Genomic DNA, 211,499 nt, shown 5'->3' on the forward strand with positions numbered 1-211,499 from the left:
AAAACCCTAAAACCCTAAAACCCTAAAACCCTAAACCCTAAAAACCCTAAAACCCTAAAAACCCTAAAACCCTAAACCCTAATAAACCCTAATAAAACCCTAAAACCCTAATAAAAACCCTAAACGAACTTCGACACATCTTAGCTACCGGTGAAGGAAAAACTAAAGAGGATGTTGTTCGCGCGATGCCCACTATCGGAGCCGCAACTTTTGAATCTGCAACCCTTCTGACCGACGCTCCCAGCCGGGCAACAGATGCAACGGTCGAACTGGCCGCTTGGATTTTCGGCTCTCTGGGAAAGGTTTTCCGTGTTTCTGATGTGCATTTCGATTCCCTGACCGGCATAAGTGCAGCCTCCAATGCGCTTGCAGTCGTCGCAGTGCAGCAAATTGCTAGGATAGCTGCAAGCAAAGGTGTTCCACGTGACAAGGTGATTCCGATTGTGTCACAGTGTATACGTGGCACGGTAGGAATGCTTCTGTCGGAAATCGAGCCTGAGAATCTCCAACGTTCGTTGTCTACACCCGGTAGCATAACTGAGCAGGCTATTTCTGGCTTTGTGCACGGGCAGCTATCCGGGATACTTGGTGAGGCGGTTAACGGGGCTATAAAACGGGCATCAGACTATGAGAAATAAATGAGCGTACATCGGAAGCCTGGATGAACTCGCATAAAGTACCGTTACAATATAAACATCATTGGTACTACTACCCTGCATATTCCTTACAGTTTCTGTAGTAAACTTTAAGATGCAGTTACCTGGAAGTAGCTACCATTTCTTTCATAAACAGGTCTAGAGGAGTGGCAGACACTCGAAAGTGCTTCAGGATTACAGATTTCAAAGTAGCGGTACATATTGCCTCTGTCGCGGCCGAGAAGTCTGAGCTTTTATAATTGCGGTAGTAGGCTACGGACCAATGGACTGACCGACATTCTGGTAGCATATAGGCAAATTAATGCGGCCGTCTTCTTATGTGCCTTCTATTCTTGCAACACATAATTGGCCTCCAACGCAAATTTCTTCTATCTAATCGCCAGCGTCGTTTTACGGTACAGTACAATAGTATATTCGCAGATAATATGGCCCCGTTACTTGATAGAAAACCTAAAAACCAGCAGATAACGAGATGCCAAGGGTGTTTTTAGACCCCTTCTTTGCCTGCATGCCGAGATGCGGGGTCCAAGGACTGATCCTTGCCGCCATCCGCCTTCGGGCTCTTACCCGAACGGCGCACTCGGATAGGGGTCCGAACATGAAGGGAGTCTACGTTGTCGTTCATCCCTAGCTACTAGTAGCTGATTTGGGGCTCTCGGAAGGGGCGGGCTTCGGGATATTCCACTAAATAGGTTTGACGAAGCTTAAGGTTGTACCAGGGCAGATGGTAGGACTACCTGGAGAACATCATTGATAGGTTCGCAAATGTGCTGCAACTCAGATAGGGGTCGAATCTCTAGCAGATTCCGAACTGAAGCACACGGCCAGGTTATGTAAGTAATGCACTGGTTCAAATACGAGCACCGATGAAGTTCTCCTTAGCTGCCCTGCTCCAAAGCCGCGGCAACGGACCATCCAAGCCATACAAAGGATCTAGTGGCGGAATTGAGACATTCTCGCTCTGGCGCATAAGTGAGGTAGTCTCTTCCGGTGACTTCAGCCCGTAGTTCATATCGAAGCGATGACCGGTCGCCTCCAAGATGCCCTGAGCATATAATTGTTAACTCTTTCCGGGGAAACTTATCTGGTGGTGGCACTCACATTAGGATACAGACCGATAAACTCGTAGTCGTCCCATGAATCTAGCGATGCATGGCATATTCCCGCCTAAGGCAGTTTGTAAGAGCCCCTGTCAGAAACATCGCGTTTACTTTGGATAAAATACCCACCGGCAGCACAAAGACATCCCCTTTCTGAACCGTCAATTTCATTCCGTAAGGATGGCCTTGCTCATCGACCTCAGGGTCCTTAGGCCCAACACCAAGTAGATAGTTGGACCCTCCTTTAATGATACCGTAGCACTCGTGGCACTGTGTGTGAAAGTGAGGGACCTTGTAGGTCTTCCACTGGCCTCCTTGAATCCAGCCATTAGGTTCGATGATATTAAGGATATTTCGCGGGCTTGTATCAGATAAAGCATTGCGGTAGACGAGGATGGGAAGCTTGCTATTTGGGACATAAGGAGTGGGAGGCAGAAAGTATTGCTCCGGCTCGACCCGTTCTAACGACATCTCTGCAAGGGGAGATTGGACGTGACTTGGTGAACGAATGGCTAGGTTGTATCTTGCTCAGTTGGAAGTAATTATAGGCATACGGCAGCACTTCCGATTCTGAACACAACAGTCGGAAGTCTTTATGATACCTATATTTCGTTCCGCTCCCGACTCTTGTCTCTTTCCGATTTAGTCGGATCTAGTCCGAAAATAATACCCACCAGATTCTTGGAAGTCTGAGCCGGACCCCTACCCGAGTTCCGGCTCTTCATCTCACTCGAAGCTGATCTTCTGTTGAGTAAGTTCAACTATATTGATACATAAATACCACCACCACTAATGAAAATGTTTTCTATCACAATTAGTAAGAATACGGTAACTTGTCTTGTTTCCCTTCTACCACCGTTAGAAGGAAAGCACTATACCTGTCAGTTATCAGACTATGGCTCCTTTGATGGCTGACAATGAAGACGTCAAGGCGACGAGCGCCACCCCCTCACTACCCAATAATGTCAGTGGCACCAGTCAAGAGCGGCATCGATACTTCAGTCCTTATATATCAGAGCGAGCGGTCGATAAGCCACGTCCTCTCAAAGTCATATACATCGGCGCCGGTATCTCAGGAATTTTAGCTGCCATCAAATTCCGCCAAGCTGTGCCTAATCTAGATTTGACGATCTACGAGAAGAACCCTGAGCTCGGAGGAACCTGGTACGAGAACAACTATCCTGGTTGCGCTTGTGGTAGGACGACGCTGCTCTTTCCTCCACCCTCCAGTCATGTGAACAGTAATATTGACTTGTTCTACTAGATGTGCCATCCCACAGCTACCAGTTGAGCTTCGAATCATGGACGGGATGGAGCCATTTCTTCTCTGGTGCTGATGAGATATTGGAATACTGGAAGCGAGTGGCGCAGAAGTATGACGTGCGAAAGGATATCAAATTCGAAAACCGATGTGTGGGCGCTCGCTGGAATGACGCGGTAGGAAAGTGGTTCGTGCAGATCTTGGACGAGACGGATCCGAATGGACGGACATTTGAGGATTCTGCGGACGTACTCATGACTGGTACTGGGATGCTGAATGAATGGAGGTGGCCTGCCATTCCGGGATTGCATAAGTTCAAGGGCAAGGTGTTGCATAGCGCCTCTTGGGATAGGAGGTATGACACTGGGGTATGGAAATCTGACAGCCATCTTGCTGCGTTCTATATTGACTTGCAGTATAGGGTAAGCGGGTTGCCGTCATTGGTGCTGGTAGCAGTGGCATACAAATCGTACCTGCCCTTGTGGACAAGGTCAAGCAGATGGACCACTACGTCCGCGGCAAAACTTGGATTTCGAACCAGCACGGCGGTGATCGCTTAGCATCACGCACCAATGGAAAAGGAGGAAACTTCGCCTATACTGATGAGGAAAAGAGGTCCTGGCAGGCTGACCCGGTATCATACATTCAGTACCGCAAGGAGCTTGAACTGGAGATGCAGACACTCTACGCCAAATCACAGAAGGGGAGCGATCTTCAAAAACTAGCCAAGATCAATTATCAAGCTGACATGAAGCGCCGACTGACGGAGCGGCCTGACCTTTTCACAGTGCTACTGCCTGATTTCCCACCTCTCTGCAAGCGCCTTACACCTGGCCCGGGTTACCTGGAAGCTCTCACTTCGCCCAAGGTAAACGTCATTACAGCGCCTATCACTGCAATTGACGAAACTAGTATTATAACTGCCTGTGGCACCCATCGCACCGTTGATGTTATCGTCTGTGCCACTGGCTTCCACATCGGGTCCGGGTTCCCCATAATTGGACGTGACGGGGTCAACCTCCGCGAGAAGTATAGTCAACGTGCTCGTAGCTACCTTGGTCTAGCTACTGACGGGTTCCCAAATTTCTTTCAGTCCTTGGGGCCTAATTCGTTTCAGGGTGCTGGCAATCTCCTGATCATGCTTGAGCAGGTTCATACCTACGTGGGACAGGTCCTTTCCCGGATGGCTTATGATAATATTGGCTTGGTGGAACCGAAGAAGACACAAGTTGACGCATTTACGAAACTATGTGAGGACTATTTCCAACGAACGGTCTACAGTGAAGACTGCGCAAGCTGGTACAAGACCTCGCCGCTGGGAGCCTCTGATGAAGAGCGAAATCGCGGTCGGGTAACCGCCTTGTGGCCGGGAAGCAGCTTGCATTATATCAAAACATTGGAGAAAGTGAGGTGGGAGGACTTTGCGCTACAACCGTATGACGGTAACATTTTTGGTTGGTTTGGGAATGGCTGGACTGTTGCTGAACAGCAACAGCAGATTGATGCAGCGGCGATCACGTCGTATTTAGATCATACGGATTTTGTGGATGATGTAGAGATCAGATAGGAGATTCAAAGTACAGTTTCCATTGTTCGAACAGTTTCCATTGTTCGAACAGGTGTATTCCAATCATTTTATGTGGCTGCTCAGTTCGTTATCCACGGCATTGGTCGGGAAGTCTACCCAGTCCAGAATATTATCTTCGTTCAATAAATCCACCACCTCGAGTAACTGAGAAGGCGTCATGTCCTCTGCCCAATGTGAGGGCAACGCTTCCCCTAATGTCACATCCTCACCCGGCTGTATCTCAGAGGCTCCACTGTGGAGATTCAAACCCTCCTCGAGTTGTGCAGCGATTTGCGAAGATAATGCCATAGACGGTGCTGATTTCAATTTAAGGCAAAGACTGTGTATGTCGGCGAGCTCCCTCTTGTTACTGGCTGCTATCAAGTTTCCTTCGTTTTCTATGTGGTCTAGGAGAGCTGACAGTGCCTTGAAAACTGATGAAGGGCTCTCGATAAGGTTTGGGCAGACTAATGTGGCCATCGTCACAACGAGTCCGGCAGACACTGCGCTTTCTAAGTCAAACGGTAAAAAGCACTCTATTCAAACGGTCAGATTGAATCGCGTGCATGAGCATAGATATACCAACCTAGCAAAGTCTGATCGCACAGTGCATTTAGTATACACACTGTATTTTTCGCCGATTCGAGGCAAATCTGGAGGAGAATTTGGATGGGTGTGGGCACCGCAACATTGAGGATCCCTGAACTGACACTTGTCTCGACTAGTCCAAACAAGAAAGGGCGGATTGCAAGCATTATACACTGCCAAATGGATTAGTATCATACGCATCCAGGCGGCAAGTGGACTTAACTGACTTGATGATAAAGAAGGTGTAAATACCCCGATACTCTCGATATGCCACTGCGGGACTCTTGATTAGGAAGTGGGAATTTCTCACGAAGGTCAGATGCCACGTCCGCCACTTGCTGCAAAACATCTTGTGTTGCTTTCACCAGAGTCGAGTTCAGATCGCCATTTTCTCGATATATAGCTATTATCATCCTTAGAAGTCTTGTGCGATGACAGAAGAGGGGAAAAGGCCTACCGTTCACTACGTTGCTCAGCGCCTGTGAAAGTTTGACATGAATGGCTACAGTCGCAGTCTTGGTCTCTGATCCTTGGTATTGGGGCAAGAAGGCACTGATATTATTGTCACTGAAGCCGCAAGGGACGCCCATCAGAACTGACAATTGACGTTCGAGAACGTATACTGTCCACCAGACATTCTGGTATCGCAAAAGGTCTTTGTTACTGGAGATACTCGAAATATTCGTGTGAAAGCCATGCACTTGCAACATCCGTAGTGCCTGGCCGATCTATAGCAACGTCAAGTTAGATCCATCGTGATTAATCAACCCATATTATAGATATCTCAGAATTAGGATGACCTACCAAGTTATGTGCCGAGGTTCTCCAATCGATTGACTGCATGTATAAGGCCATTGAGCAAAGAAGCTCTGCCGAAGTGCATGGATCTTTCCAGAAAAAGCTATAATCTGGGAGCATCATAAAAGCAGTTGTAAAGTATTCCGCACCGGGAGGATTTACCCCATTAGCTCGGGCCCCAACGAATGCTTTACCAAGGGCTATGAGCACAAGGAAGTGGATAAACCATAAGGACTCAGTATGGATATCCTGCTTGGGTTCTTCATAGAATTGTTGTAGCTGAATCATGAATGACTCTTCGTCAAACAAGTGAAAGACCTGCCCAGTATGGAACTTCGTCGTATTTATTAAAAACACGGCTTGATCCAGGGTCGGCAAGCGTCGGATATCAGGAACCACTGGACTGCGCAAGCCATCCCATTTGAGGATGTAGGTCATTGAATCAATATGATGAGCAGCAGTAGGATAAGGACACTTATACAAAGCTTGATGTGTTAGATGCAGGAGGCGTATGGTAAGAGACCAATTTGATGTATGACCGAGGAAATCTGTGGGGTTTCATCGTTATGAAAGGCTCGAAAGAGGGTTGGTAACATTGACTTACGCGGCCGTCCAGCACCATCCGTAATATATTTGGGTGGTCCACACGCCAGAGTATTAATTAATGCGGCTTCGTCCCCTTGAATTGAATCTCTGGGCTCATCCACCATACCCAGTGGTGATTCCGTTTCAGTCGGTGGACTCAAGTTTTCCAACATGTTCGGCGTCAGTTTCGCATAGGCGGACAGCTGTTGTTGCAAAGCGCCATTTCTCTCCTCAAGCTCTAGGTTCCTTTGTTTTAGCTCGGAGAGATGTTTCTTTGTAATGTATACTTTTGCTTCCTCCCCTTCAAATTTGCAGTTAACCTTACGCTGGAGACAATTGTTGCAGGGACAGATGCCGGAACACTTGATTTTGTGCTGCCGACATCGCGAGCAACTGTTTCCTGTTAGTGTAGCCGGTTTAGTATGCAGAGGAATCACTCACGCATTGACCACTCTTTTCTTTTCTGTGACCCTGCCCATCTTGTCAGCGAGATTGCCAGTAATTACATGCAAGAAAGGGGGTGAGTCGTGCCCATGAAGAACAACTTATGACTCGCATACACAATGTCCCCCCAGAACCCCGCATTTCATGCGATTAGTCATTATCTGGCTAAAGCTCGCGTATCTACAACCACCCGTTGATTACCAGTTATCCTGATCCAACCATGTTTGTCTTGTTAAAACGCTTATCACTTGCGGAGAACCTCGGACCCCTATCCGAAAGGAGTCTTGTCACTCTTCACGATCGGGAAGCATGAATGAGTGGTCCATTTCCTTACTATCTAGAGGTGTATCTGCCTACGCCTTGTATTACCATCTAAAATCGCGTGGCGACATCTTATTTTCAGACCTTTCTGTAATGAAGGGGCCTTGGCCCACTCAAGAAGATAAGTGAATGTACGGATATGGGGACTTGCCGATTATTGTAGAGAGCATTGTCACTCCCATCCTTTCTGGCAATTTTAATTTTTACCTGTCTTTGTTTTGTTTACGAAGGATATAATATCGAATTCATTCATCTCGAGAATATGTATCGGAGCGACCGTTGCTAATATTAGAAGGTTCGGTACATGGGCCCGAAGTGTGATGTCCTACTGTGGTATTAGTATGATATACATACACTACATGTTCAAAAGTCTCGGGCACCCGCCTCCCGCCCTACCAAATAACTCTATTCATACTCAATAATTCTACCAGGCCTCTCTATATACAGAGGATCTTTGGTATCAATCTTTATAAGAGTGAATGTAATGAGATAGTGTCAAGGATATATCTTTATCGCGAAATACAAATGTAGGGTTGTATTTCCTTAAAGTATTGTTGCTAACTATCCTATTCTCTGCTCGCGAATAGAGTATTATTCTCAGGTAGCTCGTGGGTCACGTGATTGTCTATGCTAGCCAAGCCTCGCGACCGGACTGATACCAGTATTGACATTCTTCGCGATATGGAGGATCGCGAGGGTTGTAGGAATATACATCTTACAACTTTGGAGCTTATTTTTAAATTATCAGCAAATTATTAAAAACATATATTGATAAGTAGCGTAGTCAAGGTTATAAGAGCCATCTAAATTAGACAGAGATTTAAATCATAAATAATTAAATTGGTATTGTTCTGTATAATGAATTATTGAATCATAAGACATTAGATTAACTAGCTAGTTTGCCTGGAAACATCTTTACTTCTAGTTTGAAAAGAATAACAGAGCGTGCGCCAGGCGTAGGCTCACGGGAATAGAGTAATAGCCTCAATTTATACTTATTTCTGCACTGAAAGATCTCATCTTAATAGTATAGTGGTTGGTTGAAGGTGTTGAAATTTTTGACACGTAAGACACGGGAGCGAGATGTCCCGAGACTTTTAGACACCTATTATATCAAATGTTAATTTTACATACAACCGCTACTGTGAATGCGACGCAGATGCGACCCTACTTTCCTGCACCGTCCAGGTGCAATTCAAGGTCTAGAATACATCTGGCAAAAGGTGTAAGTTGGTAAGAGTAGCCGAGAATGATGAACTGCTTGTTGGCCAGAGTCCTATATATTGCACTCCAATTATCGGTAGAATACATACGACCACAGGGTACTTAAGCCACACGCCGGGAGGTTAGTAGTTGGGTGGGTGACCTACGGCGGTTAATAGCAGCCATCGGGCAAATGCAATTTTTTGGTGTTTACTGCCGGCAGAATTAGTATATAGCTGATTAGATCATGTAGCTTATCTAACATACCTATACCTATCTATATAAAGCTATATATACACTATTAGATAACTTACTTAGCTTTACTATACATATAGCTACTAGTTCTGAGCAGTAATTTCAAAGGCTGATATAAAATCAAATAAAATAAATAAAAAGATATTCTTTTTTTTTTCAAAAAAAAAAAAAAAAAAAAAAAAAAAACTAGTATTAAAATCCTGAATGCTAGGTTTATATTATACTCAAATATCAAAATCTAGTACCAGTTTTGTGGTGTAACCAATACCTGGATTTTTCCATAATAGAAATATATCTATTTATGTATCAATCCCATAAACCCCCAAATCCTCCTCCATTCCCACCAAAGCAAATACTGCACTCTCCCTCCCCCCGAACACCCTCAACTTTCTCACCCCCCTGAACCCCAGCCCACTCTTCTCCAACACCCTCCGACTACGCATATTGCCCGGCGCACAAAACCCAAACACCCCCTGCACGTTCCACTCGCGTTGCACGTAGGAAATGACCGCCTTCGCTGCCTCAGTCGCGTATCCTCGCCCTTGGTGCTCTGGAAGAATAGCGAATCCCACATCTGGTACAGAGTAGCAATTTGGCGGATCGCCTTGCATGAGGCTTATGGTGCCAATCGGGAGGGTGTTTTGAAGAGGTGAGTTGGAGGTGGGCCTGAGGTTGACGAGGAGGAGGCCGAATCCTTTGCGGGTGTATTGGGGAATGATCCGGGTCTGAATGAAGGTCTGGGCGGAATGGCTGTCTGTGATGGAGGTTTTGCCGTTGGTGGCGATGAAGTCGGGGGTGTTCCAGAGGTGAGCGAGGAAGGCGCTGTGGGATGGGCTGGTCGGGTCAAAGTAGGTGATGTCAAGGCGGGCGGTGGAGATGGCGAAGTTGGTTGGCGGGTTGGATGTGCTGGTCATCATGGCGGTGATTGCGATGGTCCAGTTTGTATAGTAAATGGCCAAGGTGAGGCTACATAAATATAGGAAGCTTCTAGACTCGTGGTGTTATCAGTAGTAGGTTGTTAGAAATCCCTTGGTTCTTTAGGATCTAATTTTCAAGGATACTAAGAAGGATGCTGGATTGATTAGGAGACGTGTCTAATAAGGATGGCAAGTTGCACGGTTAGCAGCGGACCCTGGAGTAACCCCGTTCTTATCAGATGATAAGGTCTGACGATTACCGCGGATAAGCCAGATATCGGTGGAATCTAAAAAATCAACTAATGCCGTTATTGTGGTCTGCGGATGATTACATATAATTCGGAGTAATCGATTCTAGACAGCAGAATCCCCCAGTTAATGATATGGAATTCTCCCAGAGCCGTTTTCAGCACCAATGCCACCTCACTAATTATTAAAGATTGACAAATAAGATTATAATAACTATTTGATTCTTTCTAACTAGGTGGCTCAGAGAAGCAGTTGAAATACAGACTTTTAGATCACGTGACCGTGGCTACATAGTAATCTACTAGACAGGCTACTCCCGATGACCGTCCTCAATGGCCACAAGATAACGATCATTGTAGTTCCCCAAGTTTTGCCGGTGTTTCAACTGAACGATATGAGGAGAACTCAAAGGACAAAAGAGGGTTCAGATGGGAGAAGGCCTGGTTTGTCCATAATGTCGGAAGGACGCGGCTCAGACGAATGCAAGAATGCAATATGGATAACTTGACCGGGGTACAACACACATGAGGACTGTCTGTATGTAACCCCGGCTAAAATCTGGGAGAAAAGGGGGAAATGCGACCTATGAATCCAATACGTGGTAGCACAACGATAACCCACTCAAAGAGTTAGTTTCTTTGCGCGTCTAGTGTTGGCCACATTGGAATGTTTGTCTTCTATGACCTGCTGGTTCTTTGCTGGCATTTCTCTCCAGTGAATTTTTTCCATCTACTGTACCGCCACCAAAGGTTCCGCTGGAAGGCCATGTCCGACAGCGTTTATCTTCCAACAATCAGGGACAAGTGATGGTGCCACTGTGCGACTGAATTGTCAATATTGATCTTCAGGTAAGCCCCTACACTGACTCTCATTCAGTATCAAGATTGATGGTTGTGTACAGTGGTATAGCATGATCTAGGTCTGCTATCCACAGAATTTGCCGGTAGCCTACCTTATCTTCGACGCAATCCATGCTCATGATCAATCACCCATATTGCATAGTGATGTACGACACAGGATAGACAGACCCAGTCCTTCCGGCGAGGAATTGCGTGGGCTGCGGTAGTAATATCCTCTTTCAAACAGCAAAATTTCGAACCTTCTTCCGGCAGCTCGATGTGAAACTCGTGGGAGATTACAGCACTGGTGCTACGGCGGTGTCCTTGCGCAAGTAAGAAATTGTCAGTTGCACGGTAACCTGTGAGACCGCCTGTCTAGCAGAGCTTACCTCGTCGGGATTATATATCATTTGCATTATTGACTTCCCAGAGGTGTTCCGAATTACACGCATGCACATCATTATAGGGATGAGAGTTGCGCCACAGTCTGCGGTTAACGGGGTTCCTACATTCTGGTCATGGTATTATAGCGGACAGCTAGCCGAGATAGGCTTTTTCCTTCTACTTCATCCTAGGCTCAGAGTACCGGGCTGAGCTGACCTTGGGTGAAGCGGATGGGTCCAAGGTGATCGGTGATATTAAATGGACCGACCTCAGTCGTAATGCGAGCATCCCCTCTCCAGATACGGTTTGGACTTCGTGAGTCTCGACATCAACAGGCGGCATGCCCTCGCGACTGGCAACTACGCCACTGGGGTCGGGATGGCCTGCCCACACCATTTGCTGCTGGTCTAATTTCCTCAGTACAGGAACGGCCTTTCTTCAGACACCTAATGCGCACTTCCGCGAGGTTTTTCCATCTAGGCGAGTAATCGGGGAAGCCAGGAATCCGTCAAGTAGAATTTACGAGACCCACGGAGCCTTTTGAGGATCCAGAGCGAGAAACGCGTGCCGTGTGGCTTGTGAGATCTCCCTTACTGAAAGCATATTATATCATCTGGAATGGCCTGGATCTTCGGGTGGTATTCTTGCCACAGCGGTGGCACCTTTCGTCTCTTAGACGACTACTGGGATACGCTGGCCGTGCCGATTACACTACAATTATTGAGATTACCATATCAACGATACAATATGTATGACCTTCCGGGTACACATATGTAATCAGTAACCCACTGGGTGCTGCGAGTTGGTATATCCTGGACCAGAAAGAGTCTGCACTAATAGGACGGATGACTATAAATAGGTGTCGGTCGTCGAAAGTTGCATCACTTTCCGAGGTTCAAAAACTGGTTACACAGCAGGTAAACAAGAAACCAACTGCTGCGGAAGCTGTAACGCAAGGGGAGACCCAGCCTTATCTCGTGCAGTCCGAGATGCATACGCGACTTCCGGCGGTGTGAAGATTGCCATGTTATTGGGGATGAGATGTCACATTCCGCCATCGCAAAATTTTCTTCCTGTTGGGTAGTAGCTTACCTAAGTTAACACGTAGTGATTGGATGGACCCATAGAGCATGAGGTGAAAGATAAGAAGTAGAGAAGTAAGACGGAACCGTAAGGAGTGTCATCCCACGGTATTGGGTATTCTCTTGAATGTTTCTAGGCTCGGCTGCTTGAAGTGGAGCACACATACTAGTCATCATGAGTGTGAAAGAATACGAAAAGTCTCAATTCAAAATATATCTCTGATTAGCTTAATATGCCTTTGATGGCTCATGAAAGTTGAAGGTTTTTCCCAAGTAATATATACGGTAAGGTACCGTCTCGTAATCACTCACCGGTAGTCGCAACTGATGGCCGCGGTGGTGGAAGCGTGGCCAGGCCCTAAGATCCGACTGGACAAAGATCTCCCGTCAGCATCCCTGCATCTCCTGCTGCTTAGTGCGCTGATCTATCTGTGACGTGTCCAGCAAAAGGGTTGTTAGTACGTCACAAAGAACAGCACCCGAAAGTAAGATTACATTTAGAATCGGTCATACTTCGATTAACCGGAAAAGTCAACAAGTCCCAAGCATATATCTCCGGGCAAGATAAAAACAAGGAGGGCACAAAAAACGGTTTCATGATGAAACCTTCAACAACCACGATATTGACATCTGGGTATGTGCTACAGAGGCCTAACATCGAGAGTACACGGATACCAGCGAAAGAAAAGGAAAAAAAAAGTTCGATCGGCAAGGAAGTGTGGAGATGATCTGTTGTCAATTCGCGCCCCGCTGGATCGACATACGCTTGCGGCTCATGGGTTCGATAGGGATTTGATCTCTCATTTTCTAGTGCGCCCTTAAGCCAAAGCAATCGCAGAGAGATTTAGTCCGGTACTAGTGACTATGCCTTAAGACTACAAAGAACAAATACAAAGAACCAAAAAAATCCCCACAAAATAAGCAGTTCTATTTTCAATTATCATCACTCGTAGACTAAAAGCAAGCGTGTGCATGATCCCGAAATGAATTTGATGATCAGACGTAGAGAAGCGCCAAAGCAGCACCAATCAGAGCCACAAGCCCTTGAGGAGCGTTGAATGTAGATGAAGCCGCGCCGGTAGATAGCTGAGCGGTAGTCGTGGCGGCAGTGCTGTTCGACCCCGAGGTAGAAGACGCGGACGTGGCGAGCGTAGTACCCGTAGAAGAGGATGAAGACGTGGAGGTAGACGTAGTCGATCCTGTAGAGAAATCACACTTCGGTCAGTGAGGTCGCCGTGCCACAATAACGAAAAGACATCTTGCCTGAAGATGAAGATAGATGACTGCTCGACGAGGTAGTTGTCGAAGACACCGCAGTCGTAGGGGTGACTGTGGTGGATTCGGTCTCACTGGATGTCGAAGAGGAGGAGGTAGAAGAAGAGGAAGAGGAAGAGGGTGTAGTGGAAGTGGAAGAAGATGACGAGGAAGTAGTACCATCGTTTGAAGCACCCTTTTCGACAGTAAAAGTCGGGCTCACAGCGAGCTCGCCCGACGAGTCGATGATCTCGATTTCATAGTCAGACCTAGGATGGAAAATAGGAAGTTAATAGTGTTCCCACTTCCAACTGTCGGTGATTTCACACGGTCTAGGGTACGCACCCGTTGGAAATGCTAGGGTTGGGCTGGGTAGTGTACTCCCCAGTGGAAGTCTTTACGTTGTCCGCCAGCTTGGTTTGGAAGGATCCGTCCTGGGTGCGCAAGATGATGCTGATCACCGACGGATCGTTGGCATCGCTGGTGAACTTGATGGTTTTGGGAGTGGAGAAATCCCATTCAGTGCCTGAGGTGGGCTCGGTGATGGTGATGGCCAAAGCCGAAGAGATGAGGCTTAGTGAGGCGGCGGTGATAGTGAAGCGCATGTTGATAAATTTCTGAATCACTACTGCAGAGGATACTAGTAGCTAGGAAGTAGTAGTGTCATATCCCCTACCGGGATATTTGCCTGCTATATATATATATAACGTCTTTGAGAAGGGTTCCCTTTGACGGGATCGTATAACGACACCGGGTATACTTCTCTGTACTGAATCACTCAGCAGCCTTTGGCTGAAGCCCAACAGATCGAGACCAGGCTGATTGTCTAGACCGCACACTGAACCAGCAATACGAGATGATCACCAGTATGGGCTGAGCCTCTCGCGGGAAGAGCAAAAAAAAAGGGACCTCATAGTGTAATCCGAGACATTTCCACGTAGAGTGACAGCAATCGGGCATGACCGGGATGTATGTCTCTGAAGCAGTGATCTGTCATGGTGTGCTGGATATATCACAATATCGGACCAATGGGATGCTCAGATACGACTGGCTGTGGGTGCGAAATTTGCCTGACAGATAAAGACGCGAGCTGGGAAAGCAAGTTGAAGCCATCTCGTGTCAGCGCAAGGTTGGCACTAGGAGGGATTGGCTGCAAGACGGAAGAGCCGATAAGGGTTTTGGGAAATCGAGGCTGTTAAAGATCCGTACTTCTAATTTTGTAGGCAGTATCTGGCTGTTATTTCATACCCGTTCAATACGGTAAGATGTCCCGATCAAGACAGATTGGCTGGCAGAGTGTATCTACCTGGGACCTGCGGTCATCCTGCAAGCTGGCAGGCTACTTGTTGTCGTTTGTGGTTGTGGTTGTTTTCCCAAGGGTGACCGAAGCCGAGCCGGTTCCTGTGCGCCCGACCGTCAGGGCAACCCATCAAAGAACGAGAAAGCCCGCAACAGTCGGGAATTCCGAAAGTGATCACCCTCCATTACTACTACCTCGTCTACGCGAAGAGACACGGACAATCTGGTCGCTGTGCTATAAGGCGTTTAATACAATTCATTTAGATCTAGAAGGAACAACACATGTATATTACGGTGATGTCAGGTTGACTAGTAAGAGGCAAGACGCCACAATCTATCCTTAGTACTCTATTGGTGCAGCCAGAGGCATAATATAGGGTTTCATGTAAAGCCACAGTTTCAAGACAGATGAAAGAGCGTAATAGGGAACAATGGCCATGGGGGTAATGCGAAACAGGGAAAGACAGGCGATAAACATCAGAAGAGAGGCTCAAGGGACTAGATGAACGCGTAGGACGTGGCCATCGCAACGGTGACCACCAATGTGCTTATCCCCAGCGGCACCCCAAACAAACAAGTCTCAGACCCCTTGGATTGGTTTGGGCTGACGGATGAGGCTGCGGAGCTACTCGGGGTCGCCGATTTAGTCTGATCATCACAGATATCGGTGCTGTCCTTCAGGCTGTCTGTGGGATAGTACACGCGCGGACCCCCGTCCGAGCTCAGATCCACTGCCAGATTCCCGCTGGAGTCCGTGACATAGGTCTTGCAAGATAAGATTTCGGTCACATTTTGTTTGGATTGAAATCCGGTCTCGTCTGAGCCCAATGTAATTTTCGTGGCGGCTTTGCTGGCTGGCTTGGCTCCCAGATTGGATACGACGCTCACGACCTGATTGCCTGCAAACCCCTTGCGCGTAGCCAGAATGTGGGTAGAATTGTAAATGGGAGCTGACAGGTACGAGAGGTAATCGCTACCAGATTGCGAATTTTGCGTGTACTGCTCACCATCTCCGCTAGCGTATGATCGAAGGCGGTTCAGTGATTTGACGAGGGCGGGGAGGGAAGTCGAATGCATCGAGTAGTTGGTCAGCCAGAGAGCCTCGCGGTTGACTGGATTGTAGGATCCAGTCAGATGTTGTTCCTCGCCGTAATAGACTGTATTTTGATCATCAGTGGTGTCTGAGAAATCCTGCCTCCTATGGGGAGTAGGGATGGGAACATACGGATGGGGATGCCGTCCGCCAGCATACTGCTGGTCAGAATATTGCGCGCCAGCTGCTCATAAGCAGAAAAATCAACCAATGTTCAGTGTTGAGATAATAATAGCGGCTAGACTTACCGATATATCCGACGTGTATGAACCGAAGCGCGGAACATCCTGGTTAGCAGTAAACGTCCCCAGAGCCAGGACATCCTGTATATGGTCAGTTGGAGGTACATTCCTCTTTGGAGCATGTCCTACCTCACACTGCCCCTTGGTATAGCTGATAGACTCGGTAATAGTGCTCAGGTTCCCGTTGGTTGTGTTGAAGGCGTTGGTGAGAATGTAGTACCTGAGAAGGTCAACACGACTCAAACTACTCATCACGATGCGGTACTCACAATGGATAGTTTAATAGCCCATTCAAGCTTGGCTGCAGAGGGCAAACATCAGCTGCATCGGCCGTAGCACCTTCACCGATAGTGAAAACCCCCGATGATTTGGTGAAGTTGGAGAAGAAGTCGGGGGCGATGTTTAGGACGCTGTCGATACGCAGTCCGTCAACTAGAAACAAAAGACAGATTAATCAATATGCCAGAACAGATGAGAAATAAAGCTTACTCGAATAATTCGAGACCAACCCTGATATCCAGGAGCCCAGAATATTCTGAACCTGATCGTCCTCATTTCGCAGATCGGGAAGCGATACGACGGTGTCTCCCATCCAGCACTTAGAATGGCATTAGCAAAACTTCCAGGGGTAATATGTCACGATGCACGCTTACATCCAGGACACATGTCTCATTTGTGGGATCACTGGAGAGGAGTTTGAAGTCGTGGAAGTACTTTTCATCATCGAAAGGATTGAAAGTGCTGTAATCGACGGTGCTAGAATTTCCCGCCCAGGCCATATCACCAACCACGATGTCAAGCATCAAGTACTGGGTTTCGCATGGTCAACTTCGTTCTCAAGGAAACATGGGAGATAGACTTACCATTCCACGATTGTGCAAGGCAGAGGACAAGGCTTGAAGCTCCTTAGGAGTGCCGAAGTGGGAGTTGATGGAATACAGGTCATTGGGCCAATATCCATGGTATGCTATGAACTGTTAACATGTTGAATTATCTACCTACCAAGCTACAGAAATATATCATGTATGTAACAATGTACAATAAATTGAAGATGGTTTATGAAGGTTTCGAATTGCCATACCTGAGAGATCTGCTGTTCGGGCGGAAATCTGGGTTTGCGCTGGAGAGATCCATATCTGGAGACTTGAATATGAGAAGAGTTGCAGAAAGTGTGAGGAACACTACTCTGTAGTGCTAAACCTACCGCATCGAAGCCGAGATCGTGGATGTAGTCCAGCTTGTTGATGATGCCCTGAAAAGAACCTCCGCAGTAGTTCCCCTGTGCTGCATCACAAGCAGCGGTGGTTGAGTTATCTGATCGAGCAAAGCGATCGGTCACGATTTGATAGATAGAGCGACCGATCCATTGGTCTCTGGAAGCCGCATTAACCGTGGAGAATCCCAGGGTTACCACCAGCAACGAGATGATCCACCACCCGTCCATGGTTGGTGGCGTTTGCATGAGCAGATGAAAGAAGGCAAGGAGAGTAGTTTCAGTGGTGGAATAACTAGCTAGAAAGAGGGGAGAGAAATGCCTTGATGATTATGACCTGCGTAACCTTCTGTTGAGCATGTTCATATACGATGCGGACACATACATCCTTTGTGTCTGTTCAGGGCACAAAAAGATGATTACCGACCAGTGAACAAGTCAACAGTGACAATACCGATGTATCCTGACTGTACCGAAACTTACGTGACAACGTAATGGGTGAATATGTATTGGGTTATGGGGTATTGGTACTTTTCGGACCCTAACAGATCCATAGACATCTTAACTTCCATTTACTGACCAGCAAATCTGACATCTAACTCACGGCCCGTTCGCCAGGTGGTTGGTTCCTACTAGTTGTTGTTGTTGTTGTTGATTCATACGCTGACCCCTCGCCTGAGCGACATGCAGGGTACTACTATCTCCACACTCTATGTACATCCATTCCTCGTAGACTATTACTTTCCTGACGAACTTGGAGCCTCGTCAAGGCCTGTGGTGGCCAGTGCCTGGGGTTGTGTTTTGCCGCCCTCGTGGCGCGCGACTTCGGAATCTCTGCGATGCCTCCGCAAAGTCCAGGACCGCCCCGAGGACGCTACTGTCTTGCGGACCATCTTGGAACCTACCCTCCCTACCTTGTCCTGCTCCTCCCAGCATATCTGAAATATTGTTGAATGCCCCTCCAATCTTCCGTCGGAGGGCTTGGCGTAGCCCACTAAGCCGCGGGCAATCGATTAACACGTGGACCACGGTTTCCGTTGCCCCACATTCACATTTCTCATCGTCTCGGAGCCCGCGCTGTTTTCCGTGTGTCGCCAGCCATGAGTGGCCGGTCCGGAGTTGGGTGAGTAAGTAGGCTCGGTTTCGGGGGAGCGAGCCGTAGAGCCGGCGGGTCCGGTTGGCCGGTAGGGCCCGATCAATGCGGCGGAGATGTCCTCCGTTTCGAGAGGCCCTCCATTCTTGGTGCCATTCGTCGCTAATATTCCTGCGGATGTACCTTTTCTCTCGTGACAGAAGATGTCTAAAGGGGTGTCTCTTTTCACCCCCTACCGTGGCTTTGGCTAGGCGGTCTGCTGCTTCGTTTCCAGGGTTGCCGCAGTGACCCGGAACCCATTGTAGTCGCAGTGGGATCCCTCGCGCCCTGAGCTCCCCGGCCGACTGGTGAATCGCCTGAATGATACGCTGGCCTGATTTGTTCCAGGAGTTTTTGATAACCTGCAGGGCCGACATGCTGTCACTAAGGATTGTCGCTGGTTCTGCGTCTGTTGCTCTGGATCTCTGGTTCTTCTGCGCGAGCTGAAAAACCAGCCCGATCGCGTAGTAGATCGCCATTAGCTCAGCTGCGTAGACGGACCAGAACTCCATCGAACCAATGCTGACTTGTCGAGACCCTACGATCCGCTGGTTGTGGTCGAGAGCCACCGCCGCGGCTCCTAGCTGATTCTCTTTGCCCGAGGCATCCGAAAAGACTGTAATGTTGGGTGTGGCCGCTCTTGCTAGAGCATTGGTCTGTGCTTTCTCCCGATCCGGCTCAATTTCAATATCGGTGAAAGATTGGGCTCGCCAAGGTGCTAGTGGTCTGGGGTCAATTCTTTCCAGGGCTTGCAGCCGCGTGAGGTTCATTGTTCGTAGGGTTTCTGCCAGGGGAAAGCGCGCCCTATTGCCGACCTGGGTGCTGCGTACTCTTGCCCGGCTGATGACATCATGGACTGGGTGGTCTTCCGGTAGGTTCCTACTAGTTCCTGTCACTTTCACCCGATCGGCAGGCTTTGCTGGCCCGGGAAAGAGAGAGTGTGTGAACAGACTCTCAAAAAAAGCGCCAGCCAAACCTTAAAACTTCCCGTTATTTTTCCTTTTTTCTTTTCTCCTTAATTCCCGTCGGAACCTTTGCTCTGCTCCACTTCTCTCCCCTTATCGGCCTTCGTATCCCGAACAGATAGTCTATCCCACTCACATTTCCCTCCTTGGCTCGCTTCCACTATCTCGGATAGGTCATCCTCTCGCGATGACGTGTCTCTGCTGTTTTCGCCCTTCTAGGTTCACGGAATCTGCAAGTTCTGCTCGCCCCATCGGGCATATGTCACTGTCGGGTTGATGGGGTTCGTCTATCTCCGATCCCCGTGGCCCGGGATATATCACTGGCTCTTCAAACTTCGTCCTTGCAGGAGGTTCCCGAGCTGATGAGAAACATCATGACACTGCATATGCCAGGTCGAAGGCTGCTACTATCCATAGTAAACCATAGCTTTCCTCCACTCTTGTCCTCCCCAACACCGCGACGGATCCTTCCACCCCCATGGGTTCTTGATTCTGTGTGAGCTGTCGGGTGGATTTACCCCCACCACCGTTGAGAAGGCATCGTCATGACCCACTTTGGCTGCTCGCTCAGCCTCTCGACCGCTTCGGAAAACCCATATCAATGCATGTCAGACTGGTGCCGGATGAGACATGAGCCTGCCAGTGTTGGGCCTGGAACCTCATCTTGGGGCCCGAGCAAGGTGGCGTGGCGTGTTACAAGCTGAATTGGCTTTCAAACGACTCAAATAGACTCGCTGGTCGGGATACCTACACCGTCCATGTCCACCAAATGTGGCGTGTATGTCAGCCCCAAGAACTATCGGCCAAATTTAGGCCTGTTCGAGCGCCTCACCCAAGTGTCAGTGCACAGAGGAGGCTGTACGGGACATTGCGTTATCGCGCCGGGGTAATGCACTAATCTATGACATGCTTTCCCTGCCCATCAGTGATACCCTATGAATCTCTGCAGTCTCTGGGTTCATGGGATATTCTTTCTTTCTGGGCATGCACTGTCCTGTTGTTGTTACTGCTTGTTTGACTTCCTCTTTTTTCTTTCTGCAGTTGAGGCCCCCCCAGCGCGCTTGGTGGATGTCACTATAGTGGCATTCACTTGTGCAGAATGAAGCTGTTCATTGTTATCTATCGTTATCTTTTCACTATAGCATTATTGAGCCGCATTGCACAATCTCTGCCACATCTCCCTGAAGAGGTAGATTGGAATTTGAACCAAAATGAAACCGCTACGAACCCTCTCGACTACTCGGGTCAGTGGGATGGTCACTCATACACTCCTTCTCCGGATAACTGGCGTTTCCCTTTCTACACGATATTCCTCGATAGATTTGTCAACGGCGATCCCAGCAACGATGATGCGAATGGCACACAGTGGGAACACATACTGACTTCCAATCAATTCCGTCATGGCGGAGATGTTCTTGGCTTGGTCGATACGTTCGATTACCTTCAGGGCATGGGAATTAAGGTGAGCTTGCTGCCTCGCATAGGTGACAGAACTTCAGAGACTGACTTGATTGCCTTTGCTAGGGTATTTATCTCGCCGGAACGCCGTACATTAACTTTCCCTGGGGTGCCGACGGATATTCCCCGCTGGACCTAACCCTGATGGACCATCACTATGGTACGATCGACGACTGGCGCACAATGATATCCGAGGCCCATCAGAGGGGGATATATGTTCTCTTCGATAACACCTTTGGGACGTATGTGCGATGACCTGTGCCCCATATCGGAGCGTACAATGCTGACCGCGGGGGAACAGGATGGGCGATCTTATTGGTTTCCAGGGCTACTTGAACAGGTCCGCGCCGATCAATCCCAGCGAATACGACTACGTATGGAAATACGATCGTCAATATTGGGATTTCAAACCCGGGAATGAAATCGAATCACAGTGTCCCTGGGAGTATCCAAGATTCTGGGACGATGACGGGACTGGCTTGACCACAACCACACTTGGCGCTTCATGCCGTGACAGTGAATTCGACCAAGTAGACCTCTCCCCAATTCATTGCATTGGCTATCACTGACTATATACTTCAGTATGGAGAAGTAGCTGCTTTTGGAAACTACACTGAATGGGAAGGGCAGATTGCCAAATTTGCCTTTGTGCAAGATCGTCTGCGCTCATGGCGGCCTGACGTCCTGGCGAAGATCAAACACTTCTCCTGTCTGACCATCACCATGCTTGACATCGATGGGTTCCGCGTCGATAAGGCTCTTCAGGTGACCCTGGATCAACTGGGCGATTGGTCCGAGTCAGTGCGTGATTGCGCCCAGCAAGTGGGTAAAGACAACTTCTACATCCCTGGGGAGATTGTCTCAGGGAATGCCTTTGGATCGTTGTATATTGGTCGCGGCCGCCAGACGAATCAGACCATCTCCAATATCACTGAGGCCTTTTTGATGACGAACAAGACGGACAAGGCCACCGAGGATCTCTTTCTCAGACCTACATCGCAATCCGCCTTGGACGGGGCTGCGTTTCACTACACGCTGTACCGAGGATTGAGTCGGTTTTTAGGGTCAGTTGTCCCGCTCATCCCCCGAAAAGCTCCTTCCATCCATACTAATGTGCTCATATTTAGCCTGGATGGTATCTACGCCGCCGAAGGTGATCCGCCAGTAAATTTCATCGAGACTTGGAACGGCCTCGTGGAGACTAACGACATGATCAACATCAACACTGGAAAGTTCGACCCGCGCCACCTGTTTGGTGTCACGAATCAGGACGTTTTTCGGTGGCCAGCCATCGCCAACGGTACCCATAAGCAGAATTTGGGGCTGTACATCGCATCATTACTCATGCCAGGAATCCCCATTCTCTCCTGGGGCGAGGAACAGGATTTCTACATTTTGGACAACCAGGCTGACAATTATAGTATGTAATTCGCGTCCTCAACCCCTTTTCCTCACTAACACTCTATAGTCTTCGGTCGCGGCCCCATGTCATCTGCTCAAGCATGGCAGCTTCACGGATGCTACAAGCTCGGGGCATCGAAATATGTCAACTTCCCGCTCGACCGCGCCCTGACTGGATGCGGTGATGATTCCGTTAGCCTTGATCATCGGGACCCTTCCCATCCTGTTCGTGGTCTTATCAAAATGATGTTTGAGATGCGACAGAACTACCCCGTTCTGAATGATGGCTGGTACCTTCAACAATTGTCCAACCATACCTTCGACATCTACCTTCCCGGCAGTAATGGAACTCCAACTGAGACGGGAATGTGGAGTGTGATGAGGTCCCGCTTTACAGACCTACAAAACTTCGATGGTCAGGGTCAGGGTAACCAGAGTGTTTGGCTAGTGTATTCGAACGACAACAAGACGGTCGATCACCAGTTCAACTGCACTAGCAAGGATGCCCTGATCTCACCATTTCCTGCAGGAACCACGGTGAAGAACCTGTTCTATCCGTTTGACGAATATACTCTCATTAACAGCTCTGTGACGCTTGGGTAAAGTTTTACCACCAAAGAGTTGAACTGACTTCGCTAATCATCAGTAGATTCGAAGGATCGGAACTCCCCAATGGATGTTATCCTCAGCTGACGATGCCGGCCTGGGGCTTTAAAGCCTTTGTCCCCAAGGCTAAATTTGTGAAGCCTTCGCCATACATAACACGCTTCAGCCCGGGGCACGATGCGCGGTTTATCTCCCAGGGAAACGATGGGGAGACCATACAAATTGGCTTCGAGTTCTCCCAGGAGATGAATTGCAGCCAAATTACAGACTCGCTGACGGTGACGTCTAAAGCACTAAATGATGAGAGTGCTCGGATTGACAAGAATTCAGTCTCATGCAGTTCATTTGCTGAGATACAAGTAGCGACATTTCCTGGTGCTCTCACTAGCGTCTTTGGCTACCAGGTCAATTTGACCAACGTTTATCCTGGAGTCCACAGGATCACTGTTAGCAACGTGACTACTACAGAGGGAAACCAATCAACAAACGTAAGTATACACTTCCTCTATGCCGCTGCACAAAGCTACAATGCTAAGTAATATGGGCAGTCCGTGGATCACTTCATGTTTCGCATCGGAGAGACGAACAATCCCATGGTGTGGCCGCAACTGGCCAACTACAGCCGGACTCTGCTATTTGACACTCCATCCCCTGCAACGGAACCCTTGTCTGTAAGGCCACAGGCCCCAGGTGCAGATATGTGGCGCTACTCGCTCGACTTCGGGGCTAATTTCAGTCCCTGGATGGCATATACCGGGTTCAATACGTCCATCCCGGGTAAGAACTGGACCGGGACTGCGAAGCAAGCGTGGGATGGAGAGCACATTATCGCCCAGTATTGGAGCAAGCTCACTGGGAGTAGCGACCACTGGCAGCATGGAGACTCCCAATGGCAATACAAACCACCTCGTCGCTTTCCCAACCTCTTTATTGAGGGTGAATTTAATCAGTTCGGATACGACGCTGGCTACTCCAACACGATGAGCCTCAGCAACGTCACTGGCGATTGGGAGATCCACTTCATGGGCGAATGGCCCGTACAGGTCGCATTCAATGCCTGGGGAATCAATGAAGACGGCCTGCCCGATCAGACACAAGTCTATGGGGATATCGACGGCGACAACGTCCTGGATCAAGTTCCCCCCGTCACGCTTCTAAGCAATGTGTTCAACGTCACCATCCCACCCCCCTCGCCTTATCTAGCTTTTAAGCTTTCGGTGAATGACGGCGATTTGAGGGTCTACGCCACACCCACCGGATCGAGATGGGTCCAGCTAGCTCTCTTCATCTTGCTAGCTGTCATACCTGTCGCCACAGCTGTCGGGGCAGTGTTCATTTACCTCAAGGCTTTTTACCAGGTCAAGTTCAATCAAGTCGGCGTCACGGAGAAGACTTCGACGTTTGCACCGCTTCTGGGGGCCCTTATGAAGATAACTCGGTCTTCTAACGAAAAGGAAGCCAGCCCGGAAGAGACTCAGCGTTCCGTGAGCCCGTCAGGCCTTCCCACTGGAAGCGCCATTGGAGCCATTGTTAACACCCCACGACGTACTGTCCTTATTGCCACCATGGAATACGACATTGAAGATTGGGCCATCAAGATAAAAATCGGTGGACTAGGTGTGATGGCTCAATTAATGGGCAAGAACCTTACCCATCAGGACCTCATATGGGTGGTTCCCTGTGTTGGAGGCGTGGACTACCCTAGGGATGACCCGCGTGAACCCATGGTGGTGACGGTCCTTGGGACAACATACCATGTTGATGTTCAGTACCATCGACTGCATAATATAACATACGTCCTGCTGGATGCGCCTGTGTTTCGAGCCCAAACGAAGTCGGACCCGTATCCTGCCCGGATGGACGACCTCAATTCCGCCATTTTCTACTCGGCCTGGAACCAATGCATTGCTGAAGCCATCAAGCGGTTCCCGCAGATTGACCTCTACCATATCAACGATTACCACGGTGCAGCAGCTCCACTCTATCTCCTACCTCGAACAATTCCATGCTGCCTGTCTCTGCATAACGCGGAATTTCAAGGCTTGTGGCCAATGCGAAACCCCCAGCAAATACAAGAGGTCTGCCGAGTGTTCAATCTGGATCAGGCAGTAGTCAAGAAATACGTCCAGTTCGGTGACGTGTTCAATCTCCTTCACTGCGCCGCGAACTACCTGAAAATACACCAGAACGGATTCGGGGCAGTGGGTGTCTCGAAGAAATACGGCAAGCGATCGTACGCCAGATATCCTATTTTCTGGGGTCTCAAGAGCGTTGGAGCCTTGCCTAATCCTGACCCGTCCGACTTGGCAGACTGGGACAGCAATGCGAGCAAACAGACCGAGGAGGTCACCATCGATTTAGAGTTCGAGGCCAGCCGTGGCGCACTGAAAAAGCAAGCACAGGAGTGGGCAGGGCTGAAGGTTGACCCCGACGCTCAGTTATTTGTCTTTGTCGGGCGCTGGTCCATGCAAAAGGGCGTTGACCTTATCGCGGACATCTTCCCCTCCGTTTTGGATGCTCACCCGAAGGTACAGTTGATGTGCATTGGACCAGTCATCGATCTCTATGGGAGGTTTGCGGCTTTGAAGCTGAACCGGTTGATGGAACTCTATCCAGGGCGTGTCTATTCCAAGCCAGAATTTACTGCCCTACCTCCCTTCATCTTCAGTGGCGCTGAATTTGCATTGATTCCATCGCGGGATGAACCGTTTGGTCTTGTGGCTGTCGAATTTGGCCGCAAAGGAGCTTTAGGCGTGGGATCACGGTATGACTATACACAAACGTTGCTACCGGTATCAATGCTGACGTATGTACATTATGTAGGGTCGGTGGCCTTGGACAGATGCCAGGATGGTGGTACACAATGTAAGCCTCTCCATCCTACCAATGAAAATGCAGAGGCAGAGTGCTAATGTATTCAAGTGAGTCGATGACAACGAAACATCTCATCCACCAGTTCAAGCTGGCCATCAACGATGCTCTGAGATCATCTCAAGAAACACGCGCTATGATGCGTGCACGGTCAGGCAAGCAACGGTTCCCCGTGGCACAGTGGGTCGAGGATTTGGGTATTCTACAAACTACCTCCATCATAAAGCACGCAAAGCACTCAAAAAGCCAGGATCGCAATTCTTGGAGGGTATCCGGTGTCAGTACAATGGTTCCTGATAGACCTCGCAACTTTCGGTTCTCATCGAGCTCAAATACCAGTCGCGAACAGAGCCGTTCACGCAGCTCAGACAACTCGGGTCCCCCCAGCAGGCCCATTACTGCAGACGCAAAACAAGCCGTTGCTAGGCCAGGCCACAGCCATGTTGCCTCGTTGCCAGCAAATCTGCCTTCGAACCCCAACATGTTCAATGATTCTGACACTGACAACGAGCCAAGACGCAGACCAATATCCTCCACCCCCCGCGGAGGTCCTCGAATTGTTTATACTCTTGGCAATGACGACCAAGATCTCGAGAACATGACAAGTGTAACCCAAGATGACTTCAGCCCTCATCTTGCCTCGTATCTGTCGCCATCCGGTGCACCAAATACTCCCCCAACCTTTGCTAACTCTGGGGCCAGTACCCCCACCCTCGGCGCCGGACCGGACGATGGCCTGCTAGGACGAAGGAACCTAAGCCCGTCGATGATGAGTCTTGTTAGCATCCATGACATCGTCAAGGAGAAACAAGACTACAACCTCCAGAAAGTCAATCCGTTTTTCACAGATGCCAATCATGAGTACGCAGCGAAGTTTGAACGGAAGCTTGCTGGCCTGAACGGCAAAAACTCTGAGGACCAGTTGTGCATTGAGGAATTCATCGAGAAAAGCGAAAAGGACTGGTTCAACCGGTACCGAGATGTCAAACTGGGAAAATCACCTCTCCCATCTCCGTCCCCATCTATCTTTCGCTTCAAAGCTCAGGACGCAAGTCGACCACCTACCCCTCCAGTCAATGGACCTGCTGAGGATCCAAACGGAGGGCAATTTCTTCTCCCGAAGGATTACGTTCCTCCTACAGGCTTGAAGCGTTTCATGCTTATCAAGCTGGGCGACTGGCCCTTGTATTCAATCGTGCTTGCTATCGTGAGTATGAACCTTCCCCAGGTGCAGCCCAAATCAACCACTAACAGCACCATGCCAGGGCCAAATTCTCGCCTTGAACTCCTATCAGATTACTCTGTTGAACGGCGAGATCGGAGAGACGGCAGAAAAGCTGTACATCCTGGCTTCGATTTATCTCGCGTCCTCCATCATCTGGTGGATGGTTTTCCGGCTTGTTCCATCAGTTTATGTGCTAACCATCCCTTACCTGGTATGTGAACTTGCTTCCGTATGCTTCACTGCCTAGGCCTTCATTCTAACTGTGTTCAAGTTGTACGGCTTAGCCTTCCTGTTCGTGGGAATCGCGGGCCCCCTTGGCAACAGCACCAGCCAGACATGGCTACAGAATGTGGGCACCGGGCTGTATTCATTTGCATCTTCTAGTGGATCCATCTTTTTCGCCCTGAACTTTGGAGATGAAGGTATGTATATGGACAGCATCTGCCGGCCACATTAACTAACCCTTGTGTGTTTAGGCGGGGCGCCTCTCAGCTCCTGGATTTACCGAGCAACGGTGATTCAGGGTAGCCAGCAGCTATGCATCAGTTTCCTATGGTACTGGGGTAGCTGGATGGCAAGCCTCAACCAAGAGGGCAGTACGCGATTCAGTCTTAGCATAACTGACCCAAACGTGTTGCTCGGGGTCGGCATCGGCCTGGCTTGTGTGCTGTGGCTGTTGGGTGCCTTGGTATTCTTCGGACTCCCTGCATACTACCGGCAAACACCTGGTCGGGTCCCAACTTTCTACCTCTCGCTCTTCCGGCGTCGGGTCATCCTGGTATGTTTCTGTTTGTCTTTATAATACTCGGCCTTTGATATCGGGAGCTAACCGACGTTCTTCTAGTGGTTCTTCTACATGGTGTTCATCTCCAACTACTGGCTATCAGCACCGTATGGGCGAAACTGGCTGTACCTCTGGTCCAGCAAGCACGCCAAGGTGTGGCAGATCATTCTCCTAGTCGTTCTCTTCTTTGTCGTGGTGTGGGCAGCTGCGCTCTGGGTATTTCACGTGCTTTCCAAGCGACATGCCTGGTTCATCCCCATCTTTGCTATTGGGTTGGGAGCCCCTCGATGGGCGCAGATTCTATGGGCCACTTCCAACATTGGCACCTATATTCCTTGGGCGGGTGGACCAGTTGCTGGAGCCATTCTCGGACGGGCGCTCTGGTTGTGGCTTGGAGTTCTGGATAGTCTTCAGGGTATTGGTGAGTCTTTCTCTTTATTGTCCGTCGGAGCTTTTCTCAACTAACATTAATCCATTCACCTAGGGTTTGGAATGATTCTTCTGAACACCATGACTCGTTTCCATGTCACCTTCACCCTCCTGGCAGCGCAAGTGGTTGGCTCGGTAGCCACCATTCTGGCTCGAGCTACAGCTCCTGATAAGTTGGGGCCAGGCAATGTTTTCCCTGATTTCTCGGCAGGGGTGACCGCCGGGTTGAGCAAAGCGGATTTTTGGGTGTGTCTGCTGTTGATGCTCTCCATCAACGTCATCTGCATCTTTTTCTACCGCAAAGAGCAGCTTTCAAAACCATAGTTGTTGCATATACTGTAGTCTAACTCTTTTGGACCAGTCTCTTGCTTGTAGAGATCTGGTCAGCATCATTTGGAGTAATTGGGAGACATTTGTCTAGTGTTCATGTTTGGTTCAATTACCGCGGAGATATATAAATTGTACATCTTTTTCTCTGAACGATGTACATGGGAGATGTTTGATTCATGTGAAGTGTGAGAGACTGGGTTTTGGCTATATATTTGAATAATGTTGGTAGGATACAACGCGATAATAGGATATATATAATACAGAAAGACAGCCATATCCCATCAAATGTTTGTGTCAAGCGTCGTATCCAAGTCACATAATCTTCTTTAGATCAGGTGATGGCGCAGCGCGGGACAAGTTCGGCCCGAGCCATCCCGGCTATTCCTGTTCGGGCCTGATCCCTCAGGCCGCCTGCATGACTTTTGATTAAATACGAGATGATTGCCCCCTCTCCCTAACTCGTGTCGAAAAATTATCCCATTTCTTGCCAGTCCTTTCTGCAATACGCGTCTTGTATTTTGTTTTCAGTGAGAGCCGTTGTTCTGCCACTCTCTTCAGAGCAACGCGATTCTCGTTCACTCGTTTAACTTATTCACCCGTCGCCCTATCAACAACTTTAGGCATTTTACTCCAGTCACTCTTTACTGTCTACCATGTATCGCTCACTTTTTTCTATTCTTATTGCTCTCTGCTTCTATGGCCATTGCGCCTTTGCCTCCTTAACTTCAAGCGAGATCGCCAACTCTTTGAATGAATTGGCGCAACAAGGTTTCGCTGCCAAGGATCTCGTATTGGAGATTAACTCCACCGCCGATGCCGGTCCGATGCGTGTATGTTTGCCCTGGGTATCCTGAGATACGGTCATGATCCACAGCTCGAAGTATGCGTTTTACTGATGAGGTGTAGGATGTCTATACGGAAATGGATACGATGGTGACCGTGGTCCTCACGGACGTCGAGTTCATGACCAATACCCCTATCATCACTGATCAATCCGAAGAGCAGACAGTATATGAAGGGTACTCAAATGTGAGGTCATCAGCCTAACCCATAGAAACTAAATATATAACTTATTCCTTTGGCCGCTAGTTCGTACAGTCGCTCCTTGAGCTCATGGACGCCTTCTCCGACAGCGCAACTGAGTTGAAGTCGATTGACTCAACCACCAAGGAGAAAGTGCCCTCGGAAGTTCGCATCCTGGAAAGTGCCGTGGACGTGAGATTGCCTCGAATTTTGAGCCGTGGAAGTTCACACTAATATGTTATCAGGCCTACTTCTATAATATTATCGGCCTCTTCCCAGCCAACAGCTCGTACAATGCCCAAGCCAGCAACCAGAAAGCCCAGGTTGACACTCATTGCTTCCAGGCTATCTGGGCGTTTGATCTCAGCGATGGCAGTCAGTTTAGCTCTCAATCGCGCAGGACTAACTCTCTTCACGCTCGAAGAATGATGCGAAACTCTGCGTAAATTGAAACATGTACTTTCTGTAAGGATTGCGCAGAGCTGGATGGTCACCTCGATGGTCACCAACGAAACCCGCTGCTGTATATTTCTAATTTTTAATTACCTTGTACCAAAATAATAATTTCACTGGCACTTTCAGGCACTAAGTTTATGAGTGGTCATTGTTTTGCTGGCTACATATATTGGAAGTAGACGAAATCTAGCGATACTACTCCCGGGGCAGCAGAATCGCCCTGAAGTACAGAACACGTAAGATAGTCACACCCGTGGTTCTCTCCTCCTATGGAAAAAAGAAAAAAGAATAAAACAAGAAAGGAGGCCCTCTTAGGTCTATATCTTGCTTCTAATGTTATTATTTGGGTGGTCATTGCTTTACAATCTTACCATAGGCCCGTCTGGAGAGTCAATAAAAATAGGATTTGGAAAGGTGAAACTCAAATTCTATAGTGCTTAATCTGAAGTAGATTGGAAATTATAGCAGACATTCGAAAACTATAGAATGAGCCTTTTAGGGAAGCGAAGGGAATCACTGCAGACTCATCAAAATCCTCTTTCACGGGTCAAAGGCAGTCTTGGGTATTGAGCATGTCGTCGCCGATCAGCTTCGTGCGGATAATATCTCGTCGGTATCCATCAGCGCCTATATCCGGTCCCATCATCATATGAATCACACCGATGAAGCATAGTCTGCCGAAGAAGTGACCGTGTGTCCTGCCGCCAACTTTGGAGCTATATCCCCTGCTAAAAGGAGGGGGTTATACTCAAAACCTCCCCTCTATCACGGACTAAATGTGACGATTGAAGTATAGGAGATGCAGAGACTGCACTTTTGGATGGCCTTCATGCAAGAAGCGAAGTCTTGTAATTTCATCACGCATGATGCAACCCTTCGGAATGTCTGCCATTCTTCCACATGCACATCACCGACGGAGATATGGCTGGGTACAAAGCCACCGGGACTGGAGATTTCCGAAGATTCTTCGCTGTTGCTATTGATGGGAATAGGGAATACTTAATTCAGACATGCCATTGGTCTACGCCTAGGAGGTCTATGGCATCACTCTAAACCACGCCGGGTCGTATTATTGGCGCAGTTGTATGTGCGGAGTGGGGATTCGGGATAGTGGTATGCCATATAGAGTAAAGAGGGAAACGAGGAGAACAATGAGTAAAGAGACATGACATTGACCCAAGAACATACATAACAAGAAGACAGGATGGCAGTCTACGGCCTCAACACAACCTGACCCCCCCAGCCACTCAATTTTCCTGCCGCATTTAATGCGCCTTCAATTTCATCCAGCCCAAATTCCTCGATGTGAGTGACGCCGCCCTTCCCACCCAACTGAAGCAACCCAGACCGCACCATTTGAATCAGCCGGAACACATGCGGACGATCGTACATAAATCGTCCCTGAATGCGAATGCCCTTGAACATGATCTCGCCGTAAGGCACCTGCATAGTTCCCAAGTGACCGCCCATTAGGACACATCGACCAAAAGATCCCAGCGCACGAATGCCTGCAACTAACAGGGATGAGTCCTGAACGGTTGGGGGCGACAGGTCCAGGTATACATGTGCCCCCTCCGGTTGGCCGACCGCTGTTTTGAAGGACTGGGTATCCGTAGCCTCGTCCCCGGTGATTTGGACTGTGATAAGTCGCTGTGTACCATGGATGCGTTCGAGCTTTTCCAGAGCTGCCCTGTTGCGACCGGCCGCGATGACCGTGGCCCCCATGGCCAGGGCTGCGCCCACCGCGCCGCCACCAAAACGCCCTGTAGCTGGGGCCACGATCACCACCTCGCCCGGTTTCACGTCCACCTCGGCCAGCCCGCCAAAGGGGACCAGATATGCGGTCAAGAGACAGAGGTCGCTGATGCTGTATCCTAGCCGCCCCAGGAGAACTTCCTCATCCAGCGGATACAGATTCTCCAGAGGGAACCGCGCGTATTCAGCATATGTTCCGTTGCGCCAGACTCCATCCATGAGTTTCTGCGCCGCAGGATGAATTGCTCCATGAACTCCGTACAGCATGGTGACGGCGGGGTTATCGCGCGCGCGAATGGTTATGTCGCAAAAGACAAGTTGACCAGGCCTGAGGGTGACACAGTCGGGTCCAACTTCATGGATGCGCGCGATGGCCGTGTTTCCCGGAGTCATGGGGATGGAGAGCGGGTATGGGCGTTGGTTCGTGATTACCTCCCTCATATAGGGGACAATATCAGCAGCCAGGATGCGGACAATGGCATCACCAGTCGATGCCACAGGGCGAGACACATTTTCCACGACCAGGGGCTTGTCCCGGGCATAAATCACCGCCGCTTTGTGGGTTGACATACTTTTCTTTTGGTCGGTCTGAGGCAGTTGCTTGGTCGTAGAGAATGAGCTGTTTCTTCTCTGCTGCCTTAACTGATCTGTCGAGCATTTTGATTCCGTGCTTTGTCCATCAATTTAAGGAAGACAGATCCACGGTAGGCGAGAATGGTATATCCGCAAACTCCGGTCACCCCGACCAACAAAAGTCTGGTAATGATGAAGCAAGATACTACGGATTACCCATTTAAGCGACCCCATCTGTCATAGTGAACTCTGGTAAACGGTCAATTACACCAGATATAGTTCTGGACGGTGGGTCCCAATCACAACACTTATGCGACTGCTTGAGCGGCACTGGATTCACGGCGACGGCGATAACCTCTCACTGCTCCCCGTATCTCCGAGCCCCTCCACCAACGCGCTTTGTATGTCATGGATCCGTGGTCAATGTATGACCTGCCATGCCGCACGTCGCACCCGCACTCGTATTGGATTCAGCCGTCAGATGGTTGACTGCTGATCTCATGGCAGATACTAAAGCCGTATGTGGTGGAAATTCTGCCTCCCATGTACATAGACAAAGTAGAGTGGTTCCGGCTCTGACGCCGACTGATAACTTTAGAGAAAAGCTTACTCATAAAGTGAACACCAAAGTGGCAGGGTAAATGTGCGAGCCCCACTGGGTCTAGAACACATGATTAGGCAGCTAAACCTATTAAAGCTATCTCATCAGCGTTCATACCTACTGTCCTGATACTACTCGTAGCCCGGCCCTATGTCTATACTTACCTAGCTGTTGTTATGGGCGCGCTTCGGGGCCATGGAGGGCAAGGCACCCGCGAGATGGGCACTACGCCCAACCGCAGGGCTGCGGCAGTTGCTCCGCACGGTGAGATTCTGCAGCAGGCCTTTTGAATGCCGTTATTCCCCTTGCTTGATAAAGGTGGATGCATGGTAATGGGTGGCCCGCAGATCGTCGGCTGGCTACTGATGCTGAATGGTCGATCCTGGATTACCGCTGTGCTATGCTGAAGTGTCAGGCGTCCATTCCTTTCATACAGGCCTACCTTCAGACCCTGATAATACTTGAGGGAGGGGGATTGTGGAGGGTCAAGGACATATGCTGAAGAGAGGCAACTAGCATACAATGCAGGACTCGATGCTGTCAGATATGAATCACATTTGGTTCGTGAAGGTTATCACCCCCAAGGTGCAAGGGACCATCAACATCGTCTCTACCCTATGCCCCACCAGGTCTTATCTGGATTCCTTCATCATGTGCTCCTCGTCAGCGGGAGTCATTGCCAACCGCGGCCAGGCCAAGTATGCTGCCACCAACACCTTCCTGCATGCTTTTGCGTGTCAACTGATGACAGGAGGCTACCCGGCCACCTCGATCAGTCTGGGAAGCGTGTTCAGTGTGGGTTGGATCGTGGAGAACCAACTCAGACTCTCCATCGCGCTCACCTACAGGGCCCTCTGGAAAGACCTTCTATTCTCTATCCTGGAATATCGTATAAACCCTGCCTGGGGGGCGGCAGAGTACCCAGACCTGCCACACGGTGGTCGGGATACGACCCGCGCGGGACTTTCAACGCCAGTCCATCCCTCTGCCCGGGTTCATCGCCCATTCGTTATACTCTCCGCGTTGGGCCATTGCAGGCAGGTCCCAATCAACCGAACAAGAGGTCGAGGCGACGGTAGACGTTGTGACGCGAGCCATCGTCGATAAACTGGCGCGTATGTTGACACTTTCTGTTCAGGAGACCAATCCGCAGCGGTCGCTGGGCTTGTACGAGATGTATATTCCCTAGTAACAGTGGACTTGAAGACCTAGTTCGAGCGGAAAGTGGGGGGTTCCATAGGATCGGGGGAGCTGTTGGCGGAGCTGGCCATGACCCAGTTGGCCCGATAGACTGCGGACGGATTGTAGTTCTTGCCGGCGGAGCTCGGGAGAAGTTATTAGGAGAAGGGCCTGTATCCAATTAAGAAAGAAGCTTCAATAGGGTGCAATTGCATGATGGAGGCCCAAAAAGACAAGCCAGGAAGAATGAAGCTTTCGACCATGAGGAAAGATGGTGAGGCGCCATCTCCAGGCATTCAGGCATGAATGTTAGTAATCAGAGAAGTATCAGGTGACTTTTACCGAGGCAAGAAAGTGGCACTAGCCCCAAATACGTAACACGACAACCAGCTGCTGTTCTGAGACAAAAAAAGAATTATCAACAATAATAAACTGAGGACATCAAGACGCGCACCCACCGATATTATGGATGTGCTATTGCTAATATTTTCTCGACTAGTGGGTAGTTAATGATTTACCCTTCTTGCCCTGCTTATCTCTGTGATCAGGCCATTATGGGCCTCCTTATGGGGGTACCTAGACTAGGAGCAAGACACTTAGCTTGATGGAGATTCAGTAACCAGGCAGAATCGACTAGCTACATACAAGCAATGTCTCGGAAACGGAGCGCAGAACTCAGACCTCGAGATATTGTCACTCCTGCTCGAATGGCGGTGTGCTTTGCTTTTGGCTGTCCTACGTGCAGTGTCGGATGAACAAAGCATATTTGACCAGGTGAGGAGCAAGGAAATACGCTCCAAAGCCGATAACGCTGAGATTTAAAGTCATTGGCCAACAAGGGTTGCAGGAATATTAAGATTAATATCAAGACTGGGACTACGCCCGCCACTGGCCCTTCAATGCAATCGTGGATCTACCGCCGACATATCGACGCTTCCCCTCGGCAAAGTTTAGACCAAGCCTCACCGCCAATAATTAAAAATTATTATCATGTTTTTGGATCTTGAGCCAGCTGTGGCATATGCTGGCTACACGAGTAACTACGCGGTCCGCTTCACAACATCTGAGGCCCATGTTTAGCCACTAGTAGTTCACATCTTCCCTGTTTCTATAAGAGATCCATCTTCCTGTGCACTAAGGCGTGCCAAACTTTTGGCCCTCTAATCTTGTGACCGAGCTTTCAGTTTATGCTTCAGTTGTCTTGCCCGGGAGAACATACCTGGTACAGAGATCAGTCATGACAGTGGTGCAACACCATCCATACGGTGCCCCTTCGAGGAATATGAACGGATCCTTGAGAAGAATCCCATTTTGGCGCCCACTGGCTGTACGGAATAATCTTGCCAAGCTGGACGTCTCATCCACAGCGCTGAGCCAAAGGTCGGGAAGAATCGTCCCCTCGAAGTGGTGAAGAATGAAGCGGTGGCTTTTCTCTGGCAGTTGTGGCAGGAAGGCATCTACACCGAAGACCGTTACCTAGAAAGGCGCGCACAAGTACTGGAGGAGATCGCTCGATCAATTAAAACCACAATTGTGTGGGATCAGGAACACAAGCGAGTGGGCAAGACTTCGATCTGGACGCAAAGCGCCGAAGAACTTGTTATGGGCTGCGTCTGGCCTGGAAGTATTCGCGCAGGTGTATCATGCGCTCGCGGTATCAAGATCTGGGCCTCTGTGATCTGCGACATATTCATACAGGCGTCGGTATGGCCACAGCACTTCTCGAGGAAGCCACTAAGGCCTTCAATGGTGGTCAGATTAAGCCGACGGGTAGGACATTCCAGTAGAATTATCACCGCATCTTATTCTGATCTAACCATCTTCTCAAGTGTTTGTGTTTCTGCCGACTTCTGTGGATGGCAGTGGCCCAATGTTTTGGGACAAGCAAGTGCTGAACTTCGCTGGTGTACGTTATCCGTTCCAGTTGCCTTCCCTAATGACTTTGATGCTAATGTAAGCTGGATTCGCAACCCTCAGTACGAGCTAGAGGACGGCTCTATTGTAGGTGACCCCAGTAATGTCAAGTTAACCCAAGACATCATTGACTTGGGCTGGGCACCACCACGGCCCAAGACCCCATGGGATCTCCTACCCATTGTTGCCGTGGCGGAAAATGACGCACCCGCTCTTGTCGAGGTGCCAGACGACCTCCGTCGGCTGTTTGCCATTCAACATCCGGACTACCCCGGCTTCAATGCACTCGGCCTCAGGTGGTACCAATTCCCAGCTCTAATTCGACTGGGCTTTGATATAGGCGGACTTCAGTACACAGCAACACCGTTTATTGAATGGTACGGCCATTCTCTTCATGGTCGGTGTTGACTCTCGCTGACCCTGACAAGGTACATGGATGCGGAGATCGGAGTGAGGAACCTTACCGACACGTTCCGTTTCGACGCCCTGTCCGAGGTGGTCAATGCCATTGGGTTTGTCATCGACGCTTATCGTGCAAAGCCTGAGTACGCAGACATACGAGAACTGGAGGAATCCCAGACTATGAGCAGCTGCGGTGGCGGAGCCGCGCCCAAACCGAGCTGAATTACGCCGTGCGTTGGTCCTTCCTCCAGCATGGCGTTACTTGTGTGGGAACATTGGCTGCATCCTCGGACTGGAGTCAGTTCGACAATGAACATGCCTCAACGAAGGGCTACCGACTGAATTCAGATCCCTATTGGCTATCACCGCCGTAGGGATCAATCATACCCGTGTGGCATCGTGGTGGTGCGCCGAATTAGCAGCCGAATCCCATGATTTGTCGAAATCGGTATGATCCTGTTAATTCCTGGCAGCGTCGGAAGGGTTCTACGGAGACAGTTCCAGCCCTTCTGGTGAGAAACGGGAATACCTGGGTCACCGAGGCTCTGACTAGCTTTGCCACTGATAGTAAGGCCCCAAGAGGCGTAAAGTGACAGAATCTCCCAGCAAAGAGCAACCCTGCACGGTGCATATATCCTACTGCAGCCAGGGTACTACAGCACGGACCCTAGCCGAAGGGCTACACCGGCGACTGAAGCGCCGTGCCAGAGGCTTTCAAGTGAAGTTTAGCACCTTGGACGCCTTGGATTTGACTCTAATCGAGACATTCGATACCATAATTCTAGTTGCCTCTACCACCGGCAGTGGTGCCTTTCATGCCAATAAGGCTGATTTTGCGAAGGCCTCAGGACATTTCCGCCACACGCTCAAGGTTGATTTCTCCCGTGTGTGCCACCACCTTTTGTAACCTCCCTAAGCCACAACCTGAGGATATATGCTTCACCCCCCCCACCCCCCAAACCACACCCAGGCACTCCCCACTGAGAACCTTCAGAAATATCACCACATTATACCTAAGGTAGTGCTTACATAACGTCATAACCCGGCTCTTTATCACGTGATATCCTAAGGCTGCCAGGCAGCAATCTCACGTCAGCCCCCTCAACTAACCCCAACGAATCAACGAGTTAACCACCTTATCATCTTTCAATCAATCGCATCAGGAAAGACATTCGTCTCTTGGTTTAATATCCTCGCGTAGTACCCCAACCGCAATTCTTTTACACACACACACACACACATATATATATATATATATTTATAATCATGTGATCTAGACATCTCTCCAACAGTCAACGAACCCTTTCCCGTTCCGACGGGAAGAATCCGAGCACTGGAGCCCCTGAAGGATCGTCGGGTGTTAGTCTGTATCTAGTGGCTCGGCTTCATCTTACCTCTTCGCACGGCCCCCCCTCAAACCCACTGCAGTCCTCGAATGTGTCAGAGTCTCAACAGTACAGCACCCGAGGGTGCAAGGGATTGGTTCATTCGACAAGCTGACATTCCTGGGCCGCCCCGCCCGCCGCCAACCGGCTGCCTCACCAATGTCTCTCTCGTCCCTCAGGCTTCTTCAGGTTGGACTCGCCAGGTTCTCCCTCAGGCCTATCTGGGATGGCGTGCTCGCGCGTGCCCTTGATAGCCTGCCCAGTCCAGGCCTGAAAATTCCTCTCTTGCCCTTCAAAGGGATCTTGGCCCCCACCAGCCTCGGCACGGCCCCCGTTCAAGCGGCTTTCGTGTGGGCATGGCTGGCGCGCTGCCCAGCGACAGTCATTTCCCCAGATGAAAATCTCCCTTCGTCCCGCCCATATCCCTCTTAATTCTGTCGTTGAAATGTGAGATGGCACAGCTGCTGCTGCTGCCGCCGCCGCCGACCTGAAATCAGTTCCCATCCGGGTAAAGAGAGAAAAAGCTGGGGGTGTCTGTCAGCATGTGGCTCTACCATTTGCTGCTGATCGTCCTTCTGGAACGACTGGTGTCCGGCACCACCTGCTACTTCCCTGAAGGCAACGTGGCCGAGGATTACACGCCTTGCTCCGACAATGGCGTCTCGTTCTGCTGCAATAAGAACTCGATTTGCTTGAGCAATGGCCTCTGCACCTCCATGCATCAACCGTATGTTCTCGGCCGCGGCGCCTGTACCTCCCAAAGTTGGAACGATACCTCGGTCTGCGACGATGTCTGTCATGGAAGTACGTGAGATACCTCGCTCACTCTGATAGTTTGGCTTCAACCTAGTCTACTGTTCCTCTTTGCGACTGACCAGATACTCGCAAAATTACAGTCACCACCGCGTGGAGCAGCGCGTGCTCCCTCATCCTCTACAGTGACGTGAACGGAGTCAAATTATATTGCCCCAACTCGATTATTTCCAACGGGACCGACTCCATCGGATGCGCCAATGGTGTCTCGCCCGTTTCAGTGGGCACTGGCAAGCCCATTGCTGGCAAGGCATATCTGGCCAGCTACTCCCTCCTCCCCACTGCTAGCACCGCCACCAGCACCGCGACTGCGACCTCTACCACCGAGCCCAATACCTCGTCTTCCTCAACAGCCGATGAAAGCTGCGGCAGTCCGACCGCGGCTGATGGCAACCAAGTCAGCCGGGCGACCGTGACCGCCGTTGGGGCCGGGGTCGGCGTCCCCCTTGGGCTGCTGGCGTTGGCATCGCTGGGCTATGGTTTTAACGAGAGGAGAAAGCGGCTTCAGCTCCAGAATGCCCCACCAAACATGTACCAGATGCCGGCGGCCTCGTCAACGTCCTACCGATCGAGGAATATGGGCGCGAAGGAGCTGTCTGGCCATATACCGCTTCATGAGCTGGACACGTGATTGTGCATGGAGCGCACATGCAAATGCTTGTTAGAGTTTGGTGGGAAGGGAAGACAGCAAGGGATACTGGCAAACGGAATGTGGGTGGCTATTTGAGGTTACAGCAACTACATATGATGTTGCATGTATTTCCGTTACTCCTAAGAGTTCGTGTCTGTCCCCGGGCTCAACCTGCTGAACCTGTACATTTGGGGTCCGGCCAACAAAGAACCGTAAAAATAATTTTAATACACTGCTTCCGAGCAGATAATGTACAATACATAGCGTAAACCTCGCTGAATCTGCTAGACTTCAAACTATAAAGAGAGCGACCCGGAGTGTAAGGAGTGAGATAAAGAGACACTTCTACAGCCAATGCGCACTGCTTGACCTCCCTCGGGGGCTTCCCTGATAGTTCTCGCAACCAAAACAGCAGCTGAATAGTCATGCCGCCACAACAAGCCCGACTTGGAGAAGACGAATCCGCGACGAGTAGTGCCAATTGAACAAGCATAGGATTCCTACGAAGTACCAGCCATACCAATGACCCCTGACTGTACCCAAGAGCGAATTGTCAGGCTCAAACTTGAACATCATGCGAATGTCAACAGCAGCCAATCCCTCCAACTAATCTACAATAATTGTGTCTAATGATTTGCCACCCTCAACGTCAGTTTAATGACGCTTCTAAGCGAGAACTCTTGAACGCATCCATCAAAACTGACCAAGGTATGTGTGAGGCCTGACCCTGAGACCAGGTTGATGATGCCGTCCTAATGCGGGCTTCACATATATGGGGAGATCCCCTGTATGCATACACAGTTGGAAGAAGAACAAGAAAGCGGAAACCTTGCCAACGAACCATGTTGCCCATACAGGAAGCTATTATCATTTGGCCGGCTTGCAATAGCCACATATACTGTGTTGACAGATCACACACCTTGGCTGGCGATCCCAAACCTTCGGGCCGTCACCACACTGGCACTGCGGAATCGATGAGCACCTTTCAATATTCAGAATGATATACAAGGGGGTTAACCAACACAAAAATATAAAGTGGGCAATGTCAGGTACGGTAAGAGATGATCATGAACGCCGAAAACCTGCTCAGTCGACCTCAGAGCTGAGCTGGCTGAGGAAAGGTGTCGTATGGAAGGCTGTGTACAGTGTAGGAACGGAATCATATCACCTGCCGATCTTAAGATCGGATGGCAGAGCGTTGCATCGGGCTCGAGCTGCTCTAGTGGGCCGTCATGATCTATCACCCCGTCGTTGTCTGGGAGGAAGTCAAGGGTGATATCATAGTGTACGGAGGCCATGTTTGAGCTGTCAAGAGACAAATTGATGTATTGCTCGCATGCGGGAGGACTTTGATAAGCTGGTGGGGGCATAGCTACTGCTCTTACCAGTATTAATATAGAGGTTCTTGTGGCTATGTCTCCCGCCACAGCTGCGATTGGGTAGCAGTCAGGCAGGAAGATGGGCCGGATGCTCCAGCTGCGACACACATGATCTCAGCAACGGGACGTATGATTCTCCTCACCAAGAAAACAAGCTTAGCACCACCTCCCCAACGCTCATAATGGCATACGGGCCGAAACCTTCTCACAATGATTATACCGTGGCGTGGATATGCGCACTCCCAGTGGAGCTGGCGGCTGCCCAAGCCCTTCTGGATGAGACCCACGATCAGCTTCCAGCTGGCCCGACTGACGCGAATATTTACACACTAGGGTGCATATATGGTCATAGGATAGTCCTAACCTGCTTGCCTAGCGGAGTATGCGGCACGATCTCTGCAGCAGTTGTCGCGACCCAACTTCTGTCAACTTTCCATTCCATTCAGTTCGCCCTCCTAGTCGGTATTGGCGGAGGCATTCCAACTAAGAATGCAGATGTCCGTCTTGGCGACGTAGTCGTTGCAAGACCTACTGACAACAACGGAGGTGTCGTACAATATGACTTTGGCAAAGCAACAGCCGCTGGCTTTCAGCGGACAGGCATGTTGAATAACCCGCCCAGATCCCTCTTGCATGCGATCTCAAAAGTAGAAGCAAACCATTTGTCACATGACCGTCAGTTTGTCTCTTTTCTGTCCGAATTCGAAAGGAGAACGACTGGACAGGGAGCCTTGGTCTTTTCGAGGCCGGTCACGGAAGATCATCTGTATCTTGCAGATTACCATCATGCTGGCATCCGGTCCGATGGATGTACAAATTGCGATAAGTCGAGGACGGCTTCACGGCCTGTCCGATGCGATGGCTTGCCAGTGGTTCATTATGGATTGATTGCATCAGGGAACCAAGTGATCAAAGACAGTCACGTACGTGACAAGCTAGGGCAGGAGCTTGGGGCGTACTGTGTTGAGATGGAAGCAGCCGGTTTGATTAACCATCTTCCATGTTTGGTGATCCGTGGCATATGTGACTATGCTGATTCACACAAGCATGACGCATGGCATGGGTATGCTGCCGCTACAGCTGCAGCTTATGCGAAGGAACTACTTTCCGTAATGCCAGTTTCCCAACATCATATGGCTGCTTCGATAGATACTTCGCAGGGTGAGTGACGTAACTTGCTCCTGATAAAGCATCTGACCGCTGATAGTTGGAGGCTAGAAAATTACCACACACCATTTCAACTGACTGACGTACCCACGATAAGCAACTTTGTCGGTCGAGATGTATACCTCCGCAAGCTATGGGAGATCCTGCGACCGAATAAAGTGAAGGCGCGCAAAGGTGTCGTGATACATGGAATGGGTGGGCTGGGCAAAACACAACTAGCAGCCCACTTCGCTCGCATGCACAAAGAGGACTTCACGTCAATTTTCTGGCTGCATGGCAAGGATGAGACTAGCTTGAATGCGTCATTTGCAGACCTCGTTGTCCGCGTCAGAGATATGGCTGCAACCGACAGTACGCACCACCATTCGATGCAAGGAGGGCCACCTTTATGTGCCAAAAGAGCCCTAAAGTGGCTGTCGAAGCAAAATAACGCTGGGTGGCTTCTCATCTACGATGATGTAGAAGCTCCTGACATTAAAAGCTGGCTGCCGACTGCAGATCATGGCTCGATTATCATCACAACTCGATCACCGCAACTTGCTGAGGGCATGATCGCTCACCCACTCACGCCGCTTCCCTTTGAGGATGCCTTGCAACTACTCACTGGCGAGCCAGGCCCTAGAGACAGCACATACGGCAGATGCCAAAACGACCCAAGCTCCGAAGCACTAGCTAAGCGTTTGCACGGATTACCTTTAGCACTGGCACTTGCAGGCTCCTATATCCACCGGACAGGTATGAGCTGCTCCAAATACTTGGAATACTACCAACGCGAATGGTGCAGCCTTCAGGCAGCCGCACAACCTCTTCGAGGGTATTCAAACGGAAATCTGCAGACGGCGTGGAGAGTTTCTTATGAGGGAGTTAAGCAAAACTCTCCACTGGCGGCACAGACCTTCTTTATTCTTTCGCTCTTTCATCACGAGGATATATGGTACGAGCTACTCCACAGCACCATGCAATCCCGCATTATACCCTCAGCGCTTTCAGAAGCTTTCTCAAACGAGATCCAATTTTCAAAGTTGATGCAGATATTGCTGGACTTCTCGCTGGTACAGCAGTCTTCGCGCAACGGGAGTTATTGCTTACACCCGGTCATACAAGATTGGTGTGAGAATGAGCTTCCGTCTGTCGATTCGGACCTCGAAGAGCTTAGCAGAGAGACCTTTACCATTCTCGCAGTCACAGTGGGCTCGAACGCCCAATTTGCGCTAGACACGAACGACTGGTCGTTGCAACAGCGCCTTCTGTATCACGCAAACAGACTCATGCCATTGATACGAGGCAAGCCAAGAGAGAGTCGAAATTCTGAGGTACTTTCGGCACTTCATGCGATTGGGCGCCTGTATTGGACACATGGAAGGCACGAACGAGCAGAGCAGATGTACCAAATGGCTCTTGCTGGGAGAGAGATGGCGTTCGGCCCAGATCACAGAGTCACTCTCCAGACCGTCCATAACATGGGCTTGCTGTACCATGACCGGGGAGATTTGAGATCAGCCGAGCTGATGTTTGAGCGCGCGCTTTCCGGATATAAAAGCACCGAGATTGGTGATTCTCAACTGGAGGCGCTGGATACGCTTCAGAGCCTTGCAAATATCTACCATGCTCAGGGGAGACTGGACGAGGCCGAAAGGCTGTGCTATAAGGCACTGACGGGATACCGAAGTTTATCGACAGCAAGCAGTCCTTTGGTCCTGGATGCAATGCATAACCTTGCGAACATCTACTTTTCTCAATACCGGTTACCCGAAGCAGAAGAGCTGTACGACGAAGCCTTGAGGGGCAAACAGAGATCTCTTGGTGAATATCATACGTCGACGCTAGACACAATCCATAACATAGGTGTTGTCTATTTTGAGCAAGGCCGAGGGCAGGAAGCTGAAGAAATGTGTGAGAGAGCCCTTTCTGGAAAGATGACAGTATTTGGGAAAGACCACTCGTCTGTATTCGACACGCAATTCCAACTAGGCACCATTTATCGCTCTCAGGGTAAATTGAAAGCGGCCGAGGAAATGTACCAACGCGTTTTGTCTGGACGAGAGAAGGTTCTCGGCGCTTGTCACTCCTCGACTCTTCATACTATCCACCATATTGGAAATCTCTATTATATGCGAGGCAGGCTGCAGGAAGCGGAACAGATGCAAGAACGAGCACTCAACGGCTTTGACCGCACCTTTGGTCATGACCACACCTATACACTTGAGTTGGCCCATACGCTGGCTGTTTTGTGTTGTCAGAGAGGGAAGCTCGATAAGGCAGAATCATTATTTCAACGCGTTCTGTCCGCCAAAGAGCAGATCAATGGGAAGCGCAGTGGACCGGTGCTTGCTATTCTGAACAACTTAGCAAATGTATACCGAGAACAGGGCAGACTCCGGGAAGCAGAAGAGACCTACAAGTTGGTCTTGGCCGAATGGCGGAAACACAGCCCAACGCATTCTGCAGCACTCGGTGCTTTGAACAATCTAGGTGTCGTCCACCAAGACCGCGGCCAACTGAAAGAAGCGGAGAAAATGTTCAAAGAATGCCTAGATGGATATGAAAAAAGCCTGGGTCCTAATCATTCCCTTACACTGGACGCGGTATCTAACTTAGGAGACTTGTATCTGGATCAGCACAAAGCCCACAGGGCAAAGGAGCTTTACTTGCGCGCTCTTGCCAGCTATGAGGAGACCATGGGTCCCGACCATCCGAAAACACGAGAAACCGCAAACAAAGTCCGCTTGGTATCCAATCATCCAAACTCGGCCAAGCGAGATTTTATGGCCAGACTTTGGAAAGGTAGTCGCTGGTGACATAATTTACTGTGTATTTCTGTTGTATGCCAAGTTTTTCCATACCTCGTTCAACTGGCGAATAAAAGGTGTTGATGAATTCCTACCTTCGGCGACACAGTGGTATTTGGTCCCGCTGACACGATATTTCTTTCTCTAATTCAACACGTGGCTTTAGCATTGGTATGTCCGGAGACTAACGATATTTGATTGTTCTCTATTGCCCGCTAATCGGGATTAAGTTTGCTATATACGGCACTCATATGCCTAGGATAAGGCTGGACAAGAACAGAATCGGGTGTCCTGCTCCGGAAAGGCAGCGGAGATGATGTTCATGAAAACCTCACAATGCTTCCCTCAGAATGCTCGACAACTCTTCTGTGAAGGCCTCGGGATGAGTAGCGGATGGCAGATGCCCACCGGCTACCATCTTTACTGGTAAGCCTAACTCGGCACCTAAGGTGGTGATCGGTTCAGTGGTCAACGGAGTTGAGGACAATTCACCCCTAATGAGAGTAATCTTTTCCCGATAGACCTTCAACACAGGGAAGGGCACTTGGTATCCTAGCAGGACAGGTAACTCATATTCGAAGAGGAAGTTGAAACAGAGAATTGACAACGCAAGGAGCTTCTTGTGAGTGGGCGAGTCACGAAGCAGCGCACGGTCTTCATCGCTCGTTACGACCGGGACAAATGTCTCCGAGGCGGCAGCTGGACCATGGGCTTTGTATATCGAAACGGTCGACTGAAATGCTGCAGAGACCTGCTCATAGCTCTGCTTTGGTAGGAGGCATGGTATGCACGGGTCATGGACAATTATCTCTCGGACCAAGTCTGGATGAGTGCTGAGCAGTTCAAGGGCATGCATGCAACCAAGTGAAATGCTGTAGATGAGAACGGGCTGGTCAGGAGAGAGGTGCTGTATGAGAGCGACTATGTCGTCGACGGTGTCCTTCAGCAGGGTTCGTTGCTGTTCTCGCGTTGGTGGAGAGAGGAAGCGACTGCGGAGGGAGCCTCGCCGATCGAAGCCGATAACAGTATATTGGGACGATAGCCGCAAGGCGAGGTCTTCGTGGGTTAGGTGCGTTCCATGGGCCGCTGGGATGATGAGAAGCGGTGGACCGGAACCGCGGATTTCGTAGTAGATGGATACACCAGGTCGGCTAAGGACTCCGCTGGACATCGTTGCTGACTTGCTTTAATTCTTTCTTTCGTTTGTACTGTTTTTTTGTCTCGCCTGAACTTGATAGGGATGCGCTCCGCGTTAAAATATGTAGATGTTGGTACCGCCCCGGGTTCCTTCAGTTGTAATCGGACCCTTGATTTAGAATCGGCATCGGACAAACTAATTGGAGCAGCAAGAATAATTGAAGCAGCCGAAGCCAGTCTCCCGGTATCTATTTATGGTATGATGGTGGTGCCTTGCACGTTTGTGTCTCGCAAAGATATGCCCAAATTTTGGTCATTCGATCAAGTGCCAACTAGCCCGTCCCTTAGATCCATATAGTCCGAAAATCAGGGCATCCGAAAAGCAATTATGGATGAAGTTCGTATCTCCTACCTCTGCAACTCGTCTGGGTCTACATGGGACGCCATGAAGAGGCGCACAATTGATAGAATTTTTGGTGTGTCATGTACGGTAGGCACATACACGATATATTGTTAATAATGGCCTCGCTGCTGCATCTCCGTCTCGGATCGACGCTTTTAATGAAATAAGTCTGAGACAGTTATAGAGCTTGAATGGACTTCACGTACTTCCGTTAGCGCACTTATATTCTTTTTGGCATCACTGAAAATTTGCTGTAGGGGAATATTGCCGTATTCTCAAATCGCTACAGATAGTGATGTTCAGCTATACCGTAATGCCTGTTTACGACACCCCTTACAGCACAGTCCTTGCCCGTGTGGCGGCGGAGTGTCATAGATCGAATGGCCATCTGCTAGGGAGAGATCCCATATAAGACAAAAGAACGGAGTGAATTGCAGGTCCATTTAATACCCTCGTCTCACCGATATCTAAAAACAGCAGGCTGGCCTCCTATTTACTCTATCTCCATTATTGTGCGAAGGCCCATTGTCAAGTACCAAGAGTAGGGAGAAGACTATTTCAACCAGAACCTGAAGGTCAAGAATTACGATATTGCCACTGAGCAACTCCCGGTCACACGGATCTCACCAATTCAGCAAAAGGGCGTCCCGCCTTGCTTTCGAAGGAGGGATGGAGACTCCAAGGCAGTGCTTGGTGGTGCCTATGTGTACCCGAAGTAGCGGGAGAGACTAGTTCCCCAGTCCACAGCATATATAGTTTTCAAAAATGGCATTTTATATGATATTACTGTCTCATACAATTTGCTTTATAATTACAGAACAGATTGAACCGGCAACTTCCCAAACTCCAACTGCTGATCAACAGTGTCTCTCACTTGATCCTCCATTGACTTGAATTTGAGACCGAGCTCTTTCTCAGCTCTACTCGAGTCCACCGCGTAGTTCATCCAGTCCTCTGGAATCAACTTCCAGGCAACGGAGGGGTATTGTTGTCGGACGAACTCGTTCACCTCCTTCCATGACTGGCGTGGAGCAGAGAGTAAGAAGGACTGGAAGCCTCGTGTGGAATCACCCAATGCCTTGACGTGTGCCGCAGCGACATCATCAACATGAACCCCCAGAAACTGACCATTGATGGGCTTTGCTGACGACAGAAGAGTGAGTACCAGCGCTCCGCAACTTCCACTCGGATCATCATGTGGTTCTTGCACCGGATTTCGACCATAAACCCAAGATGGATGAAATGTTGTCACATCAAACGGTGGGTTGCGCTGTTGTACAAAGTCGATAATCGCTTGATAGGAGGCTACCTTACTCGCGCGGTACTGTACCATCGGGTCGAGCAAAGGCGAGATGCCCTGCTTCGCATCATAGGGAACTCCAGTATCCTCTATGGAAGGTCAGTAGATGTCCGCCATTTGGAACCAAAGCAGAACTTTCTCACCGGTGATTACTGTCCCGTGCGGTTGACCAGCCAGGGGCATAAATGATGATATTGAAGATGTGACAACGACCTTTTTGATAGATGAATTTTTGCAAGCAGACTCCAATATGGATGTTGTTCCCTGCATTGCAGGAATCAAAAGGTCGCTGTTTCGATCTGGAAGTGGTGATGCAACATGTACAACATATTGCACGTCCTGAATTGCCTCATCAAAACATCCGGTGACCGTAATGTCACTCACAACGACGAAGTCAATATTACTGAGATGGCTGCTGAATATGCGGCGCAACTTCTCAGCTTGTTCAGGGCGTCGGATAGACAGGCGTGCGCGGTATCCGGCCTGCAAAACCTCAAGGGCAACGCGAGACCCAATGAAGCCTGTTGCACCTGTGATCAAGACGGTAGGGGCCATTATGCTGTCATTCAATTTGAAAAATGGCGGTCATATTGGCTTCCCTGCCATTGTCATGCTTAAATAGGGCATCTAGCCACCACAGCTGGACAACGACATGCGTGTCGGAGTTTCTATTAACGGTGACCGAAGCTGTTTACACCTTACTGACGCACTCAATGGAGATAGTAAGCTTGAGTAGCTCGCTAAGTACGTGTGATAGTAGGAAATTCATGCAATATGTATGCGTTGACTTACTAGCCCTTGGTTACGATAGGGTCGATCATACAAGCTGATTGGAGTCAGCCGATGGAGGTTCAATCGGCATAACGCATCTTGTTGCATTTGGTAAAACTCTTGATTCAATAAAGACCCCTAAGGGATTCTCACTATAATCCGGCTACGGACTAACAATTACAAGGATCTGAATAAATACCAGAGTGCGCGATCAGAATTAACGGGCCTACTTTACTCCGTTGATGGACGCGGATAAACGCACTCCTCCGCGGCTCGGTGAGTCTAATTCTACCAGAAAGGCCTTTCAGCTCACCGGTTACACTACAGGATGCTAGCGCCTGACAATCTCGTGGCTAAATCATACTGTGTAGTTTACTGTATGGACTCCTCTATTATTACCACACTATCCCCACTAGTTCCAAGTCATATAAGTCAACCCCCCCCCCCCCCCCCCCTGTCCGTCAATATTTATTAGTCCGTCGATACTATGATACCGTCTCCGATACTCCGTGCGGATCACAGGAGTTGCAGGAAGTGCACTTTCAGAGAGGAAAGAGAAAATCACGTCGTGTCGATATCCTTGAGGAAAAAGAAATCGAAGCTCAGGACTTCCCTCCATCCCTTTCTGATTATCGATATGGTTTTTTCCTTTTGCTTCTCCCTTTTCTCTTCCAATTGCTAATGAGCGTATTTCCGGTAGTTAATACTAGATTGATGAGTTGGCAGAGTAAGATTTGGTAGTTGTTCGTTAGACTTGCAAGAGATGCAGCTCTACACCAATCGTTTATTATTCAAATTCCATATGCGACAATCAAGTAGCGTCACGCCTTACCTCGTTATTAGTGTCGATCTTAGAGGACATCTTGTCAATGTCCATGAGACCGACTAATTCTATATAACCCAGTTCGTCGAACACACCTAGGTAGACACCACGCCTTTTATCTCAAAGCCTAAAAACCCATTCCTCCAAAATGTCATATACACCGGCCCAACTAGATCAATACTTCGAACGCATCAAACTTCCTCATGACACTCGCGCTCGCTTGACCGCTGGGAATAAAGACCTAGAGGTTCTGACCAGCCTTGTGCGCCATCATGTTGCAGGGGTTCCCTTTGAAAATACAGTGCTGCACTACACCCCCCAGCAGTATTTTGAGCTTAAACCTCAAGGTCTATACGAAAAGATTGTACTTCGTCGTCAAGGTGGCACCTGCTTCCAGGTAGTCAGGATCCTAAGCGAAGTCCTGCTTTCCATCGGATACACGCTCTACAACAGTGCAGCGCGTCTGAACGCAGCAGCTAGTATCTCTCTTGCAACCACCGGCGATCCTAACCGACCAGTGGGTGCACAGTTCGGTGACTGGCAACACATGGTTCTCATTGTTCGCGTTGACGGACAAGATTACCTTGTGGATGGGGGCTTCGGTCCGAACTGCCCTGTCCAGCCGATTGCCCTGCGTGATGGGTATGAATTTGTGGATGGGCGCCTGGGCCGTCGGGGACGGCTGATCTACGACAATATCAACAAAGGCCGGGCGCATCATCTGAAATACTGGCGACTGCAGTTCCAAAGCATGAAATCAACGGCGGCGCCGTGGATGGACGTATATGCATTTAAGGAGTGCGAATGGTTAGACACGGATTACGAGGCCGGTGCCCGGGCAGTTGGTACAAACAAACGCGTATGGTTTCGGTTCCGTGTGACTGCTTTCCAGTACGTGCTGGAGGAGGGGGTCCCCGCGGGCTGGGTTATGCTATGGCATAATATGCTTATACGGTTCCACGGTGGCAAGGTGCTGGAGAAGAGCTTTTTGGAGTCTGAGGAGGAGAGGATCGAGGTGTTGGCGGATGTGTTCGGGATTGTGTTGACCGACGACCACAGGAAAGAAATTGCCGGAATGTTCTCAGCTTTGCCTCCAAAGAAAGCAAGGCCATCAAAGATGTAGATTTGGATTACTGACACTTGGGCCAACCTGCCGGACACTGCAATAATTTTCATTTCTCTGCTATATTGCTTTATATTTAATTTGATAGGTGTTTGTTTATATTCATGTTCGTATTGGGCTGTCAGGCGGCTGCAACTACTGTTACTTAGTGGTCTTACCGATGGATCTGCGTGAAATAAACATTTACACTACCTCGACTGGCTGGCATCAGGTAATTACTCAGGTCATCTCTCAGTACTACTGCATATATCACTGCTTTGAAATGACTTGAGTCTGTCTTGCTCTTATTCGTATGTTCACGAGGCCTAATTGGAGGGAAACGAGTTGGCGGTACATGCATGTCACTCACGAGATAACAGGTAGGATAGGCTAATGCGGCTCTCACACAGCTTATTATGAGTGCTATAAATCGACTCGCAGCTCGCCCGATAAGTCCGAATTCATGTAACTGCATCATAGTCGTCCAGGAAACATCCTGAGGCACTTTCCTCGGCTTACCACCCGACGAGCCCGAGCGATCGTTATTATCTCGGATGGTCGGGTACAAAACTGATTGCCGTGTTCGGAAACTCGGGAAATTGGCCATGGCATTTACCATTCCCCGCTGGTTGCATTTCCGTGGACCTATCACTGAGATTTGGCGTAGAACCAAGCATCTCAGGATATGTGATACAAAGGCGGAACTCGATGGATTAAACCATGAAAATACAGTGAGGCCGCGCATACTCTAGCACGATGACTGTTCTGCCCGACCAGACCATCAACACGCGCCCGAGCTTATGTCAGAAAGATTGAGAGCACTCAGCAGCTTGTACAGGGCTATCAATTATACGGATCAGATGGAGCCAGCCATGAAATGAGAGTGCTTGAATTCAAACGAGACTGATGAGGGTTGTCAGCGAGCGCAGTTTAATATTCCTCAAATGACAGAATAGGTTACGGAAAAAGCCAACCTGAATGGCTATCGTTGCTGTGTTAAGTAGTTGAAGGCATGGATCAATCCGAGATGACAGTCCACACATCCTCTTTGACCTTTGCATACTAATTCGCCTCATCCTCCAAAATCACCTACATCTTGAGAATTCTATAACACTTCGGTGCAGATGCAGAGTCCATACCCCAACATTTCACCACGAGGTTATCAGATGCTTGTGACAGACATAGTGTACCAACAGTTTATTGCCACTCCAAAGGAAGCAGAGATGCCGTCGGTACAAGTAGGGTTGCGAAACAATCCCAGACACATGGGTGATGGAAAACTCCGTATTCCTCCAGTAACACTGAGTAAGATGAGTTTCAATCGGCTATCACAACGGCTCGCCATCACACTCGCAGTGGACTAGGCGTGATATAGCACTATGGAAGGACTATTTGTATAAGCATCTTCTATATTACAGTCTCTTTACTTCTACGTTACTCGTTTATATATTGTGGCGTATAAAGATTTTGTTATGAAGCATCTATGCCCATGGTAGTACTCGCGCATTCAAGTAGTGGGTGGAATACCTCCAAGTATTGCAGTAAGCACCAAGCCCTGTCTTAGTCACATCACACTTTGCACCAATAGCTGTGTACTGACCATGCCCTGCTCATTCCCCTTACCAGCCCAATACAGCCTCCTTGGCTCCGCGGCGCTCTCATTAAATGCCCACAGCTGCTCTCCGTTCAGCATAAGGAACCCATCATCCGAGACTCCCCACCCAGTCACCGTGTCGATAGCCTCAGGCTCTGCCTGAAGTTGAATGATCCATGCAACTGAGGTCTCATCGGCTAGCACAGCCAGTGCCTGACCGTAGGGCCCGTATCCGATGGTGCCGTCTTTATAGGGAGATACTATAATTATCAATTAGGTAGTTGGTACAGGAGGAACAAGTAGAAGCTTACACGTCAATATGGTTTCTAGGGCGCTGTCATAGATACCCCAACCATCCGTGGTAAGTACTGAGTTATCAAGGGTGGATAATAAAGTAAAATTAGCAGGAAACGAAGTAGTTGTGGATGCAGCCAAGGTAATAATACCACACATGGCTAGAAGGGGTTGGTTAAATCTCATATTTAAAGCTGTGAAGGAAATTGCTTGATTTAATAACAATATTTTGATGATAGTAGTTAGAAAAGTATGGTAGAATATTATCATGAAATTAGGACAAGGCAAAGGCTTTTTATACCTATCTTGGATAATTTGCCGTTTATGTGATTGGATACTCCGTAGCTAAAAATAGCCGTTCTTATATGTAAGGCCGACTACCGGCCCATCTAGTGCATTCCTTGAGTAGCGATATGGGACGCCTAAGCTGACTGCTGATCTCTCGATGCTTGCTGCGCAGTGTCTGGGTTGATAAGAAATAGTTTCATATACGCAATAATGATGCATGTCTCTCTTTAGATTATTTACCTAGACCCGGGCAGCTTCATCTTTACCCTTTAGTAAATATTCAAATAAGCACGATACTACTTCTGGACCGTATTAGACTAATTTATTATACTGATTATTTATGGAAAGAATCCAGGCCGGCCTGGTGGACGGTAGAACGGAAAGAGACGAAAGAGAAAAGATACGCATAATAATAATAATAATAATAATAATAATAATAATAATTGATCTGATCGGGTCAGATGATCTTCAGGACAAGATGTGGAGCAACATGTTGCTCCAAATGTGTTTTCATGGAAGTTATGTCCTAATTTCGAGATGCGACCCTCTCTCTCTAACACGTGGATGCCTTGTGAGCATTGCTTTACCATTCTGTCATGGTCATTTTCAGGGCAGAAGTAGACAACTAGAATATGCAGTATGGTGAATAAAAGTGAATATAAAAGATGCACAAGATTAACACGAGTCGGAGTACTTTAGTCGACATCACTGTCGCTCAGAAAAGACTTCTGGCCGGTCCTGGTATACTAAGCCCGAAATAATAATTTACTAATACTAATTCAGACTATAAATTAAGCAGGTAAGAAGTAAACAGCTAAATAGTCACAGGGTTTATAGAACTCTAATCTAGTCCTCGGTAAACGGACAACCCTTGGCGCTACTGTGCGGCCGTGTTTTCTTCTCCACCACTTCAGCTGTCAACTTCATCAGCCTGTCCGCTAACTCCATGTCATTAGCCTTATCACTGCCTCTTTCCACAATTCGTGGTGGATTAATGAACTGTCCGCCCTCGGTCGCCATGGTCGCGGCATACATGGTGGACACGGCCCCCTGGAACTGAGTCTTCCGAAACGGTTTTAAGCCGGCGGACAGGCCATACCCGAGCACGGGATGGGCCTCATGGATATGGACATTTGTCTGCGCCGTATCAACGACCCCCGGATGAGTTGCATTAACAATGATATTGGGGTGTGTGGGTCGGAGGTGGGCGTTGAGCCACTTAGCATATAGGAGGACAGCCAGTTTGGACCGACCATACAGCTCCGTGGGGCTATATTCGCGATTCAGCTCCTCCACAGACGCGAACTCCGTATCCTTGGGCGTGCTTCCTTCTACATTGGAGGAGACGTTAACAATACGAACAGTGTCTCCAGCGTCGGCGGTCTTCTTCAGCGTTGGGAGCAGGTGCGAGGTCAACACGACGTGACCCATGTGGTTCGCTGCCATGTGCAAGTCGATTCCGTTGGTGGGAGCTAGCTGGCGTGTCATGACGCCCCGGCCGGCATTATTGACAAGGATGTCGATGCGGTCCGTCTGCGACGCAATCTCAGCTGCCACCTTAGCAGTCTGCTCCCAGTCCGACAGGTCACATTGGATCCAGATGAAACGGTGGCGTGTCTCAGGACCGAATTCCTCCTCAGTGGCAGAGAGGGCATCATCGGCGATCTCCTTGCGGAGCGAAGTCACGAAAAGCTTGGAAATGTTTTTGGAGAGCAGGGTATGGGTAACGCCGAAGCCGATACCTGTCGTATATATTATGGTTAACTTGCGATTGCAGCCGTGCAGGAATTTGGCGGGCTCGGAGGCAATGAAGCAAGTTACCTTCTGTACCTCCTGTGACCACCGCTACTTTACCGCTCAAGTCGGGCACATCATCTAGATCGAACTTCTCTTCTGCGAGTTTGTGAGACGGACCGCCGAAGTTTTCGGCAATGGTGTTCTTGACAGCTTGCATTTTGGTCAACTGGTCAACTGGAGTAACCTGAGGGTATAGCTCCGCGATGAGAAAAAGATATATGCATTTGTTGTATGTTGTAGGTCTTAAGAGGCCGTAGGAGCAGTTGACTACTCATGATGAAGTCACCGACTGGCCATGCCGCCATGTGCGTCATTCTCTTTCCGCCGCCTCTCATCATTGGGTTGCAACTCCATTGAAATCCTGATTAAGACTGAAAATATGTAGGATGCTTGGAGTGTTGAGAGTTTATTTGGAAATGGTACTCAAGCATCTGATCTACCGCGCCGGGCGGAGCCGAGGGGGGGTTCGCTTCCGCTTCGCAAAAGTTATTTAATTATTTATGTCGGAATATTATGATTAAGCGAGGTCATCATCTGCACACCTCAAATAGAGTCTAGAATTAAAGAAGACAAAAGTGTCTGCAATGACCTCATGCCCTTTCATCCTAAATAATTTCGGTCCGGAGGAAGTGGACTTTATGCAATGGAAGTGCTCTATTAAGTTGACTAAGGACTGGACTACAGTAGTGACGTGTAGAGTCATGTGACCACGTATGCCGTTAGGAAACGGATTCCCTCGTCTTCTCTAGCACAATCCACCATCAGTACCTACATGGTCTCAGATATCCGGTATCAAATGGAGAATTTATTTCTCCAACCTGACGAAGGTCGCTACTATGCCTAATGAAACGCTCGGCAGAAACATTCTTTCAAAAATAGAACATAAAATTTGAACTGTATGCCTTGCAGTGATGGCAGCATAGTGACGTCTCACAGATAACAGCAGCCCAGCTGCCCTTCAGGCTTTTACTCTCCCGAATTTGCCGTCCAGTAGCATCAATACCATACATCTATTAGCCGTCTTGTTCAAGTGTTTAGCAACGATGGATAAGATACCAGCCGAGATCAAGCATGCCATTGCAACTTTGGTAACTACGTTTACCTAACTTTTGGATCCACGGCACTGATGCAGCCCGCATTTATGTGATAGAACCCGAAGAAGCCTGATGGCATTGTCTCGAGCTGGTAAGATGTGGAACAGCATCGCATGAATCAGTCTTATATCGCCACCTTCTGATACCCTTAGATATCGAGGAATCTTGATCCTACTTGCTCCGTCTGCCATATACCCAAAGAGACTTTGCACATGTGTGGAGCGACTAAGTCTTATGATGATTTTGAGATTTATTGAACCCCCGCATGAAAATTTCCTAGATATTCGTGATGCCCTGGAACAAGGGGGTGTCGGGAAGAAATTTATACATCGATATCCTCGGTACGAAGAGAATCTGGCTCCGGTTCTTGATCTAATTACACTATTGCCTAACGTCAGTGTGATTAATATCATTGATGAGGAGGTTGGGACGGTTGAGCTGGCTGAGACAATCTCCCGACATCATTCAACTTGCCGAGTCTCCCTTTTTATCTCATCACTATCCACGTGCAAGGCCTGGGATGGCTCACCGTTACTGCATGCCGTGTGTCATTATCCTTGGGGAAACAGTGAACTGGATGACACACAGTCTACGGATAAGTTATTGCAGAGTATTTTGCACCGAGCACCAAATGTACAGAGGGTCTCATTGCAGTCGTGTACTTGTGGTCCCTGGCCTGTTGAGAAAAGTCAGAACGTACCTCAAGTAGTCGCCCAAATCAAATCCTTGTGCTGGCCGCTGAATAGGGAGGTGACCACACATGGCTTCCAGCGCTTAAAAGGACTGACGGATCTGCAATGTCTGAGATCGTGGACAGCTGCATCAAGGATACGATACTGCTACAGACTCTGGCGAGTATGTAACCTTTCAAGAAGCTTTACTTACCTGACCCTGCCTTGATCGAGCCGTATGAGAACGAGTACGCATCTTGGTCCAATGCAGAGGCAATGTTGGAATCCTTGCCCCCATTTAAATCTCTTTGCCTGCTAGGCGGATATACGCCCGCATTTCTCACCCGTGGTGGGGTACTTCGCAAGCATAGACCGGCACTGCTCGAACTGGAATTACATCGGGCATCGCCTTCGAGGCAAGAGATAGACCTGTATGAGCTTTCCCTAGGCAAAGGAATTGGTCCAATTCTCTCAGACAATGATATTTTGGAACTCAGCCGCCAGCTTCCATTGCTCAAGAATCTCCAAATCTGTATTCAGCGCCGCCGTGGCCTCGATGGGGCCGTATACATAACCCCGGGGCAATTCACATGTCTGGAGGAGCTAGAACTAATTCTCAACTGCCATCCGGAGATGAATATTTTCGGCCACCCGGTCCCGTCGCGTGAGTTGACAGATTTCGAAATGGCTCAAATCTGGCATGGTTTTGTGCTAGGTTATGGGTGGCTCAAATGGTACCTGCGTGATTTGTTGATCAACTGTGCCATCGATGAAGCGTTGGCCAAAGCGATCTTCTCGTATGTCTGGAAAGGTCAAAACGGGAATTGGCTACAACGTCTGACGATCCACCCTTTGTATGGCCAGTTGGGAGAGTATTCCAGATACTACTATCATGAATACTGTAAAAAGGTTAAGGAGGAAGGCTTTCTAGACCAGATGTCCCCGACGTGGGTAGTTGAGCCAGATCTTCTGACAGGGCCACGAGCCCAGAAGTGTGTTAAGCCAAGGCGTGACTTAAGCGACCTGGCAGATGGAGAAGATAGCACATTGATCCCGGTACAGGAAGTGGGTGGCATATTCGCCATGAAAAAGGAAGAAGACGTTCAAGCCGTCTTTCAGTCTTTCTGGCCCACAGCGGATATCAGTGCTTGGCCACTTTATTGGCACAGTTGGCCCCTTAGGTCTTCGGGAATGGATGGTTAGTACAATCAATTACACGAGAAAAGATCCAATGTAATACACTGTTTATTTCTGTATGGCAATAGTACACACTAGCTAAGGAGGCGCTTCGAGTGACTGTTGACTGCCAGGATGGCCACTTCCGGAGTAGCCTAGTAATATCCACAAATTTCCTCTCTCCCACTTGCTCAACACGTCTCAGAATTAGACTCCCCCCATGGTAATCTACCGCGTCCGCTTAAGCACCCTCCCAGTTCAGAGCCACAACCCGGGTATCGTTGTACACCTTGTGCAAAAACTGGTTAGGGTTCTGCTTACCATCCTCAATGAACTCACCGGACCAAACCATCCAGTAAGCCCAGTTGACATTCTCACGAGCCTGCATATCGGGGTCCGGAATGGGGCCAACTTCTGCCATAGCCAAAACTCTCTCGTTCTTGGTCAGGGTCTGGAGCTTCTTGTACTGGTCGGCCGCGACTCCGTGGTCACCAACGGCGGGATAGTGATCGATGGTGGCGATGTCGCATTTGTCGTTTCCGGGATACCAGGCCGGATCAGCAGTGTTGCAAACCCAGACCAAGTTGTGGAGGTTGTGGTAGCGAGTGATGCGGTCGTAGAGGATATCCCACAGCTTCTTGAAGGGAGCAGGACCCTGGGCACCCCACCAGAACCAGCCACCCTCGGGCTCGTGGAGCGGGCGGAAGAGAATGGGCACGTTGGCCTGATCCAGGCGCTTGATCTGAGCAGCAATGGCGTCGATATCACGCAGCAGGAGCTTGTAGTTGGTGCCGTTGCCATGGTCGTTGACGGCTTCAGACACGTTGAAGCAGGTGGCCTCGGTGTAGAATCCCTTGTACCACGGCTCTTTCTCGGTATCGAGCAGACAGGTGGGAGCGTACCAATGCCAAACCAGGGCATTGATTCCATTGCGACCGGCGTGCTGGATTACATCCTCGACCGCGTGAGACTTGCCGCCGTGGGCAACAGCCGAAGGCGAGTAGTAGGTGAAGTCGCTGCCGAGGATGGCAGGGGCCACACCAATGTTCTTCTCGACCCAGTTGTAGCTGTCGACGTCCTGCTGTCCGGATATATAGTGCGATCCATACTGAAGCTGGATGTACTTCAGGAGCGCTCTGGCGCCGGGGGTGGCAGACTTGTCAATGTTGCCATAGGACAGAGTCTGGTTGGAGGCGCCCAGCGCAGCAGAGCTGAAAAGAAGCGAAAGGAGGGACAATTTGGCGAACATTTTCAAAATGTATCAAATACTAAACGAATGAAAAACGAGTGAATGACTTAGTGAAGGAGTTGGTTTTACTGTCAGCTGTAACTGGGGCATGGCGTGTTCTTTATAGATTCAGACCGCGACGATCATTGTCTATTCAATGTAAGGAAGTTTTCATACAAGAGAGGTAAAATCATGCCCTGTTCATGACGATCCATGGACAACGCAACTTTTCCGCTGAGTTTTTCATCTGCACCTCCGTACCAGTCTTCTCTACGCGGCCTCACCACCTCTTGCCCGTGGAAGGCTTCCCCAAGCACGGTGGACGGCACACATATTGTTGTCTCAGAACTAGAGTTCTGCTGACGCGTTTCACCCTGTCTTGACAGTTCCATTTTGAGTGTAGACATGCAATATTGGTAGCTTTGGGCGTGGTTTGCCTGGAAATGGAATGTGCGTTGATTCATGCTTAATGTGGACTGTGCCATATGGCATAGGGTCCAGGGACTGTTCGGCTTCCCGTCTCCACAAGCACGGCATCATCGCACTCAGATCTCTTTCCCGGGCGGGTTTGGCATAAGGCCCTGAGTTGCGGGGATTCCCCGAATATTCGCCGATTACATCACGGATAGAATTAACGATTACGTTTCGTCCCACTCTCTCTTGATTTTGTCCTAATATGGGCTAGGGAACGCATTCGCTTAGGATATGAAATCTCTAGATAGTCAGATCGTATTCAGATATTACCTTGTTGGGCAAGGCAAGCGTCCCGTTCCCAAAGGAGATGGCTGAACGACTGCCTGCTTCGCCATGTTTCATAATGAGACAGCCTTCTCGGCAGTTGTAATTTCCCTACCAAGTTCAATCTAAGATAGTAGTAGTTCGCATTTTGAGTACGCGTCGTGGGTGTAGATGAGCCATGAGTCTAACCTATTTGGACGCGGAGGTTATACCGCTACCAAGCTAGGAAAGCGGACTTACCCATGCGGCAGCCTGGCCCTGAATCAGACCAGGGAAGATCCATCGAACGATTCACCGTTCACTGAATAGACGATCCCGGCGTAGGATTCGGCATGTGTGCGCGTTTAAGCATTGACCGCATATCCTTACCGTTAGGACTGCATGACCATATAGAAGTGTGAAGCCGTATGTATGACCCAGCATCATACAAGGACCCTCTTCTTTCCACTCAAAGTTTTCACTCCACTATCGTACGATGCAGGCGGGGTGTTGACCATGACTCGAGGTCTACGTGGGCTTTGTAATCTGCCGAGTACAGAAGCGTGTGATCGTTGATATACTAACTCCTTCGGCTACCAGCATTTCCATCATGTCGAACTGATACAATTAGCTTTATGGGCCGCCATGCTTTACCCATCACCACACATACATAGCAGTGCTTTTTTCATCCAGACGAAGATGCACGGAGTCGGCTGTGGCACTCGCGGGCTACCCTTATCACGCAGATCAAGCCAATCGGATATGCCCATCTGCATGGCCGACTCTGCTCCGTCGCGCAACCGTCTGACATCCGACGCAAATGCACTTGAATCGACGTCAATGTCCAATTAAGGTTGCTGGAATAATCAACAACCCTGGACTTCCCGATTGGGATGGTGACAGATACCCCTCGGGCCGCCCATAATGGCACTAAACCCTGTTTGGGTATATTCGGCCCGCGAACGGAAATGACCAGAAGAGGGAAAAACAAAGCCCGACCAGGCTGCCAGTAACTCACTATCTCACTATCTCACTATCTGTACACATCTTCATGCTCTATCTCTCCTGGGAAGGGTTGACCTAAGCATTGTACTCCGTAGCTAGTTACCTCTCACGCCACCTGCTGCAGGATTGTTTTCCTGGTGCTTACTCTTTGGAGAATGGGTTTCTAGTCGTTCAGCATGCCACCCCAACGCGCGCCCCAGTCCCCTTTCCCGCGCCATCGCAGTAAGCGGATTGCCTGCAGGCAATGTCGCCAGTCAAAGGTCAGTTATGATACTAGCCCGCCTCTGTTCTTCTTCGTAGCTGACGATATGGCCTAGCTTCGATGTGAGGTATCCACAGGTGGTGCTATCCCCTGCTCCCGATGTCGCCGGCTGGGCTACGAATGCCGGCTTGATGTGGCGTATCAACGTGTCAACGGACGAGAGTATACCTCACTGGCCATAAAGGGCTACTTCGTCGCTTCCAATACACACATTCTGATACCATATAGGAGACTAGAGGAACTGGAGAAGGAAGTTCAGCATCTGCGCTCATCCGTCTCCACTCATCCTCCTGCTGCCGCGCCACAGTCCCTCCAAGGCATTCTCCTCACCCCCAGCGAATCGTACCATGCCGATGCCTCCTCTATCATCGTTCAGGAACCCTCAGGGTCGCGAGTGGATCTGGTGGCTTCCCAAATGCCACATTTGCCAGTAGAACCTACAACTCCCGTACATTCCTTGCCATCCCAGCCACCTAGTCAACCGTCGCCTTTACTTACCGACACGACATCCCCAACCTCATCCAGGTCGCTAGAGTTTGTCCACCTCCATGGGTTTCAAGTAAATGCTCTGTTCAACATGTAAGATTGGTCAGCCTGCTACCTATCTTTAAGCTAATGCCGGTAGCTTCTTCACTCACTATCATCCCTACGTACCCTTGTTGGATCCAACCATCTCCCCGAACCAATATTATGCTCGATCTGCAGTGTTATTCTGGTCCATCATTCTGCTGGCCTCTCGTCGATATACGGAAGAACCTGGCTTGTTTGTCAGTCTCACGGCTCCCGTCAAGAAGCTCTTATGGGATACCATCGCCAATCCTCCGCACACCTGGCATGTCGTGCAGGCTATCATCCTAGTGTGTCTGTGGCCATTTCCCACTTCATCTCTTTCCTCCGATATTACATCCATTCTCCTATCCACCGCACAGACGATCTCCCTCCGCATCGGGCTGCATCGACCAGAAGCCATCCAGGATTTCTCCCGAACCAAAAAACGTTTGATGCCGGATGAGATGGCCGAAGTAACTCGAACATGGGCGACCTGCTATATCACCGCTCAAACGTAGGTGACACTCTGCTTTAGCCATGTTATTTCGTAGCTATCTGACTCAACTATCCTCACAGAATCGTAACCATAGACGGGCAAGTATGGGTCTCATCAGACTGGATGATCGATCGGCTTTGTGACCGGGACAGCGCCATGATCCCGTCGTCCCTCAAACATCAACTCCTCATATCACGTTATTCGGCCCGGGTAGGTCAGTTCATGTCCAGCCACTCACAGGGCCCGACGGATCTTCCTCGTCCAGGGGAATTCATCTCCCTTCTGGCCCTACTAGAGCGAGAATACACCGAGCTGGCATCTACTTTGACCAGCTTCATATCAGGTCCGTCACACATGCCAATTTATCTCATCCCATCATTACTAACCTTGCCCACAGAGGAGAACAAAGTCCTTCTAAATGGCATCGGTCTCCAACTCTACGTCTTCTACCTACTCGAAGAATCCGACTCCGACACGCGTAAACGCGGGCTCATCCGCGCATACAGCATGTCAATCTCCACCATAGCAATTATCAACCAACTCGAAGCCCTCACCGACGCCATGGCTTACGGGCCCGTGTCCTATTTCCGTATCATCTCTCTCGCAGCCATTTTCATACTCAAATTGAGCTATTCGAACCTTGGCCCGTACCTAGACCTAGAAACCGGTAAACGCTCATTCAACTCTGCCATTGCCCTTACCCGTCGGATATCTATCGAGGACAATGATCTCCCCGGACGCATGTCAAAGATTCTCACCCAGTTGTGGAGTGCTCAGAATATTCATCGCGGGCAGCGGGACAAGCCCCCAGGCTTGAGGCTGAAAACGCGTTTGGCTGCCAGTTTAGTCCATGATTCCATGTGGATGTGGAGGGAGCAGTTCGGTGGACAGCCTCGCAGTGGGACGAATACACCTCTTGCGAGTCGCGGGCACTTCACCGACAATAGGGCTATGGAGCAGCGCGGGGGACTAAGCGCCCGGGAGACAGGCTCGGCTGGCCAGGAGGCTACTACTAATTTTCCGGTGGGTATGGAAGATGCTTGTTCAAATGGATTGACACTGGAGGATGTTGTCGATGCAGAGTTGCTTGCGTTGTTGCCTTTTAGCTTGGACGGGGAAATTTTCACTGCTCCTGGAGGGTGTTGACCCACTGCGTTCAGTAACTTGCTTTTGCCTATCGTCACACGGCTGTCATGCATAACGGATATCCCAAAAGCAAAGCTACTTCTTATTTACAGAAGACCATCTCAACGATAGCAAGCTACTACCACTGCAATCCTGCATGCGGGCCAGCACTTTCCCCACTCCCATGCAGCGCAAGTGACTTCGCACTCCCCAGATTTTTCGGTCTGGTCATCTGCTCAAACAGCCGGTTACCAAATTTTTGGAATGCCGACGCGATACCGCCATGCTGAAAGAGCTCCCGCTCCATCTGGCTCAACTGGAACCTGAACTGCTTCCCATCCACGTCTATCACCTTGGTCTTGAAGTCGATGGAAATCTCATTACCATCTTCAGCGACGTCGTAAAATGCCTCGTCAGTCAGGGTGATGCCCAAGAGACCCAGACTGGGCATGTTACGCTGGAAGATGAACGAGTATGACTTGGCAATGACACACTGCACGCCGCAGCCTGTGTAATATGGGATTAGAAGGACATCGGCAATGGAGAATATGAAACAGACGTACCTAAGAGTGCCATAACCGCCTGTTCACGGGACGATCCACATCCAAATGCTTTGCCTGCCACGACAATATTGAACCCGTCTTTGACACGCTGGCGAAATTCGGGGTGGGTGTGCTCGAGGCAGTGCTCGCCTGCGATCTTATTGTCTGACATGCCGATAAGGAATTGGGCAGGAGCCAGCTGGTATTTATTAGCTGCTATGACGGGCTTTGGAAGGAAGGGACCAGCATACAGCATCAGTATCGATGAAATCGCCCAGGCGCTGCACTTTGCCTGTCATCACGTCGGACGAAGAGCTATCTGCTGTCTCTGAAGTATCCACCTCTGACGACTTTACATCTGTCGGGCCCCCGTTGTTTGTTTCTGCGGTCGCAGAGCCACTAGGTTCCACGTAGGAAATACGGTCTTGTGTAGAGTCTATTGCAGACACAGAAATGCCACGGAGGGTATGCCATCTATCCAAATCGATGGATTCGAGAAATTCATGCGGGTCTTTCAGCTTCATCTCAAACGACGAAGCAGCAACTGTGGCAGCGGATGCAAGATTTCCGATGGACCCTTGTATTTGCAGTTAGTCTTATGTCGCCATGTTCGCCCACGTGTTCTCAACGTACCTTTGCCCATACGGTTCTCAAAGTTGCGGTTCTGCGACGAGATCCAAACTTCTCCCGGCCCAGCCTGGTCGGCCGACATGCCGACGCAGTAACTGCACCCCGGTATGCCGATCTCAAATCCAGCATCTTCGTAGATCTGTGCAAGACCTACCTCACGAAGTCTGTGTAGGATAGGTACCGAGCCCGGAACAACCTTTCTCTTCCCCTGAGAAACCGGCTTCATACCACGCTGGAAGCCTTGTTCCAGCACAAGAGCACCGAGAATCAGATCCTCTTCGGCAGTGGTGCAAGCACCAATAAAGCACCCATCCAGATGCATTCCTTCCTGCTCGGTGACGGGAACGACGTCGTCAGGGTTGGGGTACTTGGCCAGAAACGACCGGACCTCGCCAAGGTCTATCTCATGGGTTTCGGCATACTCGGCGTCATCGTCGGGTTTGAAGTAGACGCTGGTGTTTTTGTGTCGGGGCAGGCGTCGCTTCTGGATGAATTCTTCCGTAATTTGATCGGGCACGAAAACACCGGTAATCCCGCCAAATTCCTATGACCGTCAGCACTTCTTCGGCCTTTGTACGAGATGATAGACGGACTGTGGTCATGTTGCTAATGGCAAACCGAGCATCGCAAGAAAGATGCTTAACTCCTGGTCCAGTGAACTCAACAATCCGGTCTGCGGCCACAGTGTTCCGCTTCAGCTGTTGAAGAATGTACAGAATAGTGTCCTTCCCACCAATCCCGGGTTTAGGAGCACCGACTAGACGAATGTTGACCGATTCAGGGACCTTGAACCACGTCTCTCCCGTCACTAACGGAAGAGTCACGTCGGCTGCTCCCAACCCAATGGCCAGACAGCCTAATGCTCCAGACGAGCAGGTATGGGAATCGGAACCCACGACCACCATGCCTGGCTGGGCTCGTTCGCGGTAAAACTCGGTATGAAGGATAGTATACTACAGCGCGTAAGCACAAGCGGTGCAGTGTTGCAACTCTGAAATAGACCTACGTTCATGCCCTGATAATCGGTCATCTTGAAGACGCGCTTAGCCCTCTCACTAGCGTCAATCAATGCCTTAACTTTGGGGTTTTCATTCACACGAGGGTCCACGACATGATCACCTGCAAGCCAGAACCGGTCATTCCGGTAAATTCCAGGCTTCCCGAGACGCTCATAAGTTCGTTCCATACCCTATGATTCTTCCAGTAAGCATCTGGATATGCAGGTCTGTGCCGAATGAGAACACGTACCTGCCATGAAGCCTCGGAAGCAATGACCCAGTCAACGTCTACGCGGATCAACTCTCCAGGTGCTACGGACCCCTTCCGATCAATATCGTGCAGCGCAAAGATCTTCTCACTCAGCGTCATGCCACGTCGACCGGGGGGTCTGACCGCGAGGGGAACAGGTGGTGCCCTGGCGCGATCGGCCGAATTCAAAGCTTCGAGCCATGCTGTGACCAGGAACGTAATTTCGGCTTCTTGCTCGGGTGTTAGACTGTCTGCTGCGGATAGACCGAGTCCTCCTATTTCCGTGGGTTGTTGGCTTATCGCGAGAACATCAGTGAGGGCATTGGCCTCCCGAGGGTGGTCCTGCGCCCGAAGTGCATCGACTACTCGCACCAGCTGTTTAAGTAGATTCCCTATGGTTGGCAATGCGTACGCTACATCACGTTAGTGAATCTATTGCTGTGTATTCCATTGATGTCCCGGACGTACTGTCTGTCTCCGAGAGGATGACATTCCGGGTTTGCTGCAGTACTTGCAGTAGGGAAGGGGACCTGGGTTCGCTGGCGTCACCCATGATGATATTGTATTGCTAGAGAGGCTTAATGAGCGGGTATCTCTGAGCGGGGTTTCTCGAGGAAGCTGTGAGGACAGCATCTTAATATATGAAATGGGGGATCGTGGCATTCCCGGACTCGGCCCGCTTGCGGCCCGGAGGATTCACAAGTATGATATAACATCATCACATGGCACCATCGAGCACTGCTGCTGCTGCTGAAACCCCTCAATTGCGCTTAACTACGCCTCCATAGATTTACTGCACACATTACAATGGCCATTGCTCCTGCCGTTACCAAGCTTCGCCAGCTCTTGGCGGACGAGAGCAAGATTATTGTCTGTCCGGGGGTCTACGATGGCTTTACTGCCCGAATCGCCCTCCAGGAGGGGTTCGATGCATTGTACATGGTAGGTACTACACCAATCACTGCTGGTCGGGGGTTCTACCTCTGTAACTGACCCTGTTTGTCAGACAGGAGCAGGCACGACGGCCTCGCGACTGGGACAGCCGGACCTGGGGGTCGTCACATTGAACGAAATGCGGGGGAATGCAGAGATGATCGCCAATTTGGACCCGACAGTTCCGCTGATTGCTGACGCTGACACGGGCTTCGGAGGTACTGTTCCGCCACCAATGACAAGATTCAGTGGCTGACCAGGCATACTAGGATCTCTCATGGTCCACCGCACCGTCACCGAATACATCCGCGCTGGAGTGGCCGCTCTGCACCTGGAAGACCAGCCGACGAGTAAACGCTGTGGTCATTTGCGCAACAAGCAACTCGTCCCCGAGGACGAATATCTGGACCGCATCCAAGCCGCCGTAAATGCTCGCGCCCGGTCCCACGGTGATATTGTTCTGATTGCCCGGACGGATGCCCTCCAGTCACTGGGGTATGATGCCGCCATTTCCCGACTCAAGGGAGCCATCGCCCTCGGGGCAGACGTAGCCTTCCTGGAAGGCATCACGTCCACGGATCAAGCTCGACAGGTCTGTGAAGAGCTCAAGCCCACCCCCGTTCTCTTCAACAATGTTCCCGGGGGTGTGTCGCCAGATCTCTCGGTTCAACAGGCGCAGGAGCTCGGATTTCGGCTGATCATCTTCCCTGGATTGGCATTGGGGGCAGTCTACTCGGCGGTTCGCGGAGCGGTACAACAATTGAAGCAAACCGGCACGCAGGCGGTGCGAGCGGGGGGAAGTCCGCGGGATATATTCAATGTGTTGGGATTGCAAGAGGCAGTGGCGCTGGATCTAGCTTCGGGCGGGAGGTTATATGACAAGGGGGTTTGAAAGGGTGAGGAATCGGAATGCTGTCTGTATATCGGGTCAACCGATGGATGAGCCATAAATGGCCATGAGAAAGATGACACTTCCCGAGAGCCCCAGGCACCCACCCATCATGGCCTGGCGGTGAGATTAATGCCACGTTCTGGATTGGGCAGGCGGAGAGCCGAACTCTCTCTTCGGGGAGTCCACATCACGTGTTTTTGGTCCTCTACTAGTACTATCTTTTTCAGTATTGAATCCTTAATTATGAGGCCCTAATCCTTAATAATTAGAAGTGCTTACATGATGTTTCTGCATATGATAATATGTTCACCTCCCCTAGTTAGTAGTACTGATAATTGACATTCAGTGTACCTCGCTTAGTATATATAGTGGCTAGTGCTATATATAAGAAAATATATATATATATATATATATATATATATGCGTATGTTCATAACCCTCTTTGAAAAGTTCGCTCGCAGAGATGCTTGACACGATTCCTTTTGATCCACACTGTAAGTAGACAGATTTCAAATTTCCAAGCAATACTCAGAACAGCACACAATTCATAAGTATATATGCCAGCTTGTGTCAAGCGTTACTACCGCATCTGATTGGCTGCTCGTGCTCGGACCTCTCGCCCTCCGAGCATCCGGAATGCCGAGAAGGACCCCAACATGACAAGAGGTTCAACTTTAGAGTTACTTTCTCCATCCATCTCCTCGAATTATCCAAGCATCAATACCATGGCTGAACATCCCTCCTTCACTCTGGCTTGCCTGCGTAAGCTGACACCTTCCTAACTGCATCGATTCACCAGACATGGACTAAACAATTGGCAACCTAACAGTGCCGGTGGGTGGCATCGCCGGCTACATGCGGACGCGTTCCGCTCCGTCCCTGATCGCCGGTGTCGGCCTGGGTCTCTCCTACGCTTACGCAGGTACATAGCACCCACATGATGCAGGTATAAGAAGAAACACATACTAATGTCGAATTTACAGGCTACCTGATCAAGGAGAACAAGGACTACGGCACGGAATTGGCCCTGGGAAACAGTGTGGTCCTCCTCGTCTCTGGTCTCATGCGGACTATCAAGACCCGCGCTAAGGCTCCTATTCCCATGGCTTTGGGTGCGACGGGTCTGTTGGCATCTTTCTACTATCAGAAGAAGGTGCGCGAGTTCAGATTCGGCGTGTAAGGTATCCGACTGGCCTCCATGGACAGCTCGAATGAGTGCTAGTGATAGCATCAAAATGTACCATATATGTGTCCTAAATTCATTGTAAATGCTCAAGCACATCCGTGATTTTTATACAGTAATGGGGTATATGACTGAAGTCCAGTGTCTTGAGTCCTGATTTACCATATGATTTACCCTTCGTTAAACATCCGTTCGCAGAGATGCGTAATCTTTCATGGGCGTACGTCACCTCCTAATCGCGCTAAGGGAATCCAGTAGTCCCAACGTTGGTTCCATTAAATAAACTCAAGGCAAACTATAACATCATATACAATAAGAGACAAACAGTTGCAACACTTGCTTTTCAGAAGTATCAACAAAGGGGTAGCCCCAGGCCAAAAGACAAACCCCTCCTTTCCGTCACTCATCTCACCATTGCCTTCGGAATACATCCATCGAAGCTTCAACAATCCCAAGCCTCACACCTCCACCATCTTAGACGTACTTGACAACGACCTCGCTATCGGTGACGGAAACGGAGGTCAGAACCTCGCTCTGCTCGATGTCGATGATGGTGGCATCCTCAGGACCAACGGACGAGCCATCCTTGGTAGCGGAGCAGCTGGTGAAAGCCACGGTGCCAAAGTCGGCAAAGGGAACCAGGGAGTCATCCTCTTCGAAGTCCTCGACAATCCACTCAGCGTTGTACTCACACAGGTCGCCATCAACACCCCCAGTGAAGCTGTGGGTGACCGTGGTACCGGTGCTCACATTCTCAATCGTGGCGGTACCAGTGGTGTCGCTGCTGGCATCGACGGTGACCTTGATGGTATCACCGGCCGAGATGGAGATGTCGCTGAAGTCGTAGGCGTAGTCGGGGTACCACTCGTACCAGGCGTCGAAGCTCACCTCACTGCCCTGGACACAGAAGTCCACACCGGTCTGGAGGATAGCGGTGTCACAGGTGTCACCGTCAATGCCCACCCAGGCGGAGGCACAGTATTCCTCGCGGCTCGAGCCACCAGAGGGCACCGAGGGGGTGGGCACGACGAACTCGGCGGTCACGGCAGTGTAGCCAGTGCCAATCAGGACGGCACCAGCCCAGTTGGAGCTGTACTCGACATTCTTGGTACCATTGAGGGTAAGGACCTCGTTGGTGCCAGGCTTGAAGGGCGGGTTGCTCTGGCGGTTCGTGGAGCGCTTGGCCCGAGCAGCCTGGCGCTTGGCCGTCAGAGGAGCGGCCATAGCAGAGGTGGCCAGCAGGCCAGCGGTCAAGAGAGCAGTAGTCTTCATCTTGATGGGAAGATGTTTGTGGGGTAATGATTTGAAGAGAGACTGGGAGATGCTTGGAGTCTGAGTGGGAGCTGTTTGGAGATGCTGCTGGATGAGAACTGTCTGGTAGGGAATTGACTTTGATTATATACCCCTTCAGTGTCCCCTCTCTGCCCTCCCTGAAGCTCAATTTCCTCTTTATCCGCCAATTCCGATTCCTGCTCTGCCAGTGCAATATCGAGCAGATAACACTACCCGGATACGAAATTGACGCATTCGCCTATCGACCAGGGCGATGGTGATAGGACCGACGGTGGCTGATGGTGCCAAGGCGCCAAAGCGATGGTGTCTCCTGTCTGCAGCATTGAGAAAAAGCTCATTTCGCTTAGTTCGGGACTGGCGATGCGGAGGGTCTTGGGAAAAAGCTTCAAAGTTACAAGCATTCTTGGTAACGGAAGGATCACGGAATGTCTTTTTAAGCACCAGGTATAGATCTGTGGTTCCCATATGTAAACGAACAGCATTCACTTCACAACCTTGATAGCGACAGCAAAGGGACGATCATGCTGGTATCGAAGCGGTAGAGATCATTCAACTTGATGGTAACGGCTCTCGAGCTCTCTCGTCCCACGTAGACCTGCAGAAGACCAGCTAACCGCGTGACATTGGGGCGCACTTTGCCTCAAGCGGAATGTCAATCAGACTACCATCCCCAACGATGACGACGTGTGGTCATGGCGTGATGATAAAGAGAGGAACAGTCCATTGGTTCCTTGGAGATCGTCCCGTGTGTGGCAGATAAACTTCATTTAGGATGAAGAATGGGGGTGATTGAGTGGCTCGTGCCTTACCGAGCCTGTAAACTCCGGAGAAATCAATTTAATTAACCTTCACATCATGCATCTTCTCCTCGGCAATAGCAAGCAATGCAGAATCTGCATCGCGAAGAGCGGGTTTCCGCCCGCTGTAGAAACCTGGGGCTGGATGTCAAATACTGGATATTCAGGGGAGACAGAATACAGCCGCCCATCTGCCAAAAAAAATGTTACCAATTCTACCCCCAAGTCTGCCTCAATGTGAAGATGTATGAGAAGACTGAAGATCAGGCCCTGAAGAGGCATAACTGCCGGCATGAGGGGTCAGGCGTGGCCAAAAGGCAACGGGCCGGAGTCCGTCGGGATATCCACTTCATCCCCGGCGCCAACTATCTCAGCCCCGCTTTGTAAAATGCATGTCGCTGCTTCGTCATGATGCATCTCTTATCATCGCTACCGTTGTCCGGGTTTTAACACTTCCACTGCAGAAGCCACATGGTTCCAGGACCGGAGAGTTCGGGGATCAATCACAACGGCGAAGCGGATATCTGTCCAAATGGGGAAAAGATGTCCGCACGCGTGGGAACCAGCTCCGTTGGACGAGATCAGAGGTCCTTTACCATTAATTCTCCCGGTATGATCATGCTATTGTGGCTATAGAGCCTCGGCGAGTCTGAAATGACGATGATCCTTACGCGCGCGACTGGGAGCGCCGTCTGCAATACTTGGTAACTTCGCGTCCGAAGTTCTCTTGGCTAGATATGTACCTATAGACAGGAATCAGATGAATATGTTGTGACTAGACCATATCAGGTCAATTGACTGAACACATGAACGAGCATCGTATTTTCTTAGCACCCAGAAAGGGCCATTCCATCTAGCTCATCCTCGCGGTGGGAGGGACGGCCAAGAGGATATACCAGTTTGAACTGCCCAGAGCACGCGGGAAGATCGCTGAGTTATGTGGAGTTGCTGCAGATCAGGTTCGATTCGAATGTATAATTCATACTGTTTTGAAGATCCTAACATGAGCGGCATTAGCAGGATAGGCACCAGATCGACCCACAAGGTCCTTGATGAACAATGGCAGGTATAGATTGAAGTCACCGGTACCGAAGATCGACCCGATGTCGATCGTTGCTAGAAGAGGCTGGCAGCTCGCCGGTCTGGCGATTACCGTTCACATCAAGGTATAGGCAGTCCATGCCAGCGAGACACAGGGCGCTGTTTGTTGAAGTTTCAACTATCGAGGAATTTGCAGTCACAAAGACCAGTCCCGGAAGGCAATCGAAAATTGTGCAGTTGGTGGGTGACTGACAAAGAATATCATGTCAGTTCAAGACAATGACATGTAGAGAGACTTGTTATAAATCATGTGAATTTTTCGGCAAAGGCTCGTTTATTTTTGCTGTCGACGTGCTGACTGTATTTAGTTGAATGTGACTGTCCGCTTTGCATGCCCAGAGACTGATCATGCTGAAGCCATCGTAAATGGCTAACATTTCATCGAGCCTCTTGCCTAAGACCTATTCACAGTTTCATCACTGATATGGGGAAAGGCTCCGAAGCCTGAAAAATGAACACCAGCATCAAAACGGATAGAGCACGAAATACAGAAAGGCTAGACACGCCATGTCCTAAGAGAACTTTCAGGAGAGTGATGAGGTAACGCAAAACCTACTCCCATTTCTCGAGATCTAACCGACGCTGCCCTTCATTCCTTTTAGAAGTCTGAAGCATCTTGATAAGGAGTAGTACCCACGGACTCGCCCTCTCAGGGGTAGGACATGAGAACCTCCCAACGCAATTCCTTTTCGATCATGTGGAACGAAAGCAGACAGCTCACAGGCCTTCTCGTATTCGGGTGGATCAGATTGCAATCTTCAAACAGCCGGCTTACAACGTGCTTAGATGGCCCGCATAAATTTCGCGAGGCTCGAGGCCGCGTCTTTCGTGCCAAGAGAAGCTTATACGCCTCATGCTGAAGACCTCGCACATACAAATCACTTCGGAGGGCATAAAGAAACCGAGAGGATGGTAATCTGTCCCCAAACCTTCTCTCTCATACGTGAGGCAAAGACTGAGTGACTACTCACCATCCAGCAACTCTGACGGAATCTACTCTCAGGGTAATGCAAAGCCAGTCTGCTGAACTTCTGTTTACGCCCTATGCCCTCACTCCCTTTCCCCATCGCCTCCATCCGTATTTGCATCTCTGCAGAAGCGAAGGTTTCACCTGTACCCCACCATGTTGGTCCTAGGTCATCGATAGTATGGATATACGACCCACACTGACTTTTTGGTCTGGTCTACAGAGAACCCCATCTCTGAAGCAAGAGATGCGATTGGCGCATTGAAGCCGCTGACATAAACATCTTTCATATTCGTGAGTCTAAAATTGGAGGAGTTCTCAAGATAAGATCATGGCTTCATCAATGATGAGAAGTTCTTTTTCGGCGAAGCCCCAGCATCGAGAGCGCGGTCCACCAGCAGTCCAGTCTCCGCTGCAGAGATTGCTGCCACGCAGTCCTCCTCCTTTTGGATACACACGCTACAAGCATCTTTCGTTCTTTGCTCGAGCTCGAGTCAGGACTAAACAAGGGAGGGGAAGAAAAAAGAAAAAGGTCAGAGCACTGCAGACTTTTCTGGTCAATCCCTGCCGTTTTCTATCGGCGGCTAAGGGTGGGTCGGCAAATTGGTCGGCTGCCTCGAGATAATCAGCCGCTTGACACTGACAGTGACCAGAATGATGGGCCCTTGACTGATCCACCCCTGTATCTACTCTCTATGTCTCTACCGGCGATTAGCTTTTTCTAGCTTTTCGGCAAGTCGGATCTCAGCGAAGCTTGCTTGACTGGTTGAGTACCGACGCGCGTCAAGACCCTCGCCTGGGGCGCGCCAAGCCCTGCCCTACGTATTCCCGACGGGGCGCCTTACGCATGGCTGACTTTGTTGAAGCTATTCCCATGTGCAGGAAAATTCCAGGCTCTCAGTAGCTGTGGGAGAGAACTGCGCGTTTGACTGCTACTGGACACAATCGCTTCACCAGCATTTGGTCCACCTGAGGTGCTTTCTCTACAACCCGGAAGGAGATCCACGAACTATCGCTGCGCAATACTTGTGGCTCATTAATGTCTCCAATTATAGAACTGTCTTCTCCTATACTCCATTCCAAGCTGTCCTCAGAGTATACCTGAGCCCAACGATTGTGTTACACGTTCATCTGACCGACCATCCTGTATCGGTGCCCCTATCATATAGTGTCCGGGATCGTGTGCCCGCGGCAACGATCTCGGCCCTTCGTTGTCGCTGAAAGACGCTAAACGTCTGTTCAAGGGGGATCCAGCATGACTTTTTCTGGGTGTGGCTGAAACCTTGGCCTCCTGGAATACAATCCGCTTCTAGCACTGATGTGGACCGTTCGTAATCCGCTCCCCCATGCCCATGTCACCGGCTTTCCAGCCTTATAGAAGAAAGCCTCCGGACCTTTCCCGATTGATACTTTCCAGTGCCGATCCGTGGTTGAAAGAATTATTTTGAAGGCTCCTGTGATGTGAGTTGGGTTCATCGTTTCCAACAGTGAGAGGTATAAAAGGCATAGGTTACTGCTGAGGTCTTGAGGTCTTCATTCTTTACATTGTACTTCAGTCTCTCTTTCTTTTCTTTCGAGTATCCAGCCTACCTTTGACAGTCATTTATCTCTTCCCTTTTTCTCTATATTTCTTGATTTCATATTATAAACAATTATAAGCTTCTTCCCTTCTCTGCTTCACAGGATGAAGTTTTCGTCGTTCGCGGTGGCATTGGCGCTGGCAGCCACTACCTCTGCTGCTGCAGTCCCTCATACATCTGCTAATACTGACCAGAGTGAGACCACTTCTCATGATATCCCTGGATTCTTCAGTCGAAGCTGCACTCGCGAAAAGATGACTGTCCGCAAGGAATGGCGTCACTTGACCACGCACGAGCAGAACAGTTTCCTTGACTCCGTTCAATGCTTGATGAACAAGCCGGCCCAATCCGGATTAACGGCAACCACGAGTCGGTTTAGTGACCTTCAGGCCCTTCACCGGGGAATGACCAATACGGCGTATGCGGATATCATCCACCATGTGGTAGGTCAATCTCAATGTCTCATAATGTGCCTATTCTCTCATTAACAGCCTTGCTAGGGACAATTCCTCCCCTGGCACCGCTACTACATGCACATCTACGAGGCCCTGCTTCGTAATGAGTGTGGCTACAGCGGTCCTATGCCGTACGTATTCCCATTTTACTCACCTTTGGCGCATTAAAATGGACAGAAAAACTAACAGATACTGCTATTAGTTGGTGGGACGAGCAAAAGGACGCTGACAGCGGCAACATGTGGCAATCATCAATGTGGGGAGCGGATGCCTTTGGTGGCAATGGAACCGGATCGGACTACTGTGTACGCGATGGCCGGTTTTCCAATCTCACTCTGCACATTGGACCGGGCGATGAAGATACAGACTACTGCTTGCGCCGCGCATGGGACACCAAGAACGCGATTGCCAATGCCAACAGCACAGCACTTGAGAAGTGCAATGCTTATAACACCTACGCTCCTTGGTGGAATTGCATCTCCAACATCCCTCACAAGGGCGTACACACTTATATTGGTGGTGTGGTATGTGACACTACTTAGTACGAACCTAGCCGTATGCGGGACACTGATTGACGAAATGTGCAGATGGCGGACATCAAGTCCTCCCCAGGCGACCCGATCTTCTTCATGCACCACATGTACATTGACCGGGTTTGGTGGAAGTGGCAGCAGCAAGATCCCATCAACCGGTTGTACGACATCAGCGGTCCGACTCTGAACCACACAGCCAACGTGGAGCCTGCTGGAGGCTGGCAGAACGCTACTCTTCACTACGAACTCTCCTCATTCAATATCATGCCCAACGTCACTATCGCCGAGGTGATGAACACCCAGGGAGGTTACCTGTGCTACGGATATGACTAAAGCAGGACGTGTGGCAGGGTCTGCAATTGCTGAAGGTTTCTCTTCTGACTAGCTGCTTAGACTCTCGCTATAGACATTTGCATTTGATAGAACTTACGATAGACAAAAGAAATTTTCAGGTACACTGTCATACCGCTCGTTTCATTTCCCACACCGAAGACATCAGGTATTCCAAGATTGAGCGCTGTTTGAAGTATTGCCTGATTGGTATATAATCACACGAGCATGCGTCTTAGGTTGAGTCGTGCCGATTGGCACGCCATCGTAATTGTTTAGAGTTTGGGCATCAACATGGAAAGCTACCAATGAACTTCCCCATTATCCCCGGATACAACCTCCGCACCACTCCGTATTCCAGACCTTGATTATGGACGTGCGCATTGACTGCATAAGGCGCTCGTATCATGCTCTAGAATTTACCGGCGTCAAATTCCTGCTTTTCTCAATATCTCGAAGATTCCTTGTTGTTGGCCTGTCATGGCATTGCCACCGACAGGGCACGTGGATAATTGACGCAGCATGATTTCACGGGGGATCCAGGCATGTACAAAAGATCATCGGTTCTGCAAAGAAATAGAAAACTATGAAAACAAGTTAAAGGAGACGGAGGCATGAAAGTACCTGCCAAACGCTTGCCACGCCCGCATACTAATCGCCCATCCGAGTCCCAACTCACCGGAAACCTTCTTTATTCTCCGGCGACAAGAAACTTCGGAATCCGCAAACGGGGCATCTTAGGCTGCGGTAACTTGGGGGGTTATCAGCGATACATCTGAGCAGGGCAGCTTGATTGGGTCCATTTCCTGGCAGTAAAATTCCCCCGTGATGGATAAGTAGCCACTGAGAGAGTAATATGCTTCATCCATGCATCTTGCTATCTTCCGCGTTCCCAGCCCTGCAGAGGCCAATGCAGGTGGCGCCTCGTGGGACTGTCATTTGTCATCCATTTTTGCATTGTAGATTCAGGAAACTCTTCGCTAATCAGAGGCACTAAGTATGAAAATCATCCCGTTAAGGCATGTCTAATGCACCAACCGAACTTTGTTCCGAAACAGGCTGTGATAAAGTACGAACAATGGCTCTAAAAGGATGTTGCTGCAATTTTAAGTTTACTGCTTTTTTACTCTCTTGCATATAAGCTGACGTCGAACATGATCGATGGAGAAGATAAAATGACCGTAAAATCCATCTCATCATTTGTAAAGAAATTCATTACAAATCTGACCTCATCCTTTACCCTTTGCCCTCCGTGAGTACACTCATAAATTCGATCAACAGAGATTCTGAACTTCTATTCCCCTGCAGCATCTATCAAACGTGGGTACTTCACTTTACACTAGCACAGCCATCCCCTCATGAGCTTCTCGTCAATTTTGGCCAGCACGGTGTGTCTGGCCTCATGTGCCGCTTCAGGCGAGCCATCTCTTTGCACGATCACCATATTGCCGCTTACCCTCCTGGTGGGTCTGGCTGCCATCGGTCGTATCTTCCAGAGCAATTCGGCGGTTGAAGACATGGTCCAGGATGCGCCCATGGGCAGAAGGCGTATGCGCCAAGGGATCAGCCGCTCAGCACATTCCACAAGAGACGTCTGACTGGTGAGCCCTTATTGGCGCCCTCCCCTGTGATTGTCCCCAAGTGGAAATGCTAATCTTTGATGGTTTGGGAAGGTTCGGATCTTCACTACCAAACCCACTCAGTTCAGCTTTCCGGTACCGAAGTGATCCGTGCACACCAATTTCTTGAACGTTGGCCATGAAGGAACTGTTGATACGATGCGACGCAACGCGATGTATACAGCGCGATGTTCTACGATGTGTTCTGGCTTCCCTGGTTTTTCTACCAACCACTTCTGTTTCAGCGTTTCCTTGGATCCCTGGCTGCTTGCATATGCCACTACAGAGTAGTTATCTCTTACGACATAATATACGTATTTCCAACTTGCTTGTTTAGCCGAAAGTAGATATCCGCAGATAGGCAGAGCAGTACAAACATACCGGTTCCCCGCCTTGCTTCTACTCCTTGCGTAGCCAATAGCCCTGTAGTATATGGGGAAGAGAGCTACGTGGTCCATGTGACGTCAACTAAATAAATTCGTACAACACATGAGTAGTTCAAGTGATTGGCTTGCTCCTCTTCGCTGTCTTATCACAACTTCTGGTTCATGGAACGAGCCAGGGTGCGACAAGGCAAACCTGACACAACCTCGAGCCTTGCCGCCGAGCCAGCCCTACTTCTGACGATATCAAAGAAGCCAAAGCCACTGACCCCGTGGCGTGGATTTCGGGATAGATGTCGCCCTAATCAAACATGATCTTACCAAGCGGATATGCATGCGACCGCGCCCCCAGGTGGCTGCACTACGTCAGGACCACAGAACCGGGTATAAAATAAGGGGCAGCTCAACGCCCAATCGCATCTTGGGCGGATATTATGTCCGCAAGGCGCGCCGGATGCCCCTCCTGAGTCCAAGCGCGGCCGTTCCATCTCTGGACAGTTCTTAACGTTATGGAGATATAATCAGTAAGCAAAGACCTCTCAATAAAACAATGACGAGTTCTCAGTATCCACTTCTAATAAGAGTTCCTCGTCAATCCTATGGCAAAACCAAGTTACCTATCTTCCCCGTAAAATAGCGTTATTCTAAACACACGGACTCCACTGGTCTCCACCGATAAGCAAAGGGAGATTGTCCGTATGACGATCTGTGGAGTTGATGGGGAAGTCGGTCTTTCGTGCACTTGGAGTTTCTACCTAGTTCGAGAAGGACTAGGAGGTGCCTGCATCTCAAGCTGATAATCTACCTCGTAAGTGTTCACCGCAATGTGATGATCCGCACTTTCGCAGCGAGAGTGAGGGCTATTGGGACGCTTTGATGCGTGCTGCAAGACAGAAGTACATGCCCTCGGGATTTGGTCCGTTGCAAGACGACCGTTGGAAGACGGATGTTTATCACACAAATCATTGGCCAGGATACAGCCCGACAGAATGCAGAAACAGGCTCTAGACGCATTATGCTGGATAAACATGTGGTGCGTCAACGGGTGAATACGGAAGCATGTAAGGGCAACTGGGTCTGTTGCATCTATACTGCAGACTACATGCTGTTGCGACGTGAATAACCTGATTTCAGACACCGATTGTGCAGTTCCTCGGTCAACATGACATGGAAAATCCCAACTATATGCTGTGTACTCGATGAAACCTGAATCATGAGGGAATGAAATGGGACTCTATTGAGACATCTCGGAATATGATCATTACAGATTCCCTGAAATAGAAAGGATTACTGCATACCATGGTTGACATTAGCAAAGGCCACTTGGTAGTGGTGCGTGTGACTATAGCCCCCAACCAAGGTTTCCCTTACACCCCGTGTAGCGCTCATTCTGATTCATGTCTGTCTGTATACCCTAAAGTGTCCTGATTCAGGCGACCTGATTATAGACAGAGCAGCGAAGATATCGGTCTGGTACGACTCTGAGCACTGAAGGTTCTCCATTGCATGTAAAATCACCTAGCACTCCAATCGATACCTTACAGCTCCTGAGAGCCGAAAAAAGCTATGTGCCAATAAAATCTGTCATTGGAATTATGGATTTCAGTCGACAGATGAATCCCATGTTCAAGAACCACTTCCACTAGCCCCTCTGTGATTCCCAAGCCTAATAGAGAATTTCAAGGTTCAATCAAAGGCACAAGAGCTTCAGGAAAGATCCTTTGTGCCCTTTAATCCAATGATTCTCCGTAGAGTAGAAGATTACATCAGGCGCTAACTTTATGATTCATAGGAACTTGATAGAGAGCCCCCTAGTACCTTTCTCGTGTGGGATGACAGCCCTCCTGGACCTGCTGTACCGTTGGGCTGCTGCAGGTTTCCCTGACATTCGCATGGCACCAACATGGTCTGTCCTATTTGTTGTTTGAAATTACCAGAATAAGTAAAAGAACCTCTCAAGGAAAGCTCTGTAATGCGACTGCATCTTCTGCGAAAATGTCCGTCTAAATTGACACTGCTTCATTCACCGTACTTTCATCAAATATCCCATGTTGTGCAAATGGCTATGCAGCTTCTGTATGCCTATCACCGAGCACAATATGGCCCTCATTTACCACCAAGCAGCGTATTTCTCCGCTAACTTTAGCAGCCACTACGCCCAAGGCAGATAGCTCTGTGCGAGGCAAACAAAGACAGTAGCATTCCTGGACAGGACTAGGCTGAAGCACATTATCATGAGACTCGTAGGGATTTTCAGACAAAACTGGATATAGTAACAATCAACATTGTAACTCTCGGACCTAGTTACCTAGAGATGAAAGCGTAATCCCTCAGCCAGCTTTGTCCTCCACCCGTAGACTTTCGTTGCGATTCTACACTAACCTCATACTAGTACCGCATGCCTTGGTGGAGTCCACACTCACTCGAATTGCCACAACGGGATACTGTCGGGTCCCCTCAGGGCCGTGCGACAACCACCCTTCCAAGCCAACACAATACTTTCTGCGAAGTATTCTAGCCGATGGTGTATACCTATTCTATCGCGGTGCAGCAAGTGATTATCGGTTCATTGTCAAAGCGCTTTTCGCCATTGAGACGTCATTGGTATCAGTTGGCCTCCGGAGAGCTCGAGGAAAAGGTATATAAGGAGGCGCATTGACTGTCCTTTACGATCCAAGCATCAAGATTAAACTCTCACAAGTACTCAAGCACCAGAAATTAATCTAGTTGTTATATCCATCGAATACTCTACCTCTTTCCTTCCCCTGCACTCACAATGGCCACTGCCACTCAAACTGCTCTCTTCGGACCTGACCTCTACCCTCCCATTGAGAAGGTATCCGGTCAGCTCTCTGAAGACATGAAGATCGTGACTGAGCTCCGTAAGAGCTGGAATCCCACCATTGGCTTGCAATTGTTCGATGCTCGCAATCCCGTGGGCATCTACGACGCACACATGCGGGCGGCCATCTTCCAGGAATGTCTGGCCTGGACCCGGGATTTGAAGGACCTTCCTGATCCTGAGCTCCTCGCTACGGCAGCTCCCAGCCGTCTGGCCTTTCTGCCTCGTGGTGAATACCTCCTTCGTTGCTTCCGAGAATCTTTCCCCGATGTCCCAGACACCCCCTTCTGGCACGCCGTGGCAGAACAAGTCTACAGCTTCACCTGGTGTCTGTCAGACAATACCAAGCTCTGCCACGAATGTGTGCACGGGAGCTGCACCGCCGGCGTGCTGGCCTGCTTCCCAGACTACCTCCACTTCCTGGGCGAGCTCCCCGTGGTGCTGGACATCTGCACGCAGCGCGTCAGCGAATACATTGAGCACGTCCACCGAGACCACGGACCCGGCCCGCACCGCAAGATCATGGACGCCTGGCTGATGTGCGTGCAATCCGTATATCTGGACGTGTTGCATCCCAAAGCGACAGAGTTGAAGTTCCCCGACGACGAGCGGCGGAGCATCAGCTACCGGCTGATCAACTCGGCGGGCCGTGCATTAGCCCTGCATGCGCAGCTGGAACAACCGCTGATCGGCACAGACGAGGAAGTGGATGCAATTTCATTCGCGTCCACTGTGATGCATGATATCTGCGACTATCGGCATGATAATATGACCAAGGAATACTACAACCTCTTGACAATTGTCAGCGTGCACCAAGAAGTGCCTGGCACGGCCATTGTGCGACGGTTCTGCATTGATGTGTGGGCGTGGGCGCTGGACAACGGCGCCCTATGGGCCATTCATTTGGCAGGCCGCGAATTGGCCTGGCAGATCTACATGGCGCGGTATCAGACCGGGTTGTTGCTGGACAAGTTGATGCCTCCGCGCAAGAATAGTCCCGGGTCTGATGTGGACCCGTACGGCGATGCGGTGCTCAATGCCATGAACCCGATGTTGAAGGCAGTTGGACGCAGCGACCAGCCAGGGAACTATTCGTTGCGAGACCGGTGCCAGAACCCGCAACGCTACGATGAGCTGCTCCAGCACTGTGTCCTGCATTTCGAGGAGTGTTCGAGATGCCGGGGCTACGATGCGATGACCTGGCAGGAGCGGGTGCCGGCCATCGGAAAGGCGTACGAGAAGAAGTATACGGACTGCAGCTGCATGAACATCATCAGTGCGTATATGATCCTCACCTCGCCCGATCGGCTGTGGTGGTTGGCGGATCCAACTGCTGAATATACTGGGCCTCAGGAGGAATGGTCGGCGCTGCTGTGCTAGAGGTTTGATTTGGATATAGCCTTTATCGGCCTAGACAATCCTATTTATGCAAGACTGCCTTGTGATCGTGTTCCTTTGTGTTGGTTTCTTCGTCTGAATTGAACCCAGAATGAAAGTTAAGAATTGCCGTTAGTTGGGTTTAGAATCAATCAGCTTATGCGATCAATTTGTAATCCTTGTTGATTGTAGCCCGGTTGGTGGCTGAATAACAGTAGAATCCAATTACACTTATTTTGCTGTCTGCAACACCTTGTCCACTGTGACAATAGTGATAGGATTCTGGATGTCTTCTCGACGGTTCAGAAAAGCCATCAGTCAGTCCTACATATTCCAAGCTTAGCATCCATGGGACACGATCCTTCTTCATTTCTAGAACATGCAATGACTGGAGTGGCACTGGAGGGTGCCGTTTCTAGGCCAGTTTACCAAGTTTTAGGAGATCATTTGTCCAGGCCATTTGATATGATCGACAAGCTACGATGTTTGGCGTGCTAAAAGCATGGGGTCCAGAAATCAGCAAGTCATCTGATGTCCGCTTGGATCGGTTCCATCGCAGCGGCCTCCATGCGACCTGCAACATGGCAATCCAGGTTTTCAACCCAACCGATCAGCTGCCAACTCAGGTGTTCCTCCCATATGACTCCAGTGGAAACGAGAATAGCTTGTATTGTCATCCGTGCCATGGTGCTAGTAATAATGTCGCAGATATGGTATCCCAAACTCCAAACAATTCAAAAAGAATAATCGAGGCATTAAACTATGCAGAATCCAACAAGATCATTGTACAGTAGCGTCCATCTGCTGCCCCTACGCTTCGTTCAGCTGGCGTTTAAGCTCCTCGGCCTCCTCGGGAAATTCAGCGTAGTAGTCGGCGTACAACTCCAGCAGGGCCGATGCGTTGCTTCGCTTGGCGATGGGGATAAATTGGACCTAAGTAGTTCAGTTCTGTTAGCAAACCCAGGCAAACCCGTATCAGATTCATTGCAAGGCACATACCTCGTAGGTGGTAAACTTGTCGCCGTTGATGCACTTGCCGGGCGGCAGGGCATAGCCGTTGCCATTACAACTCGTTTCCGCGAATGCCGTGAGGACGTAGTCGCCAGGGCTACCCTTGAGGGACTTGGAATCGCTCGCGGTCAAGGTCAGACACGTATCAGTTTTTGAGCTACTCGAATCCGATGGGTTGTTCCCCTTGCAATCCTTTTGGGAATAACCATGAATAGTAGCGGCCTGGGCGAAGGCACTGAAAGCCAAAGCGAGAAGGATGGACTTCAACTGCATGCTGGGCAACTTAAGATGGAAAGAAAGGAAGGCAAGACAAAGCGTCGAAACGAGTGTATGTTGGTGGAGTTAGTGAGGACGGGCAAGGAGAAAGATGGACTGGTCCAGTGGAAGGATAAGCAACGGTCAGGAGAAAAGAGCGATGGGCGAGGCGGCGGCGGCGGCGGCGTCGTCGGCAATCAAATCAGCCTGGACTGGACGTGTGGTGGGTCAGGAGAGAGAGAGAGAGAGAGAGAGAGAGAGAAAGGCCAGGAGCAAAAAATAGCCTTGAAACAGGAACCGACCGAGGACCAGTGGGGGCCGGGCTAGGCGAAACGGCGGCTGGATTCGCGGATGGGAAGCCATGGATGGAGTCCGATGGATGGACTAGTGGCCGCTAGCCCGGGGAGTAAGACGCGTCATTGGCGAATGAAGCCCATCAGGCTTCCACGGCGATTTCCAAGGATCGGACACAGTGCAAGTGGCAGTGATTGGCGGCGGTGGGTTTCATGATCTGGATGATCATCCTGACAAGCAGAACATAACATGTATGTAGATGCCGAGTTGGTGCGTGAAAAATAAGCCGAACGTGGATTGTTTCTTTCTGATGTTTGATTTGATTGAGATGAAGGAAGAGGGAAGAGTTTCGTCATGAAGTTATTCAGAAGAGATTTTGATCAGGTCAGCCATCAGGTGAGCGGGTGAGGCCAACAAGGCAGCAAATCCGAACAGGCCTAGTGGCCAGGCACCCACAATCTCCCTCAATCTTTGCTTTTCTTCTTCATCGCAACATCCATCAGAGACATCAAAGACGACGGCATATTGCACTTTCCCCTTGGACTAAACCTTCTTTCATGGGATATTAGTCTACATCAAGCCACCTAGATTTGATCTTCATTTGCAGGCAATGTTCGCACCACCTCAAACAGTAGGGGATCGGTACCTATCGACGATCCCCGAGGCGTATTTACTATGTACTATAGGGGATCTATTTTTATCCCTATCGAGTGGTCGGTCCAGCGCTTCAACAATGAACTAAAATGTGTCAAGCTTCAGTCAAACTAGGTACCACAATTGCTTATCTTGTGCTAGGCTATAAGTGCTGTGAAAAATAGGGATGATGTGTATGTTGCTAGCCAATAGTCTCGCAGCTTTTCACAGCTTTCTCACTGACCATTCTCCAGATCGTCCTTGCGGCCTTCCCAACTTCCCAGGAAGATTGCCAACCCAGCCGCCCCATAAAGTCCACTCACCAGCATAAACGGCGCCCCCGTCCACACTCCACCCCTTGCCAGTCCCCAGCCATACGCCGTCGCCATCATCGGCCCGGCCACCAATACCCCGATCCCCTGCATCACCGCAATCGCCGTATACAGCGTACCCATGTGATGCGCGTCAACGAGCGACGTGATAATGCGCCGAGCAAATAGATGCATCGCTGACCCAAGCGCATATACTACCAGCCCCAACACTGCGCCCGCCGGATGACTGGACAGCGCAATCAGCAGACATCCCATGCCCAGGCAAGCGCTACTTGTCAGAGCCAGTCTAGTATTCTTAGAGAATGGGGACATGCGCCGTCGCTCTATGAGCCAGTGTGATATGCCTGGCAGGATTACGAGAAGCAGCAGTAGTCTAGTAAACCCTCGCACGGGTATGAGGAAGCTGGCCTAAAAAGGAAATGTTAGGTCTGGTCATATCGTGATTTTTCCCGGTCCCACTCACCTGCGCAATCGTCCAATGAAACCGGTCGACAGCGAAGAGCAGAAGCAGTTTCATTACCTGCATTCCCAGATACGCAATAAAGAACACCACCAAAAACAGTTGCACCGGGCGATGTCGCCAGGTCACAGCGATTGACTGGCCCAGCTCGTCAACTGCAGCTCTGATGCGCCCCTGGAAATTCTGTCGTTGTGATGCTTGCTCCAATGAAGGCGGTTGGCCGGGTGGTGTCTGTGGTAATGTCTCCGGTAAGAGAAAAAGGAGGAGGCCACCACCAGCATTGAAAACAGGTGATAGTAGATACGGTAGCCATATGCTCTTCATCATGAGCAGGGCACTAAGAGGAGTGGCCAGAATCTCGCTGACGAGCACCGTGGCCGATACGTAGAGAAATGCCGTGGTTCTACACTTCGTGAGCTAGGTAATCCTCCACTAGAAGCATGGAAGTCTCTTACTGCTCCTCGTCGCTGAACAGATCAGCGAGTATGACATACATCATGGAGGTGGCTACTTGGGTACCACCACCCAGCACTTGAGCTATCGGACCAAGCCAGATCAGTCGCAGCGGGAGTTGATCGGAGAACCAACCTGGACCGTAATCAACCACTCAGTTATTGAGCCCTGAAAGATTCTAATCTGTAGGATCCGCGCTCACCGACAGCCTTGGTCCACGCATCGCTCAGCGTGAACCCCACCGCGCATAGAAGCAACACCGGCCGACGTCCGATGCGGTCGGCCAGCACGCCGTATGGCACCGCGAACAATATACCTAAATTTTGTCAGTCGAGCCCTGATAAACGAAGAAAGTGATGCCTACCCGGCACCTGCTCCAGCGTATCCTTCCAGCCCTGTAGGAGAGCCACCTCCCTCTGCACGCGGTCCATCTGGCATTCCGGTCCATCCTGCCCTACGGGACAGAACTTGCGAGTGACGATCTCGAGCCAGACTTCAGTCTGGGGTGCCTGAGAGAGATACTCGGCAAAGTCTTGAACGAGGATAATGAAACAGATCAAAGCCAGAACCCGCCATCGCGATGACCGCTCTTGCGGCTGCTTGGAGGGTTCGAGTAGAGGCGTGCATTCAGTGGCAGCCATGAGGAAAGAAAATTATGAAGGGGCATGGAACCAATATGGTTCATAGAGCGAAAGAAAAGAAAGAAGGAGGGGGAGCATGGATTTCACTTTTGGGGTTGTTATGGCTTGCATATCCCTGGTGCCTGTCAGCCTTTCGAACAGCTCAGGATAGGCCCAGATAAGATCATACCCGGCGAATCATGGGGCGCATCAGCCGCCCTAACGGTCGTCCGTTGGGAAACACGCTGTACAGATAGATTGGCTCAACCCCTGTCGCCGTAGTCAAGCTGTCCGGTTTTGGGGTCGTACACCCCAGTCAGCTCGGACGTCCGGGTGATCCCTCCGCGAGGTAGCTGAGGCTCATGGCAGCCAGTAACAATGGAAGCATCATTCTTTGTCCGATTTAATAGCATAGATGCTTATCAAAGTTTATCGCGGTCAGGGAATGAGCTTGAAACAGTGGAATGCTGAATGACTTTGTCTCAGCCAGTTTATTGGTTTCACTACGCCGACGTCAACAATCCTTGTTCTCCCATTACGGGCACACCCATGGTTACATATCGCCGTATGACAAGGCCAAACTAACTGCAATATCTGACCTCATGCGGTCCATCGCCAATTTGGATCCTTCCACCCGCCCACCAGCGACTTGGTCGACACGTCCGCCGCGGTGAGCCTCACTCCTTGCTCGCGATCGCGGCGCCGGTTATCGTAGCGGAAATACGTCCCCATCCCCAGGATCACCAGCACTCCGAAAAGGAGAAATGCGCAGTTGACGATTAGGGCCGGCTTATATCGCGGGGCTGTGTCTGCCTTGAATGCCAGACTGGACGGGATGCCGGCACAGTTGGCCGCGCCCACTAGGAATCCGACAGTCGCGGCACGCTGCGACTCGTCAGTTACATTGTTCGTGTGCCAACTATGGAAGACAGAGCTGGGCACGAAAGCTCCGGCTGCCAATAGAAAGCACGCAAAGTAGGCGACACCCTGGTGCTCTGACGCGTCCACAGCGATCAAGATGATGTACCCGACAAAGGTGATCATCAGCGAGCCTGCCAAGTGCATAGAACGTTCCCGGAAGTGATCTGATGACTTGCAGATAATCCATAGCACGACCGTGCCGACACAGTACGGCGCCACCGTGTAGAGATTCGTCTTGATGGTGGAATACCCCAAGAGAGCCACCATCTGCGGTAGGAAATTGCTAACGGAGGTCTGGGCGACGCCGTAGCAGAAGCAGCTGACAGCCCATGCTAGCACACGCCAGTCACTCAGCGCCGCCAAGGCTTCGGTGATCGAGAGCTTCTCGCCCGTTCGCACTGACCCGTCCTGCAGCAGACGCATTTGGGCCGCGCGAGCTTCGGCTTCGTTGAACCAGTGGCACTGGGCGCCGCTGGCAGGGAGCCACCAAAGTGAGAAGGAAGCGATGATTAGGGTGGCGCCACCTTCAATGAGGAAGAGGTACTTCCAGCCTGGGAGGTGGTGCTTGATTTGAAAGACACCGAACGAAATGAGGCCAGAGAAGGCACCTAGAGCCGTCAGAAGGAGCAGGTATCAGAGAAGGCATACTCACCAGCGATAGTGACCATGCCGTAGAAGATGCTCAGTCGGAAGGCGATCTCGTTGCGTTTATAGAACTGTGTGAGGTAGAAGATCACTCCAGCTGGTGCGGTCAGCAGGCAGGTCAGCAGCGGAAGCTTTCACCTACCGAAGAACCCTGCTTCGAAGATCCCCATGATCAGACGGCAGACTAATAGGCCGGCAAAGTTGAATACAGCGCATTGCAGCAGTGTGATGGAACCCCTGGGGCTGTGGTTAGCGGGATCAGATATACCAGAAAGGTAACCCACCATCCTATCATCATTGTCGGCAGCATCACCTTTCCGCTAAATTTCTTCAACATCAAATTGGACGGCAGGTCAAACAAGCAAAACGTGACGTTGAAGACAGCCAATATGACATTATATTGATTTCCGACCAGGTGGAGGTCGTTCTCGAGGCCATCTGTTTTGGCATTGCCCAAGTTGGAGCGGTCGAGGGAGTTGAAGAAGTACATGAGCGACAGGACCGGAAGCAGCCTACAAATGAGCATCTCTCCAGCAGGCAAGAGGATGGAGGAAGTACCGGAAGTCCAGCTTGCGCACGACCGACCGCTCCGCTGCGGCGTCGATGGGGATGGAGTCTCCTACGACGACACCTGCTTCTTCTGCGACAGCGTGTGACTTGTAGTCATCTTTTTGCGTGTCCATGACTGGATTTGGTGAATGTTACAGTGGGATAGTGGTCAACTATACGCCTCAGACAATTCCAAGGTGTTTTCTGTCTTCGAGAAAGAACGCTCGATGGACAATCAGGATCAGCCCAAAGATATATGCTTCAGTTCACTATCATCTTCGCTGTCGGAGTCAAGGATCACATGGCATATCGAGTCCATCACTTATCGATCCTGATGCCAGCAACAGATAAGATGGAATATGGCATCAAAAGGCTCCCCTTCGTATCATTCCGCCGTGAGGAGTAAACTCAACGCATATCAGGGTTGGATTGCCGCAAATGGAAGCCCAGGCGGGCCAGCCCGATGCCAGCGATGAGATGATAGATAACCCCTCTCTGGGACACATCATCTTCGTCCTTGTGGCATCATCATCGTCATTCTCATTCCTGCCAGGAAGGTCCAACCATCCCGTGTCTGCAGCAGCCCCGCGTTATCAGTGTGACCAGCATTAAAGGGTGGGGGTGTCCAGCTTCTCCGCACGTCCAACTTTATCCAATCAGTAGCTTGGCAGCGCCACTGTCAGAACCAATTCACAACTATAAATTGCACCGACCCTGATAAGCGTGCACCATTCACAGTGTATCTATCGTACGTTAATCATGTCTGCTTCCCTCGAAAAATCCGCCCCAATCGCCATTGTTGGCGCGGGCGTGTTTGGCCTCTCCAGCGCCATTCATCTGGTTCGGAGGGGATATCACAACGTCACCGTCTTTGACCGCCAGCCCTACCACGAGACGCTTTACGACTTTGATCGTGGCTGTGATGCCGCGTCTGCAGGTACTACGCACCGTTGCCAAGTAAAAATTATGCTAATGGCAAGCTGCAGACTGCAACAAGATCATACGGGCTGCCTACGGCCACGAAACATGGTACCAGAACTTCACCCTGGAAGCAATCAAGGCATGGGAGGCGTGGAACGACACTCTCGCGAAAGGGACAACTCTTCCCCCTGGAATGACTCGCAAAGAACGCATCTATGTCAACTGCGGCAACTACCATTTCGGTGATCACGGCGATGCAGCTGGCCTGAACCCTTTCGAAAAGGCCTCAGTAGAGAACCTGACCAAGGCCGGCCTTGGGCACACTCAGTACCTGTTTGCGTCCAATCCGCAAGAAGCCACCCGAGCCAAAGCAGACGGCTATGGCTACGCAGTCGACCCCTTCCACCTATCGCGCGACGGACAACAACCAAGCGGATATCTCGACATGATCGGGGGGTTCGTCTACGCCGACAAGGCATGTCGCTACGCACTCCACCTAGCGGAGAAACTAGGCGTCAAGCTCGTCTTAGACCGCCAGGCTGGTCGCTTCGAGGGTCTCCTCGAATCCAATGGCGAGATAACCGGAATCCGCACCGCCGATGGCAAACACCATACGGCAGCCTTGACCATTGTTGCCTGCGGGGGCTGGACACCCACCCTCGTCCCAGAAATGGACGGGCTCTGCGAAACCACTGCGGGGTCTGTAGCGATGATACAAATCCCAGAGGATTCTTCACTCCGCCAACGATTCTCGGCAGCTAACTTTCCCGTCTTCCAATGGAACGTGCGCAGCGGCGAAAACGGCAATCTCTATGGCTTCCCGCTGGATGACCGGGGAGTGCTGAAGATCGGTTATCGCGGGACGAAATACACGCATCCGCAGGTTCAGTTAGATGGACAGGTGCGCAGCGCCCCGATCACGAAATGGACGGCTCCGTCTGTGTCTGGGCTACCTGAAAAGTCTCTCTCTGTTATTCAAGGTTTCCTGGATCGGTATATACCTGAACTCAAGAAGGCGGGAATAGGGATCTCTCAAACGCGATTGTGCTGGTATACGGACTCATATGATAATCACTGGGTGATTGATCGGGTGCCCGGGAAGAAGGGATTGATGGTGGCTACGGGTGGTAGTGGACATGGGTTCAAGTTCCTGCCGGTGTTGGGACAGTTGGTAGTGGACCGTGTGGAAGGAGTGCAGTCGGAATTATTGGAGTTGGTGAAGTGGAGGAAGTTGGGGGCTGGGGAGAAGGGGTCGAATGAGCTGATGAGAGGGTTCAAGGATGCGAATGCGTTGCAGAAGGTGAAGTTAGTGGGTGAGCCTGAGAAGGGGAGTCGGCTGTAAGCGTTCGGAGCTTAACGAAAATACAATCCAGAAAGTACTATGAAAGGTTTATGAGCTTCATAAGCATGAAATATAATCTTCTATGATATCACTGTCAGGGATCTTGGTTAAGATATCTACAAATCACCCTTGAAATTCACTGTATTTACTTTTCCAGGCATCTCTGCTGTCATTCCCTTTGCGTCTTAAGATCATCCGAGTACTCAGAGCATCAAACCCAATCACTCCACCTCGTATGCCGATACGCCAGCGGTACCTGCGGCCCTTCGGCCTCGAGCAAATATCCATGCTCACACCAGCCAAACTGCACCCGTACCTGACGGACATAGAACGCATCGAACGTGTCGTCCAGCGCATCAAGCAAGCTATGCACATCCCCATAAGGATGCAGCGTCCGCCACGGCTGGATGCAGGTATCTCCTTTGCACGACTTGAGCACCATAAGCAGGGCATCAAGACGGGTGGAGATTTTGACGGCGGAGTAGGATCCTATTTTGGATGCTGCAAGGTTTGGGTAGAGGTTGTGCAGTTGGTAGGGGTCCGTCTGGACATATGTGTCAGTATAGTACGTAGAATTCGTGGCATGGTAGGGCTGACATACCGTGAGATCATATAGTTCGTGCTCGCCACTACACCAGACAGAGTAGTATAGGTTGAAATCGGAGCTAATCAGCCTCAGGGCCTTGTAGGTGTTATTGATAAAGGTGGCAGGGCCACCGTTCTCTGTCATACTCCATCAGCATATCCCTCACATGCCGTAAAAGGCAGGGGGATACTTACCATCCCGTCCAAAAGCACCCTCAAACCCAGCCCACCCCCAATACTCGACATTAACATGTTCATGTCTGCCCCCATCCATATCCGCAGCATGGATATCCTTTGTTGTCAACGGAATCGCCACCCCATCCAGCTCACCCTCTGCTTCACCACCCACAATATCCAAAATCGTCGGCGCCAAATCAATATGTGTCGTCACCGCACTCACCTCCACGCCCCTTGGCACTCCCGGTCCCCTTACAAACATCGGTACACGAATATCCTCATCGAACCCACACTCCTTACCAGGGTGTAAACGATGCTGGCCAATATGGTACCCATTATCCGAGGTATAGAAGATATACGTATTATCCAGGATACCCGCATCGTCCAGACGAAGCACAATCTCCTCAACAAGTTCATCCACACCCTGCAACGAACGAAGTCTATCACGGTAAAACTCATCATTGTAGGCAACGCTCTCAGCATCTTACTGCGGGAGGGACCGCACCCAGCTGACTCCACTAGGATGGTCAGGGTTGAAGTTGGGGGTTCGAGGGATCTGAGCATCCTGAAACAAATGTTTATGTTTATCTAGTGGAATGGGAGGAGAGAAGCGGAATGTCGTGGTGTCTGTTTCGTCTGTCATGTTCAAGTTAGAGTGCGGTGCCACTGGGGCGACAGTGAGGAAGAATGGTTCGTCGCCGGCGATGGCGTCGTCGAGGAACCCGAGGGCCTTTTTAGTGAGCACCTCGACGGTATGTTGGCCCTCGTAGCTAGTTGGAGGGTCCTGGTTCCGTTGGTAGTGAGGACGAAGGTACTGGTAAGTGTACGGATCGAGGAGGAAGTCGGAGGCGTTGAAGCCCGTGACGAAGGGGGCATTGTAGTTGTCCACGGTGTGGGCGTTGAAGAGTTTCCCTGTGTAGTAGGTGGAGTAGCCGGCTGCTTGAAGCCAGAGGGGAAGCCAGTTCTCGTTATGGCCTTCGGCGACGAATTTGGGGTATCCTCCTGTAGTTTTCTGTTAGTGCTTTGGGTATTGGTAGTTGGGGTAGGGTTGAGAGGTATACCGTATGGGGGATAGATCTCGGTCACGTTGGTGTTGTGAGCTTGCTTGCCTGTCCAGAGACTCACTCGTGAAGGACAGCACAAAGCAGTAGTGACAAAGTGGTTGCGGTAGAAGGCGCCCTGGCTGGCGAGGTAGTGGTTGATGCGTGGAGTATAGTGGAGGGAGTCCATTTGCAAGTCCTGGTCATCGACGAGGATGAAGACGATGTTGGGACGACTGCTGGAAGAGTGGTGGGACACATGATGGTCCTGTAGGACATTCTGGCTATCTGGTTTGCCAATTGCTGCAAAGGAGTCAATGGACGCCTGCGCCAGAGAGGCGAAGGCGAGAAGTGAGAGTCCTTTCATGGTTGTAGTATTATTGTGGTTTATTTACACTGCAGCGGGACCGCGAAGGTCTGCTCTTTATTTAAGTATTCCTTGAAAGACACCACCACCCCACTTGAGATGCTATCATTTAACTTATCCATTGGACAATGCGATTCCTGTTGATGCTCGATGCCGATCTGTCGTGGAAGCGAAATGCAAGGGATGGCGTGATTGGCGCTAAATCACCACCATCCGGGACGAGCTATATCATCGGGTGTAGATTGCGCGTACTGTTCTTGGGATGAAGAGTTGCTCGACTTGATTCATGAATTGCTATGTACACAGACTTATCAGCCGTGCGAGAATATTATGCTCCCCTTAAGTCCCCCTTTGTACATCTACTCCACCAAACTATGCGATCGTGATGTTCTGGCTGAGGGTCTGGAGGTAGGGCTCAAACGAAGCCTAGAACACAATTGTATCAGCAGAGATCCAACAGTTGAAATGGCATTCAACTTACCCCAATAAGGGAGGCATGAGCAACACCCAGCACGGCCTTGCCCGAAGCAGTGCCCTCGGGAATGGTCACGGTGAAGTTCTGGTACTGGGGCAAGTACCACTCGTGGTACTCGGGGTCAAAGGCGCCATTGTACAGAACCTGACCCAGGACCTCCGAGGCCGGGTAGCAATTGGCAGAGGCGCAGGACTGCAGGCCGATGGCGATGGCCATTTCCTCGACGTTGGTGGGGGGAGTCTATCGCAGAATATCAGGTTAGTCTAATTGATACAATTGACACCATTCAAGGTCGGGAATAACAGCAACACAGGACTTACCGGGCGCTCAATCTGGACCGTCACCTGCTGTCCTGCCTGCACAGTCTGGCCAGCCTTGGGAGAGGCAATCTGGACATTCTGGGCCAATGCTGTGGCAGCAAAGGCAGTGATGGCGGCGAAAGTGAACTTCATGATGGCGATGGCGATGGAATTGAAAGAGATGGAGGAACTGGAGATGGAAGTGGGATTGCTATGATGGGAAGAGCATGAAGAGGACAGCTCCGATCCGGAGTAGCCCGGAGGTTATATAGACGCCTACAAGCTGGCGAGGGCATGATGATGGGAGATGTTGAAGTGAGACATGCGGAGGCCGGATGATAGAAATAGCAGGTCCAGCTGGGGATACGGGGCAGCCGAGGGGGAAATGATTGGCAATGTTTCAGCTAGTGAGTGTCGATCGGATGTCAAGTTGATGGATCTCATATTGGAAGGTGAAACCTATACTTATTTGTGTAAATACTTTATAGTTACGGGCGTGGTGTCCTTATAGGGCTATATAACCCAGGGTAGGTATAGGAGTGTTAAGAATAGATCCGAAGACCCGTAGCTACTTGGGATATATTGATGCCTGTGGATGGTGGAGAGGAAAAGGAGAGCAGAAGAAGCAAAGAATAGGAGAGAGACTTTCATTTGTTATTAATTAAATCAGTCATGCATTCTGCATAATTAGTTAATACTTATTGAGCAATGACTCAGGTGGTGCATGCACAAGTCACATGATAGGTGCTGATTACTGATTTCTCGGCAACTGGTCGGCAGATGAACATTGATAAGAAATGGTGGTATGATCTAACTGGTGAGAAAAGCCATCATCCAAGATGGGGATAGTGAAAGCTTAACTGGACGCCTTATAGGTATATCGCAGGGGAGTCATTATCCACTGGTGGCTAAAGAGGTGGCTGATTATTGCCACTGGCATGAAAACTACTACTAAGTAAGGACCATTATATATTTATCCCATGATGACTTAGGGTTCGCACTGATGATGTTGGTTGGGGAATAACGAACACCACCAGACCATCATGCGGTGAGACTGAGATAGCACTGCTGCATTATCCAGTAGCACAAATGCAAGTGTCACCATCATCATGTCGATCTATCACACAGTAGTAAAGTAGCAAGTAGTATTCTCGGTGGTATCAGCCCATCTCACCTCAGCGGGGATCACACATCCACTACATCATGACATGGGTTGGAGTGGACACTGGAGATACATACTACTCGAAACCCCCACTGGATCCATCCATCGCAACATCAGCGGGTATAGTGATCCGATGGCGTGCTTACAAGTATGCTTCCACTGCTGTTCGATCGGTTCCTCCGGATAGGGATCGTGGTTGTGACGTTGCATGTTGCCCGCGGTGGCATGGACCTCCGCCCTCCCCGCGTCATCCGGACATTCTCCCAAACCTTGAACCTGGGCTCGATCCAGTGGGCAATCCAGCGCCACCGCAAGGCTTATCTTCCCAATACGAGGCTTAATCAATCTGTATACTAATGAAAAGTAAGATGATGATAATGTAAAACTCTATTGCGAGGAGGGTCTTGATCTATCGCTGGGAAAGAAAAATGAATAAAAATCATAAAGAACATGGGGAGGTATAGTGCTGGTGCAGAGAATACTGAGAGTGTTCAGGGCAAATGATGAGCAAAGATGACAGGAAAAAGACCCGCTCGTGTATCAACAGGGCGCTCGTAAATGTATTCACACACAGAAAATCATAACCATCGAGTCATATGTACATCAAATGCAAATGCAGTGGAGGGGGTATTTGCAAGGGAGGAGGGTTGGCCCCGGTCGGAGTCGCCTCCCCATCGAAATAATCACACAAGAAATGCTTTACTCCGGAGCGGCGCAAGTGAACACACCACGCACGGATCCGCTGCGGTAGTTGAGAATCTAATCAATAAGATATTAGCATCAAGTACACAAAATTCAGAATCAAAGAAAGGAGGGAGGGTCCTTACAATGTCGTCGACACTGGCATAGGTACCAGCCCCCAGCGTCACCAGACCAATAAGCAAACAGCACAGGTTCAATGCCCCCAGCATCAGGTTCTTGGGCGTGTTCCACTTGCCCTCGCGCACCAGCAAGAACCACATCAGCGCGGGGAAGTAGAAGGTGAAGCCCGAAATGAAGAGGGAAGAAGAGATGGACAGCAAATCCGAGAAGAAAGGAATAACTTCGGCGATCACAAATGCCACCCAGGTGATGACGGTGATCAGCGCTAGCCAAGTGATCCAGCCCATCTTGGTGTTGATGAAGCGGATGGTCGAGTTCTTGAAGATGCGCCCGTGGATCATGCGGCCCAGCACCACCGTGTTGATCGAGCCACTGATGAAGATGACGGGCAGCGCGATACCAAAGGCCACACGCTTGACCATGCTGCCTGCAGACAGCAGGGCGGGGCTCTGCACATCCTGTCCGACAAAGGCGTAGATCAGCGCACCCGTCAGCGTGTAGATGACAATTTCGATCAGACCCAGGGCCCAGATGGACTTGACGTAATCCTTAGGGGTGTGCATCTCATCCATGAAGGAGAACTGGCACATGGCGAAACTGTAGGCGAAGACGATGTTGGTGACGGCAATGAAGGCGTCGGTGAAGGTGATGCCCTCCTTGGGCCAGGCAGACCAGTTCACCCCAGAAAGGCCAGCCGTGGTGTCGGAGGCCTGAATGCCCGTGGCGATCATGGTGATGAGGATGGCGGCAATGATGGAGACAAAGTCGACGTAGCCCAGGATGGCCATCTCAGCGAAACTGGGAGGCACGGCGAAGAGCAGCAGGATGATGGCGGAGACAACAGCGAACACGACGGAGCAGACGCCGCTTTCGGTAATGTTGATGAAGGCGATGGTTCCCGTCAGACAGTGCGAGCCCGTCAAGAAGAGCAATTGCAGACCCAGCATCACGTAGACAATCTCGTAACCCACCCGGCCGAACATCAAACGTCCCGCCTCGGGGTAGTGGGCAACATCGGGGAACTTCAGCTTAACCTGACCGACCACGTAACTGGTGTAGATGGCGACAAAACCCAATCCCACGGTCAAGATGACACCGGCCACCATACCGAGGGTAGCGAAACTGCCCGGAATGGACAAACTTCCCAGCGCAATAGCCTCGACGATCAGCACGACCGTCAGGCGCTTCCATCCCAGACGGTTATATTTTTCGATACCCGCCTCGTAGATGTTCCGCTCGCCCTCGCTCATCTTCTCCACCAAGTCGCCGTCAAACTGGGCGGCACCACCATACTTCTCACCCCCCATGACATTCTGGGACTTGTTGTCCGTGCCGGAAATCTCGTCACCGTAACCCATGATGATCACGTTGTTATTGTTATATATGTATATGTATAAGATAGAAGGTAGTGGAAGGTAGTGTGAAGAGGGAAGAGGTGAGTTAGTGGTAGTGGCGGTTGGGTGGAGGAGGGTAGAGTGAGTAAACACACAGTGCCCTGTCACACACCGATTGCCTTGGGGTGAGAGTTTCGGGGAGAGGGGGAGGAGGGAGGAAGAAGAGAGAGAAGGAGAGAGGTGTGTGAGTCTGGAGAAGAGAGAGGAACAAGAGGGAAGAGGGAGGGTTTTGAATGGGAGCGGGACGGAAATTCACCGCAGGCACAGAACCGTCCGCCCAGACTGAGCACCAAGAGTGAGAGCGCGAGTAGAAAGAGGGTCGGATGAATCCGGGCACCGCCGCAGAGGTCGGAGCTGATAAACGAAGAGGAACAGACCAACGAGAATGGAGCAAAAAAGAACATTTCAACCAGTTTCGTAGTTTTGTGGTGGCCATCAGACGATGGAGAAACCAGAAAGTGACCACAAAAAAGTGGAAACGATTTGGTAATGAGATAGAGTGGCGGTTGCTAAGGTTTGCCAGTTTATCTGCTCTCCACGTGGGGACCAAGCTCCCGCCACTTCTACAATTGCACCATTGAAGTCCCCGATATTAGTGCCTAGCCCGTCTAGGCATCCGGAAATGGACTAGCGTCCACCAGGGGTTAAGCCCCAGGGTGACGTTGGAACTGCAGACCTTACCTATTTGGGGGTTAGAGTTGACCCCGACCCTAGTTCCCATTGCGGACAAGTAACCGGTGGTCACTCTGGTCAAACCCAACCGGACTGAAAAGGCTAAAAAGGCTATTCGCGTTAGTCTGCATTTTCCCCCAGACTCGAGGACTGATGATTAGCCCGTGGCAGCTGGCCGCGCTTGCAGTAGTAGTAACTAAGTAAGTCTAGTGCTCCTCCTCCTCCGCCTTCCCTCCCTCTCCGTCGTTCCCGATCGACGCCGTCCTCTTACTACGTTCGGGGTGTCCGGCGCGAAGTTTATTTGCACCCGGGTCAGCCGTGAGGCTGAACAGGCTGAACGCTGTATCTTAATGTATGGGGATGTAAGGAGGTATCCATAAGCGTGTACTATCTACTACTTGGCGGGATGCACTGTCCCGAGGATGGGGAACACAAGGGACGGCAGCACGAGAGAGGATTGGCAGGCACACACACCCATAGGCGCACAACTCACCGGGCGGAGGAAGATGAGAGAGAAAGAGAGAGAGGGTCGGGTTCTGACTCGGGAACAGGCAACGGTGGAAGCGACGCTGACCTGCAACATCAGAAACAAACCTAAGAAACACCGGCGTAACCTTTTTCCTGACGAGGTGGAGATTATTAATCTTCTAGAAGCCTGACGAATGCGGCAAGTGAAGCCCACCACTTGGCAGGCCTTATCAAGGTTGATGACCAATTGCTATCGCTCACACACTGAATCCGGGCGGACGTGTGAGCACCGAAACAGCAGTAATCACAGCGAGTGTTGGAGACATACTACCTAAACTAGTTTAGTTCCACCAGGTCCTTGGCTGATCCCGGCGCTTATCTTATCCCGCTCGTCTCACACCTCCCCCTCCCTTCCCTCTTTCTTTCTTAATTATTAGCTCTCGGTTTTACTCATGGTGACCTGATGGGTGAGCCGGGCCGAGAGATACTAGTTTACAGTACTAAGTATTGTGACTCTCGGGTTTGACCAACATGCCGACCTATCTATCTATCTGCCTATCTCATAATTAAAACAGAGTACGAAGGAGTAGTAAGTAGTTAGTCTATCTGCTGATCTTTGTTTCAACACCATCCGCGTCACCCGCGGCCATCATTCATCGCCGACCGGCATTTTCACCCCTTCTGGGCAGTTAGGCAGGAAGTCAAAAAAGTCAGGCAGTTTTATTCCGCGTTGGAGGTGGTACTGTAGTGGTGTTTGTTGATTGATTGTTGGAGAACCAAACCATCCTCAGGCAGGCAACCTTCCTCCGAAACAAACAACACAAACTAACTTTACTTACTCCAACTGCTGCTGGCTGAACCGCGCTAACCTCCTTTGGGACCAGCTCGGATCCGACGTGTGAACTTTGTCCCGCCCGCCCGAAGTTTCCAAACTTTCCCTTTTTGGTCTCCCTCCTCTCTTACTCCTCCTTCTTCCCCCTCTTCCCCCCCAAGACTCCGCAATTTGTGTGCAATCTATCGCGACCACCTGCTTAATTGTCCTGACTCTTCTCTCTCTCTCCCAGAGATACATGCCGTCATGAATCCTATCACTATACTCGTGTCTCTCTTTTCAGCATGAGCTTCTTCTCGATGTCCGCATTTGCCCTGCGACCGCCCCGCCAAGTCGCGTCGTTTCCCCTCGAGCCTCGGGTTCCCCAGGTTCAGAGGGCGCCCTCTTCTGGCAAAGCTTAGCTCAGATCGGTCATTGCGTTGGGATGGCATCATTTCATTCTGCCGGGAAAACGTGCACCTCTACGCTACTGTCCGCGATTGTCGGTCGGAGCAGAAGATGGACCATGCTGCTGCCTTTCCATCCCCGCTATTACCTAACAGATATCCTTCTCTATGGACAGGCCGGGCTCACCTCCAATGCGGGGGCGCCATTTATTCATCCCCCGGATTCTCCTCGTGTGGAGATTCGTACGCCGGCAGTTCGTATCACGATCCTCTCTGGCCTTGGAACTCTCCCCCCATTGAGTCGACACGCCATACTCTGACGTCGGACGGATATCATAGAGGGCAGGGATGGGCACCGGCCTGAATACTGTTGGGAAGTGTGTGGAGCCGGAATTCGCTCTTCATTACATAAAAGAAATGCGCCTAGTCTGATGCAGGAGCTCCCGCTGCCTGCCCGGTGGTGAAAGAGTGTACCTCCGTGACGGCAGATGCGCTATTCATACCCCAGTCTATATGGAATTGTCGCTCTTCACGCACCATTTTTTTTCGTCTCTGCGTCCGGTTCGATTGGCCTCGAACAAGCTTTGGCGGTGAAGGTTCCAGCCAACTTGTGGTAGTGACCCTAATTCTATGGCCCTGGGTTCGCTGCAATAGGTGAGTCCCTGCCGTCCCGGTGATCGCCTGATGGATGAGCATAGACCGGTTCTAGACTGTTGTCCAGTCTCTTGTGCCTTTTGCCATTGATTTCATGTCAGACGGGAATTTACCGCGGACAGAATGCAACATCGCCTCTGTCGCCATGATGCAGATCGTTTTCATCATTCTACCCTGGATCGCCCGCACAGAACAAAATGCCTCATCGGTAGGACCTCTCCATTACAGTCTAAGACGCGCAGTGCTGTATCAATGGCCATAAATCCATGGACATCCGAGCGCGGAGATAAAACTCCGAGGCCGATCGTAATCTCCGATGCCTGCTACTTTGTACAGCTTTGGGGGGGTGATTTCACCATCTCCAGGTGGCCAAATTGTCGAGGCGACCAAAATAATGTTGACGCGGAAGGCAACCCGCTCCATAGGATGCTCTCACGGATCGTCAATTCTGTGAGGATGCAGGATTGACGTCTAGTCGGTTTAATCCTAGCCATTATCACACCCGGCAGCTTCGATTCGGCATTTAGGAATGCCGCTCTGAAGCTTTTCGGTGATCCGACGGAGCATAATGAACGAAGAGCAGAGCGGACTGCAATTGAATAAGGAATTTCTTCTTGTCAGTCTTATCTGGTCGAGTATTGAACATCAATACGAATATTCTTCCAGTTCAGACAGTCAGACCTCGTTGAATCGACATTCAGTCGAGACATTCACAATGTGCCAAAACAAGTATCAGACATAGTAGAGGCTGTTCCCAGCTGCAAACGAGATCCCAGGATTCTCCATTAAGACATCCCGGAGTCGGGTACTGTGCAATTAGCTATCTTCATATCTTGCCACAAAGGATGAACCAACCAGGCTACATGGTGATCCCGTGCGAACAACCAGGTTCAGGCACGCCACACCTACCACAGTGGTGAAATTCAGGCATTACTTAGATCTTCTTTCCTGTGGATCACAAATATGGCTCGACTACGGCTCAACTATGGCGCGCGACGCATGCAGTAACTGTTGGATCGGAATGCAAGGGGTGACACCTCCAGATTGCGCCGCATGCAATCCTACTCCACTTCTCGCCCTGGATCGAAGTATTCTCATTGGCGACAACAGCCCCATCCGCGGAGGCCTCGGGTGAAGTCAAAAAGAAGTAAAAGATACACACCTAGATCAAGGTACATGGAGTTAGGCTTGCCATGGACTTATTCTGTGAATACATGGATACGCCTGGCGGACAAGAATTCCGCCCTCTTTATCTTGGGATACCCCCAAACTCATCTCAACGCAGTCGAGTAAATCACAGTTGTACAGAAGAGGAAAAGGGAAAAAAGAAAGGGAAAGACTAGGAAGTAGAGAAGACATGCCCGTTGGGATATTTCCCACGCTGGTGCCCCCGAAGGCTAGTGGTAACACGGAATTCCATACCTGGGAGATCCCCCTGGGCATCGTCCCTATCCTCCTAGAAAGCAACACCCGAAAAGGAATTAATCTCATAGTGCTGTTGCGCAGAATCTGGGCCATTGTTCTCGGCCAATGTGTCGAGTCGGACTGGCTATGCTTCAAGGTGAGAGGAATGACTGCGGCTTGCTTTGACTTGGATGAGCTGGTGCATCAAAGGATGGCTGCATCAGCATGGGGCTTTCACCTACTCTACCTGATACGGCCCGACCCTACAGACATTTATATCTGCGGTTGAGCCATTACAGCAAAGTATAATAGAAATATGGGCCACTCGCGTCAAGCTTATAAGCGCGTACAGCCCATCGGAGTGCAGTCTGGTGTGTTCAGTCAACTCAAGCATGAGGCCTGGAACTGATCCTAACAATATCAGATACCCGATTGGTGACACCTTTTAACAGTAGATTCGAATAATATAAACGCTCCCTTGCCAGTTGATGCTGAAGGAGAACTCCTGGTCGAAGATCCAGTCATTGGTTTCAGATATGCAACAATCCTCGGCCCCCAAGAGATACATTTCCAGTATCATTGACTCGCTGGCTCCGCTTCATAAGCGGAGTTCTGGTCCACACGAGTATCTACCGCAAAGGAGACATCACACGATATAATATCTACGGGTCTTTGCATTACGTGGTCCGTAAGTTTTCACAAATCATGTTACAAGGGCAGCGGATCGAACACGCCGAGGTGGAACATCACGTTCGGCTATGATCTTCAAGCGCCGTCCAGGTAGCTGTTGATATGGTCAAGATTGATGATGTTGATACCAGCCCCCTCGTTGCCAATATTGACACCATTGACGCCCTGGATATGAGCCAGGTACAGCGCAAGCAGCCAAGGCAGCCACCCACCAGCTTCGGCAAATATTCGGGTATACGAAAGCATCAGTAAGCGATGCGCCGGCCAACCATCCTGTTCCGGCGTCTGTGCCTGGGATGGCGAATTTGCCTACGAGCAATTGATCAGCTCTCGTCAGGATTCGCGCAAGTGAATCCTTGCCCATGAAGTTTAGCTGGACGACCTAATCTTTGTATGCCTGGAAAATAGCCGCTGGGTTCCGGTGGCTACCCTAACAATCTGAAAAGCTGGGGCATGTTTAGTCCTTCTGGATGCCACCCATCCAGCTAGTCGTTTGCAATTTATTGCAAATCAATTCTGCCGCAAAAATGGCAATAGCAAATGGAAGTACCCGCTCTAAAGCAAGCAGCCTGTGCTCGACAGTATTGCAAATCAGCGATGGATGACCGCCTGTGGACTGGAAATGTTAACTCCTCGCTGGCTGAGATGATTCATGTTGGTGGAGCGCCGCGTACATTATCTTCACATCTGGCTCGACTGGATTACCCAGAGGCACTGTGGTTGAGCATGCTTCTCATTCCGTTCCGTGGGAGCCCCTCGCTACTCGACTGCAGTCAGAGCCGACGTTGCGTGTTCTACAGTTTTCTTCCCCGCCTGAGATGCGACAATGATTGATGTCATGGTCGCATTTCTGTCAAGAGGTTGTATGTATTCTCTCAGAAAAACAACGTATGGGGCATTTGATATTAACTGCGAGTCTTGTGCGAGCCAATTGGATCCCATTGAACCCAACTGTCGCCCGTCAGCACTCCTAGCGAGTTGTTATACCTCGAGACGTTAATCCTTGGCGGGGAACCCGTCACTAAAAGGGACATTGAAGACCGGAATAAGGGGTCTGTCCCCTGAGCGCATACGGCCTAGAAGAGTGCACTCCAATCTTGTGTGTGACCAGGCCTGACCTGCGATGCGCGGAAAATCGGCATCCCAAACATCAGTGCCGGGTGGCTTGTACGTCCGGATGACCAGGCGAAGTTGCACGGTCAGCGGTTGGTGCTGGGTGAATCTGGACTTCACGTTCAGCAAGCTTTCGCCGGATTCATCACGGTCGGTGGTCTCATACAGCGAGAAGAGAAGCTACAAATACGTCCATTAATAGCAGCATGTATCTTCTATCCCGGCCATGCTGATGAATCACCGCTCGATTCATGCATCTGGAAGCTTCCTTCGGATACTTTCCGAAGCAATGTTCAAGAGGCTAGAACATCTTTATATCCGAACCTGCCTTCATACATGGTGCCTTCTATGTTTCAAAGGCCCTCCGAAGCTCAGTATGACAGCATCAGTATGCCTCGCCTGTTTCAGGATATCAGGGTATGGTTTAGACAGCCGCGACGGTGAACTTTCCGGAATACTTGCACAGCCTCATTTCCATACTCCTCCGCAGGCATACCAGTTTTGGTGTGATTCCCTCCGAGGTTCCAGCATGACCTATCTCGATTTCAAATCATTGTCAGGTTCGCCGCCGTCCCACAAGCGCGGAAGCCTTACGACGAGCACCACGGAGATCTTTCACCCGCCAGCACCAGCTGGGATCACCATGGCCACCGTCGTCAGGACAGCTTGGGCGCTTTGCCTGGCGCACATGACCGGTACTGATGACATCGTCTTCGGTCAGCTCGTCAACGGCCGCAATCTGGAGCTACCGGAGGCCGAAGCAGTTGTGGGAGCCTGTGTTAATTACGTGCCAGTCCGAGTGACTCTTCCAGCTGCCTGCACCGTGTCAAACCTCCTGCGCGCAGTTCACGAGCAACAGACCCGGAGCATGGCATTCGAGACTATTGAATACGACGATCTGGTGGCAAAGTGTACTTCATGGCCGGCAGACACAGAACCAGGTACCGGGATTCACTACGTGAACATCCCTGATGTGTTTGCTGGTAGCGGCCTGCCCGGGGTCCAGTCGGACCATGAAACATATGTATTCCGCTTGCCTCATTATCATCCCCGTGTGGTCTGTAGTCCCCTCTCGAAGGGCACTCTTGAGCTTAAGCTTTATGTTTCGGATCATCTGTGGGAAATCAGAGTCAAGCTGATCAGACTTTACATCTGTTTGGGCAGGTCGTGGTGCGCCTGCTGGAGAACCCAGCGGGTCTTGCTCTCGACGTTGTGAAGCATTAGTTGCTTCTTTGTTCAGTTCAGCAGCTTCCTACCACGGTTTTTAATAGTCAATTGGCCTGAGTAGATGTTCAACAGAAAATGTAATGTTTAATATTTACAGCCAAATGTTCTCAATGAAGTGACGTCGTAGAACAAGCAAAGATCCGTTACTGTTACTAGATATACTGATACCAGACTGGCTACTGCTCTTCGCAGTCATTATATCTACTACGGCTGTCTAGTGGACAGCTCCAACCCCTTTAACGTGTTTCTATTCTTCCATGACTATTTCAAGCCCCAACATCGTCCCGGAACGCCAAGTCATGAGGGTGTCTACCACCTAGCAATGCCTGAAGGAAAGAACTTTCACTAAGATTAGTCATCCATGCAATTTCGTAGATTTCATTGTCACTTCCGTCGGAATTCCGGAAGGCGCGGACGTATACGTGATGTTATTAGTTCACTGGATTTTGGTTATGACTAGAATACTGAGATCCTCCGGGAGGGCCTGATCCGCAGACGGTCGGTATATGATCATCTCAAGTGTGCGTCTTACCTTAGTCATTGAACAAAACAAACTTTGCAGATCAACAGGCGTAACTTGCGGAGAAAGGCGGTCTGTGTGCTACCAATCTAATCATGTCTGTAAAAACAGGTAGGTTTATTGGCATGCAAATCAGCCTTGCTGCTCACACCCAATAGTTCGGATCTGGTGGCGTTACCTAACCAAGCACGTCCGCCACACCAAAGTCAATCCCACCGGGGTCAGCGAGATTCAAGAACGAATTGTTAGTTTGATCAGAAGCATCAACCTTGGCAATATGGTTCATGATCAAGATATGACCAGATATTGTGGCGAAGCACATACTTTGATTGTTTTACCTGGACAATCGCTCTCTCCGGGTTGTTTTGTTGACTCAGACTGTCTTTTCACAGAAGCAGCTCACATCCACTCAGCTGGTTTCAACCTTGTGCAACGTTGCTACTAGGCTGTATCGCTGGCTATAATTGGAAACGGGGTATTGTTCAAGTACTTGTGGGTCATTGATTGGTCCACCTGGGGTCAGGATCAGTCGATCGGTCGCTGCGGGCCGGCTATCTCCGGGTCGATCGGTAGTCGATGGGTGTCATCTGCAATGTTCAAAGGATCGCCCAGTACAAAGTATGTATGGGGGATGGCATCTGTAGCGAGCGAGAGACCTCCTCGAGACGGAGTCAAGAGATGGCTCCGCCAGCCGGGACGGGCGGTCCCATCCACGATCCACCCGTGCCGGGAAAGGTAACAGCTTTCAGCGGCAGAGAGGGAGGCGCTGATGTACAATTCATGTGTATGGATAGCAAGGGGCGCTACCCTTGCGGGCGCTATAAACCAATGAGATGCACCATCCCAGCTTCTGAACTGTTGGAACGATCGAAGATGACAGCACATTCTCCCAGAAGAATGCTGGGGAGAGAAGGATCCGGAGTTGGGTGGCCACGGTTTTAGCGGGCGGGATCGACCGGCGAAGTGGCTCTGATGGATCACAGTTCACAAGTCATTCAGGCCCATTGCCGGCAGCGCATTGTCCCACGTGCAAGGCTTGACTAGCATCCAACCCAATCATAATGTGCTAGTGGCATCGTGGCGAACCCCATTCGTGGCAGCGTGAGATGGTGATGTTTCTCGGGGGAAACCTTGTTGGCAAGGGAACTCGGAGATGATTCGTCTGGTGGGGGCTGTTTTGGCTGGTCTTTGGAGATCCACCGATATATAAGGGGCGGGACATCCGGACAGTGGGCGACTGTAATTTCTACCCTTTGCATACTTAGTTGGTAACGATCAAGTTAGAAATGCACAGCACGTTGTCCCTATCTCTCGGCCTCTTGGCCACGGCATCGCTCGCTCTTGCCGAGCCGACCGTCTACCTAATTCGCCACGGCGAGAAGCCCAGCAATGGGAGCACCGGCCTCAATGCTGTGGGTTTTGAGCGGGCCGACTGCTTGAAGACTGTGTTCGGCCCGGATTCCAACTATGACATTGGATACATCATTGCAGAACAACCCAAGTCAGGTACATCAAATTTGTGGTTGATTATCGGATGTGGAATAGCCATCAGTAGTTAACAGACTCACAGATGGAAAACGCGACCGCGCATACGAAACGGTTCTCCCTTTAGCTGAGGAACTGGGCCTCACTGTCGATACATCCTGCTCGAAGAAGGACACCAAGTGTGTCAAGGACTTGGTGAAGGACTACACCGGCAGCGACAACATCTTGATCTGCTGGGAGCACAAGGAGTTGACCAAGATCGCTGAGAAGCTGGGTGATGATGATGCACCTACCTACCCAGATGACCGGTTAGTTTCTACCGAAGAACGTTGCAAAGGCGGTTTGTAGTCGACGCATCTAACCAGTCATGCATTCCAGGTTCGATCTCATCTGGACTGACCCTTACCCTTACACCAATATCACGGACATCACGAGCGAGAACTGCCCGGGTCTGGATAGCTGAAGTAGTAGCCGAAAAATCAAACTAGGCTCTAGTTCGGGGACACTTGGCCTCGTGTCACTGTAACCGACGGCCGTCCGGGGGTCGAATGCCCCTTTTGAGAAACGACGTAATGCAGAGTCATTCTGGATCTGGTCATGCGAGTATGGCCTTAAGAAGAATAGCCTTTGGAAAACTTGTGTTAGCAGCTCGCCATTCATGACACGATATGACAAAGAAGTCCTGCACGGTCTGGACGCATCCTCATCAGCCATTAACAAGATTTTGTGACCGACTTTTGCCCGGTCGCAATTCACTCCCATCCCTTGGAAGTGCATGTAGGCCACTCGAGAAAGGCGAGCTTCCGTGACTTCTCTTCTAGCAGGCCCACAATCTCGCCACGAACCTGTGGGCGAGCCTTGAGTCGTGTGTTTGATAAGCCTATAGAATGCCAAGACACCGTGCCATGCGTGATATTGTTCCAAATGTAACCTGCCATATATAGATCCGGGCATCAGCGATAAGACCTCCACTAGATGTGAAGGAGGTAGGATACGAGCAAATGAGATGGAGCGGGAGGAATGCTTTGCCGTGGTGGCTGACTCCTGTTACCTTCCCCACGCACCACGAACCCCTGCCAAGTTGAACAAAGACAGACTGGCCTGCCAATAGGCTGCCAGATAAGACTGATTCAGTAATTTTCATATAACGCTAAGCTTCCAGGTAGCCTGTGGCCGCGGTCTTAGCTGGTGCTTGGGCGAACGGGGTGTGAACCCAAGCCCACCAACTCCTCAGCAAGGATGTTCTGATGAAGCTAGTATTGTGAGACTAACTTTGGCCGGAAAATCAACGTCCGGTCCGCTGTTATTGCAGGTGAGCTTTGCTCTAAACTTCCTTGGACTTCTTCAAACTGCCTCTGGAACTGTGGTGGTTAACCCCGTAGTTGACTAGGGGCTGAGTACCTCAGCGAACAAAGTGAGTTTTCAACAAACTCATCCACCAAAAGCACCCCATCACGTCTAAAGTGAACAGTTGAATCTCTCAACACTCCGATCGGGAGATGCAAGTCATTGACATCCTGCACGTCGATAATTATGGGGTAGCCCTCCAGCCAACGGTCGGATATGATAAGGTCACCCGACAGGAACAAAAGGGGGAATGATCAAGATATGCGTCGAGCAGGGGAAGTGTCCAAGCAAATGGCATCACTACAGATTATCTTGACCCCATCCGCAGGCAGTGATATTAATATCGATACTTTGATCTGGTTGGTGGGCTCCGATGGCGCAAAGGACGGCCAAATCGTTATCATCGGACGTTGATTCGAATCAGCGATGGTGAGTGGGACAGGCTAGGGCTGATAGACATCCCCTAAAGCACGGATCCCTGTTAGTGGGAAATATGTCCTAAATGACCCAACTGATAGCAAAGACTTGTGCTAAATTACGCGATATGCCTGTCTAGGCATTCGCCCCTGCAATGGCATCGTTGGGGGTATTTAGCCCATTGTTTGACCACCGCCGGAGATCCGTCCGACCTTGCTAGCAGCCATGCTATAAAGATCGGAAGCTGTGCAGTCAGTTTAACCGGCTAGGGGATCGTCAGAGCTCAACAATTCTCAGTAAAGCTCCCCGGCGTCTCAACGCCCAATCAACGAAATATGGGTAAGTGTAGCCAGGTGTATGGCGCTGTACCCGGAACTGACAGCAGTGGGCGATTCTAGCTACCTCAACCGGCGAAACCCACGTCGCCGACGCCATAATCACCAGTGAAGCCACCAATGATTCCGTCCAAGTACAGAACAAGTCCGATCCTGAGAAGAATGTCTATGAGGTAGGTGCCCAAGCGCTGGAGAACGAGGAGTACCCGCCGCCCACGGAGGAAGATGTCAACAGCCTTCGCAAGGTCCCGGCCTATCTCCCCGTCATTGCATACTCCCTTTGTCTGGTAGAATTTGCCGAACGAGCATCATACTACGGCGCACAGACGGTCTTCTCCAACTTCATTGAGTTCCCTCTTCCTAAAGGTGCTCTTCAGACTCGGTAACCCCTGATTCTCATGTCGCTGACCGGCCTCTTTCTAGGAGGAAACGGTGCGGGTGCACCTCCGCGAGGGACGCAAGAGACGGCTGGTGCTCTGGGAATGGGACTCCAGGCTAGTGACGGATTGGTCTTGCTATTCCAGTTCCTTGCCTATGTCATTCCGATCTTCGGTGGATGGTAAGCCAATCCCCAAACTGTATACACATGCGTGACTCGCTCACAATAACAGGTGGGCCGACGTATACGTCGGTCGGTACTGGGCTATTTGTGTCGGTGTTGCCATCTGTGGTATTGCCCACATCATTCAGATCATCGGCGCAATTCCTTCAGTATTGCAAGCTGGCACAGCGCATGCAGCGCCCCCGTTCATCATCGGGCTTCTGATGTTGGCCCTTGGAGCCGGCATCTTTAAACCCAATATCGCACCCACAGTCCTGGACCAATACCGACATCAAAAGCAATACACAAAGGTTTTGAAGACTGGGGAGAAGGTCATTGTGGATCCCGAGATGACGGCTACTCGAACGATGCTCATCTTCTACGGAGTGATAAACGTGGGAGCATTTTACATGCTGGCCACCACATACGCGGAGAAATATGTGGGTTACTGGCTGGCCTTCTTGCTGGCCGGAATCATCTATTTTATTTTGCCCGTGGTGCTGGCAGCCGCCTACAAGAAGACGTACCGGACGCCGCCCAGTGGGAACTCGGATCTCGCCAAGGCAATCAAAATCACCGTAACTGCTTTGCGCCAAAACAAGTGGCAGGTCTGGCGCAAGAACTTCTTCGATGCGGCGAAACCGAGTATCCTGGCAGCCAAGGGAATCCAGGTCGACTGGACCGACAAGCTGGTGGATGATGTGCGCCGAACACTCGTGGCAACGGAGATCTTCTTCTATTTCCCCATCTACAACCTCAATGACGGCGGTATCGGGTCTGTCTCGACAAACCAGGGTGCGTCTATGACGACGAACGGTGCCCCCAACGACCTATTGAGCAACTTCAATGCCTTGACCATCATTGTCGCTGTGCCGATTGTCGATTACTTTATCTATCCAATGTTTTATCGGTACAATATTCCGTTCAAGCGAATCACTCGGATGACATTCGGCTTCACCCTGGCCGCACTCTCCGGTCTGTGCGGTGCCCTTGTCCAGTGGCGTGTATACAAAACCTCGCCCTGCGGCTACTATGCCTCTTCCTGTTCCGAAGTCAGCCCCATCAGCATCTGGTGGCAGCTGCCGAACACCATCTTGGGAGCCCTCTCGGAAATCTTCTGCAACGTGACGGCGTATGAACTGGCATATGCCCGGTCGCCCGCGAGTATGAGGGGTCTAGTCATGGCAATCTTCCTCTTCATGACTGCTTTGTCCAGTGCGCTGGGAGAGATCCTTCTGCCAGTCACTGCGGATCCAGACTTGATCTGGATTTGGGGTGCCCCTGCTGTTGCCCTCGCTCTGCAGACCACTTTCTTCTGGTACCGATTCAGGTACCTGAACAACGATGAATTCATGACCGATGAAGCCAACTATGCAAACAGTGCAGAGGAGACCCCTATTCAGACCACTGAAGTGGAAAAGACGGTGGAGAGTTAGATGTGCAGGGTCGGACCGGATCATTTACGGTCCCAATAACGGTAGCCATATTTTGAGTAGGCTATTTTATCAATACATGTATCACATTCATCTTGATCTAGGTTTCAGGCAAGCCGAGTCTATAAGATTGATTTCGGTATTGTATCTATGGTCCCTTCTGGGAGTATGTATGGTGGTGGTATGATCTAAGTTGAGAGACGCTGCATGATTGCGAGTAAGGCTACCGTGTCAGTCTTGGTAGCATATCGATGGTATGAAAAAGCTACGGTCGTGAATTTCATGTCGTATCTGAAATCGGATCAATGGTCCGAAAGTCCGGCTTAGTAGGAACTTTGAGCGAATACTCTCCTGGCCGACGGGTGTAACCAATAGGTGGTTCACTGCGCTATGCACTAGATCTCATAAGCGAACGGGATGCTCTGCATCGCACCCTTCCTCTGCACACACCCTGCGGCGGCCACGTTCGCCTTCCGAACGGCCGCTTCGATCTGGGCATCGAAGTCCGCCAGTGGAGCACCGGTGGCAACAAACTTGGCAAAAGCAGTAGCGAAGTAACCGACAAACGTGTCTCCGGCGGCAGTGGTGTCTACAACCTTCTCCACCGCGGCGCTAGGAGCAAAGCCCTGCTTGCCAGTGGCCGTTGAGTAATAGGCACCCTTGGCTCCGAGAGTTATTAGAACAATCTGGACCTGGGCATGTTTGTGGAATAGAGGTGCAAGTTCCTCGGGCTTCAAGTCCTGCTCCTGCTGGGCAGTGGTGAGATGCTCTTTGACCGCCTGGGTCATGAGGACAGCTTCAGTCTCATTCATGGCCAGCACACTCGTGCCGGCAAGAGCGGCCAGGGGAATCCCTTCTGTGAAGACCGGTGCAGGGTTGAAGACGAGGTGAGAAGCGCAGGAAGCGCTGTTAAAGTGCTTCATCAACTCCAAGGTGGTCGACCTCGGGATCTCGCCCTGCATCACGACAACGCCTTGTTCTAGATGGATGTTCCGAGTGGTAGCGAGGACTGCATCTGCATTATCCATTCCCGAGTAGTTAGCACCGGGGACGAACAAAATCCGATTCTCTCCTCCAGCTCCTTCATCCACGATGATTGTAGCAGAACCCGTTTGGCTGTCCGTCTTTTCCTGGATTCCCGTTGTGCTGACTCCAGAACCCTCCAATGTTGGGCGAAGGAGGGCCGAGTAGTAGGGATCACCTGCTCCGACCGCGCCAATCATATACACCGACGCATCTTGGTTGTCTTTGGAAGCGAAAGAGGCGCGACCGCACGCGACCGCCTGGTTGGCACCTTTCCCTCCGGCGCTGATAGCGAGGGAGTTGGCTGTGAGGGTCTCGCCGGCATCGGGACAACGTGGAGTGTAGGTGACAAAGTCGATATTCAGGGAGCCAATCACGCAAATCTGGGGAGGCGCCATGGTGTTCGTTCCTGGGAGTTGCTAGAAGACGAGTCAGATATCCTAGTGACGGGCATGGTTAGAATCACCCATGCGGGGAAGAAGCACAGATGTGGACTCACTAGTAACGCTGAGTTAACGATGACAAGTCAATTGATAAGAGTTCAAAAGGGAAGGAATATTCCATGCAACTGCTATGCAGAATCTTGCAGGAATTAACAATCAATTGTAACCTGCAGTGGAGTTTATCGGTGGGATGAGTGAAAGTAAGAAAGAGAGGGACCTCTTTTTGGCGGGGGGGAGATAAAGATTAGGTAAGTGGAATAGTCACATGATGATGACGTTGGAGAGGCCGAGGTATAGCCATAGCCCTTGAAACAACTACTTCGTAAACAATTTATCACTTTTTTCAAATGATGGTTTGTACTCTTGTGATGGCCATTTTGGCTCTGACAGTCATTCTAGCTTGAGTTCAACAAAAGTCAATATACTCCCCATATACAAAGTGACTGTGAGATAGTAAGTAGTGGCTGAATACCAGAACTACTACTGTAAGTAAGGGTAGTATTCATGCGCGACACCACTAAATGTTCTGGTGACATGTCCAAAGAGAACGCAGATTTAGTAGTACTAGAAGAAAGTCCTCCAGTGAATACACCAAAAGCTACTTCTGTTCAGCTCCGTCTATCCAGGTCCTTTGGACGGTAAGGTTCATGTCCTTCTGTTTGACCGTGACCTGCGGTCTGACGGATGCGATGTATCGCGCAAGGGATGACGGGAAGAGTCGCAGGAGCAAGCATGAATTATTGTCATTGTGCTGAAAATAAGCCACGGAAAAGCGGTCAATTTATGTAAAGTCCACAGGCCGCTTAATATATTCACATTCTATTGTTTACATTGAAGGATTATTGCATTCTAATCTTCCGGCTACTAGCCTCTCTCAGCTTTGCCCCATTTGGCAATCATGTTCTGGGAAGGAAGTACTTGGCTATCAAGCGTCATCACCACATATATAAATTTCTATTATGCTTTACTACTTGGGTCTCATACTTACAATAACCAGGCTCTGACCTACCTACACAAATACACGGTTGGATCCTGCTTTCACACACTGCCACTTGTCGAGTGACATACACAACGCTCCCTTTGGCAAGCCATGGCAACCATGATTACTACGGCCACCACGGCCACTATGACCATTGGCACTCCACCCTTGACCTTTCGCCGTCTTCACCCCACGTTTGGTGCCGAGTGTGAGGGCGTGGACTTCTCGCAACCAGTCCCGGATGCCGTCATCGAAGAGCTTCGTGCCGCGATGGCCACATACGGCGTCTTGGTCTTCCGCGCCACCAAACTTGACGATGCGCGCCACTTTGCCTTTGCGCGTCAATTAGGCGAACCGATAGTGGATAACATGGTCGGGGCACCGGGAGTGCCAGATCGACTTGGTACTAGAGGCAAGCTTATGGATGTTGGGAATGTGGACAGCAAGGGTCAGGTCTTATCGCCATCGTCTTGGCGAGCGCAGCTATTGCGGGGCACACGCCTCTTCCACGTAGATGGCTCCTTCGCCCAACGCCGAGCGGGATATAGCCTCCTCCGAGCGCACAAACTGCCCCCAAAGGGAACCGGCGGCGCTACGGCATTTGCCGACACCAGGACTGCTTATGCGGATCTCGCTGAGGAGACAAAAGCCGAAATTCAGAATCATGTGCTATGGCATTCAATCATGCAGAGTCGATATCTAGGAGCCCCGGATAATTGGTTCATCAGGTTGGTGGCTGCCGTCTCCGACCTGGATGACCTGCGTCGTATTCCATATCTGATGGTGGTGGTATGTTCACGACATGCTTCGAGAAAGCGACTTCCCTAGTAAGACATCGTATTGTGCTAACCAAACTTTTATCATTTACAGGGTCTCATAGCCCGTATATTGGGGATTTGGGTCGATATTGTGGACATCAGCCTACTCCTGATATACTGTTTCGTTTTGGTGCGGATCTGGGTGCTGTGTTGGTTGCCCGAGGCTGTAAGAGCGCGTGGACGTCATCAACTTGCACAACTGCACAAGCCCAGCAATCGAATGAATCTGTACATGGGATCACATGCATACCGGATAGACGGGAGGAGCAGGGCTGACAGCAAGCCCGTAATTGATGCTTTGATGCGGCACGCCAGTCAGGACAAATATGTGCTCACCGTGGACTGGCAGAACGATGGAGACATGATTATGTGGGTATGTATACCATTTAGATTTGTCTGTAGAAGCCGGAAGCAATGCTAACGTTATTAGGACAATACTTGCGTGATGCACCGATCATGTGGTGGCTCATATCAAGGACGGTATGTGCGTGATATGCGCAGGGCCGCAATCTATGACTCCGCGTAGGCGCTGAAGTCAACATGTGCGAAGATTGAAGAGGTGCCCATTACAAGCAATATAGCCAGAACGGCGAATTGTGTAAATTTCAGGATACCATAACTTGCTTGCACCTTTCAGGGGTAAGAAGCAGAAGCCTGAGTTTAATCTTGTGAAGAAAGATGAAGGATGCCGGCCCCTGCACTAGTCCCTATTTAGCTAGCTTCAATTGAGGGTGGATACCTGACCGTTAAGGTGTCATGTCAGGCACACAGGAATTGAGGATGATTCCAGACGATATCAATGGATCTTCAGTGATCTTTTCAAACTGACAGTATCTCTCTCTTGTATACAGTACTTTATACTTCTCTGTATTGACTATAGTGTAGACACTGTACTGCCGCATCATCACGCCCTAATTCCTCCACCTCCCTCATTCTACCCGAAACGTCATTTTAAGAAGCCCTGATGCAATCCCTTAAGTGGATCTGCAGGATGCCCATACCCCCTATCTCCTCACATTCAAGCCCGAGAATTCCGCCGAGCAGAAAGAGGGGAAGGAAGTTCTACTAGCCCACAGCAGAGCTACGTACATGACTCATGTATCACTGCGGAGAATCACCTCTACTCGGAGCATTCTCCGTAGCGGACAATATCACGCCCGCCTATAGGAAGGAGAAGAATAGTCACTACTTTATAGTGACTAACGAGTCCCGACCAAGTAAATTCCATGTAGAGTAGTACTAGTATCTCTTTCATAGGAGAAGAAGTCCCTCGTAGGCAGCTTCGTATTTAACATAGTAATCTCCCCTCACTGATCTTCCAGCTTACCGTAACCTGTGTACTTAGAAGTACCCCCTCACAAACCATAACACATCAACCCTACCTCACAGAGAACAACCATCCAAGATGATCTCCCTCTCCACCCTCCTCCTAACTCTATCTCTAACTCTAACCGCAACCGCCCACCCTTCAGTCACCCACCAAAAACGCAGCGTGACATGCCTCAAAGTCGGCGCCACCGCAACAGCCAGCTGGACCAACAGTGCCGATCAAACCTGCACGTATGTGGGCGTGGTAGGCAGTAACTATGGCGAGAATAGTGATGGTGATGGAGAGTATGCTTGTCCCTTTTCCTTCCCTTCCCTTACTATTCACTCATCCCGTACATACTTTTCTGTCACTACATCGACACTAGTGAAAGAAATCGAAAGCTAACCCAAATACTGTTCAAACAACAGTTACTCCTGCAACGGACGCTGCGGAACAGGATGTAGCGGTATCGCACTGGGGAATGTCTACACCCAGGATTGTTTTTCGCATGATATCTGCTCTTACTTCGAGGATGCGAGCGGGGGTGCTAGGTGAGTGGTTCTATCTACAAGAAACATTATAGTAAGATCAGGTGATTGAAATATGCTGATATATGAGTGTTAGTGACCCCAACTGCGGAGCAGCATTCAAGGCCGCAGAGGATGATTACTTGCTGGGATTAGTTGATGGGTGCTCGCAGACGAATCCGACCAATGCGGTGGTGAAGCCAACGGCGACTCCGGTTTGTACTTGATGAGACAGTGGCAGTACGTGAGAAGGGAGGGTCATTGCAAGTGACATGTATCTTGGCATTCAAAGTATGCATAACGACAAAATCTTCATCTTTGACACAATATGACGTCTGATATATGTACAGTCCATCTAAGTCCTAACCCATACAGAGAATATGTACGAGGTGCAAGTATAACATGCAAACATAAAACGTATCAACAGACGCACTACTTCCGCTCCCCCATCAACTCTCTTGACTCATCACTAGTAGAACTCCCCTGTCGTGCACCCACCATACAGGCACAATGCGCTTCCATCGGTGGACTAAGCGCCTGTTCAATATCATCCTGCAACACGCTCAACCCCGGTTTGCGTCTATTACTCGACGGAGTAGAGTTAGAATTGGAAGAGGCCGACGGTCGCGACTGACTGCTGTTGCTGCCGGAGTCACCAATCCAGCAAGGCGCATGGAAGCGCAGGAACTGTTTCAGATAGGGAAGGCAGGGGCAGATAATGATGAAGTTGGCTTCAATGATGCTGTAGATCGTGTCAACAAGATCCGTCCAGTATTGGTATAGCGTAGTCTGTACGCACATGAAGATGACGGCTAGAGCAATCTCGTATGACTGGTCATCGGACGTTACCAGCGGCATTAGAGTCACCAGCCGGATTATGCTGGTGATTATAGTTCTGTGGGGTAGTGAGTTATAGTTTAGTCAAGCATGGAGGGGATATTATGGGATTGAAAGAAGAAGGATCACCTACAAGCAACCAATCCCAAACATACAGCCGACCCCAAGCTTCTGAATCAATGGAAGTTTCAGCTTGACTATGACTGGGATAGGGATAAGAATCAATATGATATCGCTAACGGTGTTAGTAATGGCCGTGGCGAGATAAAATCCGACGCGGTTAACGCAGTGGCCGGTAGTGATGGTCAAGTCCCAGTTTTTGGCGATGGGTTGGCAAGGGAAGATAAGACCCAAGGTGAGGGCGATCGTGTAGCCGGCAATGATGAAGGTAACGAGGAAAATTATGTTTCTCCAGATGCGAATCATGTGCAACAGGCGATAGTAGAGCATCAGCAGAGCGAATTTGGCCGCAGCTAGGGCAGGGACGTAGATGATGGCGGCAGAAAGGAGAGTCTGGTTACTGGCTCAGCGACGAGACCACAGCAGGATAGAAGACGAGCAAGAAGCAACATTGAAGGACGGACTTTCACGTAGATTTCGAGAACTGGGGGAGACAGGTACTCCATGTGGACGCCATAGCCTCCATAACTGTAACCGTCTACAGGGACAGGGCGGTTAGTTTCTGTGTGCGCTGGAGTTCAGCAACGAAAACCAGACGAATCTGCATAAACATACAGAGAATAACAGATTGCGTGCCAATCGAAAAGATCTGTGATATCAGAGACATGTGAGCGCAAGGACTAAGACAAGGTCATCGCTGCTACACAATACCCAAGCGAGGATTAAGCAGACTGCAGGCTGTATTAGCCACCAATTACTCAAATCTTTACACCATATAAGCATAGAAACCGTACGTACCATCATCCCACCAGAACTTTCGCATGATGTGGATCTTGGTGTATAATCGCATGACGAGTAAGACTATGCAGAGGGAAATCCAAATACCGGCGAGGATCTGATTGGTGGTGCGTAACCATGGGTGCGACAGAGTCCCCCGGAGAGCGTCATCACCAGCAGCTCTTCCCAGCACGTCCATATTGAGGAGCCGACAAGCAGCGGCAGATTTCCCCGAAGAAGGGGCATTATTATTGTTCTATCATGTCGATCCTAACGCAAATGGACAAAAGGCGAGAACTGATGCCCGGTCGCGTTTAAGTAACTGGAGAAGAGTCGAGTATCCCTCGTTCCCTCCCGTCTTGGTGGCTGAGTGTCAGTAGAGTTTCAGCCACGGCATCATCATCCAGTATCTGCGGCAACGAGCATCGACCAATCGTGTCGGGAACCGCCGCAGATGCTCATCCATCTGCTCGATGCGATGGGAATCCTTCATATTTCGGGGGTCTGTGCATCCTCCAGTAACTTTCAACCTTCGGGTAGTTAATATACGCCACCCGAATACTGTGCCCAGGAAAAAGTAGTCCGAACGAGTAGAGGGCTATTACCACGGACCAAAAGCAAAGTGGGGATATCATTACTGCATTTCATCTATCATAAGGTTGGGAAATCGGTCTAGAACGAGTCTTCACCCCCGTTCATGTACCTATTACATACAGAAAAACCATCCTCGTCAGTTGAAGGTGGCCTGAACGCTAGAAGCCGCATAGAAGGGCGTTTTTATAGTGTAAATCAAAGAATCAATCCAAGGCAAAGCACCGTTCCACCGAGTCAGAGTTGTTCCCCCACCAGTTGGGCATGGAAATTTGCTTTCCCGAGCCAAAGAACAGGAAGATCAACAGCATATTCAGGTTGAAGCCCGCATCGAAGGCAGCGGCCACCATGTAGCTGTAGCGTTTCCAGACCTCAAACCGATACCGGTAGGCCCAGTACATGACAACATATCCGCCAATAATTGCCGATGTGTAACCCGTACTGATATTACCGTAGAAGACCGACAAACCGGAGAAGAAGATGCTGACGTTCCATAGATCAATGCGTAGCCAGCGCGGTAGAGTGCGATGCATAATGTACAGGATCGGGGGCAGCACCGCGCCCACCAGGAACGCCCAGGGTAGAGGCTTCATCTCCTGCTCCTTGAACAGTCGGCTGGGTCCGAGAACTGCATACTGGACACCCAGAGTATTCGAGGACTTCAAGGACTGACCAGACCATTGGTTCAGCGGATCCGTCTTCTTGCCCGACAGGTAGTCTCCTTTCGTGTTGAGGACCCATCGGATCACGGCGTAGTTCACTGGAATACCGAGGATAGTGCCAAAGATCTGAGAGAAAAAGACCGTGCGTGGCGGTATATGCATGTAGTGACCGATCTTCTGGTCTTGCAGCATGTACTGCGCGCGATACCAAGCATCGCCGGCAATCGATCCGTACGTAGACGGTCCGCAGGGGTGCCGATGGCTTTTTCCAGCAGGGGTTTCGACCATGTAGCCATACACCAACTCATTAAAGGACCCAACTGCTAGTTGATAGTTCGAAATGGCATACAGAAAGCCAAATGGGACCACCAAAATGGCGGCACTCGCCAGTGCCACGAACAATGTCCAGATCGGGATCCACAGATAGCCACAGGCAATCGTCACGATCAGAGCGATAAAACCAGCCATGAAAAGCGCGACGTACCACCAGAGGGGGATCTCCTTGTAGGTCCGCTGTAGAACATTGAGACGATCGTGATACTGGTGATTGATACTTTGTCCCTTCTCCTGCGACGCTTTCTGCCGCGACCGAATAACTTTCATTAGATTGTTTCGGATCTGGACGAAGCCAAAGGTTAAGATCCACGTAATTGCTGCTGTCACTTTCGCATAGTCGAAGAAGGTCGCCCAGAGGTTCTGAAGACCCATGTACATGTCACCGTACTCCGCGTAGGCGGTCTCGTTCAGCTGATAGTCGGAGGTAACTACCTCGAGGGTAGGGTAGGTCGTTCCGTTCACTGTCAGCAGAGAATTAGACATAAGGCCGTGCTTGTAAGACCCAAGGTTTCCCCATTTCGCGGCTGGGAGTAAGACCCAACAATTGAAAACGAAGGCCAGGAACAAAACGACCTGCGTCCACCATGGGGTAAGAAGGATCGAAGAACCGTTCCAGTTGATGTTCGACCAGTCGAGGGACAGATTCAGCAGTCCCATACCCCCCAACCCAGAACCCAGGAAGTTAGCCACAGCGTTATGCGGTGCGACCCAGCACAAGAAGGCGAGGGAAGATGTGAACGGAAAGACGTATTCGGGCAAGAACTGCCATAATGTCATTCCCAGGAAGCAGAGGAAGAAAACCTTCATCTGCCGCCGCGCGAGGGGGGATGAAACATCCTGTTTCCGGAATGTTTCGAACAACGTAGTCTGCATGAGGGCCTGCGGCCAGATGAAGTTGGGATCATATAGCAGAAGCTGGCGGGCTAGTGCTGCGAAAGCATACCCGATCCAAACAATCGCAAACATGAAGAAAATAGCTACAGCAGGGTTGACTCGCTCGCCGTAGTAGAGCTCTGCCATTGCGATCGGGGTATATCCCAGGTTGTAGGTAGCTCCAGACGCCGCCGTCAAGGTAACCAGAACGTGTTCCTTGATGCTCCACGGGCCCGGGTTGAGGCTAAAGGACCAACGGGTAAAGGGCACGCGGATCACCCAGGCTGGAAGGACCCGCGCCAGAAAGTGACCCGCATAGTGGCACGCGATCTGCACGAAGAAAACGGAGTATGGGGCTTCGGTAGTACGGAAGTGGCTCATCATGGACAAGAAGGCACCGGGTACGACGAATATCACACAGAGAACGAAGTATCGAAAGGTAATGGTGTACAGGGTTGGGTCGTCAGTAAGACTGACCAACTGGCGCACCTCGAGAGGCAGCGCGGCGATCTCGGGGTCTTCTTCGGCTGCGGTTTCGACCACATTGGGCTCTTCGGTCTTCTGACTCTTCTCCAAATCATCCACGGGCTGTTCCTTCACGGACGCCGCTTTGGACACGGAGTCGGACGTCTGGTCCTCCCGGTAGCCCGTTGTTGTGGCGACGGGCGACACATCGCCGGCATCAGAAGGCGCCGCATCATCTCGCTTCCGTCGAAAGATCGTGGATAGGCCCATGGTGAAGAGCCGGGGGCTGAAATCTAGCGCGCAGAGGCGGATGAGGTGAAAAGACGCATGCCCAAGCAGTTCATTCCGACGCAAAGAGGGTGAGGCAACCCGCAGTTATAGAAAAGTTTCCCTGATCGAGTGACTCCTCGCCCTTCTCCGCATCAGGTAAGGGGGCGATGGCGCAATCGAGCAGCAGCACCGCAGCATTTTCACACACCCCAGCTGCCAAGTCGGTCGGCTTAACGCCGAATGGCTAGAAAGTGCGAATTGTGCAGGTGGCACGAGCTAGGGCTGACCATAATGGTTGAGAGAATGAAATTGGGGGAAGAGGAATAGCAGTGGTATGAAGCCAAGTGGATGCCAAAATTGCGTTATCGAATCCTTCTCATTCGTGATACGCCCTTAGATCCCCGCCCACAGCTTGTCCGTGGACGCGCCGTGATTCGACAGACGCCATCTCAACCTCTTTAGCCAGCGACCGGCCCCTAGGACATCCATGGGTCCGAGGCCGAAGAAGAAATTTCACACGTTGCAGAGGAAGGTGGAAGAAGTAGGCTAGCAGAATTAGGCTTGAATACCGCGGAGGGCTGACCGAGGAGCGAAGATGGTGGCCTATCAGGGTTTCAGACGATCCGCCCCTCAGGTCGGTCGCGCCCCAATGGGGTGCTTAATCCGGTTAAGCTTAGATAAGAGAAATCGATGAGCAAGAATTCGCGTGGATAACAAAATCAGAAGGAGTGAGATTTGACCCGAGATGGGGCGGTAATGGCTTGAGGCAACAGATAACCAGGCAGGTTTTTCACTTCTTGAATAATTCAAAACTTGGAAGCATCAAGAAAGATAAGCCCAGAGAATAATGGCTTCCTGTAGAGTAATCTAAAGAACCATATTGACAAATGCCATAATGGAAATTGTGCACTAGATTTATTCCAGCTTATGTAATAAAACTCCTATCCTTGGGAAAGAAAATAGAACATATTATATATTACTTACGCTACTATGCATGTTATTGACGAAAATACTTCATATAATCTGTACTATAGACGCTGGCTTTCCAAAAAGAAGAGCTGGAGGACAAAAGAAGAAAAATATAACATTCACTCCCCCGAACCAGAATCGAACTGGTGACTTTCTGATCACAATTTCCATTACAGTCAGACGCCATGAACCAACTAGACCATCGGGGGATTGATAGACTCGCCGCTGGGACTTGGCGTTTATGGATGAGAAGCTAAAACCCAGCCATAATGTAACGGGTCTCCCTAATATAAAAGTTCAGAACAAGACCGTAAGGCCATCATTACCCGCAAATACTTTGCGGATCCCTAGAATCCCCATATACTCAGGTACACTCTGGGAGAAGGCAGATAACCATCCATATAAGGGTTACCCTTACAAAGGACTAAATGAAGCTAGAAGAATTCTGTTTAACTCACTAGGAGTTTTGAGTCTGGAGAAAGGAAAACCTATCTGCATCTATAAAGTCGAGCTACTTTGAATATCTCAACAGCTACTGCCTGCCTGGTAAGTTCTTTGCTCTTCTCTCAAGTTTTTTCTGCTAGTTTTCCTTACTGCTCTAGGACCTCTTGGGAATCTCTGAGCCATTTTCTTGTAATATTACTGGCAAATCTTATCACTTTAATATCACTTCATCTGTTGCTGTACGCAGCTCTCGAAATGCATAAGATCACGTGGCTATCAGAGGCAATCACGTGATTAGGGCATCTCCAAATATACAAAGCGATGCAGATCTACAGTTTGGGTATAAAGATTCGTCCGGGCCAAAACCGGCTCGGCAATGACGCCGGTGCGAAGCACATTTCATCCATTTCACAACAGACAACAAGAGGTTTCAGAGACGTAATGATAAAGCTTGATGGCAATAAAACGGCCCCTGATCCAGTGAACACATCTGATTGTCATCCACCCAAAGTCCAGTGTACTCTACGTGAGAGAAATCAGCGGAATGACAAAAAAAAAAAAAGGGAAATAAGATTCCCCCGAACCAGAATCGAACTGGTGATTTTCTGATTACAATTCCCATTACAGTCAGACGCCATGAACCAACTAGACCATCGGGGGTTCTTGTTGAAAAAGGCAGTCAATCATAGAATTATACGGCAAGGCTGTGTTCCAGCCCTTAGTTTCACTAGGTCGGTTGCGAGCCAGCAAGCCAGCAGGCCATTCTTGATCAATATAGAAGAGTAAACTTGCTGAATACAAAATAGGTAGAAGATAGTGACGTTTGCTTACTCGATACTGACTAACTGGTTCCTGTTTTCCTTCCCGAAAAAAAAAAAAAAAAAAAAAAAAAAAAAAAAAACCACGAGGCAAATAGCAGGAGCTTGAAACAGCAGATCTTAGAAGCTTCGGATTACAGGGAGTCAGTTGGAATAAGGTCTTAGGTATAGCCACTAAACCCGAATGGAGGCCCGTCCTTAACGAGCAGTGGAGTAAGAATAGTACTTAAGCAGTCCCAACTTTGTATGGGCCGTCATGCGGGTATTTTCATGCCACCCCAGCGTCAGTGAAAAATCCGGTTCGATCTGCGACACATGCTGTCAGGATCCCGAAAACTCCCCCATGTCTTAGTATTCGCTGCAAGCCTATAACTTCGTTGACCCAAGATTCTAAGTCTTTGACTGAATACTATAGGTAGCAGATAGATAGCCGGACGATTCGGGATTGGACCATGACACATGCTGAACCACGGCTTGACAGTGGCTTGTGACCTATCAACAGGGTCTTCGCCTTTGCATCACCTTGGGAGATGCAGTTTTTTTAGTCATGGTTGCGTACACGTCTAGCAAAAACTGACGCATCCCCCGAACCAGAATCGAACTGGTGACTTTTCGGTAACAATGATACCATTACAGCCGAACGCCATGAACCAACTAGACCATCGGGGGCTTGTTGAATTGATGTATTGTTTTTCTTGTTTATCCATGGTAAATGATAGAGCTGGTGGACTGGCAAGCCAGTGAAAAAAATTCGTCCCCCGAACCAGAATCGAACTGGTGACTTTCTGATCACAATTTCCATTACAGTCAGACGCCATGAACCAACTAGACCATCGGGGGTTTGGATGGTGCTGGTTCTCATATACTCTGTAGAGTTGGCTGTCAAAGCAAAATCCAAGGTTTTTATATCCTCCGAGTCAGAATCGAGCAAGTGTGGTTGCAGACCGGATAGACAGCACATTTACGTCCGCTGACAGTAGATCGCTGAACATGGTCTTGGGCATTGACCAATATAGACTTACCATCTTGGGTATTCAACTTATAGTCGACTCAGCATTTCAGCTAGATTACTACCAGAGAGTTAATGATCATATTTAACACTTGTATAGAAAGTATACTAATATTTGTGAATGAAAAATATATATTATCTGAGTCTCATTATACATCGAAAGGCTTTTGGTCATAGTCGGAACAACCCAGGGGGAGTTGTGCACGCAAGGCCCAGAAGACAATCTACCCGCAGCTACCTGCGGACCCCTAGAATCCTGCTTATAATAGACATGTATACACGACAGCAGGTGATTATTACTACTAATTTATTATACTGTGTCTCTCCCCCTGTGACTTCAGCCTGAAGCCAAGAAAACTGCCACTTACTAGTCACACTTGCCAGCTGAGCTCAGACTCATATTACGTTAAGTTAGTTACTTGCTTATATATATTATTAAGCAGTATGGGCCTGAGGCTAACCCATTCAGTTAATATAATGATATCATGACTTGATGAGCACCCGAGGTCATGATATCACTTGATCAACAGGGAGTCACTCAAAACGCGAGATCTTCATCCAACTGTTAGCTGCGGGTCAATTAGCATAGAATAACCTAGGGAAATTGTGTATGCGAGGCTAAAAAGACCATCATTACCCGCAGCTACCTGCGGACCCCGAGAATCCCGCTTGTGTAGACATGACCACCAATCTATTATATTTGTCTTATGTTGTAACCTCATGATCCCTATTTTATCTAGAACTGTCATGGAGATAAATATTTTAATATATAATATAACATATACATTTTAGGATCGGTCGGCTGACTTTATCCTACGCGGTTACCAGTCCTGGCAGTCACGTGCGATTTGTACCGGTCACTCGACCTTGGAAAAAGGTCATTGTGATGATCCAACCTCACAATATCTGTCACTGGTGAATATAGGCTTATAAGAGTTGGGCGTTCTGGATCTGTTGACACAGATTTCTAGTTTTCCCACCGGATAGCCAAGCGGGTTAGATCCGGAAATACACTGCCCGGGATCCCGACAGTTGTGTAACCTGTGTACACCGAGCAAGTAACTACCATCAGGGGCATGTTGATGCCTGACCTATATCCTGTGGTTATGGATGCACTGAGCTTGGCAGACAGCTCAGTAGAAAAAAATGTATCCCCCGAACCAGAATCGAACTGGTGACTTTCTGATTACAATTACCATTACAGTCAGACGCCATGAACCAACTAGACCATCGGGGGTTGCGATGACAAAGCAGTCAAATCTTTGGCTACATATTCCAAATTGTAGCTACAGCAACTCAACAGTGACTAGCCGCACCTCCCAGTTACAGCCACAGAGCTATGGAGGGGGGATGCTGTGTCCAGAGGGCAAACTGTGAGATAATTAGTACCATAGTAGCACTAATGTGCTTATTATGAGCATATACCCGTCGACTTGTGCATCCAGTCAAAGGAGTGCTCCCTACTAGTACTAGGTTCGTGCAATCATCTGAATGGTATATATCTAATACTTGAGCGCGGGGATGAAGTGGAACAATACTGTCTGTTGTATTCAGGTATTGCTACTATTAGGATTCCATGAAGCGAGCTCTAGAGCTAGTGTTCATCCCCAAATACTGAAACGAACGAAATATTCCAGCTGATGATAACCTTGCTAACCAAGCAACAAGAGAAGGAAGACCACCACTCTGGAAGAGTAGGCGTGTACCATATTGGGGTAACACAGACCCGAAGAACGGGATCAGGTCACTTTCGAAGATCATTGAATGAATCCCTTACAGCTTTTACCCACTTGCAGATCTCAGGATTTGGTAACAGAAGCAACTCATGGAATGCCTCCCTTCCACCGCATGCCTCGGCAGGTGCTGAGTCACTTCCGGTTAACCCTTGCCAAATCGGGGGTACAACGTTCAAATGGCGAGTGGACCACCTTCCACACGCACTCAAAAGAACGTGTACATCCATGTTCTTGGCGGTAAGTGTCTGAAAAATACACGCCATCCACATTTCCTGGATATTGAGCAAGCAAGTATCTGTATTGTTTGTACCCGACTTCAGCTTGACCAAAGAGACGAATATATCTTGACACCCTCATGAAACCCTGGACATGGTAATGAAGACTTGCATGGGTACGTCGAAACCAAGGATCATTATGGTTCGTGATACCCTCAGAAAGCTTGCTGAATTGGTCCATATAAAGCCACATCCTCTGAGGGTTTGATACACTTCAGAGAGTTTGCCGATATAAGCCAGGGTGTTCTGAGTTCTTCAGGGAACATCGCCAAAGCGTAGGTTTTATCAAAAGTAATCTTATATAGTACAACACGAAGCCTAGAAAGGCAAAAAGGCAAAAGAGAGGGAGGTAATAAGATACCTTTCTAAATTGACTTGACTTTCCCAGATTCCCTTATCTGATTCACATGCGTATTGACTCTCCTGATTCAAGTAATTTCTTGAGCTCTACCCAGCAGTATATTTGAAGTAACCTGTACTGATTACTGAATCTCACCAACACCCCGAACTAAATGGCGGAGTAGATATGGTGGACCCACAGGGTCAAGATCTTCAAGAATAAGTGGAGCCTCAATAAGTTGGTTGAAGTCAGACTGCTTCACTTGTCTAGTATTCCAAAATGTTCCGAACGTGGTGTGCCCCGAAGCGTATCAGGTATACATAGTTGCCACGAGTAATTCAGCTTCGTATCACTTCTCGTTGGCTCTCTAACAGTATCTTGAAGTACCCATCATGTTGATGATGCCTCTTGACACCCGCCTTAACCCGGGAAGTGACGCTGCTAAGTCTGTCATGATCTGACAGGTGAACGCGCAATTTGTTGAGAAACCAATAGAACACTCTAACAACGAGTGGATAGTCCTTCTCAGATATAACATCGTCCTCATGCGTGTCCTCTTATATATACCGAGCTAATTACCGTGTAAATGTTTCAGGATAAAGTAACATAGACGCTCTTCCTCAATGGTCTCGTTCTCAGCCCAATCAGGTCAAAGGTTTGTCCCGGTGCCAAGTTCAAATGTGTCGGCGATGAAGGGTAAAAATGAGTCAGACGCACGATTCAATATGGTCTGTGATGCAGTCGTTGCTTGCGATCGATTCCTGACAGCCGCTAATGATCGGTCCTTTTGGGTTAAACTTGTCGTTTGGCCGCATCAAATCCGGTTACAATGCCATCGCAGCTGCATAGCACATTTTGCAGGAATGATCCAGAAAGCCTGGAAACCTTAGACTGGATTTGAAATTCTTTCTTCATTTTTCTTTATCTCCTTTTTTTTTCGATCCCTTTCTTTATATATCTTTTGATGATATTATTTGTGCATGATCCATGGTCATTCATCGTCCGAGCACAACAGGAACCGGAATAACCTCAAGGCCGTTGGTTTCGGTACGGTCGGGGGTATCCGTGGCAAATCATGGGTGTGTAAAGCAATCAAGGCCAGTGACTGCAAAAGAAGGGAGTCACAGAGGACCTTGCAGTGCCCTTATTGATTGATTTGAACTGACAAGCCCATGATTTTTGATTGGGGAAAAAAGAGTAGGGAGGAAGAAGCAGGGCATGGGCTCGCTGTGAACAGGGCGATGACGTCCTTCTCACATCAGAGTCTCGGGCTGTCAGAACCTGTTCTCGTCAGCTATATATAAAGCATAATCAAATAGAACATCGGCAGTTTCCAAGGTCCATTCATGCTCATGTAACCTTTATTTTCTTAATTAATTCTGGAAGATGCCTGAGCACACACGGAAGCACACGGTGGCCGTGGTCGGTTCCGGTAACTGGTATGCACCATCTTTTCCTTGCTGCCGTCGCGCATACGGCTCACACCGTTGTAAATTAGGGGATCCACCATCTCCAAGATTATCGCAGAAAATACCAAGGAACATCCCGAGCTTTTCGAGTCGAAGGTGCGTATGTGGGTGTTTGAGGAGGAATTCGAAGTTCCGGAATCCTCCAGACACCACAAGAGACTGGGCGGCCAGAAGCGCAAATTGACCGAGGTCATCAATGAGGTCCACGAGAACGTCAAGTACCTGCCGGATATCGCCCTCCCTGATAATGTCGTAGCCGACCCAGACCTCAAGTCGGCCGTCAAGAATGCTACCTTACTCATCTTCAACCTCCCCCATCAGTTTATCGGCAAGACCCTCGACGGTGTTGTGGGGTACCATCTCCCCTATGCAAGAGGTATCTCTTGCATCAAGGGCGTCGATGTGTCAGACGGAACCGTGACTCTCCACTCCGAACTTATCATGGAGCGACTCGGTATCTACTGCGGTGCCTTGTCCGGCGCCAACATTGCTCCAGAGGTGGCCGCGGAGAAGTTTTGTGAGACGACCATCGGTTACGACACCCCTCCGATGGATGCGGATGAGCGTAATGGGTCGCCGAAGGATAACTTGATCAAGATTGATGAGCAACGGCAACATAAGACCAAACCCACGCATGTCAAGCTACACCCGGTACCAAAGGAGCTCCCTGCAGTCGATGCCGAGCTGTGGGAGACTCTGTTTGCCCGCCCATATTTCCATGTCAATCACGTTCGCGACGTTGCCGGGGTGGCTCTAGGAGGTGCACTGAAAAACATTGTAGCTTTAGCATCGGGGTTTGTTGCAGGAAAGGGCTGGGGAGAAAATGCCAAGGCAGCAATTATGCGTGTCGGCATCCTGGAGATGATTAAGTTTGGTCGGACGTGGTTTCCCAAGTCTGTGGATGAGAGGACCTTTACTGAGGAGAGCGCGGGTCTAGCGGACGTGATTTCCTCGTGTAGCGGTGGACGGAACTTCCGGTCAGCCTGTCATGCAGTCGAGCAGGGGGTCAGCGTCAATGAAATTGAACAGAAGGAGCTCAACGGCCAGAAGTTGCAGGGGACTTCGACGGCTTACGCTGTTTATGACTTTCTCTCGAAGCATGACCAGTTAAAGGAATTTCCGTTGTTTGTTGCGGTTCATGGTAAGCATTCCTCACTATTTTATCTTCCTCACAAACTCGTCGTACTAATGTTATGTCAGATATTCTCGAAGGAAAGTCTACTGTTGATGACCTCCCGGCACTGCTAGATGGGAAGAAGAAAAAGAAGAAGAGCGCCTGAGGGTGCGTGATCCCGTTTAATGGGTTCCGAACCTAGATAATGAGACATGACACGTTGCTAGAATGATAAATGCTAGTCAATAGATGAATAAGAGTTGTTTTCATTAAAGGCATCTTGTAGCTCGCAATATTGCTGCTCTGGGGTAAATAAAATGAGTGAAGGTCCATCGAGACCTGCCCTCACATGACTTGACATTCTACATCCCTACTCTGTAGGCTTTTCATGAAACACATACGGTAAGTAGTAAAGACACAGCGCCCGTATCCAAGCAAATGACTACAGTGCACAGTTCATAACTTAGAACATGGTTATCAATTAAAACATTTACTCTTCAGGAGCTTCACCCGAAAGCTGTCCCAGTTTCTGGCCCGCTGCCTTCTTTCCCTGTTGCGAGACTCCAGGGTTGCTTTGAGCTCTATAGAAGAGATGATAAGTATTCTATGCCAGATAAATATCAGGAAATGTACCAAACTCACGCCTTTAAGCCACCAGCCACGCGGTTAGGGTCCTTGGTAGCGTCGCCGCGGAGGTTGTAGAGTTCCTCCCGGGGCTGATCTCCGCCGAGTTGCTCGATCATGGCCTGAGCATTCTGCTTCGCCTCGTCGGAGGTATTAGGATTATTCAGGGTACTTTTTGCAATCTTATTAATTGAATTTAGCTTGTAAGAGTTGGAAAGAGCACTCACGCTTTATAGCCACGCAGAGCGTTGAGTCTGTCTTCGGTGGAGGACATTATGTAGTAGTAATGAGGCGGAAATATATATTATAAAATATTATATTACAGCGCCACTGAGCTTTAGTATGTTCTTGAAAATTATTTATCACAACCTGAACAGATCTGCTTCAGACCAATACTTATATACTAATTGTCTGATTTGATAGCCTCACTCGTCATTCTTTCATCTTTGTCTCTTGGCGAGGAATTAAAGTCAATCTGACTTCATACTGGCCGGGATGACGCCCGGTTAGGTAATATGTGCAGGTCTGGGCTTTATCCAATCGGTTCCATTCTACGTGATTCGTCGAATATAAAGCTAGACTACGAGTTAAAGCTTCTGTACCGTGGAGGGCTGATTTTGTATGGGTGGTGATAGCCAGCCTTGGTATATTCTCGATGGTTGCTCCACGCGATGGCACTAAAGACTATGAAAAGTGCAGGTTTGAGACTAGCACTAGTGAATAACACAGCCCATCCTGCAAGGCTGGTTCATTACGAAACAGTTCAGAGCCTTTCATCCCAGATAAGATTGTGTCGTCAGGGTTCAGGCTTCCAGAGTGGCATCAACAAAGTATCGCCGACTACACGGGATCACAGAGCAGGAGTATATGCGGGCAACTATAGCATTAATCATAATGCACTTATCGTTGGGTTTGTAGTCATCAGAAGCATTTCCTCTTCCTACACCAATCGTATCCTGGCCGCAATTGACTTCATACTGACGACCGGTCGATAAGCTCAACTCGCGTTATTGCCTGCCGCTACCCACAGACGGTTGCATACGAGAAATTCAATAGTGTGGAGTAGATGACGAATGGCTCATACTACTGTCCTTGATTTGTTGTAAAGTTGACGTGGATGGCGGACGAAAGCAACCACGGTCCCACTGACCGCTTATATCTCCTCGACTGATATGTCCGGCAGTATTCGCACACGTGAAGGGTAGGCGGTGATAGGCTTCGGACAAGGAGGGGGGGGGGTGGGGTGCTTTCCCGTTGTGGATCCTTCGCTTAAGTACAAAATATGAAGAATTCAAGGTCCTCGCTCATTCCGCTACCCAGGACCGAGAATGTCGGTTATATGTATTAAAATTTGACGTGGGTCAGTCTATCTTGTTTGTTTATTGTTAAGACAGATTGAGCTTTCCTTGTGTCATGATCCCAGGTGTTTATCTTGGCACGGGAACAAGGCAGCCGAGCATTCTGTCTCTCGACCTGTACCTTGACTTGCCCAACTGCATTCTTACTATCCCCTTTAATTTACGGGCTCGTTAAGGGACACCAAAGCTCAAACTAGATCTTGATGAAGCAGCGGAAAAAGCTTTTAACCCTTGGAAACTTTGAGATAACCACATATCTCCAGCTTGTAGCTATCAGGGGACACGCCAATGTGTATGCCAACTCCGTCTTCAGAGCGCCAATCACGTCTACATTTTGCGCGCCGATGCACTATACAAACAAAATCAACATAATAGCCAGTGCTGCAGGCTTCCAAGGATAAAGAATCCGGGGATGTAGATCCCTGACCCTCACTCGTGCCGGAACCGACTATGCTTGTGGGTCTGGAGCAAGGGGTGACGCCAGTGGACCCAGCGGCTTGCATCCCATCGATCCTTGCCATCAACATGCAGTATCTACTATGGAAAGTTTGACTGTGCCTCAGCAAGAGCGTTGCAACAAACTCAGGTTGTTGAATGACAGTGGACTTGGCGATAGCATGCTTCTCCCTTGGCTTCCAGTTGGTAAAATCTTGTGACAACATTGGGCCCTCTACTTAGCCGAGACCGTCCATCCCTTGAACTACCCACCTGTGAAAGGGTGATCCTATGTGGGGATCCATCCTGCACTTCTCAATTGAACCTGTAGATACCACACTGGCTCATCCCTTCCTCACCAAACTTTTCATTCCGTATATGTTCCTACCATAAACACAAGCAGACTCCGAAGGAGCCATCTCAGGTATAAATACGAGGTGCTGACCTGCTGTATTTCCCTCATCATCAACCAGAACACCACAGCCTTCAAACCACCAGTCCACTCTTTCTTCTCATACTAACCTATCTACAGGAAACCGTGAGTTACATACCACCCCTCTTCATCCATCCCACAACTAAACAATCTCCAGACAACCCGCCAAAATGCGCTTCACCTACCAAGCTCTCGCTGTCTTCATCAGCTCCCTCCTGGTCAACAGCGCCGCCGCCCACGCTTGCGAGAGCAGCGCTGTCTGGCCCGATCCCGCCAACTGCCACAAATTCTACCAGTGCAACCCTGGCACTGAGCCCGCCCACAAGGAGTGCGGTGCTGGCACTGCCTTCAACCCCAAGATCAGCGCATGCGACTACGAGCAGAACGTTCCTTCTTGCTTCAAGGACCCCCACCACCCTCGCCCTTTCCACGCCTAGATGGCAAACCCTACTTTCCGACCAAAGTCGCTCTTTAACCGATATGTTTTGAGTATAGGTGTACAGGCTTATACTGGGACATTTCAATTCCTAATGTATCTCTAATTGGGGGGTTCGACTATAAAATACTTTGAAAAAGTGGATGCATATGTTATCGGATTTGTTTATCTTGTACTATCAGTTGGATGTACTATGGTCATCCAATTACTGCTGCTTAATGTGTCATTCGAAATATATAATTCGCTCAAATGATAATCCGTATGATCGGTATACATGGTATCATATCTTATATAAATGGTCTATCAAATCTACATCAAATGGTATCGTACGCGGTAACAGTATGCAATGCATCCGCTTTACAAATGGTATTGAGGGGCGCCGCTTTCCTCAAATCCCATACGCTGCCACCACCGATCAACACCCATGTCTTCTTGCGAGCTGTCAATTCGTTAGCATGTATTCCTTTCATATAAAAACGATCTGGTTATTTAAAAGACTTACTCCCAAGACTCCTTAACAACAGGCTCATTCTGTCCCTCAGCGGGGTTAGGATTCCGGAACACAATGTTGTATTTCTGTCCATCCAAACTATTAGCACTCCCTCCATACCGCAGACACAACGTAATGAAATAGAGAACTTACCAATCCCAACGTAATATGGATAGCCATCGGGAACGGCGGGAACGCCTCCTCGGGCTTCTTCCCCTCGATCATCGCCTGGATATTCTTCGCCACAGCCGCAGCCTGGGGACCACCGGGTCTTGCGGCCTTGCGCAAGCCAGTATCAGCGATATCGCCCAGCGCAAAGAGGTTCGGGTACTTCGGGTCCTGGAACTGCATGGTGGGACGGATACGGATGAAGCCGTTATCGGGGTTTATGAGAGAGTCGGGGGAAGAAGCGGGAAGAGACTTGATAAGGTCGTTGTTGGGTTTTTGGCCCGTGGCGAGAATGACGAACTCAGTTGAGAGTTCAGTGCCGTTGTTCAATTGGACGGTGAAGGGGGTGCCGTTGTTAGGGAAGCCGGATTCGGGGACGATGATGCGGGCGCCGGTGACCAGGCTGCAGTGGGTTAGTTGGGGATGATTCGATGGGTATGGGGGAAATGGTGAAGGGTGCAACTAACTTGATACCGAGCTCTTCGAAGCGCTTCTTCACGATCTCGTGAAGACCGCGGTGGAATTGAGGCATCAACTGATCGCGCGATTGCACCACGGTGATTTCCTTCTCCGGGTACAGCTCCTTCATGTCGGTGGCCATCTGCACACCGACAGCTCCACCACCAACAATTACTACAGACTTGGCTTTCTTGACGTCTGCTTGGTGTTTCTGGAGGTAGAGGACGGAGGAGGGTTTGTCGTCGTCGCTCATGGCTGCGGGTTGGGCGAGACGCGTGCCTGTTGCGACAACGAGGTACTCGAATGGGATCTGCTTCAGGCCTTGCCAGTCACGGTCGAGGTTGACGTGTTGGGGTTGTACGGAGAGAACGCGCGCCTGGACGACTGCATGTTGTGTGGCATTGGGGGTGGAGGAGTAGAGGCGGGAGTAGGGGATGAAGGCTTTTTGTTCGTGGCCGGAGAGGACGGCGAATCGGGGCTGAGGTGCGGATTAGCTTTTGTGTCTTTGATAGTGATTTAATGGCAAGTAGAATGTTGTCACATACGAATGCGAAAAGATGGTGGAAGTGACTGTGGGGTTCGATTAGGAGGACCTGCGGGCGTGGGTTAGTATGGTAATTTGAATCAGTATAGTGTCAGAATGCGGCATACTCTATGTGTGCTGGGAACGACCCGCGCAAGCTCTTGTGCGACTCCCTGCATTGGTTGTCAGTCATGTTTCTGCAATACTAATAAGCGTGTTGCGCGTGAATAATTACCTTTCCAACATAGGAACCGCCCACGACGATGACGTTCTTCAAAGAAGATGCGGCCATGGTGTTGGAATTTTCAGAGCGATGTTGGATTATTTTAGGTGCGATAGACGAGATAATCAATGCTATGCTTGCAGTGATGAATATATATGAAATCCACGAAGGTACAAGTCTGTCTGAAGGTAGAAACATGATACAAATCGCGACCGGGCAAGCAGAAGCACGAGTATATAAGGGCGGCAGAAGGATTAGCCCCGGAGGCAAAGTGGGGGATTATCGTCCAGGGGAGCTCGGCATATTCCTTATCTGATCTCCCGACTGCCCTTTTGAGTATCTCCGAAAGGGCATCCACCACGGATTGGTTCCGGGTGGCAGTGGCGTCACTCCCATAATTCCGGTGGTCCACATTGCCGTGTACACAAAGTCGTCTCTTGCAGGTGGCAGTTCTTTCGGTATGAATTCCGGGTGTTGTGAGGTGGATGTGTAGAGATTCATTCGGACAGTAAGGGCGCAATGGGGAGTGCGCCCCGTGCATGGCTCCGAACTCGAGCGTTATCTCGCGTACGGCACTATTGTGTAGTTCGAGCGAAAGCAATCACTCCTTTACTACAATGTCCGAGGCATCACGGTTGGATTCTTGAGTCAACAGCCTTAAGATCAGATAAGAGACGATCAGCCTGATGCAGGCACCGAGGCACCACCGCCGAGCCCCACGGCAGTTGATCGCGGATGAAGTCTTCGGAAATGCGGGGTTCGGATATACGGCCGGATTGATGCGGTTCCAGGGATTGAACTTGGCAGTCTGGGGTGATTGATAGCTGGCCCTCGAGTATTAGGCGTATCACTGGCATTATTACTTTCTACCAAAATTCCAACCCAATTCTACTCCGCGTCCATAGTAAACTTACTGAATGCCCAGCGCAGGTCCAATGACACCAACCAAAGACTTACATAGATAAAACGCATTAGTCTGAGAAAGACCAGAAATGAACCTCCGAGATACTGCTGCCTAGTAGATTTCAAGGACTGTCTTGACTCTTGATAGGAAGAATGGCTGCTGCCTCGTATCTCAGGCGCTAGCCACGTGGACTATCCGCGCTAAGCCCCGTGATCTCGTGCTTATCGCGTCTCACGCAGCATACACGCAGTTAATTTGATTTTGTTTATCTCCAGGCTGATTATCTTCAATTTTACTGGCAGCTCGACCGATGCTCCTCGATTCCCCAGGTGCATCCGAAACTACAACATCCCCAGCATCCACCCGCAAGAGAGCTGGGGGAAGAAGATCCAGGACTGGGTGTCGTACCTGTCGGTGAGTTCAGTCTGCACAACACAATGGATACCCTGCTGAAAGATCTCTCTTCTTAGAGCCCGTCATAAGAAATGCGACGAAACCCCCGGCGCCTGCACCAATTGCACATCTACGGGTCGAACCTGCGACGGATATGAGTTCCACCGGCTACCCCGCGAGGTGCGGAGACCCAGAAAAGCGGTGGTGGGGATCACAGTGCCGGGTTCACTCACCCACGGGATCCATTGGGTGATGAATGCCGACGAGCAACGATCATTCGCTTATTTCCAACATCGATCCATGCCCGCATTTCTAGGATGGTTCGACTCTTCACTCTGGCAAACACTCGTCCTCCAGTTGAGTCACGCCGAACCCGCGGTATACCATGCGGCTGTCGCGTTGAGCGCCGTCCACCAGGATGCCGAGAAGAAAGGCATGCCGCTTGCTAGGGAGGACTTGGACAATACTTGGCATCGCTTCGCTTTGGAACAGGCGGGGCGCTCCATTGCCTTGCTCAATGCGCGACGGACATCGCAGGATCCCTGTCTGAGAGAGGTCACGCTGCTGTGCTGCTTGCTTTTCACATTGTTTGAATTGCTGCGCGGCCGGTATGATGACGCTTTTAGACATCTGCATGGTGGTATGCACATCTTGAAAAGCCTAGGCGCCCACAGACAGCGTGACTCGGCGGCAATGTCCAAGCCCCCAGTGGAGTGGTGTCTTGTCGAGGCATTTGCGCACTTGGACGTCCAGTCCAGTCAATTCGGTGTCGGAGGACCGATCTGGTTTACCGATGAGCAGGACCATATTCAACTGGGGAATGGGAAGACACCCGTCTTTCAGACTCTCGCGGAGGCGCGTCAAGCTTTCGACCGCGTGATGGGCACCGTCCTAGAATTCACAGCGAAGGCGTCCGGCTCCACCCACAGCCAAATCGCCTCGGACTACGAAACACTCTACAAGAAGCAACCCAACCTTCGTCTCCAACTCGATACATTCGCCCAAGCATTCAATACATTTCGAACGAAATACTCACCCCAACTTAGCCCAAAAGAACAACGAGGAGCGGACATAATCTACCTCCACCAGCGCGCCGCAACCCTCACCCTTCAAACCTGCCTATTAGACGGAAACGAACCAATCCTTGATCAATACACGCCCGAATTCGAGAACATCCTATTTCTAGTGAATACAATCATGCACGCATTCCCAGAACGGCCAAGCGTCTGCTTCGACATGGGCATTATCCCACCTTTGACTCTCGTGGCAACCGGCTGTCGTGACTACAGTGTGCGGTGGCGCGCTATTGAGATGCTTCGGTCGTGGCCTCATCGCGAAGGGACCTGGGATTCGAATTTGTGTGCGCAGTTGGCGGTTCATACTATGAGAGTGGAGGCGATGAATAATTTCAACGTGGATGTCAATGGACGGGTAAGGGGTGGTCGTAATGAGCCATCCTTGCGAAGTATTTTCTTGACGGTTGAAGATGATCAGCGCCATGCGCGCGTTTCATACTTTCTTGGAGATGTGAAGCACGAAGTTCGCATTATGCTGGAGGAAGATATACATCCATCTTAGTGGATCTGATACGACAGGGTCGCCTATGCTGTGGTTGTTGTCGATGATATGAGATCTCTATTGCATTGATTCAAGGTTACTCAGTGATAGCAACTATCAGGCTACTAATGAATTATAAACGGCGCCTCCTGAACCGGCGCAAACAGCTCCTCGACGGGAACCGCCCATTCAATCATCCCCTGCTCATACAGGTACTGCACCAGCGCCTCCAAAGTCTTGCGGTTTTTCTCAATTCCATAGGGCCAGCAATCCTCCCCGAACACCTCGACGGTCTCTTCCAGTGCCTCCCGCAGCCACGGCAACATACAGCGGATCATACCAGGCATGTAGGTTCTCTTGCGAACCAACTCCTTCGACTCATTCAGCGCCTGGAACAAGCTCGTAGCGATCCACTTGTGCTGATCGTACACTTCCCTTCGGATAGCGACCAGATGCATGATCGGAAAGATGCCCGTTTTTCGGTAATACTCCTTCTCAGCCTCCTTGTAATTAGGAAACAGGCGCTGAATATGAGGGGCTTTTTCATTGTCCCAGAGACAAGATGGAACCTCTGCTCCGATGGTCGCATCGATCTCACCATCCGCTAGCAGTTGGTTCAGGGATTTCCCGCTGTTGTTCTTTTCAATGTTGGCCAGTGGCTTGTCCCCTTCCCTCCGAATCAGGACAGATGGCTTGCCATGAGCCCCGGGCGCGTCCATCCGCCCCTCAATCCAGGTAATGCTCGACAGATCTACGCCGTACTCGTGCATTAAAAGTCCACGGATCCAGACGGCAGCGGTCATAGTGTATAATTGCACGCCAATGCGCTTCCCCGACAAGTCTCCAGGTGACTTGATGCGGTCAGTGTTGACGACGATGTATCCATGACGGAAAGTACGGAGCGGAAAGGCCGGGATAGCAGTAAAGGTCCGATCGCCGGCGGCATGGCGGGTGATGAATTCGCTACTTGAGAGCTCGGAGGCGTCGAACTCGCCATTTCGGACCATGCGGTCAAACACGTCGCGGGGATGCTGGACTTCGACAAAGTTCAGATCGAGCCCCGCGGGGCGGACCTCACCGGTCGCGAGCGGGACCATGCGGTCATAGCAGGGGGCAGCAAAGGAGAATGGAACGGGCATTGTGAATATGTTTGCGGCGGGGTGACAAGAGAATAGAAAGGTTGCGTATGTGTTGGGGGTAGGTTGGCTGGATAAAGAGCTTAAGAATTGCCCAGAAACCTAATCGCAGACAAGCCGACCCACTGCAGACTCGGCCGCGGGAGACAGTGGAGATAATCCTCGGGCTTAGATCGTTGCAACTGGCTCCGAGCGGAGCTAGACAGCGCATCACATGATTTTGTCGAGAAAATTTATCCGCCAGGGTGGGTAGGGGTGCGCTTTCAAGAGGGGGAGCAGACTGAAGGCGTAGCTATCCGATACTAGGGACATTGTCATCGTGCATCAAGTTCATTCGGGGCCAAATGTGAAGGGATGGCATCAGCCCTGCAACTCGGGCTTATGGAGAAGACCCTCGGGCTCCGTCGGACTTCTCGGAGATATCCTATGGGCAGAATCGAATCGCGTTGGATGGGACCTGGGGATCTTTCAATTGTCCTTGAAATCACTGTGCCACAGTTCGAGGCGTGTGTAGATTGATAACACCGGCTTTGACTGGAGAGGAAGCTACCAATGCCTATCGGCAGTCCACACTTATCGCTCACTACATATCATGGGCGCGATGGCAGCTCAGACATTCTAAAAAGCGGAATGGTAGGTTCTCCCACAGCAGTCTTGATAGATTTCAAGGAGTCGACGAGAAATTCATTCTCCGCTTCTGTGGTCTGCAACGCTGACAAGGCCTGGCTTTCATTGGGAAAGTCCCTTCTGAGTGCACCCAATGCCATCAGAGCAGTGACATTGGAGCTGTGCAGGCCCTCGTAATGCGGCCATGACCGCAGAAGACGAATAGCGCGTATTCGAATCTCCATATCTGGGCACTGTGTGGCCACAAGGTACATGTGGGCGATCATGACATGGTCCATTACCAGGCCAGAGACAGACCTGAGCTTCTCAATCTTGTCTTCATGGGCCTGCAGTAGCGCAAGGAATTCCGGAACCAGAGACTTCGGCACTGGACCACGGATCAACACAGTTTTGAGTGTGAGAGTATGACCAAGGTAAAGCAAGTGGACGATATCTGCTCCCAGTTGCTCCTTCTCACTCAGCTGATGATATTTCATTACGCAAAAAGACTTGAAATATGGGTCAAAATCAGCAAAACTAGCTAGCAGTCGCCGTTGGCTTAGGTAGAGTGATTCATAGTTGGCCTCCATGTTGGGACCGTTCAGGCTCCAGCTCTTCGCAATCAAGGGTATACCGGCTGTGAATAAAACCGTAATCTTCTCTCGTACCTGGCTGAGGCTAGTAAAGCCGCCTGGTGGCGCTTCGAATAACTTGAGCGGGGATCTTGTCCCATCCTCCAGGCGTAGGATCGGAAATCGAGTATCATAGAGCGAGGCCTGTATATCCAGGCGGCGGAATGCAGCAATGATTGATGGCGCAACCTCCGACTCCAGCTTCCCATGAATCTCGAGTTCTTTAAGAATACGGAGACCGCCGTGTAAATGCGTAAACGCACTGTCATATTGCGCCACGAGCACATCGAAGAGAACAAAGAGCAGGCAGCACAGGAGGATGGTTTGGCGCAGCTGGGGGTCCTGGGAGTTTCGGCGCTGGTTCAGGAGCGCTATGGCTCGTGTAGACTGATGAAGAGAGAAATAATACTGCTGGCTCCCAACGCGGGACCGTGCAGACATCTGCATGTCATGCATCTCCGACTCCTGGTGGGCAGCACTGAACATATTCACCGCATGAAAGACAGCCGGATCAGCGCGAGACATCTGTAGGGCCAACTGCTGCCAGAGCGGGGAATCGAAAAACCCGGCCAGATTGGTAACGGAGTGATATTGAAAATAGGAGTAGCAACGGTGTTCATCCGACGTCATCGTCCAGCCAAGTCGAGTGCCTATGTCCTGTAGACCGCGGCGCTGCGGCAACCGGTACGCATCATACCCATCGCACTTCCAATTAGCAGAGACGCAGTTGTTGCATTGGCCTGGCGATTCATCACACTTGATGCGTCGGATTCTGGGCATTGAAGGTCCTCGGTTAGTGCTAGTGTCACAGGCCATCAGTTTCTATATGCATTGCTCCCTTCTTACCGGCAGGTACGACAACCTGTCCTAGATCTCTTCCCGGTGCTCTTCCGGCGTTTGCTGGATAAGATGAGTTGCATCTGGGCCATCCTTGGACAGTGACTAGGGTGGAGTGTTCTGGAGTAGCTTTCGAATAGCAAGCACGAAAGAAGGAGCGGGAGCCAGAGGGGGGAGGGGCCTGAATACCACTAGCGGGTGTCGATCGACCTGTTTGGCTGAAGGAATTCCGGGTGCTTAGTCGTACTAGTCGCCGGGTCATAAGGAGTGACAGGCGACAGGGTTTGTCGAGATGGTATTTCAGCCACTGCATATGCCGCGCAGGAACTGTAATGAACTCGGATAATTAATAGATGGACATAATATTGGTATTCAGGGATGAGAGTCGTCTATTTGGACCTCAGCAAATCCCCTCCTCTCAACCGACCTCATGATCCTGTTTTTCCGAGGTGGGGGCAGGATCTGTAGACATGCAAGGCTACTTTAGCGTGGTTTAAATGAGTCGTGGTTCCACGTCAGCACAGAATCGTTTTGTGAAATTTGGAAGTTACGCACGGCTTTGCAGGAGAAGACATGTTGCAAACCTCATGCATGGTCTTCATGGGAGTATTTCTAGCATTAGCCAGTAGTACTAATTATCAGTAGCAGCCGATTCGAGAAGATCGGATGATCGAGGTGTGCTCCGAGTCAATGATGATGAAGGTGTAAGCGGACATCATATTATATAATTCCGACCGCTTTAATGAGTGCAGCACTGGAGCCAGGTACTAGTTCGGCTGCGGAGGCTCAAGAGATGGGTGCCAATGAAAATAAACATAAGAAGAAAGAAGCCTTAGATTTGAATTAGACTGTGCTTGTAAGCTTTGAAGAGAAGAGACGACCCACGTCCTCCGTCAAATGTTTGTTGAGTGATAAAATTCTTAAATAAGGGCTTCTCCGGTCGCAACAATGAATTACTATATGCGGTTTAGCGCCGACGCCCGACCGGTTCTATAAAACCCCCTTCGTCGCGGCCTCCTCACGTGGACCCCATATTCACGCAACCCATTGATTATTCGACAAACTGATAGGCATCAGACTGCTTGTCCTTCGATTTGGCAGCTCTTCGTCTTTGCATTCCCCATAGAGTTGGCGATCTCAGCTCTGACGGCAACCCTATAGTGATCAGTGACTCAGAACCTCTTGGCTCGCTTTTGAAAGGCATGATTTATTTCAATGGTATAGTGTGCTTCGTGACTTCAGAATCAATACGGACCCTTGAACCTCGCCAGAGTCTTCACACATGCGAACTCAGTTGGCGTTCAATTATCTTCGGTCCACTTATTTATTGACTAATAGCCTCATTTCGTCTAAAACGCTGCCCTCGTAAAGCGGAACATCTCAAGAGTGAAGATCAAACATGTTAATGGCGTTGATTACTACTATAGATAACTTTCCAGCCTACTAGACAGAACAAAATCCAGTTGCTCAAAAAGACTTTTGAGGTGACAAGCTCAAATATTTGGAATCTCAAAGATATACGTGATGCTTCCGACGCAAATGCTCCCGCAGGTTATCCTTCCGGTTGAATGATTTGTGGCACTTGGAGATTGTGCATCGATATTTTCCGGGAAAAACATGTTGTGTTTCAATATGTCGGCTCAGTGAGGCTTTGCTTTTGAACCCCCCACTGTATTTGCAGCCTTCCCATACGCATCTGATACTATTGAATAGTCAGTGAAGCTGAGGAGGATAACAAAATAAGAAGACAATACCAAGCCTTGGGTTTCCTGGGAGATATATTGTGGACTTCCGGCATCGGCATTTGATATATACAAACGCTCTGATCGACATTGTGCATTAAGGATTGGTCCAATATCGGACATTGGTAGGCGTTTTGTAGGGGTCTGCCATCGTGTTGATAGCACCCAGACAACATGACATTAGCCATCTCGCTCGATGTCCCCGTATCAGCCTGAAAGACCACTGGGGCCTGTGTATAATCGAATAGGGGCGGTACTGAGGTAGGCTGAAGGGAATGGTTAAACAATAAATGATTGATGGTTGAACTGTCCTGTTCCTCATATATCGGGAAGAGCGAATGCTGAGCAATATCTCGTGTGGATTCTAAGGGCCATCCAACCAACTGGTCAGCGCCTTGTCTCCAGAGCTCGGGCGCACACCTGTCGATATCAAACAGAGTCCACGACATGACCAAGCTATTGAGAGGGATTAAGGCCAAGGAGATAACTGAAGAGCAAAAAGTCTTCGAAGCTGGAGAGCGTTGTTGCTTTGAGGAACAAAAGATTTAGAGAGATAGAAAGGGGACTTATATATACAACGCTATCAGGGCGTTGGTGACCTGGGATAAAAGTTCATCTACCACAGCAGTTGACTTTCCAAGATATTGTTCATGTCAGTGAACGTTTCGTGCCTCATCACAAATTGGATAAGAACCAATCAGCGTCTTCTATCTTCATCTCGCTCTAGATTAAAGAAGCACATACGGATATTCGTCTTGCATGACGAGGGTTGGCGCTGATCGCGCCGATCAGCGTAGTGGACCCCAAATTTGGATTTCAGCTAATCACTGAATGGGATTGCTTTGCGTTCAGCCACAGGGCTCTAGACGCTTGCCCGATGCATAGCATGTCAAACAAGGTGGGCGGGCCGCATCCTCAGCTGTCCAAATTTTGATTATATCCAATCAGGACTCCTCGGGCCGCATAGTGTGCATACTTTGGCAACGATGTGGCGGTGATGACGTGGAAATCAGGGGTTTACAGCCTCCGAATACCTCGCTCAGCCTTATCCCCGCCCTAGCTCACCCGCAAATAAATACTTAGAATGTTCCAACCTAGATTCATCATAGACTCAACTCCGGATGCGATCTCTAACTCCTATGCTCCTCATCTCGGCCATTTGATAGACTCTTATTCCTAAATGTCACCATGGCAGATGCGGAATGGGAGGCTCATAAGGCAGAGATTGAGCGCCTTTACATCAGAGAGAACAAAAAGCTAGAGAAGGTCTTGCAATTCATGGAAGCAACACATGGCTTTCGCAAAACGTATGCACTCCGACGCTCCTATAGACTTAGTTCGGTCAATTTCTCACATTGTGCAGGAAAAATCAATACACGGCAAGATTTAAGAAATGGGGTTTCAAGAAATATCGCATGGGCGCTCTCAAGTGGAGACACGTAAACCGGGAAATACAAAAGAGGGCAGCTGAAGGACAGAATCTCGAAGTCTGGTTCGATGGTGTCAATTACAATCAAAAAACAGTGCAATTTGAGATCCATCGTCAGGGATTTCAGAGAGAGATTGACAAGTATCGTCGAGGTGAGCCTGTCCAGAAATTAGTTAAAGATGCTCAACTCAGATGGTTGACTCAACATAGAACCATTGTCCCCAACACCTGAAGGACTTATTATCTGCTCCCCTGGTCCGTCGATCTTCCAATTTACATGGCCACAGAATCTCCCATGGTTCATTTTCTCCAATACTGCGCTAAGCAGACTACAAAACGTCCCGAGTAAGACTCACAGTTAACAAATACTGTGAGATTGATTAACATTAGCATGACGCAGGCAACCCATCTATTTCACTGGAACATCCAGGGGTTCGGGAGAAAGACCTACCTTCCCAAATCATTGAACGCGGCCTCATCGATTCTCTCAGCTCGCTTATGATCGGAAACCATGCCAAAGTGCTGCGCACCGGACGCAATAGCTCCAGGGTAGCAGCAGCTCTGAGCTCAATAATGCCTGAACAACACGAAGGTCAAAATCTTTACATAGCCGAAAGACTTTGTGGTCTCAGAGGTGGCAGTGATGCCGTGCAGTGCTTACAAGTGGCATTTTTTCTGCTTTCCAACAATTTTAAAATCAGTGAGCCTGATGATAATTCTTGGAATTCGAATATACGAAATCACTTGAAGAGACCCTCGGATGACGAGATGAATGGTGACTTTGACCATGAGTGGGATTTCCTTTCCCATAATAAGCAGCCAGAACAGCCCAGAACCAGCAAGGAAGATCAAACGATCATGGCATTATTCTATCTTTCGGGCCTCAATACTGTCAGCAACCTCAAAGATCTACTTTCCCTCCCCGGGGCAACAGCACAAGTTATATCGCACAAGCTTTTTGCAAGTGCGGTGAGATCTAAGGATGTAAGAGCAGTTTGGATGGCTTTGAAAGCTGGTATGAGCCCTGATACCAAAGTTTTACATGATGGATGGCTCGTGCCACCTTTGATAGTGGCTTCCAACTTCAGAGACCCCCGAGCAGCTCTGGACATGTGTAACTTGTTCCTATCATATGGTTCTGGGCTCAAGAATGTCGAAGTTCTAGAATGGGCGCTTTGTCAAGCAATCTACTCAAGAAATAATGAGCTCGTCAAACTATTTCTGGCTCGAAATATTCCTATAACAGGAGAGGCATTGTGCGCCGCAATTAAGACGGAAACCCCAGACATTCTCTCTATGCTCCTTGATGTTGACCCCAATATAAACAAACGAAGTGGTGATGTATATGATCTTACAATCCTCGGGCTAGCTGTGGACCGGAACGATGTTTCTCTGACGAAATATCTGCTTGGCTTAGGCGCGGATGTTGACGCAATCCAAGACGTGAAATTCCGTGAAAACTGCATTCTCAAGTCAACAACACTGGGACTCGCGATAAGGAAAGGCAACGACGACATAATTGATCTTCTTTTGGAAGCTAATCCAAATATCAACCACCAAGAAGCATCAGATAAATACATCCCCCCACTCGTCTTATCGGTTGAGGTTGAATATGGCGCCATCAATATCACACGGCGTCTGCTATCCGCGGGTGCAGAAGTCTCTACTGGTGATGGAATTCAAGGAATGAGCCTCGTGCAACGGGCTCTTAAGAAAAACGATCTTGAAACTTCTAGACTGCTCATATCCTACGGAGCCAGAGTAGAGCCAACTCAGATGGAGAAGTACTATACCTCCATCCTGTATAAAAATGTGGAGATGAACAATCTCGACACTGCAATTTCCCTATTGAGCTGGGGCGCAAGGAAAGATGAAATTTACAACGGAGTCCCAGACACCATCCTCGGCGCAGCCATAGCAAATGGGCACTGCGAAATGATTAGATCTCTTCTCCAAGCTGGAGCGACAAATACTGGACGAAGTCTGATTCAGATTGGGAATTTGGAAACTACAGTGTACTTGGAACAGCTTGGGCTGCTGCCTGAAATCCTCCATCGCTATGGTCAACCGATACTCGTGTCTGCTATCAAGATGTCCCGGGGAGGCGATGATGGTCTTGTCCGATATTTGCTCGATCGTAATATTGACAAGCAGCCCAAAAATGTCGGACTTGAGCCATTTTCCGATATGAAAAAGTATTCTAGAAGGCAGACTCGGTCTAGATTCAGTTGGTGGCACCCGGAGCGTTTCGGTATCTCCGATGTTTGCACATCTCCGCTTGCAGCTGCAATTGATTCCTTAGACTTTCCAAAAAGCCTCTCATTAGCGAAGCTTTTAATTGAACGAGGAGCAAGAATCGGAGATCTTGAACTGACAGCAGCAGTCGAGCATTATCAATGCGATTCGAAACAATTTGAAATACTTCAACTGCTTTTGGACAATTTGTCACAGCAGCCTTGTGCTGTCCCGAATGCCTTCATGAAGGCTTTGCAAGATCATTGCACTATTTTCCTTATGCGACGCTTTTTGGAAATTGGTCTTGACCCCGGAGGCAAAGTTGATGCCTACGGATCTCTGGGAAGTATATTCCTGTACCAGCTGCACGGATTCATCGACTACAAAGTTCTCGATTCTATCCTTGAAGTAGCAGTCACTTCGCAAGATGGTGCATCACTCAAGACCTTTCTGTATTCTCGAACATGGACTCCAGTTGAGAAAGGACGTGCGCTCACCACAGCCCTGCATTACTATCGCAATTTCGCGGTACAGGATTTATTGGATGCCGGTGCCGATGTGAATCAGGTGGTCGAGCTTGAATATGAATTCCCTTCGCCACTTTGGATTGCCGTTAAGTGGCAGGATATCTCTCTAACCAGACGCCTGATTGCTCTCGGTGCTGATTGTGATGCGAGCAACTCGTGGTACGAATCCATGGAAGATGTCCCAGAGACATCAATCCTCTGCGCTGCAGTGGAGACCGGAAACAGGCACATTGTAAAGGTCCTCCTTGATGCAGGGGCAGATGTCAACCGACCAGCCCCGTCTCACTGTGGAAGAACGGCATTACAATACGCGGTGGAAGAAGGAAATGTTCCAGTAGTGGACATGCTATTGGACGCTGGAGCAGATCCTAATCAGTGTGCGGCCGAATCTAGGGGCGGAACAGCGCTCCAGTTTGCTGCAATCAAGGGATACATCGGTATCGCTCTCAAATTACTTGCAAAGGGAGCAGATGTCAACGCAAGAAAGTCTTTGCGAAATGGCAGAACAGCGTTGGAGGGGGCTGCGGAACATGGTCGCATTGATATGCTGCAGCTGCTTCTGAATGAAGGTGCATCAATTGTGGAAAGTGGCCGCCACCAATACATTCGAGCAGTCAAATTGGCAGAAAATAATGGTAAATTCGGTGCAGCAAAGCTACTCAGAGATCATGGGGGTTGGACTGAGTGGGATGCAAGGCAGTATGAACATGAGAAGTTTTATGATGAGAGTGGCTGGGGACCTTCGGAGCCACCTTCGCCCCCCACGCTTATAGGAAATCACTGGTATCACCACCGCTTTAAAGCAATCTAGGATGTCTAAATGCGACCTAACTCGGACCTAGCGTTCCAAATTTCTCTCAAGCCCTTTGTGTGGGAGTAGTTGAATATTTACGAACATCACCCTTTTCGGATGTCTCCGTGCCATCTTCAGTACATAAGGGTTGCCAGCTCGACCATCAACAGGCTTAAATCGAGCACTGAGGACCTTAGCTTTATCCGCGCGGGTTGAAATGAGACTGTGTATAGGGCTGCTGCCATCGTTACGATACCTAGGTGTTTGGTAAGCTGACCAGTCTTCCAAGATTGGACAATCTTTGGACTTGTTTGTACAGAATTCGGTACTAGATTAAATTTTTCCAACTTTCTGATATACGTTTTAGCAGAAGCCTTCTTGAACCAGAAATCTCTGGAAAAGCCTTGACTTTACTGCACCTCCTGTCCCATATCGCTTCACAGCCCCCTTTCCAATAAGAGGGCATTGCATCCTTGCTATATTCCAACCATTTCGTCAATTCCTGACCGTAGTAGAAAAGGCTCTGGACATGGTGGCTTTTTATAGGAACGAAACGAACAAAGGGATTCCTTATGCCCAATGCTATGTTCCACCCCTAAGACTTAATTCATTCATATTACACAAAAGTTAAAATATAAGTATAGAACTGGCCGGATGGTGTAGTTGGTTATCACGTATCGTTAACACCGATAAGGTCCTGGGATCGAGCCCCAGTCTGGTCATTCTTTTTTGCACCGATTTTTTCTTCCCGCACCCTCCTCCTGCACGGCATGGCTCTTTTCTTCTATTGATCGAGGTTTGACATTTTTGGGTTGATATTCGTCTAGAATTATGCTGCATCCTGAATCTATCCATTTTGATCAACATATACATCCGGCATCTGAGCTGCCGCCGAATCATGTTTTCAAACCAAACAGCCCAGGGTACATAGGCCCCTTGCTGCATCAGCCAGCAACGAATCTCCTGAGTATGTCAACAATTTCTCAAACATTGGCTTGAGCCCCTTGATCGTAATCATCAAAAGGGAAATGTTCTCGGATAGCGATAACCTCAGCAGGTGTCTCCGCTGCTTCAAGCATTTTACTCTATCTCAGATGCCAGTCTTTCCGCACCCTTATAATCTTCATTCGGTACCCAGCCCATAATTAGACCCCTAAAGCATGTCGCATCTGTTCCATTGCCACATCAGCCTCTCTCTGCTGCGCATTCAAGTCAACAGTCTCCTGGACAACATCTTCTGGATAGTCCACCGGCGGAGCAACTTTATTAATCTGGACGATCGCCAACCAGTTCAATATCGAGCGAATGAGCTCAGCACGCAGTGATACTGAGTCTCCCTCCCAGGGTCTACCGGCACTCTGGAGAAGGCGCTGGCGGAGTATAAGTGACTGGTCGAAGATAACATTATAATGATCTTGATTTAGCCTTTTAGTTAGGGCGGCGTACAGGAAATGTATCACTCTTCTGCGATTGATTTCCTTAACTGAATTCTGCTCGGACGGTGTCATGGAATTGTAGTCAGAGGGCAGATCAAGCTGAGGTTGTTTGAGCATTTCTGACTCTGGATCGCCGTAATTCTGGAAGTGAGCCGGAATTCCAGCAACGATACCGAGAGGGAGAATCGCACAATGCTGCCAGTCTATGAGGCCAGTTATTTCATTCGTGTCAGACACGAGGATATTGTTTGGCTGTAGGTCGGGGTGGCGCATGACTGGTCGATCCAAGGATGGATTGCAATATCGTAAACTGGATACCATCTCAAGGTAATTGACAAGATCTGTAACGTGGGTGTCTGGTGAGACACGTTTGAATTTGTAAATCTCCCTATAAAGGCGCTCATAGGGCAAGCGAGGCTTTGCATAGGCTTTGGCCCAGGTTAGTTCACGTTCGCCAACTGCTCGGAAGATGTCGACGGATGATGACCCTTTTCTCCCGGTAAAGTTAGTGTTGTGAGTCTTATGATATCTGGTCGAATCACCCACAAGGTCCGCGGTCAATATCCATAATGCCTCTCTCGCCATGCCACCAACTGTAATGAGCTATTGGCCCTATGCAAAACGCTGTGCTGCCCGGCTCCTCTAGCTTTGTCCTCTTTTCAGATGGAAGATCCTTCGATGTTGATCTGGGGGCGAGAGTGGGGGTTGCAAATTCATTGCATCCATGATCAGCGGTGCCTAGTCGGAAATAACGCGATCTGGAGAGCGTATCGGGCACTGATTGTGTTTCATGTCATTAGACGCCTTGTCATCTTATAATAATCTCAACAACAAACAGACTAGAAGCATAAGGATAGTGCCTTTGACTCTTTTGTTTGTTTTTCCAGAATGACTTATATAAAATATTCATGGATTGTCCTTTAGGAAACTTATGAGATCCATCTTGGTAGCAAGATTAACAGAAGAAACAGTATTATTACATTACTATAACACTATTAACACCCCAACACCTAATTACAAAAACTGGCAATCTGGTTTTCAATCTGTTAGTTCATCCCCTTACAAAGCCGTAATCGAAAGCCTCTTAGCACCCGCATTGCCCGTCAGCAACGCAGACCCACTAGATTGACGCAGGTGGTTCGAGTGCTTGGCTGCCTCTTCGACATCCAAGCTGAACCGCCGGGGGCGTTCCCACATGCCAAGTGAATCATCCGCCGTGGACGGCTGCTCCAGCTTGGCCGATGACAAGCCAAACTTGGTCGCAATCTGCTGCACGCGCTCCTGAGCCGCCGACGCATCGATGGCTGCACTTTGCCCTTCCTTGGCCAGACGAGCCTGTGCCCGCTGCAACAGCTCCAGGTGTTGAGTGACGGCGTTGATGGCAGCTGACTGGTCTTCGGTCTCGTCGTTCAGCAGCTCTGCCAGGGCTGTCTCATGCAGAGCAGCCGCAGCAAGGTTGTTCCCGGACGCCGTGTACAGTCCGGAGAGCAGCTTGTTCATTTCGAGAGTGACGGGGTCGGAGTTGCCCCAGACTTGGCGCAGGTTGTAGCAAATGTCCTTGCCCAGTGTCGTGGCGGCCGTGACATGGCCGCGGCAGAACCGGGTCTCGACCAGGCGTCGGCCAATCCAGACAACTGCGGGCAGCGTCCAGGTCTTCTGGACAATCCGAGAGGTCCAGAGGTCGGTGAGAATAACCTGTGCTGTTAGAAGGGATACCGTATGAGTTGGGGGATGGGAACCTACCTCGAGATCTTGGAACATCTCGTGTTCTCCCAGCACCGTCACCAGATCGTTGAGCTCTTCGAATGGAAGTTCCGAGAACTCCATAGGGATATCGCGTGCGTTGTTCATGACTTCCTGGAGAAGCGTCTTCGACTCCAGGGACATTGCATTGGCCGTGGTAGTCTCAGTGCACTTGTTCACCTGGTAACCGCAGAGGTACAAGCACAGCTTGATTGCAATGAAGATGCTCTCCGTTGAGCGCAGTCCATCGGTCAAATGAACGAACGAATGGAACACACTAGTCACATCAGTGGCTTCTTGGAATCTCGACTGGTTGCAGAGATCCCGGACCATGCTGGTGGTCTGGGTGATAATGTTGAGATTGTAGTCATCATGCAATGACTCGCGCCGGCACAAGGAATAGAACTGATACACAGCATCCTTCTTGCGGGCTGACTGCGAAACAGAGAGCGTGTTACAGAAGAAGTCGTACAGCTTGTTCTGGGTGCTCTGTGCTGCCGTGCTGCGCTTCTGTTCCGTCTGCAAGCGATGCAATTTCTCGCCAGCTGCAAGGGTGGGCATGAGATCATGACCAGCCAGGCTCTGCTGGAAGACGTTGTACACCTCGCCTTCACGAGACAAGTCGTCCAGAATCTGGCTCGAGCTGCGTGTGCGGCCAAAGACCTCCTCGAAAGATGCCACAAACACTGCCGGTCGGTACTCTTCGAGATTCTTTCGCTGTGCCGCGGGGGTGTCGTGGATGACTTGCTGGTGCAGACTGTCGATAAGCGCCCAGCCCTCGGTATTATATCCACACTCCAGGTAAATCTCTGCCAGCCGGCGGGCGCGATATATCAGGGCGTCTTGATTGGCGGTAACGTGTACGATCTCATCAACATGTTCATTGAGTAGGTCGGCACCTTTCCGACGGGACTCAATGTTGTCCTGCAAAGAGTACAAGCGAGCGATTTCACGTAGCCACATGAGCGTGGTAGGCGCGGAGAGACCCTGCTGCTGCTTGGAGAGTGCCAACTCCTCGATGTACAACGCGCGAGCTTGTTGCGACGTATCCTTGTTGCGCAAGTGAAGCTGGGCCATGCGATGCTTGATGTCCATGGGTAGCGGCTGTGTCATGTCAGGAAGAGAGCGTGACGCCTCCGTGGCAGACACCCAGTCGCTGGTCTTTAGCACCTGTCGGTACAGGTCAATAGCTTCGCTGGTATGCCGGTCGCTGCTAGCGCAGAGCGCTGCGAGATACATGGTTGCATCTCGGGTACGGTGACTAGTCGCTCCATACAGCTTACGGCACAGCTGCTGGTGCTGTGATGCAACCTGGTAACGCTCCTCGTAGCCCGCTTGACCAGATGTACTCTCGAGGATGGCCATGTACCCAGCATAGGTCTTAGGAAGCAATCCTTCCTGCAAAGCACGGTCGTAGCCGTCCTTTTCATCGAAGTGCACCAAGGTCGGCCAGAGATGACGATAAACGTCGAGCGCAGCATCCCATTTCTTGTCTTGCTCGTAAAGGTTGGCTAGAGCCACAGCCGCACGAACACCAGACGAGGAGATCCTGCCCTCACGAACGCAAGCCTTGTAGATATGACGGTAGCTATCTTCGGCCTCCGCACGCCGGTCCAGACGCAAGGCCAGGTCGGCCTCATAATAGCGGCTGTCCAGCGTGTGCTTGTCGTGCGCACCTAGGCGCGAGGCAAAGAACTCGCTCACCTGTCGCAGGAGGATCAACGCCTTGTCAAACTGGAATGTGGTCTCGTAGAACTCAACCACGGTCTTCGTCACTGTAGTAACAGCGGGCACCGCAACTTGGTCTGCGGTAATCGAAGCCTTGAACGCGTTGCCGTAGACAATGGTGGCTCTCTTAACATCCAAGCGACGGAAAATACAGTAGGCGTAGTCAAGGGCAAGACTAGACATCAACGGGGACAGATCAGAAGAGAACTTGGCCTTCGTTTGGACATCCTCGACGTCAGGCCAGGCATGCTTCAGCACAGCCCAGGAATAGTCTGAACCCTTACGCCACTCTTCCTCCCGAATACATTGAGTAGACAACTGGTGACAAAGCATCATGATGGACTTCATGTTGCGGGTATCTCCTGCAGAGGCCAGGCTGTCTATCCACCCGGGCAGAAGCTCCCGGTCTTCGGGAGACATTCCCGCCATAATGTATTCGGTTTCGGCTGTAGTAGCATCTTGGCTGGGGATCATACCCTCGGTAAGTGTCTCCGCCAAGGACACTGCTTGAGATGAGTACACTTGACCAGATGACTGGTAGTACTTCCACATCTCCAGTGCGAGTGCGCGGTCCATATCGGTCAGATTCATCTCCCGCGCTTCACCCCGCAACTCCTCGGCACGTTTAAGCATTTCTGGAGACTTGACGCCACCCTCAGCTTCCAGATCGGCTGAAAGTTCGCGGAGGATGGACGTGGCCCGGTCAGATTGACCCCGACGACGCAGGAATTGCGAGTAGTAGAAAGCAACCTTGGTCTTCTGGTCCCAGGATGTTTTGGAATCAGCCTCACGTGCCGAAAGTCCTGTCCAGAGTCGGGACAGCACGGTCTCGGATTTGGACACTTGACCATTTTGCTCATATAGCTGAGCCAGGTAGAGAGAGTAAGTCACCCGGCGCGGGTCGGTCGCATCCATGGAACGAAGCATGTTTTCATACTTGATGCTGGCCAATTCCAAAGCTAGCTCGTCGGAAGGTGCGATATCGAAGTTCTTCGTGAGGAATTCAGCGGCTTGCATGGTCTCCGACGAGTGAGCACCGTAGGTCTTCACAGTCTGGCGGTAAAAGTCCTTGGAAACGTTATATGCCTCATCATTCTGGTTGTTCTCTCGATACATGTTAACGAGGCGATCAAGATACTGGAGCCGCTGGGGGAAGCTGATGTCGGACTTGCCCCAGCCGGTCATCGTCATTTCTCTCAATGTGACAGACTTGCCTCCTCCACTGGTCAGGCGACCAGCGGCCGGCGAGGAGACGAGCATCTGCTCCAGCTCCTGGGTGATTGTGCTGCTTGTTCCCAGCTGACTTCGGCTCACCGTCCAAGCCTGGTAGAGATGATCATTAGCCCAGGAGGTACGCGCCTTCTCAGACGCCCGAGCACTAAGGATCAGACTCTGTAGGACAGCCGGGGAATCGCTTCCGAGCACGACACGGCGGACTCCAACCGCCAATCGATACAGTTCAACAATACTTGACCGACTGAACTGCGACTTACGGTTGGTAAGCTCCAGCTGGGCGAACAACACAGTGTCGGGCAGAGCGCGCCGGAAGGCAGACGGGAATGAGAGCTCGCGGTCGGAGGAAGCCATCGGCGAAGACAGCATGTGGGAAAGCCAGTACCGGGCGGTATATTCAAGAAGCACATAGGCGTCCAGGTAGCGGTCGCGGACCTCCACACTCATTTTGTCCCAGGAGACAGAGATCTCGTCGGATACCGAGCGACGCACCCACGCCAGGCAGCGGATCAAGAGATCGTAGTGTGCATCCGCCAGAGAGAATGGAAGCTCCTGGCGCATCTGGGCTCTAGCCTGGAGGTGCTCGCGGACCATGGGATGGCGGAAAGAAACGAAGCCATCACGCACGGAGATCAGCCGCCCAAGAGGCTGGAAGACATCACGCTCTACATTTGGTGGACGAGTCGAAACCTTAAGGGACTTCAGATCAACAGACAACAGTTGCTCAACCTCAGGGATGCGCAGTGGTCGCTCACTAGCTACTAACCAAGCAAGTAGGCTCTGCGTACCAAGACGGTTGAGGTTGATATTGCGCAGGTGGTAGTCAATGAGATCACCCAACGTGTTAGGCATTCTGTGGACAGCTGTTGTCATTTCATTGTAGGTGGTCTGGTGGCGCACTGCCTCAGCGGCAAGCTGTGCCCACACGAAGCATCCTTGGGAGCGGTTGACAATAGACGTAGTCAGGGACTCACGCTGGGATGGCTCTAGTCCCGAGAAAGAGGAGTCCGAAAGCATGATATCTGTCACGGCTTCTTGAAGATCCTGGTGAGTCGTGGCTGTGTTCATTGCAATCTGGTGCGTACTGGTTGTCTCCTTAATAGGTAGCAGGTCAGTCGACATTGGCCGGCTGAAGATGATCAGCTTCGAGGGGGTGTTCGCGACGGTATCCTGAAGCAAGCCGAGGAACGCGCTGACAGTGGTCTCCGCATGTTTCATTTGATCGAACCCATCAACCACTAGCATGAAGTGGAGGTTGGACTGGACTGCGGTCCTGATGGCTGTCCATAGCTGGCCTTCCACCTGGGGATCGGAAGCGCCGGATGTGGCCAATTCCATAGCACCGGTAACAGCTGCGAGGATGGCGTCCTGGGTCTTGCGACTGCTCACACAATGATCAAGCATCTGGATCAGAATCCCCTTGAGGATACTGAGCGTCAGTGTCGAGATTGGGACGTCCGACCGGATGACGATGGGGATGACGTTCCAGATATCATATTCCGAGGAGGCTTGAAGCCTTTCAACGGTCCACTGAGCCAAAGCACTCTTTCCACAGCCCGGGTTGCCCCGGATCATCATCATGCTACGTCTTCCCATGGCAAAAGTGGTCAAATGGGGCTCGAACCAGGTGAATGAGCCGTCAGCCAGGGAGTGGCTGTGGCCTTCGAGCAGCATCTGGAGCGGACGGTCCTGAAGCTCCAAGAACTGGTAGATAGCAGGCAAGTCGACGGTAGTATGCTGCTTGGCTGTACCAGACTCGAGGACATGGGCAAAAATCTGCCGCCAGTGGGTTATGAACCGATTTGTATAGCGGAAGAACGCGGCATCCACGGCAGAAGTCATCGTCTGCCAATGCTGGGTCCGTGTAGCCTGACGATATTCCGAGGTGACATGAACAACGAGCTCCAGCAGATGGGCATAGATCTCTGCAACCTGCTGCTGAAGGGGCCGTGAAACCGGGAAGAAAGTCTCTTGCTGAAGCAACAGGGAGATGCCCAGTGTGACACGACCGTAGCGGCCATACAGGCTCTCCAGGATATCGATATGATCAATTCCCATCTACGGAACCATATCAGCGATCCGAACGGCGATACTTTACACCAAAGACCAAAAGACTTACCTCGAGAAAGAGGAGGTTGGTTCCCCAAATCAGCTTGGTGGCTTCCTCAGCCCCGTCCATGAAGCTGTAGACCGAGTCCCGAAGGGAGCCGACGGCAACGGCCAGTCGAGAGGCGCGCCGCAAAGCTCCATCGAGGCGACTCCCATCTGGGGGCATACGCCGAAGCCTTTCGGCAGCAATGGTGTCGAAGAAGACATCCAGGGTGGGTGACTTAGCCTGGATTTCATTTGCGGTAAGCCCGAGACGAGTCGGGCACTCCTGAGAGACGGTGTTTACCGTCTCCCGCAGGATTGGGAGAGATGCTGTGCCCCCATTGACAGCAAGGGTTCCCTTAGCACGAGTGGAAGCCATTGCTGTATCATTTCAGTGGAGGTTGAATATGGTAGGAAGCATAGCATTGAGCAATTGGGTTCTCAATGTACGTGGTTGCTGGACGCTATATGAGTTTCCGATTCCTCCGCAAGGATCGATGATGCGAGGACCAACGCTGTAGTCCGAACCCTGAGCAATGTTGACATCATGGGCTTCTTCCCCTCCGGATTGCTTGTCTGCCTCATATCCGTAAGGTCAAACTCGAGGAATTGAGTACGACGCGACCGTGGTTCGGGACGATGAGCGAGTCTACTGCAGGCGGTTGATCGCGCAGGGGAGAAGCCCATCCTGAGTGCGCTGCCAATAGCCATCGATCAGCCCACGTGAAATTGGCGTAGTCGTGGTGTCATGGGCCTCATTGTTGACTCAAAAATGTGGTTAGGATGCGTCATGGAGAAAGGTGAAAGTCAATGACATCATGAACGTTAAGGGGATTGTTTGCGTGCGGGCTCAACAATGACTCGCCAGGTGAAGTTACGATGTCTTAGAAGATTTGAAGTTATATAAACTGGAGCAGACCGATCATGACATTGTTTGTGAAACGTGCCCGTAGCTGCTGCTACGACGGGGATGCCGATAGGGAAGACGGGAGGTGAGTATCGCAGTCAGGGTTACAGTCGTCATGGCGGCAGAGAGCGCGCTGAGACGAAAGCGGCCCGGAGTCACGGGCTCTCCGTCTCCCCACCAGTTGGTCAGCCATCGAGTCGATCCCCACGGATCTGTTGACAGATCAAAAGTTCCAAATATTCTTTTAAGTATATGGATCTTTCACAATACTCACAATTGTGCAATCAAGCTGGCCAGATTCCCGTCTTCATCTTTGTGTGGTTATCATTGCAGCACACTACTACTACCCTATTTACCTAAGAAACCAAGCAATTCATTCTCCTTCCGGACGGTGTCGGGAATATACTGGCAGATCTACTGGTGATGGGCTCTTAGAATGATCTGGCCCAGGATGATGGATCTCATCCTTGCCTCGGAAATGTCCGGCAGACTGAGCCGGCCATCAACAGTGGTGGTTCCACGGTAGACCCCAGCCCAGTAGTGAGGACAGCCCTTGGATCGCCTATCTACTGCAAGGCCCTCACAGATATGATTGGGACAGATGGTGATCAAACCCGAATATGTCGTTGGAAGCTTGACTGGAAACATGCATGATTCGTCGGAACAGGTGCCAGGGCTATCCACGCCGTAGATCATTCACCTTACTACAAAAAACTATAGTCATCAAACAACGAAAGCTGCAAGTGGTTATGTCACCGTCGTCACCCCATTGAGTTCACCATCGTCCTAGGCCATGCAGCCAGTCCCTCCAGCCACTCCAGGAACGCTCATTAAACCCTTGCAATTTCAGTCAGCGCTGTGCAAGGAGACTAACTGCTTATATCGCTTACCGTAGATAATTGCATCGACAAAGCCCTGTGACATAATGCAGATCTAGACCTCCGTTAATAGAGTTCAAAGAAGGCCGTCGTTTTCTTCGATCACCTTTTCTAGAATCTCCAGTGCCAGTGGAGCTCGCTTTCCTGTCATCCCTTGATAGATGCGCACGGAAGTGGGGATGATCCAGATCAATGCATATACGGTCGGATATACCATCATCTGGAGTGACACCTAATTATTCGGTCATCGGCTTAATACCGGAAACGCCGATACTCAAGTGACTAACCTTCTTAAGCGGAATTGACGAATGAGAAGTATGGCTAGGCCCGTCACCGATATCCAGGAGCTGCCATTGGTGTGGATGCGGCATCTGCAGAGTGACTTCCTGGTCGCTCGAGAGGGCTTTATGAGACCGGTAGAGGAAGACGCATAGTCGGGTGTAAATGCACAGAATGACAAGGATGATAGTCCATCGTGGGATGAAGTTCACAAAGAGTCGGACACGATCACTGGTGAACCAGCACCCTGAGCTCTATCAATCGCGCGTCTCAAGACCATAGAGCCAAAGGGGACATACAGCCACCGGCATACCCATATCCGACGACGACAAGGCCAAGCACTGCCCATAGGATCGAGAGACCCCATGGGATACACCAGAGGGCGGCTTTATGGTTCTGGACCCATGACGCGGCGTGGATATAGTCCATCAATATGAGGTACGTGCAGATTGCAATCGAGAGAATCCAATAGTCGGCTAGCAGTACTATCAATTAGTATGTTACGGTCAGTAATGATTTATTGCGACGCTTACTTTGCACCAGAAAGGTCTGAGCCATGAGTCCATTGAAGCCGCAGAAAGTCTTGAGGGATGGATTCCAGATCTCGATGCCCGAGGTATTCAGACCAGCTGAGATGACAACATTGCTTGCGGCTAGAAATTCACTGATCCCGAGACCTGAATCCGTCAGTGGCAATTAGATTGCATTATCCACGGAAAGACGGCACCTAAAATCAATTGATGACGGAAAGTGCGCAGACTGGGTATAAACTGATGCGCGTCAGAAACAGACAGGCAGGCAGGCGCCTTGGTACAATACTCACAAGGAAGCTGATAATGATCCACCCTGACCCTACCATGGAAACAACCGAAACGACGAGGATAATTTGCGAGAGAACCTCCTCTGATTCCATCTGTATGGGTGCGGAGAGCGCAGCGTGCTCCATCAGCAGTGAAGATATCAAGTCACTTGTGCTACATACTGCAGCATCTGTTCTAAGAGAAGAAAGAAGATCAAAATTTCATGAAAAAGGTGGGACACTGCAATGTAGATATCACAATTACTATCGGGCACCTCCTATCGTGAACTTCAAGCGCCCGCGGAGTTGGCCATCCCACTCCCAGAAATGCCATGGAGATCGGCCGTGCTCCCAAAGAGGTGGTTAGAAAAAGCAAATATGGATCGCGTGCTTGGGCAGGTGGTCGTTGCGTATACTTAGTGCGAAGATCGCGCACCAGTATTCCAAGTATAGGATCGGGAAGATCGAGTGTACAGTGTGATAGACTTTCACAAGATGTGATCCCAACGGGATGGAAACACAATGAATCCATGTTGTGTCTCGGTTGCTTGAGTGGGCATTGCTTAATGATTCTTTTGGCTGTTCTGCACATGAATGTCCAGCCTTAGTATGTGTTGTATGGCTCAACTCGAGGCTTCCCCCAGATCGATGGCGCGAGATACGGCAACCAAGTGAATCTCTAATCCAGGGGTAGCCTGAAGCACGGATGCTCCCTTATCGTGCCGTTTCACTCGATCAGCCAATCCAGCTGCAAGATTGCAGATATTGCTTTGGCGTTGTATATTTGCTTTTTCCTCGACGATCATCAGCGTCGGCTATCACGATGAGGCTGAGCAATCGCCCAAGTTTGAGGTCTTTTTTCTACCCAGTGACCTTCTCAATGGTGCATTGTCACATTCTGAGAATACGATAGGGGTTGGGCTGAAACCCCCATGCGATGTTGCCTATTGATGACAAAATGTGAACCGCTCTAATACTGCATTTGTCCACTGATGAAGAAGAAATCAAACTCTAAAATGCAGAGTAGCCATTTTGGAGCTAGTTCAAAGAGCTGTGATGATAGAATGATATTTAGCCACTATGTATGTCGTGCAAGATGCCCAGCTAGGGGATCTGCACAATGCATCTTCTCCAGCCCCTCTTGGTCCCAGCACAATGGTCTTAGTTCCCTTGGGTCGGCGGCTCTGGCTCGTATCCAACATAGGCCGTAGTCAATTGGTGGCGCACCCACTATGACGTACCAAATTAGCCTGTTCCTTGAGAAGGAAGAACGTGAAGCATGCAATTCGTCTTACCTCCCCCGCTTTGAACGGCTTCTTGCACGCAGGACTATCCTCGGTAATGCAGCTCGGCAGCACCGCCACAGTGGTGTCATAGTCCACACCAAAGAAGAAGGGGATGGTATATCGCTCCTGTCCGGTCAGGTTGGTGACGCGATGGATGGTCGATTTAAACTTTTTATTGGTCCTGTACACATAATTACACCCTGCAACATGTTGGAATTTACAAAAGACAGCACTGCATACCAGATGGACAGGCAGTCCGAGATGTTCACTACTAAGGTGCCAGGAATGGGCGGCGCCAGGATCCATTCCTGTCGAGCATTGAGAACCTGCAAAGCCGGGACTCGATCTTGTGAGAGTATAGTGAAACATTCATAGTCCTGAAGAACAGGTATTGTCCCATTCAGTACGCACCTCGCTTCGTCTTTTCGGGCATTAACTTACCGTGTGTTCTCCAAGTCCGACTTTCACCTCGCCCGCAACCGGTTGCGGTGGATAATGCAACATCCTCGATGTAGCCCCGGGGTTCTTGACCATCGGGTCGAAGAAGTCTTCGGGTAAATCCAGTGCTAGCGCAAAGATTCGTATCAGCGCCCGAGATAAGGTCATCGCCTCAGCAAAGTATCGAAGATAGACTTCGCGGAACCCAGGAAGGACATCCTCCTCAGGCCACTGGTTATCCCCATACAGATCATACGTGTCTGGAGGAAGGGCATCATGTTGACTCTTCAGAGGGTCGGCTGCCACTTCATAACCAATATCGAAGGATTCGGAAAAGGCGCCCGGTGAGGTAGGGTTTGGCTTGGGGGCGGACCCGAGATCCGTGTCAGTGGGCTGCTCTGAGTAGAGTGGCATGAAACCGCGAAATTTCTAAATCGAGGATCAGTAGATTGTCGCTAAAGGCGAGATGTGGAATGCCACCCTTGATCTTCCAATATAATAAACCATCTTTTACTCCTGCGACAGACTGAAGAACTGGCGCGCCATGTCGTGGAGGGAAGTGATGACGTCCTCAGCTATTCCATGATTCTGTATTATACTCAGGTACTTTGCCTTCCTTCAACCTTCTAGGGAAGCAGTATACCTTGATGTAGAAGAATCCGACCTGCGTACAGGCAGTGAAGATCTCCTTTGCCAGCTGTTGGCGCTCCTTCAGCACGGGACTCCTTAATGCCGAGAGGTCGATGATAGGGATGTGATCGAAATTCCCGGGACTTGCGTTGGTAACCGACATTGTTTATTGCTTTATTATGTAGCGTCTTTCAGCAGGAAAATAGAAAAATTAATGTTGAAAGATTCTCCTTCATGTTAAGTATCTCATCTCGGCAGGGGACCATCGGTTATCACCCCGCACGGAAAGTCCGCTTATCGGTCATGGGGCATGATAAGATCGCTCATTGTCTCTCATGTATAGTTTGTTCCTCTGCACATGAATTCCTACTCACCCAAACCTGTGTACTGGCATGGGTGCTGTCTAAATTATAGGTCGTGATGTAGAGTTATCATGGTTGAACGAGACTATTACCTTGGCTATATTATGTACGCCGATACTACGATACATGAAGGGACAAAGATCATCCACTCCACCAAGTTCTCCTATGCCAGTATCTCAACCATACCTGCCAACCTTCTCTAAGTCTTTTTGTGATGCATTCGCGAGATACTATTTGTGGTAGGAATCTAGCCCCACTTTGGAGTGGATCCAATCCCAATTTATCCAAATTCCCCCAAATCTTCTGCCACATCCCCAATCATTAAACGATTAAACACAGCATTATCCATCGGTATTCCCCATAATGATCTTTTCAACAGCATTATGACAGCTTTGCGTCTCCCAGTTGAGCTCATCGAACAGATTGTGGGCTACCTTGAATGTGCAAATGATATCAATGCCCTCGCTCGCACTCATGGGAACTTCTACCGCGCCGTAAATCCCATGCTGTATCGACATAATGTACATCATAATAACAGCTCTGCATTAGCCTGGGGAATCGAGCACAGATGCCTCGCGACTGTGCAGAAGTCTCTGGAGGCTGGTGCCTCGGCGAACGAGTGTGATCCGGACACTCTCTGGCGACCCATGGCGTTGGCGGTGATAGAGGGCGATGAAGCCATTGTCCGGTATCTGTATGAGCAGGGCGGAGTCGACATCCGTCACACACGTAGGTGGCTCAATCCGCGCCATAAGGCCTATGACAAAAGTCCTGGAAGTCTGTTGTTACTGGCCGCCGTACATGGCCATGAAGCCCTGGCCCGCTTCTTCATGGATCATCTGCCGCGGCCGTACCATGTCGATTACCCTGCCGACTCGGATGGGCGAACACCCCTTATGGAAGCTGCTGCAGAGGGACATCTAGCCATTGTGCGGTGGCTGGTCGATGCCGGAGCAGACATCCACGCCCGGGATCATGAGAATTGGACTCCCCTCGTACTATCTGCGCGCGGGGGACACCTTGAGGTCATGCGGTTCCTGCTTCAACGGGGAGCCGATCCTACCATCCCCACGGCACCGGATGGATGCTCCGCCTTGTGTTGGGCAGCGCGCCTGAGTCGCTTCGAATGTGTTCGATGTCTGCTCGATGCAGGCGTGATGGACCAGTTAGCCCGCTGCCAAGGCTCAGAATCGCCGTCGTCCCATAATGCTGCGATGTGTCCCCTCACATCAAACGCACTCTTGGAATGCGACAGCATAGTTGATCTTCTCTTTGAACGATGGGATTACCTAGCTAGCACCGTGGAACCCGCAAACAAGGCTGCGCTGCTGTGCGTAGCCGCGGCGCGCGGGAATGCAGCTCTGGTTCGGCAGCTACTTGAGTGCCATGGGTACGACCCAAATTCTCGATGTGGTCAAGTGTTCATTTGGGACGACCTTCCGACTGCTCTTTGCTGGGCTGTAGTCCGAGGTCACGCCGAGGTGGTCCAGGTGCTTCTCGCTGACGGTGCGGATGCATCTCCATCGCCGGGACAGATGGGTATGCGGAAGCCCTTAATCGAGGCCATTAAGCAGGGCTCGGAAGCCATGGTCTCCATGTTACTTAGCGCTGGGGCAGACCCCAATGAGCAGGATGCGCAGGTCGGTTTTGCGGCATTAAAGCATGCCATTCCCTTCGAGGGCATATTCCGTCGCTTACTCGCTGTGGGGGCTGATCCTACCGCCGTAGACTGCCAGGGTGATACTATACCAGCAACAGTTCTCGCGTCAGGCCACACGGCACTAGTCCAGGCGCTGATCGATCAGGGACTCGATCTGTCGCGCCATATGTGTCGGGCCAATTTCCTCCACCAAGCCATCCGAGGGGGAGCGGCTGTTCTCGATCTGCTCGTCCGGACGGGAAAATGGAATAGCTACATCTTACCAGAGCACTTGGACAAAACCGCATGCGAGCAGGCCCTCGTGATCGCGACCTCGACGGGGAAGGTTGAGATACTTCAATGGTTGCTAGACAGAGGCTTTTCGGTGGCCGAGTTGTCGCCCACTGTCAACTTGATCGCTGAAGCAGCATGTACAGCTGCATCCGATGCAGACGCCGCCGAAACCATCGATCTGCTGCTTCAACACGGCTTGGATATAAACAAACGCATCCAAAAGAACGTTGGCTGCGAGACAGCGTTAGCACACGTGGCCTATCACTACAATCTGCATACGGATAACGACACCGGCCGCGTCCGCCTGCGCATGCTGGTCGATCGCGGCGCCCATCTCCTGCCACCGCGCAGCCCTTCCGAGCGATACAATCCTTATACATCCACTACCGCAGTTTGTGTTGGTGTGAGCTCTGTGTTGGATGAGATGATATTTCAGGAGATGGAGGCCCGGCGTGAGCCGTGGATAGCGGTGGAATGGCTCTTTAAGTACACTGAGCTCGATGCGCGTGACCGCTGGGATTGGGAGGGAGTTAAGATGATAAAACGGTATTCGTGGAGGGTGCGGTATCCTGTACCTAAATAATTTGATAAAAATACAGTACACTGTCACGGCTGCATTTGTTTCTTCTTCAGGTAGGACTACTAGTATTTCCTACGTCAAGGGGCCTAGGAAATGGTTATAGAGACTATATGCACAGGATGCATTCAGCCGGATCTCACGCACTATTGCTCTCCATCTTTCTCACTATATACTAATCAGGCACATAGCCACCACAAGGGTCACGACTCGATTAGTAGCTCAAGGGAGCATGAACATGCCTAGCGGCACAAAACCAGTGCTAAGGTGTTACTATCTCAGAGGGGTTATGTTTATGCTACTGATCACGGCCGTTGGGGGAAATATCAGAAATAACAGGGAATAAAACTAGTTAGGAAAGGTAAAATTATAGTATAGTGATACACAATGGTCGAAGATGGTAGAAACGAAGCGTACTTGCGACTAGTATCCTCAAGAATATATGTGATGCCCACTATAAACACAACATTGTAACTATAATACTTGATAACAATCGTTCCTAGACAGTACTAATAGAGTTTGCGTATCCTGAGAAACCATATGAATACAAGAAGGCAAGGAAATAATTGACCTTGACTACTATAACAGCGAGGGGACCGATCTTTTTACCCAGTCCTATGTAAGCTAGTCCTACCACCTAAGGCGTAACGATATTGAATTTCGGATCACCCGGATCCAACAAAGACGCAAGCGTATCCAGCACTTTGGGATTCCCATCAACCACAATACCAGCATTCGCCAAAGCATCAGGATCAGGTCCATACACAGCCAGCGCAGTCAACTGCTTAGCCGTACCAATCAGAGTGACCTGAGCAGCGTTCGACTGGTCAGCCGTACTGTAGACGAGCGCCCCATTAGACAGCCAGGAATGATACGTCTTATTATTCTGATCCGAAACAACAAGATCCATAAATACTTCCTGATCCCACGCCTCGGGCCCATTAATCTTGATAGCGAGAGTATCAAGGACCATATCTGGGGTAAGCTGACCCAGCACATCGGCCGCAGCTGTCTGCGTAGGCGTGCCGAAATTGCCATTGCGCAGCTCGGTCGCTCCGGAAATGTAGAAGTTCCTCCAGGTACCATTTTCAGAACCGTATCCGAGCTGCTCGTACACATCTGCTAGTTTCTTGCAGGCTTCCTCGTTTTTCGGGTTATTGAAGACGGCGTGACTTAGAAGCTCAGCTGCCCAGCGGTAGTCGCCCTTTAGGTATGCTTTGGTACCCTCTTCGAGAACCTTGTCCTCGCCGATGAGATCCACGTATCGGTTGGCCTTGTCGACGGGGGTGTGTTCCCACAAGTGGGCTGGGTTGCCGTCGAACCACCCGACATAGCGCTGGTAGATGGCTTTGACGTTGTGGCTTAGAGAGCCGTAGTAGCCGCGGCAATACCAAGATTGTTCAAGAGCCGGGGGCAAGGTGAGCATTTCGGCGATCTCGGTGCCGTTGTATCCCTGGTTCAGGAGGCGGAGTGTCTGGTCATGCGCGTATGCGTACAGATCGCGCTGGTAGGTGAGGAACTTCAGGATGTTGTCGTTGCCCCAGGTCGGCCAGTGGTGCTGGGCGAAGACGACCTCGGCTTGGCTGCCGTATCGGTCGATGGTCTCTGTGAGGTACTTGGCCCAGGAGTGAGGGTCACGGACCACCGCACCTCGCAGGGTCAGGATGTTGTGGAAAGTGTGAGTGGCGTCCTCGGCCGCGCAGAGTGCGTTGAGATCGGGGAACCAGATGAGCATTTCAGAAGGTGCTTCAGTGTCCGGTGCCATCTGGAATTCCATCTTAATGCCATCGACAATCTTCTTTTCGCCCGTGCGTCTGATGGTCATGTTGGGTGCGATGAGGGTGACGACGCCGGTCGAGGTAGTCTGTCCCAGTCCAGCGCCGATCTGGCCCCTTGGTCCTTGCTCAAGGGCAGCACCGTACATGTACGCGGCGCGGCGACTCATTGAAGTACCGGTGTAGACGTTCTCGGACACAGCATGCTCCAAGAAACCCTCTGGGGCAATGATGTTGATGTTGTTTTTCTTGACATCGTCTTCACTGACGAAGCCTTTGACACCGCCGAAGTGGTCAACGTGGGAATGAGTGTAGATGACAGCCTTGACGGCTCGGTCAGTGCCACGGTGCTTCTGGTAGAGTGCGAGTGCAGCAGCGCCGGTCTCTTGCGAAGTGAGGGGGTCGATGACAATGATACCCTCGTCGCCCTCAATGATGGTTGTGTTGGAGAGGTCAAGCCCGCGCACTTGGTAGATAGGTCCGGCGACATGATACAGTCCATTCATGCGAGTCAGTTGCGACTGGCGCCACAGACTTGGGTTGGCCGAGTATGGGGCGTCGTCCTTCAGGAAGTCGTAGGCATCGTTGTTCCACACCACATTGCCCTGAGCATCAATGACCTGGTTGGGGTCACCGAGACTACCTCTCCAGCCCCGTTTAGCGTTCACAAAGTCTTGAGTGTCATCGAAGGGCAAACTCTCTTTGACCTCCTTCCACTGCTTGACGATGTGTAGGCTTGGAGGGTTCGACTCCTCGGACTTGATGGTCGACTGTGTCATGATGAAAATCGAACTAATGAGCTCCAAGCACCTGAGCGGAATTCAAGTAATAAGATTGATGTTCTGAGATTGCTGCTGTTGTTGTCGTTGATGGAGAGATTGATTCCACGGCTCCATCGACTCTTATTTATCTCTCCGGGAGGCGAATTTCCCCCTCATTTCGTATTGCCAAAAAGGTGCACATACAGACATTGACGACATCGACTTTTGATGTTTTAGATCCTTAACGATGCTATTGCTGTGTCGATGTAACCATTGCTTGTAGACCAGGATGTTGAATAGGTCGAAGATAAATTGAGGGAAGTAGATGGAACAGGCTTCCCTCCGATCTGACTGGTCAACAACATTTGACTACTTGGACCAGGGTCCAGGTCCAACTCCACCATTTAATTAGCCTGCATTAGCTTCGGTCAGCTTTTCAGCTCGGACTTCAGCTGAGGTGGAGATGCACCTGGCCATGTAACCCTTCATGTACGCCGAGAACACCCCCTCTTTTACGCGATCGAATGGACGAAGCCACGATGATCAGGGTCCTGCAGCAGCTTATATTGGCTGTGCTCAGCTGTGTAGATCTGCACCCATCCGCGATGAAGGTTCGCCCCAAATAGTAGCATCCATACATCGTTGGGATGACAGCAAGGGTTTCCCCCTTCCAGTCAACCAATTGGCTGATCTCGTGTGTCATAGCAGAGTCCTGCCAGATGGAAATCTGCACGACCTACGAAAAAGAAATTAAAAAGAAAAAGCAATGAGGATCACGTTGTTGAGATGGTGGATCCTAATATGTGATAGATTATGATCTATCTAACATTGCTACTCCTGTTTCGCCACCAGCCGGGGCATGCCAGCGTGGTCCCTGGATCGTGATTGCGTCCTCAAACCTCGCACAAACTGTTTGCCTGTTACACAATCGCATCTCATAATGACGCCGGTAAATTGCCGCACCGGTCAGCTGGATCTTCAGCTTCCTTTTTCTTCTTGATCACACAGGATATTAGTGGCATGTGGGAGGCGAGGAAGTCCTTAAGCCTCCGACTTAAATAGGGCCACTCTCCCCCGTCTCACCCTTGTAAACCAGAAACACTAGAATACCCATCAACAACTTCCATTCAAGCCAAATCAACCCATCTAGCAAGCCTTTAGCATCAACTATAAGAAAAGATGGCTGAAATGGACAAGCTCGACAGGTGAGCACACGTCCCGTTCACCTCGGAATTCCAACCCGAGAGAAAAATAGATTTTAGGACGGAGAACAACTACAAACAAGCCCATGATTTTTAACACTTCATCCAGCAAGCAAGAAATCGACAGTGCCATCGCCAACAACCAGTCATTTGTCTTGATGTTTACAGCTATTTGGAGTGATGTCGGCAAATTAACGAAGAGCAACTTCGAGAGGTATGAAATTTGCTTGGATTGACAATTTATACCCCTTTGATACGTATATTTGTGATTGCCTGATAATGATGATAATGACTGAGTATCATAGGATCGGTGCCAAGTACCCTTCCGTGTACATGGCCTGGGTCAGCACCGATGATCATCCCGAGCTGGCCGAGGAATGGGGGTTCACTGCTATTCCGGCCACCGTTGCCTATAAGAATGGCGACAAGGTGGACTACTTCATTGGGCCTCAGTACTCGGACGAGCAGGTCGAGAGATTTATTAAGAAGACGCTCTAAGACAGGGGGAGGGGAAGGTTCCTTTTTCGTGGTGTCAATTGTTATCTAGGTAGTATCATGGATGTCATGGGGATTTGACCTACTGTGTACTACCTGTAACGATCCGACTTCTTAGACGGTGTGATTCCATCTTATACATACACCTGCTAGACTATACTACCATTACCCGTATACTGTGTTGTTAGATTACAGATGCATAATAAAGATCCACTAGATACTACGTGAACATGTGAAACCACCCGACCACTCTGGTAATCTCACAACTGTCGAGTCTCCTTCACTCGCAGCTCTACATCGCGTACAGCCGGCCACTGCGTCCCATTCTGCGTTCTTCTGATCATTTCCCAAAAGCTCATGTCAGGATCCTGATCCATCAAAGACACGCGCTCCGCATCATCCTTCTGCATCTTATGCAATTCCAATTTGATCGCCTCCACCGCTATTCCTGCCCCGGCGTTGGAATTGATCATGCCCTCGTAATGCGGCCACCTGCGCAAGGCATCAACGGCTTGAAGACGGATACCAAGGTCTGGACATTTCGATGCCACAGCAAATAGCCCAAAGCTCAGTCCGTAATCCAATGTGATAGTGGGGCGACAGGGAAACCTGTCCATGAACTTTTCGTATCCTGATAACAGATTGCTATATTCAAAGGTGAGCAATCTGTAGTCATACTCGTCGAGCAGGCACGTTTTCAGTACGATTGTCTTGGCAACCAATTGGAGCCTCACGATGTCCGCCCCTATTTGCTCTTTCGCGTTAAGGGTGGCATATTCTTGTTGGTAAAACAGTTCAAACCGCTCTGCAAGATGCTCCAGCGAGTATAACAGCCTCTGTCGTTTGACCCAGAGCGTTGCGTAGTTCGCTAGTATCTCTGTTTGTGGAAGTCTCCAAGCCGTGGCAATGAACGGGATCACCCTATACATGACTCGCTGAAAGCATTGTCGCGCTACTTTCAGACTTTCAAAGCCGTCTAAAGTCTCAATATCACGTTCATTCTCCGCCTCGCCTTGAATCCCTGATTCTGACTCGAAGTCTCCGACATGTGACGACTGGGAATTCAAGACGCGGAGTGTTTCAGAAAGACAAGGAATCACTGGTATCCCAAGGCGTAGCGACTCCTCGAGAATTTGTGTGCCACTACGTAGGTGTATGAAGGCTCTGGCGAATTCTCCCAACAGCAGCTCTGCCATGACGAAAAGAAGGCAGCACACTAGCACAACCTCGCGCAACTGCGGGTCGGGAGAGGCCCGGCGCTTTTGCAAATGTGCGAAAGATCGGACAGCCTGCTCAAGTGCAAATCGGTGTTTTGGATTCTGCAAATCCTCCCCAGCTAGTCGCATGCCTCTTTCCTCAGCATCTTGGTGAATTGCGCTCACCATGTTGACAGCATGGCATACCGCTGGATCGGAATGACACATCTGCAGGACCAGCTTCTGCCAGAGCCAGGAGTCAAAAAAGCCCACAAGGTCGGGGACAAGGCGGTATTGAAAGTACGAAAAACCTCGTTTCTCATCGGATGTCATGATTCCTCCAGCGCCCATCCCTAGGGTCGGGAGACACAATTCCCGCTTGATGGGGAATCGGTGCAGATCGTATCCGTCGCAGGCTCGGCCTGTAGAAGTACAATTCCTACAGGACCCCGGTGCCTCGTCGCATTTTATGCGCCGTACCCTAATTTCGTGGTCAGACGTGGACTATCCATGGAGTGAGGTCATGAAACTCACCGGCAGGTTCGGCATCCCGTTCGAGATCTCTTCCCAGGCTTTCTGCGTCGCTTAGCACTTTCCGTTCGCGCGATCAGCTCTCCAGGCATTGTGAACGAAACCATCGGGCGGACGCAAAGCGTGCTAAGTTAGGGTGTGGCATATTTGTAAGAAGGGAGCCGCCGCCACGCTAATACGAGGAGAAAACGCGACTAGCGTTTAACTGGGATACTGGGCCAATCATGGCGCCGTGTGAGAGATATATCATAATAAGTCGTCATCCTTCGAGTTTAGCGCATCCCTCGCTGGGCCACAGAGAAGAATATGAGAGCGTAAGTTTCAGCCCCCAACATCCCCTGTCAACGCGATCAGGAGCCTCACTGAAGAGGGCCCTGAGTTGCAAGCACCATTTTTCGACTTGAGAGTCATTCGGGATGCTTGACTGATCTGACCGATTTGTCTAAGCATTCAAGAACAACCCGCATTGAGGTTAATAAGCACGCCAGACCCACGGGCCTTGGCGATCCATCCAAGTCCGAAAGCATGCTGCATTTGTGGGGATGCGCTGTCGAAATCTCATCTGAATCCGATTTTAACGCTATTCACTCAATATCAGGTTCAACCTAAAGCTGTATTAGAAGGGTTGATATGATAAGCTATTTAGAGCTACCAAGGCTGGCTGTAAACAGACTCAGACGACAACATGCTAGAAAATCGGAAGAGGACATACAAGACAATAACCAGCGAGTGACAGCTCTATAAATGGAGAATTATTCAAACTACTAATTGATGATGTCAACGATTTCTTTTTGCCCCGTAACGATTGAAAAGATCGGGAGATACTAGAGAGAGGAGAAGTATTAGTACGAAAGAAATCCCATCGAGATCACCTGACCGGGCTGAAAAATTGAATATAAAACACAATACTCCAGACACACTGCTTAAAATAACCACACATATCAAACAGCCACCGCGTCTCATGTGTATGTGTAATTGATTCCAAATCCGTGCCACATGACTAAACTGAATCATGCACCATGGCAAGTCTCATATCTCATTCCTAACTCGTCCTGTACAACCAAACCGCGTAATCCGGAAGCTTCACGTGCGGGGTAGCGCTGGTAAGCACTAGTACAGGGTGTCTACCCCATGGCAGGGGCGATATACCTGGTATACTATATAGTGGTCTCTGTAACGGTCATGCAGCTGAGAAATCAATCAGATTGTTTCACGTGCACGGTTGACAGTCAAAGTGAGTATCTAAGCCCCACCATTGCTGGCCCAAAGAACCTGAAAATCCGGTTCAGGGACACTGAGCGGAGAAGGATTTATCCAGCCAGACAGAGTGTGGCAGACCTGATCAAACCACTGGAAGTTCAGCCATGGCACCGTCAAAAATAGAACAAGACATCCAATGATTGAAAAAGTGGCTGAGGGTTTTGCTGGAAAAATTCTTCTGAGAGACATCTCAAAGACCCCTTTGATGGTTGAAGTAAGGGATGGGGTTGCCCGAGCGTGACCAAGACGGTACTGTGGTATTTGCAATACACAAGGCAACACCATTTGGCGGTCTCGGATTGGCCGCCCAGCTCAGCCCTACGAGGAAATCCACCCACCCCGGGGGAGGCAAGCGACCCAATCAGGGATTCTTCTCCAGACGACTCTAGTTATGACCTGCACAATTATTGCGTCTCATCCCTGCGCCCCAAATGTTGGGCCAGTTGCAACTAGTTCACAGCATGCCACCACCACGTCATTACCCGAAATAGCCACCGCTCTCCCAGTGTGAAAGGCAGCGCCAGCGGTCGGTGAAATGCCCATCCCAACCCCTCCCGCAACTGCAGTTCCACCACCCGTCTCCAGTCCACATGATGTGCAAAATGAAGCGGAAAGTGATGCTGGCTGATCGACTTGATGGTGCAGTCCATGTTTGGGTGCTCTTGAAGGTCTACCTGCGGCTGTAGCAGAGCTGGATGGTCACCCTCCAGGTCTAATTCCATCTTCAGGGATCCCGTGCTTTTGAACTGCCGTACCTGCACCGCCAGGTCATGGTTCCGGTGGTGAGAATCTCCTGAGTTCTTATCATGAACAATCGTAAGGTCGATGAGAGGGTGTCCTGAGCTTTCGATAAGGTGATGGTGGGTGGGATGCGGTGCCAGGTTCACCTGAAACTGGCCTTCCACAATCAGATTTGGTGACGAAGGTTTCTGGTGCACAAGCACTCGAGTAAACCGGAGGGGAAGGTCGATCAAAGCCAAAGATTGAATCACTACTTTCTGCGGGGTTGTTCCATTCTCAGTAATGGCCCGTCGTGCCAGCCCGTTGTTCACGTAGCGGACAATATGATCGCAAATCTGAGTCTGGTACATGTGCCAGAATCGTTGTAGTACACCATTTACCCATTCCACAGTCTCCCCGCGGGAGAGGATTTTATGGGCGTGGTATCGCTTGCATTCATCGCGAAGGATGCGCTGAACTCGGGTCAGATTAACGACCGCATAAGTCCGACATACCGCCAGGACGAAGAACAACCATGTTAATCCCAAGTCGAGACGGCCAACGATCCAAGATATGAGGCAAACGAAGACGATGATGCGGGAGTCATCGTAGGTTTGTTGAATAAGTTCGACCAGGTCGAAGGGTTCCGGTGTCAGCTTAGGCTTACCCATTGCGGCAGGAACCAAAAAGCGACGGTGTTGGTGGTGGTAGTGTGAGGGGAAAGATAGTTCGAAGTAGAGTTGTGTTGTTCAGGGTAGAGTAAATAATGTAAATAATGAGGCTGGTCGGGGGTTCTCCATGGTCAGCCCAACCAACATGATGAAATGGTGTGGATGAAGAGCGGTGATGATGACGGAGAGGACTGGGGCCTTTATACCGACCGCACAGGGCTGCTGCCTCTGTTCATGCAGGCAAAGCCACCGCTGACTACGGAGAGGATTGTCGATTTGGGGGCCTATCGCAAAAAGTTGATGCGGGTAATGCAAAAACCGATCGTGGGTGGGACTGCGTAACAATGTCATACTAATATTACGTAGTAATTTACGTTTAACTAATCACTCCTGGTTTCCTCTCTTTCCCTTTCAACAACCACAACCATCAAGTACTGTATTTGCTTACTCTTCTACTCTCCCTTCCCTCTCATGCCCACTTCCCAATAAGTGCCATGATGCCGGCTCCTAGCAAGACGCAGAAGATCATTCCCAGCAGATGCGACCGCCGCTTAGTCCTGTCGGGGTCGAACAGGAAATCGCGAGCCAACAATTCCACTAATCCGCTGTAGATCAGAATGCCGGCTGATACAGCATCCAATACTCCTTGAACAATATTTGCTGTCTTGGATCCCGAGTTATACGTCGTCCGCAGCCCGATTCCGATGGCAATCGAAACGGGCGTGGTGAGGCCGTACGCCATGCAGAGAACCCACGGTAGCCACCAATGCCGGCCAAAACGCAGGGCAGACATCCGGGCGCCGATCCCAAGACCCTCAAACGCTTGATGGAAGACCAACACGGGGTATAGAGTGCTGAATGCTTCACCAGTCACGCCTAAGTTCAATCCGATTATTACCGAATGGAAGATAATGCCGAATTCCAGAATAAGAAAGGCAGCAATATCTTTGCGGAATGAGCGCTCGGATTCGATGGAGCAAAAGTCATCTTGAGCCCCAAGCTGCTTGGATCCCCTGGTATCGTCGTTTACCGTACTCTCATCGTCGCTCTGGATCAAGTTTGCTTGGGCCAGGAATCGGTCGGTCGCGTCGTGCTCTTTTTCCACGCCGTAGACGCATTCGACGTATACCTCGGAGGCAAGGTCCATCAGAAATACCACCATAACAGATGCGAGGACAATAGCGGGACACCATGAATACTCCGCCCAATTTTTTGATACGCCCACGCAGGTTGTGCTGCCGATACTTTCATACGCTGGATCCAAGAGGTGGATGAATGCGGTGGCGACAATAACACCCGTACCGAAGTATCGAGCGAAGAGGTAGATAGGGTAGGGGATATTCCAACGTGGTATTCTCTTGCATACCACGGGAAAAAGTGTAGATGCTGATGATGTTATTAGAATCACAAATATTGCGGATATGCGTGCCCCTAGGTGCCCGTTGTAGTCATTTTCGGACAGCTGCAAGTAGCAGTAGATTTCCTCCACACTGGCAGTGTCTAAGTTTACATTTGTTGGATCGAACGAAGACATGGTGTTTGATATAAATGTTGCCTTCTACTCCATGCGTGGAAGAGGTGTCATTATATTCTAACTGATTGACAGAGTACCTTGGGGGATCGTCATAAGATCTTGGTCTGGCCACAGGGTCCCTAGCCCTGCACTATGTTCTGACTTTGGTGGCAGACCCTTGCATGGGGCACACCTTACCCCCAAGGTTGGGGCTTATAGCCAGTGAATCCTCAGTTTTTTGTAGCCTTTTGCTCTGAAGCTTCTAATACGCTGGTCGGATACGCTTGCTTAGAAGATGCGAAGGATTCAAGACCAGGTACCACTGCAGCTGCCTTATGAGTCCACGGAAATACAACGGCAATATAAATCGGCCAGGAAAACTGCCAAGTGGTTAGTATTCGCCTCATGGTGCCATAGTCATCCGTGATAGTCGCAATATTGATATTGCGTGCTGCGAGGAAAAATCGCACACCCATGAGGTCAGAATGCCAGCGACGCCATTAGTAAGTTCGAATTCAGGACACCTCGGGTATCTACGACATCAAAGAATGTGCTCTGAGCTTTACCTATGATCTTCCCGCTTCGTATCTGGCTCAACTGAGTGATTGTTGTGTCGTCGAGCGAATTATTCTGATCTTCCGGCCATATCAATTAGCTACAGCCTTTCTGTCCCGCGCTCACACCGTTTGGCGATATGCGAAGCGTCTACCTTCGCTGCCGGGTCAATGTTACCGGAGGCAGTGCTGCCATGGTGCATCCACCTTTTCCTGTAATTTTCCGCCAATGATAAAGAACATAACAAGGCATCCAATTATTGACTGCAAGTCTAGCAATGACGGACAATTGCGACTCATACATCCGGCACCAAATAAATTGCTTGATCATCAGGGTGTTGCTTTCCTCGGCATAGTGTTCGCGTTCACATAGACTGGGCCTTGGATATTGGCTTCCCTGCTTCTTTCTGGCGAGCAGCTCTTAGGGTCCAAAATAATCCCATTCTCACAACATCAAGCAGCAGCGCAACTGTGCTGGGTGAGACACGGCTCAGTAATCTGGAGCACCAAATACCACCTTTTCGCCAATGGCATTGCACAGATGATACCCCAACCTATGCCCTCGCGCCATCAACTTCCACGACTTAATTTGAAGTGCGGGTTGGATATGAAGACTGGTCGGAGACCACTGGGTATTCTTCTCGGTGGAGCAGAGGTTAATATCACTTTTCGACCGACAAGCTTATTTCGCCCCTTAGAGCCGGTTGTGACGTCTGGTTCCAGAAGCCGGTTTGTTTAGCAGTATGGTCTGATTGATTACCACGACTCAGGCACTGTCTCCTTTGAGTAGGGCCCAGAATCGGAATGTGGATATTGTACTCGTCATCCCGCGTTGTTTAATCTGGCCGATGCAGAAGAAACGGGGCGCGCTTTGCTCCCCGCAGCACGCGGCACATTGAAAATATAGAGTCATATATCATGGCACATTGAGCCAGTAGTAATCTGGATAAGCTTGAATAGGAGTTCATGACGATCTGCTGGGGTCAATAAAGTGTGGGGCTTGAGGCCTGGCACAGTGGATCCTCTCATCCTGACGATCACTAGGTTATCTTCCCACTGCCACCGAATGTGCCAATCAAGAGTCCCTCGGGGAAGAGTTGAATTGAGGATCGTCAGTCTCTCAGACGAGCTGGAGACTGTGCGCGGGTCATAAAGTGCCGGGTTAGACTTAACAGTCTTGACTCGCGGGACAAGGGCTCAAACCGTTGCACGATCGGCGGGCGGGAGAAAAGCATCCAGAAAGATGACTGGATTTGTCCCGTCCGAGGGTTTCACCATGCGATCCATGATCAATCTGCGACACACTCCGCCATGATTGACATGGCTGTTTCCATGTTCGCGCCAACTTGCCGTGCACACATGGCAGCCAAGCCCAAACCCTCTATGGCAGGTTCTTCGAGCCTCCAACTATTAAACTACCTCTCGACTCAGCTTTAATCCAACTTCCATCACCAAACTAATTCGCAAATTCACATTCTTTACATTCGTTTCCTTAGAACTGCTGGTTCAGTCATTCCTTTCATATCCACAACCTCGATTTCTGAGGCTCGTTGCAATGACTCTCCTTCGTCATCTCCTGACGGCAACTGCCTTGCTTGGAGCTTCAGTCCAGGCAGCGCAGGGTGTCACTGGCTCCCCCTTCGGTTTCGCTAGCGGCACGACTGGTGGTGGTGATGCCACTCCTGCTGCGCCTAGTGACATCAGCCAGCTGAAGACCTGGTTGTCCGACAGCACCCCCCGCGTCATCCTTATCGACAAGGAGTTCAACTTCCTCGGCAGCGAGGGCAAGTGCACCAACTGCGAGTGCTGCAAGCCCGCCTCGAACACCTGCGGCAGCTCTGGTCAGAATGCCGTCAAGCAAAATGGCTCCGACTGGTGCGGTAGCTACCCAACCCTGACCTGCACGTACGACAACGCCGGTATTGAGGGTCTGGAAGTCGCCTCCAACAAGTCCATTGTTGGCGTGGGTAGCTCTGGTGTCCTGCGTGGAAAGGGTTTGCGCCTGGTGAACGGTGTCAGCAACATCATCATCCAGAACATCCACATCACCGAGCTCAACCCCGAGTTCATCTGGGGTGGTGACGCTATCACCCTCGACGGCACCAACAACGTCTGGATTGACCACGTCAAGATCAACCTCATTGGTCGTCAGATGTTCGTTGCCGGATACGAAGCCAGTAGGTTTCCCACCATCAGGTGCACATTATTTGGGTTCAAGACTGACAGGGTGCAGGTCACAGCGTGACTATCTCGAACAGCGAATTTGATGGTGAGACCAGCTGGTCTGCGACTTGCGACGGCCACCACTACTGGACTGTGTAAGTCCCATGTCTTCCCAAGTGCTCTTCCATTGTTACAGCTCTCTAACACTATCTAGTCTCGGATACGGTCACAACGACAAGATCACCTTCGCCAACAACTACATCCACCACACTTCGGGCCGTTCCCCCAAGCTCGAGTTCAACAGCTTCTGGCACGCGTACAACAACTACTGGTTCAACAACACCGGCCATGCCTTCGATGTTGGCAAGAACACCCGTGCTCTGATCGAGGGTAATGTGATGGTCCAGGTCGACACTCCCCTCTTGGCCGACAGCAACCCCGGTGCCGTTTTCGCCGTGAACACCAGCGATGTCTCCACTTGCACCAGCACCCTCGGACGCACCTGCGTCCCCAACACCTTGATTAGCTCGGGTACTCTCTCCGGCAGTGACAGCTCTGTGATCAGCAGCTGGCCCTCTGGTGAGTCCGACGTCACCGTCATGGCCGCTAGCAAGGTTGCTTCCTACGTCAAGGCCAACGCCGGTATTGGTAAGCTTAGCAACGGATCTGGATCCTCCAGCACCGTCGGCGCGGCTGCCACCTCCGCTGTCGCCAAGCGTGCCGACTCTGACGATGCGCCCTATGTTCCGGCCTACTCTGAGGCTGGCCCCGGCGCCTCTGCCGTCCCCAGCCAGCCCTCCTGGTCTTGGAGAACGGTCACCAACGGCCCTGCACCCACTGGAGCTCCCTCTGATGCCCCCGCCCCCCAGGGTCTTGGTGCTCCTGTCCAGGCTTCGAACAAGCACCACCACAAGGGTCACGGCCGTGGCTACTAAGGAGGGTTTGCGGGGCCGCTTCTGAGCTGATAAGCTGAAATTGAAGCAAGCTGAAACAGTTCCCGTTCTCAGCACATATAGCCTAACGGTTCTTGAGGCGGTAACTCTTATGTACATTTCGGACATTCTTCTTCTTTGTACATGGTCAGGCCCTAGCCAGATATTCCTTAGCTAGTGTCTTATTTATCTTATTTAGTCAATACATCAATCCTTCTAGGTTGGGAAATATCGCACTCTCTAATTTCGTAGCAAGCAACATAATATGCGTAATCTGGTTACACTGTCAGAGATGCAGTGAGGATGTTGTAAGGTGGTTGTCAGTTGTCAAAGCCTTATTTGTAGCCATGAATCCATATGCAGGAATCAAGTTATTAGCACAGGGTCGTATAAGGAACTTTTTGCAATGCAGATATCTGTTGAAGGTCCATGTCTGGCGGTGCTATGGCTGACGAGGGTCTTCGACCGACGTTTTCACAGGCATGGTTTCTAGCAGTTATAATTAGGGAGTACTCTGAATGGGGAAAACGTACTATTTTCTCACCTGGGGTTAGTAGTTAGTGTATGGTACTAGTATTACTAAGTAACTGTCAGTAAGTAGTGCTATATGCTTCACCATTGGGACTAGTACTACTAAGTAGTACTTGGGTTTGTTTGCTTGGTTGAAGCGATATATATATTCTCACATCATTAGTACCACTCACGTGGTGGTATTCTCTCTGCCTAGTATCCTCCCACAGCACATAAGATATTATCGGGTTTCAATTCTCATATAGTATACTAGTCATCTTTAAATTATGGCACATCTTCATTATATAAGTTGCTTCGCAGCTGTTTATGCTTATCTGGATGACGTCATCTACTGAGTGACACGAGGGGAGGGGGCAAAAAGGTCCGCTGGATGGAGCAGAGAATGACCGGAACAACAGAGAGAATTTTACAAATTAATTCTCAGATCACCATTCGCTAGCTGATATCTGAGAAAAAAATAACATGGTGTTGAAGACCCCCACAGCAGTGGGATAGTCTGCAGTCTGGACCTCGATGCGCGGCAGCCAATCACGTGAGACACTCAACGCGTGAAGGCGTCACGTCCGGCGCGAACGAGACACGAACTTGCAGCAACTCCGGGGGAGCGCAGTTTCCCGCGACAGCCATCATTCTTCGAGAGAATACCTCCCAATTGTTCAAACTACCTCGTTTTGTGTATACATTTCCCTTACCCTAATTATTGGAGAAGAAAAGAACCGCGTCTGCTTAATTTTCTATGATACTTCATCATGCCTGAAGCCGTCGCCATGCCCCAGAAGCGGGTTCTGGGCGATGCATCAAATAACCCTCGTGGTGTCGCAACAGATCCCAGTGCGCTCAAGAAGCGCAGGATAGAGAATGGCCCTGCCGCCGCTATGAAGCCCCCGACAAATGGCCAGCGCCGAGTTCCGGGCTCCAGCCAACCCCAGAAGAGTCAGTTCGAGGCGGAGGTTCTGGAGAAGCTGACCCAGGATATCAACGGGCTGAAGGACAGCAATTCGGAGAAGGACCAGCAATGGGAGCGACCACCACTGGGTGAATTTGACCCGTCTACGGAGAACATCTGTTTCCAACAGATCGATGCGGAAGAGGGGACAATCATGGGCGGCAAGACTGCCGTTCGACTGTTTGGTGTGACTGAGGTAGGCTCTGCGTACTCCCTTGACGACCGATCATGCTCTAACGTCCATGTCTAGGCCGGCCAATCGGTCCTCCTCCACGTTACCGGATTCCAACATTATCTCTACATCGCTGCGCCCGTGAATTTCACCAAGGACGACTGCGAGCCCTACCGAGCTTTCCTGGAGAGCAGAGTCGGACAGTTTCAACCTACGATTCAGTCAGTACAAATAACGATGCGAGAAAACATCTACGGGTTCCAAGGCAACCAGAAAAGCTATTACCTCAAGATCACAGTTACGGATCCTAAATTCATCAGCAAAGTCCGGTCAGCGTTGGAACAAGGCGGTGCCCAAAGCTTGAACTACAAAGGTCTCTGGAACAACTCTGATGGTGGAATCCTTACGTTTGACAGCATCCAATACCTCCTCAGATTCATGATCGACACGGATATTTCGGGCATGTCTTGGGTTGAAGCAAAGGCTGGGAAGTACCGCTTATTCCAACAACACGAGAAGGTGTCGAATTGTCAAATCGAGGCCAGTGTCGACTACCGAGACCTTATCTCCCATCCACCCAACGGCGAGTGGGCTAAGATGGCCCCGCTGCGCATTCTGTCGTTCGATATCGAGTGCGCTGGACGAAAGGGTATCTTCCCTGAACCGAACCACGACCCAGTCATTCAGATCGCCAATGTCGTAACGCGTTACGGAGAGTCTAAACCGTTTATTCGTAATGTGTTTGTTCTGGATACATGCAGTTTGATTGTCAACACTCAAATTCTGGAATTCAAGGACGAGGCGAAGATGCTCATGGCCTGGCGCGATTTCGTGCAAAAGGTGGACCCGGATGTCATAATCGGCTACAATATTGCCAACTTCGATTTTCCGTATCTATTGGATCGCGCCAAGCATCTGAAATGCACTGGCTTCCCCTACTGGACCAGACTGAACGGTGTGCAGTCGCAAAGCAAGGAAACCAACTTTTCCAGCAAGCAGATGGGTAACCGTGACACGAAGTCAACGAACACTAATGGTCGAATCCAACTCGACATGCTTCAGTTGGTACAACGAGACTATCACCTGCGAAGTTATACCCTGAACTCGGTGTCTTATGAATTCTTGGGCGAACAGAAGGAGGATGTCCATCACACAATGATCACTGAGCTATATAACGGAACTCCCGATTCTCGACGGCGTTTAGCTGTCTACTGCTTGAAGGATGCATATCTACCGCAGAGACTGATGGACAAGTTGATGTGCTTGGTCAACTACACCGAAATGGCAAGAGTGACGGGTGTGCCCTTCAACTTTCTGCTGTCACGCGGTCAGCAAGTCAAGTTCATCAGTCAGCTGTTCCGCAAGGCTTTGGAGCAGCAGCTTGTCATCCCGAATACGAAGTCCAACGACGAACAAGACTACGAAGGTGCTACTGTTATCGAGCCTGTCAGGGGCTACTACGGTGTGCCTATCGCAACTCTCGATTTCGCGTCCCTATACCCGTCCATCATCCAGGCCCATAATCTCTGCTACACAACGCTGTTGAATAAGAATAGCGTTGAAAGGCTGAAGCTTGTAAAGGATGAAGACTACATCGTGACCCCTAATGGCGACATGTTCTGTACCGCCAAAGTTCGCAAAGGCCTGTTGTCACAGATTCTGGAAGAACTGCTGTCTGCACGTAAACGTGCCAAGAAAGAGCTGGCCACTGAGACTGATCCGTTCAAGAAAGCTGTCTTGAACGGACGACAGCTCGCTCTAAAGATTAGCGCAAACAGTGTGTACGGTCTCACAGGTGCCACTGTCGGAAAGCTGCCCTGCTTGCCTATCGCGAGTAGTACAACCAGTTATGGACGACAGATGATCGAGAAGACGAAACAGGAGGTGGAAGCCCGGTACACCATCGCGAATGGTTATTCTCATGATGCCAAGGTCATCTACGGTGATACTGATTCGGTCATGGTCAAATTTGGCGTTGACAACTTGGAGGAAGCTATGAAGCTTGGACAAGAGGCGTCCGAATACGTCTCGTCCAAGTTCCTGAAGCCGATCAAGCTGGAGTTCGAAAAGGTCTATTTCCCGTATCTTCTGATCAACAAGAAGCGGTACGCCGGACTATACTGGACGAACCCCAACAAATACGACAAGATGGATACGAAGGGTATCGAAACCGTTCGTCGCGACAACTGCCTGCTGGTTCAGAATGTTATCGAGACGGTCCTACAAAAGATTCTGGTTGAGCGGGACATTGATGGGGCACAAGAGTAAGATCACTTGCGGAAGCCTTTTTGCTTGTTGCTAACTGTATTGCAGCTACGTCAAGGACACCATTTCCGACCTTCTGCAAAATAAGATCGATATGTCGAAGCTTGTGATCACCAAGGCCTTGTCCAAGGATGCGTATACGGCGAAGCAGGCACACGTGGAACTTGCGGAGCGCATGAGGAAGCGTGACGCGGGTTCAGCACCCACGCTTGGCGACCGTGTGGCATATGTCATTATCAAGGGTGCCGGAGGGTCCAAGAACTACGAAAGGTCCGAGGATCCGATCTACGTCCTTGAGAACAACATCCCCATCGACACGAAATACTACCTCGACAACCAACTAGCCAACCCGCTCGGCCGTATTTTCGAACCCATTCTCGGAGAAAAGAAAGCCAGCCAACTTCTCACCGGCGAACATACCCGTGCCATCTCCGTGGCCGCGCCAACCATGGGCGGACTGATGAAGTTCGCCAAGAAGACGCAAACCTGCCTGGGATGCAAGAAGCCCTTATCCGGCAAGGAAGAAGCAGAGGGAGCCGTGTGCGCTTACTGCCGTCCCCGCCTCGGCGAGCTCTACACCAAGTCGTTGACCAAAGTATCAGACCTTGAAGTCCGGTTCGGACGACTCTGGACTCAATGCCAGCGGTGTCAAGGCAGTTTGCACTGTGAAGTCATTTGCTCGTCCAGGGATTGTCCTATCTTCTATATGCGCATGAAAGCAAAGAAAGATGTGGAGGACGCGCAAAAAGAACTGTCTCGATTTGATAATGATGCGGGTGCATGGTAATGATACAGTGATATCTTGGGTATGAAATAGCAGCTTGTATGACTAGCCTTGGTTTCACAGATGACGGCGTATTGGGAGATAGCACGGGTTTCATATATTATGACTGAATAATACAACATATTTGTATGCATCGATGAATGTGTATCACACTTGTCTTTATCCGTGAAACGAAAGGTATCATCTACCTGCCCTAACGAGCGAGATCAAGGACCGCTACCAGGCAGTGCAAAGCGGTGGAAGAAATTCCAACCAATTAACTAAGCAGGTGTGTACCCCATGGTACTGTGGCTGGCTGAACTTCACGAACAAAGATTACCTGATCCTGACAATGAGCTAGAACGAGGGAATTGATGGAATGAATGTAACGTTGCCAACACATTGATACTATTTCCAATGGCTTCGGGAGGAGGCTAAGGGAATCCCCTCTTATCCAGCGGGTACTTAGACAGCTGAGAGTGGGGACTAGCACGGCCGATATTTTTTATTGAATCAATTTTGGGTTCTGTGCCCGGTCAGACGGTAATAACCGTTCGGGGTTGTTAGTGCTTACGGGAATATGTTGATTGGACGTGTCGGTTATTCGCAGGTAGTGGGAGATAATTAGTCTGGATATGGCCGAGCTAGTATGCTTCGCTACTATACAACTGCATTAGTGGTCTTGGGGGGCGAAAAAGGGACTGACATGACAGGAGGCTCTCCAAGTCTGGGATGCGTGCGGCTCCAGACCATGTGCCTACTGCCTAGGAAGGGATCGTAAGAAGTATTTAAGCCTCAATGGGACCCAGTCTGGAGTGAATGACACCATCAAGTCTGTAAATCATCAATTGAGCTCCAATCAATACTTCCTTCCCCTCATAATGACCATGACTGCCACTACACCACCCCGTCGGGTATTCCTCATTAGCGTGCCACGCTCAGCATCCCATCTCCTTCTGAAGATCGTGGACATCCACAACCAACCCAAGTTCCTGACCAACGAACAAGGCGGCTACTTCTTCTTCCCGGCCTTCGCGCCCGCCATCCACGGCGGATACGCCGACAAGCCACTAAACGAGTGGACAGAGGCCCAAAAAGAAGAAATCAAGGCATCATTCCATGGCTGCGTCTCGAGTCTGGAAGAGTACTCGGAACGGGCACAAAATGCGGACAAAGCCATGTTCATCAAGGAACACGCATACTGGTTCATGAACCCGGCAGTGATGCACGAACTGATGACTGGAACAGAAGACCCAGAGCTGTTCAAGACGTTCCAGCTGCATTTATCTGAGAGCAGCTACGGACCCAACAGCTTCTCGCCCTCGAACAAGACCGTCCTGCCGGATGAATACCTCCGCAGCTGGCAAGTAGCGTTTATCATCCGACACCCGGCTTTAGCATGGGCGTCGATGTATCGCGCCATGACCAAGATCAAGGGCTTCGGAGGGATGGGCGATAAGGAGTTTATGGGGGTGTGGAAGACGAATACGACGCTGCGGTGGACCCGCATGGTGTATGATTGGTGTTTGGAACAACAGGGTGGTGCTCTGCCTGTGTTGATCGATGCGGATGATGTTACTCATAATCCGGCTGCTGTGAAGCGGTTCTGTGAGCTCACGGGGTTGGATCCTGAGAAGATTCAGTATGAGTGGAGTGAGGAGAGAGTCAAGGGGACGGGTCCGGGGATGCATGATACGGAAAATAAGCACTATGAGATGCAGATCAAGATTAATTGTGTTATGCGCTCGACGGTTGATGCGTCGTCGGGGATTGTTAAGGATAAGACGCCCTCGGGGCCTATTGATGTTGCCGTGGAGGTGGAGAAGTGGAAGGCTGAGTTTGGGGATGAGGCGGCGCAGCTGTTGCACGAGGCGGTTTTGGAGTCCTTGCCGGATTATGAGTATCTTAAGGAGCGGAGGATTGTTGTGTAGATTTAGTCTGTATGAATGATGAATCATTGTGGGGGTCTTCTTCTCTTGTTCTTCTGTCCTACAGTGTTACTCCTATCCTCTCAACCATGGCACATTAACAAGTTCTAAAGGCTTTAGTCTCACTAGCAGGAGGGCGGCAGTGCAACGTATGGATTCAAAATCGTTCAATGATACTGGGGTTACTACTGTGGTTACTTTCTGGGAACACAGATTAGTTAGTCAAGTGTCATTATAATATCTACTACTAAAGGAGGAACCTTCCGTGTACCAGAAGTATTAAGTCTCATCCGGTAGAGCCCTTCCTCACTACTATGCTACTAGGCAAACTAATATGCATTTCAAGAAGCATCCCTCATGATAACGTCCCCATCAGCATCATGTGTACGAACATTGCTATCCTGTCGGCCTCTGATAGATTTCCGAAAGTTGATAGAATTGGGCCGAGTCGCTCTTCTCTGGCCGAACGGTTTATAAAGGGGACGGGTCGATACGGAAGTGTCACAACCTTTGTCAAAATGGCAGTCTCCGATCTGATTCGTCTGGACGTGGCCCTCCTGTACTTGAACTGAAGACCCAAAGGCGACGGCCCAGGAACTCACAATATTACTATCGATGGATTGCTGGTGCTGATTCTGCTGCCCGGAGGTCGTTGACGCGCCTTGGACTGCCCCGTTTCCCGAGGACCGTTGGAACGCGTTAGACAGGCTTATGTCCCTGGCGAGATCGTTGACGTGGTGCGGATCCTGACTCTGGCGTTGCTGGTTCCTCAAGATAGTTGGCACAAAGATGTCCTTGTCGCTGTCGCTGGAGGTATCAGGTTCGGTGTCACCTTTATTCACGGACGTTTCTGTGTCTTTCTGGCTGTCGCGCCAACCAGCGCCAACCACAATGGAGTTTGAGGAGCCTGTCATGACGATTTCAGTTGGGACTATTCTGCAACTACGTCGGATTAGCGAGAGTCAGAGGGTTCGAGGTTTCAATCACCTTAGATTACGTCCACATCATCTTGAGGAGCAATACTATGCAAGAAATCTCGGGCTTAGGCCTGGTGAGTAGTTCTACAAGGTAGCTCTGTGAGCGCCAAAAAGGATAGGACGCTTGGTGAGTATGCAAAGCATATCGCATTCATTGCTGTTACTTCACTGAATCCCTTCAGGATTGAACTCCTGTGGCTCTAGTCTGCCATATTCTTGCCATCCTATACTCTTTCGCAAGGACGTGTAATCAAAGCCATTCCGGATCTATCCACTGGCTAGGCTCGCAGATTCCACGCTAGAAGTGAGTCTTTGCCTTAGGGTTACTAGCCATCGATGGTAGATCATTCGATATTCGCGGCTCGGAATCATTCTCCACTCGCTAACTTTTGCCGCTTTGCGTCATGGATAAAGTTGGATGGCGTTTCGCCCAACCCACCACCACTTGCTTTGGACAGTCTTGAGATTGGCCTGTTATGACACAAAGCTGCATCTATTTATCGTCACCAGTGAGGGTAGGACGGTTGTGACAGTCACATATATGACTAAGCTAAATTATGCGGAGACTAGGCCTGAAACAGACCAGACAGACGAGGGCTACTCCTCAATCCGGTGGACGGTGGCATCACGTGCCCACACAGATCCGGACTGAGGTTCTTCCCGTCGTTCCAGAAAAACTTTGAACGATCGACAAAGTCAATTGTCAGTTCGCCACGCAGGGGACATTGAGTCGGGGAAGTTTACCGCTCAGAACTTCAGAGTTCAATATGTCTTTCACTTCCCCAGGACAGCCAAGACATGTCTGCCAGAGCCCCAGATGCCCAGGAATTGCCTCCCTCCAGGTTGTGCGGAGGCGCTGCCAGTATCACAGCATTCTGTGACTAATTGCCATCGCCAACTGCGACTCAATCACACCGTGCAAGTGGGGTTCGTTGCCGCGTGTCCAACCAAAGAATTGCCTCGAGACGGGTGGAGAAGCACGAACAAGTGGTGCGAACGTGGTTCCCGATGTCGCGATGCAGGTACCCAGCGGCGAATAAAACATTTTTCTCCGCGCGTGGCCGAGTGTGGCGAGCTGTCGTTGTCGCCTACAAGAACTCTGGGGTGAACCTCTTTTCTCGGTGTGTCATCACTCCTACACCTTTGCATCTTACCCGCCAAGATGCACCAGTCCACCACTGTCACCATGGAGGACGAGAAAATCCGCCAGTACGGATACGGTGGTCCTCAGGTGGTCAACTACGACGATGAAGCTCCCCCGCTCAAGGGTGAGCTGGAGCTCAACGTCGGTGGCCGTGGTGCTACCCAACGGCGGCTGAAAAACTATCAGGTCAGCATGATCGGGTTCTGTGGTGGTATTGGAACCGGTCTTTTCGTGGGAACAGGCTCTGCATATGCAGACGCAGGTCCCGCTGGCTTGCTGCTGGCCTACATCGTCATTGGATTTGTGCTGTGGTGTGTGATGCAGAGTATCGCAGAATTGGCTACCTTGCTGCCCACAGCGGGATCGTTCCCTCACTGGGCCACTCGTTTCATCGATCCGGCTGTCGGCTTCTCCCTCGCTATCACATACGGTTATTGCTATACAATCGCGATTGCTTCAGAAGTATCCGCTTCTGCGGTCATTGTTGGTTATTGGACAGACATAACACCAGCGGTGGTCATTACGGTCGGGCTGGTGCTGATTTTGGCTATCAACCTGATGAGCGTACGCTTTTATGGTGAAAGTGAGGTCATCGCAGGCGCTATCAAGGTCTTGTGCTTTGTCGGATTGGTTTTTGTCGCTATCGTCATCACCTCTGGTGGCGGTCCTAATCACCAAACCATCGGATTCCGCTACTGGCACAACCCGGGCGCCTGGACGAACTACAACGGCATCACTGGCCCGACCGGACACTTCCTCGGATTCTTGTCTGCCTTTGTCAACGCGTCCTTCAGTTTCGTCGGTGTTGAAACAGTCGTCATCACTGCCGCCGAATCGGTCGACCCGCACTACTCCATCCCCAAAGCTGCCCGTCGCGTGACATACCGTATTGCATTCTTCTACATCCTCGGTGCACTTCTCATCGGACTCATCGTCAGCCCTACAAACAAAGACTTGGTCTCCGGTTCCGGCAATGCCAACAGCTCTCCTTGGGTCATTGCCATCAAGCAAGCCGGGATTAGCGCTCTGCCGTCTATAGTCAACGCCTGTATTCTTATATCGGCTTGGTCTGCAGGCAATTCCTATTGCTGGGTAGGATCGCGCATGATCGTGGCCATGACGACCGACCGCCAGTTGCCGCAGGTGTTTGGCCGGGTTAACAAGATGGGCGTGCCATACGTTGCCGTCATCACCTCCTGGCTTTTTGGCCCGTTGGCGTACCTGAGTAAGTAATCCTGGTATTATTGTGTCGGACTCCCGATTAACGGTTGCTATAGGTCTTGGCTCCGGCGGTCCGGCGCAAGCTTTCAACTGGCTTCTCAATCTGAGCACCATTGCTGGCCTAATCGCGTGGGCGACACTGTCCTTCTGTTACATTCGCTTCTATTCCGCCATGAAAGCGCAGGGCGTCAGTCGGGACACTTTGCCCTGGAAGTCGCCCTTCCAGCCATACACGGCGTGGGTGGGTTTCATTGGCTCAACGATCATCACCCTGGTGGCGGGTTTCCCGGTGTTCCTCAAGGGTAACTGGTCCACTTCGGACTTTTTCGCCTCGTATGTGGGCATTCCTATCTTTATCGTGCCGATTATCCTCTGGAAGGTTTTCAACCGCACGAAGGTAAGCAGCCCCGTCTTCATCTGGTGCCGAGTGGTGTAGCTAACTGGTGGTGCAGTTTCAGCGCAGCGCCAACATCGACCTCTGGTCCGGTCGGCTGCAGGAGGGCGAGATTGTCATTCGAGAGGGCGGGCCCAAGACCCGTGTGAGACGCTTCGTGGACTGGTTCTTCTAAGTGTGGACTGGTTCCAAATTCAACTTTTTCTGTGCATTTGTGCATCTTTCGGCGGAGATACCCATTATGTTTTTCATGCAATTTCAACAATTTGCAACCCGTCACAAAAGTGTTAGACTTTTTTCTATATACATATTATACACGTTTAATTTACTCCTGGCGGAGCTGTTCGCGAAGCCTCTTGATATCATTGAACGAAGCCTTGCAGCAACCGCCCACGAGGATCGAGCTGAACCGTCCAGTGGCGGCAGCGTCATTGACCACCTGTGACAATTGCACCTCCCAGGGTCGCTGTCATAATCCCTGCAGTCAGCACATACCATCCAAGATCACAACCAACAATTAAAGCATCACTTACCGAATCAGCCGTACCACTCTTATCCTGCACCTTCTCCCACGTCTGCGTAGCAGTATTATAAACCTCTCCCTGCGTACCATCAGGATACAGCACCAACGCCGGCCTCTCCTGAATCCTCCCCTCCCTCAGCAACCTCCCCACCGCATCCCCAAACAACCCAACCAACTTGGGCAACTTATGAAGCTTCGTACAATTGATTCCAATCCCCCACGGCGTCGCACCCCCCTCAATGGGCAACAACATCGCCTCGACCACCTCATCAACAGTACTCCCATCAGGCAAGGTATCCTTATCCTCGACCGGGAAAACACACGCCACCCAAAACGGCACCCCCTCACAAAACCCCTTGGAAGACCACACAGCCCTCCTCACAGCCCTCACCTCATCAATCCTCGGCACCGTCTCCATCGCAATATACTTGACCCTCTCCCGCAACCCCTTCCCCTCCATTGCCTCATCATCAAAAAGCCCCAACCGATCCGTATGCCACCTCCACAACTTCTCCTCATCATCATGCTCCCCATCATACTTCCCACTATACTCCTGCCCGGGGATCATGCACGCGCCATAGGGGCCCAGACTCAGCGCCACAGAGGCCGAAGTATCCTGCACCGCTTGTTCGGCAACGTCGAGCGCTGTGCGGAGATATCCAGCGATACTGGCGCGGGGGATTCCCGACGGGTGCGAGGGGGTTTTTGTGCGCTGGAAACCCTCGGGCGAGACTTGGTAGGTGGCGGTAAGGAGGACGTCGACGGCGGCGGTGGTGGTGAAGTCGCGTTGGCAGGAGAGGAGGGTTTTAGGGTCGGAGATCATTAGGTGCGAGGACCAGAGCGGGGTGGTGTCGCTGCTGAAGGTGATGTTGTAGTGGTCTTGGAGGGAGGTGCCGAGACCGCCGTCGAGAATTAGGATGGGTGTTTTTGCCATCTTGTAATGGTGTTGATTGATTGATTGATGGATTGACGATGGGAGATGGTGTGTTGAGGGTGAAAGAGGGGAGATAAGAGGAGGAAGAGAGAATATTTCCTCAGGTTCTGGTGGTATTGCGACAACGGAATGGAATGGGCTTTGGCTGCCCCGCAATGTGGGGTTGTTTGCGTAGGTTGCAATTTGCGATCGGGTTGCGATGGATTAAGTTTATCAGAGTATTATCATTATTTACATGACTGTTGCTGTGCGAAGATAGTTTGCAGTATATTCAAGTGTAATATTCAATGTCTAAGGATACTGGTGCCGTGGATTGGTGGGCATTGTGCATGGATTTCTTCATGGGGGCTGAGATCACGGGACGTCATTGACTGTCTTCTATTAACTAAAACATTCCAGCCAAGCCATTCCGCTCTGTTCTAGAAGCTCAGTCGGACTTTGACAGGCGGATTACCTGTCCTCTTATGCCCCGGGCGGGAATTGTACAGAGTCAACCCTTTGCCTTCATATTTATCAATTTTGTTCCATGCTAATAATGTCTCAGTCCATCACGTCACTTCCCTCGTGAAACCTTCGCGACCATCCACCTTCCACAACCGTCGCAATGAAAACCGCAATACTTCTCTCAGTTGACCGCATAGTCTAGGCAGCTATCACCTACTCTTCAAGACATTGCATCGACAAGAAAAGATCTCCCTAATAGAACACTGCACACTGCCGATCCATAAACTATGGTGCGAGCGGTGTGCCATGACTGTGACAGGCACCAGCATCATCACAGCTAAGCCATCATTCTATTGATGCACTCTGGATCAATGAAGCGCAGTAAATAATACCTCGGCAAACCCACGAGTGGATATGATCATCTGAGGCTTATACCTCACACCAATCAAGCTATCACCAGTGAAATTGATTGATTGATTGATAGGCAGAGCCGTTTCTCATACGCTAGATAGGGAATAGAATAGAATAGAATACTGTTCGTAATTCCCATGTTAGGTTACTGTACAACATCAGGATGACATCCATGTCAAACCTGCGACCGTCCCTGTCTAGATTGTGGCTTTGATCAATAGTCCCCCTCCGCCGTCATGTCGCACCCTGATACACAGCCCCAGCCACAATGTTCCACCTAGAGTGATCTATTAGATTAGATGCATGGGATGGGCACACATCCTACGGAGCTAATAACAAGCCACTTTGACGACTAGCACTGTCACGGCGGCTAACTCCTCCATGAGGATACCACTCACTGCCGGCCACTCACAGGTTCAACCAGGAACAGTCAACCAATGACAACGAACGGAAAAGCGAAACTCCCTCACAACAATACGTACATAGTATCGAGTAGAGTAGACCCTGCAGAGTTTTACAATGATAGACAGACAGAGAGACAGACAATACTCGCAATCCGATGCAAGGGACCATGGGAAAACAGTCGGTCGGCCCAACGTCTACAAAACCAGACCCTGCCTTCTCCATACTGTCAGTAAGTAACTGCCGCAGTATCTTTATCCCGGGCCAATCTGACTCGGTAATAGTGTCCGATACTAGGTAACCAGGGAATAATGGAAATCGGTACGCAGCAAAGAAAAAAAAAAAAACGAAAATGAGGTTGCCTAAGACCATTTAGGCGATAGTGCTAAGAATAGATCAGCATTGGCACAGCCCCATTGGCCCAGCATCCAAGCAAAGCTTAGGTAAAGCTTGGAGAAACTGCCCTGTTGTATTGTAATGTATGTGTATTGGGATCGCTCGTATTCGGGTCTGTTGACAAGAACAGAGCAGAAGCAACGCGGGCGTTTTCGACTGACCAAAATTGAGTCGGGCGATGGGAGCGAAAGCAGTATGGTTAGTTGCCGATCCGCGAATTCTAGGTTTGCGGGAGACATGAAAGTTACGGGACTATTGAAGTTGAATGTATGGTCTTGGATGATACCATGGTGATACCTAGATGGACATTACAGAGTTCAGAGCAAGCGAAGCAAGTACGTAGTAAGCATCATACCTGGTTAATCATCGAGGAAGAAAGAAAGAAAGAGAAAGAAGACTGACACAGACATCATCCTCCCTCCTCACCTGGATCTCTGCATGAACCGCGCGTCTATAACACCTCCCAATTATAGTACAAGCATCCAAGTTTCATCAACCACAACACAGCCCGGCCAACCCCCAGCCACGGCAAACCCGGCACAACACACCACACAAACATCTTCCCAGACAAATGAAGACAGCCAAGAAATCATGGGTTGATCCGGCGAATCCCATGACAAACAAGTCGGCCGTGCCAAGAAATTACTAGCCGGCAGGGCTGAGCGGGAGGTTGACGTGGACCATCTCGTGGCTGTGAGTGGCTGTATTCATACCAACCTCCCCGCTTTCTCAGCATGAAGCATACAGATTCTTTCTGTTTTTGTGTCTTCTTCGCTAACCCCCACCCGTATCATTACACTATTAATACAGTGACGCTTACTTTACTTACACCCCGACCCACACGGAATGAAATCGCCTGGTCGTGGACCCCTGATCCAGAGAAATTGTACTGTTACTATGGCGGATGGATCCGATCATCGTTTTTTTAAAACATAAATAGCGGGTGTTGCTCCTCGCTTTGATTCATTTTGTTACAACTGTCTACTACCACTATCTGCTTGATACTTATCTATCTCTACCCTCACCTACTTACAAAAAACAACACCCTACACTACACTACACTACAGTCAAAATGGTCTTCAACTGGTTCAAGTCTTCCAAGGAGGAGTCCTCCGCTACCCAACAACCCTCCTGGGACGCCAACACCATGACCATGCAGCAGCCTTCTAGCCCCGAGGCTCCTTCTACTGAGCGCGTTGTTACGCAGCAGCCTGTACGATATCCCTTTCCCCCAACAACTATCAGATAACATAGATAAAAACTAACGAGTATTTCCAGAACACCCAGGAAGAAATGAAGATGGGTCTGCGTGGTGGTGGTGCCGGTGATGTGTGCTGCGGAGTGTATGTTCATCCCATTCCTTCCTTCTAACCTACTCTTTAAGTAATGGCGATGCTGATTTTGGATTCTTGTTGTCTAGTTGCGCCGGTCTTCTCTGCTTCGAGTGCTGCGAGGAGTGCTGCTAAGCAAACACCTCCTTCCTCCCTCTCATACATACGTTCGACTACTGTCTCCGTATCTTGACGAAGAAAGATAAAAACAAAAAAAGAAATAATAAGGAAACGGACATGTGCTGCCCATCTATGAGACGAGCTATGAAATGCGGACCTGGGTCACGATGATTTCATGGATATGGCCGATGGATGGATGATGGATGGTGTTTCAGTTGGTTTTGGATTTGCCCTTGCGAGATCGCTTATACCCGGTGTTTCTATCACATCTACTTTTTCTCTATTTTCGCTTGGTTCTAGAAATGAATTGAGTTAAGATGATCGTTGGTCAGTGCACTGTAGATTAAACTTGGATTTGAGCTATTATCAGATGGCAGTCTTGTTGCGCGCTAACTTTGCGTCGCGAATATTGTAAGTCCGATTTTGCGAATGATTAGTCCATCAGACTGCGCTGCTCTTTCTCATATGTTACCTGCTTCGGACCCATCGTGCCAGGCCCGTACTCCACGCTACCATCCGCGAACAGACCAACTGACCTGACCAGTCCCCCGCTGATATCGTTGATGACTTGGCTGAACTGAAGCCCCCTGTTCACCTTGCATCGAGTACTGGCCGACTCGCAGTGAGCCACCAGGGCAGCCGCCGTTCGGAAGATGCGAAGACATCCAGGGCACCTAATAAGTCGTGAGTCAGACCATAGTCAACCGTCATTCAAGCATGCAGCAGCTTACTGAATGCCTCTGTTCTGGTTGGTCTTCGTTACGACATGCTCCTCGAAGTCTCTCATGCTGGAGAATTCAGCCTTACAGGGGCAGATAAACTTGCCGTGGAAGGAACTGAAGTATACGGTAGGGTCCCAGTTCCGGTCCAGCGCCCGAAGAGTGTATCCTGCGTCAAGGTGGTCAATGCCGAAGGAGTTGCTTGGGCCTGGGCTTGGGCTCGATGGCCTCGCGATCTTTCCGGCAGATGCTGATTGTTCTCTCGTCTCGCGAACCGAAGACGGAGAAGCAATCGACGACTTGCTCTTCGGTTCCGGGATGTTGTCGTCAAGAGATAGACCGCTCACCCCGCCCACGACAGATTGAGTGGCCTCGTTGTCAGGGTCCATCTCCAAAAGGTCCTGGTCAATATGGACTCCGCCGTCTTGGCAATCGGGTTCAGCGCTCTCACCCTCGTTACCTGTCTTAAGCGCCTCTCGGAAGAGGAGTCTTTTTGACTGTTCCTGTAGCAGACTAGATAAGGGGATATTTGGGCAATCGCCGCTCTCGACGTGATTCACCATGGCACCTGCCATCTTAAACTTCTGTCCGCAGCCGTAACAGGTCAGGGTCTGCGGAGTTCGGTGTTGCTGGATAGACATCAAGAGAATTAGCTTGGAAAGATGTGAAGGGTCAACAAATGCCAATATGAAGGATACCCACCTGACGGGTATGAAGGTCTCTACCACCCTCGCTGCGGAAATCGATACCACAAACTACACACACGATATGCTTGTCACTCTTGATCTTGTGGAGCAGAAGATACTCATCATCCTGGAAATCCTCGTCGCAACGGCTGCAATAGTCGTGTTCGTTCACCTTGTGCCTCTTCATCTCCCCTACCGATGTAAAGACACCGCTGCACTCCTTGTAGGTGCAGGGCACCCTGGTGGGAAATCGTTGAGTGGACATCTTGAACTCGTCAAGTAACTTGTCAAGTAGATGTGGATGGAATGTCTGAATGGTAGAAGGAGGAGTAGGTGTAGTTTTGAACAGGGAGGTTAGAAGAGTGTGCTGGTCAAAGTCTGCTAAATTCACCGAAATGGCGATGAATGAGAGTCACCCTAGACGACACCTGCCTAAATAGGAAGGCATGCACTCGAAGCGAGACGGAGTGAAACCTGCTGGGAAGCGTTTCATACTTCAAGATCTACGGGAGGTTTCACATATCGCATGAAATGAAGTGGCATTGAAGTAGGAATGAACTAAACAAATTCATTACTTCTCACTCACTTTGTACCTACAGCCAGTTAATACGGGCCCACTAGCCACATACTAAAGACAATTCAAAAAAGAAATTCATTATCCAGTCATTTACAAAACACTATATATGCATTCACCAAACCCGATCTCCGTACACTTCGTATTTAGAACCGCGAGAAGGGCAGCCTAACAAAGTCAGTAAATCACCAGCGAAGCGACCATCAATCATCCAAACAACTCACCACTTTCCACGCAGAGTAATCACGGCCCAGTTATTTCCATCCGCATCTGTCTCCTTCTCCACCTTGGTCGAGAAAGAGATAGCGCTCATAATACCATCACCAAACTTCTCGTTCAACACCGCCTTGTATGCGTACCCATAGTTCTGCACAATCTCATACAACCGGTAAATCAAGGGCTCCTTGGGAGGCATCTCCACGGTGCGACCACGGTCGGGAAAACCACTAAGCCTTTCCTCCAGAGCATCGTGAGGGATGGTGAGGAGCGATGCGAGTTTCTCGATGTCTTCGGGGGAAGCCTTGGCCTGGCCGTAGAAGATAGCAGCGGTAGCCACTTCATTGCGGCCAATGTGCTGGGCAATCTGCTCGAAGCTCAGCTTCTTGGCGGCTTTGGCCTTGAAGAGGGTCTCCGACGCGGACGGGAGGTTGGGATGCTGGGCAGTCTGTTGTTCGAGGGTGATGAGCTCATGCTTTCCTCCTATTCTCGGCATCATGTATTGGAGGGAGGGCTTACGTCAAGAGTGGCGAGAGACATTGTGTCGGTAGGATGCTCGGGCAGAAACGGCGATGGAGAAGAATTGATGAGATTGAATTGGCGCAGGGGAAGACGGGATTCTAAAAGCTGGCTGCCAAGGTCAAGTAGATGGAGATGGAGGGGTGTCATTCTTAAATAATCGGCGGTGATCCGCTTTTCTCCAACTGTCGTGCGGGGTACTTGCCGTCTCGTTGCAACGGTGGGGAGCTCATGTTGTGAGGGGGAACATCAACAATGCCATTGCTTCCGCGTGATTTATTTGTGTTAGCTCTCAAGCTTTCCGTGAGGTATCACAACTATAGACTCACTGGTAAGTGGCGACATTGGCAGCACCCTCAATAAAGCTATGGTGGCCATCGCTGTCCTCCTGCAGCCGTGAAAACGTTACACCTGCATCCGAGATAAGATACTGCGGGGTTCCGCCGAGGTCGGATCGACACCCCAACTGCCTGGCGGCTACTTTGACATCTGTCAGATATTTAAACTAGCTAAACAGATATAAAGGCCCCATCTAATATAAATAAGAAAAAAAAGAGCAGAATAATGTTTCTATTTGTACAAAAGAGACTTCTCTTTCGGTTTCGAATTATTATTATTTTCTTGTCAATCATCTCCTTCTGTTCCGTGCTGGTATGAAGCTCTGTGAGCGTCGTTGTCTTTTATGAGAATTACTGACAATGATCTTATATATATTTGGATATATCCCAAAACATTCTGAATTCTTATAAGTAGTCCTAATTTCACACGTGCTCTGTACTCCGCCCTTTCATCTGATATCAAACATGCCCAATACCAAGCAACGGTCCAGACCAACCCCCCATCAACTCCTCCATTGTAATGTCGAAATCCAACCCAAACAAGTTCGGATCAGTCTGAATCCCCTGATCCATATTCTGATTCTGCTCCGCAAAGCGTAAAGACTCATTCTCAACAATCTTCGCCGCCTCCAACTGAGCAACCTGATACGCCTTGTCAAACCACGTCGCAGCAGCCAGAGTCCATTTATGATAATGCGAAAATACCCCATCCTTACACGTCTTCGCAATTGCATCGAGACGAGCCACAAAGAACTGAAGCATCTTCGGCATATCAAGCGCGTCACGAAGCTCTTGTACCTGTGTATTAAGGCGGAGTGAAGGGTGCAAAGCTGCCAGAACTAGTTTGCATGCGGCGGCAACCAAAAAGCCCGATGATAGCCAGATCACGATGCTGTAGTTCCTTTCTATCACTGGTGGTAATTTGAGGTAGTAGTCGAGGAATCTCTTGGAGGCTGCTAGTCCGTGGCAGAGGGTGTCGCTTCGGGAGACTAGGAGAAAGCTGTCGGATGGTGTGGATGCTACTTTGGTGTCTATAAGACTGATTTGACATATTTGGAGTTCTAGAGTGTGGTACTGGGTTGCGATGAATGCTGTGCAGAAGGAGTTTATTAGCATCGTCAGGATGTACATCGCTCAAATGCATGTCTAAAGGGGGAGGGACTCAGTAAGATACTGAATTACTCACGGTCACAGGTTGGATCAACAGGTAATTGGTTCTTATACTGTTCAACTTCTGCTCGAAATGCTCGAATATGTTGCTCCATGTCCGGATGGCGTTCAATACTAGTCATAGTAAGAGCATCTAACCTCTGCAGCATATGCTGTAACTGGACGTAATAGATTATATACCGATCAGTGGGATATTCGGCCACCCGAGACAAGTCTTCAGCTATTGACTCTATAAACGGTGTCCAGGGCGTTGTGCAAGTCTTCTGTCTGATAATAGCATCACTGATGAAAAGTGTAAGTATGAGTCTCGTTTCCCTTGAAGATCTTCACTTACGTGGAGTTGAGTAGGAATAATCCTATCAAGGCCCGACTTTCATCGGCGACTGTCCCTCTTCTTGTTTCGTCGCATTCATCACCCACCTCAAGCCGTGTGGCGACTCTGTACTTCGGATGTCGGTCGAGTCGTTCGTTGATTACTACACCAACGGCAAGCTGCATGTAATACGGAAACCGACATAGTTGATGCCTCTGGCGTGTTCTATTTGATAATTAGTATGTCTTTCTCTAGTGGCGAAGTCAAAAGCAAAATCTTAAGGCCATACATACCCAGCTAAGATGATCAATAGTCCCTGCAGAATCTCGAAAGAAGGCGGGTGGCTATCATGCTCTGAGCAAAGGACCTCACTTGATACATAGGATTGCAGAACTTCTTCTAGTGACTTTTGCAACGAGTTGTCGTGGAATGAGCAAAAGACCAGAATACATAGAAGTACGAATGGCTTCTCGGCTCTTAGGTCATCGACCGTGGTGCTTGCGGGGACCATGACAAATGGGAAGAACAGCATGGCTTCACGATACTGATCTAAGAGCTGAGTTGCGGATTCATGGCTGATCAGACCATTTTTGATTACGTCGATAGTATCGGCGTGTGGGTAGGTACTGCTGACTTCACTATTCGGGGTGTGATATGGATGCTCTGGACGTCGTGGGGTGACGAGGTTGATCTGGCCCATTATCTGATCAATTTTGTCTTCAAGCATTTCTATGCGCTTGTTTCTTTAGTTAAATTAGTTGATCTGTTTGCGACTTGTTGTTTCCTATGAGCGTTACCTTCTGCGCTTCTTTGGGGCGGATCGCTGCCGTGCCAGTCGGAAGTAACATTCTTTCTTCAAGCGATAGCAGCTATTATGCCGAATCGCTTACTACGTTAGATACTGTATACATGTAGCTTCTTATCAGAAGGATAGGTATTTTACTGACCGATCGCATATCGTAGCATCTGGCGCATGCGTACATCGTATCTTGGCCCGGACGCAGTTCTCACAGGTCTTGACTCTCTCTGTTTCAGTTTCCCCAGCCATACTGAAGAAGATAGGGCTTAGTAATTATATGATCTAACTGATCTTGTAGAAACGGACACGGACTGGAGGTCAAACACGGACGGTAGTACATTTAAGAAGTGTCAGTCCGTCGGACACGGACATCATATCTGTCCAGCTTATCCGGCGGGCCAAAGTTGACATCCGACTCCGTGTCAGCTAAGCCAATCATGTGAATCAGGGAGCCTAATTTGGGGCCGCCAAGATCTCAAAGCTGAGGATTTCCGTGTCGACAATCCCTCTCAGCATGCGTAATCTTGGGCTAAACAAGAAAAATGAGGATTTTGCATAGCCCTATCCATTAAAATAAATCAGGCATTCGGGTTTTAGGAGAGATATTAGCCATATAAGATTGAGACTAGCCTCGAACATGTGAATTTGAAGTATACAGATCTATAGCAATATCACAATCGATTTCAATATCCTAACTACATGATGTCTTCAACTGACAGTTGTACCTTGTTAACATGTCCGCTCAGCGTGGCATATATCAATTACCTTCCTAATCTTCCCGCAAATGTATTTTTCGTGGCCTTTTTCGGCCTCATAACCGTGCTTCAATTTGGTCTGGGAGTATGGTATCGAACATGGACTTATATGATTGCCATGCTGCCGGGTCTTATTCTCGAGGTTCTGGGATACGTGGGGCGAATCATGCTACATGATAATCCTTTCGACTTTAACAATTTCCTTCTGTGAGTGGTTGCATATGTATTGTTCCTCAATTATAAGCCTCAACTAATCAACATCCGAATATAAAGGTACCTTATTTGTTTGACTCTTGGACCCGCGTTTTTCAGTGCCGCCATCTACATCTGCCTGGGGAAAATAGTTGTTATCTACGGAGAGGGTATTTCTCGATTCCGACCCCGAACATACACAAGGCTCTTCGTCTCCTGTGACCTGCTATCCTTGATCCTTCAAGCAGTCGGTGGTGCCCTCGCTTCCTCCGCTGGTGACGGCGACACGGGCGAAAGCGATACTGGGGTCAACATAATGATTGCGGGTTTGGCTTTCCAGGTCTTCTCCCTACTCGTGTTTATAGTCCTTGCTAGCGAATTCGCTTTCCGGGTCCGCAAAAGCCCCAAGTCAGAGAATGATGACTTTACCAGCCTTCGCAAGAGCCCAAAGTGGAAAATGTTTCTTTACTGTATGTTGACCTTTGTCTGATTCAGTATACGTATGCTAATCACATCTGCATCTATCAGGTCTCGCTCTTGCCACTATTACTATCTTTATTCGATCGGTCTTCCGTGTTGCAGAGTTACAGGGTGGATTTTCAAGTGCCCTGGCCAATAATGAAATTGACTTGATGGTGTTGGAAAGTACCATGATCTCGATTGCGTGTATTTGTTTAACGGTGGCTCATCCGGCTATTATTGTCGGTCGCACTTGGGGTTCTCTTTGAGGGATATTGACTACTTTTGCACATTGAGCTTTAGATTTAGTCTCCTTTAAATACGTGGAATAAAAAATCATAAAGTTACAAACTTCAATAAGGCTGCTATTGGAGAAACTACAGAGGATAAATCCAACTCTTGTGGGGTATGAAAAAAAAAAAAAAAAGCCTTCATACTCTTGTTCCCATGCACACTGCTAATATATCTCTGATGTTTTTCTCACTTCACACTATAAAATATAGCATCGGTCTCAAAAATCCCCGCAGCAAACTGATACTAGTATCAGCAACCACTCAGCTGGTAGCATTGAAGTTAGTAACTACGTCCCAATCATCTTTATATATGAACCAATATTACTATTAGCTGGCTGTCAATCAGTTTGGACTGAAGCCTGAATCCACGTATCACGTGCCCGGTATGAATGTGGGGTTTATTCTTTCTCCGCAACTCCGCAACTCCGCTCCTTCTACTCCGGACAATCGTTCAGAACCATCCCTCGTGTCTGAGTATGCTCGAGGCACCATGGAGAGTCGACCTGCAATGAAGCGTGCCTCGGACTCAGAGGCAGATTCACCACGTACGCGTCCTTGTCCTGCCTGCAACAAGACTTTTTCAAAAGCCGAACATCTCACTCGGCATCTCCGCAGCCACACTAAAGAGAGGCCGTATGTGTGTACTACCTGCGGGAAGGTGTACTCCAGAAGGTATGAACACTGAACCTAAGCTACTGCCATGTGCACTGACAATTGCTAGCGATGTGCTGCGGAGACATCTTAAAAGCCACGAGAAGCGCTCTCAAAATGCTTCACCGCAGCCCCGAGCTTCGATTTCAGGGACCCCATCCCGATCAGTGGCGGAAGAGTCGACGATAATCTCTAGCCCATCTCATACGGCACCAAGGATACATGAGCTACTGAATGATGCTACATTAATAGTACCAGCCGTACACGACCAACTAATTAGCAGTACCGAACCATCTCAACCCCGATCAGCGGCAGGGATGAATTTGCATGACTCCGTACTACAGACAGATACCGATTCTTGGTTCCTTGGCGCAGACTTTGATGTAAATGCCTTGGACTTTTCCATATCATCGGCGATATCGGAATGGGCGCAGTTGCCTTCCACACCACATATGTTAGGCTCTGTTGGCTTAGCAGGAGAGCCGCTGCCTTCCGCACCAACGTCCTACGCAAAGGGGAACATCGATGAGTCGCGTCCAGCGGACATTGTAAGGAAGAGATGGTTTACTTGTTTATCTCCACCAGAGGTGAACCAATTCGTCTACAGAGGACCCAATCGCCCCGGTGACTTGTTCCCTCAAGGGAGGATCGATGCCGATGACAACTATAGAGCTGGTCTCTCCCAGAGGTTGAAGCCTCGCATGCATGATGAAGCACTGCCATCCGCAGAGCAATTGAATCTCTTTGCGAAGCTCTTCTTTAGTCGATTCCACTCCCTGTTTCCGGTTATACATGCACCCACCTTTCGTCCGACCGCGGAAAATTCGTTGCTATTCTTATCAATCTGCTCAATAGGCAGCCTCTTTGTGGGGTCATCCCATGCAGTGGCACAAGGCCTGAGGATATTTGAACGACTGAATAAAGCAATTCTGGCCTCCTGGGAGTCAATTCTTGCTCATAGCCGACCGGATGCCTTGTCGATGGTCCAAGCTGCCATTCTGGGCCAGACTTATGGAATTTTGTCCGGAAGGCCCAAGGACTTGGTCCTTGCGGATGTCCTTCATGGTACCGTAATGGGATGGACACGCGAGTCCAATAAATATGCTACTATTGGCCATGGTCAGTTCCTCGATTCATGCTCGACCGAACAAGAGTTGATCGAGCAGTGGCACCGATGGGCCGAGGCGGAACAGAGAAGACGTGTCGAAATTGCCTTAAACATACACGATGCGGAGCTTGCTAGCTTGATGCACCATGAGCCTATTCGCAAGCATCGATTCACACAATATCCGCTGCTAGCCTCTGAATCAATGTTCATGGCTCCGACAGCTGCCCGATGGGCCGATATATACAAACAGTCACCGTCCATTACTAAACTAAGCCCCACCCCCGACCTTCACTTTCACTCCGCCGGGCATGATTCTAGGTTCGCTGTCTATAGCTTGCTGGAGAGTATCAACGCCCATGTCATTGAGGCTCGCCTCTCAGGCACCTTAGATAGAGATACATGCCGAAATCTATCTAGCCTACTGATGCATTGGTGGAGTAAATATAGCTTACAATACATCCAAGATGAGGAAGAAGACCCTTTCAGTCTTCCTGTGTTGTGGCATTCGATTTATATGTCTCTTTATAGCGACATGGACCTGCTTGAACGAGCAGTTGGTCGTAATGGGCATGCAGCTGCCACTGTATCTCACCACGCGGTCCAAGCGTGGGCGGGCTCCCTGGATGCCAGCAAGTGCCTGGTTCATGCGCTGTTGATACAGCGTTATCTCGAGAGAATGCGAATCTCCTCCGAGCCCGCAATACATGTGCCCGGGGCTCTCTTTTCGGCTGCTCTCGCATGGCTCTGTTTTACGAGAATTGGACAACAGCAATCCATCAACTTGAAAGCTTTCGATGCCCCAGAAATCCAGCTCCTGGGCAGTGAGACCGCGTTGCAAGAGGCCCAAGGGCAGGCATTCGGAGACTCTGCATTTGCAGATGTAAATCATTTACATCGGCTGATTGATCTTCTGCACCGCTTTGGGCGCTGGACGATCTCGAAAACATTTGCCACTGTGCTATGCACGGCTCTAGAAGAAGTTAGAGAAGAATGACGTTCTTTGATAAGGGATCCTATAGCAATACATTTATGCACGACCACTGGAGACAGCAAGTATCAATAAAGATGTGGCGGCAAAGAAAGCAAATCTGGTTCATGCCGAGGTCATTAGTGCAGGCTCCCCGCCGAAATGTGGGATGTGTTGCGGGGTGGCGGGGTGACCCCGTGGATCGACACACCGGAGGCGTTTGCAGACTGCTGACACGAGGATTATGAGAGCACTTACGAGATGGCCTACATATTCATCCCATACGGTTGGACGCACTACACAATGGCTCCGCCAATGGTACTATTTATCATGACATAACCGGTATGATCACTAGAAACACCATACGTGCGCAATAATGCAGCGCACTCGGGTCGCCCTTCGCTCGCTGTGTACCTTCTTCCCGCCTGTGGGGTATTGGTGTGTGGGGTTTCTCCAGACAATGCCGCATACAACAACCGAGTCAATATCCACCCCTGAGAGATGATTTATAGATCTAGAAGCCCGCCGAATATATTAGTTCAAGGGTATCGATTCAATCAAGCACATTGAAATGCCGGTATTTACAGAATTCGCATCCAAGTCGCGGGACCTGCGTGTCCTTCCTTCCTTTGCTCTTCCATTACCTCGACTTACTCCGCCGTTCGAACCCACCGTAAACGATGGAGTTGAACGCTACGAGGTTCTCATCGTTGGGGTAAGTCCCATCAGACAACGGATGTTGCCACTCAACATACACGAGCGAGAGTTGCTAACATCATGCAGGCGGGACCCTCGGGGCTGATGCTGGAACTTCTGCTGGCCAGATACGGATTGAGTGACGAATCTCTCCTTTGTATTGATTCGAAGCCAAGCACCTTGAAATCTGGACAGGCCGATGGTGTTCAACCTCGGACGTTGGAAGTATTCAAAACCTTGGGGATTTCCGACGAGATTGAGAACGAAGCATGCCAAATGTGGCAGTTTGCCTTCTGGAATACCTCATCAGACCCATCCAGGATCATTGAGCGGAAGTCGGTGGTCCCTGAAGTGATACCCCCCGCTCGGTTTCGCTACGAGGCTACTATACATCAGGGACGCATTGAACGGATCATGGAGACGGACCTCCTGCGATACTCCAAAAGAGGCGTGCAAAGGGACACCAAGTTAATTCATGTCCAGCTGAATGAAGATGACAAGGAGTTCCCTGTCCTGGCGGAGATTGAGACACGCGGGGTAAGAAGATTAATCCGCACAAAACACCTCGTTGGAGCAGACGGAGCACACTCGATGGTACGTCAGTGTGTGGGACTAAAGCTGGAGGGTCAATCGCTCGACCATATCTGGGGCGTTATAGACTTGGTCGTGGATACGAATTTTCCTGACATTCGCCGACGATGTGCTATCCATGCCCCAGCTGGCTCGGTAATGGTCATACCACGAGAACGGATCGTGACGGGTGAGTATCTTACGCGACTTTATGTCCAGGTACCTGGAATGGCAAGCCCCAATGGAGATATAGTGGGAGCGGCGGCTACCCCAATTTCCGAGATCGATGATGCTAGGGTACGCAGACAGAAAGTGACGAAGGAGGGAATCCTGAAGCAAGCAGCAGACGCATTCAAGCCATATTACCTGCGGCCGAAAAGCGAGGAATCAATCGACTGGTGGGCAGCGTATCAGATTGGGCAGCGGGTCTCACCGGAATTCATTGTCAAAGACTCTACTGGAGTTCCTAGGGTATTCATTGTGGGGGATGGTATGTGCACTCTTCCCTGAGGACTAGAATCACTTGCTGATGATCATAGCTTGCCATACTCATAGTCCAAAGGTACTATGTACGAACTATTCGTGAGACGCAGCTAATTGTTGTCTAGGCCGGCCAGGGAATGAATGTGTCCATGATGGACTCGTATAATCTGGCCTGGAAGCTGGCCTACCACATTCACGGACTCAGCCCATCGTCTGCCGAGCCCGACCAGCCACATCCCCTCCTCGACACTTATCATCTGGAACGGCATGCGAACGCGCAGCAGCTGATTGATTTTGATCGCAAGTTCTCTACCATCTTCTCGGGTCAACTGGACACGGAGGAGTCAGGGATGTCGCACGCGGAATTCGTGGCCACATTCAACACCGGCAACGGCTTCACCAGCGGCTGCGGGGTGGAATACGGAGAGAGTATGATCGTTGACCGAACGGCATCGGAAGGACAGGATAATCCCATCCAGGGCGACGACTACTTATCTGGGATTCTGCGACCGGGCAGACGATTGCTGAACGTGAAACTAAGGCGTCATGCGGATGGATGGCACCGGGATATCCAGGACGGTTGGTACCATCATCCCTCCACCCCTTGCATATGCTGATATCATGGCCACACGTTTAGACCTGGCATCCACGGGCCGGTTCCGCATTCTAACGCTCACGTCTAATGATCTCCTGAATGTGCAAAGCGTGTCTGCTCGATCATTGCAGGATGTGTCTGCATTGCTGGGTACTTTCCCAGCAGGGATCGTCGAGCAGATTGTGGTGCACCCGCAGCTCCCGAGAGAGTTTGAATGGGATAGCCTTCCGGGTTGCGTGAAAGAACATGCGGAGATGCGCTTCTATAATGGAAGCGAGCTGGAGGATGCCTATGAAATCTACGGGGTGGACCCTCATCAGGGAGCCATGGTGGTTGTCCGGCCCGACGGGTATGTTGGGATAGTTGTAGCGCTCGGGGAGGTGGATCGCGTGGGCGAGTACCTGCGTCGCTGCATCAGGACGCAGTAGAGATGATTAACACCATGTACATATTACCAGTCCAATGAGAGTATAGTTCGTTGAGCTGAAGTGGTCACGGTCCCTCACCCGTTCAGCCTTGTTTTCCGAGAAGCTCCGGGGTACGGCGGGCAATAGCGGCCATCAGGCAAATGCATTGAAGTGCCTTTACCGCTCTGCCTACTATATCCTGATTAAGATCTTATGATACTTTATATGATGCTATATATATTCTTTCTGATTATTATCAAGTATATCTTCTTTTATTAATCTTAAACTGTACAAGACTGAGATTATTAGTTTATTTTATAAGGACTATTCTACAGCTCATATTATCTTTATTATTAAGATATAATATTATATATAAGTCAGTAAGCATATAATTAAGACTAGATTAAGTAATTAAAATATTAATAAATATAATTATATAATTATTATTAATTTTTCTTTACACAGCTGGATCAAGAAATTATTCTTTAAAAAATATCTTTTTAATATAAAGATTCTATATACTATATAAACTAAAAAATATACTATTTTTTTATAAATATTTTAATAAATTTATATAAAGCAAGGCCTCATCTAATAAATAAATAATTCTAATAAATAATAACTACAGGAAGATATAACAATAAAATATTTATTTAAAGTATATAATAAAAAAACTATTAAAGATTATAAATAAGAATTTTTATTTATTTATATATATAATAAATATTTTATTATTTTAAGATCTATACAGAGGGCAGTTATATATAAATATTTTATTAATTAAAATCTTTCTATTTCTAAATAATAATTATATAATATTTATTATATAATTACATCTGAGGCTATACAATAATAATAAAATAATATATAATAAAATTATAATTTATATATAATTCTTAGACCAGATTATATCTGATTTATAAATAATTATATAAAGCTAGATTTATATAATATCCAAATTTATACAGCTATTAATATATATTTTTATTATATTATCTAGATTTATATTAATATTAATACTTATATATCAGTTAATATTATATAATAATATCTTAATACTATATATAAATAAAAGATTATTTATAATAAAATCTATTTAAATCATAGATTAAAAATATTTTTATTTACTAAAATTTATTATTATCTTTAAAAAATATATAAGCTAGAGATTAAAATAACATAGTATTATATTTTTAAATCTAGTATTATAAATCAGAGAATTAAAACTTAATAAATATAATTAAATAAATTATTACTTTTTTAATATTATATATATATAAATAGATTAATTCTTAATTATTTTTATATTAACTAATATAAAATTATTTCAAGACCTTGATTAAAGTAAAAGACTTTTTTAAAAATTTAATTCTAGATTAGATTACTTTATATACAGTTTATATACTTATTTTTTAAATATAAATCTTATTATATATATATATCTAGAACTAATATAATATCTAAAAATAATAAAAAAAACTATATATTATCTTTAATTAACTATATATAAATTATTATTATCCAGAATATATAATTAATCATAATTTTTTTATATATAAAGAATCTTTCCAGCAGTTAAAGAACTTTATACAAAACTGGGATATAGCTGAGTATCTATCTATAAAAACTTTAAAATAATATCAAAAAATCTTACTAAAACTGAATTTTAATTCTGAAAAACTATTATTAATATATTTAGATAAAGCAGAAATCTTTTTTTATATAATTTATCTTAACTTATAAAAGCAGGTAATAATATATATAAAATTAAGTTTAATACCTGACCTGATATTATTTAAGATATTAATTAAAGTTTTTAATTAAATTAAATAATAGAGATCAGAGTAGCTATCTATAATAATTATATATTTTTTATTTATTATTTTTTTTATTTTATTATTTATTTAAAATTTTAAGATTCTGCTCTTCTTTATACAGAAAAAAAATTAATATCTTTTATACTAAATATTACTTATATAAGATATCTCTTATATAAAATAGCTTTTTCCTGGACTATCTACTATTCTATTATTAATTATTCTTATTTTATTTATTATTAATAATATCTAATCTGCCAGGCAGTTAATCCTATATTTAAATAAATTATTTATATTAATCTTATTATATTATTTAAGTTATAATCTATATAATCTATATAACCTATATAATCTGGCTTATTTATATAAATTACTTTATCTAGTAGTAGTTCTTATATAACAGTATTTAAAAAAAAGAATATCTGTTAGAATACTTTCATATATAAAAAAACTTTAAAAAAACCAGCTAGTATAAAGATTATTATTTATTTTTATTTGTATAATATACAGGAAGAAAAATCTGAAGATAATATTTTAATTATTATATATATTCTACTAGATTTAACTTTCTATTCTTAAGATTTATATAATATTAATCTTGTTATTCTATAAAATAAATATAAATTTATATTAATAATTATATACTTTATAGTCTTGATAACTTTCTTTAAAATAAGTTATTTTTTTTAATAATTAACTATATATATATATATAATATAAAGAATTACTTTTATTTATTAACAGGAATTATAAAAAAATAACTAATCTTTTTATTTTTAATAATTAGAGATAATATAAAGGCCCTAGACTTCTTAAAAAAATATATATATTTATTAATAAATTATACTAGGTTTATATAATTATTTAATATTATATAATACTTTTCTTTACTACAGATAAAATAAAGAAGACTAAGAAAAAAAAAATTAAAAGAAAAATTATTAAAAAAAAGAATTAGTTATATAAAAGAAATTAACTGTATAAGAAAATCAGAATAATCTTAATACTCTAGATACTAAGATAAAGATTTTAAATATTTTATTAAAATATTAGTTATTCTAGTCTTTCTCTCTATCTCATTATACAAGGAGGAGATATATAATTAAAAAAATAATATAAATTAAATAACTGAATATAAATTATCAAGTCTTTAATTATATATTATTTTATTAAATAATAAAATTATAAATTTATACAGCAGGATAGGGCAGGCAGAGTAAGATTTATAATAATAAGATTTTTATATATATAAAATAAAAAATAAATAATTAAAATAGTAAATACAGTATTAGTTTAAATTTACTAAGTAATTTCTATCTTTTCTTTCTATCTTTTATTAATATATCTACTGTCGGCTGGTAAACCTATCTTATTATTAATTCAATTCTTATTGAATTATCAAATGTTAATAAATCCAGAAAAATCCAGATTAGCTGCATTTCCTATACAAATTATATAGAGTTTCCAGCCTAAAAGAAAAAGTATACACTAGATTTATTTATACATGAATTCTTATGTTTCTTGATATTATGATTATTATTTTAATTATTTATTATTATATATCCCGCTTTTAATTCTACTTTCTTTATTTAATAATTAAAAATAATTCACTCATAATCTAGATTATCAGTAAATTAAATATAAATAAGGCTTTTTTACTTCTAGCTAACTCTTTTTAAGTAAATTAAGTTATTTTTATTTATTTCCTATCTTGGGATCCACTTATTTTTTATTTAAAAAAATAATTTACTTTTCTTTAACTAGTCTATTAATTATATTTATTTTATTATTTTAATATTTAGTTTTTTATTTAAGACTAGTATCACCTGATTTAATTATATAAAAATTATATAATTATATTTTATTTTTTGAGACCTACTTCTTTTATTTTAAAAGAGTTAATATCTCTTTTAAACCTAGTAATATTAGACTATCTTTTTCTTTAGGCTTAGTACTATTCTAGCTTTCTAACAATTATAAGCCTGGTATATCTTTATAAAGAAACCTATTTAATTATATTTAATATTTCTGATAAGTTTAATTAATTTATATTAATTACTAATTAAAATAATAGAATTAAATAAACTTACTAATTAACTAATTATCTCATATGATTGGCTGGTATAAATCAAAAATATAAAAATTCTTATTAAATTAAAATAAGTATAGAAATATATTAATTCTGATTAATTAAACTAGCTAAATATATTAAAATAACTAGATAGATTAAAAATACAGTAAATCAAGTAAATAGTATAAATATTATTTGATTTATTAATAGAAGAACATGAAATTTATTGTAATTATATATAAAATTATAAGATATCTTTTAAAAAATATTATATAGTTTCTACTGGCTTATCAGCCATATTATTAATTATATATAATTTATTATCTTATTTTTATAAATAGTTAGTTTTGAATACAAACAGTGCATATAAAATTTTATAAATCTTATAAAATAAACTGGCTCCTACTACAGAAGTAAAGAAATATAAATTAATCAGAAAATATTATTTATTATAAATCTTATTTTATTCTAGCTTGGAGATCTATATCTCTATATAAGAAAATTTATATATAAAATATAAATAAATATAAATATTAGAGATTCAATAATTATTATATATATAATATAACTTTTTAAAATTAATTTCAATACTTTTACTAACATTTTTAATAATATGGTTTAAAAAAATTATTAAACTAAATAAAAATTCTGAGCAAGTTTCTGATTTTTATAAGATAATCTATAAAACCAGAGAATTCTACTAAAATTATTAAATAAAATTAAAATTTTAATTAAAAATAGTAAATATGACTTTCAAAAATCAATCTGATTCAGATTACTCAGTAAATTTAATAAATTTAATAAATTATTTAAAATTAGTAAATAAACCAAAATGCCCTTGTAAATCAGAACTAAATAATAAAATCTACTTTTTTGAAAAAATATCTCTATATAAATAAAGCAAAATAATCTAAATACTAGAAACCAGATCCAGAAATCATTGAAAAATTCAAAAAAATATATAAAAATAATAAATTTTAATATGTATTTAAAAAAGCAAAGTAAAAATTTAATAAAAATAATAATTCTAATAAAAATTCTAATAATTTATTTAATTTTATAATTCTATAAATCTTTATAAACCAAATAAATAAAATAAATATAAAAAATATCTGGATCTTTGATATAGGGTCTAATATATATATTTATAATAATCTATAATAATTTACTAATTATCTGCCTATATATAATGAAACTGTTGTTTTAATTAATAATACAGATATAAAAGTATATAGATTTAGAATTATTTATATCAGATCTACTTTTTATATTAAAAACAAATTAATTAAATTTAAATTGAAAAATGTGGCTTACGTGTCTTACTTTTATTTAAATATAATTTCTGCTGGCAGGGCCAAGAAAAGTAATATTTATCTAAATTTATATAAAAATACTTTTAAAATATACAAAAACTGCTAAATATACAAAATCAATAAATAAAATAGTATTTTATTAATAAAATAAGAATAAATATAATAAAACAAGTAAAATTACTAAATATTTCATTCAAAAATTGATACAAAAATTGATGATTTAAATATTTAAAATTATAAAAAAAATCATACAAATAATTATTTATATAATTAAAATTATTAAATTAACTAAAATTATTAAATTAATCAAAATCATAATAATAAATCATATAAATTTATATTAAATTATATAAATAGTACAAACCTAATTTAATTAAAAGAATCTATTTTTTTATAGTATCAACAAATGAGCCATCCTGATAAAGAAATTATTAAAAATATTAAAAAATTATTTATAAATATTTACTTGAATACCCTATTTAAAATAAGTAAATTTAATTTTTATAAAACCTGTTATATAATAAATATAAATAAATAAATATCTTACAGACCAATGCAAATAAGCCAAATATTATTTAATTATTTATATTAAGATCTTATACATATGTTTCCAGAAATTAAAAATAAATAATATATAAGTTATATCTATAATTTATTTATTAAATACTACCTTGGACAAATACTTATAAATAAATTAAATATATATTAATTATTAAAATAAATAATATAATTTATATAAATATAATTTAAAATAAATTCTCACTATTTTCACTCAGATAATAATCTTAATCTATTTAATTATTTTATATTTTATAAAAGATCAGGGCTTTAAGCTACCCAGAGCTCTGAGAATTAATTTAAATAAAATATATTTATAGAAAAGACAGGAGCTCTAATTATATATAAAATATATATTTTAATAATTAATTCAGAATTATTTTATTTTTTATAGTCTGAAGCAGCTGAAGCAGCAATATATATATTAAATAAAATATTAAATAAAGTAAATAACTAAAAAATCTTATATAATAAATTATATAAATATCTTGAAGACCCATCTATCTTTTTATATAAAAAATCTAATTTAATTAACTTAAAACAGTATAGTACAAAAACTTATATAAAAATTATTAAATTATCTTATTTTAGTAAGTTAAATCTAAAAGTCTTAATTAATTATTTTATTAGCTACACTGCCTCTAATATATAGAAAATATAAGTTTTTATTAAGTAAAAGATAATTCAAGTAAGAGATTATATTTTTGATAAAAATTCATTATATAGTTATTTATCTATAAAAATTAGTAAATTTTATAAAGAAGACTTAGAACTAAATCCTTCTAAAATCCTAAATCAAGAAGAATTAAATAAAATTATTAAATTTATTAATAAAAATTCAAGAATTCCTGAAACCAACCAATTTTCTATAAAAGAAAATAATTCAAGAATTTTTAATAATGAAAATAATGAAAATAATAAAAGTAATAAAAATAATAAAAATAATCAAACTAATTAAATTAATTAAATTAATTAAATTCTAGGTAATCAACCACTAACTCCATTATTAACTTTATCTATTATTTTTATTAATAATATAGACTTTTTATCAAAATTTTATAAATCACATAACTAAATTATTAAAAAGTAAAATTAATCAGAATTATTTAATTCTAGACTATTAAAACAAGCCTGCAATTTTTTAATACAAATAAATTAAACAAAATAAACCAAGTAAATTTTATTATTTTTATAAGTATTTTTAACTGAAATTATATATAAAATACTAAAATTATAAAAATATAATCTTCTATCTTCTCTAGTTAATTAAAAAGAATTATAAAAATATCTATTTCAACATCAATTCACTGAAGCTGTAAAAATTGAATATTAATAATTATAAATAATATAAATATAGATCTCTATTTTAATAGAAAAAATTAAAAATTAATAAATTCTTCCATTAAAATGGGTCTTTATATATAAATTTAATAAAAATATAAATTTATTAAAATTTAAAGTCTGTATTTATATACAGGAAGACCTATAATTAATATTTTTTTAAAAAAAACTAGGACTCTAACCCTAGGGTTTAAAATTCTAAAAATAATATTTATATTAATTATAATATTTAATCTTGAAATATATTAATTAAATATAGTGAATACCTTTCTGAATAACTAATTATATAAAGAAATTTATATATTATTCTCTCCTGGTTTTACTGCCAAGGAAAAAGTACTTAAATTATTTAAAATTTTATATAAATTATAAAAATTATTTTTACTCTGGTAATAAACCATTAAAGAAACTTTAATTAAGCTAGAATTATAACCAGTAAATAAAGATTTCTATATCTTTATAAATAATTATCTAATATTAATTATTTTTATTAATAATATAATCATCATTTTTCATCAAAAAAATCAAAAAATATTTAAAAATTTCAAAAATAAACTGATTCATATATATAATATGAAGAAAATAGATGACGTAATAAAATTCTTAAATATTAATATTTTTTAAGATTATAAATATTAAAAATTATGGATATCTCAAACAGCTTATATTAAAAAAATTAATTATTAATTTAATATGATCAAACAAAAACCACCAAAAATACTATATATTATAAATATTTAAAAATAAATAAATAAAACAAATATTTATATAAATTCTTATTAAATTAAATTATATCAGCAAAAAATCAGTTTTTTATTATATACAGTTATAATATCAAGACCAGATATTATAAAAATAGTATAAATACTGAATAAATACTTATTAAATCTACTTTTAAAATATTAAAATACTGTAAATCATGTAATTTCTTATTTTTATAAATCAAGATATCTTTATATTAAATATTTAAATAATTAAATATTATAAAATAAGTAAATAAATCTAATTTTTCAAATAACTAGTAATATAGTATTTATAGATAATATAAATAAAATAAGCTCAGAAGCTTATATAAATAAACTCTTTAATAAGCTAATTAACTAAATATCTTAAAAGTAGAAAATAGTGATATTATTTACTACAGAAACTGAATTTCTATCTTTTACCTAAGCTAATAAGTAATTTTTCTGGTAGATCTAAATCTTCAAAACTATTAAATTTAATCTTGAATAATCAGTTTATATTATTTCTAATAATATATAAATAATATAAATCCTAATAAATAGTAATTTATCTTATTATTTAAAACTTAAA

At 48.7% G+C, this 211,499-nt stretch overlaps 83 protein-coding genes and 5 non-coding genes across 88 annotated transcripts; 36 read left to right on the forward strand and 52 right to left on the reverse strand.

The window, feature by feature from the left end:
- Positions 1 to 185: 185 nt before the first annotated feature.
- On the forward strand, positions 186 to 638 carry AKAW2_60001S (pyrroline-5-carboxylate reductase family protein; the record flags this gene model as incomplete). Its single annotated transcript, XM_041692077.1, has 1 exon — positions 186 to 638. The coding sequence occupies one exon, from the start codon at positions 186 to 188 to the stop codon at positions 636 to 638; it is 453 nt and encodes a 150-aa protein (XP_041545499.1).
- An 868-nt stretch (positions 639 to 1,506) lies between these two features.
- On the reverse strand, positions 1,507 to 2,227 carry AKAW2_60002A (cupin domain-containing protein; the record flags this gene model as incomplete). The annotated part of the gene is made up of 3 exons (XM_041692079.1): positions 1,507 to 1,701; positions 1,758 to 1,823; positions 1,886 to 2,227. 3 exons carry the CDS (start codon positions 2,225 to 2,227, stop codon positions 1,507 to 1,509), a joined length of 603 nt encoding a protein of 200 aa, XP_041545500.1.
- A 424-nt stretch (positions 2,228 to 2,651) lies between these two features.
- Positions 2,652 to 4,584, forward strand: AKAW2_60003S (flavin-containing monooxygenase; the record flags this gene model as incomplete). Its single annotated transcript, XM_041692080.1, has 3 exons — positions 2,652 to 2,952; positions 3,021 to 3,385; positions 3,439 to 4,584. 3 exons carry the CDS (start codon positions 2,652 to 2,654, stop codon positions 4,582 to 4,584), a joined length of 1,812 nt encoding a protein of 603 aa, XP_041545501.1.
- A 63-nt stretch (positions 4,585 to 4,647) lies between these two features.
- On the reverse strand, positions 4,648 to 7,034 carry AKAW2_60004A (Zn(II)2Cys6 transcription factor; the record flags this gene model as incomplete). The annotated part of the gene is made up of 7 exons (XM_041692081.1): positions 4,648 to 5,120; positions 5,171 to 5,345; positions 5,400 to 5,575; positions 5,630 to 5,900; positions 5,977 to 6,518; positions 6,575 to 6,948; positions 6,997 to 7,034. The coding sequence occupies 7 exons, from the start codon at positions 7,032 to 7,034 to the stop codon at positions 4,648 to 4,650; spliced, it is 2,049 nt and encodes a 682-aa protein (XP_041545502.1).
- Positions 7,035 to 9,077: 2,043 nt separating this feature from the next.
- Positions 9,078 to 9,695, reverse strand: AKAW2_60005A (GNAT family N-acetyltransferase; the record flags this gene model as incomplete). Its single annotated transcript, XM_041692082.1, has 1 exon — positions 9,078 to 9,695. One exon carries the CDS (start codon positions 9,693 to 9,695, stop codon positions 9,078 to 9,080), a length of 618 nt encoding a protein of 205 aa, XP_041545503.1.
- Positions 9,696 to 13,245: 3,550 nt separating this feature from the next.
- On the reverse strand, positions 13,246 to 14,108 carry AKAW2_60006A (GPI anchored serine-threonine rich family protein; the record flags this gene model as incomplete). The annotated part of the gene is made up of 3 exons (XM_041692083.1): positions 13,246 to 13,448; positions 13,684 to 13,772; positions 13,849 to 14,108. 3 exons carry the CDS (start codon positions 14,106 to 14,108, stop codon positions 13,246 to 13,248), a joined length of 552 nt encoding a protein of 183 aa, XP_041545504.1.
- A 1,192-nt stretch (positions 14,109 to 15,300) lies between these two features.
- On the reverse strand, positions 15,301 to 17,427 carry AKAW2_60007A (uncharacterized protein; the record flags this gene model as incomplete). The annotated part of the gene is made up of 10 exons (XM_041692084.1): positions 15,301 to 15,959; positions 16,028 to 16,079; positions 16,144 to 16,218; positions 16,267 to 16,357; positions 16,407 to 16,569; positions 16,627 to 16,735; positions 16,791 to 16,946; positions 17,001 to 17,104; positions 17,219 to 17,280; positions 17,342 to 17,427. 10 exons carry the CDS (start codon positions 17,425 to 17,427, stop codon positions 15,301 to 15,303), a joined length of 1,557 nt encoding a protein of 518 aa, XP_041545505.1.
- A 688-nt stretch (positions 17,428 to 18,115) lies between these two features.
- On the reverse strand, positions 18,116 to 19,252 carry AKAW2_60008A (ribonuclease H family protein; the record flags this gene model as incomplete). Its single annotated transcript, XM_041692085.1, has 1 exon — positions 18,116 to 19,252. The coding sequence occupies one exon, from the start codon at positions 19,250 to 19,252 to the stop codon at positions 18,116 to 18,118; it is 1,137 nt and encodes a 378-aa protein (XP_041545506.1).
- A 1,294-nt stretch (positions 19,253 to 20,546) lies between these two features.
- AKAW2_60009S (uncharacterized protein) lies at positions 20,547 to 27,255 on the forward strand (the record flags this gene model as incomplete). The annotated part of the gene is made up of 11 exons (XM_041692086.1): positions 20,547 to 20,909; positions 20,972 to 21,147; positions 21,207 to 21,435; positions 21,488 to 21,969; positions 22,033 to 22,325; positions 22,374 to 22,905; positions 22,956 to 23,400; positions 23,461 to 25,676; positions 25,736 to 25,777; positions 25,835 to 26,990; positions 27,049 to 27,255. 11 exons carry the CDS (start codon positions 20,547 to 20,549, stop codon positions 27,253 to 27,255), a joined length of 6,141 nt encoding a protein of 2,046 aa, XP_041545507.1.
- A 1,949-nt stretch (positions 27,256 to 29,204) lies between these two features.
- Positions 29,205 to 30,020, forward strand: AKAW2_60010S (uncharacterized protein; the record flags this gene model as incomplete). Its single annotated transcript, XM_041692087.1, has 4 exons — positions 29,205 to 29,381; positions 29,458 to 29,580; positions 29,641 to 29,766; positions 29,820 to 30,020. 4 exons carry the CDS (start codon positions 29,205 to 29,207, stop codon positions 30,018 to 30,020), a joined length of 627 nt encoding a protein of 208 aa, XP_041545508.1.
- Positions 30,021 to 31,242: 1,222 nt separating this feature from the next.
- Positions 31,243 to 32,355, reverse strand: AKAW2_60011A (uncharacterized protein; the record flags this gene model as incomplete). Its single annotated transcript, XM_041692088.1, has 1 exon — positions 31,243 to 32,355. One exon carries the CDS (start codon positions 32,353 to 32,355, stop codon positions 31,243 to 31,245), a length of 1,113 nt encoding a protein of 370 aa, XP_041545509.1.
- A 1,126-nt stretch (positions 32,356 to 33,481) lies between these two features.
- AKAW2_60012S (uncharacterized protein) lies at positions 33,482 to 34,066 on the forward strand (the record flags this gene model as incomplete). The annotated part of the gene is made up of 1 exon (XM_041692090.1): positions 33,482 to 34,066. One exon carries the CDS (start codon positions 33,482 to 33,484, stop codon positions 34,064 to 34,066), a length of 585 nt encoding a protein of 194 aa, XP_041545510.1.
- Positions 34,067 to 35,781: 1,715 nt separating this feature from the next.
- AKAW2_60013S (uncharacterized protein) lies at positions 35,782 to 36,676 on the forward strand (the record flags this gene model as incomplete). The annotated part of the gene is made up of 4 exons (XM_041692091.1): positions 35,782 to 35,908; positions 35,968 to 36,044; positions 36,116 to 36,429; positions 36,481 to 36,676. 4 exons carry the CDS (start codon positions 35,782 to 35,784, stop codon positions 36,674 to 36,676), a joined length of 714 nt encoding a protein of 237 aa, XP_041545511.1.
- Positions 36,677 to 38,381: 1,705 nt separating this feature from the next.
- On the forward strand, positions 38,382 to 39,283 carry AKAW2_60014S (uncharacterized protein; the record flags this gene model as incomplete). Its single annotated transcript, XM_041692092.1, has 2 exons — positions 38,382 to 38,643; positions 38,736 to 39,283. The coding sequence occupies 2 exons, from the start codon at positions 38,382 to 38,384 to the stop codon at positions 39,281 to 39,283; spliced, it is 810 nt and encodes a 269-aa protein (XP_041545512.1).
- Positions 39,284 to 40,844: 1,561 nt separating this feature from the next.
- AKAW2_60015S (uncharacterized protein) lies at positions 40,845 to 44,627 on the forward strand (the record flags this gene model as incomplete). Its single annotated transcript, XM_041692093.1, has 2 exons — positions 40,845 to 41,823; positions 41,881 to 44,627. The coding sequence occupies 2 exons, from the start codon at positions 40,845 to 40,847 to the stop codon at positions 44,625 to 44,627; spliced, it is 3,726 nt and encodes a 1,241-aa protein (XP_041545513.1).
- Positions 44,628 to 44,949: 322 nt separating this feature from the next.
- Positions 44,950 to 45,789, reverse strand: AKAW2_60016A (alpha/beta fold hydrolase; the record flags this gene model as incomplete). The annotated part of the gene is made up of 1 exon (XM_041692094.1): positions 44,950 to 45,789. The coding sequence occupies one exon, from the start codon at positions 45,787 to 45,789 to the stop codon at positions 44,950 to 44,952; it is 840 nt and encodes a 279-aa protein (XP_041545514.1).
- Positions 45,790 to 46,969: 1,180 nt separating this feature from the next.
- Positions 46,970 to 48,013, reverse strand: AKAW2_60017A (uncharacterized protein; the record flags this gene model as incomplete). The annotated part of the gene is made up of 2 exons (XM_041692095.1): positions 46,970 to 47,547; positions 47,602 to 48,013. The coding sequence occupies 2 exons, from the start codon at positions 48,011 to 48,013 to the stop codon at positions 46,970 to 46,972; spliced, it is 990 nt and encodes a 329-aa protein (XP_041545515.1).
- Positions 48,014 to 49,200: 1,187 nt separating this feature from the next.
- Positions 49,201 to 50,175, forward strand: NAT1_3 (arylamine N-acetyltransferase family protein; the record flags this gene model as incomplete). Its single annotated transcript, XM_041692096.1, has 1 exon — positions 49,201 to 50,175. One exon carries the CDS (start codon positions 49,201 to 49,203, stop codon positions 50,173 to 50,175), a length of 975 nt encoding a protein of 324 aa, XP_041545516.1.
- A 1,543-nt stretch (positions 50,176 to 51,718) lies between these two features.
- Positions 51,719 to 52,228, reverse strand: AKAW2_60019A (uncharacterized protein; the record flags this gene model as incomplete). Its single annotated transcript, XM_041692097.1, has 2 exons — positions 51,719 to 52,008; positions 52,060 to 52,228. 2 exons carry the CDS (start codon positions 52,226 to 52,228, stop codon positions 51,719 to 51,721), a joined length of 459 nt encoding a protein of 152 aa, XP_041545517.1.
- Positions 52,229 to 53,176: 948 nt separating this feature from the next.
- On the reverse strand, positions 53,177 to 54,284 carry AKAW2_60020A (uncharacterized protein; the record flags this gene model as incomplete). Its single annotated transcript, XM_041692098.1, has 2 exons — positions 53,177 to 54,072; positions 54,152 to 54,284. The coding sequence occupies 2 exons, from the start codon at positions 54,282 to 54,284 to the stop codon at positions 53,177 to 53,179; spliced, it is 1,029 nt and encodes a 342-aa protein (XP_041545518.1).
- Positions 54,285 to 56,168: 1,884 nt separating this feature from the next.
- AKAW2_60021S (uncharacterized protein) lies at positions 56,169 to 57,095 on the forward strand (the record flags this gene model as incomplete). The annotated part of the gene is made up of 1 exon (XM_041692099.1): positions 56,169 to 57,095. The coding sequence occupies one exon, from the start codon at positions 56,169 to 56,171 to the stop codon at positions 57,093 to 57,095; it is 927 nt and encodes a 308-aa protein (XP_041545519.1).
- A 214-nt stretch (positions 57,096 to 57,309) lies between these two features.
- On the reverse strand, positions 57,310 to 58,317 carry MAN26A (mannan endo-1,4-beta-mannosidase man26A; the record flags this gene model as incomplete). Its single annotated transcript, XM_041692102.1, has 1 exon — positions 57,310 to 58,317. The coding sequence occupies one exon, from the start codon at positions 58,315 to 58,317 to the stop codon at positions 57,310 to 57,312; it is 1,008 nt and encodes a 335-aa protein (XP_041545520.1).
- Positions 58,318 to 58,439: 122 nt separating this feature from the next.
- Positions 58,440 to 58,781, reverse strand: AKAW2_60023A (uncharacterized protein; the record flags this gene model as incomplete). The annotated part of the gene is made up of 1 exon (XM_041692103.1): positions 58,440 to 58,781. One exon carries the CDS (start codon positions 58,779 to 58,781, stop codon positions 58,440 to 58,442), a length of 342 nt encoding a protein of 113 aa, XP_041545521.1.
- Positions 58,782 to 60,194: 1,413 nt separating this feature from the next.
- Positions 60,195 to 62,471, forward strand: AKAW2_60024S (Zn(II)2Cys6 transcription factor; the record flags this gene model as incomplete). The annotated part of the gene is made up of 5 exons (XM_041692104.1): positions 60,195 to 60,278; positions 60,336 to 60,442; positions 60,509 to 60,859; positions 60,906 to 61,343; positions 61,406 to 62,471. The coding sequence occupies 5 exons, from the start codon at positions 60,195 to 60,197 to the stop codon at positions 62,469 to 62,471; spliced, it is 2,046 nt and encodes a 681-aa protein (XP_041545522.1).
- Positions 62,472 to 62,589: 118 nt separating this feature from the next.
- On the reverse strand, positions 62,590 to 65,423 carry acoC (aconitase family protein; the record flags this gene model as incomplete). The annotated part of the gene is made up of 8 exons (XM_041692105.1): positions 62,590 to 62,957; positions 63,014 to 63,191; positions 63,244 to 63,569; positions 63,626 to 64,166; positions 64,216 to 64,575; positions 64,629 to 64,811; positions 64,871 to 65,283; positions 65,339 to 65,423. 8 exons carry the CDS (start codon positions 65,421 to 65,423, stop codon positions 62,590 to 62,592), a joined length of 2,454 nt encoding a protein of 817 aa, XP_041545523.1.
- Positions 65,424 to 65,677: 254 nt separating this feature from the next.
- On the forward strand, positions 65,678 to 66,695 carry AKAW2_60026S (isocitrate lyase/PEP mutase family protein; the record flags this gene model as incomplete). Its single annotated transcript, XM_041692106.1, has 3 exons — positions 65,678 to 65,812; positions 65,877 to 66,021; positions 66,073 to 66,695. The coding sequence occupies 3 exons, from the start codon at positions 65,678 to 65,680 to the stop codon at positions 66,693 to 66,695; spliced, it is 903 nt and encodes a 300-aa protein (XP_041545524.1).
- A 656-nt stretch (positions 66,696 to 67,351) lies between these two features.
- Positions 67,352 to 67,875, forward strand: AKAW2_60027S (TMEM14 family protein; the record flags this gene model as incomplete). Its single annotated transcript, XM_041692107.1, has 3 exons — positions 67,352 to 67,457; positions 67,525 to 67,617; positions 67,679 to 67,875. The coding sequence occupies 3 exons, from the start codon at positions 67,352 to 67,354 to the stop codon at positions 67,873 to 67,875; spliced, it is 396 nt and encodes a 131-aa protein (XP_041545525.1).
- Positions 67,876 to 68,352: 477 nt separating this feature from the next.
- On the reverse strand, positions 68,353 to 69,150 carry ASPERGILLOPEPSIN2_2 (A4/G1 family peptidase; the record flags this gene model as incomplete). The annotated part of the gene is made up of 1 exon (XM_041692108.1): positions 68,353 to 69,150. One exon carries the CDS (start codon positions 69,148 to 69,150, stop codon positions 68,353 to 68,355), a length of 798 nt encoding a protein of 265 aa, XP_041545526.1.
- Positions 69,151 to 73,720: 4,570 nt separating this feature from the next.
- Positions 73,721 to 74,937, forward strand: AKAW2_60029S (tyrosinase family protein; the record flags this gene model as incomplete). Its single annotated transcript, XM_041692109.1, has 4 exons — positions 73,721 to 74,059; positions 74,117 to 74,202; positions 74,274 to 74,595; positions 74,659 to 74,937. 4 exons carry the CDS (start codon positions 73,721 to 73,723, stop codon positions 74,935 to 74,937), a joined length of 1,026 nt encoding a protein of 341 aa, XP_041545527.1.
- A 4,775-nt stretch (positions 74,938 to 79,712) lies between these two features.
- Positions 79,713 to 81,158, forward strand: AKAW2_60030S (uncharacterized protein; the record flags this gene model as incomplete). Its single annotated transcript, XM_041692110.1, has 1 exon — positions 79,713 to 81,158. One exon carries the CDS (start codon positions 79,713 to 79,715, stop codon positions 81,156 to 81,158), a length of 1,446 nt encoding a protein of 481 aa, XP_041545528.1.
- Positions 81,159 to 81,965: 807 nt separating this feature from the next.
- Positions 81,966 to 82,439, reverse strand: AKAW2_60031A (uncharacterized protein; the record flags this gene model as incomplete). Its single annotated transcript, XM_041692111.1, has 2 exons — positions 81,966 to 82,088; positions 82,155 to 82,439. 2 exons carry the CDS (start codon positions 82,437 to 82,439, stop codon positions 81,966 to 81,968), a joined length of 408 nt encoding a protein of 135 aa, XP_041545529.1.
- Positions 82,440 to 83,584: 1,145 nt separating this feature from the next.
- AKAW2_60032A (uncharacterized protein) lies at positions 83,585 to 85,234 on the reverse strand (the record flags this gene model as incomplete). The annotated part of the gene is made up of 5 exons (XM_041692113.1): positions 83,585 to 84,088; positions 84,144 to 84,543; positions 84,596 to 84,728; positions 84,796 to 84,909; positions 84,958 to 85,234. The coding sequence occupies 5 exons, from the start codon at positions 85,232 to 85,234 to the stop codon at positions 83,585 to 83,587; spliced, it is 1,428 nt and encodes a 475-aa protein (XP_041545530.1).
- A 579-nt stretch (positions 85,235 to 85,813) lies between these two features.
- Positions 85,814 to 87,462, reverse strand: AKAW2_60033A (uncharacterized protein; the record flags this gene model as incomplete). The annotated part of the gene is made up of 5 exons (XM_041692114.1): positions 85,814 to 86,742; positions 86,787 to 86,876; positions 86,922 to 87,016; positions 87,064 to 87,291; positions 87,338 to 87,462. 5 exons carry the CDS (start codon positions 87,460 to 87,462, stop codon positions 85,814 to 85,816), a joined length of 1,467 nt encoding a protein of 488 aa, XP_041545531.1.
- Positions 87,463 to 88,087: 625 nt separating this feature from the next.
- AKAW2_60034S (NAD(P)/FAD-dependent oxidoreductase) lies at positions 88,088 to 89,591 on the forward strand (the record flags this gene model as incomplete). The annotated part of the gene is made up of 2 exons (XM_041692115.1): positions 88,088 to 88,265; positions 88,315 to 89,591. The coding sequence occupies 2 exons, from the start codon at positions 88,088 to 88,090 to the stop codon at positions 89,589 to 89,591; spliced, it is 1,455 nt and encodes a 484-aa protein (XP_041545532.1).
- A 211-nt stretch (positions 89,592 to 89,802) lies between these two features.
- AKAW2_60035A (sulfatase family protein) lies at positions 89,803 to 91,760 on the reverse strand (the record flags this gene model as incomplete). Its single annotated transcript, XM_041692116.1, has 5 exons — positions 89,803 to 90,135; positions 90,193 to 90,314; positions 90,372 to 90,793; positions 90,842 to 91,355; positions 91,415 to 91,760. 5 exons carry the CDS (start codon positions 91,758 to 91,760, stop codon positions 89,803 to 89,805), a joined length of 1,737 nt encoding a protein of 578 aa, XP_041545533.1.
- Positions 91,761 to 92,132: 372 nt separating this feature from the next.
- Positions 92,133 to 92,687, reverse strand: AKAW2_60036A (uncharacterized protein; the record flags this gene model as incomplete). Its single annotated transcript, XM_041692117.1, has 3 exons — positions 92,133 to 92,186; positions 92,242 to 92,475; positions 92,556 to 92,687. 3 exons carry the CDS (start codon positions 92,685 to 92,687, stop codon positions 92,133 to 92,135), a joined length of 420 nt encoding a protein of 139 aa, XP_041545534.1.
- Positions 92,688 to 94,395: 1,708 nt separating this feature from the next.
- AKAW2_60037A (putative amino acid transporter) lies at positions 94,396 to 95,876 on the reverse strand (the record flags this gene model as incomplete). Its single annotated transcript, XM_041692118.1, has 2 exons — positions 94,396 to 94,455; positions 94,524 to 95,876. The coding sequence occupies 2 exons, from the start codon at positions 95,874 to 95,876 to the stop codon at positions 94,396 to 94,398; spliced, it is 1,413 nt and encodes a 470-aa protein (XP_041545535.1).
- A 140-nt stretch (positions 95,877 to 96,016) lies between these two features.
- AKAW2_60038A (uncharacterized protein) lies at positions 96,017 to 96,316 on the reverse strand (the record flags this gene model as incomplete). The annotated part of the gene is made up of 1 exon (XM_041692119.1): positions 96,017 to 96,316. The coding sequence occupies one exon, from the start codon at positions 96,314 to 96,316 to the stop codon at positions 96,017 to 96,019; it is 300 nt and encodes a 99-aa protein (XP_041545536.1).
- Positions 96,317 to 100,281: 3,965 nt separating this feature from the next.
- On the forward strand, positions 100,282 to 100,617 carry AKAW2_60039S (uncharacterized protein; the record flags this gene model as incomplete). The annotated part of the gene is made up of 1 exon (XM_041692120.1): positions 100,282 to 100,617. The coding sequence occupies one exon, from the start codon at positions 100,282 to 100,284 to the stop codon at positions 100,615 to 100,617; it is 336 nt and encodes a 111-aa protein (XP_041545537.1).
- Positions 100,618 to 102,014: 1,397 nt separating this feature from the next.
- Positions 102,015 to 102,384, reverse strand: AKAW2_60040A (uncharacterized protein; the record flags this gene model as incomplete). Its single annotated transcript, XM_041692121.1, has 2 exons — positions 102,015 to 102,311; positions 102,373 to 102,384. The coding sequence occupies 2 exons, from the start codon at positions 102,382 to 102,384 to the stop codon at positions 102,015 to 102,017; spliced, it is 309 nt and encodes a 102-aa protein (XP_041545538.1).
- A 276-nt stretch (positions 102,385 to 102,660) lies between these two features.
- On the forward strand, positions 102,661 to 103,347 carry AKAW2_60041S (uncharacterized protein; the record flags this gene model as incomplete). Its single annotated transcript, XM_041692122.1, has 1 exon — positions 102,661 to 103,347. One exon carries the CDS (start codon positions 102,661 to 102,663, stop codon positions 103,345 to 103,347), a length of 687 nt encoding a protein of 228 aa, XP_041545539.1.
- A 1,056-nt stretch (positions 103,348 to 104,403) lies between these two features.
- Positions 104,404 to 104,763, reverse strand: AKAW2_60042A (uncharacterized protein; the record flags this gene model as incomplete). Its single annotated transcript, XM_041692124.1, has 1 exon — positions 104,404 to 104,763. The coding sequence occupies one exon, from the start codon at positions 104,761 to 104,763 to the stop codon at positions 104,404 to 104,406; it is 360 nt and encodes a 119-aa protein (XP_041545540.1).
- A 401-nt stretch (positions 104,764 to 105,164) lies between these two features.
- On the forward strand, positions 105,165 to 105,826 carry AKAW2_60043S (putative phosphoglycerate mutase family protein; the record flags this gene model as incomplete). The annotated part of the gene is made up of 3 exons (XM_041692125.1): positions 105,165 to 105,384; positions 105,449 to 105,671; positions 105,742 to 105,826. 3 exons carry the CDS (start codon positions 105,165 to 105,167, stop codon positions 105,824 to 105,826), a joined length of 528 nt encoding a protein of 175 aa, XP_041545541.1.
- A 1,636-nt stretch (positions 105,827 to 107,462) lies between these two features.
- AKAW2_60044S (putative MFS peptide transporter) lies at positions 107,463 to 109,439 on the forward strand (the record flags this gene model as incomplete). The annotated part of the gene is made up of 4 exons (XM_041692126.1): positions 107,463 to 107,466; positions 107,526 to 107,828; positions 107,886 to 108,021; positions 108,074 to 109,439. 4 exons carry the CDS (start codon positions 107,463 to 107,465, stop codon positions 109,437 to 109,439), a joined length of 1,809 nt encoding a protein of 602 aa, XP_041545542.1.
- Positions 109,440 to 109,831: 392 nt separating this feature from the next.
- On the reverse strand, positions 109,832 to 110,857 carry AKAW2_60045A (ribokinase; the record flags this gene model as incomplete). Its single annotated transcript, XM_041692127.1, has 1 exon — positions 109,832 to 110,857. The coding sequence occupies one exon, from the start codon at positions 110,855 to 110,857 to the stop codon at positions 109,832 to 109,834; it is 1,026 nt and encodes a 341-aa protein (XP_041545543.1).
- Positions 110,858 to 111,992: 1,135 nt separating this feature from the next.
- Positions 111,993 to 113,225, forward strand: AKAW2_60046S (TauD/TfdA dioxygenase family protein; the record flags this gene model as incomplete). The annotated part of the gene is made up of 3 exons (XM_041692128.1): positions 111,993 to 112,670; positions 112,752 to 113,072; positions 113,130 to 113,225. The coding sequence occupies 3 exons, from the start codon at positions 111,993 to 111,995 to the stop codon at positions 113,223 to 113,225; spliced, it is 1,095 nt and encodes a 364-aa protein (XP_041545544.1).
- Positions 113,226 to 114,104: 879 nt separating this feature from the next.
- AKAW2_60047S (uncharacterized protein) lies at positions 114,105 to 114,762 on the forward strand (the record flags this gene model as incomplete). Its single annotated transcript, XM_041692129.1, has 3 exons — positions 114,105 to 114,313; positions 114,437 to 114,559; positions 114,633 to 114,762. The coding sequence occupies 3 exons, from the start codon at positions 114,105 to 114,107 to the stop codon at positions 114,760 to 114,762; spliced, it is 462 nt and encodes a 153-aa protein (XP_041545545.1).
- Positions 114,763 to 114,967: 205 nt separating this feature from the next.
- AKAW2_60048A (uncharacterized protein) lies at positions 114,968 to 116,468 on the reverse strand (the record flags this gene model as incomplete). Its single annotated transcript, XM_041692130.1, has 7 exons — positions 114,968 to 115,277; positions 115,335 to 115,430; positions 115,506 to 115,885; positions 115,957 to 116,030; positions 116,108 to 116,141; positions 116,204 to 116,223; positions 116,291 to 116,468. 7 exons carry the CDS (start codon positions 116,466 to 116,468, stop codon positions 114,968 to 114,970), a joined length of 1,092 nt encoding a protein of 363 aa, XP_041545546.1.
- Positions 116,469 to 117,066: 598 nt separating this feature from the next.
- Positions 117,067 to 119,466, reverse strand: AKAW2_60049A (OPT family oligopeptide transporter; the record flags this gene model as incomplete). Its single annotated transcript, XM_041692131.1, has 1 exon — positions 117,067 to 119,466. One exon carries the CDS (start codon positions 119,464 to 119,466, stop codon positions 117,067 to 117,069), a length of 2,400 nt encoding a protein of 799 aa, XP_041545547.1.
- Positions 119,467 to 120,558: 1,092 nt separating this feature from the next.
- Positions 120,559 to 120,644, reverse strand: AKAW2_t60001A. The gene has a single exon. It is a non-coding gene; the product is annotated as a tRNA-Tyr (tRNA).
- An 809-nt stretch (positions 120,645 to 121,453) lies between these two features.
- AKAW2_t60002A lies at positions 121,454 to 121,539 on the reverse strand. The gene has a single exon. It is a non-coding gene; the product is annotated as a tRNA-Tyr (tRNA).
- A 739-nt stretch (positions 121,540 to 122,278) lies between these two features.
- Positions 122,279 to 122,366, reverse strand: AKAW2_t60003A. The gene has a single exon. It is a non-coding gene; the product is annotated as a tRNA-Tyr (tRNA).
- An 85-nt stretch (positions 122,367 to 122,451) lies between these two features.
- Positions 122,452 to 122,537, reverse strand: AKAW2_t60004A. Its single transcript has one exon. It is a non-coding gene; the product is annotated as a tRNA-Tyr (tRNA).
- Positions 122,538 to 123,857: 1,320 nt separating this feature from the next.
- Positions 123,858 to 123,943, reverse strand: AKAW2_t60005A. The gene has a single exon. It is a non-coding gene; the product is annotated as a tRNA-Tyr (tRNA).
- A 631-nt stretch (positions 123,944 to 124,574) lies between these two features.
- On the reverse strand, positions 124,575 to 124,910 carry AKAW2_60050A (uncharacterized protein; the record flags this gene model as incomplete). Its single annotated transcript, XM_041692132.1, has 1 exon — positions 124,575 to 124,910. One exon carries the CDS (start codon positions 124,908 to 124,910, stop codon positions 124,575 to 124,577), a length of 336 nt encoding a protein of 111 aa, XP_041545548.1.
- Positions 124,911 to 126,443: 1,533 nt separating this feature from the next.
- Positions 126,444 to 127,806, forward strand: GPD1_2 (glycerol-3-phosphate dehydrogenase family protein; the record flags this gene model as incomplete). Its single annotated transcript, XM_041692133.1, has 3 exons — positions 126,444 to 126,496; positions 126,556 to 127,667; positions 127,727 to 127,806. The coding sequence occupies 3 exons, from the start codon at positions 126,444 to 126,446 to the stop codon at positions 127,804 to 127,806; spliced, it is 1,245 nt and encodes a 414-aa protein (XP_041545549.1).
- A 324-nt stretch (positions 127,807 to 128,130) lies between these two features.
- On the reverse strand, positions 128,131 to 128,538 carry AKAW2_60052A (Con-6 family protein; the record flags this gene model as incomplete). Its single annotated transcript, XM_041692135.1, has 3 exons — positions 128,131 to 128,221; positions 128,283 to 128,435; positions 128,492 to 128,538. 3 exons carry the CDS (start codon positions 128,536 to 128,538, stop codon positions 128,131 to 128,133), a joined length of 291 nt encoding a protein of 96 aa, XP_041545550.1.
- A 2,122-nt stretch (positions 128,539 to 130,660) lies between these two features.
- Positions 130,661 to 130,927, forward strand: AKAW2_60053S (chitin binding peritrophin-A domain-containing protein; the record flags this gene model as incomplete). The annotated part of the gene is made up of 1 exon (XM_041692136.1): positions 130,661 to 130,927. One exon carries the CDS (start codon positions 130,661 to 130,663, stop codon positions 130,925 to 130,927), a length of 267 nt encoding a protein of 88 aa, XP_041545551.1.
- A 356-nt stretch (positions 130,928 to 131,283) lies between these two features.
- Positions 131,284 to 132,987, reverse strand: AKAW2_60054A (uncharacterized protein; the record flags this gene model as incomplete). Its single annotated transcript, XM_041692137.1, has 7 exons — positions 131,284 to 131,365; positions 131,429 to 131,502; positions 131,570 to 131,987; positions 132,052 to 132,521; positions 132,589 to 132,636; positions 132,695 to 132,739; positions 132,802 to 132,987. The coding sequence occupies 7 exons, from the start codon at positions 132,985 to 132,987 to the stop codon at positions 131,284 to 131,286; spliced, it is 1,323 nt and encodes a 440-aa protein (XP_041545552.1).
- Positions 132,988 to 134,003: 1,016 nt separating this feature from the next.
- On the forward strand, positions 134,004 to 135,664 carry AKAW2_60055S (Zn(II)2Cys6 transcription factor; the record flags this gene model as incomplete). The annotated part of the gene is made up of 2 exons (XM_041692138.1): positions 134,004 to 134,107; positions 134,164 to 135,664. 2 exons carry the CDS (start codon positions 134,004 to 134,006, stop codon positions 135,662 to 135,664), a joined length of 1,605 nt encoding a protein of 534 aa, XP_041545553.1.
- Positions 135,665 to 135,768: 104 nt separating this feature from the next.
- Positions 135,769 to 136,782, reverse strand: AKAW2_60056A (uncharacterized protein; the record flags this gene model as incomplete). The annotated part of the gene is made up of 1 exon (XM_041692139.1): positions 135,769 to 136,782. One exon carries the CDS (start codon positions 136,780 to 136,782, stop codon positions 135,769 to 135,771), a length of 1,014 nt encoding a protein of 337 aa, XP_041545554.1.
- A 587-nt stretch (positions 136,783 to 137,369) lies between these two features.
- On the reverse strand, positions 137,370 to 138,797 carry AKAW2_60057A (Zn(II)2Cys6 transcription factor domain-containing protein; the record flags this gene model as incomplete). Its single annotated transcript, XM_041692140.1, has 1 exon — positions 137,370 to 138,797. The coding sequence occupies one exon, from the start codon at positions 138,795 to 138,797 to the stop codon at positions 137,370 to 137,372; it is 1,428 nt and encodes a 475-aa protein (XP_041545555.1).
- Positions 138,798 to 141,784: 2,987 nt separating this feature from the next.
- On the forward strand, positions 141,785 to 145,598 carry AKAW2_60058S (uncharacterized protein; the record flags this gene model as incomplete). Its single annotated transcript, XM_041692141.1, has 4 exons — positions 141,785 to 141,903; positions 141,960 to 142,177; positions 142,236 to 142,370; positions 142,426 to 145,598. The coding sequence occupies 4 exons, from the start codon at positions 141,785 to 141,787 to the stop codon at positions 145,596 to 145,598; spliced, it is 3,645 nt and encodes a 1,214-aa protein (XP_041545556.1).
- A 1,127-nt stretch (positions 145,599 to 146,725) lies between these two features.
- On the reverse strand, positions 146,726 to 147,584 carry AIM9_4 (phosphotransferase enzyme; the record flags this gene model as incomplete). The annotated part of the gene is made up of 2 exons (XM_041692142.1): positions 146,726 to 147,504; positions 147,563 to 147,584. The coding sequence occupies 2 exons, from the start codon at positions 147,582 to 147,584 to the stop codon at positions 146,726 to 146,728; spliced, it is 801 nt and encodes a 266-aa protein (XP_041545557.1).
- Positions 147,585 to 148,075: 491 nt separating this feature from the next.
- Positions 148,076 to 154,190, reverse strand: AKAW2_60060A (uncharacterized protein; the record flags this gene model as incomplete). Its single annotated transcript, XM_041692143.1, has 3 exons — positions 148,076 to 148,711; positions 148,760 to 153,778; positions 153,840 to 154,190. The coding sequence occupies 3 exons, from the start codon at positions 154,188 to 154,190 to the stop codon at positions 148,076 to 148,078; spliced, it is 6,006 nt and encodes a 2,001-aa protein (XP_041545558.1).
- Positions 154,191 to 155,832: 1,642 nt separating this feature from the next.
- Positions 155,833 to 156,304, reverse strand: AKAW2_60061A (uncharacterized protein; the record flags this gene model as incomplete). The annotated part of the gene is made up of 2 exons (XM_041692144.1): positions 155,833 to 156,122; positions 156,175 to 156,304. 2 exons carry the CDS (start codon positions 156,302 to 156,304, stop codon positions 155,833 to 155,835), a joined length of 420 nt encoding a protein of 139 aa, XP_041545559.1.
- Positions 156,305 to 156,367: 63 nt separating this feature from the next.
- Positions 156,368 to 156,788, reverse strand: AKAW2_60062A (uncharacterized protein; the record flags this gene model as incomplete). The annotated part of the gene is made up of 3 exons (XM_041692146.1): positions 156,368 to 156,552; positions 156,603 to 156,645; positions 156,699 to 156,788. 3 exons carry the CDS (start codon positions 156,786 to 156,788, stop codon positions 156,368 to 156,370), a joined length of 318 nt encoding a protein of 105 aa, XP_041545560.1.
- A 1,047-nt stretch (positions 156,789 to 157,835) lies between these two features.
- Positions 157,836 to 158,905, reverse strand: AKAW2_60063A (isopenicillin N synthase family dioxygenase; the record flags this gene model as incomplete). The annotated part of the gene is made up of 5 exons (XM_041692147.1): positions 157,836 to 157,904; positions 157,970 to 158,141; positions 158,201 to 158,337; positions 158,402 to 158,827; positions 158,879 to 158,905. 5 exons carry the CDS (start codon positions 158,903 to 158,905, stop codon positions 157,836 to 157,838), a joined length of 831 nt encoding a protein of 276 aa, XP_041545561.1.
- Positions 158,906 to 158,908: 3 nt separating this feature from the next.
- On the reverse strand, positions 158,909 to 159,191 carry AKAW2_60064A (uncharacterized protein; the record flags this gene model as incomplete). Its single annotated transcript, XM_041692148.1, has 2 exons — positions 158,909 to 158,986; positions 159,042 to 159,191. The coding sequence occupies 2 exons, from the start codon at positions 159,189 to 159,191 to the stop codon at positions 158,909 to 158,911; spliced, it is 228 nt and encodes a 75-aa protein (XP_041545562.1).
- A 582-nt stretch (positions 159,192 to 159,773) lies between these two features.
- Positions 159,774 to 161,906, forward strand: AKAW2_60065S (uncharacterized protein; the record flags this gene model as incomplete). The annotated part of the gene is made up of 1 exon (XM_041692149.1): positions 159,774 to 161,906. The coding sequence occupies one exon, from the start codon at positions 159,774 to 159,776 to the stop codon at positions 161,904 to 161,906; it is 2,133 nt and encodes a 710-aa protein (XP_041545563.1).
- A 631-nt stretch (positions 161,907 to 162,537) lies between these two features.
- On the reverse strand, positions 162,538 to 164,454 carry AKAW2_60066A (alkyl/aryl-sulfatase; the record flags this gene model as incomplete). Its single annotated transcript, XM_041692150.1, has 1 exon — positions 162,538 to 164,454. One exon carries the CDS (start codon positions 164,452 to 164,454, stop codon positions 162,538 to 162,540), a length of 1,917 nt encoding a protein of 638 aa, XP_041545564.1.
- A 1,161-nt stretch (positions 164,455 to 165,615) lies between these two features.
- Positions 165,616 to 166,136, forward strand: AKAW2_60067S (thioredoxin family protein; the record flags this gene model as incomplete). Its single annotated transcript, XM_041692151.1, has 3 exons — positions 165,616 to 165,641; positions 165,748 to 165,852; positions 165,944 to 166,136. 3 exons carry the CDS (start codon positions 165,616 to 165,618, stop codon positions 166,134 to 166,136), a joined length of 324 nt encoding a protein of 107 aa, XP_041545565.1.
- Positions 166,137 to 166,393: 257 nt separating this feature from the next.
- On the reverse strand, positions 166,394 to 167,967 carry AKAW2_60068A (Zn(II)2Cys6 transcription factor; the record flags this gene model as incomplete). Its single annotated transcript, XM_041692152.1, has 2 exons — positions 166,394 to 167,810; positions 167,864 to 167,967. 2 exons carry the CDS (start codon positions 167,965 to 167,967, stop codon positions 166,394 to 166,396), a joined length of 1,521 nt encoding a protein of 506 aa, XP_041545566.1.
- Positions 167,968 to 169,569: 1,602 nt separating this feature from the next.
- On the reverse strand, positions 169,570 to 170,511 carry AKAW2_60069A (uncharacterized protein; the record flags this gene model as incomplete). Its single annotated transcript, XM_041692153.1, has 1 exon — positions 169,570 to 170,511. The coding sequence occupies one exon, from the start codon at positions 170,509 to 170,511 to the stop codon at positions 169,570 to 169,572; it is 942 nt and encodes a 313-aa protein (XP_041545567.1).
- Positions 170,512 to 170,980: 469 nt separating this feature from the next.
- On the reverse strand, positions 170,981 to 172,045 carry ZRT1_2 (high-affinity Zn(2+) transporter zrt1; the record flags this gene model as incomplete). Its single annotated transcript, XM_041692154.1, has 1 exon — positions 170,981 to 172,045. One exon carries the CDS (start codon positions 172,043 to 172,045, stop codon positions 170,981 to 170,983), a length of 1,065 nt encoding a protein of 354 aa, XP_041545568.1.
- Positions 172,046 to 174,133: 2,088 nt separating this feature from the next.
- On the forward strand, positions 174,134 to 175,676 carry AKAW2_60071S (uncharacterized protein; the record flags this gene model as incomplete). The annotated part of the gene is made up of 3 exons (XM_041692155.1): positions 174,134 to 174,755; positions 174,812 to 174,896; positions 174,956 to 175,676. The coding sequence occupies 3 exons, from the start codon at positions 174,134 to 174,136 to the stop codon at positions 175,674 to 175,676; spliced, it is 1,428 nt and encodes a 475-aa protein (XP_041545569.1).
- Positions 175,677 to 176,953: 1,277 nt separating this feature from the next.
- On the forward strand, positions 176,954 to 180,374 carry POL3 (DNA-directed DNA polymerase delta POL3; the record flags this gene model as incomplete). The annotated part of the gene is made up of 3 exons (XM_041692157.1): positions 176,954 to 177,346; positions 177,401 to 179,586; positions 179,636 to 180,374. 3 exons carry the CDS (start codon positions 176,954 to 176,956, stop codon positions 180,372 to 180,374), a joined length of 3,318 nt encoding a protein of 1,105 aa, XP_041545570.1.
- An 857-nt stretch (positions 180,375 to 181,231) lies between these two features.
- On the forward strand, positions 181,232 to 182,281 carry AKAW2_60073S (uncharacterized protein; the record flags this gene model as incomplete). Its single annotated transcript, XM_041692158.1, has 1 exon — positions 181,232 to 182,281. The coding sequence occupies one exon, from the start codon at positions 181,232 to 181,234 to the stop codon at positions 182,279 to 182,281; it is 1,050 nt and encodes a 349-aa protein (XP_041545571.1).
- Positions 182,282 to 182,619: 338 nt separating this feature from the next.
- On the reverse strand, positions 182,620 to 183,192 carry AKAW2_60074A (uncharacterized protein; the record flags this gene model as incomplete). Its single annotated transcript, XM_041692159.1, has 1 exon — positions 182,620 to 183,192. One exon carries the CDS (start codon positions 183,190 to 183,192, stop codon positions 182,620 to 182,622), a length of 573 nt encoding a protein of 190 aa, XP_041545572.1.
- A 1,225-nt stretch (positions 183,193 to 184,417) lies between these two features.
- On the forward strand, positions 184,418 to 186,189 carry AKAW2_60075S (putative amino acid permease; the record flags this gene model as incomplete). Its single annotated transcript, XM_041692160.1, has 3 exons — positions 184,418 to 185,624; positions 185,677 to 186,017; positions 186,073 to 186,189. The coding sequence occupies 3 exons, from the start codon at positions 184,418 to 184,420 to the stop codon at positions 186,187 to 186,189; spliced, it is 1,665 nt and encodes a 554-aa protein (XP_041545573.1).
- A 150-nt stretch (positions 186,190 to 186,339) lies between these two features.
- Positions 186,340 to 187,471, reverse strand: AKAW2_60076A (homocysteine S-methyltransferase family protein; the record flags this gene model as incomplete). Its single annotated transcript, XM_041692161.1, has 2 exons — positions 186,340 to 186,480; positions 186,548 to 187,471. 2 exons carry the CDS (start codon positions 187,469 to 187,471, stop codon positions 186,340 to 186,342), a joined length of 1,065 nt encoding a protein of 354 aa, XP_041545574.1.
- A 2,725-nt stretch (positions 187,472 to 190,196) lies between these two features.
- AKAW2_60077S (uncharacterized protein) lies at positions 190,197 to 190,590 on the forward strand (the record flags this gene model as incomplete). Its single annotated transcript, XM_041692162.1, has 3 exons — positions 190,197 to 190,337; positions 190,403 to 190,467; positions 190,545 to 190,590. 3 exons carry the CDS (start codon positions 190,197 to 190,199, stop codon positions 190,588 to 190,590), a joined length of 252 nt encoding a protein of 83 aa, XP_041545575.1.
- Positions 190,591 to 191,008: 418 nt separating this feature from the next.
- AKAW2_60078A (putative C2H2 finger domain protein) lies at positions 191,009 to 192,245 on the reverse strand (the record flags this gene model as incomplete). The annotated part of the gene is made up of 3 exons (XM_041692163.1): positions 191,009 to 191,249; positions 191,307 to 191,923; positions 191,997 to 192,245. The coding sequence occupies 3 exons, from the start codon at positions 192,243 to 192,245 to the stop codon at positions 191,009 to 191,011; spliced, it is 1,107 nt and encodes a 368-aa protein (XP_041545576.1).
- A 455-nt stretch (positions 192,246 to 192,700) lies between these two features.
- On the reverse strand, positions 192,701 to 193,310 carry cyn1 (putative cyanate hydratase; the record flags this gene model as incomplete). Its single annotated transcript, XM_041692164.1, has 3 exons — positions 192,701 to 192,722; positions 192,779 to 193,218; positions 193,290 to 193,310. The coding sequence occupies 3 exons, from the start codon at positions 193,308 to 193,310 to the stop codon at positions 192,701 to 192,703; spliced, it is 483 nt and encodes a 160-aa protein (XP_041545577.1).
- A 776-nt stretch (positions 193,311 to 194,086) lies between these two features.
- AKAW2_60080A (fungal specific transcription factor domain-containing protein) lies at positions 194,087 to 196,158 on the reverse strand (the record flags this gene model as incomplete). Its single annotated transcript, XM_041692165.1, has 6 exons — positions 194,087 to 194,718; positions 194,814 to 195,079; positions 195,132 to 195,335; positions 195,404 to 195,853; positions 195,908 to 195,979; positions 196,058 to 196,158. 6 exons carry the CDS (start codon positions 196,156 to 196,158, stop codon positions 194,087 to 194,089), a joined length of 1,725 nt encoding a protein of 574 aa, XP_041545578.1.
- A 450-nt stretch (positions 196,159 to 196,608) lies between these two features.
- AKAW2_60081S (RTA1 domain-containing protein) lies at positions 196,609 to 197,584 on the forward strand (the record flags this gene model as incomplete). The annotated part of the gene is made up of 3 exons (XM_041692166.1): positions 196,609 to 196,871; positions 196,938 to 197,326; positions 197,385 to 197,584. 3 exons carry the CDS (start codon positions 196,609 to 196,611, stop codon positions 197,582 to 197,584), a joined length of 852 nt encoding a protein of 283 aa, XP_041545579.1.
- Positions 197,585 to 197,993: 409 nt separating this feature from the next.
- AKAW2_60082S (uncharacterized protein) lies at positions 197,994 to 200,361 on the forward strand (the record flags this gene model as incomplete). The annotated part of the gene is made up of 2 exons (XM_041692168.1): positions 197,994 to 198,280; positions 198,330 to 200,361. 2 exons carry the CDS (start codon positions 197,994 to 197,996, stop codon positions 200,359 to 200,361), a joined length of 2,319 nt encoding a protein of 772 aa, XP_041545580.1.
- A 544-nt stretch (positions 200,362 to 200,905) lies between these two features.
- Positions 200,906 to 203,106, forward strand: AKAW2_60083S (uncharacterized protein; the record flags this gene model as incomplete). The annotated part of the gene is made up of 5 exons (XM_041692169.1): positions 200,906 to 201,049; positions 201,118 to 202,090; positions 202,140 to 202,162; positions 202,209 to 202,662; positions 202,721 to 203,106. The coding sequence occupies 5 exons, from the start codon at positions 200,906 to 200,908 to the stop codon at positions 203,104 to 203,106; spliced, it is 1,980 nt and encodes a 659-aa protein (XP_041545581.1).
- Between the last annotated feature and the right edge of the window lie 8,393 nt (positions 203,107 to 211,499).

This window comes from Aspergillus luchuensis, chromosome 6 (assembly GCF_016861625.1).
Source record: "Aspergillus luchuensis IFO 4308 DNA, chromosome 6, nearly complete sequence".
Taxonomy (NCBI): Eukaryota; Fungi; Ascomycota; class Eurotiomycetes; order Eurotiales; family Aspergillaceae; genus Aspergillus; species Aspergillus luchuensis.